The 288,358-nt window shown below is 40.2% G+C and overlaps 2 protein-coding genes across 2 annotated transcripts; one reads left to right on the top strand and one right to left on the bottom strand.

The window, feature by feature from the left end:
• Positions 1-84,929: 84,929 nt before the first annotated feature.
• Positions 84,930-156,896, bottom strand: LOC124802480 (ubiquitin thioesterase otubain-like). Its single transcript, XM_047263288.1, has 6 exons — positions 156,711-156,896; positions 156,533-156,585; positions 156,240-156,454; positions 124,209-124,293; positions 90,665-90,868; positions 84,930-85,341 (listed from the first exon to the last, which is right to left on the bottom strand). Exons 1-6 carry the CDS (start codon positions 156,751-156,753, stop codon positions 85,144-85,146), a joined length of 798 nt encoding a protein of 265 aa, XP_047119244.1. The 5' UTR covers positions 156,754-156,896; the 3' UTR covers positions 84,930-85,143.
• A 178-nt stretch (positions 156,897-157,074) lies between these two features.
• On the top strand, positions 157,075-280,356 carry LOC124802479 (probable methyltransferase TARBP1). Its single transcript, XM_047263287.1, has 11 exons — positions 157,075-160,092; positions 170,191-170,360; positions 175,171-175,242; positions 185,347-185,566; positions 192,554-192,706; positions 193,890-194,057; positions 209,366-209,554; positions 227,608-227,776; positions 262,875-263,194; positions 279,909-280,045; positions 280,132-280,356. The coding sequence occupies exons 1-11, from the start codon at positions 157,171-157,173 to the stop codon at positions 280,280-280,282; spliced, it is 4,671 nt and encodes a 1,556-aa protein (XP_047119243.1). The 5' UTR covers positions 157,075-157,170; the 3' UTR covers positions 280,283-280,356.
• The last annotated feature ends 8,002 nt before the right edge of the window (positions 280,357-288,358 follow it).

Raw genomic sequence — 288,358 nt, 5'->3', positions numbered from 1 at the left:
CCACACCAAATGAATCCAGCACATGCTTCACATGATTCCCAAACAGCCTTGTTTCTCACGGACAGTTGGAGAAAAGGCAGATTATAGTTGGATAAGGAACAGTATGGCATGCCAGTGAATTGGGAGGAGTGAGGAAATTATATGCTTGATGCATCATGAGGCACTGCCACCAGAGAGGAGGAGGAGGAAATCAGTGTTTAATGTCCTGTCAACAATGAGGTCATTGAAGATGGAGCACAAGCAGATTGGCGAACGAAATCAGCTGTGCCCTTTCAAAGGAACCATGCCAGCATTTGCCTTAAGTGATTTAGTGAAATTACAAGTTATCATCACGTGGAGAGTAGTCGTTCTCTCACCTCAACATACAGACTGGATACAAGTCTGGTCCTGTAGGCACCCATGGCCAACCTGATCCCCTCTTGGTGGCTTGTGTCAATGATCTTCAGATAAGAAGGTCTTGCTGATCCACAGGCTGTGTACCCATAGTCTAACCACAATCACACAAAAGCTCTAAACTGGGGTAGATGTGCCCTTTTCGCTCCCAAGGCCTGTGGCACAGGCAGTTTATGATATTCATTGCCTTTTGGGTCCTTGTTTCCAGGTCCTTTAGCTATAGTAACCATGACAGTTTTAAATAAGAAATGTGACCTAGAATCCTCACCAAGTCTTTAAAATGTAGAATGGTGTCCCTCACATGCAAGTCAGGTAAATTAAAAAGACAATTCGTACACACTTACGTGCAGAAAATGTAAAACCCTTCTTTGCAGCCCAGTCCTCCACTCTCTTCACTGTAAGTTGTAACTTATGAGTTGCTGTTGCAGTGATGGACGAGGAACAGAAAACAGAAAAATCACCCACAAATAAAAAGCATTGCGAATGACTCCTTGAGATGTTATACTGTTAATGGCTATGGCAAAGAAGGTGACACTTAAAACTCTTTCCTGGGGAACACCAGTCTCCTGCTCAACATTGTCTGACACCACACCAGCAAGTTGGTACTAAAGATGTATTTTGATAAGAAGGAGTAAATGACTATGAGGAATTGTGCACAAAAGACCCACTGATAGAGCTGTTTAAGAATATTGTGCCTCCAAGTAGTGTCGCCTTATTGATGTCAAGGAATACCCCTATGCAAAGCTGTTTGTGTAGGAAAGCCTGCTGGATGGTTGCCTGTAGCAGGTTCAAGCTGTTGAGAGTAGATCATTATCTCCTGAATCCATACTTAGAGCAATTAAGGAGCTGCCCTGATCAGAGGTCTTTCCTACATAGCTCAACAAGGTGACTATGCAATTATGACTAAGACACATTCAGTCCTTTTCTGGTTTGAGAAAAAGTACCAAAATTGACTATTTCAATGAATTGGTAAATTGTCCTGTCTGCCATACTGAATTGAAACATCCTAAGAGTATTTCCTTTGATGCTGTTCGGAAGTTCATAACATCCTGTATTGAGTTTGGTCATGACTGTGCACAGTGTGAAGAATGTCAGGCAGTGCTGAATCCAGCTCCAGCATGGAGAAAGGTCACTTGTATGACTTGTTACTGTTGGATCTCCCTCTCTCCATGGTCAGATGGAAGTGTTGGAAAGCTGAAAGGATCCTGGATGGCAGTGGCTGTAGTCATTGGCAGTAGGTGTTGCAAAAAGCTCTGCCATTGTTTGGGTGATATCTATAGTGATTGTTTGGAGACACCCTTTCTTCAGCACCACTGCCTTATGTAACTGGCTGCATAAATCAGAAATCCTCCTGATAGCTTTCCATAGAACAAGTGGAGCGACTGACGGAGTCCAGGAACACGTGCTGTGAGCATTTCTTGCTCTTCTTGATTATGTGATGAGCTTTGGCTCGTGTTACATGAAAAGCTGGGAGATTTACTGCTGTTTGACAACACTTAAACTGTCACAGAACTGCACACCTGACACAGATTGCTGAGCAGCATGGCTCAGTCCATCAAGGTACAGGCTGTCATCTAGGATGACCTGAGTGCTTAGAGACAGGTAAGTCAGCAGCATGATGGCCCCCTTGTGTGATGCGATCCATCCATTCCTACATGCTGCCTCAGTGTTCAAACACAGTTAGCTGGTAGAACAGTGTGCAATTAGATCTGCTTCCTTTCAAGGAGTGCTCTACCTAGTAGTAGATCAAGCATATAACCACTAATTCTTACAATCAGAGTGCCTTTTGACTGTATATCCATACAACTGTTCCACATTGAAGTCAGCTGTTAGCAGCTGGTATATATCATAACATGACAGAAGAGACATAGCAAAATCATTGTGGAAGAGAAGATGGTCAAGGTGGCACACCACTGGACCAGCCAATCTTCTCTGCATTCGGTGAGTTGAGAACTGCCTGCTGAACAACTGGGTGTTGGCTTATCTAGCCCCGGGCAGAAGGATATTTCGGGGACTATTTGCATACACGTGATCAGCAGGAAACAGTTTGTTGATCATCGTGCCTCCTTCCTCTTCTGTCAGTTGATGCCCTCTGTTGGACATTGGCTTCACCTAAGTGTTTGTTGTCAACTGTGTTACTTGCTTGTAAACACTCTTGCGACGGCCAGACTTCGCAGTGGAGTCAGCAATCTGCATCCCTGGTCTGTCTGCTGTGTTGTTGCAGCAGAAAGGACACTGTTACTTATGTGCCAGAAGCAAAGACCGTAAATACATGAAGGCTTGCACTTCTTACAAGAAGTATACTTGCCCTGCACACACCAAGAAAGTAGAAGTTGCTTGTGTTGTAAAGTGCTCTGAATGTGAAAATGAGTAACCCTCGTAACTGTGAAATTAATATAAATAAATGTAAAATCATTTTTTTATAATTTATTTAAACACTTTTCTAAGTAATTCATTTATAAAAACAAGTCCCAGAAACCCTTTCACAGTGATAATAATCAACATCTTTAACTTCTGGCCTACCAAAAATATGGAAATACTTAAGACATATGGTTTATCCTAGATAGAGAAAGTTTAATGGTAGTGAGGCCAGCTACTGACTCCTTCCATTGGCATTGGCCAGTGCAACATAGAGCATTGATAAGAAACTGTTAAGAATAATTTTATTTCATCATCTGTTATTAATATTGCTTTCAGACAAGTTATTTTGGCCATTAATGCTCTCACGCACATCATATTTGCTTTTTCAGAACAAAAAAAGCAGGAATGTTAATTTTTTATGCTTCATCAATAATGAGATGACTACACAGAGCACAATCTTAGGCTGGAAAAGGCAACATTCAGATATTTACATTAAATAATTATGCCAAACCATAAAAAATTTAAATCTGGATGGCAGAAAGGGGATTTTATGTCATCTGACTAACACAGTTACAATGCATAATATTTTGTACAAATGGAGACAGAAAATAAATGTCAGAAGAACATTTTCCTTATACTTGTATTGGGTGTTCACTTCAACCACAACAATTTTCATTTGTTCAGTTTCCTAACAGATTAAAGCTGTGTGTCAGGCCCGGAGTGAAATGGAACCATTGCCTTTTGCAGACATCTGCTCTACTGGCTGAGCTGTCCAGTCATGAATCATGACCTACCCTCACAACTTTACTTCTCCCAGTACCTCTCTCTCCTTCTCTCCGAGCTTCACAAAAGATATCCTGCATATTTTGTGGGACTACCACTCCTCTCAGAAAGAATACTGTGGAGGATTGGCCCAGCCACAGCCTAGGGAGCCTGTTTCCAGAATGAATGTTCACTCTGCACCAGTGTGTGCACTGATTTGAATCTTTCTGGTAAATTAAAACTGTGTGCTGGACCAAAACTCAAACCAGGAACCTTTTCCTTTTGCGGTCAAATGCTGTACTGGCTGAGCTATGCAAGCACAACTTGTGCCCCAAGCCCATTGCCATCCATCCACCACTTTCATCTCCTTCTTTCCAAACATCAGAGAAAAGAAAGGAAGAAGAAAGAGTAAGTTTAATGTCCCATTGACAGAAGGTCATCAGAGATGGAGCAGAAGCTGAGATTAGGGAAGGATATGGAAGGTAACTGGCCATGCCATTTAGAAAGGCACCATCCCAGCTTTTGCCTTAAGCAATTAAAGGAAATCACAGAAACCTAAATCTGGATGGCCAGATGGGGGTTTGAATTGTAATCCCCCTGAATGCAAGTTTGATGTGCTAACCATTCCACCACCTCAAAACATCACAAAAGTTCAACTGCATACATTGAAGGCACAATCTTGAAAAACAGTATGCAATCATCTGTGATGTGTCTTGTTTTCATTTCATGACTGGTTGTCAAAGATGGAGCATTACTCATTACAGGAACTTGCAGCCTTTCATTTAATCTGTGCTGCAGTATAATGCAGTGTCTAAAAAGAGAAATTATGGTACAGAGAAAACTTTTCAATAGGTATGATACCAATTAATTTAAATTTGTCACTATGGATAGTACATACACGAAATTGTCAAGGAGAGGCAGCCAAGTTTCTTGACAAAGAATTGTTCACAAAATAGAATTTGAGGAGATTCGTCAATAAGCACCTGTCAGTTTGCACATTTCAAAGGGTAGTGTCAGGAGTACTGGCGTAGCAGCAATTACATCTGTAGCAAATGTAATGCGCTCAAGTGTGTGAAATTATTATTAACAAAGCTTATTATTTGGTAGGGTGTACTCAACCATTTGCTTTATATCTGCTGCTGCCACAGGCTCATGTTGTTGCCTCTGTAGCATGGTTTTTACACCATGAATAATAAATACAAACATTAAGTTTCAGAACCTTTATTCTAAGTCACTTCATAATTATACTGACATGCTTACAACACTGACGTACATCTTTCTTAAGCCATTATATACCTCTTGCATGGAATCTAATATGACACAGCTCCTTAATGCCCACATGGCCACCCCTTTATATATCAATCCAAACAATCTTCTGTATTATATATAAAAACAAAGATGAGGTGACTTACCGAACAAAAACGCTGGCAGGTCGATAGACACACAAACAAACACAAACATACACACAAAATTCAAGCTTTCGCAACAAATTGTTGCCTCATCAGGAAAGAGGGAAGGAGAGGGGAAGACGAAAGGAAGTGGGTTTTAAAGGAGAGGGTAAGGAGTCATTCCAATCCCGGGAGCGGAAAGACTTACCTTAGGGGGAAAAAAGGACAGGTATACACTCGCACACACGCACATATCCATCCACACATGGTCTGTATGTGTGGATGGATATGTGCGTGTGTGCGAGTGTATACCTGTCCTTTTTTCCCCCTAAGGTAAGTCTTTCCGCTCCCGGGATTGGAATGACTCCTTACCCTCTCCTTTAAAACCCACTTCCTTTCGTCTTCCCCTCTCCTTCCCTCTTTCCTGATGAGGCAACAATTTGTTGCGAAAGCTTGAATTTTGTGTGTATGTTTGTGTTTGTTTGTGTGTCTATCGACCTGCCAGCGTTTTTGTTCGGTAAGTCACCTCATCTTTGTTTTTATATATAATTTTTCCCACGTGGAATGTTTCCTTCCATTATATCAATCTTCTGTATTGTTATAAAAGTTTTTTTTTAAATAAAATTACAAATAAAACTGTTGCCTTAAAATTAATGACTTTTTCAACAGTTGCACTGGCACTTATAGAGCAAATATATTTATCAAATTTTAAGCATTTAACATTTCAGAAGTGTGAGAATACTCAAATATGAAATATTAACAATACTTTTACTATTTTTATAAAATTCAAAAGATACATGGCTTGGAAAATGTTCCTACCAAAGTATATGTTTCCAAGTCTCCCATTGAATGTGGCAAAATACGTCTTTTATTTATTATTGACAAAATATCTAAAGAACTACCTATGTTTACACACTACTTATAACATTTTTGCTAATTACATTTTAATTTTTAATCAATTTTGATTCTCTCAGTTGGTTTTTTGTTTAAATACAAAAGACTTTAATTATTGTTTTAACACAAATCCATCTCAGTTTCAAAGAAATAACTTTGACCAATGTACTCAATCATTTGTTCCAGATTTCACCTAATTATGTTAATCCTAAATATTCCTACCAATTACAGGACTTATATACTTCAATACAATTATAATTTAATCATTGTATCAATTTTGTAAGTATGGATTTACCTATACCGCTACCTTTTCTTTACATCAGTGATTCCTGTTTATTTCGAATTGGATCGAAAAATACTTGTTTTAAATGGGTTTCAATGGACTGTTGTGTCTCACCAACCCCCAAAAGGATTTGTGCAACTAAAAGTTGAAAAAACCTTTTCTGGCAGATCCACATAATAATACTCATTTTACAATCAATTGGATGGATTGGTAATTTATGTATGATATGAGATCAGATTTCTGCTTAATCTCCAAAATGAAGTGTACACATACATCACAATGAACTCTAAACTATGTTTTCAATTAAATATGTAAGATTATCATAAATTACTTTCTATCAGTTTCAACTGGATCATACAAAATATTGATTAATAGCACAAAGAAAGAACAAGTTAATTAAGATTATCTGTAGCTTGTATTTCTGCATGAATAGGAGGTAAATCTATTTCAAACAAAAAAATTATCTAATGGAAATTAGCTGAATTGGTCTTGTTTCTGAATAATTATGTCAGTCACTAGAGCCTCCAGGTTCTCCTGAGTGCAATGGAGACACTGGTGTATATAACTCTTTCTCAATGCTGTCAATGCATTGTGGAACAAGTGTTAGTATTGGATACTACAATACTCAAAATCCATATTAGATTGTACTTAGCAACCTCCTTTTGTAGGCAGGTGCACCAACTTCTTCACACAGCATTAGACCATAATATACCAAAGTGTTCAGTCCACTCCATGTGTAATGAGGAGCACTGAACTGAAGCTCAATATGGTTCTCTGTTCATCAGAAGTTCTTCATTGCAAAACCTGGAATGTGTTGATGTTCCACTCTTTATGACCATCATATATCGTGTAATTGACTGTTTTGAACAGAATTGTTAAATACAGCAAAATTCCAACTGATCATATTTAAACATTTCTTGTCTTAAATCTCATTATGCAATTTTAACTTGTTCTTTGATAATATATCACAATAAATATAGTCTTATTAACTACATGAAGTAAAATTATAACTTTGGATTTCAAATTATATAACTAGTACAAAATTCTCAAGTGCTATTGCACTAGTTTCTGCGTTTTACACTACTAGTCACATATATTACTGAATAATCACACTTCCACATATTACCATCTGCGGCTGACTAAAAGACAATTCTCCACAGAGTCAACTTGGACTACATGTACAAATATTGATTAAGTCACAGTACACAGACTGTTTCAACATGTTTATAATATGGTACTACACTATATGGTACAAAAAATTTCTTGAAATTCAGTTCTTCACCATTTTGAGTTCCAACACACAACAAAATGAATCATAAGTGAGTAATATATCAGTTATATCATAAATTATCTATACATGTGACACCTTTGAAACTATGGTTATACATCTATACACAATACATGTTTAAATCATCCTTATCAAAAACCACCAGCATATCAAGTTGAAAACTGTATACTTGCTCTTAGATTAGCAAAATAGTATCATCAATCATATCAAAGATTATCTATACATGTGACATCTTTGAAACTATGGTTATTTAATAATGCAGAAATGCTGACTTGTTTCCTGGATCCTCCTACACAATAGGCTTTAGTCAGAAAGACAAAACTGACATGGCAAATGAGAAGGGTCCCAGCAATAGAGACATATGCATGTGGACAGAGGGAAGGGCAGTTTGGTACTCTGGTGAGAGGTAAGAAATTAAATTGAAGATTTGGAGTGTTGGAGCTGAAGAAGAAGAAAAGATGACAGACCCCAAAGACAGGAAACCCCCTACCCAGGACCCCCCACTGTTCAGGTACTTCGCTGTGGTGCCGGAGGGAGAAGTGTGTTAGACATTCCCTAAAGAACACACTTGCCACAGCTTCACCTCCCCAGTCCCCAAAAATTAACCCCAACACTCCCTAGAAGGGTAAACAATAGCATTCTGCTAGGCAGAGTAATTGAAATATTTAACTTTGTATAGGTTAATACATGTATCCAATGTTAGATATAACCAGCTAACTTACAAACAGTTCCTCTGATATATGGTTCAGATCAAACATAATTAATACATACTGGATGGGGTAAAGCACCATATGCCACATGGTGAATCTATGAAAGTACCATAAATCCCCTAAATGTTAAATCTCACCACAAAGTTACAGCAAAAATGTTTCTGAGAGGATTTTCACCCCCATATTTTGCCTTGACTATATAGTGCACAGAATGTAGTCTCAACTATGTCAACTCCTCAAATCACTGTTTAACTCGTAATTCATGATGGATATAAGAATTCAAAAAAATGTTCAAATATTCAGTGATAACAGAGATGAGAATAAGTTTCTTTCTATTAGTTATTTCACTTTCACTGGGTTAAAGTACTCACAATAGGGTTTGCTAAAGTATACCGTATTATCTTGACTGTGTAATGTAAGATGGATTTCAAATAAATTTCTGATGGTGCATCAAATATCAAAGAACAAATATCATGATGCTAAATGGGTAATTAAGGTTGTCTGTACAATTTTAGCTGTGTAATATTCCTAAGTCCAAATAACCTTTTGGACTTTGGATGTACAAGTCTGTGTGTTGGATGTGGGTTTTCAACAATTTCAAATGGTCCTACATAAATATCAAAGAATTTTTTAATTTCATTACTTAGAGCTTTAGATTTGGTGTAAATTTATGTCAAAACTAGATCTCCAACTTTGAATTCTGTGTTTTTTATGTGTTTGTCATGCCATCTCTTTCTTTTTTTTGTAATAGTCATTCATGGTTCTTCTAACTTCTTCCTGTCTTTCAGCTACTGTTATGCTTTTGTACGCTGGAAACTCTATAAGTACTTCAATTAAGTAAGGTGGCTTTTGATCAAACATGATCTTGTAAGTAGAGTATCCTGTGGTAGTATGTAGTAAGATATTCATAATATCTTCAAAATGATTGATATAATTTAACCATTTAACCAGTGAGTGTGATTCTTTTAACAGTAAGTTCTACATAATCTTCCAATTTCCCTCATATAACACTCAGTCTGGTTACATTTTGGTGAATAAGATGAAATTAGGATCTGTCTGATATTATATTCTTCTACAAATCCCTTCCAAAACCTTGAAGTAAACTGACTCCCATTGTTTGATAAAATTGCTTTTGGTATACCCACTTTAATAAAGTAGTCTTTCACAAATTTGGTTACTATTTTCTTGATAGTTGCTTTCTTTACAGGATAAAATTTTACATATTTTGAAAATAAATCTATAATAACAAAAATGTAATGAAACCCTCCTTTAGCTCTCAGAAATATTCCCACTAAATCCAACTGTTTATGAGGTATCATATTTTGTAAAAGAATCTTGTTGGTTTTGTTACTAACTTTTGTTCTTTGACATCGATCACAACTGGTAAGTAAAATCCTAACCCTCCTAGACATGTTGTGAAAATATATACATTCTTGGATTTTTGAATACATTTTAATGCACCACAGTGTCCAAAACTTTCATGTGTATATTTTATTAAAGTATTGATGTGAGAATCTGGCCAGCAGACTTTCCATACATCACTGTTGGCGTTGTGTTTATAAAACATAATTCCTTTGAAGACTTGTTTATTACATTTGTAGCTTTTCATGATTTTCCTTCCCTAAATAACTTTTAACAAGCTTCCAATGATCATCACCATTTTGGTATCTTCTCAATTGATTACAGATTTTCCTAATTTCATTTTCTTCTTTCACATCTTTAAAGTACTTAATTTTGAAATTCTTTCCTTGACTATCGTTTTCACATTCATTTACATTTACCATTGGCGTTCTTGACAGAGCATCAGCAATTACATTTTCCTTTCCTTTTATGAAACAAACTGTGTATCTAGACTGCTGCAAGAACATTAACCACCTGGTAATTCTCTCATGATATAATTTAAATTCCTGTATGTAAGTTAATGCTTTATGATCTGTACAGACTTTGACTTCACGTCCAAACAAATTATTTTTAAATTTTTTGAATCCCAATACTATTGCCAAAAGTTCAATTTCTGTAATCATATAATTTCTCTCATGTTTTGAAAGGTTCTACTTGCAAATGCTATAGAATTATGTTCTATTTCCCCAATGATTTGCTTTTCTTGGACCAAATGTACCCCAAAACCATAATCACAACTGTCAGTCATCAAGCAAAATGGTAATGATAAATCAGGTCTATAAAGGCCATTCTATCAACTCTTTCTTAATTTCCTCAAAAGCTAATTGACATTCATCAGACCAATTCCACACTGCATTTTTTATTAACAGGTTATGAAGTATTAACAATACTTTCACTATTTTTATAAAATGCAAAAGATACATGGGTCAGAAAATGTTCCTACCAATATATATGTTTCCAAGTCTCCCATTGAATGTGGCAAATATGTCTTTTATTTATTATTGACAAAATACCTAAAGAACTACCTATGTTTACACTCCACATATAACATTTTTGCTAATTACATTTTAATTTTCTAATAAATTTTGATTCTCTCAGTTGGTTTTTTGTTTAAATACAACAGACCTTAATTCAATTATTGTTTTAACACAAATCCAAATGACTTTGACCAATGGCAAAGTACTCTACATTTAGCAAGCTGCCATAAAGCAACATTTGATTACCAGATGATTAACCACGATGCTTTTCAGTTGACTATTCACATTCAGATTCTTTATATGTATTCATCATTTGTACATGCAATAGACTTCATCAGTACATTTACTTATTAATATTACAAAATACCTATTGACATTATTTACATTGTTATGTTTGATATTTCTAAAAATTCTTCTAAAGAATAAGATCAGTTTACTAGCAAGAAGCTGTTCTGCAGTAAGAGCAGAGTAGTACTCATTCTTGTATTATAATCATGTCTCTGATTTGTTACACTTACAGTTGGTAGTTCAGTGAGTTTGTAACAATATGCAGCAAAAAGTGGTGATCAACACAACTGAAGGCCTTACTCCAATCACAGAAAGTTACCTGTGTATGAGCATGGTCCTCAAATGCTGATAAAATGTCTTTAACTAATTGCTCTACAGCTACCTGACCATCAACCACATGGATTTTGCAGAACAGACAGGCAGACAAACAAACAGACAGACAGAGAGAGCCAAACATAATGACCATCTGCTTGAGCTGGCATGGATGCGTTCCATCAGACTCAGATCAGGTGAACTTGGTGGCCAAGACATCAGTGTGAGCTCACTATCAAGCTCCTCAAACAGTGTAGCACATTTATGACCTTGTGACACAGACAGTTATCCTGCTGGAAGAAGCCACTGCAACTGGGGAAGATATCAACCATGAAGGGATCCTGGTGGTCCACAATAATGTTCACGTGATCCACAGCTGTCATTGTGCCTTTGATTACTACTATAGGTCCCATGAAAGCCGAGGTTAATGCCCACCATAGCATAATGCTGTCCCCACAGGATTATTTCCCTTGCACGGTGCTTGTTTTGAGAAGCTGTTGCCCGGATAATGACATAACCAGGCATGAATATCTACATCTAAGTCCATCCTCTGCAAACCACTGTGGAGTGTATGGCAGAGGGTATGTCCCAGTGTATTTATTAGGGTCTCTTCCCTTTCCATTCACATATGGAATGACTGTTCAAATGCCTCCATACATGCTGTAATTAATCTAATCTTGTCCTCATGATCCCCATGGGAGTGATATACAGGAGATTGGAGCATATTCCTAGAGTCATCATCTAAAGCTGGTTCTTGAAACTTTATAAGTAGCTCTCTTGGGATAGTTTACCTTCAGGAATCTGCCTGTTCAATTTCTTCAGCATCTCTGAGACACTCCCCCATGGGTCAATCAATCATGCGACCATCCATGCTGCCCTCCTCTGTAATTGTTTGATAGTAGTCAGAGGGATTTCCAGATGCTTATTAATGCCAACTAACTTAGCCTATGTTCTAGAACAGCATTCACAGTGGGACTGCATTGTGCTTGGTGCAATGTTATCGGTTGAGCTAAAAAAATTCTATTTCCCTGTAAAAACTGAAGCAAATACACAAAATGAGATTTCTATTAAAACAAGAGAAAAACATTAGGTAAAAAGTATTAGTTTACCAAAACTTTTTGAGGTTAATTATAGTCACTAACAAACTTGAAAATAGAGTTAATTTATGAATAATGTACCTGAATGCAATGAGAAATGTGATTTATCCAAACATGTGATATGTTTCCATAGATCCATGGTCCAGTCTTGATGATCCTGTGCCCACTGCATATAATTCATGATATCAATGATATCACTGAGTCAATATGGGAACATTCAGGGGTCATCAGCCATGGAGCCTCACGTTCAACAATGTTCACTGAACAATGTGCACTATTTTTCTGCACCAGCAATGTAATCTGTCATCGGGTATGCAACAAATCTCTGCTGTTGCTTCATAGAAGTGGCAAGTTTCTGACCTCCATGTTCTGTGATGAAGCATGGATGACGAAGACCTTGTCAGCTACTCATGATTTCACCATCCTTAAGTCATTTATTTCAATGGGTTTCCCCATTTAATTTTTCCTTTTTCGTGTTGGTACTCCACTTACTATGGCTTAATTTTTTGATTGTCATTTTTGTTTTGGAGTCCAAGTTGAGAAGTTGTACGTGAGATTACATAATTAAATTTTTCATCTGTGACTGTGATTTCTTGGCCAATCCTACTGTGTCATTTAAGCATGCTACACAAATTTACAAATGATGAGCATGCCAATATGATATTCCTGTGTGGGCTTTATAATGGAAACAGAGCTCACACTAGTAGAGAATACAGAGATGATTTCATAATGACAGATTATAAGATTCAAGAGGACTTACTTGTGTTTTCACTAAACTGCATGAGACTAGTGCAGTACCCAACAATCATATTTCCTATGAATGTGCTAATGAACAGTGTTTGGATGAAGTAGAAGACATTATTCAGGTGGTAGAATGTGTTCCTTCAACAAGCACATGGGAAATTTGTACTTGTATCAGTGTTCCACATACCATAATATGGTGGTCATTATATATACACAGTCTCTATCCTTACCATTTACAACACTTTTGAGAAGGAGATGAAGATTTTGATGTTGACTAACTGCAGATCACAAAGAAATCTCATTAATACAGTTTACTAATAAAGCCACTCTCACTTATGATGGGACCAGTAACACCTGTGATACACATCAGTCATCCAACAAACATCTGCATACCCTTGTGGAGACAAATTTACTAAATATGTGGTATTGTACAAGAGATGATCTGTTGATTGGGCTTGTTGTGGTACCACATTGCCTTATAGGATCCCATTATCTAGACTTTCTTGAAAGCAAGTTTCCAGCATTATAGGAGAAGGTGCTTTGGCTATGGATGGGTATGTTCTTCCTGGATCCCTACACATTTTAGTCAACACAACAGAAAAACCTAACTTTCTCTGCTAGGTGGAACAGCCTGCTCTAGTTTTTAAGCACAAATTTTCATAAGCAATTAAGCCTTCAGTTAATGTAATTAAGCAGTTTAACATTTGCTCCAAATTTCTGTAATCCAGACTAATTGCATCCAGGATTTAATGGTTCAAAGGAACAGGTTCTGATTTGCATTCCATAGCTGCTTCATCTTAAACATTGTTATCTTCTGCATCATCTCCTAGAAATTGTCTATACCGAGAAACTGATATGTTGTAACATTATTATCAGTCAAAAAATGGTCTTGAAACCTGCTAGTCTAAGTCATCAGCATCATTGAAATAACATTTGCCCCCTTCTCATACCTACAAGAAAAAATAACCAGTCAGTTGGGTATTCTACAAAAACATTTCCCAAAAATTTCAAGTCTGATTAGTTTATCTCAAAAACTCCATCTTCCAGAACTGTTTTCAATGACTTGAGGTTTCACAGCATCCAGTGCATCTAAAATAAGTCAGTGCATCCATGAAAGATGAAGACTCAACAACATTAATGTGCTGTAGATACTGCTGAAAAAGGCACTTGTGATGAAAATGTTATTGCCCCTAAATAAATCCTTATACTATGGGCTGCAGTCAGCTGGTCATAATGGAAAGAGGGAAAGGTAGTTGAATAGGTTGCAGTGAAACATCTTTCATGTGGGCAACACAGTTGTCTGCAAGAAGAACAATCTTGTGGTTTCCTTTGATCATTTTGTGATCAGATGCTTTTAGTCCTGTAACAGATTGTACTTCTGTCATCCAATTGATGGAAACAATAAATGACAATATCTTTAGTTCCCAAGGCACAGGTGACATAACATGGCATAATGAACCTGATTTGGTCCTGAGGCTATCGCTAGTACTACAGAGCATATTTCATTTCACACATCAATAATGGTTGATTGTATGTTGACTCATTATTTGAGAAGCAGCTTATCTTTTGTCACCTCATGATTCTGAGGAATGTCAGGAACTCTGGAGGTATCTACAGGACTACTCTGCAATTCCCGGTTAAGTGCCTGGCACAGGATTCATGGAACCATCTTCAGACAATTTCTCTACTGTTCTACTGCAAACAGTGTATGGGAAAAATGAACACTTAATTCTTTCTGTATGAACTCTGATATCTCTTATTTTTTTATGGTCATTTCTTCCTTTGTAAAGTGGCAGCAGTATAATATTTTTACATTCAGAGAAGAAAGTTGGTGACTGAAATTTCATGGAAAGAGCTTTCTGCAATAAGAAAGGCATTTGTTTTAATGATTGCCGCACCAACATGCCTACCATATCCATGACACTCTCCCCTTCTTCGCAATAATACAAATCAAGCTGCCCTTATTTGGACTTCTTTGATATCCTCTGTCAATTCTATGTGGTAAGGATCCCACACAACACAGCAATACTCTAGCAGAGGGTGGACAAACATAGCGTAGGCAGTCTCTTCAGTAGATTGTTGAATCTTCTAAGCATACTACCAATAAAAAATAGTCTTTGATTTGCCTTTCCCATAACATTGTGGTCGTTCCAATTTTAGTTGTTCATAATTGCAATTCCTAGGTATTTAGTTGAATTGACAGCCTTTAGATTTGTGGTGTATCATGTAACTGAAACTTAATGGATTCCTTTTAATGCTCATGGGGATAACCTCACATTTTCCCTTATTTAGAGTCAACTGCCACATTTTGCACCATTCAGATATCATCTCTAAGTCATTTTGCAATTAGTTTTGATCTTATAATCACCTTATTGTTTGGTAAATGATGACATCATCTCCAAACAATCTAAGAGGGCTGCTCAGATTGTCTCCTAAATCATTTTTATAATATGATGTTGTGCTAACTCTTTACCATGATATCGAGTGATGGAGTAGTCTGATTGGGAACCAAGACTTTCTGTTATTTAATCTTGCTCACCTTTTATTTTAACACATTTGCTAACCTCTTCTGATCAAATTTATTTTCTCAAAGTGCTTCAGTTACTGCTGGTAGTTAAATGTTTAAGACCAACACCCAAGGAAATGTGAAGCTTCTCATTAACAATGTCTTGTATATTGTGCTCTTGTTTGTAATAACTGTGAGTTACAAAGCTGTTATATTATAAAAACACTAATAAGGACAAACCCCAAAACATTCTGTCTTAATTAACAGATTCTGACTGAGTGTATCAAAATAAAAAGATTTTCTCTGTCCCCATTAAATTATAGGTACTGCCACAGCTGCTCTTCCTCTACAGTGCACACGGTCCATGACAGGAACCAAAGGCAGAACAAACTTTTCAACCAACAGGTACCACAAACATGGTACAATGTTTATTGTCTTCCCAGCATGCACATACGCTGCATGCATCCATCTCATGATACATGTGCATGATCTCATGATACATGTGTGTGATCTCATCATACATGTGCGTAAATAAAACATGTACAAACAGTAGGTTATCTAATTCATTACAAAAATAAATTTTTATATTGGTGATCATCATCTGCCAATCTGTAAAAATGCTTTTTCAACACGTCATCTCACCAAAGCGATATGTTACACTACATATTCCTGCCATTAAGCAAATGATGTCGTCACTACAGTGAAATGTTAATGAAGCACTAAATATTCAGAATTCAAAACTAGTTCTAACCTTCTCTCTACAAGCATTACTATCATTTGTTTCTTTAATGTACAAAGACACTTATAATTGTATTTCATTTAAATTTATTAACTGTGGAATGCTTCATGATAAATTGTAAACCATTGCTCATAGATGTATTTTTCACTTTGATTAAATTTCTTGACATTTATACCAGGTAATCAGTCTGCTGTTATGGAGCTGGGACCTTAGATGACAAATATTTATTATCCATCTGGATCAATAAACAGTTTTCTCTTGTGATTTACTCATTACTAAGACCTACAGTCCAGCAGCCATTTAGTCAAATTGTCCATATTTCATCTAATGAAGTATTTATTCCAGAACCCTAGCTTTTCTAGCTATTATTATAAAACTTTTAGAATCAATGGATGTGTGCTACACCTTGGGCAAAACACATTTTTAGCAAATTAAACTCACACTACTTGTTAAAAAGAGTACATGAAACTACAGAGCTACACAGAGATAAGCCCTTGCATAGTTGTTACAGGTAGCACCACATTAATTGTGATAAGGCTATTTTCCTCATCAAACACCTTCAGCCTTCATAAACTGCCATCAAACCAGCAGATAACAGAATTTGACCAGTTAACAAGTATTTGTTGTCAGACATTCCGTAATCAGTTTCCTACATTTCCAAACCTGGAGAGCAGCATACAAAACTCTGATACTTGTCTCTTTATTATGTCATCTTTAAAGTACTTTATGTCATCTTTAAAGTAGCATCTTTAAAGTAGCATATGGAACAGATTAACAAACTCAGGTAAATTCATCTACTTTGCAGAACCTCAAAACTAGTGGTACCAAATTACTTAACAGCCAGCAGGATACACCTCTTTTCACAGAAATATTATCTCTGTACAGAGTGTCCCCAAAATGTTGTGACAAACTTCTAGGGTTATAGAGAATGTCTTGAAAAACAAATCAAGGCTAGGAACCTGTGTCCAGAACCATCATCCAATGATGCTACAGAGTGCTATAAAGGCACTGGCATCCACCACTATGCCACCTCTTCAGCAGCAAGCATGGCTCTACACTGATGAACTGTAGATGGAATTTCTCACAACATTGTTTGTTATTCAGTGATCACGACAGGGAAACATATGTCCAAAACTGTCATCCACAAGCAACAGAGCATCAGATTTATAGGAGACAAGGCCTGTCTATGCAGCAGCTAGCTCCATCTTCTCCACTGACAATTGTGGCACCATCACTGAATAACAAATAACATTGCAAGATATTCTGCTTATGGTCAGTAAGTCAGTGTACAAAGTCACATTTGCTGCCAAAGGGGTGGCCTGCTGGCAGGCACTGGCACCTATAGCTTTGATACTTTGTAGCATCATTGGATTATGTTTCCAGACACGGGTTCCTATCCTCAATTTTTTTTATTTTTTTTATTTTTTTTATTCTGTCCTCTGTGCTGTATTCATCTTCATCCTCTGTACATACTTTTTACTGTAAATCTGAATGTCCTCATATTGTATATTTCAAAGAATTCCCCCAAATTACATGCTGCAACAGCAGTGGCAACTCATAGATATACATTCTGGGTGCTCACTAATTTTTAAATTCAGGTAAATATGAGAGAACGAAATTAATAGCATCTACTGTATAATAGTTATGCTCATCAAAATATTCATACAACTTAAGCCACTACAGTAGTAGTAGTAATAATAATAATAATAATAATAATAATAATATGCATTACTTGTCTGAAAAAAGGAAGAACTGTTTTGTGGAATTGGTTGCTTTGTACATAATTAAGTATAGTTAATGGCAAGAATGAAATAATGTTTTAAGCTTTCACTACTCTCTGTTTCACATTTTTGTGTAAGTGGGAGTTTTCGTGCTTTTTTATCTTTTCAGACAAATGTATAAAATCCCTATTTCATGTATTAGTTAACGATTTAACTTCTGAGTTGAAAACAGGCATTCTTGCATTGCACCCACATATTCTTATTGTACACTCCATTGTTAAATGTTTGCTTGCAGTCACATTTATTTGATTTTTTTCACTTTCTCAGACAATGAATCTGGTCTGAAATGCCATAGTTTCTTTGGAGCTAACTTTTTCTGCGATTTTCTTTTCTGTTAGCGCTTAATACACTCCACAGGAAAGCCAATTCCTGCACAGTAGACAACCAATTCCAAATACAAACTGCCGTTTGCTGAAATGATTAAATTCAGGTAGTACCATCTACCAACAAGGTCACTTGACCAGAACACAAATGAGGTGCTGAGAGCCATAAAGGCCAAGAGCATACCATCTTCAGCCCCTGTTCCTTATTTAAGTGAATATCAAAGAAACCAGTGAGACAGCTTTCTGTAAATGATCAAATACATGTACAGTGTGGGCCTACAGTACAGATAAACCATAAGATCAACAGATGTCAGAAGCACGGATAAATGCTACAGTGTCATAATCCCAGGTTTTTGTGTTGCCTTAATAGAAATCTCATTTTGTGTATCTGCTTCTATTTTTGTAGGAATTAGCAACTTTTTAGCTCAACAAATTTAGAGAAAACCAACATATTTAATTTAAAGTTATTTGTTCACTGCCTTATAATACACTGCAACAGGCAAAATGCAGCCCTACTTTGAATGCTGTTCTCAAACACAGGATGAGTTGGTTGATGTTTATAAGCAGCTGTAAATCACCCTGACTACTATCAAATGAATGGCAGCTACTGCAAATCACTGTGTTGGAAGAGTTCTTTGAGTTGTATACCTGTGATATCTGTACCAGAGGTACCTCAGGTACCGTCCTCTCCTGTGAATCCTGCCTCCTCTGCAGGTGGAACAGGATCTGTCATTACCCATCCACTTGGCTGCGAGTGGCGTGTCAATGGTAGATCTAGATATCCTGTACAGACTGGACGGGGACCGGGGAGGACTCAGGGTGTTGTACCAATCTCCTAACCAACACGTTTGAAGAACTGTCTTTCACTCTCATCAGCAGTTCAAACATACAGCAAATTATGGTAGCCCTTAGGGAAATGGCAGCAAAGGATGGGAAAGGACAATAGGTGCACTCAGTGTGTATGCCTGGCGTCCTCATGCAATATGTTGAAGAGGCTATTCTGGCAGCCATTGAGGGAACAGGGTGCAACCAATTGCAGATTGTGCTAAGCTCACAATCTACAGTATTCTCCCTAGAACTGATTGTGGCTCTTTGGTTCTCAATTAAGTGGAAAGACTGAACCAGAGACTTCAATGGTTCTGTGACAAGCTAGGCTGCAATTTTGTGGACTTGCACCATAGGGTTGAGAACTGTAGGGTCGCCCTAAATAGGTCAGTTGAGCACTACACATCAGAGGCTGCTACTCAGATAGCTGAATGTGTGGGATGAACACAAGGGCTTTTTAGATTAGGTGACTCTCAGTCCAATCCAGATAATGATACTGTAGGAAACCCAGAAGTATCAATGTAAGACTGAAAGAAATGGCTCCCACAGGAGAGAGTATTAAAATCCTGATGGTAAACTGCCAAAGCATTTGCGGTGGAGTGCCAGAGTTTGAAGTGCACTTGAAAAGCAGTAAGGCTCACATAATACTAGCTACAGAAAACTGATTGAAACCTGAAATTGACAGAAGTCAGATTTTTGGGTAAATTTGAACTGTATTTCAAAAGGATAGGCAAATGGAAATGGAAATAGCATATTTATTGCAGTAGGCAAGAAACTAAAATCCACTGAGACATAAACTGAAGCTGCATGTGAGACTGTTTGGGCAAGACTCAGTATCAGGGTTGGGCATAAAATGTTAATTGGATCCTTCTATCATCCAGCAGACTCATCTCCTGATGTAACTGAAAACATTTGAAAAAACATCAGTTCACTTGTACTCAAGTTCCTCAATTATACTTTAATCACTGGTGGAAACTTTAATCATCCAACAATTAATTGGGAAAATTACAGTTTTGTTACTGGTGGGCATGATAAGACATCCTGTCTTTACCAAATGTCTTCTCTGAAAACTACCTAGAACAGGTAGTAGGGCACCCCACTCATTATGGAAATATATTGGATCAAATGGCAACAAATAGACCTGACCTCTTTGAGGATGTCCACATTGAAACTGGTATCAGTGACCATGATGCGGAAGTGGCAACAGTGATTACCAAAATACAAAGGGCAACTAAAACAAGCAGAAAGATATATATGTTCAGTGAACTAGATAAAAAAATTAGTAGTGTCATATCTCATACCTCAATGAGAAACTTGAAACTTTCAGCACCGCTCAGCAGCATGTAGAGGAACTCTGGCCTAAGTTTAAAAGAATAGTTGGACACATACTGGATAGATGTGTACCCAGTAGAACAGTTCATAATGGGAGTGAATCTCCATGGTATATGGTCACTGTAAAGAAACTTCTAAAGAAACAGAGAATACTGCATAATAGATGTAAAACAAAGTGAAGGGCTACAGATAAGAGAGATGCTGAATGAAATGCATTTGGCTGCCAATGGATGATGCCTTCAGTGAGTAATGTAGCAGAATATTATCAAGTGATCTTCTGCAGAACCAAAAGAAATTCTGGTCGTATGTAAAGGCTGTTAGTGGCACCAAATGAGGCAGGAACTGAAATTGAGGGTAGCAAACCAAAAGCTGAAATGGTTAACTCAATTTTAAAATGCTCTTTTACAAAGGAAAACCCAGGAGATTTGGTCCAATTTAATCCTCATACAACTGAAAAGATGAAGTATTGGTGTCAGTGGTGTTGAGGAACAGCTGAAATTGTTCAAATTGAACAAAGCTCCAGGGCCCAATGGAATCCCTGTCAAATTCTATACTGAATTTGTGGCTGAGTTTGCCCCTCTTCTAACTATAATCAATCATGCGACCATCAAACAAAAAACCGTGCCCAGTTCTCAGAAAAAGCCACAGGTTACACCTGTCTGCAAGAAGGATATTAGAAGTGATCCACAAAACTACCATCCAGTATCCTTGACACTGATTTGTTGTAGCATCTTAGAACATATTCTGAGCTCCGGCATAATGAGATATCTTAAACAGAATGACCTTCTCAGTGTCAACCAGCATGGACTTCAAAACCATTGATCATGTGAAAGGTAACTCACATTTTTTTTTCAAATTACACACCAAAAGTTTTGGATCAAGGCTGTCAGATAGATGTAGTATTTCTTGATTTCCAAAAAGCATTTGACACAGTATTGCACCTAAGCTTATTGTCAAAAGTACAATCATATGAGGTATCAAGTGAAATTTATTACTGGAGTGAGGGCTTTTTGGTAGGGAGGATGCAACATGTTATCTTGGATGAAGAGTCTTCGTCACTTGTAGAAGTAACTTCGGGTGTGTCCCAGGGAAGTGTGTTGGGACCCTTGCTGTTCATGTTCTATATTAATGACTTTGCTGACAATAGTAATAGTAAAATCAGGCTCTCTGCAGATGATGCCGTTATCTATAATGAAGAACTATCTGAAAGAAGATGCATGAATATTCAGTCAGGTCTAGATCAGATCTCACAGTGATGCAGAAATTGGCAACTTTCTTCAAATGTTCAGAAATGTAAAATTTTGCACTTCACAAAACGAAAACATGTATTATTCTTTGACTATAATGTCAATGAGACACTGTTGGAATTAGCCAACTCACGCAAATACCTGGGTGCAACATTTTGAAGGGATATGAAATTGAATGATTACATAGATTCAGTTGAGGATAAAGCAGGTGATAGATTTAAGCTTGGTGGTAGAGTACTGGGGAAATGCAATCAGTTTTCAAAGGAGACTGCTTACAAATCGCTTGTGTGACCAGTTCTAGAATATTGCTCAAGTGTGTAGGACCTGTACCAGATAGGCTTAGCAGGGGATATTGAACATACACAAAGAAGGACAGCATGAAGGTCAGCAGTTTGTTTAATCAATGGGAGGGTGTCACAGAGGTGCTGAGGAACTGAAGTGAAACACTCATGAAGATAGGTGTAAACTATCCCAAGAAAGTCTACTAACAAAGTTTCAAGAACTGGCTGTAAATGATTACTCTAGGAATATACAATAACTCCTACATATTGTTCACATAGGGATGGTGTGATAAGATTAGAATAATTACTTCTTATACCTGAATAGAACAGGAAGAAACCCTAATAACTGGTACAATGGGATACATCTTCTGCCATGCATCTCACTGTTGTTTGCAGAGTATGGCTGCAGACATAGATGTAGAAATTTTTGTAAACCCCAAACTATGGATAATAATTCTTTTTCTGTGTCTGTATAATTTAATTCATGTTTGTTAAGACTTCTGCTGGCAAAATCTAGTATATTACATTCTCACTTACTGAGCTCCCAATTCTGTTGCAGCAATACACATCCAAATCCGTATTCTGATGCATCTGTTGCCAATTTAAAGGTCTGATGCATCCTAAGATGGCTCAGAATTTTGGCTTGCAATAAAGCATGTTTAATACTGTTAAATGTTTTCATTGCACATCATCCCAGATCCAATGGGATCATCGTTTCAAAAGTTATTTGTCATCCATGGATTGATCTTCTATAAAACACCTATAGAAGCCAGCTAACCACAGAAATGAACGAAAAGTTTTACATTTCATGGAACTGGACAGTCTTTCACTGTCTGAATTCATCCTGGGTTAGGCTGTAGGCCTTTTAATTCTACAATATGCCCTAAAACTTTAAATTCTTCTTTTCCAAAATGACATCTACTTAGATTACTGTTATCTCACTCCCTTGCAATCTTTTTAACATTTTAATGAGCAGGGTGCAATGTTCTGTCCATGTTTAGAAACCAACAGTATATTGCCCACATACATGGTTATTTCCTGTATTACTTCATAAATGTCTTTTCTTATTACCTTCAAATAACATGCCCAATAACAAAGGCCAGTAGCAAAGTCACCAACAAAAACAAAAACTAGATAACAAAAGGTATTTTAGTCTCTAGAGACAAAATAAAAATATTGCACAGGATGTATAAAACCAGAAATTATGAAAAATTTAAAATTTATTACAGAAAATACAAAAATATACATTCCAGTGTACTGCATGCAGCCAAACAACAAGATGCAAAAACCTACATAAGTAGTGCTGACTATAAGGGCAAGGCTTGCTTGTCTATTATAATTGCTAATCGTATACCATCAAACCCACAGGAACATAGCAAAATACAGTTTAGGATAAGCAAAAAGATGATAATAGAACAGAATAACACTGTCAATCTCTTCAATGGCCATTTTGCCACAGTAGGCCAAAAACTAAGAGAAAAGACAAACTGAAGACACAATAGCACAAGGAATACATATATTCATCCCATTCAAAAAACTATGGCTTTATTTCCAGTGACATAAGAAGAAACACTGTAGATAAAAAAAAGTCTAACAGACAATATCATGTGGAACTGATGGAATATCATCCTCAAAAATTAAATATTGTATGCAGGAACTCAATAAACCACTTACACAGCTAGTCAAGAAGTCATTCTTGGAAGGATTTTTTCCAAGATAGCATTGATGAAACCAATAAATCAAAAAAAAGAGAAACGAATATCAACCAGAAAATTATAGACCCATAGCTCTTTTACCAGTCATATCAAAAATATTTGAAGGAGACTATGCTCAGAGGCTCATTGTATTTCTGATGAAATATGGGGTGATCAGTAAAAACCAGCTTGGCTTCCAGAAAGATAAATGTACTATAGATGCAATCATAGATCTAATTGAGAATGTCATAACCAACTTAGACAGTATTAATAAATGTGTAGGGGTATTTATGGATTTAACAAAAGCTTTTGACTGTGTGGACCATAAAACATTGGTAGAAATATTAGAGGCATACAGGATAAGAGGGATGGCAGGAAACTGGATCCTGTCATACCTAGAAAACAGGAACCAATACACAGAAACTAAAAAAACGACAGGAGAGAAAATAAGATCTACAACAAGAATTCTACATTTCTCTGTCCCAATAGGGATCCATAGTTGGCCCATTGCTCTTAATTTTATATACAAATCACATCCCAAATACTTTAAATTATGGAAATATAATTATTTATGCAAATGATGCAGCTCTACTGTTCAAAGAAAATCTGGAAATAAAAGCCAACTTGGAAATAAGTAATGTTATCCCAAGCTTTACTGAAATAAATCTGTGTAACAACATTGCTAAAACCCTTTGTTTAAATTTCAGACTAAAAAACTAACACGTTGAAGATATTAACATTTGTATAGCTGGGTACCTTGCAGAAAATTCCAAATACAGAAAAGTCCTTTGGGATAGTAATCGATGAAAATTTAAACTGGGCCAAGCACACACAATACATAACTGGAAATCTCAGCTCTAACCTATACATTCTCCACAAATTCAGCTTCCTAAAAGACATAAATATTATGAAAATTACATACTACTCAAGAATTCATTCCATATTAAGCTATGACATAATTTTGTGGGGAGGCACCTCCAAAACAAACCTAAATAGAGTATACAAAATGCAAAAAAGAGCAATAAGAATAATAGCCAACCTTAAGTGGAGAGATCATGTTGATCAGCATTCGGAGCACTCAAAATACTAATGCGACCAAGCATTTACCTTTATGAACCCTTGTGCTGGACAAAATTCAAATATGTATCCAATACTCAAGACACCAAGTCCCAGTATAACCAGCAAAGCAAAACCCAGATCTAACACCATGAATTCAAAACAAAGCCATCATATGCAAGTCCAAAAGCCCTTGAAAAACTTCCTTCACACTTGAGAGAGATAAACAATTAAAATATTTTAAAAAGTCTCTCAAAACATTTTTGATAGAAAACTGTTACTATAGCATAAATGATTTCACATGCATAGCAGAATAATACAAAATTGTCATACTAATAGTATGTACTTTATTATACTTTAATTAATTAATTAATTTGTTTATTTAAGAAAATTGTTTAAGAAAATTCTCTGATTCTTATTTAATTTTGGTATTTTTAGTTATGATTTTCATGGTTTTATTTAGGTTTTAGCTTCAGTCTTTTAAAAGCTAAAGTCTTTGGTTTTAAATACCACAGAAGAGCTAGATATATGTCCCGCAGCATCAATCTCGCTGATACTCCTTGTTGGAACTGCTCGACCTGAAATCTCTGAAATGTTTATTTCGCTATGAAGATTGTTCGGCATAACTAGGTGTTATGTTGTATGATGCATATGGATTGATGTGTCCAACTTTTTTATCAACAAAAAGTTTATTGCTTCTGAGATATTCTCTCGAAGAATATTGACCGTGAAAAGATGCAGGCTCGCACTATCATTCCACACTGTACCTCCGATTGATCTATGTCATGTGATATCTGAAGAATGTTTGTCAAATCTTTTATAAATTGGTAAATACACACCTTGAATGCATGTTATTTCCTTGAATTTGTTTATTGTCCATTGACTAACTAAATATTCACAGTGGAGCTTAATAGCGTCACACAACAATAGCAAAATCTCTTCAACATAAAACACATCCAGTCTCTGTAATTGCTTCACACAGAGTCCTCAAATATACATCTTTGGTTACTTATTTCAGAGAGATGTGTCCATATCATGGAATGTCCAATTCTTGCAGGTAGTTTATACTACTCTCGGCATTAATAATTCACCGCACCTGAGTCAAAGTTTTTCACCATTTACAATCCATTACAATGCCCCTTTTTGGGCACGAATTTTGTTTATAAGACAATATGGGGCCAAAACTGTAACAAAATTAACCCTACTGTTTCCTACATGGCTGATGACAACCTTTGGTGCTTATGAACTTTGTGTAGCTTTCATAATCACTCACTGCTTCTCATATGGTTAAATATTTTGACATTAGCCATTTAAGTAACTCTGTAAATGGCTCATGTGGCCATGGACTTTTGATCAGAAGAGCCTTCCCATTTGAGCAAGCGTTCCTGAGGGAAACCTGGAACAACTCTAATTTAATCTTATGTTCCACCTAGTAATTTACAAAAATTAATTAAAAGTTCAAATACCAGATCTTGTCTTTTTATAGGGTGTTCTTGCATTGGTGTAGTTGGGTGAATGTGAAGATGTCTTGGTAGTGATGTCAGCTCGACGTCTGATGGAAGTTACATGACAGGTGTGTGTAGAGACGGAGAATGACCCTCTTGCTAGTGTGGGATGGTAGGGGTGGTCAGGAACAGGGTTGATCCTCAGGTAGGAGAATGGCTGGATCATACTCTCATAGGTCCATTCACAGGGCTGTGATGTGTGAACATGTAACATACCCCAGAACAAGTATCAAGACTAATCATTACTGATGGGAAAGCACTGTGAGAGAACGGGTTAGTACATATTCTCTTCATTCTCATGCTACTGGTCTCAATTTAGTGATTCGGAAGACGTAATATACATTTTATTACTCAATATTTGGGTAATCTTTAGCTGCAATTATCGATTCTTTTCTCCTTTATACATTTGCTTATTAATGTCAGAGTACCATGTCCACACTCATTGTCCTTAGTAAACTCTAGTGATAATTCTCTTTCATGACTTCACCTTTTTCTTCAAAGAAGCACAAAATTGTTTTAGAATATGATGCACATGAGTATATACTTGCTTATTAGCACACAGATAACCACTCTTGTGTCTCATCATCACTAGTTTCTTTTTATGGCACTGCACCAGCATGTGTTCATAATTTAGTTTGTACCTGGAAACGTACAACACTCCACATGAAGTTTGCTGCTGTTCAAGGAATCCATCAGTACTCCACACTTCTATCAGTCTGCAAAATTAGCTTTAACCTTTACAGAATATAATTATGAGTTTATCTACTTCCCCTGAATCTACACAAATTCAGCCCAGTCGTTTCTTTTCGTCATTTATCATACTTCAAATAATTACAATTCAATACCAAACAGCCTACAATTATCACATATATATCCCTCTCAATCTGGTCCAGCATTTACCTTTCAAATACTTTCGTTGGTAATCTATCTCAATAAAGTGTCACGAAACTCCATCCAGTGAATTGACTTTATTCTTTAAAATAATTAATCAGCTATATTGCTGACACACAAAATTCAAGTTTTCGCAACCCATGGTTGCTTCATCAGGAAAGAGGGAAGGAGAGGGAAAGACAAAAGGATGAGGGTTTTAAGGGAGAGGGTAAGGAGTCATTCCAATCCTGGGAGCGGAAAGGCTTACCTTAGGGGGAAAAAAGGACAGGTATACACTCGCACACACACATATCCATCCGCACATATACAGACACAGGTTTGGTAAGTTACAGCATCTTTGTTTTTAGAATATATTTTTCCCATGTGGAATGTTTCCCTCAATTATATACACTCCTGGAAATGGAAAAAAGAACACATTGACACCAGTGTGTCAGACCCACCATACTTGCTCCGGACACTGCGAGAGGGCTGTACAAGCAATGATCACACGCACGGCACAGCGGACACACCAGGAACCGCGGTGTTGGCCGTCGAATGGCGCTAGCTGCGCAACATTTGTGCACCGCCGCCGTCAGTGTCAGCCAGTTTGCCGTGGCATACGGAGCTCCATCGCAGTCTTTAACACTGGTAGCATGCCGCGACAGCGTGGACGTGAACCGTATGTGCAGTTGACGGACTTTGAGTGAGGGCGTATAGTGGGCATGCGGGAGGCCGGGTGGACGTACCGCCGAATTGCTCAACACGTGGGGCGTGAGGTCTCCACAGTACATCGATGTTGTCGCCAGTGGTCGGCGGAAGGTGCACATGCCCGTCGACCTGGGACCGGACCGCAGCGACGCACGGATGCACGCCAAGACCGTAGGATCCTATGCAGTGCCGTAGGGGACCGCACCGCCACTTCCCAGCAAATTAGGGACACTGTTGCTCCTGGGGTATCGGCGAGGACCATTCGCAACCGTCTCCATGAAGCTGGGCTACGGTCCCACACACCGTTAGGCCGTCTTCTGCTCACGCCCCAACATCGTGCAGCCCGCCTCCAGTGGTGTCGCGACAGGCGTGAATGGAGGGACGAATGGAGACGTGTCGTCTTCAGCGATGAGAGTCGCTTCTGCCTTGGTGCCAATGATGGTCGTATGCGTGTTTGGCGCCGTGCAGGTGAGCGCCACAATCAGGACTGCATACGACCGAGGCACACAGGGCCAACACCCGGCATCATGGTGTGGGGAGCGATCTCCTACACTGGCCGTACACCACTGGTGATCATCGAGGGGACACTGAATAGTGCACGGTACATCCAAACCGTCATCGAACACATCGTTCTACCATTCCTAGACCGGCAAGGGAACTTGCTGTTCCAACAGGACAATGCACGTCCGCATGTATCCCGTGCCACCCAACGTGCTCTAGAAGGTGTAAGTCAACTACCCTGGCCAGCAAGATCTCCGGATCTGTCCCCCATTGAGCATGTTTGGGACTGGATGAAGCGCCGTCTCACGCGGTCTGCACGTCCAGCACGAACGCTGGTCCAACTGAGGTGCCAGGTGGAAATGGCATGGCAAGCCGTTCCACAGGACTACATCCAGCATCTCTACGATCGTCTCCATGGGAGAATAGCAGCCTGCATTGCTGCAAAAGGTGGATATACACTGTACTAGTGCCGACATTGTGCATGCTCTGTTGCCTGTGTCTATGTGCCTGTGGGTCTGTCAGTGTGATCATGTGATGTATCTGACCCCAGGAATGTGCCAATAAAGTTTCCCCTTCCTGGGACAATGAATTCACGGTGTTCTTATTTCAATTTCCAGGAGTGTACATATACAGCTGTATATGTGCGGCTGGATATGTGTGTGTGTGCGAGTGTATACCTGTCCTTTTTTCCCCCTAAGGTAAGTCTTTCCACTCCTGGGATTGGGATGACTCCTTACCCTCTCCCTTAAAACCCATATCCTTTTGTCTTTCCCTCTCCTTCCATCTTTTCTGATGAAGCAACCTTAGGTTGCGAAAGCTCGAAATTTGTGTGTGTGTTTGTGTGTTTTTTATTGTCTCTATCAACAAACCAATGCTTTCGTTTGGTAAGTTACAGCATCTTTGTTATTATATATATATTTCCCTTGTGGAATGTTTCCCTCTATTATATATAACATTTGCATGAAAACTGAAACAGATATCCAATATATCTATATTTTTTACTGAAATAAAAGAAAAACATCATAATTGCTTTTCCTTAAGAATATACAAAGTCACGTTGCTGAAAGAAAACATATATATTTACATAATCAATATAATTCATCTCTTATGGATCTCTGTTGACCCATCATAATCTTATCTGAAATTATGAAAAAATTACTTATATTATTATTAGAAAAATTATCTTCCTTTTCTTATATTTCTTCATTTCCTCAGGAATGAAACTTCCTTAAATCATGATGAGGATATAATCCCTTTATATTTCTGGTCTCAGGATGTCCTAAGACATATACTCCTGGATTAGGTATCCTAATCACTTCAGATGGTCCTTCGTACATCAATTGCCATTTTTTATTTGTCTTGTTTAGCAGCGATGCACGAGGATGTGTACATAACAATACTCTTTCGCCAATGACAAAGGATTGTCTGTGTGATATTCTTTTGTCAAAATCTACCTTCCTCTTTCTAGCACTTTTGGTCAGATTTATTAAAGCTGTTCTTATCTTATCTTGCCATTGGGTTTCTCCTTCTGATATCTTTGGAATCTTATCTATACATTCATTTCTTTCTCTTCTCTCAAACATTAGTTCAGTAGGTATAAAGTTTGTGGTCGTATGAGGCAAATTGTCCATGATTTCCTCAAATGTACTGAGATATTCTATCCATCTTGTCTGCTTCGTATGGCAACACGTCTGCATGAATGTATTTAATTCATGAAAAGTTCTCTCAAACGGGTTTGCGCCTGGGTTATAACTGGATGTTAATATTTGTGTAATGTTGGCTCAAGCTAATGCATGCCTCCATCAGTATTCAGTGAAATTTGTAGCATTGTCAGATAACACTGTGTTCAGCTTTCCAAAGCACAGTTCAGAATTGGCACTGCTGTAGCAGTTTTAATTGGACCGAATTTGACATATTTTGTAAATATGTCCAAAAAGCTACAACATATTTACACCCTCCTCTATCCCTCAGTAATGGTTCACATACATCCACTCATAAAGTAGCTAGCAGCTTTTCTGGGATAATGGAATGTAACAGGCCTTTACTGCCTCTGTTATTTGGTTTTGTTTTCTGACATTTTACACATTTTCTCAGTACTCTCCATACTTTTCTACGTAAGTCTGGGAAGTAACAGTACAGTCTCAGTTTGTTCGCACATTTTTCAGCATTAAAGTGTCCCCAAGTGTTGTGAGTATACATTATTAACTTCTTCACAAATTCCTCAGGTATACATACACACTAATTCTGACTCATATTACTCCGATGATGGAACAGTACATCATTCACTACCTTACAGTACTGGTTTATTTTACCTTCTTGTGGATCTTCTGATTTCTGTCGAATCTTCATCCATCTTGGATCACTTTGTTGGAGTCTTGTTATATCACCACATAACTCTAATTAGTATCTTCGATTTACTTGATCTCTCATCAATAATATTGGAAATTCATCTTCATTTTCATCCAAGATTATGCCTTCTTCTAATCTTTCTGGAAGATGGGATAACGCATCTACTATTATATTCTTCTTCCTTTGTATATACACAATACAAAATTGGTAATCTTGAAGAGCGAGCATCCATCTTCCTAATCTTGCATGTAATAGCTTACAAGTTTGTGAAAAGCTAAGAGCTTGATGACTACAATACACAGTGGTTCTTGCTCCATATAAATAATAATTAAACTTTTTGAATGCCCACACTCTGCAAGAGCCTCTTGTTCTGTGGTAGTATATGATCTCTCGCAACTTGACAGTGTCCTACTAGCTAAAGCTATTGGGCAAAAGGTGGGCTTGCCATCTATTTTTCGAATTTGGAACAAACAAATGCCCAAACCAACAGATGAAGCATCTGCCATTAATCCAAATTCCAAGGACATATCAGGATGATAGAGAATCTTTGCATTAGGCAAAGCTTGCTTGATTGCTTTGAATTCTTGTTGACATGCCTCAGTCCAATGCCAATGCACGTTCTTCCTTGATAAATTTAGTAACGACACAAAATTCATCAACCAATCCTCTATGAACTGATGAAAAAGCTATGCAAGACCTAAAAATCCTTTTAACTACCTTTTCGTTCTAGGAACAGGAAAATTTTTATCGCATTTATCTTCTTTTCATCCGGTAAGATGCCTCTTGAATTTATTAAATGCCCTAAGAATTTTATTTTCTCCAGGCAGAAATGTGACTTTTGGAGATTAGCTGTTATTCCCCCACTATAAAATCTTTCTAATACTTGTGTCAGTAGATTCATATATTCTTCCCAGGTATTTGTAGCTATCAAGATGTCATCCACAATGTTAGTTGACTGCTTAGTTCAGGTCCCAGTGCTGCATCCAATGCAGATATGAATACTCTTGCACTGATATTCAAACCAGATGGAAGACCCTTGAAATGATAACTTCTTCCAGCATATACAAATGCAATATAATTTCTAGACTCTTCATCTAACTTGACCTGCCAGTATGAATCACGCAACTAGATTGTTGTAAAATACTTCACTCCATTGAACTTTTGGATCAACTCATCTATATTTTCTGGGTGGGTACATACTGGTACAATAATTGTATTAATTACATGAGCATCAAGTACAAGACATACCTTCCACCTGCCTTCAGCACAACAAGAAGCGGACTGCAGTAAGGACTGTTTGAAGGTTCAAACAAAGTAAGAGCCTATGGAATATCAGACCAGCTGTGTTGCTGGATTGAAGAGTTTTTAGCAAACAGAACACAGCCTGTTGTTCTCAATGGAGAGACATCTACAGACGTTAAAGTAACCACTGGCGTGGGGGAATGTTATGGGACCGTTGCTTTTCACAATATATAAAAATGACCTAGTAGATAGTGTCGGAAGTTCCATGCGGCTTTTTGCGGATGATGCTGTAGTATACAGAGAAGTTGCAGCATTAGAAAATTGTAGTGAAATGCAGGAAGATCTGCAGCGGATAGGTACTTGGTGCAGGGAGTGACAACTGACCCTTAAAATAGACAAATGTAATGTATTGCGAATACATAGAAAGAAGGATCCTTTATTGTATGATTATATGATAGTGGAACAAACACTGGTAGCAGTTACTTCTGTAAAATATTTGGGAGTATGCATGCGGAACGATTTGAAGTGGAATGATCATATAAAATTAATTATTGGTAAGGTGGGTACCAGGCTGAGATTCATTGGGAGAGTGCTTAGAAGATGTAGTCCATCAGCAAAGGAGGTGGCTTACAAAACACTCATTCGACCTATACTTGAGTATTGCTCATCAGTGTGGGATCCATACCAAATCGGGTTGACGGAGGAGATAGAGAAGATCCAAAGAAGAGCGGCGCGTTTCGTCACAGGGTTATTTGGTAAGCGTGATAGCGTTATGGAGATGTTTAGCAAACTCAAGTGGCAGACTCTGCAAGAGAGGTGCTCTGCATTGCGGTGTAGCTTGCTGTCCAGATTTTGAGAGGGTGCGTTTCTGGATGAGGTATTGAATATATTGCTTCCCCCTACTTATACCTCTCGAGGAGACCACGAATGTAAAATTAGAGAGATTAGAGCGCGCATGGAGGCTTTCCGGAAGTCGTTCTTCCCGCGAACCGTACGCGACTGGAACAGAAAAGGGAGGTAATGACAGTGGCACGTAAAGTGCCCTCCACCACACACCGTTGGGTGGCTTGCAGAGTATAAATGTAGATGTAGAATTAGATTCCAATCTAACATTCTCTGTATTTCTTGGTCCACTGCATTGCGTTGTTTCCAAGGAATGGGATAGGAACTGTGGCAGTATGTTCTGTGTGGATTGACATTCAAATGATATGTATAACCCTTAATGATACCGGTTTGTTCTTGAAACACTCTCATATACTTGCTTGATAGGGCAGACAATTGTGACCTATGATCATTCTTAAAGTGCTCTGGCTCACTCAACTTCTGTTTTATCTGCTCAGATATTTCTACTACATGGATGACTTTAATCAAACTTTTTTTGCATTGCCAGTGCTCTTTCATTATCAATTGCAAGTTTGCTTCTCTGCAGTATCTTCCACGTTTCCCTTCTTTCCTTACAGCAAATCTACCTGGGCTAGGGCTTCGTCAATTCAAAAATTTACTTTCCCAGTAGAGAAGTCTAATTTTGTGTCCTTGTCCTGGATAGTTTCTAATCCCAGAACACAGCTGACTATTAATTTATCCACTACTAGGAACACGTATGTTATCACTGCACTTCCTAGATTCAATTTTATCATCATCTGCATCTTCACAGGTTGTGATCGTGTGCCAAATGCTCCTAGTATTTTACAATGTTGTGCAGGAAATGTCAGTAATGGGGTCTTCTTCATTATTTTATTAAATAAACTCACTGATATTGCATTTACTGATGCACCCATATCCAAAACTACTGTTACTGGAATATCCTCTATTTCAACTTTCATTGCGGAAACGGGTTCCAATGAATATCCTCCATACATTTAGTTGTGTCAGCACAAAGCCCCTTTTCTATTGATCTTCCTTTATTGTATCTCATCATATTTACATTCTGCTCATAGCCCCTATACCTTTCCTCGACCGCTCCTCCGGGACACTATTTGGTCGGAATCAGTTTTCCAAGCATGATTCATTTGCATGAAGTGCGCCCTCTCTCACTTCTGTAATAACTAGTGATCATTGTCTCTAGTCATTATCCATCAACACAGAAGATTGTGTCTGCCTATTATTGTTTTGCCGATTAGTAGAATTCGAGTTCACATTATAACATGGATTGTGCCTTCTGTCGTGTTGATTCTGTCTGTTTTTCCCGTATCTGAAATTGTTTCCATACCTGCTACATGGATTACAATGTTGGTCACAAGTATTTCAGTGCAGCGGAGCACGATTTTCATTTGTCTCCTGAATCAGCTGATTGCTCGCTCGGCCGCCGTAAGCATTATTTGACTGTATGCTCTGTGTCTGTCTTGCCTTGCCTTAATATATTCTTGGATCAAATCAATGGAGTCCAAGACTGACATGAATTCTTCTAAATTCTCCTCTGATGCGTGTATTAACTACTCTCTCATCTCAGCTGGAAGTTTCGCCTTCAATATCTCCAGAATATCATTGTGCATTATAGGTTCATCCCAGTATCTTGCTTTATTTAAATACTTCTCAAAGTATTGGCATGGACTTCCTGTTTTTACACAGAAAAGCTCCCGGTGAAAGACTTCTTTTCTCAATCGTTCTTGCACACCCCATGACCAATACTTAGCAAGAAACGGCTACTCAAATTCCTCATACGTTTCGCATGTATCCATCATATCCGTGGCCCGTAACGCACCATCACCTTGAATATATCTTGAAACGTAACTGATCTTTTGCGCTTCAGTCAAAGCCCTCGATAGTACTCTACAAAATCCTTGTATAAATATCATGGAGTTTATGGATTTTCGGTCAGGTGAGAACGTTTGAAACTGCCTATGTTTCAACAATTTTTCCTGCATTAGCATTGCAGCATACACATTATCAGCTTGCGGATCTGCAAGCATTCTATTGTAATTTATATTTCGCTCCGACGAAGAATGTCCGTTACCATAACATGATTCATGGATTGAGCCCTGCGTTCGTTCTACTTCACGCAGCTTGTTTCTACAGTCTTTTACTGCCCCTCGCAACTGTTCCATATCTCTGGACATATTTTCAAAAGAATTGACTATTTTGTCCATCCATTGTTTAAAATTCACCTCTAATTGTTCTTTTACCTCTTTAATGTCTTCTTTAATATTTTCTGCAGTTGGTAAGCTGTCAATAGGCAATTTGCTTACTGCTTCTTTTATACTTGCATCTACACATAGCATCACCTGGTTTCCCGTAGTGGGTGCCTATGTTTACTGAAATTCTCTTGTAGCAATTGATCACATCCAGAAGCTATGGTAGCCACAGTTTCTGTTAATTCCACTACAAAAGTTTCTACTTCCTCCTGCTTCAGTTTCATGTTTCACATTTCTTCAGTAATCCTTTTGATTTCCAAAGGAAACTGCTGCCTTTGTGCATCTCGGAACTTGGTTATCTCATTTGAAATTTGTTCTTGCTGGCTAACTAATGCCTGAATTGCAGCTGACATGCCTGTTTGCTTTTGACACAAGTCTGCTTGCTTTTGTGATACTGTTCATACCACCAATCACATATCAATTTGCTTCTGTGACATGTCTTCTTACTTTTGTGATACTGCTTGTACCACATCTGACATAGTCATTACTGATACTGACAAAAGTCTTAGTTGTCCTAAGATCTGAGCCATAGGATTTGTCTCCTGTTTAGACAAAGCTGCTATCTCCTATACACTCATATTTTCACCAATTTCCTGAACATCTAACACTTTTTCTTTATCAATTTAAAATTGTGATCTAGTTTTGACCATAACAAAATTATAAAACTCAAAATACCTATATGTTTGTACACACTTAATTACACTATCTCATATAAAAAGTCCTCCTGAAAAGAATGCACCAAATAAATGTCTATGACTACTTCTGAAGAAAATACGGAAATGAAGTGAAAATATAGAACTATATTACACTATAAAGGTTGATATTATTCAGCTTAAAAGACCAGATTGAGGTGAGATTGCTGATAGTTGTGTGTGCTTGCCTTAACCAGCTTGCAGAGATATGAAGTTCTGTGGTGGGGATTGAGACTGCTCAGCTCACACGATGGGACTCCACCAATTATATTGTACTTGAAACACACACAATATGTGGATGCAACTGAACTCGGGCTCGTTCACTACCTATTTTTCACATGGCTTATCTGCAAAGGGGGTTGGTAGTAAATGGTTGCATTTGTGCCCCTACTATTGACTCATATATTGGCTAGCTTTTGAACAGCAGTGAATTGAACTATACACATTCATATTGAAACTTATTTATTCAAAAGAAACACTTTAACATTGTGGCCATGCATTTTTAAGTTCACAAATAAATCCAATCTGTACAAATAATAATCAGTGCAATTTGTACACTGTTTGTCCCGCACCTACACACTTTCACGTTGTTCCTTCACATACACTGGCATCCATGCTTACACTCGCAGCACTTTGCCGCTCCCAACTTACCACCACAACGTTGGTCCCAATGACAAAAGACCCAATTTTCCCACTCATATCCACAATCCTGAGTCGGGTCACGTGACACTACATTAGTCAAAACAATCCCTAAACATGGCCACAATTCGTTTAAAATTTTTTTTAATAAGATTTAAATACTTAAACCTAAATACTTTATATAATTTTACACTATTATTACCACAATTTTATAATTTGTTGCAATTAAAAGAAAACCAAACCTCTATGCAACAGAACTACAACGCCCATCAAAACACAAAACAAGTATTTTCCGGTCTATTTTGCCAAACATATTATCTCTGTTGCTGTGCTTTAAATTTAAATTACGAACTAATTGCAAGAGCTCCATATTATCCCCTGTTACCTCACATGGATTAATACATGAACAAAGATTCTGTAACTTACCAAACGAAAACATTGGTACGTCGATAGAAACAATAACAAACACAAATACACACACAAATTTCAAGCTTTCGCAACCCACGGTTGCTTCATCAGGAAAGAGGTAAGGAGAGGGAAAGACGAAAGGATGTGGGTTTTAAGGGAGAGGGTAAGGAGTCATTCCAATCCTGGGAGTGGAAAGACTTACCTTGGGGGGAAAAAGGGACAGGTATACACTCGCACACACACACACACACACACACACACACACACACACACACACATATCCATCCGCACATAACAGACACAAGGAGACATATATAATGGCAAAGAGTTTGGGTAGAGATGTCAGTCAAGGCGGAAGTACAGATGCAAAGATGTTGTTGAATGACAGGTGAGGTATGAGTGGTGGCAACTTGAAATTAGTGGAGGTTAAGGCCTGGTGGGTAACGGGAAGAGAGGATATATTGAAGGGCAAGATCCCATCTCCGGAGTTCTGATAGGTTGGTGTCAGTGGGAAGTATCCAGATAACCCAGAAGGTGTAACACTGTGCCAAGATGTGCTGGCCGTGCACCAAGGCATGTTTAGCCACAGGGTGATCCTCATTACCAACAAACACTGTCTGCCTGTGTCCGTTCATGCGAATGAACAGTTTGTTGCTGGTCATTCCCACATAGAAAGCTTCACAGAGTAGGCAGGTCACTTGGTAAATCACGTGGGTGCTGTCACACGTGGCTCTGCCTTTGATCGTGTACACCTTCCGGGTTACAGGACTGTAGGTGGTGGTGGGAGGGTGCATGGGACAGGTTTTACCCTGGGGGCGGTTACAAGGGTAGGAGCCAGAGGGTAGGGAAGGTGGTTTGGGGATTTCATAGGGATGAACCAAGAGGTTACGAAGGTTAGGTGGACGGCGGAAAGACACTCTTGGTGGAGTGGGGAGGATTTCGTGAAGGATGGATCTCATTTCATGGCAGGATTTGAGGAAGTCATATCCCCCTGCAGGAGAGCCACATTCAACACCAACAACCTGAAAACAGCTTTCGCATCCCGCAACTACCCTCCTGACCTGGTACAGAAGCAAATAACCAGAGCCACTTCATCATCCCCCCAAACCCAGAACCTCCCACAGAAGAATCCCAAAAGTGCCCCACTTGTGACAGGATACTTTCCGGGATTGGATCAGACTCTGAATGTGGCTCTCCAGCAGGGATACGACTTCCTCAAATCCTGCCCCGAAATGAGATCCATCCTTCACGAAATCCTCCCCACTCCACCAAGAGTGTCTTTCCGCAGTCCACCTAACCTTCGTAACCTCTTGGTTCATCTCTATGAAATACCCAAACCACCTTCCCTACCCTCTGGCTCCTACCCTTGTAACCGCCCGCAGTGTAAAACCTGTCCCGTGCACCCTCCCACCACCACCTACTCCAGTCCTGTAACCCGGAAGGTGTACACGATCAAAGGCAGAGCCACGTGTGACAGCATCCACGTGATTTACCAACTGACCTGCCTACACTGTGAAGCTTTCTATGTGGGAATGACCAGCAACAAACTGTCCATTCGCATGAACGGACACAGGCAGACAGTGTTTGTTGGTAATGAGGATCACCCTGCGGCTAAACATGCCTTGGTGCACGGCCAGCACATCTTGGCACTGTGTTACACTGTCCGGGTTATCTGGATACTTCCCACTGACACCAACCTATCAGAACTCCGGAGATGGGAACTTGCCCTTCAATATATCCTCTCTTCCTGTTACCCACCAGGCTGCAACCTCTGCTAATTTCGAGTTGCCACCACTCATACCTCACCTGTCATTCAATAACATCTTTGCCTCTGTACTTCCGCCTCGACTGACATCTCTACCCAAACTCTTTGGCTTTATATATGTCTGTTTGTGTCTGTTATGTGCGTATGGATATCTGTGTGTGTACGAGTGTATACCTGTCCCTTTTCCCCCCAAGGTAAGTCTGTCCACTCCCGGGATTGGAATGACTCCTTACCCTCTCCCTTAAAACCCACATCCTTTCGTCTTTCCCTCTCCTTCCCTCTTTACTGATGAAGCAACCGTGGGTTGCAAAAGCTTGAAATTTGTGTGTGTGTTTGTGTTTGTTAGTGTCTCTATCAACGTACCAACGCTTTCGTTTGGTAAGTTACAGAATCTTTGTTTTTAGATATATTTTTTCCATGTGGAATGTTTCCCTCTATTACATTCATATCATTAATTTGAACCCAACAATTAAGTTTGTTATTGTCACTGTTGCATTTCGAAATCTTCTCTGTCATCTTACTTTCTCTTTTTGTTTCTGCAAGTAATTTCCTGTGTATTCACCTTCTCCTTTTTACCATAATCTACCATACAATTTTATCCTTCATATATATACTCAATAATACGTAATTTACTTCCAAACCATAACCAAAAAATTTTTTTCCGCTTTCAACACTACCGCTGCTATAAAATACACTGTTCCCAGTTCACAAACAGTTCCTTTCACCTATTAAAAACCATTTCGGCTAGTTCTAACAACTTTCGCTATACTTCCATTTCCGTTTTTCCCACATCACCGATCATTTATTAGCCACTTCCCACAGGTTTTAACGTCATTATTTCTTTGTCAGACAATTGTTAGCCTGATTTTCATAATCTGCCACCACCAAGCCACTCCTGGGTTTTCCCGAATTTCTCCACCCTTTAACGCATTTTGGAGGCAGCACAACCATCTAGCCTTTGTGCACATTGTTGTTTACCAACCTAAGTTCACCACAGTATCAACATAGTTCAGCTTTAACCAACACTTTTTCAACTTTTTTCACACCAGCTCTCCAGTTGCTTAAAAGATGTCTGCTAGTGTCTGTATGTGTGCGGATGGATACGTGTGTGTGTGCGAGTGCATGCCTGTCCCTCTTTCCCCCCAAGATAAGTCTTTCCGCTCCCAGGATTGGTCAGGAAAGAGGGAAGGAGAGGGAAAGACGAAAGGATGTGGGTTCGTCTTTCGTCTTTCCCTCTCCTTCCCTATTTCCTGATGAGGCAACAGTTTGTTGCGAAAGCTTGAAATTTGTGTGTATGTTTGTGTTTGTCTGTGTGTCTGTCGACCTGCCAGCACTTTCATTTGGTAAGTCACATCATCTTTGTTTTTAGATATATTTTTCCTACGTGGAATGTTTCCCTCTATTATAACTATATATATTATTATTATTATTATTATTATGTGCGATTGGACCCATACGGATCACGCAAAGCTTTTCCGATTCAATTTTTTAATTCTCCAAACTTCTCTCATTCTTTCCCCATGAATTCTCTTTCTTTCCTCTGTCCATTTTGTCCCCTGTCTCTTGCAAACTTCATTCTCGGGTTGTACTTTCCAACTATTGATTTTTTGCCTGTATACATTTCTGTTTATAACTTCTGAAGAATTTATTTGTGCATTTGCTAGATCTGTTTTGGTTTCTTGTATCCAGGGTATGGTTTTCAATTTTTCAATGTATATTAAAATTTTGTGGGAGAGTCTGGGTGTTGGGAGTCTGTGGATATGACCGTAAAATTTTAGTCTTCTTTTCCGGATGTCTGCGGTGAGGTTAGATAATTTTTCTGTAGTTTTCCGAGACTATAACCTGTATCCATCTTCCGTTCTTTTTGGGCCAAGAATCTTTCTGATAATTTTGCGTTCCTCTTTCAGGATGCCTTCCAGGTCGCCTTTTCTATGGAGTGTGAGTGTTTCGCTGGCATATAGTGCTTCGGGCTTGATTACTGTATTGTAGTGTCGTATTTTTGAGTGAATGGAGAGACACTTTTTATTGTAGATGTTGTGGGTTTTCCAGTATGCTCTTTTCAGTTTTAGCAGTCGAACTTTTTGTGCAGTTTTCTCTCCCCCTGTGGGTTCTAGGACCTCGCCTAAGTATTTAAAGAATGGAACTCTCTCAATATGTCCATATTTTGTAGTCAGTTTTTGAGTTTCAAATTTTGAGCAGATGAATTTGGTTTTTTGGAAAGAAATTTGTAGCCCAACTTTTTCGGCGCATTCTTTGAGAATGTCTATCTGTTTAATTGCTGTGGTCTCGTTTTCTGCTAGAATGGCCACGTCATCTGCAAATGCCAAGCATGAAATTTTAATACCATCTTTAGATCTTCCTAGTTGTATAGGCTTCCACTAATTTTGATTCTTCAGTTCTTTTTCCCATTCTCGGATGACTTTGTCTAAGACAAGGTTGAAGAGGAGTGGAGACAAGCCGTCACCTTGTCTGACGCCGGTTTTGATCAGGAAGGGCTCTGATATTTCACCCAGGAATTTTATCTTAGAAGTTGTGTTTGTGAGCGTTTCTTTGATAAGGTTTAGGGTTTTCGGATCGAGTCCTAGCTCCTCAAGGATAATAAAAAGAGAGTTTGCCTATCGATTGAATCATAAGCCTTTGCGAAATCAACAAAGGAACAAATGATCGGACTGTTTCTGACTGCTTTGTATTTTAGTGTTGTCTTCAAATTGAAAATTTGTTCTGCACAGGATCGGTGTGTATGTTTGTGTTTGTTTGTGTGTCTATCGACCTGAGAGCGCTTTCGTTCGGTAAGTCACATCATCTTTGTTTTTATATATATTTTTCCCACGTGGAATGTTTCCCTCTATTATATTGATATCATTAATTTGAACCCAACAATTACGTTTGTTATTGTCACTGTTGCATTTCGGAATCTTTTCTGTCGTCTTATTTTCTCTTTCTGTTTTCGCCAGTAGTTTCACTTTGTATTCACCTTCTCCTTTTTACCGTAATCTGCTATACAATTTTATCCCGCCTATATATACTCAATAATACGTAACCCACTTCCAAACCATAACCAAAAAATTTTTTTTGCCGCTTTCAACACTACCGCCGCTATAAAATCCACCATTTCTAGTTCACAAACAGTTCCTTTCACCTTTTAAACAACCATTTCGGCTAGTTCTAATAACTTTCGCTTTATTTCCATTTCCGTTTTTCCCACATCACTGATAATTTTTAGCCGCTTCCCACAGGTTTTAACGTCATTATTTCTTCGTCAGACAATTGTTAGCCTCATTTTCATAATCTGCCACCACAAAACCACTCCTTTTAATATATTACACGCAGTTTTTTCGAAATTTTCCCGAATTTCTCTGTCCTCTAACGTGTTTTGGCGGCAACACAACTACCTAACCTTTGTGCACATCGTTGTCTACCAACCCAAGTCCAACATAGCCCAGCTGTAACCAACACCTTTTCGCCTTTTTTCACACCAGATCTCCAGTTACTTTCCAGTCCACCTTTATCTCTCCCCATATATTTTTATTTTCATTTTCATTTCAGCCTCATGTTACACTTTCCACCTTCTAATACCATGTCACCCTCACAACACCCCCACAACAACCCCATTAAGTTTTATTTACATTCCCTCCGCAAACATGCCTTCGCCCTAGCCAGATTACGCTCCCATATTCTATTTTCTCAGGCTTGTCTGACATTTGGCATTACACCCAAAGGTCTCACACTTAAAGTTCCCATCTCTGGCTGCAACCCTTCTTTCCATCAGTCCTTATACCAGTTCCAAACTGAACAATCCATTGCCCTCACCCACCTAATCCTTCACCTACACATCAACTCAGCCAATGAACACACCCGTCAACTGCTATCCTTAGTAAAAGTCCTTAATCTTTCCTCTCCCACATCCACACCAGCTGTTCAGAGCATCCTCCTACAGGCCAACTGTAAATTAGAACAGCATGCCACCCTCCACCTCAAAAAACTATCCAATCTCCTGGTTTCCCACCTCCAGAAAGGCAACTCACTCACCCTTCACAACCTTTCCAGCAAACCTCAACCTCCTCTCATTGCACACAAACCCAGTCTCTCCCATCTACTCAATCTCCCACTTCCAGCTCCACTCCCTCCAAAACCTCAAAATTCCAATCAACACAATCTGGAACCACAACACCCTAATTCAGTAGTTAACCTTTCCTCCAAACCTCTCTCCCAATCCGAAACCTCTGCCCTATCCAAAGGCCTCACCTTCAGCCCCACTCCCAGATTCAACCAAACAGCCCTCGTCAAAGATTTACTGTCCTACACTCGTACTCTCTGCTGGAAATATCACTTTGCCACAAAGAAAAATGATCCTAATCCTACTCCTAATGATCCAACTCCCCAAGATACCATCCAAATTGAACCCTGCCTGGAACAGTTCCATCCTTCGTCGCAGTGGGACCCACCTCCTCTTCCTCAAAATCACCCTCTCCAAACCTTCCAGGAATTTCTGACTTCCAGCCTTGCATCTCAATCCTTCTTAAAAAACCTTAATCCTACTCCCAACATCACCACTGCTGAAGTCCAGGCTATCCGTGATCTGAAGGCTGACCGATCCATCGTCATTCTTCTGGCAGACAAGGGTTCCACGACCGTGGTACTTGATTGTCGGAAGTATGTGGCTGAGGGACTGCATCAGCTTTCAGACAACACCACATACAAAGTTTGCCAAGGTAGCCCCATTCCCGATGTCCAGGCGGAGCTTCAAGGAATCCTCAGAACCTTAGGCCCCCTGCAAAACCTTTCACCTGACTCCATCAACCTCCTGACACCACCGACACCCTGCACCCCTACCTTCTACCTTCTTCCTAAAATCCACAAACCCAATCATCCCGGCCACCCCATTGTAGCTGGTTACCAAGCCCCCACAGAACGTATCTCTGCCTACATAGATCAACACCTTCAACCCATTACATGCGGTCTCCCATCCTTCATCAAAGACACCAACCACTTTCTCGAATGCCTGGAATCCTTACCCAATCTGTTACCCCCGGAAACCATCCTTGTAACCATTGATGCCACTTCCTTATACACAAATACTCCGCACGTCCAGGGCTTCGCTGTGATGGAGCATTTCCTTACACGCCGATCACCTGCCACCCTACCTAAAACCTCTTTCCTCATCACCTTAGCCAGCTTCATCCTGACCCACAACTTCTTCACTTTTGAAGGCCAGACATACCAACAATTAAAGGGAACAGCCATGGGTACAAGAATGCCCCCCCCCCCTCCCCCGTATGCCAACCTATTCATGGGTCGCTTAGAGGAAGCCTTCTTGGTTACCCAGGCCTGCCAACCCAAAGTTTGGTACAGATTTATTGATGACATCATGATCTGGACTCACAGTGAAGAAGAACTCCAGAATTTCCTCTCCAACCTCAACTCCTTTGGTTCCATCAGATTCACCTGGTCCTACTCCAAATCCCATGCCACTTTCCTTGACGTTGACCTCCACCTGTCCAATGGCCAGCTTCACAAGTCCGTCCACATCAAACCCACCAACAAGCAACAGTACCTCCATTATGACAGCTGCTACCCATTCCACATCAAACGGTCCCTTCCCTACATCCTAGGTCTTCGTGGCAAACGAATCTGCTCCAGTCCGGAATCCCTGAACCATTACACCAACAACCTGACAACAGCTTTCGCATCCCGCAACTACCCTCCCGACCTGGTACAGAAGCAAATAACCAGAGCCACTTCCTCATCCCCTCAAACCCAGAATCCCCCACAGAAGAGACACAAAAGTGCCCCACTTGTGACAGGATACTTTCCGGGACTGGACCAGACTCTGAATGTGGCTCTCCTGCAGGGATACAACTTCCTCAAATCCTGCCCTGAAATGAGATCTATCCTTCATGAAATCCTCTCCACTCCACCAAGAGTGTCTTTCCGCCGTCCACCTAACCTTCGTAACCTGTTAGTTCATCCCTATGAAATCCCCAAACCACCTTCCCTACCCTCTGGCTCCTATCCTTGTAACCGCCCCCGGTGTAAAACCTGTCCCATGCACCCTCCCACCACCACCTACTCCAGTCCTGTAACCCGGAAGGTGTACACGATCAAAGGCAGAGCCACATGTGAAAGCAACCACGTGATTTACCAACTGACCTGCCTACACTGTGATGCATTCTATGTGGGAATGACCAGCAACAAACTGTCCATTCGCATGAATGGACACAGGAAGACAGTGTTTGTTGGTAATGAGGATCACCCTGTGGCTAAACATGCCTTGGTGCACGGCCAGCACATCTTGGCACAGTGTTACACCGACTGGGTTATCTGGATACTTCCCACCAACACCAACCTATCCGAACTCTGTAGATGGGAACTTGCTCTTCAATATATCCTCTCTTCCTGTTACCCACCAGGCCTCAATCTACGCTAATTTCAAGTTGCCGCCACTCATACCTCACCTGTCATTCAACATCATCTTTGCCTCGACTGACATCTCTGCCCAAACTCTTTGTCTTCAAATATGTCTGCTTGTGTCTGTATATGTGTGGATGGATATGTGTGTGTGTGTGTGTGTGTGTGTGTGTGTGTGTGTGTGTGTGTGCGAGTGTATACCCGTCCCTCCTTACCCTCTCCCTTAAAACCCACTTCCTTTCGTCTTTCCCTCTCCTTCCCTCTTTCCTGACGAAGCAACCGTTTGTTGCGAAAGCTAGAATTTTGTGTGTATGTTTGTGTGTCTATCGACCTGCCAGCGCATATATATATATATATATATATATATGGTGGTGGTTAGTGTTTAACGTCCCGTCGACAACGAGGTCATTAGAGACGGAGCGCAAGCTTGGGTTAGGGAAGGATTGGGAAGGAAAGCGGCCGTGCCCTTTCAAAGGAACCATCCCGGCATTTGTCTGAAACGATTTAGGGAAATCACAGAAAACCTAAATCAGGATGGCCGGAGACGGGATTGAACTGTCGTCCTCCCGACTGCGAGCCCAGTGTGCTAACCACTGCGCCACCTCGCTCGGTATATATATATATATATATATATATATATATATATATATATGGCCGTCCTGTACTCAGCTCCTTTTTTATTATATTTTATTGTATTTTAATTAATTAACTAATATATTTATTTAAGAAATTTGTTTAAGAAAATTCTCTGCTTCTTATTCATTTTTGGTATTTTTTGTTATGATTTCCAATGGTTTTACTTAGGTTTTAGCTCCAGTCTTAAAAGCTAATGTCTTTGATTTTAAATACAACAGGAGAGCTAGATATATGTCCCGCAGCACCAATCTCGCTGATACTCCTCATTGGAACTGCTCCACCTGATCTCAAAATGTTTATTTCACTACGAAGATTATTCAGCACAACTAGGTGCTGTGTTGTATGATGTGTATGGATTGATGTGTCCAACTTTTATATCAATGAAAAGTTTATTGCTACTGAGATTTTCTCTAGAAGAATATTGTCCGTGGAAAGATGCAAGCTCGCAGTATCATTCCACACTGCACCTCCGATTGATCTATGTCACGTGATATCTGAAGAATGTTTGTCAAATCTTTTATAAATTGGTAAATACACACCTTGAATGCATATTATTTTCTTGAATTTGTTTATTGTGCCATCGACTAGCTAAATATTCACAATGGAGCTTAATAGCATCATACAACAATAGCAAAATCTCTCCAACATAAAACACATCCAGTCTCTGTAATCGCTTCACACAGAGTAGTCAAATATACATCTTTGGTTACTTATTCCAGAGAGTTACGTCTGTAGCACGGAATGTCCAATTATCGCAGGCAGTTTATACTACTCTTGGCATTAACAATTCGCCGCACCTGAGTCAAAGTTTTTCACCATTTATGATCCATTACAGTACAAAAAAATAGATGTAGACAAGTCTGTGATGTAAGAAATGTACTAAAGTAAGACAAATTGCAATGTAACAGTGTGTACAAAATACAATGTATCATACGAAACCGCAAAATATGTAAAATATACAGGTCTATTTTACATATTTTGTGATTTTGTATCATACATTGTGTTTAGTACATGCTATTACATTGCAATTTGTCTTACTTTAGTACATTTCTTACATCTCAAACTTGTCTACGTCTATTTTTTTTGTGCATACTATTAAAATGCCAATTTTGGATTATTCTGCTATGCATGTGAAATCATTTAGTGGGTGTGTGAGAAACCCTGACAGTTTTTTTCGTGTATATCACCACAGCGTAGTTTGGTAAGTCGCCAATAGTCAGCGCTAGTCACAAACATGGCGAGTTCTGATGCAGAGCGAGCTTTCTGTATGTTGGAGTTTGACAAAAACAAATGGGCAACAGCTGTTCAATGGATGTTTAGAACCACGTATGGTAAGAACCCACCAACAAGGAAGGCCATTTACCACTGGCACAACAAATTCATTATGATGAGTTGCTTGTACCCAGCAAAGAGAAGCGTATGTCCCAGTGTGAGTGAAGTGAATGTGGAGCACGTACGAGAGACATTCATGAGGAGTCCAAAGAAACCTGTGCGTCACACATCCCATGAACTCAAAATGGCTCCAATGACAGTGTGGAAAGTCCTGCAACAGATGGCATTGTTGGTTGCTTAATTTTTAGCAACAATGCTGCTTTTCACACTAATGGAAAAGTGAACAGGCATAACTGTCAAATCTGGGATAAAAAGCATCCACACAAATGCATTGAATCTGAGCGTGATTCCCCAAAGGTAAATGTTTTTTGTGACTTGTCACATCGAACACTGTACAGGCCATTCTTCTTTGCTGAGAGCACTGTCACTTGATATTCCTACTTGGACATGTTGCAGCCATGGCCGATGCCTCACATGCAGTCGGACTCTCCATTCATCTTTCAGCAGGGTGGGGCTCCACCTCATTTTCATCGTGAAGTTTGTGGGTACCTGAACAGGGAGCTGCCCCATTGATGGATCTAACATGCTACAGAAGGGGACAGCTGTTTCATGAAATGGCTCCCCGATCACCAGATCACACTCCATGTGACTTTTTTCTGTGGGGACACATTAAAGGTCTGGTGTACGTACTGCCTCTACCACATGATGTAGCAGAGCTCCAGGAGATAGTATGGGAAGTGACTGCCACAGCCAACAATGTCATGCTGGGACGGGTACGACAAGAATTCGATTACCATATTGATATCTGCTGTGTCACTCATGGTTCGCATATCGAATGTTTGTAAAAAAAAACTTTAAGAGTTTCTCTTCAAAATGCAATATGTATGACACCTGTACAATGTTTAGTTCTTGTACAATAAATAATTGAAAGAGTTTCCGGACTTTATGTACACCCTGTGTTAAAATCAAAAGGATGTACCCTGAACTGATAAAGACTTTCCATCAAACAAAAATACTGTACAAAATCTGGAATCCTTATGGAGGGCTGATGACCTTAGCTGTTTAGTCCCCCTTAAACATCCCAACAACCACCTTATGGAGGGGCACCTGCAAGTAGTCACCTGTCAAATTCATCTAACTAAAAAACTTTGCTAGTTCGGCAGCTACTACATAGAGACTCTCAACCGGACTAGTATAAAAGGCGACAGTGGCCAAACATATTGCATGATGGTGGATTGTGTTAAGATGGTATAGGGTGGATGGATGTGCAGAGGAATAAACGAAACACCCATAATGAATGGACAAGTGATTGGTACAAATGGAGGAGGGTGATCCAATCTACCCCCAGGAAGTACCGCTTAGGACACATGGGACACTGAAGGACCGGGTACACTGTGTGGCCAAGTAAGACACATGGGAAGACCAAGAAGGTTTTCTATCAAGCATGAGCCTCGGGAATTTTGTAGTTTCAGTGAACAGAAAAGCAACAAGCCCAAGTTGTAAAGACAGTGGAAGAAACCCATTGCACCATCAGAAATTTATACAAACAGTTTAGTTAGTGGAAAAGCAAAAGCCATTGTCAATGTTCCACAAGTAAAGATGATCAAGACATCACTGAAGACACCACTCAAGGAGAAAACTCTGTGGACAACTGCAATAGATTGCAAAGTCATCAGCAAAAAGGATGACTGGCAGGAGACAGTCCATAACAGGCTTAATGGCTATAGCAAAAAGGACGATTCTCATGACAGAACCTTGATGCTTCCCATTCTCCTGGATAAAGGTGTCTAACAAGGCCAAACCCACATGTACCTTGAAAGCTGTGTCTTTTAAAAATTTCAGTGTAGAGTATGGAAAATATCAGTCCTCCAGCAGGTGTTGAGGGCTTTCTCCAAATCATAAAACTCCATCACAGCCTGGTATTTCTACAGGAAACCACAGATGACATGGGTTGACAAACTGATGAGATGGTCAACTGCATAATGGCGTGCTCGAAAACCACATTGTGCAGTGTTTAGTATTGTAGTGTCGCGGAATAGTAAAGTGACCATACCAGCTGGTTATGAATAATAGATTCCATCACCTTGCAAACACAGATGGTGAGGGAAATGGGGTGGTAGCTAGAAGGAAGGTGTTTGTCCTTACTGGGCTTAGATATGGGTATGACAGTGGCTGCATGCCAGCCTCCGGGAAACGTGCCATCTGTCCCAAATGTGACTGTATGTATGAAGGAGAAAGTGCGTGCCTGCAAGAGAAAGGTGTTGCAACATCTGAATGTGAACATTACCCGACACTGGGGCAGAAGAACTGGATGAAATGAAAGCATGCTCTAGGCTCACTCACAGTAAAAGAGGCATAGTAAAAGAGGCATTCACGATTCTGAGAGGAGAAGGATATCTCCTGAGCCTCTTCCACTCAGTTCCCAGGGAGAGGGGTGGGGTGATAGTGGATGTAGTTTGAAATCTCCGCAAAATATCAGCCCAAGGCATTGGAGATAACAGTAGGGTCTGCTACTGTCAGGTCAGAAACTGGGGAATGGACCTGGGTCCCAGATAGCCATTATAGGATGGTTAAGAACATGGAGACCACACCTCTGCATGCGAATTGCATTGTGGCATGCCTCAGTCCACCAGGCGACCTGGACACTGTGTGGTAAAGAAGAAGTGCGAGATACGGAACATTCTGTGGCATTAAGGATAACATTTATAAGGTGCCCTACCTAGTCATCACAACTGGGGAAATGTTATTCATCAAAGGTCGCAAGGAAGGAGTAAAGCCACCAGTTGGCCTTAGAAAGCTACCAACTGGGTTTACACGCAGGTGGCATAGGAATCAGCAAATGGATAGCAAATGGGAAATGGTTTCTTGACTACATTTCAGAGAGAATGGACCACTCAAGATGACAGGCAAGCTGGGCAGTGCACAATGAGAGGTTCAAATGGGAATAGGTGTGTATGAGTATGAAAGTAACATGGGTGGGCCAGATGAGATTGAGTTGATTGAGAGGGTCAGCCAAGTGGGAACCTCTTGGACAGGTTCTTGAAGAGCCCTTAAGGGGATGGTGGGCATTAAAGTCTCTGAGCTAACCAATAAGCTGGAGTAAGCCAGCCCTGGTGACAATGAATGATGGAGGATGTAGACGTTACGGAGGGAAAAGGTGCAATGAGGAAGGAAAATGCAGACTGCAACAGCTTGCAGCTGGATGTTCATTTTTTTATTTATTGATTTACACGTCTAGTTCCATGGGACCAAACTGAGGAGCAAATCTCCAAGGTCATGGAAGATGTCAGTATATGAAATTACAACATAAAAGCAATAACAGATAAAATAAAATGTTTCTCAACCCAGAACAGTCAAGCCATAAGTTAAATAAGTAAACAGAATTGGCAATATAGTATGGGAATCAGCTTAATTTTTCAAGAAACTCCTTGACAGAAAAAAGGAATGACCCATGGGGAAACTGTTCAGTTTTGATTTAAAGTGCATGGATTACTGCTAAGATTTTTGAATTCTTGTGGTAACTTATTGAAAATGGATGCAGTTGTATACTGCACACCTTTCTGCACATGAGTTAAGGAAGTGCGACCCAAATGCAGATTGGATTTTAACTGAGTGACAGCTGCTAATTCTTCAGAAGAAGCTGATATTGTTAACAAGAAATGACAGTAAAGAATATACATACTGTAGGCGCCCCGGTGGTCCCGGTTGCCTACGGTGGACAGGAAGCCAAGCGATGACCTCTCCAGTTGACAGGATGCTAGGAAATGACTGTGGATGCATCAGAAATGCCAAAGAAACATTACTAATTCATGACACCTTTATTGCTGTTGAGTACAATGTGGCCCACATAACACAGGCTGGCTGAGCTTGGTGATATCAACGACCTTCCCCGAGTCCTCGCTGACTCGGAGCGATGACACCAGCTCCGGGCCACACCAGTCTTGCTAGCGCAGCACCGCGTGCTGTGACATAGCGGTGGAATGCCCCTACTTTGGCCGTGCGTGGCTGGCGGCACCTGGCTGGCCGGCCGGCTCGGCAGCGGACAGCAGGCTGCTGCACATAGGAGGCTCCGGGTTGGTGTCCCAGCGCTGTCGGCCCGAGAAGTGTTCTCGTAGTGCGGAGTGTACTCTGTCCCACCCCGTCTTCCCCCTACTCCTCCTGGTGGCTCGTCCGCGGTGGACGGGCGGAACGGGCTGCAATCCCCCAGCGTTATCGGCTCACCTGGTTGTGACGGCGAATGCGCAGGGCCTAGGCCCTTCACGATCTCGACAACGGCTCACTGATGTGGTCAGCATTGGCGGCGAGCGAGTCTGCCACGATGTCTGCTAATCCTGGGTTGATGATGGACAGCGGCAGCAGAGAGGACCAGAGCTGGTACTGTCCCCTCACGTCTGCTGCTGGATGGGCCGCCCTTACTGCAACATCTCCTTAATAAAGATTAACATGTCGATCACCAAGCTGAGCGCTACGCAGCAACCCAGTAAACATCTAACTGCAAGTCGAACTGTGAGTGCCTTGTTGCCATCAAAGCTGGCGTATTTAAAGGAAGCACGAGCGATATCCTGACGTCATGCTCGTTTGTAATGAATGCATTCGTTCCACTTATACTGCTGATTTACCTGTCATACTCGCCCCTTAGGTGTTCTTGTGACAGAGTTATGTGTTGTTACGGCAGACTTATGTGAAGTTATGAAATGCAGTACAGCTGACGCTATACCTCTGTCTTACACTCTAACACAAACCCGCGTGCTAAGCAATTCTCTCTTGCCTGTTGTGTGTAACCAGGCCACTGCCCCTGCATGGCGACACATTCCGATACATGTGCAATCCTCTTACCTCTTGGCTAACCTATTGCCTCTGGCTCTCAGCATAGGCAACGAAACTTTGACAATATTCCACGTTTCCAACTTTTTACTATTCCGCGACACTACAATACTGAGAAGCCAATGTCAGAATACCCAGACTAGTGAGCGTACACCACTTATTGCCCCAACTGCCTGTTTCTGAGCCAGTAATATCCTTTGAGAATTGGAAGAATTACCCCAAAATAAAATACTGTATGACATAAATACTGTATGACATAGTAGGTGAATATGGATTGGGGGTAAATAATGAAAGAGGAAGCTGTCTGGTAGAATTTTGGACAGAGCACAACTTAATCATAGCTAACACTTGGTTCAAGAATCATGAAAGAAGGTTGTATACATGGAAGAACCCTGGAGATACTGAAAGGTATCAGATAGATTATATAATGGTAAGACAGAGATTTAGGAGCCAGGTTTTAAATTGTAAGACATTTCCAGGGGCAGATATGGACTCTGACCACAATCTATTGGTTATGACCTGTAGATTAAAACTGAAGAAACTGCAAAAAGGTGGGAAATTAAGGAGATGGGACCTGGATAAACTGAAAGAACCAGAGGTTGTAGAGAGTTTGAGGGAGAGCATAAGGGAACAATTGACAGGAATGGGGGAAAGAAATACAGTAGAAGAAGAATGGGTAGCTCTGAGGTTTGAAGTAGTGAAGGCAGCAGACGATCAAGTAGGTAAAAAGACGAGGGCTAGTATAAATTCTTGGGTAACAGAAGAAATATTGAATTTAATTGATGAAAGGAGAAAATATAAAAATGCAATAAATGAAGCAGGCAAAAAGGAATACAAACGTTTCAAAAATGAGATCAACAGGAAGTGCAAAATGGCTAAGTAGGGATGGGTAGAGGACAAATGTAAGGATGTAGAGGGTTATCTCATTAGGGGTAAGATAGATACTGCCTACAGGAAAATTAAAGAGACCTTTGGAGAAAAGAGAACCACTTGTATGAATATCAAGAGCTCAGATGGAAACCTAGTTCTAAGCGAAGAAGGGAAAGCAGGAAGGTGTAAGGAGTATATAGAGGGTCTATACAAGGGCAATGTACTTGAGGACAATATTATGGAAATGGAAGAGGATGTAGGTGAAGATGAAATGGGAGATATGATACTGCATAAAGAGTTTGACAGAGCACTCAAAGATCTGAGTCGAAACAAGGCCCCGGGAGTAGACAACATTCCATTAGAACTACTGACGGCCTTGGGAGAGCTAGTCATGACAAAGCTCTACCATCTGGTGGGCAAGATGTATGAGACAGGTGAAATACCCTCAGACTTCAAGAAGAATATAATAATTCCAATCCCAAAGAAGGCAGGTGTTGACAGGTGTGAAAATTACTGAACTATCAGTTTAATAAGTAACAGCTGCAAAATACTAACGCGAATTCTTTACAGACGAATGGAGAAACTGGTAGAAGCCGACCTTGGGGAAGACCAGTTTGGATTCCGTAGAAATGTTGTAACACGTGAGGCAATACTGACCTTACACCTTATCTTAGAAGAAAGATTAAGGAAAGGCAAACCTATGTTTCTAGCATTTGTAGACTTAGAGAAAGCTTTTGACAATGTTGACTGGAATACTCTCTTTCAAATTCTAAAGGTGGCAGGGATAAAATACAGGGAGCGAAAGGCTATCTACAATTTGTACAGAAACCAGATGGCAGTTATAAGAGTCGAGGGGCATGAAAGGGAAGCAGTGGTGGGGAAGGGAGCGAAACAGGGCTGTAGCCTCTCCCTGATGTTATTCAATTTGTATATTGAGCAAGCAGTAAAGGAAACAAAAGAAAAATTCGGAGTAGGTATTAAAATCCATGGAGAAGAAATAAAAACTTTGAGGTTTGCCGATGACATTGTAATTCTGTCAGAGACAGCAAAGGACTTGGAAGAGCAGTTGAACGGAATGTCTTGAATGGAGGATGTAAGATGAACATCAACAAAAGCAAAACAAGGATAATGGAATGTAGTCGAATTAAGTCAGGTGATGCTGAGGGAATTAGATTAGGAAACGAGACACTTAAAGTAGTAAAGGAGTTTTGCTATTTGGGGAGCAAAATAACTGATGATGGTCGAAGTAGAGAGGATATAAAATGTAGACTGGCAATTGCAAGGAAAGCGTTTCTGAAGAAGAGGAATTTGTTAACATTGAGTATAGATTTAAGTGTCAGGAAGTCGTTTCTGGAGGTATTTGTATGGAGTGTAGCCATGTATGGAAGTGAAACATGGATGATAAATAGTTTGGACAAGAAGAGAATAGAAGCTTTCGAAATGTGGTGCTACAGAAGAATGCTGAAGATTAGATGGGTAGATCACATAACTAATGAGGAGGTATTGAATAGAATAGGGGAGAAGAGGAGTTTGTGGCACAACTTGACAAGAAGAAGGGACCGATTGGTAGGGCATGTTCTGAGGCATCAAGGGATCACGAATTTAGCATTGGGAGGCAGCGTGGAGGGTAAAAATCATAAAGGGAGACCAAGAGATGAATACACTAAGCAGATTCAGAAGGATGTAGGTTGCAGTAAGTACTGGGAGATGAAGAAGCTTGCACAGGATATGGTAGCATGGAGAGCTTCATCAAACCAGTCTCAGGACTGAAGACCACAACAACAACATGACATAAATGAATGAAAATAAGCAAAGTCGACCAATTTTTGTGTCGAACCATCACTTACTTCAGACACTGTTAGAATAGTAAAAATGGCAGCATTGAGTTCTTGAAAAAGATCCTGAATGTGAGCTTTATACGACAGTTTACTGTCTATCTGAACAACTAGAAATATGAACTGCTCAGTTTCACTAATCATATGCCCATTCTGTGAAATTAAAATGTCGGGTTTTGTTGAATTGTGTGTTAGAAAGTGTAAAAACAGAGTTTTGAACTTATGTCATGAACAGCACTATTTGAAACAGAGCCAATGTTGCACACAACAGCCTTTACTACCAGGCTAGTGTTATCAGCAAACAGAAATATTTTAGAATTATCTGTAATACTAGAGGACATATCATTTATGTAAATGTGGAACAGGACTGGTCCCAACACTGATCCCAGGGGCACCCTCCATTTGACAGTGCCCCATCAGACCCCACATCACAGCCATACTCAACACTGTGAATAATGACCTTTTACTGTCTGTTGCTAAAGTAAGAGGTGAACCAATTGTGAGCTACTCCCCTTATTCCGTAATGGTCCAACTTCCAGAGCAATATTTTGTGATCAACACAATCAAATGCCTTAGTTAAATCAAAAAATATGTCTATCATTTGAAACCTTTTGTTTAATCCATCCAGTACTTCACAGAGAAAAGAGAATATAGCATTTTCAGTTGCTGAACCACTTCTAAAGCCGAACCATACATTTGATAGCAAACTATGTGACATTAAATGATCAATTATCCTTACATACACAGCTGTTTCAATAACTTTAACAAAGATTTATGACATAGTAATAGATCTAAAATTGTCTATGTTATCCCTTTCTCCCTTTTCATAAAGCAGCTTTGCGACTGAGTATTTTAACTGTTCAGGAAACTGATCATTTTTAAAGGAAAAATTACAAATATGGCTAAGTACAGGGCTAACGTGTGCAGCACAGTAATTTAATGTCCTGCCAGGCATTCCATCATATCCGTGAGAGTCCTTAGTCAAGTATGATTTAATTATTGACTCAGTCTCCCCATTGTCAGTATCACGGAGGAGTATTTCAGACATCAAGCTCGGAAAGGCATTTTCCAAGAGAGTTATATGATTCGCTGTAGGAACTTAGTTTTCACTTAATTCACCAGCAATGTTCAGAAAATGATAGTGAAATACTGTACATATATCTGACTTGTCAGTAAGAGAAATATTTTTATTACGAACTGACTTTATATCACTGACCTTGCATTGCTGACCAGACACTTCCTTCACAACTAACCATACGGTTTTAACTTCATCCTGTGAATTACCTATTCTATTTGTGTACCACATACTCTTTGCCTTCCTAATAACATTTTTAAGCACCTTAAAATACTGTTTGTAATGGGCTGCTGTAACTTGATTGTGACTACTTATAATATTCTGATATAATTCCCGCTTTGTTCTACATGTCGCTATCCCACTAGTCAGCCACCAATGCTGCAGTTTACTTCTAGTACACTGTTTAGAACGTTCTAATGGAAACAAACTCTCAAAGAGAATGGGAAATGTGTTAAGGAAAGCATTATATTTGTCATCTATGTTATCGGCACTATAAACATCCCGCAACTCTTGTTCCTTAACAAGTTTTAAAAAACTAAACTCTCTATATTGTCATTGGATAAGTTTTTCTACATAGTCTGTCATTATACGTAACATTTGTTTGGGTACAAATGCCTTTTAGTGTTAAAATTTGTGCATCATGGTCTGAAAGACTATTACACCCTTTGCCCATCTAGAAATGGAGAATGAATAAAAATATTATCTATGGCTATGCTACTGTTCCCCTGTACCCTGGTTGGAAAAAACACAATCTGTATCAGATCATATGAGTGTAGGAGTTTCACCATCCTTTTTCTTGCACAATCATATACAAAATTAATATTGAAGTCACCACACATATAACTAATTTTTGGTGTGTCCTATAAAGTGAACCAAGAACCCTATCTAGCTTGACCATAAATGTCCTGAAATCAGAGTTAGGAGACCCATAAACAACAACTGTAAGTTTAGTTTTGCTAAATTCAACTGCCCCTGCACAACATTCAAATATCTGTTCAGTGCAGTGCTGTGATACGTCTACAGACTCAATTGGAATACTGTTTTTATGTACTTGGTCATTTCCCCACTCCACAAGAGCTCCTTGAAAAACAGCCAGCTAATCTGTATCCTAATAAAGGAAGCCTCTGAACTGTCAAATTATTTAAGTGGCGCTCTGATATGTCAATAATGTCAGAGTCAACACCTATAAGCAGTTCACTAACTTTGTCTTTAATACCTCTTATATTTTGATGAAATATGCTAATTCCTTCTCTACTTGGATACCTGACCTCCTCTGAAGATGATTCCTTTGTTAGAAGGACTTCCTTTAAGCTGCAATACCTATCAGATGACTTCAATCTAAAAAAAAGCTGCTGTTGTAACATGAACTACTACAGGAATTTTTCCATGAGTGATCTCACCACCACCCACTACACTGCCACCTATAAGATTTGTTGCCAGCCTTGCCTTCCCATACCTCTTGAGGTGCAGGTCATACCTAGTGAAACCCAGTCTATTGATAGACTCAACTGGCACCACTGCAATGTGAGCCATGCCCTCTGCCATCAGTGCCCTCTCCAGCCCAATGTTAACACACCTAACAGCAGCATTAAGATGAGGCTTATCACGATACTGAAACAGTTGCACAAAGTGCACAGTAGTGCCAGTGGTTTAAGTAGCTATCTTTACCAGGTCACGACCTACATTATATTCCCTGCTCCACCCATGATCACTGCCTGATCCTCTTTCGTAAAATTTTTACATAACACCCCTATGTTGACAGTCACCTGAGCCAACCCTGCACTAGGCTTCACAACGCTGGTGACCTGGTACCCACTCCCCAACACTTTCTGCAACTGCTGGCCTACACCTCTACCGTGCAGACTACCTAGCAGCAGAACCTTCTTCTTTCTGTTAGAATTTGCAAATGACTTAGGATTCCTACTTGCTGAGGACTGCTACATTTCTCCTACCCCTACAGTTATAATTGGTTCCTCTCCACTCAACTCTGACAATTAGTCAAATCTATTGCACATGCGCAAAGTACAATTGTCTGAATAACTCCTCCTCCTAACTGCCTTTTTACCGACAGCCAGTTCCCATTCCCGAGCGCCCTTCACTCTCCTCAGCCTATCTAGTTCCTCCTTTGCATCTTGTAACTACACCTGAAGGGCACAAATTTTATGCTCCTGCTCCTCTATCAACTTATTTCTGCAACAGATTTTGTGTTCCCAGGAGAGGATCTTGCTAGAAGGTCCACTGGCTTCCCCACTGGATTCCCCCAATGAAAATTCTTTGAACAAATCCCACACTGTAACCCACTACTCACAAACCTATGACAAAGCCCACACATCTCAATCATGGTCAAAATTTTAACAGATACTGAAAAAACTAAACATCTGTGTACCTAAGTTCAACTACCACAATAGAACTGTTTAAAGAATTAACAATAGTGGTCTCACAATTCTCTCACTACTAAGAAAGCAAAAACTTTTCTAATAGTACTAAATCACAACTAATACCAATACCACCAAAACTTCACACAATTTCTTAGTTAAAACCAAAAATTCAAGTGTCCACTGGAACACTCAACAAAGTTAAAACAGTGAATGAAAATTTTACTGAAATATTTTACTAGAAACAATGAGAAATGTCAGCAGAAAACTATCACAGGAAATTTACTAAACTACTTCAACATGCAGACAACTCTAAAATACACAGTGAGCAAATGTCTCCAAAAGTCTATTATACCGTTATTTTGACACCAACAGCAAGAGATGCCATTGAAAACTAATAAATTTAATAACTGTGTAACAGTGCAAAAACAACTTTGTTAGAACTTAACTTAAGAACTGCCACAGCTGCAACTGCATGCCGCAAAATGTAAACACACTGCTAATATTTGGATGGATAATTGAAAACTACTAAATTTAATATTAGAAAACAGTGCACAAATAACTTTGACAATAACTGCTACAGCTGCGACTGCCCACCACAAAATATGAACACACTGCTGAGGCCTGAGACTTGGATAAACAACATAAGTGGACTCACGAATAACAGAACACTCGAATCAATAACACACAAAGAAAGACTGAGATGAATGAAAATCCACTAATAAGTTACTTTTATAGCAAATATTAACACAAATAAGCTTTCAAATGAATAACTGAAGACTAAGAGATAGAGGGGCTGGCCAGTACTGTCCTCAGCTCAGTACAGCCAATAGATACACAAAAAACAGAACCGAAAATTAACGTTCCTAGCTTTCGGAACAAATGTTCCTTTGTCAGGGAGGAGAGAGGGGAAAGAAAGGGAAGAAGGGAAAGTAGATTCAGTTACTCAAGACCCAGGTTATGAAGCAACAGGGAAAGGAAAACAGGGAGGGTAGCAAGGATGGAGGTATGGTTGTCAAAGGGAAGCCAAGGATATTCTACTGTAAGTACTGTGCCAGCTTCTAACTGGTGGGTAGGGAAATTAAATAACTAAAGTTGAAATAGTAATCGTAAGAAGGAATAAAACACGGAGGTAAGGACGAGAAAGAAAGAAATTGTGTTGGTAATGTTCAATACCAAAGTAAGACCACTAAATAAGAAAAATACGGAAAAAGTTGACCAGACCAAGCAAGAATGTCCATATCAGGGGAAAACGTTATGATTACTATTTCAACTTTAGTTACTTAATTTCCCTACCCACCAGTTACCCACTATGTGCCCTAATCCTATACCACATTATTTACATTCATTCCGGAAACATGCATTCACCGTAGCCAAACTGCAATCCCACATACTTTTCCTCCGGTCCTGCTTAACCTTTGGAATTACCCCTAAAGGGCTTACCTTAAAAGTTCCCATCTCTGGGTGCAATTCCTCCTTCCACCAGTCTCTCCTGGACTTCCAGAACCTTCAGTCCTTAGTCCTTACCCAACTTGTCCTGAATCTCTACACTACTTCATGTAACCACCACTCCCAACAGCTCCTATCTCTCTTCAAAGTCCTCCACCTCTCAAACCCTTGCTTGGAGAACACACTCAGGAACATCATCCTAGAAGCCAGCTGCAAACTTGAGTCCCATGCCACACACCACCTGAAAAAACTATCCACAGTGCTAGTGCAACACATAAGAAGTGGGGTCTCTCTCCCTATCCCTCACAAACACCAACCACAACAGAACCTTCAACAAACCCCCCTCACAGCCAACAAACCTAGCCTAGCCACCCTACTCAATCTCCCCATCCCAGCACATACCCCACACAGACCAAATCTCAACTATAACCACAGTCAAATGCCACAAATCACCAGTCCCAATTCAGTTCTAAACCTCTCATCCAGATCCCTCTCTCCTCCAGAGACATCTGTTCTATCAAAAGGCTTAACCTTTAGCCCCACGCCTAAATTCAACCACACTGCCCTGGTTAAAGATCTCCTCTCATTCACCCAGAATGTCAACTGGAAATATCACTTCACTACCCAAACACAGCCCCCAAATACTAGACCCAGTGTTGAGCCCTGTCTAGAACAGTTCCGACCACCTTCTCAAAGGGATCCTCCTCCCCTCCCACAAAACCATCCCTTGCAGACATTTCAGGAATTCCTCACATCCAGTGTTGCCTCCCAGTCCTTCTAGAAGAACATCCTGACAACCCCCAACATCACCCCAGCTGAATCCCGTGCCATTAAGGAGCTGAAAATAGACCGCTCTATTGTCATCCTCCCGGCAGATAAAGGCTCCACAACTGTCATACTTGACCGTGTGGAGTATGTGGCAGAAGGACTGCGTCAACTCTCCGACACCTCAACTTACAAAGCTGTTACCCAGGATCCCATTCCCTCCATCCAGACTGAGCTGCAGAAAATCCTAAAAATCCAAGGTCCCTCACAACGGCTTCCATAGACTTACTCACTCCACCTGAGCCACGTACCCCTACCTTCTACCTATTACCCAAAATCCACAAAGAGAACCATCCTGGCCGTCCAATTGTAGCAGGCTTCAAAGCCTCAACAGAATGTATCTCAGCTCTGGTAGACCAGCACCTCCAACCTATCACCCGCAGACTCCCATCCTACATCAAAGACACAAACCACTTCCTAGAACGCCTCAAATCCATTCCCACTCCTCTCCCACCTGAAACCTTTCTTGTCACCATAGATGCTACATCCCTTTTCACAAACATCCCACATACTCATGGTCTCTCTGCCCTTGAGCACTACCTCTCCCAACGCCCACCCGAAGATCTTCCAAAAACCTCGTTCCTTATCACACTTACCAACTTCATCCTCACCCATAATTACTTTACTTTTGATGGCCAGACCTGCAAACATATCAGGGGAACGGCCATGGGAACCAGGATGGCTCCGTCCTATGCCAACCTCTTCATGGGCCGCATGGAGGAGGCTTTCCTGAAGACCCAACAGCTGCTTCCCCTGGCCTGGTATAGGTTTATAGATGACATCTTTGTGGTCTGAACTCATGGTGAAGAAACACTCCTTAATTTCCTCCATAATCTCAACTCCTTTTCGAATCTGAATTTCACCTGATCCTTCTCCAAAACACAAGCCACCTTCCTGGATGTTGACCTTCATCTCGTTGAAGCTCACATCCACACCTCTGTCCATATCAAACCCACAAACAAACAACAGTACCTTCACTTTGATAGCTGCCATCCATTCCACATCAAACGCTCCCTTCCCTATAGCCTAGGTATTCGTGGCAAACGTATCTGCTCCAGTGACGAATCCCTCAACAATTACACCAATAACCTGACCAGTGCTTTCCTCTCCCGCAACTATCCTGCAGACCTTGTCCACAAACAGATCTCCCAAGCAATACATTCCTCCCCGTCCAACAACAATTTTCCCACCCCCAGACCACACAGAAGCATCCCCCTTGTTACCCAATATTATCCTGGCCTCGAAAACATCAACAAATTACTCCGCCAGGGATATGACTTTCTCAAGTCAACCCCTGAAATGAGATCATCCCTTGATAAAATTCTCTCCACACCACCCAGAGTTGCCTTTCGTCGCCCCCCTAACCTCCGTAACATCCTTGTTAAACCCTACAATATTCCCAGACTACCTTCTCTATCCAGTGGTTCCTACCCCTGTAACTGACCCCGCTGCAAAACCTACCCCATGCATCCCCCCACAACCACCTACTCCAGCCCCGCTACTGGTAAAACATAGACAATTCAAGGCAGGGCCACGTGTGAAACTACACATGTCATTTATCAACTGACATGCCTGCACTGCACAGCCTTTTACATCGGTATGACAACAACTAAACTGGGTGAGCGCATGAACGGACACAGACGAACTGTCCGCCTAGGAGATGCCCAATACCCAGTAGCGGAGCATGCCCTCCAGCATAATTCTAGGGACCTAGGAACCTGCTACACCGTATGTGCCATTTGGCTTCTCCCACCCAACACCAGTCCCTCTGAACTGTGGAGATAGGAACTTGCACTCCAACACATCCTTTCATCCCGCCATCCCCCTGGACTGAAACTACGTTAAACAACCTCACTCCCATTTACTCTTCAGTCTTCTCCTCTTTCCCTTTCCTCTTTAGCCATCTTTTCATCCTACATAGTTGTGTTTATCTTTATACTATATACCTCTTTACTTCTCTGTATGCATCCTCTTTGGTTTGAAGCTAGCACAGTACTTACAGTAGAATATCTTTGGCTTCCCTCTGACAACCATGCCTCCATCCTTGCTACCCTCCCTGTTTTCCTTTCCCTGTTGCTTCATAACCTGGGTTGTGAGTAACTGAATCTACTTTCCCTTCTTCTCTTTCTTTCCCCTCCCCCCTCCCTGATGAAGGAACATTTGTTCCGAAAGCTAGGAACACAAATTTTCGGTTCTATTTTTTGTGTATCTATCGGCTGTACTGAGCTGAGGTAAGTACTGGCCAGCCCCTCTATCTCTTTGTTAGTATTTGTTTCATATCTTTATATGAGATTTTGCATTAATCATTTAACTGAAGACTAAAACTTTTTAAAATATTGGCGAGCAATTTCAACAGCAGTCCAGCACACTTGACGTCACAGCAAAGAGACTCAATGAGATGGTTTGTCTATGGACATCATCCCAGATGAGCAGCGTAACTCTCCCATGAGATGGAATACCATACGTGGATGGAAGGTCAAACTGGACCGGAAGGAAATGCAAGAGGACAAAGCAATCATGAGGACACAATTTTTCTTATTGGAGGCAGAAAGCAACCAGTTGCTGTGATTCCAAGACCAGCTGTAATTCTGCCCTGTTGGATCTAATGCCACAAACATTCCATTGGAGAAGAGTCATAATAGGGCCTGGGGAGGTGTGAACAAATGAAAGTCAGTCACCTCAGTGGCTGCTGAATGCCAGCCTTTGAAAACTCACTGCTACAGGGCACAGAGCCTGGAGGATCCTGTTCCATGAAATCTACAGAGGCATTGCCATTCTCCCTGGTTTGGCCTGCAGATTACAGGGCAGAAAAACGGTAGGTGGTGTGCACCAGCAAAATGTAGTATATCACGTGGCAACAGTGTTTAAGAGGGTCTCTAAATTGGAGGAGGAGAAGTCAATTTGCCTTTGTTCAATTTCTTAGCGTCTTTACAGTTGGCAGACAAAGAGTCAGATGCTTGTTGGTAGGAGGGAAGTAAAAAGTCTTTGCAGGAGTATTCCTTTTGTTCTTTCTGGCTTGCCTGTTGTGTAACAGGTGATTTTGCCCCTGGGGGCAAAGATTTGGAGGCTTGCTGCACAGCTGTAGGAGAAGGATATGGGTACACTTCCATGATACTGGGCAATTTCACAACAGCAGTACTGAATTGGAGTTCACAAGTCTGAGTAGCCATGTGCTTCAAGGAGAGAGGCATAGCAAGAATGATATTATAAGTGCTGAATGGTGAAATGCTTGGCTTTCAACTAACCAACAACTTGCGGATGATAGGGTAGGGTACTTTTTCGCTCACCCAGATCTCCTGGACAGCCCACTCAACAGGATGAGGCAACATGGTCGCCATTACAATTGAGAGAAGGAGGTGGGTAATCACCCTGAGAATCTCTGCCACAAGAAATATATTTGGTCATGTTTTGATAGGGCACATGAATGTGGTTATAACATTGACATTGGTAGCAATGTATCAGGTTTGGAATGTATGGTTGGACTGTGATTGACTTCATAGCCTGCCTTAATCTTCATTGGAAGCACTACTCAATCAAATGTGAGGAAAAAGAGTGTGTGTAGGCACTAAGTTTGCATTAATCTTTTTCAGTACCTGATGGACCACAGTGACACACTAATCAGAGGGATAATTTTACATTCCTCCCTCAGTCAGACCAGCAAGCAGGCCGAGTGTAAATAACACCACATGAAGAATTCACCATGTGATTGGCCTTGACACAAACATGATAGCTGTGGAGGAGCAAAGCTGTAAGCAGTTGTTGGGCTTGAAAAACACAATTGGTCTCCAGAAGGAAAGTTCCATTATGTAAGCGAGAGCAGGATTTCACAGGACCTGCAATTGCATCAACACCTTTCTGAATAATAAATGCATTAACCATAGCAAAGGACTGATGTTCTTTGATACACGGTACAATGAGAAACTGAGGTGCAGGTGGGAGAGTCTTTGTATCTCCGATGGCATGCTTCTTCCAACTCTGTGTGTGTGTGTGTGTGTGTGTGTGTGTGTGTGTGTGTTGGGGGGGGGGGGGGGGGGTGCCTCACCCATCTTACCATCTTAGCTGATTGTTCACACCTCAGGTCACACTTCCTGAAATCTTGACAGAGGGACCAATTGGCGTTTGGAAAGGTAACAGCTCAGGCAGTTGTAATATAATGTGGTGGAAATGTTTTTGTGGTGAAGTTTGGGGTGTGTATCATTGCTTAACACAAGAAAAACAAATATACCACGCCTTATTACAGTTATCCTCCAAAAAAAAAAAAAAAAAAAAACGCATGTTGTATAATCCAGGGCGCTTCTTCTTGATGCTGCCGTGGGTTCATCTTGATGTAATGGTTTGAATAAGTTTCAGTACTTCTTGTTGTTTACAGAGAATTTTATTTCACGTGCTAGATGATCGGCGGCAAACATATGAAGTCTGACTACATGCTGCTGATACAAAATTCGGTCTAAGACTGACTTATGGTGGCATACAAATCACCTCTATTTATATGATTTTAAACAATCACTGTTATTGTTACATATTGCATTTTGCATATTTAACAATTTAAGTTTTTACATACATCTTTCCAAATTATATAGAGAATTACATGTAAAAACAGTGAATAATTTCATACAAAGACAGGAAAGAAACTGTTTCTATTTAGATTATAAATTACACGTTTTATCATTGCAACAATATATTTAGTTAATTTGTATATATTATTTTATTAACTTAAAGGAAAATTATCCTGCCATTTACAGGTGAACAGAGCGATTAGTTTTATTGAATGGAAGGTGCAGATTCAATTAATTTTGTACGAGTAAAATTTTACATTTCTGTATGATCGTAATTACAGTTCTATTAACTAACACCAATTAGAACATGAGCATGTTTAATTCTGACTGAAAAATCATCATGTCATAATTCAGACCTAAAAAAAAAAAAAGAGGCAGAAAAATAGGTGTTTCTCGACAACTTGAAATATCAGAACTTTAAACATTAATTACTCCATAACTACAATAGCAAATTTATTCCTACCATGTGCCAGTAGTTTGTATTGTCTGTAAATTATGATGGTACATTAGTTTTTAATCCAATGTGTTTCCTTCATTCTATATACTGGTGAGACACAAAGTTGACAATGTCGAAGCAACGGTTTAAATTGGTGTAAATTACTAATATTATATATATGCCCTCTTCAGGGGAGTGGAGATGAGATTGGAATAAGATACAGGATCCCAAAGGGATTGTGGTATTACACAGTCATCCCTCCCTTGGCCTGGTATGTACCAGGTGGTACATGCGAATCCTACCTGTCCACCCAGTTGTGGCAGTTACACATTACCCAGTCACCTACTAAGTGCCAAACATGTGAGAAGGCCTTTACAAGTGCGAAGGGAGATTGAAGAAACAAAGAGAGATTTCAAATGCCAAAGCACAGGAAGGGGAGAAGATGGAGCATGAAGGAAGAAGGAAAAAGCAGACAACCCGAAATTTCAGGACGCATTCCCGAATGTACCCAAGACGTCTTCCCCATGGGAGATGTAAAAGAATAGCAAGAGGATAGACATGCAGCACAAAAAGAGAAGAGGTGCTGCAAAGGTTGGGGTCCCATGGAAGCCAAGCACAAACTCACCAAAGACTAGTGAGTTCCTAGGTGGACAAACACACCTCTTCGGCTTTCCCATTACTATTAGCGCACTTAGACTACATTCTATAATACCCTTTTCAATCATTTCTGTACTACTGATTCTACAGCTATGTGAAGACTCATAGGAATAGCGTATGGTTGGCAAAAAATGTATTATTGTATTAAATATAAGAGAGTAATCACCAATCACTCCAGGTTTTTTCAGAAAATACAGCTTGAAACTTACACAATATTTCACGTAGTTTGTTTCTCTTTTCCTGGGTTAGTCTATTAGATTCCTGTGACTTAACTAATTCCATGAGTGCAGCCTCTGCTGTGTTTAACGGTGACACATTGCTACTGAATTGGGGATAGCAATGTCTGCTGAAATTAAAATCTGGTAATGGTTACTAGTAATCTTTTTTTCTTCCTTAATAAGCTGCTCCCAGTCATTCCAAATACATAAACTCCAGTTATAGTTAGTGTTGGGCAGCTATATTTATGATACATATTTATCATTAACTACTGTGATACCAAAGACTGAATATCCATCTACTATAGTAAATTTTTCCCTGTATAATAGTTTTTACCTGTTGTTCTCTCTATAATTTTCTTTCCTCCAACAACCATTCATGCATATGCCTAAAGTTAGTAAAGGCTACAAATTTCTTTTTCTGGGGCCTGTTGTCTCATCATCATATTCTGGATTCTGCTGCAGTCTCCAGAATGTATGTGGTTTACCAACAACTGATTCAAAATCAAATTCTTCAGCATAAGCAGTTCCCCACTCTGTATTTTTTATATTATCTGTGGAAAATGCTGGTGACTGGTTACTCCATAGACGGCTTCAACTATTGATATTTTGTTTACTTCACACTATGTGCTTGCATTCTTTTGTTAGAGTCATGGATAACAACTTACATTTATTGTAATCGATTTAATGAGTTTCTCCTGATGTATAATGTCCACATTCTTTGTTTCATGTACCCAAACCTTTGATAAACATCAACAAGCCACTAACAATATACCATCCCCTATACCAAATCTCTTTTCTTACATAAAACAGTAATCTATGCACCAGAACTTTAATGTATTGACACTTTTTTATTGGGTCATCTAAATATTTAAATCATGTTACGTGCCATTCAATATATTTCTTATAAGCTCCTCAACTATTATTATAGTAGTGTGGTGTAACTATCTCAAGTGTTAATTTTTCTTGAGTAATAGGAGGCCAGTACTTCATTTCAAATTTTTACTGAAAATCATTCCAGGATAAAATTCTTCAGTGTGAGCAGTTCCCCACTCTGCAGCATCACACACTAAGTAACCTAATGAGACATCAATTCTCCTCAAACCATCCCATCTCTTGGGCAAAGACTTAGTAAAACTCTCAAAAATACCTTAAAAATACCTCCCCATCTGGCTTAAATTTAGGGAATTGTTTGGATATACTAGATTCATTTCCTAGCTGCAATTCCTCTAACAGCTCAGTGACAGTCCACTATTTGCACTAAACTTCCTTTCATTTAATTCCTTTTTAGTATTTGTTAACTCGTCCAAAACTTTCTGTGGTTCTCTTCTCTTCTCTTCTCTTCTCTTCTCTTCTCTCTCTCTCTCTGTTCTATCTGTTTCCACATTAGAATGAGGTGTATCTGTAGACAATTCAGTCCTTCTCATACTTTATCACTGACTAGGTCAACTACACGCTCATCCAAAATAGCAAGTGTAGAGCTTGACATAGCAGCTATCACTGAATCTTTGGTTTGTTCCAACAATTTCACCTTCGAAATATCAGCGCACACTATGCTGCAGAGTGAAAATTTCACCCTGGAAACATCCCCCTTACTCCTGTGCCTAAGATTTGATGGTGTATTGTATTAAATACCTGCTCTGTTAAACATTAATTGTTTAATGTATTTGTTCACATCTTTAAACTACTCATTTACTTCCTTTTGAATTAAATCCCATTGCAAAATTCCCGAATTTAGTTCCCCTAGTAAGGTGGAAAGTTTCATCTGTGATAGCAGTACGCTACTTCAGATTTCTTCCTAGTCCGTAAGTGACTCCGAAATACGCTGTTCTAGCTTGGTGTTAATTGTTTTTATTCCATTTGTTAATTCTATTTTAGTATTTTTTTTTTTATCATTGCCCCATTGTTCACTGAATACTTTGAACCAAAGTGAGGTTTCTGTAGTAATTTTTCTCGTCAGCAAAGGCATACAATGTATACAATAATGTACATTCAATTAGTATCAGCTTAATATTGCAGCAAGGCTATCTAAACATCTATCGCACACACATACACTCCAGTTGCAAAAACCATTCGCATTTCACCCCACGACATGAACATAAGGAGAAAAAGAAAAAGGGGGGGGGGGGGGGGCTTTTGGAAATTAATGAGCCTGGATTATATACAGCTGACCAGAATTTTGGTGTGAGTAGATATCAACAGGAAGCTGGATCATTGTGTAGAATTTGCTACGTTGGTGAAAGTTACTGCACCGAAGATGATACTGCTGTTTGATGTGCCGCAGCTGTGATCTATGACTGCTGTTGAGATCAATTCCCATAAATCTGGCTACTCAAAATTCACCAATTCTCTTTAATATTTCAGATTTCTGTTTACTATTTGTTCTTTGTAAATTTTAGGTACTCCAGTCATATTTGTTCCATGTTCTGTCACGGTCGCCACATGTCATGCTCCATTGGTCCTTTACCATGATACTGGGTGGTGAAGTAAAGTCTGATCAGGAGCTAAGACATTCTGTTATTTAACCTTGCTCACCTTGTTATTTCAGCACGCAAGCCAACCTCTTCTTACCAAACTTCTTTTCTTGAAGTACTGCAGCTACTGCTGTAAGATAAGACTACAAGCCTAATATCCAACTTTTGAAACAAAAACGAGGCTCCTCGTCAACATCTTGTATATTGTATTCTTGTTTATAATACCTGTGAGTTACAAAGCTGTTACATTATTCAGAACTTTGCAAAAACATTGATAAGGACTAAGCCTAAAAACATTGTCTTAACAGATTCCAATTGAGTGTATCCATTTAATAAGTTTTCTCTTGACCCTGTGATGTTTCTTTGCGGCACACAGCGTATCTCCATGCTAGGAATAAACTCGTCGAATAAACTTCTCGACTAGCAGCAACCACAAATGTGGTTTGATGTTTGTCATCTCCCCACACTGCAGATATGCCATGTCCATCCAACTCATGATACATGTTTACAAATAAAACATACATCCAAATTGTCAGTTATCTAATTTATTATGAAAATAAACTCTTTATAGTGGCATTTGTTACATGTTGGTTTGAAAAATGCTTTTGCAACACCTCACTTCACAAATGATCTGTTGCAGTACTAAATTAGGAATGGCATAGGACCTATTAACATTCCTTTGGGGAACACCAGATATTGCTTCTGTTTTACTTGATGTTTCCACTGATTACTACAAACTGTGGCCATTGTGAGAGGAACTCATGAATCCAGTCACGTAACTCTGACAATACTCCATGAGCATGCAATTTGATAATAAGTCTCTTTTGAGGAATGGTGTCAAAAACCTTCTGGAAATCTAGAAATATGGAATCAATTTGAGATCACCTGTCAATAGCACTCATTACTTCGTACTAATAAAAAGCCAGTCGTGTTTCACAAGAACAATATTTTCTGAATCTGTGTGGACTGTGTGTCAGTAAACTGATGTCTTCGAGGTAATATATAGGGTTCACATGCAGTGTATGTTCTAAAATCCTACTGCAAATCGACATCAGTGATGTGTGTCTGTAATTCATCAGATTACTCTTATTTTCATTCTTGATTATAGGTGTGACCTGTACAACTTTCCAGTCTTTAGGTACAAACGTTTCATCAAGCGAGTGGTTGTATACGATTACTAAGTATGGAGCTAACCTACTGTCACATTCTGAAAGAAACCTAACTTGTATACAATCTGGACCATAGGATTTGCCCTTATTAAGTGATTTAACCTGTTTTGCTACACTGAGGATATCTACTTCTAAATTAGGCATGTCAGCAGTTGCCTCGATTCAAATTCTGGAATATTTACTTTGCTTTCTTTGGTGTAGGAATGTTGGAAAACCATGTTTAGTAACTCTGATTTAGTGGCACTGTCAACATTAACATTACCATTGCTATTGCACAGAGAAGGTATTGTCTCTTGCTGTTGGTGTACTTTATATACATTGTGGAAACTATTGAAAGCATCTTGCCATGCTAAGTTTTGAGCTTCAGTAAAACATTGTCCATCTTGAAGATTTAATTAAATATGGCAAGCTGTTTTTGTTGCTTCCATAACAGTAATCTGAATTGTTGTTTGTACCACAGGGGCTCAAAACCAACTTTTGTTAATTTAGTTGTCATAAACCTCTCAATTGCCACCAATACTGTTTCTTGAATCTGATGTGATGTCAAAAACAGTTCAGCCACTTGTTTATCATTATGTGCCATAGTAGAATGGCCAAATTTTTGATATTTGAAGCATCACACCAGTTTTGGGATATATGGTCAAACTTAAATGCAGATATAAGCAGATATATTATATCAGGTGGTACAGGTGTACCAAAGGTTAAAATAATTATTGCTGTTTTTCTCAACACTCCATATGCTTGTGACGTCCCAGTTTTTCTAGGCACAACTGATTAATAATATGCTTCCAGGTGTTCCGAGTTGTTGCTTCCATTTTCTGCACTAAAGAAAACAAAAACAACTCGGGCGGAACATCCAGGAACACACTATTACCATTTACTCTAGCATACAGTTTTTTTCTCATTTCCGTGATGCTGAGGTTTTCCCCTTCTTGTCATTCTGTGCAATACATCTCCATCTCGGTGGGAACCTACCAACTCGCTAGTTAAAGGTGTTATAGATTTCAGCTAAAATAAAGTAGTCATCTAATTTCTTGCACCATAGGATCTAACACACTTTGTGTAACCAGATTGTCTCTCCTAGTACCATACTATTGCAAACAAGTTTTACAGCCTCCTGACATACAAGAATGTAGAAAGGGAAGATCTTTCCAAAGTTCCTCTCCTCCTCCTCCATCTACAACTACACCTACATCTACATCCATACTTTGCAAACCACCACGAGGAACATGGCAGTGGGTACATCCCATTGAACCAGTTATTAGGGTTCCTTCTTGTTCCATTCACATATAAGAATGATTGATTGAATGCCTCTGCGTACGCAGTAATCATTCTAATCTTATCTCATGACCCCTATATGTGAGCGATATGTAGGGATTTTATATATTCCTACAGTAACCATTTAAAGCTGGTTCTTGAAACTTTAGAACTGGTCACACGAGTGATTTGTAAGCAATCTCCTTTGTAGTCTGATTGCACTACCCCAGTATTCAATCAGTCAACTGAAGTCTACCACCTGCTTTACCCCCGACTGACCCTATGTGATCATTCAATTTCATATCCCTACAAAGTGTTACACCTAGGTATTTGTATGAGTAGGCCAATTCCAACAGTGTCTCATTGATATTATAGGATACTACATGTTTTCATTTTGAGAAGTGCAAAATTTTACATTTCTGAACATTTGAAGCAAGATGCCAGTATTTGCACCATTTAGAAATAGGATCAAGATCTGACTGAATATTTATGCAGCTCCTTTCGATGTTGTTGTTGTTGTTGTGGTCTTCAGTCCAGAGACGCATCTGATGCAGCTCTCCTTGCTACTCTATATTGTACAAGCCTCATCATCTCTGATTAACGACTGCAACCTACATCCTTCTGAATCTACTAACTGTATTCATATCTTGGTCTTCCTCTATTACTTTTATCCTCCACGCTTCCCTCCAATACTACGAGGGTTGTTCAATATGTAATGCCCAACTTTTCCTTGTTCTTTTTTAGGCAGAACATATTTATTGTTAAGAGTCAGAATTTGGTAACAATATACAACATGTCTTGTCCATGTAATATTTTTCTATGCAGTCTCCATCACACCATACGACAGTGCTGTGGAAGAGTATGGATTCTCTGCTGTAAAAGCTCATCCTGTAGGTGTAGCCATGTTTACACTGCTTGACTCACACTCTCATCATCTTCTAAGTGTGTGCCCTGTAGAGAACCTTTAAGCTGCTCAAAGAGATGGGAGTCTGAGGGTGCCAGGTCTGGACTGTAGGGTGGATGAGGCAATGAAGAGGGTGGGACAGGACGTTCCGAGCATGGCTGATCATGGAGTTCTGTTTCTGCATTTCCTGACACACTAACTTTCTTTACCAATCACCCAACTGTACTCCTATAAACTGCAGCATTGCCATACACTGCACCACAGTTTCTTTTTCTGTACACAAGAATTCAATAATAGCACGCTGCTTGTAACGTGAGTCATATGTAGACACCATTTTGACACTGTACTATGGCTCTGCCACCTGCCAGAATGGTTCAAACCTTCACCAGCACACGGAACAAACATCAAATATGAAGCACCGACAAGGACATGACTGTTCAAGCTTTACTGGCGGATGTGTTGTAAACAGTCTTCACAAGTTTGCCGCTGGATCACGTTGTGCAAATTCCACAATATTTCCTTGGAGCAACTGTCTGACATCTTCAGATGGTTCAACCTTGCTGGTGGCTAAATACGACTGATGGTATCCGCACGTCGACGCCCCATACCTAGAACACACGTGGAAATCGTGCATGTGCAATGATTTGCAGATAGATGGTGCCATATTCAAACCCCTGAAAATCAGAGAGCGGCTCTCCTGTGCGTGCGCTGTTCACTGCATTTGCCAACAGTGCAGCCATATGTTACTCACCAACAGCCGCACTAGACCAATGCTATGAAGGGCCTGTTATTGAAGAATCTCTATTTTCATGACGTGATTTAATAGCAGCCAGGGCACGGTTCCAGGCTGCACTCAGTTGAAATCCCGCATCCTTGTTGACGAGATTATCAGCTGTATGGATACATATTGCTTCCTTAAAGATGCAATCCCAGAAAGATGATGCTGGGGATTAAACTTCCATCTTTTCATAAAGCATCCAATGTCCTGTATTCAGACAGTGTTCCGCAATTGCCAACTTTTCCTGTTGACAAAGGTATGTATGATGCTGATGTTCATCACAGCGCTCTTGTACTGTGCGGCATGTCTGGCCTATATACACTGTCCCACATTGACAAGGAATCTTGTACACACCACATTTCCTCAGGCCAAGGGCATCCTTCACCAAACCCAACAGGTTTCTCAGTTTTGCAGATGGTTGAAAAACACACTTTATTCCATACATTATGAGGGCTCTTCTGATTCTTGATGACATGGCACCAAAATACGCCAAAAAGGCCAAAGTGGTGGGTGTCTTTGAATCTTCATTCTGTTTCATCGATTGAACTCACCTGGGCCTGAATGCATTACATATCTGTCTCTCAGAATAACTGTTTTGTCAAAACACTGTCTTCAAATAATGTATTTCACTCAACAGGCTTTCAGGATCAGGTACCACATCTGCTCTATGAGCTAACGTATGTAATGCACTACTGCATTGTGCAGGATGATGGCAGCTTGTGGCCTGCAGATATAGCTCTGTATGCACTGGCTTGCAGTAGACGCTGTGTCCAAAGGCTCCATCTGCTTTACCTTTTCTTGATGTTTTGGTACAAAGGAAAGTACCATTTTTTCCACTTCCATTGTGAAGTTTATCTTTGGATGGAGCAAATTCAGATGCTGAATGTATCATCCACATACCACAGAAAACAAGAGGGTTTGAGAGTGGCTGACTGATGTGCTTTTTCTTCACAGTCCTCCATAAAATATTTGTCCACCACAGGAGACAGAGGGCTTCCCATGGCGAGACTGTCCACATGTTCAAAATATTGGTCATGAAATAAGAAGTATGTTGAGGTAAGCATGTGTTTAAATAATGTTACTATGTCCTCCTCAAACTTGCAGCTAATGAGCGCCAAAGAGTCCTGTAAGGGCATCTTTGTAAATAAAGACACAACATCGAAACTTACTAAGAGATCCGATGACTGCAATCTAAGAGTTTTCAGGTGACCTATGAAATCTTCAGAATTTCAAATGTGATGGTCACACTTGCCTATGAGATGTCCCAAAAGAGAAGTCAGGTATTTGGCAACAAAATAAGTAGGTACGCCTATGTTACTTGCAATGGGACAGAGAGGTACCCCATTCTTATGGATCTTGCCAAGAAAACATACTTTGTTTAATCTCATGGAGAAGACTTTGGACGATGCTGCAGTTTTGGTGCTAGAGAAGGGTCTGAATTTTGCACCTACACCAGAGACCATTCCCAACCAAGATGTGATTAGTGGAATAGAGCAAGCTGTTTTGAAACTTCCTAAGGATGCTGCCTGAGAGATTAGGCGTGACATGCCACACCTTGCTTCATCTAAGAGGTCCAACTTTAACATCACCTCAGCTGAAAGAAATGCTGTACGACAATTGAGAGAAGACCAAGACATCGTCATCTTATCTGCTGACAAAGGAAATGCTACTGTGCTTCTCTCCCACACAGAATATAACAGCAAGATATACAAACTGCTCGGCAATACTGCATATAGTAAATTAAAAAGTGATCCGACGGGTAGGATCCGCAGAAAGACTGTGGAACTCATCAGGAAGAGATTGATTCCAGCGAAAGTCACTAACGGTTTGCGTCAACAAGCTGCAGTTCCTCCTAGACTCTACAGCCTATCCAAGATTCATAAGAATGGGGAACAATCTGTCCCATTGTAAGCAACAACATAGGAGCACGTACTTATTTTGTTGCCAAATACCTTAAATCACTATTGGGACCTCTCGTAGGCAAGTGCGACTATCACATCGGAAACACTGAAGATTTCATAAGTCGTCTGAAAACTTTTATATTGCAATCATCGGATCTCTTAGTAAGTTTCTATGTTGTGTCTTTATATACAAAGGTGCCATTGCAGGACTCTTTGGAGCTCATTAGCAACAAGTTTGAGGAGGACATAGTAGCATTATTTAAACTCATGCTTACTTCAACATACTTCTTATTTCATGACCCAATATTTTTTGAACAAGTGGACAGTCTCGCCATGGGAAGCCCTCTGTCTCCTGTGGTGGACAATTATTTTGTGGAGTACCTTGAAGAAAATGCACTACAGTCAGCCACTCTCAAACCCTCTTGTTTTCTGTGGTATGCGGATGATACATTTGTGGTGTGGACACTTGGACTTGATACTCTACCTACATTTCTTCAGCATCTGAATTCACTCCATCCGAATATAAACTTCACAATGGGAGTGGAAAAAGATGGTATTTTACCTTTTCTTGAAGTTTTGGTACAAAGGAAAGCAGATGGAACCTCGGGACGCAGCGTCTCGCATACAGATCTGTATTTGCAGGCCACAAGCTGCCATCATCCTGCACAATATGTAAGTTCATATAGCAGATGTGGTATCTGATCCTGAAAGCCTGTCGAGTGTAATACGTTATTTGAAGACAGTGCTCAGACAAAATGGTTATTCTGAGAAACAGATATATAATGCCTTCAGGCCCAGGCGAGTTCAATCTATGGAGCAGAATGAAGGTACGAATACACCCACCACTTTGGCCTTTTTGCTGTATTTAGGTGTCACATCGTCAAGAATCGGAGGAGCCCTTGACATATATGGAATTAAGTGTGTTTTTCAACCATCTGCAAAACAGGGAAACCTGTTGGGTTTGGTGAAGGATGACCTTGGCCTGAGGAAATGTGGTGTGTACAAGATTCCTTGTCAATGTGGGACAGCGTATATAGGCCAGACATGCCGCACAGTACAAGAACTCTGCAATGAACATCAGCGTCATACACGCATTTGTCAATGGGAAAAGTTGGCAATTGCAGAACACTGTCTGAATACAGGACATTGGATGCTTTATGAAAAGATGGAAGTTTTATCCCCGACATCATCTTTCTGGGATTGCGTCATTAAGGAAGCAATACATATCTGTACAGCTGATGACCCCATCAACAAGGATGCGGGATTTCAACTGAGCACAGCCTGGAACCCTGCATTGACTGCTATTAAATCACACCGCAAAATATCAAGATTCTTCAGTAACAGGCCCATCGTAATATTGGCCTAGTGCAGCCGTTGGTGAGTAACGTCTGGCTGTACTGTTGGAAAATGCAGCGTACAGCGCACGTGCAGGAGAGCAGCTCTCTGATTTTCAGCACAGGGATTTTGAATATGGCACCATCTATCTGCAAATCATTGCACATGAGTGACTTCCACGCCTGCGCATTCTTCGCACACTCATTCAAAAATCGGATTGTCGACGTGCGGATACCATCAGTCATACCTAGCCACAAACAAGGTTGAACCGCCTGAAAATGTCAGACAGTTGCTCCGAGGATATATTGTGGAATTTGCACGTGATCCAGCGGCAAACCCATGACAATTTTTTACACCAGCAAGGATGTTTGTCTTTGTACATTAATGGCCTTTTAAAGGAATGTGGGGCATTACTTATTAAACAACTGTCGTAAATTGGTGATCTCTCCTTTTAGTCAAGTTGTGCCACAAATTCCTCTTCTGCCCAATTCTGTTCAGTACCTCATTATTAGTTACGTGAGCTACCCATCTAATTTTCAGCATTCTTCTGTAGCCCCACATTTCGAAAGCTTCTACTCTCATCTTGTATGAACCACGTTTCACTTCCATACATGGCTACTCTCCATACAAATACTTTCACAAAGGACTTCTTGACACTTTATACTCAATGCTAACAAATTTCTCTTCTTCACAATGCATTCCTTGCCACAGCCAGTCTACATTTTATATCACCTCTACTTTGACCACCATCAGTTATTTTGCTTCCCAAATAGCAAAACCTATCTACTACTTTGAGTGCCTCATTTCCTAATTTAATTCCATCAGCATCATCTGATTTAATTTGACTACATTCCATTATCCTAGTTTTGCTCTTGTTGATGTTCATCTCATATCCTCATTTCAAGACACTCTTCCAGGTCCTTTGTTATCACTGACAGAACTACGAAGTCATTGGCAAATCTTGAAGTTTTTATTTCTTCTCCATGGATTTTAATACCTACTCCGAATTTTTCTTTTGTTTCCTTACTGCTTGCTCAATATACAGATTGAATAACATCGGGGAGAGGCTACAACCCTGTCTCACTCCTTTCCCAACCACTGCTTCCCTTTCATGCCCCTCGACTCTTTTAACTGCCATCTGGTTTCTGTACAAATTGTAAATAGACTTTCGCTCCCTGTATTTTACCCCTGCCGCCTTCAGAATTTGAAAGAGAGTATTCCAGTCAAAATTGTCAAAAGCTCTCTCTAAGTCTACAAATGCTAGAAACATAGGTTTGCCTTTCCTTAACCTAGGTTCTAAGATAAGACGTAGGGTCAGTATTGCTTCACATTTCTATGGAATCCAAACTGATCTTCCCCGCAGTTGGCTTCTACCAGTTACTCCATTCGTCTATAAAGAATTTCTTGTTATTATTTTGCAACTGTGACTTATTAAACTGATAGTTCAGTAATTTTCACACCTGTCAACACTTGCTTTGGTATTGAATTATTACATTCTTCTTTAAGTCAGGGGGTATTTGACCTGTCTCAAACACCTTGCTCACCAGACGGAAGAGTTTTGTCATGGCTGACTCTCCCAAGACTATAAGTAGTTCTAATGGAATGTTGCCTACTCCCGGGGCCTTGTTTTGGCTTAGATCTTTCAGTGCTCTGTCAAAATCTTCACGCAGTATCATATCTTCCATTTCATTTTCATCTATGTCCTCATCCATTTCCCTCAAGTACAGCACCTTTGTATAGACCCTCTGTAGATTCCTCCTATCTTTCTGCTGTCCCTCCTTTGCTTAGGACTGGTTTTCCATCTGAGCTCTTGATATTCATACAGGTGGTGCTCTTTTCTCTGAAGGTACCTCTAATTTTCCTGTAGGCGGTATCTATCTTGCCCCTTGTGATATATGCTTCTGAATCCTTACATTTGCTCTCCAGCCATCCCTGCTTAGCCATTTTGCACTTCCTGTCGATCTAATTTTTGAGACATTCCTTTTCGCCTGCTTAATTTATAGCATTCTTTCGACAGTACTTCATAACTGCACCATCTGCATAAAGCCTGATTTTACTATTAATATTGTCTGCAAGCCCATCACTATAGAACATGAACAGCAAGGTTCCAACACACTTCCCTGGGGCAAACCCGAAGTTACTTTTACATCTGATGAAAACTCTCCATTCACGATAACATGTTACATCCTCCCTACCAAAAGGTCCCCAATCCAGTCACAAATTTCACTTGATACCTACTTTTGGCAATAAGCATAGGTGCAGCATTGAGTCAAATGCTTTTCAGAAATCAAGACACATTGCATCTACCTGACTTTGGATCAAAGCTTTCAGTATGTCATGAGAGAAAAGTGTAAGTAGGGTTTCACATGATCGATGTGCACATGCTGATTGACCTTGAGGAGGTGATTCTGTTCATGATACCTCAATACATTAGAGCTCAGAACATGTTATAAGATTCTACACCAAATTGATATCAAGGATATTGGACGATAGTTTTGTGGACTGCTTCTACTACCCCTATTGAGGACGGGTGTGACCTGAGCCTTTTTCCAAGAACTGGGCTTGCTTGTGGGATTTATGACAGATTATAGTTACAAGAGGTGGTAACTCAGGTGCAAATTCAGTTTAGAATCCGACAGGATCCCATCATGGCCTGGAGCTTTGTTCATCTTGAATGATTTCAGCTGTTTCTCAACACAACTTGTGGTGTCACCACCAGACACCACACTTGCTAGGTGGTAGCCTTTAAATCGGCCGCGGTCCGGTAGTATACGTCGGACCCGCGTGTCGCCACTATCAGTGATTGCAGACCGAGTGCCGCCACACGGCAGGTCTAGAGAGACTTTCTAGCACTCGCCCCAGTTGTACAGCCGACTTTGCTAGCGATGGTTCACTGACAAATTACGCTCTCATTTGCCGAGACGATAGTTAGCATAGCCTTCAGCCAAGTCATTTGCTACGACATAGCAAGGCGCCATTATCATTTGCTATTTATCTTGTGATGCATGTACCGTCAGACCGATGTTCACCAATTATGGATTAAAGTTAAGTATTCCAGCAGCTACGTACGTTATTGGCTATATTAATTACCTTGTCCAGTTCCAGACCTCACGCCAGCCTGCGTGAGCTTAAATGCGTGCCTTTCGGCTACCCGTCACTGTGGATTGGCTGTCTTGCCAGTCCACAACACAACTGACACTAATATTTATTTCATTTATCTTTCCAACAGTACAAGGATTAAATTGTGGCAATTCTCCTGAGTTTTTCTTTGTAAAGGAACATTTGAATATGGAGATAAGCATTTTAGCTTTTGCTTTGCTACTCTCAATTTCAGTTCCTGTCCCATTTGCTAGGGACTGGACACTAATTTAGGTGCCATGAACGGCCTTTACATATAACCAGAATTTCTTTGAGTTCTGTGAAAGATCACTTGACAGTATTCTGCTACGGTAGTCATTGAAGGCATGACGCATTGCTCTCTTGACAGTCAAATGTGTTTCATTCAGCCATTCAGCAAGTCTCTATCTATAGCCCTGCACTCTGTTTTACATATATTATGCAGTAATCTGTTTCTTCAGAGGTTTCTTTATGGTGACTGTACACCATAGTTGTTCCCTCCCATTACGAACTGTTCTGCTGGGTACATATCTATTCAGTGCACAGTCAACTATTCTTTTAAATTTGAGCCTGAGTTCCTCTATATTCTCCTGGCATGTGCTGGAAGTTTAAATTCCTCATTGAAATATGACACTACTCCTCCTCCTCGATTATGTATGTATGTATGGTGACAAACTTGTGCCCCATTTCTATCGTTTTGATACTTCTCAGGTGAGCTGACCATCTCTGCTCCTTTGATGGTTGGATGTAGGTGCTACCTGTCTGTCACTGTCCTATCATGAGTAATTTTGGTTATATTTGGTTTCCCTGGAATCCGACTTCAGTTAGGGAAATAAAGGTCAACTCAGGCAGTGTCCTGCTAACCTGTGAACGTTTACAGGTTTGTGAAATATTTGACCACTTGACAGACATGTCACATGTACAACATGTTTTAACAATAATGGAAATTCCTGGGTGCAACAATACATAATACAAGGAAACAGCAACGGCTCATCTATAGCAGTCTGACGTTTGGAGCTCAGAATTACATGTAACAAACACTATTCACACTAGCCATCTGGCTCTTGCTGTTTTTATGGTATAAGTACACACATTCACTAACACAACCATAGACACCCAAAGACACACTCTTGTGGCAACGGCAGGATTTATTTTTGATTATCGATTACTGAAATCAGTTGCCTGGGCCGAAGAAATTGGGGACAGGGTAGCAAAGGACACAGGGAGGGGATAGCAGGAAAGAGGCAGGTCTTTTGACAGATGAATCAGTGGCTGCACAAGACGAAAGTACACAGGATAGAGCATTAAACAGATACAAAAATAAGGGGAGGGGGCACAGAAGTTGGAGATGAAGTGGGTGACAGAGAGAGGAGAGAGCAAGGGAGATGTTTGGGACACCTCCCACACTCTTCTTTTTACCTACTTCCCGAACACTTCTACTTTTACCTAATAACCAAACTTCATAAACCTAACCCCTTAGGTCTCCCTACTGGTTGTTCCATTGTGGCTGGCCAGAATGCTCCACCTGAATGAACATCTGCCTTTGTTGACTGACACCTAAAGAGAGTTGTCCGTAACTTCCCATACTAAATTCAAGACAATGTTCACTTTCTTCACTGCCTCTCCACAGTTCCTATCCTGTTAACACCAGTTGGTCACTGTGCACGTGGTGTCCATATACACCAACCTTACCCCATACCCATGGTTTACAGTGAAGGAACACTACCTTTCACATCATCATCCTGATTCCAAACCCATCACCTCTTCCTAAACCACCTAACCACACACTGCCCCACAAATATTTCAATTTCAAAGCCCAAATTTATAAACAAATCAGTGGTAATGCCATGGCACCATACTATGCCAACTTATTTATGGACCATCTGAAGGAATCCTTGCTATCCAATCAACACCTAAAACCCATTATCTGGTTCAGAGATACTGATAACATTTTTATGACCTGAAGTCATGGCAAAGACAACCTTTAGTCTTCCCTCCATAACCTCAACAACTACTCCAAAACCCACTTCACTTGGCCCTTCTTAACTCGATGCGCCACCTTCCTAGATGCCAACCTCCACCTCTCAGGTGGCTCCATAGCTATGTCTGTTAACAGTGAGTGCATCAACCACCAGCACTACCTTCACTTTGACAGCTGTTGCCCATTCCATTTCAGACAATCTCTTCCTTACAGCCTTGCCAGCTGCGACACCGCACCTGCAGTGGAAAACAGGAATTGTCAAAATATACCAATAATCTTATCAGAGCCTTTATTAGCAGACAATAACCCACCCAGTTCATCCATAAACAGATCTCCCATGCTGCCTACTCCTTTGACAAAAGTTACCCTGTTAGTCACCAGCAGCACTTTTCTGATCAGCCAGTATCAACCTTGCCTTGAAAAGCTTAACCACATCCTTCACCAGGGCTTCAACTACCTCTTGTTGAGGCTTGAGATGAATACCCTATACAAAATCCTACCCAGATCACCCACAGTAGTGTTCTGCTGCCCACTCAGCTTACATAATATCCTTATCCATCACTATTCCTATCCTGCAACCCATGGGTCATTCCCTTGTCGTTGACCCAGGTACAAGACCTGTCCCACAGATCCACCCATCACCTTCTACTGCATTACATTCACAAGCATTTCATGCCTAATAAACAACAGCCATGTTACAATCAACTCCCTCTCTACTTTTCTATTCTTTTATCCCCCCCCCCCACTCCCTCCACCTCTCTTTCTCTTTTCTCTCTTTTATGCTCTATCCTCTGTACTACACCATCTAGTTGTGCAGCCACTGAGACATCTATCAGAAGACCTTCTTTCCCGCAACCTCCTCCTTATGTCCTTTATACTCAGTGCTAAAGTTAATGCAAAAAATGCTTTGTCTGCATTGGTAGCCATTACCACTAGTGTCAAAATACTTCAGGACAGGTACAGCGTCTGCTTCAGAAGTGAGGTTAAATTGACAACCCACCCAGTTCATCCATAAACAGATCTCCCATGCTGCCTACTCCTTTGACAAAAGTTACCCTGTTAGTCACCAGCAGCACTTTTCTGATCAGCCAGTATCAACCTTGCCTTGAAAAGCTTAACCACATCCTTCACCAGGGCTTCAACTACCTCTTGTTGAGGCTTGAGATGAATACCCTATACAAAATCCTACCCAGATCACCCACAGTAGTGTTCTGCTGCCCACTCAGCTTACATAATATCCTTATCCATCACTATTCCTATCCTGCAACCCATGGGTCATTCCCTTGTCGTTGACCCAGGTACAAGACCTGTCCCACAGATCCACCCATCACCTTCTACTGCATTACATTCACAAGCATTTCATGCCTAATAAACAACAGCCATGTTACAATCAACTCCCTCTCTACTTTTCTATTCTTTTATCCCCCCCCCCCCCCCACTCCCTCCACCTCTCTTTCTCTTTTCTCTCTTTTATGCTCTATCCTCTGTACTACACCATCTAGTTGTGCAGCCACTGAGACATCTATCAGAAGACCTTCTTTCCCGCAACCTCCTCCTTATGTCCTTTATACTCAGTGCTAAAGTTAATGCAAAAAATGCTTTGTCTGCATTGGTAGCCATTACCACTAGTGTCAAAATACTTCAGGACAGGTACAGCGTCTGCTTCAGAAGTGAGGTTAAATTGACAACCCACCCAGTTCATCCATAAACAGATCTCCCATGCTGCCTACTCCTTTGACAAAAGTTACCCTGTTAGTCACCAGCAGCACTTTTCTGATCAGCCAGTATCAACCTTGCCTTGAAAAGCTTAACCACATCCTTCACCAGGGCTTCAACTACCTCTTGTTGAGGCTTGAGATGAATACCCTATACAAAATCCTACCCAGATCACCCACAGTAGTGTTCTGCTGCCCACTCAGCTTACATAATATCCTTATCCATCACTATTCCTATCCTGCAACCCATGGGTCATTCCCTTGTCGTTGACCCAGGTACAAGACCTGTCCCACAGATCCACCCATCACCTTCTACTGCATTACATTCACAAGCATTTCATGCCTAATAAACAACAGCCATGTTACAATCAACTCCCTCTCTACTTTTCTATTCTTTTATCCCCCCCCCCCCCCCCCCCACTCCCTCCACCTCTCTTTCTCTTTTCTCTCTTTTATGCTCTATCCTCTGTACTACACCATCTAGTTGTGCAGCCACTGAGACATCTATCAGAAGACCTTCTTTCCCGCAACCTCCTCCTTATGTCCTTTATACTCAGTGCTAAAGTTAATGCAAAAAATGCTTTGTCTGCATTGGTAGCCATTACCACTAGTGTCAAAATACTTCAGGACAGGTACAGCGTCTGCTTCAGAAGTGAGGTTAAATTGACAACCCTTTTTCGTATGTGTACAGGCTTGTCTGACAAATTCATGGATAGAAAAGAACGAATTTAACAAACAAGTTTGATTGTGTATGGCACCCTTTATACATCTGGACTGTGGCAGGTCTCCACAGATTGTCCTCTAGCAAATTTTTCGCCTCAACAACTATCCACTCCATCATCACGCAGTAAGCCAAGATCCTTTTCTCCGAAGCACAATGTTCTGTTGTCACACCTAACAATGGTTTCTGAAGAATGCTCAGAGTTTATCATAGAAGAGGGCCAACAGCACTGATCAGTCCCCAGCTTGTGAATCTTGGGTTCATCATACTCTTTCCTAACCTTGCTGGTCGATCTTCCTAGGAGGAAAAAAAACACTCAGTCCCTCCATCCTTAAAGTATGGGACAAAAGTTCGGTCTCTGCTGATGCGCCTCTGACTTGGGTGGCCTGACCATTTGCTACACTACCACTGTCATAGCCCTCAGCTTCACTGAGGCACACAAACCCTTCGCATGGTACTGAAGGTGGGTATCCCCTAACTTGGTTGAGATGAAGGGATAGTTCCTAATCTGTCAAGCTGATAGACCAGACACTGCCCCCAGGCCCCCTACATGTTAACCCAGGTACTTCTTGTTATTTTACTATAACAGTATAGAACTCTTGTTGACTGCCAGTCGTGCAACATTGCAACACTTCTAAATACTCCCACAGTTGTTGGGAATATTACCTAACTACTATATTTATTAAATACTATTACAGAATGTGAGAACTGTACACGAAAAAACTATTTCACTTTATGGTCAAGAACTGCAATCAAATCATGGCTTTATTTTTGTTGTGATGTTGTGTAGTACCATGGAAGAACATTAAGTAAAAGTTAGGTGATTCTATTTTTAGAATTTGTTTTCACTGTCTTTTACTGCTTTTGGAGAGTGTTTCTGAAAATGAAAGAATTCAGAATCAGAAAATCTACTTGGAGAGGAAAAATGGTGTTCTTTGGATTTGTAAGCAGTCCCCTGGAAAAAACACAACTTCTTCAAACAGGTACAAATGAATTTTTGTTTTAAAACCTCCTACTCACCAATCTTTGATTACTTTTTGTTCTTTTGTGAGTGAAATGCTGCTAAAAATAAATTGATACTACACTTTTCTCACAATTTAAACAAATTGCTTCTTAAGAACAAGTGAGCGAGCTCACCTGCAAAATAAATGGGTCAGTAGGATACAATCCCATTTCATATAATGGCCTAATGCATACAGTATGCTCTCAACAACTGGAAAGTAGATTATGACAGAAACAAGAGGTCAAACTGAAATTTCACTATTTCATATTGCTGATTCATAAAGTGCAAGATGCTCAGCTCTCTCAGCCATGTTAATAAATGTGAGATCAGGGAGAAAATAATTATGAAATTTAAGCCCACAATAAACACTTATTTATAGGCAGTAGTGGCACTTCCTCTCTTATTAATAATCATATTGATACTAATGTGTGTCATCCATGGGATTTGATCATTGGTGTCAAGAACAGATACAATTTTGAAACTGTGTTTTTACAGTCATTAATTTGGCATTCAAGTTGCTCTGTGTACATTTAAGTCACGAAAGTCATTTCAGAAGAGTAGTAGTCAAGACGTATAGTTAATGCAGGAGTAACAATACAGACATTTTTATTAAAAATTTATTTTAATGTACATAGCAACTTAATACAAATTTTCTGTAGAACACACTTTGGAATACAGAAATATACAAAATGCTTGTACAGCACGGTTGGTGCTCCAGTGACAAAATTTGTATGAAAATAAAAACGGTGCACAAAAGAACATCATACTTCAAGCCCCTTTAGCATACGATTAGCCAGCCGTGCTCATGGATACAATATATCATAGTGACCTGGTCGGTACAAAAGATGGACAGCTGGGCTGCAACCTTCTGGAAAATCATGAGCAATCACCTCCACTCCCTCTCCTCTGTCCATGCATCTTACACGAATACCTATGTCCAAAGCTGAGCTAAGGGCTATGATATGAATGTGGTCACTCTCCTTATACATAGGTTCCACTTCCTAAAAAATAATAAAAAAATCATTTCTTCTATTATACAGGTACAACATGTCCATGACATAAGTAAAGGGGAAAAAATTCACAAATTTAAAGTCTGGACAAAACGATAAATAGATTTAATCATCTTACATACACATTTATGAAAACTTTGGACCATCTCTCACCTGTACAACAGTTCTTATTTGTCTAAGAATTGCGTTACATGAATTATGAAATTTGGCGTAACTTTTTGTAGGATAGGTTACTAAAGCAATTTTAATAAGAACAAAATTTTACACATAATGGATGTTATTAAAAAATCCTTGACGACGACATAAATACCTGTGGTACATATAATGAGGTGACAAAAGTCATGGGATACCTCCCAATACCTTATCAGACCTTTTGCCCAGCATTGTGCAGCAACTCAACATGGCATGGACTCAACAAGTTGTTGGAAGTCCCCTGCAAAAACACTGAGCCAAGCTGCCACTTACAGCTATTCATAATTGTGAAAGTGTTGCTGGTGCAGGATTTTGGAACTGACCTCTCAATTACATGCCATAACTGTTTGATGGGATTCATATAAGGTGTTCTGAGTGGCCAAGTCATTCACTTCATTGGTCCAGAATGTTCTTTAAACCAATTGTGGCCTGGTTTGGAAACATGAAGTCCATGAATGGCAGCATCTCTGCTATATGGTGAGTAGCAACTATCCTTTTTGCAACATTGCTACAGTCCATCCTAGATTTTCCATTGTTAGAGTTGCTTGTCTGTTAGCACTGACAACTCTATGCAAAAGCCACTGATATCAATTATTAAGTTATGGTTGTCGGTCACTGTGTTGTCTGTGGTAAGAGGTAATCCCTGAAGTGTGGTATTCTCGGCACACTCTTGACACTGTGGATCTCGGAATATTGAATTCCCTAATAATTTTCAAAATGCATCTAGCTTTAACTACAATTCCTCATTCAAAGTCTGTTAATTCCCATCATGCAGCTCTTAATCACATTGGAAAACCATTTCACATGAATCACCCTAGTGCAAATGACATCTCCACCAATGCACTGACCTTTTATACCTCGAGTACACAATACTACCACCATCTGTAAATGTGCATACCACTATCCGATAGCTTCTGTCACCTCATAGTATTTTAAAGTGTGAATTTAGGTGCACAAATCCATCTTTATGATTATCAAATATAAATATTATTTCTTGTTGCACAGAGACTTCATTCATCATTTCAGTCTCCATATATGCATCATAAATGTTTGAGACTTGGAAAGATCTCTGGAATCATATAGTTTCATTTGATTAAATCTGCTACACCTGGGTTTATACAGTCGAAGAGCCTCTGCAATGCTGTTCTAGTGCCTGGAAGGCACAGTGATTAGTGCATGTGCCTAGTGAGATATACACTCAGGTTTTCATCTAGGCCATAGTACAAATTTTCATTTGTCACTTTGGTCTGCATATATACAACTAACAGACAGTGTCAGATTCAATGAATGGAATTCCATTTTAAAATCTCTTAATAGCTATTTTTATCTTTTGCATGTATGGTTCCACAGCTACTGAGAACTTACTGAGGGAAGTTATTGTTCTGTGTAGGGTGTTTTAAATTTAGAAATACATACCTTATATCATGCTTCATTGGTATTAGCTAATTTGAACCCCCACAGTATTTTAAAGCACTGTGTAGTGAAACACATGACAAAATTTACAGTAGCTTCAAGAATGGAAAATAAAGTCAGAAATGTACAAAACTTTTTACACCCCTCCATCAGTGAAAAACTGTAGTCACATAACATATCTTACATACATTACTGTGGAGGAAGCACCATCAAGTGCTATCCCTAATAATGGTTATTTATGAATGTGGTGGCAACAGGCATAACCAGCACACACATTAACAGTTAGTACAATTCACATAAAAAAGTAAAAATATGATTTATGTTTGGCATTACCGTCAAATGATGTTACAACTTACTTTAACAGATATGAATTTCATATGCAGAATGATGAAATCCAATTCTTTTGCGGTCTTTATTGCTGTGCCAACATAACCCACATTATTATCCAGTAGTTCACATTTCAAATAAAACTGGACACGACCTGGTCAATGTCTAAAAATCAAATGGCATACGTGTCAGCAAATATGACTCCACAACTGTGTCATCAGAGACATAGAAAAATAGCTTAAACAAAAGAAAAACATGCAAATTAGCATCTCTTAAAACAGTAGTACAACATGTAAGCCTTTATAAACATGTATTTATTTCCTTTGTTTCAGCTATCTGTCATATTCACTGACATGTATTCCATTTGATTTTTCGATGTCAACGACGTCACATCTAGTTTTATTTGAAATGTGAACTAATGAATTTTAATGCGGTTTACGACGCTGGCACAGTGACAAAGACCCTCATGAGGGTTGGATTTTATCATTTTACGTATGGAGTTCACATCTGTGAAAGTAAATTGTAATGTCATTTGATAGTAATACCAAATATAATTCATATTTTTATTTTTTTATGTAAATCTTGCTAACTAGTGATGTATATGTAGATTGTGCCCATTACCACCACATTCATAAGTAATCTTTGTTAGGGTTAGGATTAGATGGTGCTTCCTTCACTATAATGTGTAGAAGGTAAGATAAGTGATTACAATTTTTCCACTGTGACAGAGGTGTGAAGAAAGTTTATATATAGCTTTCTGACTATATTTTCTATTCTTGAAGCTGTTTTAAGTTTTGTCATTCGCTTCACTACCAGGTAGCTTGAAAATTATCTAACAGCAAAAAAGCCCAAAATAAAGTGTTTATTTCAAAAATAAAAATAGCCTATGGGAGACAATGACTTCTCTCAATAGAGCTATTGTCTATTGAAGGGCTTTTTAAAATACAAAAGAGGTGATATTTCAAAAATTTCTTACTGCCCCTGTTAATTATTAAACAAACATCATGTAGACCAAAGTGCATACTGTACTATTATTCGCACGATCTATACTAATGGAGCCTATCTGGAGATCTAGAAGTTATGTAGGTTCTTTAAAGCATCTGCACATACAAATAAATATTCGCGCAGTCCCCATGTTGCAAAGATTTGTAGGGAGGCATGATTATCTGAGTAAGACTGTTGAAGGGACAACTATCATTTTTCTTATGTAACTCATTTGTGTTTTTCCACCGATCTCTGTGTCTTGTCAGTCTTCTGAGCTGATGAAAGACATATGCAATTGAGTCGTCTCAGTATTGTGTAAAGCTCTAACATGTGGAAGTCTCAAGTTTTCATTCTACTATCGAGCTACATCCTAGTTTCCTTCTCCCAAAGTGATGGCGACTTGCATTTTGAAATTCAGCTCTTCCAAGAGGAAGTCAACTCTAAGACAGAATAACCACTGCAGCCACACTGGTACACCGGTATTGTTTTACATCGTCAGCAGAAAGGGTACATACCAAGTCGCACGCCAAAACAAAAGAAGTTTACACTTCAGTATTGTTTCAGAATTGCACAATATTCTTAAAAAGCATGCATCTATACCTGCATGTGTTTCTGGGCATCCAATTCCTGGTACAGCTAGACGTGCATTAACAGTTACTGCACATTTGGAAAATCCAATTCTCTCTCTACCCAACCAGTATAAAGTATGACACTTTTGGTTGGGTTGATATTTGTTGGCTTGCTGATGGCCCATACAAATAACTGGAAGTGTTCTAATATCCTGCTACATTAGACTTACATGGCCAGTTTGGATTTAAGTATAGAAACTTGTGTTTTGCAAGCTACACTTTTAATGGCTGAGCCACCCAGGCACAACTCACAATCCAATCTCACAGTTTACTTCTGCCAGTAACCCCTCTCTACAGTACAGGAGAGCTGGTGGCATTCATCAACCTCTAGCCTAACGATATATGAGGATCAGTTAAATGAAAACCGAACACTCACCACAACAGGACCATGGAATGATTTCATTCAAAAGTAATCACCACACCATTAAGACATTTATCCCACTGCAAGACGAGACTACAAATTCCTGTATGGTAGATTACAGTCGGCTGCTGCCTGATCCACTACTGCACCCACTCTTGCACTTCCTCATCTGACAAACTGAGGTCCACGTATGTCTCTCCTCAAGTTGCCAAAGATGTAAAAATCACACAGTGCTTCCAACAGCCCAATGGGAAATGGCAAAGCCAACACAGGAAACATCCCACATTTCCCCAACCAGAAATCCAAAATTGTTCACACAAGTTCCGGTAAGCTCATGATGGCCACCTCCTCTGAGTGCAATGGGCCCTTCGTTTATCGAGTTCCTCAATCGTGGAACCACAATTGGTGCACAGTGCTATGAAGACACTTTGCAGAAACTGCAATGTGTCAAAGTCATAATGCCCAGGAATGCTGTCAGAGAATCATCCTGTTGCATAATAATGCTCACCCCCACACTGCCAATCAGATGACAGCTACACTTCAGCGATTTTTACATCTTTGGCAACCTGAAAAGAGATGTGTGAAAATCCATTTCAGTCAGGCAAGGAAGAGTGGGTGCGGCTGTGGATCCATCAACAGCCAACCATGTTTAGCAAAACAGGAATTCATTGTTTTGTCTTCCAGTGGGATAAATATCTGAACGGTTCAGTGATTCTTTTTGAATGGAATCATTGGTCCTGTTGTGGCGGGTTTCGGTTTTCATTTGACTGTTCCCTACAGAAAAAACAGATGCAGACAAGAGACAGCAAAACGTTTTCTATCAACATGATGCTCAAGATTGATTTCAACCATACACTGTCAGCTTCCATACCCTTTGTCTCACAAGCTCTAGTTTGTTCTATGAGCCATTTGACATTTACTGCTATATATAGCAATACACGTTACTAGAAAGTTAGACAATGGAAACTCCAGGTTGGAATATCAACAATATTAGGGAAAGAACAGATTGTTACATGCCACGACTCATCAGGACATCTTTAAAATTGCATAAACAATATATCCATAGAATTCAAGTTATCTCCTGGAAATACTACTAGTCAAACTGGTTTAAACTGCACAAATAACACCAAAATCATTTCTGAAATACTGTCCAAGACTGTTACTGAAATTAGTCATGATCTTCAACAACAGCACAATTATCAAAGGCTTATCTAATGAAAACATGGAAAGCTAATTATTATGGCTGCTTATTATTTAATAGGAAGTTTTCTTTTTTAATCTACGAAATCCAGTAAATTTATATACTTTAAACTGAAGTGTGACTATGTTTTGAAATTCTGACAACGCTTTACCCTTAAACATCACATTTTATAAAAGAAAAAAAAAAAGGAAAATAAAAAGTTCTCACCTGATGACAAAAATCAGCAATTGAACGATCTCCCTCTATAAAATGTTGGTAAAATTCTGAATCCTTCTGAAGCTGTCCAGAAGTTATTAGGCGGAGATACACTACAATATAATCTGAATAGCCTTGTTCATTAAATAGTTTATGTAAATCTTTCTGTGAAAATACATCACTGCCTTCTCCAACACGATCCAATACTTCCATGAACTGCAAGAAAGGAAATTTCATAGGTAATTTAACCAAAACTAAAGCTTATACTTCACATAAGAGTTCAAAATGTCTCCATAGCATCATGAGGCATCACACACACACTCAAAATAATGAACAGCATGTCAAAGAACAATTGTTTTCTCCCAAGTGCTTGTCACAAATCATAGAACTCCAATTGGCACAAAAAGAAAATAACCAAAAGAGAAATTCTTTGTAACACACAAACGCCACAAAAGTGTGAATAGTCTTCCATCATGCATGCAAACTCTCATTCAAAGTTCTACGAGTGTACTGAAACAGACAGAAGAAGATAACTTATTATCAGTATTTTATAACTGCAGGGGCTTTTCCACCTATCTTCCCACTATACACTATGTCTTATATGCATGCAGTCTATCTACTGTTGAGTGTTAACCATTCGTTTGACTGGTGGCTCTTCAAACTAAGGAGAGACCAACTGCATCAGTGTTATCCCATCACGCAGGAGATCTCCAACTTTATTACTTTTACTAAAATTATTTCACCTGTTATTAACTGATACTATACTAAAGGGTGGTTTTGAAAAAAAAAAAAGCCATAGTCGTTTTTGGTCATGGTTGTCTGAAAACAATTTTGCTCATCGAGAACAATGTTCCAGGCTCAATATTTGCCAGAGTCACACCCAACGAATGTCAAAGAGGAACCTGCTGCATGCTCACACCTGTCTTATATGACACGAAAGATGCTGAATACAGTGAGAACTGAGCAGTCATGATGCAAAGTCAACCTCCGGAAATATGGCTCAGCACTGATGATGAAATTTGCCAGTGTGGTGACCTACAGGATACATGCACAATCTGTGATCTTGCTGCAGGTAACAATAAACAAACCTGTTATAAACTTGGGCACCCTTTATGTTTTCTGACTTACTCGTCCCTCTTCACTGATCCCTCTTAGGCTGTGTGAACCACATGATTGGGTAATAATATGTAAGAGTTCAAAGACAGACGAGAAAGAGAGAGAGAGAGAGAGAGAGAGAGAGAGAGAGAGAGAGAGAGAGAGAGAGAGAGATACTTGGTTTTGTTTTACTTTAGGGTCCAAAAAACAACTTGAATCATATGCGTTCAAGTCAAAACTATAGAACACAAAGACAGAGAGGAGTTAAAAAATGACTATACGCGAGTCCCAAGTGACATAAGAGAAGACAGCTAAAAACAGGCATGTGGAAAAAGGGCTAAAATAGACACCATACAGAAACGGAGGTCCAAAACTAAAAATTAAATGCCCTTCACCACACTGCTTTGGCGGATAAAAAGTAAAACGCGGTTGACAGCTGTGCGTCATTAGCTGAAACGGCCGATAACTCTGACGGCAAACCCAAGCGGGAGAGCCAAGAGGAGGTCGTCCAAGTCACTGCGAGAGGCTTAATAAGCCGTAGCTTATTCCCGTGAAGGGAGGACCATTGGCAATGCCAAAGGAACACCACCTCCTGAAAGGTGGCAACATAGAGATCATCGGTGGGAACATAGGAAGTCGTGGGCTGAGGTATGAGGACTGCAGCCTTGGCAGCAGCATCAGCAGCCCCATTTCCTGGCAAACCGACACGACCAGGAACCCACAGAAACATCACACTGGCTCCACAAAGAGTGATCAAGTGACAGTTTTCCTGGACCTGCTGCACTAAGAGATGGGCAGTGTACAGCGCACAACTCTGAAGGGCGCCAAGTGACTCTGAGCAGAGGACACAGCTGAAAAGTCTATGTTGCCACATGTACTCCATGGCCTGATACAGGGCGAAGGGCTTGGCTGTAAATACTGAGCAGTGTGCCGGAAGCCAATCGAAAGACACGAGTGTCAATGGCGAAGGTATACCCGACCCCACGGTCGATTGGAGAGCCATCCGTTGTAATGGTACTTTGACTACCCCGTCTCCGCCAATACAAAGATATAATTTACGATCGCGCATGCGGAAGAGCGCTGCGCCAGCGACCAATTTTTATAAATAATTTTTTTTTCTTTCACGTAGGTTTTGTTTATAACAGCTAATTGATTACTCTCTCTCTTGTCTTGATACGAATGACGTGTATTTCTCCGCGCTGTGTTGAATGTGCTTTTGGGTGGAAATTAAAATTATATTACAAAGCGAGGTTGTTTCAATAGTGATTCGAGGTGGTTATCGCCAAATTTGTGGATTGATCATGACAGTGACAACTTGAAGAAGTTTTCAACAGACGGAGAAAAGTGAAAGACGGGTTGTCCTATAAGGGAATTACGAGGACAGCCATGAAGACTATATTGTAATTAGTACTGCGTTTCTAACAAGATTGTAAGGTAAATTTCCACTTGTTTCTGATGCTATTTCCGTGCAGTCGCTTTTTGTAGTGTTCCCGACCCGGTCTGCCATGCACGGTCAAATTACAGCACTATCTCAATCAACAATACGAAGTCTGCCTTATCCGTAACTGAAACCACCAAAATTCAAAACCCAATCAGATTTTCTATTTTATATTTTCACGGCAGAACCCCGAGTAAAGGAAACACTACAATTGGCGTCCTGGTGACAGGACTTACAATCTCCGGATTTGATACAAGTGCAATTATTATAAATTTTGGACATTTTGTCTAATTTTAATCACTTAATAGCATCAGAAAATAAATTTGGACTAAGTCTCATTCATTTAAATTTTAACGTTATGTGCATGAAATTTACAACAATATTGTTTTGCCTGTTATTAATTCGTGTTAATTTTCATTCTCATGCTGAGGAAATTAATTTGTTTAAAAAAAAAAAAAAGGAAAAGGACAATGTTCCATAAAATAACTTGCATGGACACGAAAGAAAAATTTTGGATTGAAAACTGTATATCTGACGCTACATTTGCAACATGAGACTGAAGAACAAAAAAAAAAATTGGTGAGTACAGAAATTTACATTTTTTCCAGTTTCAAGCAGCCATCTGTACTTCCTTTATTCCGATCCATTTATTTCGAAATTATTTTTCCTAATTGAAGTTAAAATTGATTTACTATTATTGCAAATGATAAGTGAAGAGCATATTCAGTCATTTATTTGTGAGAGGGAAATTTCAGTACCAGTTTAATAATTCAATTTCTAATTAAAAATCATATAGAAATATCCATTTCCATAAAAGAAATTTCAGATTTCAACATATCATATTTAAAATTTTTTTTTTGCCATTGGAAAATTTTATTTGCAATTAATTACGAAAATCGCAAGATGGACGCTAGACGCGTAGAAATTGTTTCCGCGGACGAGCTTAGTGAAAGTAACACACAGCAAAACATGTCAGACAGTCAAATGAATATTGAACTTAATAGTGAGGATGTTCAAGACATAATTTTACCGAATCGATTAAGACAACAACCCCTATATTTAAACACATATACAGGTGAATGGAGAGTGAGTACTACGCGACAAAATGCGACATTGACAACGTCAACTTCAGAACCAGACATCAATCAGACACAAAAAAATGACGAAACGAAGACACAGGACTCTGACATGCTCAACCAGATTCTGAAGTTACTTGGTGACCAAAACAGGGACATAAAACAAAATTTTGAAAAACAATCGAGACAAATTGCCAACTTGACAGAAACCACCAGTAGTCTTGGAAGGAAATTTACTGACTTATCAGACAAGGTTACAAGACAAGAAAAGGTATTTATGGAATTCAGTGACGAGACAAAAACTGACTGACAACGATGTAATGAGAAATTGTTAACAGTAGTTTTTGAACAACAGAAAACCAGTACCCAAGTTGACGAATTATGACCGTCACACAATTCTGTAAAAACAAACCAAGAACACTTAGACCTAACGATTACAGACCTTTCAGACAGATTAAATGATGTAACATTGGAGCAGAAATCCTTACAGGAAAAGTTAGAAAAACTTGAAGACAGAGCAGATGTAGCATCTTTAAAGAATGACAACTCTAGCAGAGAGACTTGTACATGAATGCAAATTATGTGATGATTATTTAGATGAGAAGTTTGAGACAATGATACAGATCATTTTAGATAAGACAAAGGAACAAGTAAAGGGAGAAACAGATAATATTCAGAAAGAGGTACGTAAACTTAAAGAAAATGTAATACCAAGTTTGTCAGTGATACCAAAACCCATAACAGGCAACCAAAACACAAATGAGAATCCGAATAATGCTAGACCCAGCACACAGCCAAAAATAGGATTACCAATGAGTGATACAAATCCCAATGAACCATTTTCAATGCTACCACAAGATCAAAATTATTATCAGACATCACCACATACTATACACAGTTTGACACAAAATGCAGGACCCATAATACCATCGAGAGTAGCTGATGAAACATTAGTACAACATGGATACTTTCAGACATTTTCATGTGATGAGAAAGACAAAGTGCATCCGATTGTTTTCATCCGCTCTTTTGACGGTATTTTCCTGAGACATTGGTTAGAAGCTGATAAAATTCGATATGTTACAAATTTGTTACATGGAAGAGCAGCTAAGTGGGGAGCAGCAATGAAAAAACGATGTTTAACATTTGAACAGTTTGAACAAGCATTTCTTGAGGAATTCTTATTGATCACAGAACAACAAAGTTTAAAACGAGAAGTATACAATCCAGAAATTTACAACCCGAAAAAAAGAGACTTTACGTCAATACTTTGAACGCTACCTAGACAAAACATTATATTGGAAAAAACCAGCAGATTTACCAGACGTAAATAGAACACTTAAAAGCCACTTACCATTTCCTTACCGTGATAAATTAATAGGAGTATCCGAGGACAACATAAAGAATTTTTTCAGTTACGTTGATGAGATAGATGTTGTTAACAGAGATGAAATCAGGAATTTCAATCAATTGTATCCGATCCATCCAAGAAATTCGCGTATGCACAACAACAGAAATGACAGAGGCTATTGGAATCCGCCTCCGACACCACAACAAAACACTCAAAGAAACAATTCGCACTACAATGGGACAAACCCATTCAATATTAGGAGAAACAACTCTCAGCTTTGGCAGGGAAATGGTAATTATTAGTATAATGCATATCCGAACAGTAATTACAATCAGAACAATAACAGTTATATTCAAAATAACAACAGAAGAAGGAACCGAAATCATAGAAATCAAAGAAGAGAGAATAACAGGTACCATCCAGGATATTTTCAGAGAAACAACATAAAACAACATCCAAACATGTATTGCAGGAATAACAGTAATGACAATACCAGTTACAGTCATGGGTGAAATAATGTATAGGGAAATCACAATGGACCACCGCCAAGACACAGGCAATACAGCAACCCTCAATTCCTACCTAACGGAACTCCCAATGCGACGCGAGTTAATGTCAACAACCAAACAGCTGATACTTGGGTGACAAGCGACAGAAATGTAAATATTATTGAGTTGGGCAATGACCCCAACCCGCAGCAACAACCGAATTTGCCAGAAAACGAACGACGACCGAGCTAAGCGCTTGAGTTACGGTCGATAGGGAGCAGAGCGCAACGGAACCAACGATTTGTTTTCTCCGATATGATGACAGTAAGAAAATAGAAAAAGAATTATATCAGGATGTAGATTTTAATAATAAAATAAAGAAGATTATTCAGGCTATAACACGAGTTATGATTGGTAGTTATGAAGTGGAAGTAATGTTAGATACAGGAGCAGCAGCAAGTGTCATTTCAATGTCTTTATATAATGAACTCAAACAAATAATGAACATACAAACATTGCCAGTACAGAATTGTCACATTATAAGCGCCACCAGTAACAAATCAAAGAACGTGAAATTTCAAGCTCTCATTAACTTCACATTTTCAAATATACCACTCAATTACAGTTTTCTGGTAGTAGATAAATTAGTTATGCACTGCATATTAGGAATTGACTTTTTGAATGAATATCAAGCAATCATAGATTTAGGAAAAGGGAAATGTCATTTAACCGTAAAACAGCGACAGCTGACAATAGAGTTAACACAGGGTAAAAACTTAAATAGTAAACAAGGTAAGTTTGAACAGTTACATTTTGTGTATCCACCAGCAACAAACATATGTGATTTAACTTTTAATGAAGCTGTATCTCAGGGAATTAAACCTAATGATTTATATGAGAAATGCACAGAATCTGAATATCTGACGAAGGAACAACAACTTGAATTACTCGAAGTTTTGCAGCAATTTGCTGAGGTATTTGTGGAGAAACCTGGAATTATTAGAGGCTATACTTATGAGATCGATGTTAAGCCACACAAAACATACTGTAGAACATATTATAATATTCCTTGGTCAAAGAAATCCGCAGTTTTGAAAGAGATTGAAAGAATGCAAGCTTGGGGTATCATTGAAAGGTCACATTCACCATATTGCAGTACGATCCTAGCAGTTAATAAAGAGGATGGTAGGTAAGGTTAGTGCTGGACGCACGAGAAATTAACAAAGTCATAAATCCAATCAACACACGACCTATAAATTTGGAGGAACAACTTTTAAAATTTCATAATGTACTGTATTTAACCAATATCGACCTCCGCTCATCGTTTTGGCAGGTGAACCTCCATAAAAACGGCCATAAATACACTGCATTTCTATGTGAGGGACGTAGTTACAAATTTTGTGTTCTACTCTTTGGTCTACGAGTGAGTGCTGGAGTATTTATTGAAGCCTTAGATGCTGTTCTTGGACCACAATTGCTATCGCAAATCACAGTTTATGTTGATGACATTGTCATTGCCACCACTACTTGGGAAGAACACGTTAATCTTTTGAAGCAACTTCTGACTAAATTTTCTGATGCAGGTGTCACTATCAATTTATCAAAGACGAAATTAGGCAGGAGAGAAATCAAATTACTTGGTCACATCATATCAACTGAAGGCATTTATCCAGACTCAAGAAAAATTGATGAAATTAAGAATTTTCCATCCCCACAAAATCGTAAATAACTCAAAGCCTTTCTTGGTCTATCTTCATTCTTCAGGAAATTTGTACCCTACCATCTTCTTAACAGTCCACATCTTCTATCTTTACTCAAAAGAAATAATATTTGGAAATGGACAGAGTTCTGTCAGACAGATTTTGAAGCGATTAAGAATGGTTTAGTAAATGCACCGTTGTTATGTCATCCTGACATGTCAGACTTTTGCCTAGTAACAGATGCAAGTTCCTATGGGCTCGGAGCACTTTTATTCCAAATTCATGTAGAAAATGAACAAACAGTCATCAAACCTATCAGTTTTGCTAGCCACACGCTCACTGAATGCGAAAAGTCATATTCAGTGACCGAGCGCAAAACACTTGCCATAGTATGGGCATTTCGCAAGTTTCGCTACTTTCTATGGGGAAAACGTACTACGTTTTATACTGATCATCAAGCTCTTTCTTTCCTGCTATCATGCAAGTTATTACATTCACATCTTGCACGCTGGTGTGCATCACTACAAGAATATGATTTTCATATTATATACATAAAAGGAGAATCCAACATTATAGCCGATGCTCTATCTCGTTTGCCACAAGGCCTACAAGAGTTTTCAGATGTGACAGAACAAACATCAGATTTCAAAATTTCACTCATGTATGATGGTACATTTGCACCTTACTACAAAAACATGTGCAGGAAGTTAGCCATATTGCAGGACAATGATCCCAGGTGGATCCAGATAAAGAATAAATTATGTGCAGGAACAGACCCACATCTTGAAAAATATTACACATTACACAAAGAAGTACTATTTCACCGACGAAACCCTGAATCACAGCATTGGTGTGTTTGCTTACCAGAAGCTCATGTTGATGATTTTATTTTATTTACACACAGAACTTGGGGACACTATAGCGTAACCAAATGTACAGATAAGATTATACAATATTGCTATTTTCCAAATTTAAGGCGATGAGTATTGAGGAATATTAGGAAATGCATCATATGTCAGAAAGCCAAATATTCTAATCGCACAAGCATGAATGAATTGCATCCAATCATACCTAAGAGGCCATTACAGCTAATTTCTTTAGATATTGCAGGACCCTATCCACAAGCACGTGGAGGAATGAAATACATCCTTGCTGTGTTAGATGTTTTCACGAAGTATTTAAAATTATATGCTTTACATTCAGTTTCTACCACTGCTATTACCAGAAGTCTATTAACAGATTATTTTGTAAGAATAGAAAAACCTGAAGTTATGATCACAGATAATGCAGCATATTTTACCAGTTTAAAATGGAAGACTTTTATTGAAGAACAGAATGTTAAACATATTTTAATTTCAAGATTTCACGCGGCAGGAAACCCAATAGATAGAACATTTCAAGAATTTGGACAGTTTATGAGAACACACACACCAGAGAAGCACACAAAATGGGTAGAATACCTAGCACCATTTGAACAAATAATGAACAATTTAACTCACATTTCTACTGGATACACACCAACTGAATTAATTATGGATGAAACAGAAAGAAATGAATGGACAGACCCTCTACCTAAATTTACAGCAACAACAAATCCTGTTAGTTTAGAAGAAAAGGTAAGACAAGCTTACACAACATTATGTGACAAAGCTAAGGAAAGAAAGCAGAAATATGACAGAGGTGTCAGGAAAGCACAAACATTTCAAGTTGATGAGTCAGTTTTACTAAGAACACATCCTAAACCCACAAAACTGAAACATTTAAACAGGAAATGGCAGGTCTTATACTCCGGACCATACCGAATTGCAAATATTCCACACCCTGGCTGTTATTCATTAGAATACCCATTAACGCATAAACCCAGAGGTCTACATCCACACAGACATTTGAAAAAAAATACACACAGTAAAATGTTAGCTAATGAGAAGAAGACAATTAATATGATATGCAGTTATGATGAGCCTACACTGAAGTTATACAGATAGGCTACTTACAATCTAATGAATGCAGGTAAGTCTAAAAAGCAATGTGAACCATCCAATAGCTAATAAGATATTTGGTTATAAGAGGAGTTGCTATTGAGGCATATACAACATTAGAGGAGGCATATACACATTAGAGGAGGCAGAGAACTGAACAGAATTATTTTCTTTAGGAGGTATGTGATAATAGTAACGTTGATATGAGTGATGTGAGTGACTGAATGAGATTAGTGAATGTAATTTTAGATTAATAAGAGGATAAATAGTAATATGGAGAGAGGTAAATGGAATATAAGATGAGAAAAGGGTATTATTATTATTAATATTGTTGAAGTAAAAAGTAAGTGATGATGAATAAGAGGAAAATATATACATATATAATGCTGAGGAATAAGTACATGTATGTTATTTTGTGAAGAATGAATATTGGATAGGTGAGAATGTTATGAGTAATTGAGAATATGTTGAGAGGACAGAAACTAGATTTGAACGCTATATCACATGTACTCATGGAATACAGAATGAAAGAATATTATTTATTGAAAGATTGGTATGCCTGAGATAATAACTTATGTGATGTCTTGTATATTCTTATAAGTAAACGTGAAAGTATAGATTTATGTGGAAAGAATTATTTACAGCAGCCACTGTTGAAAATATACCAGAAGATTTAAATCTATAACACTTTAACACTAATCTAATGGGAACTTTTAATGAAATTTTTGGAGTTATGTAGGCTTGACACTTCAGATTGGAAGAATTATTTAAGAGAACATATTTAGCAGTCATCGAATGGCATAATTAAAGCTCATCTACTGCACTGAACTAATGCACCATTAAATAGAAAGGAGAATAAGGAGAAAACAAAACGTCAGTCCTCTGTTGCGGCTCACACTCTCATCCCTACCTTTTTTTTTCTTTTTTTTTTTAAATTATACATGTTAATGAAATATTTGATATTATATAATTTGTGATTATCTGACAGTATGGAGAGACATACACACATATTTATTTATGAATAGAATTTTACAGGTACCACAAGGTAAATACAGAATGGACATACAGCATGGAATGCAGCAGCAATTATCTAAGAAAATTTATTTATTTATTTATTAAGTAAAACATTTATTTATATTGTTTGATACTAATGAAAGGAAGGAGATGAACTACACAAACTTTATAGGAACATGATTGACTTGAACTATATATATAGGGAAACATTCCACGTAGGAAAAATATGTCTAAAAACAAAGATGATGTGACTTACCAAACGAAAGCGCTGGCATGTTGATACACACACAAACATACACACAAAATTCAAGCTTTCGCAACAAACGGTTGCTTCATCAGGAAAGAGGGAAGGAGAGGGAAAGACGAAAGGATGTGGGTTTTAAGGGAGAGGGTAAGGAGTTGTTCCAATCCCGGGAGCGGAAAGACTTACCTTAGGGGGAAAAAAAGGACAGGTATACACTCGCGCGCGCGCACACACACACACACACATATCCATCCGCACATACACAGACACAAGCAGACATTTGTAAAGGCAAAGAGTTTGGGTAGAGATGTCAGTCGAGGCAGAAGTACAGAGGCAAAGATGTTGTTGAAAGACAGGTGAGGTACGAGCGGCGGCAAATTGAAATTAGAAATTAGCGGAGATTGAGGCCTGGCAGATAGCGAGAAGAGAGGATATACTGAAGGGCAAGTTCCCATCTCCGGAGTTCTGACAGGTTGGTGTTAGTGGGAAGTATCCAGATAACCAGGACGGTGTAACACTGTGCCAAGATGTGCTGGCCGTGCACCAAGGCATGTTTAGTCACATGGTGATCCTCATTACCAACAAACACTGTCTGCCTGTGTCCATTCATGCGAATGGACAGTTTGTTGCTGGTCATTCCCACATAGAAAGCTTCACAGTGTAGGAGGGTCAGTTGGTAAATCACGTGGGTGCTTTCACACGTGGCTCTGCCTTTGATCGTGTACACCTTCCGGGTTACAGGACTGGAGTAGGTGGTGGTGGGAGGGTGCATGGGACAGGTTTTAGACCGGGGGCAGTTACAAGGGTAGGGAAGGTGGTTTGGGGATTTCATAGGGATGAACTAAGAGGTTACGAAGCTTAGGTGGACGGCGGAAAGACACTCTTGGTGGAGTGGAGAGGATTTCATGAAGGATGGATCTCATTTCAGGGCAGGATTTGAGGAAGTCGTATCCCTGCTGGAGAGCCACATTCAGAGTCTGGTCCAGTCCCGGAAAGTATCCTGTCAAAGTGGGGCACTTTTGGGGTTCTTCTGTGGGAGGTTCTGGGTTTGAGGAGATGAGGAAGTGGCTCTGGTTATTTGCTTCTGTACCAGGTCGGGAGGGTAGTTGCGGGATGCAAAAGCTGTTTTCAGGTGGTTGGTGTAATGGTTCAGGGATTCCGGACTGGAGCAGATTCTATTGCCACGAAGACCTAGGCTGTAGGGAAGGGATTGTTTGATGTGGAATGGGTGGCAGCTGTCATAATGGAGGTACTGTTGCTTGTTGGTGGGTTTGATGTGGACGGACGTGTAAAGCTGGCCATTGGACAGGTGGAGGTCAACGTCAAGGAAAGTGGCATGGGATTTGGAGTAGGACCAGGTGAATCTGATGGAACCAAAGGAGTTGAGGTTGGAGAGGAAATTCTGGAGTTGTTGTTCACTGTGAGTCCAGATCATGAAAATGTCATCAATAAATCTGTACCAAACTTTGGGTCGGCAGGCCTGGGTAACCAAGAAGGCTTCCTCTAAGCGACCCATGAATAGGTTGGCTTACAAGGGGTCCATCCTGGTACCCATGGCTGTTCCCTTTAATTGTTAGTATGTCTGGCCTTCGAAAGTTAGGGTGAAGCTGGCTAAGGTAATGAGGAAAGAGGTTTTAGGTAGGGTGGCAGGTGATCGGCATGAAAGGAAGTGCTCCATCGCAGCGAGGCCCTGGACGTGCGGAATATTTGTGTATAAGGAAGTGGCATCAATGGTTACAAGGATGGTTTCCGGGGTTAACAGACTGGGTAAGGATTCCAGGCATTCAAGAAAGTGGTTGGTGTCTTTGATGAAGGATGGGAGACTGCATGTAATGGGTTGAAGGTGTTGATCTACGTAGGCAGAGATACGTTCTGTGCGGGCTTGGTAACCAGCTACAATGGGACGGCCGGGATGATTGGGTTTGTGGATTTTAGGAAGAAGGTAGAAGGTGTGGCTAAACATACCTTGGTGCACGGCCGGCACATCTTGGCACAGTGTTACACCGTCCAGGTTATCTGGATACTTCCCACTAACACCAACCTGTCAGAACTCTGGAGATGGGAACTTGCCCTTCAGTATATCCTCTCTTCTCGTTATCCGCCAGGCCTCAATCTCCGCTAATTTCTAATTTCAATTTGCCGCCGCTCATACCTCACCTGTCTTTCAACAACATCTTTGCCTCTGTACTTCCGCCTCGACTGACATCTCTGCCCAAACTCTTTGCCTTTACAAATGTCTGCTTGTGTCTGTGTATGTGTGGATGGATATGGGTGTGTGTGTGCGCGCGAGTGTATACCTGTCCTTTTTTCCCCCTAAGGTAAGTCTTTCCGCTCCCAGTATTGGAATGACTCCTTACCCTCTCCCTTAAAACCCACATCCTTTCGTCTTTCCCTCTCCTTCCCTCTTTCCTCATGAAGCAACCCCGTTTGTTGCGAAAGCTTGAATTTTGGGTGTATGTTTGTGTGTCTATCGACCTGCCAGCACTTTCGATTGGTAAGTCAGATCATCTTTGTTTTTAAATATATATATATCATTGGTGCTATGAAATGTCTGTATATGTGTGGATGGATATGTGTGTGTGCGTGTGTGTGCGCGTGCGCATGCGCGAGTGTATACCCGTCCTTTTTTTCCCCTAAGGTAAGTCCTTCCACTCCCGGGATTGGAATGACTCCTTACCCTCTCCCTTAAAACCCAAATCCTTTCGTCTTTCCCTCTCCTTCCCTCTTTCCTGACGTTGGAATGACTCCTTACCCTCTCCCTTAAAACCCAAATCCTTTCGTCTTTCCCTCTCCTTCCCTCTTTCCTGACGAGGCAACCGTTGGTTGCAAAAGCTAGAATTTTATTTTGTGTGTATGTTTGTGTGTCTATCAACGTGCCAGTGCTTTCGTTTGGTAAGTCACATCATCTTTGTTTTTAGATATATTTTTTTCCACGTGGAATGTGAGGGAAACATTCCACGTAGGAAAAATATATCTAAAAATGTTTTCACCACACTGATGTACATATTTGTAGGATCCTAAGATATTTAGAGGGGCACCACTCTTAGAAACGGTAATAGAGGGGTACCATTCTTAGAAACAGCTATAGTGGGGACACCACACTCAGAAACGGTATTAGGTATAGGAAATTTTACATTAGATTAAGTAAACATGTATTTTGTCAATCATATTTTATTTTGTGTAGTCCACTGTAGGAGATGACTTTACTAGTATTTATGAAGTAGTTAGCAATAATTCCATGAACCTATCCTCCTACAGAGGGCTGTCTTGAAGCTTGAAATATATGTAAATTTTATCCCAGGAGGCAAGATGAATTTTAAGTTGAATATTCTAGCGAGTTTCCACAATTACCTTAAAATGTTGCAAGTGTAACGAAAGGGAAAGGAACAAAAACAAAAAAAGGTAAGAAAGGAAAAAGAATGAGCTAACAAACGAAACAAAAAAAATGTATATTTCAATATGAATGTAATGTAATTCACATGTCAGCACAATGATATTGAATGTAACGTAAAAATTTACTGTATTTTTCATTTAATTCTGTATATATACTATATGACAATGTAAATATCTCATGTAATGATTAATTGTAAATATTTGTATATTTATGTACTTATTATATCAAGAAATGTATTTTAAGGAGATGTTAATGAACTGCAAAGGACTTTTGCATGTAGCACATGATTCATATAAATGGAACTGAAAATGCAAAGAAAAAACCAACGTGATGGAACACTGGTCAAGAAATATTTACGTAGTGTCAATATGCCTTCCTTGAAGTGTATGGTGTAGTGGAAGCCGGCAGGTCTTCAGGTTGGTGTAAAGGACAAGCTCATCACCTGTCGTAGGCAGTGAGGTGTTTCCTGTGCCCTCATTGACCATTTATACCCCGGTGGATGCCACCAAAATTCGACTGCTGGAGATCACAATTTTGTATTGACACAATGAACAAACTTTGGATTTTCTTCCAGTCACACGCAAGAGATCCAGGCAGTACACACACACACACACACACACACACACACACACACACTCAGAAGCCGATACCACGTTTAAAGACACTGGAGCAATATAATAGAAACATTTATTGTTCGAATTAATTCCATTGTAAACATGAATCATGTGAACTTAATTCAAACGCTGTGCTAAGCAACGATAATAAGCCGCAGTTCAAAGACATTAATGTTACGACTCGTAAAGAATATACACACCAAAAAGACTGTATACAAAGACTGATATGCAAAGAGCATTGTGCTCAGAAATATTTTTTGTAATATGTAAATTTCTTATTTTCTCATATATACATATGTATGTAAATTTTCTATACTGCCACGCTCGCTTGCGGAGCGTGTCAGTAGAGGAGGCATTGTAATGGTACTTTCACTACCGCGCCTCCGCCAATACAAAGATATAATTTACGATTGCGCATGCGGAAGAGCGCTGCGCCAGGGACCGATTTTTATAAATAATTTTGATTTTTTTTACTTTTCTGTAGGTTTTGTTTTTAACAGCTAATTGAATACTCTCTCTCTTGTCGACATCTATTTTTCCGCGCTGTGTTGAATGTGCTTTTGGGTGGAAATTAAAATTATATTACAAAGTGAGCTTATTTCTGACAACTTGAAGTTTTCAACAGATGGAGAAAAGTGAAAGACGGGTCGCCCTACAAGGGAATTACGAGGACAGCCATGAAGACTATATTGTAATTAGTACTGCGTTTCTAACAAGATTATAAGGTAAATTTCCACTAGTTTCTGATGTCGCTTTTTGAAGTGTTCCCGACCCGGTCTGCCATGCAGAGTCAAATTACAGCACTATCTCAATCAATAATACGAAGTCCGCCTTATACGTAACTGAAACCACCAAAATTCAAAACCCAATTTTATATTTTATATTTTCACGGCAGAACCCCGAGTAAAGGAAACACTGCACAGTGTATACAAAGGCACTATCACAAAGTTCCATGTGAAGATCATGAAACTGAAGGCGATAGAGTGAGGCTAGCGTAGTGTCCTTAGGAAGCAAATGAAGGCCAAGGTTAACATGGGCCGCTTCATGAAGCCAAGGTGGTGAAGAGTTCACACCCATTAGGGAAGTGGCACGTAGCGTGAAGTTAAGCTGCCGGAGCAAGAGCCGAAATCAAATTCCAATTGAGGTAACAGAGAAGAGGGACATGCCCATATTGGTGCTCAAAGGAATCCTTGAAGGAGGAGGCATAAAATGGGTGGCAACGCATGGCACACAAATGGCATGCATACCTGCTGAGGAGAAAGTCACGGCAATAGGACAATGGTAGTTCAGCAGCTTCTGCATACAAACTCTCAACTGGGCTAGTGTAAAAGACCCCTGTGGCCGAATGGGTGCCACAATGGTGAATAGTGTTGAGTCAGCGTAAGAGAGATGGACATGTAGATGCATAAACAAAGCACCCATAGTCTTGTTTTGATCGGACAAGGGACTGGTACAAACGGAGGACGGTTGTTCGATCGGCACTCCAGGAAGGGACATGCAGTAGCCACCAGAAAGATCGCGGGAGGCGCACATCGGCACGGCGCGTCATGGACAGTAGTTGTCGCAAGTAAAGTCCCGTCCACCAGAGGGCACGCGAGAATTCGGCTGCGACCTCTGCTGGCGGAACAACAACCACCCAGGCAGCACGGGCCGCACCCAGTCAGTTCACATCGGGCATGCCTATCAGACGGTTCCCGGTCTACACTATGTGAAGTGCGACGGAAACGTGAATCGTCTTACAACAGGACATGTAGGACATTGAGGAACCACATACAGCGGGCTGCCAGGTAAGACACATGGGAGGACCAAGAAAGTCTCCTACTGAGCATGAGCCCCAGGAATTTCACAGTTTCAATGAACGGAAGGGAAACTGGCCCAAGATATAAAGACTGTGGGAGAAACCAACTGCATCACCAGAAAATCAGACAGACGGTTTTGTCAGTGGCAAAGCAAAAGCCACTGTCAAAGCTTCAGGAGTAAAGACGATCAAGACATCGCTACAGACGGCACACAGTGAGACAGGTCTGTGGAGAACCGCAACAGATGGCAAAATTGACAACAAAAAGGGAACTAGAGATGCCCAGTGGGAGACAGGCCATTATATGACTAATGGCGATAGCAAATAGGACGACGCTCAGGAAGGAACACTGAAGCACACTGTTTTCCCGGATAAAGGTGTCTGACAAGGCAGTACCCACACGCACTTTGAAAGCTGTCTTTTAAAAATCCCTGAAGGAAATGGGACAGGCGGCCACAGAAGCCACTGGTCCGATGTAAGAGAGGGCCTGATGGCCCTAATCTGATCAGGTTAAATAAATAAAATAAAGAGTGTGGAGGATATCAGCTCTCCAGCAGGTTCTGTAGGCCTTCTCTAAATCAAAAACCACAGCCACAATCTGGATTTTGCAGAAAACCATTCATGACATAGATGGACAAAGTAACGAGATGGTCAACTGCAGAATGCTGCACTTTAAATCCACATTGTGCATTCGTCAGTAAGTTGCAAGACTTGAGCCACCATACCAGCTGGGCATGAATCATATGTTCCATCACCTTGCTAACACAGCTGGTAAGAGAGATGGGGCGGTAGCTAGAAGGAAGGTTTCTGTCCTTACTCGGCTTAGGCATGGGTATGACGGTGGCTTCAAGCCAGCGTCCGGGAAATGCGACCTCTGCCCAGATGCGGTTGTGCGTGTTAAGCAGAAAGAGTTTGACTGCAAGAGAAAGGTGCTGCAACATCTGAACATGGACGGCGTCTGACCCTGGAGCGCAGGATTGGGATGAACTGAGGGCATGATCTAACTCCCTCATAGTAAAGGCGGTATTGTAGGCTGATGCCTCAGGGAAGAGAAGTGTATCGCCCAAGCTTCCTCCGCTCGTTTCCGATAGAGGAAGGCAGGGTGACAGTGGGAAGAGCTCGAAATGTCTGCAAACTGGCGGCCCAAGGTTTTGGAGATAGCAATAGGGTCCATGATGACATCGTCTGCTAGTGTCAGGCCAGAAATTGGGGAATGGATTGCAGTCCCAGAGAGCCATCGGAGGTTGGACCACATGACAGAGGAAGGAGTGGAACTGTTAAAAGAACTAGTGAACAAAATCCAGCAAACTCTTTTGCTATCCTAAAGAACACAACGACACTTTGCACGCATCTGTTTAAAATGAATGTTGTTTGCCATCATAGGAGGATGGTTAACAACGGAGAGAGCACATCTACATGGGCGAATTGCGTCGCAGCATGCCTCAGTCCACCAAGGGAGTGAGACATGACGTGGTATATAGGAAATGAGAGTAATGGAACATTCTGCAGCAGTAAGGTTAATGTTTGTGAGATATTCCACTGGTCATCACAGCTGGCGAATCTTTTTTTTCGAAGGTCGCCAGGGAGGAGTAAAGCTGCCAGTCAGCCTTAGTAAGCTGTCATTTGGGTGTGCACACAGATGGAGTAGGAGTCAGCAAACGGATAGCACACAGGAAATGATCACTTGAGTAGGTGTCAGGAGAGAACGGACCACTCAAGACGACAGGCAAGCTGGGCAGTGCAGAAAAATAGGTCCAAATGGGAATAGGTGTGCGAGAAGCCAGAAAGGAAAATGGGTGCTCCAATGGTAAGGCAGCAGAGGTTAAGTTGGTTAAGAAGGTCAGCCAAGAGGGCAACTCTCTGACAGGTCCTGGAAGAAGCCCATTGGGGATGATGCACACTGAAATCTCCGAGTAGCAAAAATGGGGGAGGTAGTTGCCCAAGAGCTGAAGGAAGTCTGTCCTGGTAACATCGAATGACGGAGGGACATAAATGGTACAGAGGGAAAAAGTCATGTGGGGTAGGAAAAGGCGAACAACAGCTTGAAGATGGGTAGTCAGGGAGATAGCGTGACTATGAATGTCATCCTGTATGAGCAGCATGATGCCCCCAAGAAATGGAATGCCAACCTCAGGCGGAAGGTCAAAACGAACCAGTAAGAAATGTGAAAGCTCAAAGAGGTCGTGGGGACACAATTTCATTTCCTGAAGGCAGAGTACTAGGGGACGCTGCAATGCTAAAAGCCATAAATGTTCTTCGTGTGATCAAAGGCTGTGAAAGTTCCATTGGAGGAGAGTCACGATGAGTAAGAGATGGAGCGTCACCTCAGTGGCTACCGAGTGACAGCCTGTGAAGAGTCCCTACTACAGGGCACAGAAGCAGGATGATCCTGCTCCATGGGGTCCACAGAAGCATCGGCTTGCTTGCATGGTTGGACTGTGGAGTCTAACACTGAAAAACGGTTGGGGTGCACACCGGCAACACCATCTAAGAGGATCTTCGAGTCGGCGAATGAGAAGACCATTTGCCTTTGGTGGACTTCTTTGAGCCTTTCCGGTTTGAGGAAGAGTCGGGTGGTTTTTGGTGGGAGAGATGGAGCAAGTCTTCACAGGAGTCCTACTCCTGTTCTTTCCGGCCTACCGGTTGTGTAGCGTAGCTATTGTTTCGCCCCTTGAGGCGAGATTTTGACGGCTTGTTGGAGAGCTGGACGAGGGGATGGCGATGCTGCCTAGACACTGGGTGATTTCACAACCTCAGAGCAGCCATGTCTGCATGGCCATGTCCTTTGTGGAGCAAGGGGTAAAAGAACAGAACTAGAGGCGCCAGGCAAAAGAACACAGGGTTTGCAACTAGTCAGTAACTTGAGAGTGACTGGGTAAGGCACTTTTTCCTTTACCTGGATCTCTTGGACAGCCCGCTCATCAAGATACACGGAACAATCCTGAGAGGAGGTGGCTTGGCCACCATTACAGTTGATACAGTAGGGAGAAGGAGGCGGACAATCACCCTCATGCAAATCCCCACCACAGATAGGTAGAATGGTTGGTTGGTTTAAAGGCAGGAGAAGGGACCAAACTACAAGGACATCAGTCCATTGTTCCTAATAAAACAATGCCTTAAGTGTGAGAATAAAATGGACGAAACATATAACACAAAACGGAAAGAAAGGAAAAGCCACAAGAACGAAGGGAAGGCAACGAACATTAAAAGGAACAAATGAGGGCAAGAAAACAACAGAGAGCCGCTAGAAACAGAAGAGAGTAAAACATGAAAGCAGATTACAGTGGCTAGCCAACCACGAAAATAAAAAGAAAAAGCCAGCAACTCGTAACACATTAAAACCCCCACCCTAACAGCACTAGGGTGGAGGATGCAGAGGGACAAAGCACATGTGCTAAAAACCTACATAGGAGTATAAAACCTCACGGATAAAATGTAAAAATAAAGCTGCTGTGGAGGCATTGTCGCCCAACACCAAAAGCATGGTGCTGGGAACGTTAAAAGTCTGCCGCAGAGTGGCTAAAAGTGGGCAGTCAGCAAGAGCTGGACGACTGTCATTTGGGAGCCACAGCGACACTGAGGTGGGCCTCGCGACGGTGTAGGTAACCACGCGTTCGTCACTTATGGCCAATGCGGAGCTGGCAGAGGACAACTGATTCCCTGCGAGACACCTGCATGGAAGACTTCCACACATTCATAGTCTCCTTAATGACATGCAGTTTGTTGTGCGTGATGTTATGCCATTCCGTCTCCCAAAGCCAGAAAACCCTGCAGTTTAAGACAGAACGCAGATCAGCTTTGGAGATGCCTATCTCCAGAAGTGATTTCCGCGTCGCCTGTTTGGCCAGCTTGTCGGCAAGTTCGTTGCCAGGGATTCCTACGTGTCCTGGGGTTCACACAAACACCACGAAATGGCGGGACTGTTCCAGGACATAGATGGACTCCTGAATGGGCGCTACCAGAGGGTGGCGAGGGTAGCACTGGTCGATAGCTTGTAGGCTGCTTAATGGGTCAGTACACAGGAGAAATGACTCGCCAGGGCATGAGTGGATGTACTGAAGAGCACGAGATATGGCCACCAGCTCTGCAGTGAAAACTCTGCAGCCAACTGGCAAGGAGTGTTGCTCAATATGTCCTCCATGAAAATATGCGAATCCTACATGACCATCAGCCACTGAGCCGTCTGTGTAAACCACTTCAGAGCCCCGGAATCCGTCAAGAATTGAGAGGAAGTGACAGCAGAGGGCGGCGGGGTTAACGGAGTCCTTAGGGCCATGCAAAAGGTCCAGACGAAGCTGTGGCCAAGGTGTACACCATGGACGCGTACATGAACGGACCGTAAGGGAAGGACTCCAGTTCAGAGAGAAGGGACCACACGTGGACCACAATCATTAGCCCTGATCTGGGCCACCGATGTGGGAGATTGACTGCCGTGGGTGGGAAAAGGAGACGGTAATTCGGATGCTCAGGGAAACTATGAATGTGTGCTGCGTCACTGGCGAGCAGTTGCGCACGTCTGATCTGCAGTGGAGGGACACCAGCCTCTACCATTACGCTGGTCACCGGACTCGTCCTAAAAGCTCCTGTCACTAATTGAACCCCACAGTGATGCACAGGGTCAAGTAAATGCAATGCTGAAGGCGCTGCTGAACCATAAACCACACTCCCATAGTCAATTCGGGATTGGACAGGGGCTCTGTTGAGCTTCAGCAGCGTACAGTGATCTGCATCCCAATTGGTGTTGCTCAGACAACGAAGGGCATTGAGGTGCTGCCCAGCACTTCTGCTTAAGCTGACAAAGATGAGGGAGCCAAGTCAATCGAGCTTTGAAAACCAGTCCTAGGAATTGATATGTCTCCACCGCAGTGAGTGGATCGTCATTAAGGTGAAGTGCGGGTTCCAGATGAACGGTACGATGCCGACAGAAGTCCATGACACAAGACTTAGCAGCTGAAAACCAGAAGCCGTGGGCTAGAGCCCCTGACTGCACCTTCTGGATGGCTCCCTGGAGGTGCAGTACGAAATGCAGAAGTTATCTACATAGAGAGAGCTTGAGATGGATGGCCCTACAGCTGCTGCTAGACCGTTAATGGCCACTAAAAATAGAGAGACACTCAATACTCCTGGATATGGATGGAACTATGGGTGTCACCAACTTGACACGGAAAGTACAGAGCGACAGGAAGTTTTGGATAAAAATTGGGAGTGGTCCCCGGAGACCCCACTCATACAATGTGGCAAGGATATGGTCGCCAAGTCGTGTTGTATGCTTTACGTAAGTCAAAAAAGACGGCAATCAGGTGTTGCAGTGGTAGAGCGACCCTGGCGGAAGCTGCCCTGACATGGAGCTAGCAAGCCACGTGACTCCAGGACCCAACCCAACTGCTGACATAACATACATTCCAGCAGCTTACAAAGAACGTTGATGAGGCTGATGGGCCGATAGCTATACACATCAAGTGGGTTTTTACCAGGTTTGAGCATCGGAATGATGGTGCTCTCCTGCCATTACGATGGAAAGATGCCAACACATCAGATCCGATTGAAGATGATGTTGCTTGTAGTCATATGAGAGATGTTTAATCATCTGGCTGTGGATGCGATCAGGCCCAGGAACAGTGTCAGGGCAATGTGCAAGGGCACTGAGGAGCTCGCACTTGGTAAATGTGGCGTTATAGGATTCACTGCAGCATGTAGTGAATGAGAGGATGTTCCTTTTGAGCCATCGTCTGAGTGTGCGAAAGGCTGGGGGGTAATTCTCCGACGCAGAGGCTTGAGCAAAGTGCTCGGCAATCGCGTTTGCGTCGATACATACCTTACCATTTATGGTAACACGGGGGATAGCTGTTGGGGCCTGGTACCCGAAAAGACGTTTGATCTTTGCCCAGGCGTGGGAAGGTGACGTGTGGCACCCAATGGTGGAGACATATCTCTCCCAACACTCCTTCTTCCATTGTTTGATAAGGTAGCGAACACAGGCAGGGAGCCATTTAAAGGCTATGAGGTGCTCCAGGAGAGAGCGCTGCTTATGCCGCTTTAAAGCTCGCCAACGCTCCTTAATTGCTTCAGCGACTTCCGGCGACCACCAAGGGACTGCCTTACGCCTCGGGCACCATAAAGAGCAAGAAATCGCGTTTTCTGCCACAGAAACAATTGTGCTGGTCACCTGCTCAACCATCACATCGATGTTGCCGTGTAAGGGAGATTCAGCGGTGACAGCAGAGGTGAATTTCCCCAGTCCGCCTTGTTCAAAGCCCATCTGGGCAGGCATCCGTGTGCCTGACGCTGGGGCAGTGACAGGAAGATGGGGAAGTGGTCACTACCACACAGGTTGTCATGTGCTCTCCAGTGGGTGGATGGGAGAAGTCATGGGCTGCAAATTGATAAATCAATGGCTGAGTAACTACCATGAGTCACACTGAAATGTGTGGCGGCCCCAGCATTTAAGAGGCAGAGGTCGAATTGCGACAGTAAAGTTTCGACATCTCTGTCTCAGCCATTAAGCATGGTACCACCCCACAAGGGGCTATGGGAATTAAAATCTCCCAGAAGTAGGAAAGGTTTATTGAGTTGATCAATCAGCGCAGCTAATACATTCGGGAAGATGTACATTCTGGAGGAAGATATACATTGCAGACAGTTATTTCCTGTGTCATCCTTATTCTGACAGCCACAGCTTCAAGAGGGGTTTGAAGGGGCACAGACCGAGTTTTGAACATAAACTACACCAGACGCCGGCCGCGGTGGCCGTGCGGTTAGGGCGCTTCAGTCCGGAACCGCGTGACTGCTACGGTCGCAGGTTCGAATCCTGCCTCGGGCATGGATGTGGGTGATGTCCTCAGGTTAGTTAGGTTTAAGTAGTTCTAAGTTCTAGGGGACTGATGACTTCAGAAGTTAAGTCCCATAGTGCTCAGAGCCATTTGAACCATTTTTGAACTACACCAGACACTTGATTATAGTTGCTAGGGTTCCTGTAATATCCCTTATAGCTGTGGAGGGCAGGGGTCCGCATTACTGGGAACCACGTTTCCTGGAGGGCAATGCAGATAGCGGGTGTAAAGCTTAACAGATGCCGTAGCTCAGCCAGGAGGTGGAAAAAACCGCCGCAATTCCACTGGAGGATGACATCGTGAGACTGGGCTGCTGCCACCAATTTATTGCCTGAGCAGTCTATATCCATTGTGTCTGAGGGTCTGGCGAGATCTAGGTCCTCAGCGGACGCCACAATTCCACCCCATCCTCAGCCGCAGAACTTGTAGGTAGCGGTGGTGTGGGTGCCACCGCAATTTCCTTGGTCTTGGGGGTTTTCTTTTTGGATTTCTCTCACTGCTCCTTGGGTTTCCCTGGCTGGGAGGAATTCACTGGCTCAGTCTCCGGGACTGAGGATGAGCGTGAAGCCCTACGACCAGCTGCTTTTGAGCTCTTCAGCCACTGGCAGGTGTCGTCTTTCCCACTAGAAGAAACCTGAGAAGGAAGTGACCCAAGGGACCCCTTCCTAGTGAAAGAAGCCAAAGAAGACTTACGCTTCTCCAGCTTAGAAGTTGGGATGGATATCCCTGATGGTTGAGGGCGGGGGGGGGTGTCTGATCCCTAAGTAGGTGGTGCAGGAGCAACAGGGAGGGAAATGCCCCCCACCATCAAGGGGGCAGGTGTAGTCTTCCGGCTCTGAGAGGTGACCTGGGTTGGCGGAGCTGATGGTGCCAGAACTGTTGTAGCAGCAGCATAAGATGATGCCATACGCACAGGATGCTGGCGTTCAAACTTTCTCTTAGCCTCAGTGTAAGTCAGTCTGTCCAGGGTCTTGTACTCCATGATTTTCCTTTCTTTCTGGAGAATCCTGCTGTTAGGCGAGCAAGGCGAATGGTGGTCTCCGCAGTTGACACAGATGAGAGGTGTGGCACATGGAGTATTGGGATGTGATGGGCGTCCGCAATCTCGGCATGTGACGCTGGAAGTACAGCGGGAAGACATATGGCCGAAATTCCAGCGCTTAAAGGCATCACATCAGGGGAGGGATAAAGGCCTTTACATCACACCGGTAGATCATTACCTTGACCTTCTCAGGCAATGTATCACCTTCAAAGGCCAAGATGAAGGCACCAGTGGCAACTTGATTATCCTTTGGACCCCGGTGGACACGCTGGACAAAATGTACACCTCGCCACTCTAAATTGGTGCAGAGCTCATTGTCGGACTGCAGAAGAAGGTCTCTGTGAAATATGATACCCTTGACCATGGGGTGCGATGGTTACAGAAACATCCCCCAGCTTGTCACAAGCGAGTAACTCCCATGACTGGGTAGAGGATGCTGTTTTGATCAAGAATGACCCAGATCTCATTTTGGACAAGCCCTCCACCTTCCCGAACTTGTCCTCCAAATGCTCAACAAAAAATCTGAGGCTTCGTCATGAAAGATTCCCCATCAGCTCTCGAACATACAAGGTTCCGGGGCCAATAAGATCCGCTGCGTTCTTTAGCCTGACGTTCCTCCCATGTTGTGGCCAGGAAGGGGAACAATTTGGGGTCATACTTCTGTGTGTTGAATTCAGCTCGTGATCACTTACAGACTGCTGGTGTTTCACCACCAGCAAGAGATGATGGACTACACCTCATCACTTGTCATCCGCCCTGATGCCACCCACTCCGACCAGGGGCCCTCCCCACGGGCACCTCCCAGCTGCAGCAAAGGCCACCTGGCAGGATGGCTACCGCTGGGAGTCCCAATGCCCCAGGGGAATGGGCATGCCCCAGGGGAATGGGCATCTAACCCTTGGCATACATGGGGAGTTAACAGCGCAGGCATCAGCAGAGCAATCCCTGTGTGGTCAGGGGGCTACAACCAACAGGGTACATGGCAGCCCCACCACAACGGACTGGCTACCATGCTGGATATCAGGTGCAAAGAAGTCCATGGTCATCGTCAACACAGAAATCGACACTGCATAGTGCATGGTGGAAAATGCACCCAGGTAGGTGTCCTCGTCCAAGATATGGAGAATGGGCAGGACTGCAATGCGATGACGAGAATGTGGGCTAAAGATCTCAATGCACAATGGACACAATGCACCTTGTAAGGCGCCCTTCCCCAATTGGCTTGCTCTTCGGGAAAATTTTGAAGAATGGGGATCAAACTCTACAGGGGACCATCACATAAAGGCCAAAACGTGTGAAACTCCTTTTAGTCGCCTCATACGACAGGCAGGAATACCTCGGGCCTATTCTAACCCCCAGACCCGCAGGGGGGACCCCACCACTGGTTACACATTAGGCTGGGTGTCGCTAAGACGTTCTAGTGTGGTTGAATCGATGATACTGGAAGCACCACATCAGGATCGGAATGTACAGCGGGACTGTGGTAATTTCCTAGCCTACGTTGATCTTGGAGGGAAGCATCACGCTATCAAAAGTGAGAAAAGGAATGCAGGTGGGCACTAAGGAGGAATCTACCTTTCTCATTACACAATGGACGGCAATGACACCCTGATTAGAGAGGTAAGATTGGATTTTGGCCTCAATCAGAAAGTCTAGCAGCTTAGTGTAAATGACACAACAGGAAGAATTCGAAGTTCTATGGGTTTCGACATGAACAGGGTAGCCGTGGAGAAGCGAGGCAGCAAGCAATTGTTGTGCTTGAGAATCAGAAGCAGTCTCCAAAAGCAAAGTGCCATTCCTTACACGAGAGCAGAATTTCACAGGGCCGGTAATTGCATCAACACCTTTCTCAATAATAAACGGATTTACTGTGGCGAAAGATTGACCATCTTTGGTATGTGATACCACGAGGAACCGTGGTGCAGCAGGAAGGGTCTTTGAATCATTAGCCTCATTATGTTTACATTTTGTAGATTGATTGTGAAGATGATTGACTCATTGCGAGACAATCCCCCATGATTGCCAGCATCTCTGAAAGCGCGCTCCTTCCAACTGGGTGACCCCTTCACAAGGGGCCACAACCGCCGTAGGTGATTGTTCACACCTCAGGTCACACCTCCCGAACACCTGACAGAGGGACCAATTGGCAATTTGGGAAGGTTGTAGCTCAGGCAAGCACCCCTCCGTGGGCCTGGCCTGTACTAGGGGCTGGGAATTACGTGTTACCCAGTCACCTGTTAAGTATCAGATGCGTGAGCCGGCCTTCAGGAGCACACAGGGAGGAAGTAGAAAAAGAGGAACCTAAAACGTCCAAGTAGAGGAACAAGAGGAGAAGGGAAACAAAGAAAGGAAAAGGGAACAATAATCGAAGGTGAGACTGTTCTTACAGACAATGCAGAACATTCCCAATAACACCCCAGACACATTCCCCAAGGGAGGGGAAAAAGAATAACAAGAGGATAGACATGCAGCGTGGAAGGGAAAAAATGCTGCAGAGACTGGGGCCCCGTGGTAGCCAAGCACGAACCCACCAAAGAGTGGCGAGACCCCAGGGAGGGAGGGGCGGGGGGGGGGGGGGGGGGGGGGGGAGATCACAAACATAAGTTTGGCATCAGTTAAATGACATTCCAAGGATATTCTTCCCAAAATTTCAGAATAAATTGTTTCCCCTCATCCTCACAATAGGTGGGACCCTCTCATCCTTGGGATCCTATCCATCTCTCCTCTCTGAGTAAGGAACTATTAGTTCTCAAACCTAGGATAGTATATGTCCTTTTGCAGTATTGTCCATTGCTGGTACTGACTTTTCTCCCAGAGGTAAGTCTGGCCATCAATTCCATATTATAGAACAACTGAGCAGTTATTTTGAAAATTGCTCTCAAAGCATTGGTGTTTGATGAAATTGAACTACTCAAAGCAGTAGCTAAATATTAGCTTATTGAGTACAGAATGGGTTTTAGGGAAGACCATTGAACTGATACTGGTTTTAGTTTAGAACAAGTAATTGAAAAATGTTGAGATTTTTACTAAGAAACTCACTAATTAGTTATATGTATACTTTACAAAAGCCTTTGACAGTGTTTTATTTTTAAAAAATTGAATACAATGAAGTATCTGATATCGGCAATGGACAGCATGCACGAAAACATATAATTAGTGTCTAATCTAGGTGGAGAGGTATGTGATCTGGGGGAATACAGTAGATGAAGTTCAGTAGCAATGAGGAGGATGGGCAGACGTGGTAGGATGCATGGACTTGGCCTGTGAGACACGAGCAGCAAAGCTGGTGGATGTGGCATATTTGCTAGATGGTGTCCAGACAGCAGTTTAGGATGACACGAGAATTACGGAAGCAAAGGATGTGTTGCAGGGATAGCTCCCATCTATACGGTTCAGAAAAGCTTGTTCTAGAGGGAAAGCTCCAAATGGCGGGAGACGTGAAACAGCCAATGAAATCTTTGTCCCTAACAGTATGTTGTGCTACTGGATGGTCAACATGGTTGTTGGACATAGTTTTCCGGTAGCCATTCATTCTGGTGGACAGTTGATGAGCAAGGAGAAGCCTGTGACAGGACTGCAGTAGAATGTGCTGGGTAAGTGAAGGCAGGTCTTTCACCCGAGTCTTCCACAGGGATATGACCATTGTGGCAAAAGGTTCAGAAAGGGCGTGGCATAGGAATGGACTAGGATATCACGTAGGTTGAGTGGGCAATGGAAAACCACTTCAGGAGAGGGGGTCTTGAGTTGGATGTTCCTCATTTCAGGACAGTATGAGAGATAATCAAAGCCCTTGGGAAGGATATGGTTCTGTTGCTCCAGTCCAGGGTGATGCTGGGTGAGGAGCAGGGTGTTATTCCATGGCTGATTCTTGAGGGGTGGTAAGATGATTAGGGTTGTATGAGGAAGTAGCGAGGAAATCTGTTTGTGGACTTCAGGTAGTGCCTACCTCTCATTTGTAGGATTTTTGTGTGTGAAAAGAGTGACAGCTGTCAAAATGCAGACAATGCTGATGGTTAGAGAGAGTAGTATGGGCAGGTGTGTGGATAGAGCCATCAGGGGTGGAGGTCAACATCCAGGAAGGTGGCTCACTGGGTTGAGAAGGACTGGGTGAAATAGATGGAAAAGAAATTTTCAAAGTTGTGGAGGGACGACAAGAGGGTGTCTCAGCCTTGAGTCCAGATCATGAAGATAATCAATGAAACTGAACCAGATAATGACCTTGGGAAGCTATTAAGGTTTCCTCTAGATGGCCCATAAACAGACTGGCATAAGAGGGTGCATGCAGGTGCTCATGACTATACCATGGATTTGTTTGTATACCCTCCATTCAAAGTAGAAGCAGTTTTGTGTTAGAAGCAAGTCAGTAAGGTGTAGGGGAATGAGGTAGTGGGTCTGGAGTCTGAGGGATGTTGGGAGAGGCAGTATTCAATAACAGCAAGACCATAGGGCAAGAGCAGTGTTGGTAAAAAGGGAAGTTGCATTAACAGTGACAAGTTGGGGTTTTGGACGTCAAGGGATGGGGATAGTGAAGAGTCGGAGAAGGAAGCAGTTGGTATCTTTGACATGGGAAGCTATATTTTGGCAATGTGTTGGAGGTGTTGGACAGTAAGTGCCAAAATTCTTGTCAGTGGAGGCACAATAACCAGCAACAATGGGGCATCCAGAATTGTTGGGTGTGTGGATTTTGGTGTGCAGAGTGTCACGGGGAGATGAAGGAAATGGATTCAGGGAAGAGGTTCTGGGAATGGCCTAAGGCTTTAAGCACGAATTGGAGGTTATACTGGACTTCTGGGATGGGATCACTCTGGCATAGTTTATAGGTTGAGGAGTAAGGCAATTCGCAGATGTCACCTACCAAGTGGTCACTGAAATTCAAAATGACAGTGGTGGAACCTTCGTCTGCAAATAGTATATTATGTGAGGATTTGTTTTGAGGCTGTGTAAGGACGCCCTTTCTTCCGCTGAAAGTTTGGTGTTCTTAGGAAGAGACTTGGGGAAGGATGGTGAGGCCAGGTTGGAGGTGAGGAATCCCTGAAAGGCGAATCAGGGAGGAAGGGGGGAGGGGAGGAGAGAGAGAGAGAGAGTCAGGATCATGGTTGGATGGTGATATGAACTGGGAAAGGCATGGTTCAGTGTTGGAATTAGGCTTGCTTTGGTTGATGGGATTGATGGCAAAGAACTGTTCCCATTGCAGCAGAGATCAGGAAAAGGAGAACAGGTTTTTGACAGGTCCAACATGATTAAATTTGGGTTTAGGGCGGAAGGTGAGGCCTTTGGGTAGGACAAACTTCTGTGGGGCTAAGGATTTTGTGGATAGGTTAACAACAGTGTTCCAGGATTGTTTTGGCCCTGGATTTAGTGGCATGTTGGAAGGAAATTTTAGGGAATGTTGCAAGTTGGGAAGGTCAGCTAGGCAGGGTCTGGGTATCAAGAAGGGTTAATAAGGTGGAACACTGTGGGTAGGATACAAGTAGGATAGTGGTGCCCCAAGATGGCAATACAATGTCAGCAGTTGGATAACTTATGGAAATGATGTTTGCAATGCTCATTGAGGTGCTAGAAAGCATGGGATTCAATTTCAGAGATGTGATGTATTTAGTAGCGATTGCACACTAGCATTATCTTGCACATGGAGCAGAGATGTTTCTGGGATGCCTGTGCCATGGAAATGTATTTTTGAAGTACTAGGTATTCTAAATTGTTTATGGTGAATGCCAGTATGGACTGTACTGTAAGAGCATTGCTAACTACCTGTCCATCCATTTCAACATGTCTGGAAATGCCTACACACATAAATTATGTTGTTTTATTTCTTTTTCTTAAGCTTTAATATTATGATATTGTGACTAAGCAAGCTGAGATATTTCTACTCTCCCCTCTTGTTTTGCCATCTGCCTGCTTAAATTCATTTTTTCAGTTTTAACTAATTACCATTAACAAACGTGATTGTAATCTGTACTTTCATAAAAGAGAAAGGCTGGCCCTCAGTTTTAAAGAGTACAACACCAGATCTAATTTTGTGCTTATTTTATGTATATAATTGATTTTCTAATTTATTATGACTATGCCTAGTTAGTATCTTTTGTTATAGGGTGAAATCAGTGATCGTTTTGTAACAAATTCTATTGTTGACGTACAAACAAATATAAATTCTGTACTAATTATAAACATTTGGGGCAACAACTAATAGTGATCTTAAAGGATCTATCTCGCTCCATTCGAAAACGTGTTAGCAAAGCTATATATATTAATTTCATGATTTAAACAAATAATTTGGCTTAAATCTTGTAGTAGAAGAAACTGTTAAAAAGAACCAATTTTTCGATGCATTCAATTGATTTAATTAGTTAAGTTTCAATTGCAATTTCTGTAAATTAAACATCGAACAATGTGTAATTTCATGGCCTATTATTGTGATGATATATAAGAGCCCGATTTTTGGTCACGAGACAGTCAGTACACGGCCGAGTTTCAGACGAGAAACTTGTGTTGGTTAGAACAACAACAATGCTTCAACTTAACTGTGAAATAAGCGTTACACAAGTAGGCCGAGTGTTAAAACAATGACAGTGTCTGCTCCATATGTACCTTCCTATTCTTCAAGAACTGTGAACTTTGTGGTTAGGTTTTTACTGCTCGTAGATGTTCAATAGTAAACTATTGTAGCAGTATGTGGAGGTTTGCCTGCAAACTATTAATAAGGCTTGTCGAAAGTTAAACAATAGTGCACTGGCCATATAACTGTGTATTATTGGGGGGTTGTAAACAGTGAAATTAAAGCACTGTGAAACGTAACTGTGCACCTGTCTGCTACATTATTTACAGTAGTCAGTGTCAGAATTACAAACCCCATATTTCAGCCAGCATAGCAACACAGTACGTCGGCACAGAGGACAATCAATGAAGAAATAAAGAAGGCAAACACTCACAAGAAGTCCAATATCCTTGTAAAATTGATCTATAGAGGAATACCCCCCCCCCCCCCTCCACACCACCACCACCACCACCACCACCACCACCACATCAAGAATTGTACTTCATTGCAGCTGCAGCAGCAGCGATCTATTACCTATTACATGTTGGTGTCTCTCTGAACTTTCCACATGAGCTTTGTGCAAGTAGGTCTCTTCCCATACAACAGTGTTTCTGTCTAATTATCCTATAAATAATTGAACTACAATCTATTAAACAACTGCTTCACGAAAAGTTTCACAGCCTTAGCTTATGTCGTATAAAGATAAGACCTTACAAGGAATTCTTGTTATACTGTCCACAATAATGTTCCACGATTCACTAGATATCTGTGGACCTCAGCATGCCATTACTACTGTCTGTATCTCACACCCCAGATTCACAAAAGACAAACCCTGCATAATTAAAATAAGGGAGAGTACATATGTGGTGTATTTACTATCTTTTGAAGTCCTGCCTTCACTTCTCCATGTTTTTCCAAGCATTCTTGTTTGCCTTATACTTACTTTTGCATTCACTCTGTGCATCAATTATTATTTATACATTTAAGATATTACTATTACTATGCTTATTTTATTTTATTTTATTTTTCTGCTGCTATCTCCCCCTACCTCATCATTTTCTCACTTCTGTTGTCCCTTTCTAAGTCTTATTTTTCCATATGCTCTGCATGGTTTAAGAATTTAACTCTTTTTGCTTATAACTTTCTAGCAGTTTATTGTCAGTATTTAGCAATTTCAATTTTGACTTGTTACTTTTGGGCTAATCCTGCACATTGTGTGTTTTCACATAGTTCCATCTTCCTGGTTCTGGCCAAATTCCTGTTTCTTGTTTGACTGTGCAGGTTATGTATTAGATGCACTGCTACTCTAAGGACCACAGTTCTGCTACTCTTATTGTTATTTCAATTTCCCTTCCAGTGAATCTATACTTGTTTCTTACTGTTTTAATAAAAGAAGGCTTCCACAGTCTGCTGAGCAGTTACTTTCTTTCACTTCCATTTATAATGTTCTGCATCGGTTTAATCTTGTCTACTTCCTATGAGAAACTGCTGCCTAGCTGTGGCACCTGCACGTTTTTCACTAAATCCTAATGTGTTCAAATCTCATCAGTAGTTATACTAATAGTAATATAATAATGCTGATTATGAACTACCCAACTTCCATAGTACTACTAATCAAATTGCAGTAATGACATGGCGTACTGGCAAGAGATTCTTTATACACCAAACTTATAATAATCGTTGATATTTTCTTGAGTCTGATGATTTGACAGCAGCCTAGGCAAATGTAATGCCCTACATATTTAAAATCCTGTTTTATCTTTGAAATAATATTCCTGAAGCAGGCACCAAGTACACGGTTATTTTCCCCTTTTTTTCCTGTCTTAGTATTACAGAGTATGTTTAGTTTGCCACTGTATTTCAGTTCAGAATCCAGTCACATCCAGTTCCAACAATATCTGTTGTGCTAAAATATGCAAGGAACCTTCTAGGCAACATACAATTGTGATTAATTTATTCCCAGGTATGTAAAGATGTGGGCAAGAGAACTCTGATTTAGTTACCAAGTTTCCAACAGTGTTAAAGGGAGAGCACTTAAACTGGAAACTGATACTACAACATATTAACGAAGACAGTAAGCCATGTTTTAAAATACTGTATCAACCCCATCCTCCCCTCCCAACAAAAAATTATTGTGACCATTTTTAACCGTACAAATTCAATTTCTGAACATAATGGATTAGCAACTATTACAATCTCCTTTGATAAAACCAATTGTTTTACAATTAATGATGAACATTAAATTTCTTTCCTACCATTTCAGACCTACTTTGCCCCCCCCCCCCCACAAAAAAAAAAAAGGGACGACACACATTCATTACCAATGCCCATTTACTTTCAACTCATAAAATGCATCTCAAAGAACAATGTTTTGTGTCATATCTTCTCTGGAATACAATCTCAACTCTGTTGAAGTGTGAAAAGTACTGTTTTCACAATATTATGAAAAAGATAAGATTGCTACTCACCAGACAGTGGACATGTAGAGTCGCAGACAGGCACAACAAAGAAAGACTGCTAAACAAGCAAGCTTTCAGACAAAGGGTTTTCTTCTGAATTAGATGCGTGTGCACACAAACGCAACTCACACACACACGACAACTGTCTCAATGCCGAGGCCAGTCTGAGACTGTGGTCATGTGTATGCGAGTTGTGTTCGCATGAGTGTGTTTGTGTATGTTGTTTAATTTGGAAGAAGGCCTTCTGGCTGAAAACTTGCTTATACAGCAGTCTTTTTGTTGTGCCTGTCTGTGACTCAACCTCTCCACTATATGGCAGGTAGCTTTTCATAATATTGTCACTATTCCATTCAGAAATACTCTTGCAAGTTATCTTGTTTATTAGAATACTAAAGAATATTGTGCCGATGCATTTTCCCCCCTTTACCATAGCTTAAAAAACAGTATCATTCTTACCACATATTATTCTACATTTTAATTTCTTCATAAACTTACTTACAGTATCGTGAAAATCTTCAACTGTGAATTCTGGAAAACCCAGAGCAACTAAATTATCCTTGCTTTTGAGCGCCCAATCACGAAATCTGAAAATTAAAATACCTTTATAACAGAATGCAAACAAAAAGGCACTGTTTCACAATTTGTAGCTACAAATATACACTGATACGTCCAGATGAAAAACTATCTTGACATGAAATTATTATTAATGACTAAATTTTGCTTTGCTTCTTGATTCTCCACTCCTAAATCTATCCAAGTCACAAGACTCTGGACAAAGAATACTATGTTTCCGTCAACATCTGCAAACCCATGACGGTAAACAATACTGTAATACAACAGCAGACACAGTGCTATTGTTGACCTCATTCCACCTGTTGTGCACCATTTCCAGTATTCATAGAAAAATAATGTTTGATGCAATTCCATGTCTATCCTCATTAATTTTCAGAGAGAGATATTCAGGTACATTTGACAGCTCAGATGTTACTTTAACCTTGTGTTTTTTGTGCAAATGACTGATAAGAACATACATACTGTCCTACATATTTGGGTTAAACCCTCCTATGAATCATGGACCTTGCCAGAATGAGATGGCTTCAATGCCTCAACAATACATATAAGTCCACAACAGATGCAGCCCCATGGAGATTTATCTGTGGGGAGGCCACATAAACGTATGGTTCCTGAAGGGGCAGCAGCCTTTTCAGGATAATTAACTTTCCTGTCTCTTTGACTCTAACCAACATGGCCTCATTATGTTGGTACAGCAAAGAGGCAAAAGCAAATGAAACTACAGCTGTACTAATACTCAATTACATGTAGCTCTACTGTTTGGTTTAATGATGGCGGCATGACGAGTAAAAGTTCCCAGATACAAAACAGTCCCTCTCTGGGACATAAGTTCTCAGAAGGATGGTGTCACTAATAATAATAATAATGCACTGTATGGGATGGAATGTGGGAGGTTAAACCCTCAGCACTAGAATAGCAGGAGAGGTCAAAAGACACCTCTCAACTTTTTCCACAAAATAGAATTCAGTTTTTAACATCTTTCCTCCAAAATTTATGATTTTTCCTACTTTTTTCTACTTTTGCCAACAGCATACTGCACTTTATTGAATTTTCACAATTTCTACATCTACATGGATACTCTGCAAATCACACTTAAGTGCATGGCAGATTGTTCATCGAACCACCTACAAAATAATTCTCTATTATTCCAATCTCGAACAGTGCATGGAAAAAACGAACACCTATATATTTCCGTGTGCGCTCTGACTTCCCTTGTTTCTCCCTATGTAGGCTGTCATCATCAAAATATTTTCACATTCAGAAGAGTAAGTTGATGATCGAAATTTCGCGAGAAGATTCCAATGCAATGGAAAACGTCATTGTTTTAGTGATGCCCACCCCAAATCCTACATCATGTCTGTGACACTCTCCCTCTCACAAAATGTCCAGCTGTTCTTTAAACTGTCTCAATGTACTCCATTAATCCTATCTGGTAAGGATCTCAGACCACACAGCACTACTCCAAAGCAGGATGGATAAGTGTAGTGTAAGCAGTCACTTTAGTATATCTGTTACATTCTCTAAGTGTTCTGCCAATGAAACACAGTCTTTGGTTTGTGTTCCCACATTTTCTCTGTGCTCTTTCCAATTTAAATTGTTCGTAATTGCCATTCCTAGGCTAATGGAATTAAATGTTGAGAGTGATTCCACGATGTTCATGGAAATGTAATGGACTACTTCTAGAACAGTGAGAGGAGTCAACTGACACCTAGTATAACACCATTCTAAAATATTGCTATGCCCATAATTACAAAGGTACTTGCTTTGCATTTTGCTTTGGTCAACAATCGCAGCCTCAAATGATGATTCTACAACTAAATCCAAACATTATTGGAGTTCTCACAATTAACATAACTTTTCAGTGGTATTTCGTAAGTTGTCACTGGTACTCTCCTCTTAAGTTAGTGTTTTTTGCCTGAAACAACCATTTTCAATTTAGCCTGCCAGATTTTGTGTATTCTGGAGAACTCAGATACTGCATCAGAAAGTGAATTATCAGATTCAGATGGTGATTTCCTGTCAGAGACAGCCGATTATGAAGATAGCAAGACTGAGGAGGGGTTAGTATCATTAGATGTTTCCTCATCTCATTTCTTGCCACCACAGACTCAGTAAAGTGGCACAACAGCAAAGATGAAGGATATACAAGGACTGGAACGGAGTGTCGCTAACACACTGTTGCCTGAGGAGCTGCTTTGAACATCCTGAAGGAGATAGAAGGGCCCACTGCATGTACCTCCATGAAGTGGATGACTCTGTCATTACTGCCTCCTGAATTCTTTTTGACGAATCGATTTTGTGTATTATAAAAAGCACACAGAATCAAATGTTTCAGGGAACTGAGAGGCAATGATAGATATCATGTACACCAGAGGAGCTGTTTGAATTAGAATTGTTTCCTTGGATAACCTTTCTTGGGGAGCGTAATTTTACAATGGATAAAATGTTGAGAGTGATTCCACAAAATTATTACACTCCTCTGCTTCAATGAGAACAACTGAATTCAGTCCACCCAAACATTTGTTTCATGATGGAGATGGAAAAGGCTGGCTGCCTTCCCTTCCTTTACGTATTGGTCAGAAAGAAGGTTGATGGTACTTTGGGACATGTCACTTATAGAAAGCCTACTCACCCTACTTGTTTCTACAGATCGATAGTTGTCACCATCTGGCTCAGCACGAAGGTGTACTTCGTACCTTGGTTCACACTGCTCACATCCTCTCAGGCAGTGGGAGTTTGTTAGATGAGATAGCCCATCTTGAAGTCATCTTTTGTCAGAATGGTTATACTGAAAAGACAGATTGACCAATTGTGCACCAAGTGGGAGATGATAATACTGAGATGGCATCAAAATTCTATGACCTTTTAGCTTTCAAAAGGAGTATTTCCAGCAGGATTGGTCATATTTTGCAAAAATATAGGTTGGTTGGTTGGTTGTTTGAGGTTAAAGGGACCAAACAGCAAGGTCATCAGTCCCTTGTTTCAAATAGACTCCATTCTGCTAACGGGACATCTCAGAAAAGTCAGAACAATAAAACGGAAAAAGGGGAAACGTAAAAGGGCAGTCACGTTGTCAATAGTAAAAACAAATGAGGGAAGTTGGCAAGAGAACGAACCCAACACTATGCTGAAGCAGCATAGGCAAGACCACCTGTGACTTAAAAGGTACAACTGCTATAATGCAGAAAGTACGTATGGGAATAGAAAAACTAACCAAGCCTTAAAAAGAAGAGGTAAAAACAGAGTAAAAGGGAAAGAAAAGAGGATTCCGGTCAGGGAGGTGAATCGGGAATCTCTGAACACTGCCTACAGTGGGAGACACCCAAACACTCACCGCCCTGCCCCAACACCAGAGGGAGATTAAAAACTTTAAAACTGAGAATAAAAACCACTCTCCCGGAGGAAACCTAGAACCAGAGAGACCATCCGGGAATCGTCAGCCAACATCAAAGGTAAAGTGTGGGGGAGTCTGTACTTAGCACGCAGAGCCAAAAGAAGGGGGCATTCAACCAAAATGTGGGCCACTGACTAGAAGGCTCCACAACCACATAGCGGGGGTGGCTCATCACGCAAAAGGAAACCATGGGTCAGCCTGGTATGGCCAATGCGGAGACGACACAGTGCGGTCGAGTCCTTGCGGGAGAGGCGAAAGGAAGAACGCCATGGGCCTGGATTCACCTTAATGGCACGAAGTTTATTAGACAGTGGAGTAGCCTCCCAAGAATTGGCCCATGACTGTGCAAAGTGGGATTTGATGTGAAGCCGTAAATCCGCTGCAGGAGGGGTTACAGAAAACGGGGGGGTAAGTAACTGCTCCCCCAGCCAAACGATCAGTGAGCTCATTACCCGGGATACCCACATGGCCCGGGACCCATAGGAAGTCAATGGAACAAGCAGCATGGTGAAGATCAGCGAGATGGTCATGGATGGCAGAGACCAAGGGGTGGCGCGAAAAACACCGGTCAATAGCAAGAAGGCCACTCATCGAGTCCGTACATAACAAAACGCGGTTTTGTTGGGATTGTTTAATAAAGGTAAGGGCCCGGGAAATTGCCATCAATTCCGCAGTAAACACCCCACATGAGGGTGGCAGTAGATGATTTTCCGTTCCAACAAAGGACGTGAAGGCATACCCAACATGATCAGCAGATTTAGAGCCATCAGTGTAAAAAACAACAGCATCCCGAAACTCCCATAAAATTTGGCGGAAAAAGGAACGGAACACCACCGGGCGGATGGAATCTTTCGGACCGCGGCGGAGATCCATCCGAATTCGAGGCCGAGGAACTAACCAAGGAGGGGTGGAGGGGAGGGAGCGAGGAAGACAGGACAAAGAAGGAAGCCGAAAATCACGGTTAAGAGACGCAAGGCGCAGTCCAACCAGTAAACCCGCCCGAGGGCGGGAGTCAGGCGGGCGACGTCCATGGTCTGGGAATAGGATAGAATAGGAAGGATGAGCGGGAGAAGAACGGATAGTAAGGGCATAAGACACCAGAAGCTGGGACCGCCGAACAGAAAGGGGGGGGGATCCCAGCTTCAACCAGGAGACTATCAACAGGGCTAGTAGGGAAGGCACCGGTGGCCAAACGGATACCACGATGGTGGACCGGATCCAGCACGTGCAGCGTGGAAGGAGCAGCTGAACCATAAACTTGACAACCATAGTCCAAACGTGACAGAACTAGAGCACGATAAAGACGGAGGAGGAGGGAACGGTCCGCACCCCAAGAGGAGTGGGCAAGGAAGCGAAGGACATTGAGTTTACGGAAACATCCTACCTTCAGGAGTCTGATATGGGGCAGCCAAGTGAGCTTGTTGTCGAAAAGAAGACCTAGGAAACGAAACTGTGGAACCACAGGCAATCTTTGTGCAGCGAGATAGAGCGCTGGATCAGGGTGGACCGTAGTACGGCGACAGAAGTGGACCACCCGCGATTTTAAAGGAGAGAATTGAAACCCGTGTGAGAGGGTCCATGCAGAGGCACGCCGTATAGCCACCTGGAGCTGCCGTTCTGCAGATGGCATCGAGGAGGAACTAACCCAAATGCAGAAATCATCCACATACAGGGCAGGGGCGACCAAGGGACCGACAGAGGCCACAAGTCCATCGATAGCAATGAGGAAAAGAAGGACACTCAAGACAGAACCCTGTGGGATGCCCGTCTCCTGGGTCCGTGGAGAACTAAAAGCAGTACCAACTCGAACTCTGAATGACCGATGGATCAGGAACTGGCGGATAAAAATCGGGAGTGGGCCCCGAAGACCCCACTGATGAAGGGTTAGTAAGATGTGATGGCGCCAGGCCGTGTCATAGGCCTTGCGAAGGTCAAAAAACACTGCAACCAAATGGCGGCACTGGGAAAAAGCCTGCCGAACTGCGGATTCCAAGCGAAGTAAATGATCGATTGGAGATCGTCCCTCTCGAAAGCCACACTGGTAAGGGGACAATAGATCCCGAGATTCGAGGACCCAAGTGAGCCGACGGGCTACCAGCCGTTCAAGTAACTTACAACCAACATTGGTCAAACTAATTGGCCGATAGCTGTCAACAGATAGGGGGTTCTGACCAGGCTTAAGGACAGGAACCACAATGCTATCCCTCCACTGAGAAGGGAAGTCACCCTGGAGCCAGATACGGTTAAACACCCGAAGAAGATGGTGCCGTTGTGGCGCACTGAGATGTTGAAGCAGCTGGTTATGAATGGAATCTGGGCCAGGGGCCGTATCGTGAGAAGAAGATAGAGCAGAAAGAAATTCCCATTCAGTGAAAGGTTCGTTGTAAGATTCTGACTCAGAAGTGGTGAAACATAAGGTGACAGCTTCAGCCTGCTGTTTTTGATGAAGGAAAGCAGCTGGATAGGAGGCCGACGCTGATGCCACTGCAAAATGGGTCGCAAGATGTTCTGCGACAACTAATGGGTCCGTACAAATGCCATCTGGGAGGTGAAGGCCTGGGAGGGTGGACTGCCGATGGCAACCTTGGAGAGAGCGAAGTGTAGCCCATACCCGTGACAGAGGGACAGTGGAACCAAGGGAAGAAACGAATCGTTCCCAACATATCCGCTTGCTCTGTTTGATTAAATAACGGGCTTTAGCGCGAAGGCGCTTAAAGGTAGAAAGGCTGGCTACAGATGGGTGCCTCTTAAAGTGTTGCAAAGCTCGACGGCGATCACGGATGGCAATGGCAATGGCCGTACTCCACCACGGGACTTGCCGACGACGAAATTGTCCAGATGAGCGCGGGACAGCAAGGTTAGCAGCGCGAACAATCACGTCAGACACGTTACGTAGGACGTCATCAATACAACCCGACAAAGAGGGAGAAAACTCGACCTGTGCAGTATATAGAGGCCAATCGGCGCGGTGGAAAGACCAACGAGGTAACCTCTCCATCGGGGAGCGGGAAGGGAGCGTGATAATCAACGGGAAATGGTCACTATCACAAAGGTCGTCATGTGGCGACCAGTGTAATGAAGGGAGGAGAGAGGGAGAAGAAAGAGAAAGATCAATGGCAGAAAAGGTACCATGACCAGCACTGAAATGAGTAGGGGAGCCATCATTAAGAAGGCACAGGTCGTGGTCTGCAATAAATTGGTCTATAAGAAGACCTCGTCTAGATGGAAAGGCACTGCCCCACAAAGGATGATGAGCATTAAAATCCCCAAGGAGGAGGAAGGGAGGAGGAAGTTGCTGAAGAAGGGTGATTAAGGCAGCAGGTGTAAGAGTCCTGTCAGGAGGGAGATAAAGATTGCATACAGTGACTGCAGAGTCTAAGTGGACCCTAACAGCAACCGCTTCTAATGTAGTTTGGAGAGGAATCCACGTGCTAGCAATGTCTGTACGGACCAACGTACAAACGCCACCAGAAGCCCGCAAGGGTCCGACCCGATTTCGACAGAAAACACGGAACCCACGGAGGGTCGGTGAGTGAGCATCAGTAAAATGAGATTCCTGGAGAACCACACAAGCTGCTGAGTAGGACGAAAGAAGGGATTTCAATTCCGGAAGGTGACGATAGTAGCCATTACAATTCCATTGGAGAACCACAGAACGATGGTTTAAATGAGGGCTGAACACGCTAAATCCAGTCATACCGCCGGGTCCCCACCCGTCACCGACAAGGAGGGGGCGACATCCATAAACGACAGGTCAGAATCCAGTTGTGAAGTCGGGGAAGGGACCTCCGGTGACACCAGAGGCTCTTTGTCCCGGGACTTATGTTTCTTCTTCTTTTCAGGCTGAGATCGAGGAGGGCTGTGTGGCAGAATGGAGCCAGCTGCAGCAAGATCAGGAACAGAAAGAGACCGGGCGACCTGGGGGCCGATAGACCGCGGCTCTCGCGGTCGCCGCGCTGCAGCAGACCTTTGACCTGGAAGGTGCCGGGAAGGGGCATCCCGGGAGAGGCGCCCTTGACCGGCAGACGCCGAAGGAGTGGGACACTTCTCCGGCTGGGGAGGGGGAGCAGCGCCCAGAGGAGAAGGTGTGGGAGCCGCAGGGGAGGGGGGAAGGAGAGGGGTCCGGGATGGGGGTAAGGAAGGGGGAGGAAGGGATGAAGATGTAACCAAGGCGTAACTAGATGTCATGGACACAGGGTGCAATCGTGCATATTTCTTACGGGCCTCTGTGTAGCTTAAACGATCAAGGGACTTATACTCCTGTATCTTTTTTTCTTTCTTATAGACTGGGCAATCTGCTGAACGTGGAGAATGACTACCATGACAATTTACACATACAGGAGGGGGAACACAGGGACTCCCCTCATGGAGTGGACGTCCACAGTCACCACAGAGAGGGTCCTGGGTACAGCGAGAAGACATGTGGCCAAAACGCAAGCACTTAAAACACCGCATAGGAGGTGGGATGTACGGCTTCACATCACAGCGATAGACCATAATCTTAACTTTCTCAGGAAGGGTATCCCCTTCAAAGGCCAGGATAAAGGCACCAGTATCAATACGATTATCTTTAGGACCCTTCTGAACACGCCGAACAAAGTGAACACCCCGCCGTCCGAGATTGTCCCGAAGTTCCTCATCAGTTTGAAGGATGAGGTCTCTGTGAAAAATCACACCTTGTACCATATTTAGAGACTGGTGAGGGGTAATGGACACGGGTATTGTGCCAAGACGGGTACAGGCACGAAGGGCCGCAGATTGGGCAGCCGAAGCAGTTTTTATCAGCAACGAACCTGACCGCATCTTGCTCAGGGAGTCCACTTCGCCGAACTTGTCTTCAATGTGTTCCACAAAGAATAAAGGTTTGACACTGGTGAAAGTATCTCCATCAGTCCTGGTGCAAACTAGATAACGGGGGAAAGGTTTTGCCCCTAGACGACGGGCCTGACCCTCCTCCCAGGGGGTAGCCACGGAAGGGAAGGCCGAAGGGGCAAGAGAAGCAGCACTTGAGGAATCAGTATCATGCAGAGAGACGGCCGCAGAAGAGCGGCCAGAGTTTTGGACCCGTATGCGTTTCATCTGCATAGCATCCGCCCTGATACCACCCACTCCGATCAGGGGCTCTCCTCACGGGCGCCACCCAGCCACAGCAAGGGCCGTCTGGCACGGCGGCCATTGCCGGGAGTTCCGATGCTCCAGGATGACGAGCAACCACTCCAAGGCATGCATGAGGAGGTCACAGCTCAGGTATCAGAAGTGTGATCCCTGTGTGTTCAGGGGGCTCAACCAAAAGGGTACATAGCGACCCCACCACACGGGCTGGCTACCGTGCTGGCTATGCACCCTAGCATCAGACAACGACGTAAAAGAAAAGGTGGAATGTACTAGGAGGGCACACGTCAGAGACACTAGGTAAGGTGCTCTTCCCCAAATGGCTCACACTACGGAAGAGAAATTTTGGAATGGAGGTCAAACCCCAGAGGGGACCAAGGAATGCCAAAAGGAGGAGATGATTACGCAACAAAGCCGGAGTGTAAAACCGACAGAACCAGGAGGATAGCGGGGGCCAACATAAGCAAGGACACCAATAGAGGGAGAGGAGAGGGCGAGGGGAAAGGGGTATGGAGGGGAAAGGAGGGGAAGGGAAAGGAAATGCAGCGCGGGAGAGAAAGAAGGCTGCAATGGCTCGGGGCCCCGTGCTCGCCACGCACGTATCCACAAAAGAGTTGTGGACCCCCTGGGGATGCAAAAATATAATGTGAAATGAATTTTTCAACCACCATCTAAAATTAGGGTCCTTTTAGGTTCCATAAAGAATGATTTTGGTTGGTGTTAGGTGGCTGTCTACTGTATTTGTTGGATTGGTGTACTGTGCGTAAGGGTCACACACGTTTACAGCAGCCGAGCAAATCTGCTACTGCAGAACATTGTCTTGGCACCAGTCGTCCTATGGAATATAACAACAAGGAGATTCTAGCATGCATTTCCACCTAATTGGGATAATTTATTAAGGAAGTAGTTGAAATTAAATTATTAAGTGGCCTTATAAAGAGATAGAGGTTTTGCTTAAATTCTGCATGGAGTCCTGCTTTCTCCCTTGTCAAACACAGAGGGACAGAATTAATGCTACCTCACCTCGGTTGCTAATTTTCACTATCAATAACTTCTGACATGTCATCTTTGGTTGTGTGGTGGTGCTAGCGTTTACAGTATGCTGTATGCCTTTTGTGTGTGTGTGTGTGTGTGTGTGTGTGTGTGTGTGTGTGTGTTACATCTTTCTGGTATTGTTCTGCAAACCGAAGTTTTAAATTCCCTTGCATAGCACTTACTTACTGCAGTTTTGCCTTGAAAATGAGAGGGTGTGGTCCTGTCAAAATATCTGCAGTTATAGACAGTGTCACACAGCTGCATTCCTGTAAACTATTTGTAGATTGTACATGCCAGGAGAAACTCAGGTCTCAAATTTAAGTTTAAACTTGCCAGGATTATCTTGATTATTTAAAACTGTACTATGCACCTATCTGTTCATCCTATGCATAAAAAAATACAAAATAAAATTTTAAAAAAAATGTCAGTGAGGCATTTAAAGGTAGTACCCTAAAACTGTGGAGACTTTATGAAGATAGTGTTGTTTAAAATAGTGCTTTTTATCAACAGTGCCTGAAAATATGAACCAATCATGAATCTGATGCAGGGTCAAAATTGTACATGTCTCCTGGGGCATTCTAACCACATCATTTACGTAGATGACACTGAACCCACCGAAAGTATATTTCTGATTCAGAACTCAACCAACCAACTTGTCTGTTAATTCTTTTCTCCAAATGCAAAGTGTCTAATTATTTAACTACTGTCCCCTTCACCTACAGCAGCACTCCAGTTATCCATTACAAAGAGGTTTAAATCATCCTTAGTACCACTAGCGACTTCATTCAGCTCACTGATAATTTTCCCTCACTGTCTTCATTCTGAGTGGAGGCACGCATTAAAGTTTACATTCTAAGCCATTGATGGTTTTGTGTTCTCCTGGTGTATTAGTTCTTCAAACAGTCCACAGGTGTACTGCTCGTATCCTTTCACTATCTGTCCCGACTCTCTGCCTAGGCCACCACCACTTGTTCTGCTCTGTTCTTTATTATGTTGTTGTGGTCTTGAGTCCTGAGACCGCCTTGATGCAGCTCTCCATGCTACTCTATCCTGTGCAAGCTGCTTCATCTCCCAGTACCTACTGCAACCTACACCCTTCTGAATCTGCTTAGTGCATTCATCTCTTGGTGTCCCTCTACGATTTTTACCCTCCATGCTGCCCTCCAATACTAAATTGGTGATCTCTTGATGCCTCAGAACATGTTGAACCAACCGATCCCTTCTTCTGGTCAAGTTGTGCCACAAACTTCTCTTCTCCCCAATCCTATTCAATACCTCCTCATTAGTTATATGATCTACCAAACTAATCTTCAACATTCTTCTGTAGCACCACATTTCTTGTCCAAACTAGTTATCGTCCATGTTTCACTTCCATACATGGCTACACTCCATACAAACACTTTCAGAAACGACTTCCTGACACCTAAATCAATACTCGATGTTAACAAATTTCTCTTCTTCAGAAACGCTTTCCTTGCCATTGCCAGTCTACATTTTATATCCTCTCTACTTCAACCATCATCAGTTATTTTGCTCCCCAAATAGCAAAACTCCTTTACTACTTTAAGTGTCTCATTTCCTAATCTAATTCCCTCAGCATCACCCGACTTAATTCGACTACATTCCATTATCCTCGTTTTGCTTTTGTTGACGCTCATCTTATACCCTCCTTTCGTGACACTGTCCTTTCCGTTCAACTGCTCTTCCAAGTCCTTTGCTGTCTCTGATAGAATTACAATGTCATCGGCGAACCTCAAAGTTTTTATTTCTTCTCCATGGATTTTAATACCAAATACGAATTTCTCTTTTGTTTCCTTCACTGCTTGCTCAATACACAGATTGAATAACATCGGGGATAGGCTACAACCCTGTCTCACTCCCTTCCCAACCACTGCTTCACTTTCGTTCCCCTCAACTCTTATAACTGCCATCTGGTTTCTGTAAAAATTGTAAATAGCCTTTCGCTCCCTGTATTTTACCCCTGCCACCTTCAGAATTTGAAAGAGTATTCCAGTCAACATTGTCAAAAGCTTTCTCTAAGTCTACAATTGCTAGAAACGTAAGTTTGCCTTTCCTTAATCTAGCTTCTAAGATAAGTCGTAGGGTCAGTATTGCCTCACGTGTTCCAACATTTCTACGGAATCCAAACTGATCTTCCCCGAGGTCAGCTTCTACCAGTTTTTCCATTCGTCTGTAGAGAATACGCGTTAGTATTTTGCATCCGTGACTTATTAGACTGATTGTTCGGTAATTTTCACATCTGTCAGCATCTGCTTTCTTTGGGATCGGAATTATATATTCTTCTTGAAGTCTGAGGGTATTTTGCCTGTCTCATACATCTTGCTCACCAGATGGTGGAGTTTTGTCAGGACTGGCTCTCCCAAGGCAGTCAGTAGTTCTAATGGAATGTTGTCTACTCCCGGGGCCTTGTTTCGACTTAGGTCTTTCAGTGCTCTGTCCAATTCTTCACGCAGTATCATATCTCCCATTTCATCTTCATCTACATCCTCTTCCATTTCCATAATATTGTCCTCAAGTACACTGCCCTTGTATAGGCCCTCTATATACTCCCTCCACTTTTCTGCTTCCCCTTCTTTGCTTAGAACTGGGTTTCCATCTGAGCTCTTGTTGATACTCATACAAGTGGTTCTCTTATCTCCAAAGGTCTCTTTAATTTTCCTGTAGGCAGTATCTATCTTACCCCTAGTGAGATAAGCCTCTACATCCTTACATTTGTCCTCTAGCCATCCCTGCTTAGCCGTTTTGCACTTCCTGTCGATCTCATTTTTGAGACGTTTGTATTCCTTTTTGTCTGCTTCATTTACTGCATTTTTATATTTTCTCCTTTCATCAATTAAATTCAATATTTCTTCTGTTACCCAAGGATTTCTACTAGCCCTCGTCTTTTTACCTACTTGATCCTCTGCTGCCTTCACTACTTCATCCCTCAGAGCTGCCCATTCTTCTTCTACTGTATTTCTTTCTCCCATTCCTGTCAATTGTTCCCTTATGCTCTCCCTCAAACTCTCTACAACCTCTGGTTCTTTCAGTTTATCCAGGTCCCATCTCCTTAATTTCCCACCTTTTTGCAGTTTCTTCAGTTTTAATCTACAGTTCATAACCAATAGATTGTGGTCAGAATCCACATCTGCCCCTGGAAATGTCTTACAATTTAAAACCTGGTTCCTAAATCTCTGTCTTACCATTACGTAATCTATCTGAAACCTGTCAGTATCTCCAGGCTTCTTCCATGTATACAACCTTCTTTCATGATTCTTGAACCAAGTGTTAGCTACGATTAAGTTGTGCTCTGTGCAAAATTCTATCAGGCGGCTTCCTCTTTCATTTCTTAGCCCCAATCCATATTCACCTACTACGTTTCCTTCTCTCCCTATTCCTACTACCGAATTCCAGTCACCCATGACCATTAAATTTTCGTCTCCCTTCACTACCTGAATAATTTCTTTTATTTCATCATACATTTCTTCAATTTCTTCGTCATCTGCAGAGCTAGTTGGCGTATAAACTTGTACTACTGTAGTAGGCGTGGGCTTTGTGTCTATCTTGGCCACAATAATGCATTCACTATGGCTTTTGTTGCAGCTTACCCGCACTCCTATTTTTTTATTCATTATTAAACCGACTCCTGCATTACCCCTATTTGATTTTGTATTTATAACTCTGTATTCACCTAACCAGAAGTCTTGTTCCTGCTGCCACCGAACTTCACTAATTCCCACTATATCTAACTTTAACCTATCCATTTCCCTTTTTAAATTTTCTAACCTACCTGCCCGATTAAGGGAGCTGACATTCCATGCTCCGATCCGTAGAACGCCAGTTTTTTTACTCCTGACGACGAAGTCTTCTTGAGTAGTCCCCGCCCGGAGATCCGAATGGGGGACTATTTTACCTACGGAATATTTTACCCAAGAGGACGTCATCATCATTTAACCATACAGAAAGCTGCATGCCCTTGGGAAAAATTACAGCTGTAGTTTCCCCTTGCTTTCAGCCATTCGCAGTACCAGCACAGCAAGGCCGTTTTGGTTAGTGTTACAAGGCCAGATCAGTCAATCATCCAGACTGTTGCCCCAGCAACTACTGAAAAGGCTTCTGCCCCTCTTCAGGAACCACACGTTTCAACAGATACCCCTCCGTTGTGATTGCACCTACGGTACAGCTATCTGCATCGCTGAGGCACGCAAGCCTCCCCACCAACGGCAAGGTCCATGGTTCTTATATCCCAAATGAAATATTATACAATTCCTACTGCAGAAATCACTGTTATAAGGCAATTTCATTTCAGCTATTGTAATTACACCCATCCCAAACACGCACACACACACACACACACACACACACACACACACACACACACACACACACACACACACACACACACACATTAAAATCAGAGAGGGTGGGTGAGGGAGACCGCTTATTACACAAAAATTTTCTGCATTTGTCATCGTACTTTAATGGGGAGTATCCATATGGGTTTCCGATTGATGAATTTATTCTTATGTTCATTTTGTGCCATAAATCAATGTCCACCCATAGTTATAAGCAACATTCTCATCTCTAGGACACAAAAAATGCCTCGAATTTCATCTATTTATCTGTCCTCTATAAAGTCATTAAAACATATCCCAGAACTGGAACTCTATTGGTGTTCCCTAGACTCTCAAATACATATAGAGATGCATAAGATTACAGTTGCTTATGTGGCATATCAGCTACCACTCTTCCACTAAGTAATAATGATATACAAATCTTTTGTATTTTGCTATAACTTCCTACTGTTGTCATCTTTGTGTATACAGTAGTATTGGCTGAAGCAATCTTAAGAGTCTTATAAAAATTAGGTGTATGTGCTGTGAATGAACGTTTTCTGGAGAACATTTGATCCTACTTCAGCTTTGGTAAGATCACTGCACTGCCTAACTGATTTTCAGTGCAGTCTCATACAGAATTCAATAATCTAGAAGTATTTATCATTTTGAGTAAATGACAATAAACTTTATCAAAGGCTGTTCAACGTAAGCATAACTGACTAAAATGCTTTTGAATCTTGTGAAAAAACTTGAGGAGCCTGTCTCTGCACAATCACAGCCTGTGGAATCTGCAGTGCTCATGTATAAGAACTGTTATTTTGTATTTCGTGTTTTAAAAAGGGATCATAATTACTGAACATGGAACTGTTTTAACTTCAAGTTGAACAAATATATTCAAGGACGACGCAATACATGAAAGTCACATATCAAGTAAACAGAGTAAGACGCGTGTCATTTTAACAGTCAAATCATCACTGAATCAGAGTCTGGCTGGCTGCTTAGGTGGCGCTGCTGCTACATGGCTGGCAGGCAGCGCCGCATGTAGAGGACGCGCATAACTGTGCGGCGGCACTATGAAAGATCGGCGAGTCACAACACTTTTCCCCCCTTTGAAGTTTTTGCACAGGTCTTGATGGAGGTGGCCTGTAGATTGCTAACGCCCATAGGTGTTGATTGACTGGCCGTAAAGTCTCGATGAGGCGGCTTCCCGTGCGGAAGGAAGTGTCCCCGATGATAACGGGTCGAGATGACAGGAGACGTGGGGGTCGAATCTGCTGGGGCCCTGTGCACCAATCTGCCCATTGCGGAAAGTCCGGTTGTTATAACAGGAGACATGGGTGATGTGTCCGCGTCCATAGGAGAAGGAGGTGAGTAGAGTTGCTCCGAGAGATGATGGTCATCTGGTTCCTGCATGGGCAAGTCTCCTGTTGGCGTCGGTTCTTGTGCTGGCACCGATATGGTGAGAGGACTTTGTTGTGAGTAATGAGAGATTCCACGATCCCGAGCGTCAGGTAGAGCTGAAGGTGGTGTAGCAGCATCCAGAACATGCGTTGCCGGCACGCAAGGCCAAAGCTGGTCCGAATGACTCACTGCAACACCCATGTCCGTCTGGATTTCATACAGGCGTCGGCCACGGTGTCGTAAGATGCGGCCAGGACTCCATTTTGGCCGCCTGCCATAGCCTCGTACCCATACAAGTTCGCCGGCAGTGAACCGACCAAGCGAAGGCACCCGCGGCTGTGAGGTGGAAGGCCACAGCAGATGAAGTAGCGTGCGGGGCTATTGGTCATGTAAGAGCTCAGCCGGGCTGCGGTCGCCCACGGGGGTGAAATGGTAAGAAGCCAGAAATTGGAGAAGCGCATCATCAGCAGCAGAAGAAGTCAGGAGTTTCCTCATCTGAGCCTTAAATGTGCGGACCAGTCATTCAGCCTCACCGTTTGACTGTGGCTGGAACGGAGGGGCCGTGACATGCAAGACGCCATGACTGGCACAAAAATCAGCAAAATCGGAAGAGGCAAATTGTGGACCATTATCAGTAACAAGAGTAGAGGGAAGGCCTTCCAAAGAGAAAATGCGAGCTAGAGCATTGGTGGTTGCCGCGGTGCTAGGCGAAATGCAACGGACAATGAAAGGAAAAATCAGAGTAGGCGTCAATAACGAGAAGCCAATAAGTATCTAAAAAAGGTCCCACGAAGTCAGCACGAATATGCTCCCAGGGCTTCTCAGGCGAAGGCCACGGTGACAAAGATGACTTAGGGGCGGCAGCTGTGACACAAGGGCCGCAGGCAGCGACCATGTGTGTAATTTCAAAGTCGATGCCGGGCCAGTACACATGACGGCATGTCAGAGATTTTGTACGAGACACCCCAGAGCCTTTGGTGAAGGAGGCGCAAGACCGAAGCACGCAAAGACGCAGGTACCACAACACGCGGCGAAGCATTTTCGGTGGAAAGGAGGATAACACCATCCCTAGCCGTGAGGCGGTAACGCAAAGTGAAGTAGTTCCGCAAAGGATCAGAAGTCTTAGCGGACAGACGATCTGGCCAACCCTTCTGAATACAGCATAAAACCCGGGAGAGGGTAGGGTCAGAACCCGTAACAGCCGCCAGCCGGTCCCCGGTGATGGGAAACCCGTCCACAACTCACTGCTCGGCAACATCCAGGTGGAAACACACAAGTTCGTCCCTATCGAATGCCAGATCAGGACCCATGGGAAGGCGAGACAGTGCATCAGCATTTGCATGTTGAGCCATCGGCCGGAAATGAATTGCATAATTGAAATGAGACAGGTAAAGAGCCCAACGCTGGAGGCGGTGTGCAGCCTTGTCGGGAAGTGACGTTGATTGATGAAACAAGGAAACAAGTGGTTTGCGATCCGTAACAAGATGAAATTTGGATCCATAGAGAAAAACACCAAACTTATGAAGAGCATAAATAGTGGCCAAAGCTTCTTTTTCAATTTGAGAATACTTTTGCTGGGCATCCGTGAGCGTTTTGGAGGCATAAGATATGGGTTGTTCAGAACCGTCAGAAAAACGGTGCGCAAGGACTGCACCGACCCCGTATTGAGAGGTGTCCGTGGCAAGAAAAAGATGTTGGCCAGGTCGATAACTAGCCAGGCACGGGGCCTGTTTCAGCATAGTCTTCAATTTCTGGAAAGCCGCTTCGCATGACGCGGACCAGTGAAAAGGCACGTTTTTATGCAACAGGCGATGCAATGGCTGAGTCACCAAAGTAGCAGAGGGTAAAAACCTGTGATAGTATGCTATTTTCCCCAAGAAGGCCTGCAGTTCCTTAACAGATGTAGGGCGAGGAAGGGCATCGATCGCAGCGACAGTTTGCTGAAGCGGACGAATGCCATACCGAGAGAGTTGAAACCCCAAGTACGTGACAGATGCCTGAAAAATTTTCGATTTCTGAAGATTACACTTAAGACCAGCAGTCTGTAAGACATGAAAAAGTGTGCGGAGATTCTGAAGATGTTCTTCAGTGGTGGAGCCAGTGACAACAATGTCTTCCATATAATTTATACACCCAGGGACAGTGAGCAGTAATTGTTCCAAGAACGCTGAAAGAGAGCAGGGGTGCTGGCAACCCAGAATGGCAATCGTTGGTGTTGATAGAGGCGTGCTAAGGAGCAGAAACTGCCGGGAGGCAGCATCGAGAGGAAGTTGATGATAAGCTTCTGACAGATCAAGTTTAGAAAAATACTGGCCTCCAGCAAGTTTAGTGAACAATTCTGCAGGTCGAGGCATATGGTAAGTGTCGATAAGGCATTGAGCATTTACAGAGGATTTGAAGTCGCCACAGAGACGAATATCACCATTTGGCTTAGAAACAACGACAGGAGAGGACCACTCATTGGATGTGACAGGATACAAGACCCCTGAAGCAGTGAGATGATCCAGCTCCCATCTGACCCGATCACGAAGGGCCACAGGAAAGGGTCGAGCCCAAAAAAACTTAGGCCGAGCAGTGGGTTTGAGCATGATATGAACTTCTAAGTCCTTTGCACGGCCTAACCCAGGAGAAAAAAGGTACGAAAATGTCGTCAACAAGAAACCCAATTGAGCATAAGGAAGAGCATCAAAGACGATATTGACAGAGTCATCTATGGAGAACCCAAAATCGCGAAAGGCATTGAAACCAAAAAGATTCTCCACATTACTATGGTCAACCACAAATATGGGAACAGTGCGAATGATCTCCCTCTACGATTTTTACCCTCCACACTGCCCTCTAATGCTAAATTTGTGATCCCTTGATGCCTCAGAACATGTCATACCAACCGATCCCTTCTTCTGGTCAAGTTGTGCCACAAACTTCTCTTCTCCCCAATCCTATTCAATACCTCCTCATTAGTTATGTGATCTACCCATCTAATCTTCAGCATTCTTCTGTAGCACCACATTTCGAAAGCTTCTATTCTCTTCTTGTCCAAACTAGTTATCGTCCATGTTTCACTTCCATACATGGCTACACTCCACACAAATACTTTCAGAAACGACTTTCTGACACTTAAATCTATACTCGATGTTAACAAATTTCTCTTCTTCAGAAACGCATTCTTTGCCATTGCCAGTCTACATTTTATATCCTCTCTACTTCAACCATCATCAGTTATTTTGCTCCCCAAATAGCAAAACTCCTTTACTACTTTAAGTGTCTCATTTCCTAATCTAATTCCCTCAGCATCACCCGACTTAATTAGACTACATTCCATTATCTTCGATTTGCTTTTGTTGATGTTCATCTTATACCTTCCTTTCAAGACACTATCCATTCCGTTCAGCTGCTCTTTCAAGTCCTTTGCTGTCTCTGACAGAATTACAATGTCATCGGCAAACCTCAAAGTTTTTATCTCTTCTCCATGGATTTTAATACCTAATCCGAATTTTTTCTTTTGCTTCCTTTACTGCTTGCTCAATATACAGATTGAATAACCTCGGGGATAGGCTACAACCCTGTCTCACTCCCTTCCCAACCACTGCTTCACTTTCGTGCCCCTCGACTCTTATAACTGCCATCTGGTTTCTGTACAAATTGTAAATAGCCTTTTGCTCCCTGTATTTTACCCCTGCCACCTTCAGAATTTGAAAGAGAGTATTCCAGTCAACATTGTCAAAAGCTTTCGCTAAGCCTACAAATGCTAGAAACGTAGGTTTGCCTTTCCTTAATCTTTCTTCTAAGATAAGTCGTAAGGTCAGTATTGCCTCGCATGTTCCAACATTTCTACGGAATCCAAACTGATCTTCCCCGAGGTCTGCTTCTACCAGTTTTTCCCATTCGCCTGTGAAGAATTCGCGTTAGTTTTTTGAAGCTGTGACTTATTAAACTGATAGTTTGGTAATTTTCACATCTGTCAATGCCTGCTTTCTTTGGGATTGGAATTAGTATATTCTTCTTGAAGTCTGAGGGTATTCTGCCTGTCTCATACATCTTGCTCACCAGATGGTAGAGTTTTGTCAGGACTGGCTCTCCCAAGGCTGTCAGTAGTTCTAATGGAATGTTGTCTACTCCCGGGGCATTGTTTCGACTTAGGTCTTTCAGTGCTTTGTCAAACTCTTCACGCAGTATCATATCTCCCATTTCATCTTCATCTACATCCTCTTCCATTTCCATAATATTGTCCTCAAGAACTTCGCCCCTGTATAGACCCTCTACATACTCCTTCCACCTTTCTGCTTTCCCTTCTTTGCTTAGAACTGGGTTTCCATCTGAGCTCTTGATGTTCATACAAGTGGTTCTCTTTTCTCCAAAGGTCTCTTTAATTTTCCTGTAGGCAGTATCTATCTTACCCCTCATGAGATAAGCCTCTACATCCTTGCACTTGTCCTCTAGCCATCTCTGCTTAGCCATTTTGCATTTCCTCTTGATCTTGTTTTTGAGACGTTTGTATTCCTTTTTGCCTGCTTCACTTGCTGCCTTTTTATGTTTTCTCCTTTCATCAATTAAATTCAGTATCTCTCCTGTACCCGAGGATTTCTACTAGCCCTCGTCTTTTTACCTACTTGATCCTCTGCTGCCTTCATTATTTCATTCCTCAAAGCTACCCATTCTTCTTCTACTGTATTTCTTTCCCCCATTCCTGTCAATTGTTCCCTTATGCTCTCCCTCAAACTCTCTACAACCTCTGGTTCTTTCAGTTTATCCAGGTCCCATCTCCTTAAATTCCCACCTTTTTGCAGTTTCTTCAGTTTTAATCTACAGTTCATAACCAATAGATTGTGATCAGAGTCCACATCTGCCCCTGGGAATGTCTTACAATTTAAAACCTGGTTCCTAAACCTCTGTCTTACCATTATATAATCTATCTGATACCTTTCAGTATCTCCAGGGTTCTTCCATGTATACAACCTACTTTCATGGTTCTTAAACCAAGTGTTAACTATGATTAAGTTATGCTCTGCGCAAAATTCTACTACGCGGCTTCCTCTTTCATTTCTTAGCCCCAATCCATATTCACCTACTACGTTTCCATCTCTCCCTTCTCCTACTACCGAATTCCAGTCACCCATGACTATTAAATTTTCATCTCCCTTCACTACCTGAATAATTTCTTTTATTTCATCATAAATTTCTTCAATTTCTTCGTCATCTGCAGAGCTAGTTGGCATATAAACTTGTACTACTGTAGTAGGTGTGGGCTTCGTGTCTATCCCTACCACAACTGAAGATACGTCTGAGAATTGATGAGTGGCAGCAGAACCAGTATCCACCTGCATGCGAATTTCTCGACCAAGTATTTTGACAGAGAGGAATAACTTCCCTGAAAGGGAATAAGTACAATTGACAGACAACACAGAATCAGTATCAGCGCCATGTTCATGAAAATCACGTATGCGGTCAGATTTGCAAACGGATGACACATGACCCTTTTTTCTGCATTTGTGACACACGGCCCAATGTTGTGGACAATCCTCTCGTGAATGTTTCATAAAAGACCGCGGACACCAAGGAAGTTGCCGGGGGTTTTGCTGCAGTTTCTTAGAGGTTTGTTTACTGTTAGACCGAGGCTGCACTTAGGAGCGTATTGCAGCCACGTCAGGCGGCGGGTACACACCACACACTTCGTCAACAGCACACACAGGTTGTATTTCCCCAACATCTCCCCATACCTCTATTTGCGCTCCAGCAGCGCAAGAAATTTCAAAAGACTGAGCGATGGATAGGACTTCATCTAGAGTCGGATTTGCCAACTGAAGGGCATGTTGCCTAACTTCTTTGTCGGGCACTGATCGGATAATAGCATCCCGTACCATGGAATCGGCATAGGATTCTTTGTGAACTTCAGTAGCAAATTGACACTTTCTACTGAGGCCGTGAAGTTCAGCAGCCCAAGCGCGATAGAATTGATTCTGTTGTTTTTGACAACGATAAAAGGCAACACGAGAGGCTACCACATGCGTATGCTTTTGAAAATAGACAGACAGAAGTGAGCACATTTCAGCAAAGGACAAAGACGCAGGATCTTTCAAAGGAGCCAATTGAGACAACAACTGATACATTTGAGGTGGAATCCATGAAAGGAACAGAGACTTACATGTTTGGTCGTCCGCGACATGAAATGCCAAGAAGTTCTCTCTAAGACGTTTTTTGTCATCAGACCAGCCTTCCGCCGTCTCGTCGTAAGGAGGAAAAGGAGGAAAAGGAGGTAGAGACGATGAGAGACGCCTCGCATTTGCTGCTGCGACGAAATCAAGAATCGCATTTGTGAGAAGCGTTTGCTGTTCTAAGAGACCTTGCTATAGTTTCTCTGAAGTAGCAATGGAAACACGTGGGTCAACGATGAAAAAGAAAAATTCACTACCTCGTCGCCAATTGTTTTAACTTCAAGTTGAACAAATATATTTCAAGGACGACACAATACATGAAAGTCACAGATCAAGTAAACTGAGTAAGATGTGTGTCACTTTAACAGTTAAATCATCACTGAGTCCGAGTTTAGCGGCCGCTGGCTGGCTGGCCGCTTAAGTGGCGATGCTGCTGCATGGCTGGCTGACAGCACCGCATGTGCACTTCGAGTGTGCTCCCTGCCGCCGTTGGATAAGCAGCTGCAGCAGCAAGTCGTATACTCCTAGCTCATTCATTTGTTACATAGTTTAATTCTTAATTTCTTTGCGTGTTTTTGGTACTTGCATTGTTTAATTCATAAATTTCGGGCGTATTATAGTATTTGAGAGTTGTAGCATCGCGTTTTAGAGCCTGGATAGTGTAAAATCGCGTAGTCTCCTTCCGCCGCCAAGCACTGTGTCAGCAGCATTACTGCATTTACTAGGTAATCTTGTATTTTAATAACCGTTTAAATTTTGTGTCCATTTGTTTGTGCTCTCTGTAGATTAGTTCAGACGTTCTTTGCACAACAGTTTTTAGCATGGATAGGGACTGCAACTGCTGTGTTCAGATGCAGGCTGAGTTGGCATCCCCTCGCTCTCAGCTTCAGGCTGTGTTGGCTTCGGTCACAAGGCTTGAGGCTGTTGCCAATGGGCATCACTGTGGGGGTCCGGATGGGGGTTTGTCGGGGACGGCCAGCTCGTCCCACACATCCCCCGATCGGACTACGGCTGTGGTTGCCCGGGATACTGCCCGCATTGAGGCTGATCCCTCACCTGTGGTAGAGTGGGAGGTCGTCTCAAGGTGTGGCAGGGGACGAAAGACATTCCAGAGGGCTGAACGGAAGGCCTCTCCAGTTTGTCTGACGAACCGGTTTCAGGCTCTGTCTCAGGCTGATACTGGTCTTCGGCCTGACATGGCTGCTTGTCCTGTTCCAGAGGTTGCCCCCCCCCCCCCCCCCCCCAGTCTGCAAGATCCGGGCGGTCGCAGAGGGTGGGCTTACTGGTAGTTGGGAGCTCCAACGTCAGGCGCGTAATGGGGCCCCTTAGGGATATGGCAGCAAGAGAGGGGAAGAAAACCAACGTGCACTCCGTGTGCATACCGGAGGGAGTCATTCCAGATGTGGAAAGGGTCCTTCCGGATGCCATGAAGGGTACAGGGTGCACCCATCTGCAGGTGGTCACTCGTGTCGGCACCAATGATGTGTGTCGCTATGGATCGGAAGAAATCCTCTCTGGCTTCCGGCGGCTATCTGATTTGGTGAAGACTGCCAGTCTCGCTAGCGGGATGAAAGCAGAGCTCACCATCTGCAGCATCGTCGACAGGACTGACTGCGGACCTTTGGTACAGAGCTGAGTGGAGGGTCTGAATCTGAGGCTGAGACGGTTCTGCGACCGTGTGGGCTGCAGATTCCTCGACTTGCGCCATAGAGTGGTGGGGTTTCGGGTTCCGCTGGATAGGTCAGGAGTCCACTACACGCAACAAGCGGCTACACGGGTAGCAGGGGTTGTGTGGTGTGGGCTGGGCAGTTTTTTAGGTTAGATGGCCTTGGGCAAGTACAGAAAGGGCAACACCCTCAACGGGTGCGGGGCAAAGTCAGGACATGCAGGGACCAAGCAGCAATCGGTATTGTAATTGTAAACTGTCGAAGCTGCGTTAGTAAAGTACCGGAACTTCAAGCGCTGATACAAAGCACCAAAGCTGAAATCGTTATATGTACAGAAAGCTGGTTGAAGCCAGAGATAAATTCTGCCGAAATTTTTACAAAGGTACAGACGGTGTTTAGAAAGGATAGATTGCATGCAACCGGTGGTGGAGTGTTCGTCGCTGTTAGTAGTAGTTTATCCTGTAGTGAAGTAGAAGTGGATAGTTCCTGTGAATTATTATGGGTAGAGGTTACACTCAACAACTGAGCTAGGTTAATAATTGGCTCCTTTTACCGACCTCCCGACTCAGCAGCATTAGTGGCAGAACAACTGAGAGAAAATTTGGAATACATTTCACATAAATTTTCTCGGCATGTTATAGTCTTAGGTGGAGATTTCAATTTACCAGATATAGACTGGGACACTCAGATGTTTAGGACGGGTGGTAGGGACAGAGCATCGAGTGACATTATACTGGGTGCACTATCCGAAAATTACCTCGAGCAATTAAACAGAGAACCGACTCGTGGAGATAACATCTTGGACCTACTGATAACAAACAGACCCGAACTTTTCGACTCTGTATGTACAGAACAGGGAATCAGTGATCATAAGGCCGTTGCAGCATCCCTGAATATGGAAGTTAATAGGAATATAAAAAAAGGGAGGAAAGTTTATCTGTTTAGCAAGAGTAATAGAAGGCAGATTTCAGACTACCTAACAGATCAAAACGAAAATTTCTGTTCCAACACTGACAATGTTGAGTGTTTATGGAAAAAGTTCAAGGCAATCGTAAAATGCATTTTAGACAGGTACGTGCCGAGTAAAACTGTGAGGGACGGGAAAAACCCACTGTGTTACAACAACAAAGTTAGGAAACTACTGTGAAAGCAAACAGCTTCACTCCAAGTTTAAACGCAGCCAAAACCTCTCAGACAAACAAAAGCTAAACGATGTCAAAGTTAGCATAAGGAGGGCTATGCATGAAGCGTTCAGTGAATTCGAAAGTAAAATTCTATGTACCGACTTGACAGAAAATCCTAGGAAGTTTTGGTCTTACGTTAAATCAGTAAGTGGCTCGAAATAGCATATCCAGACACTCCGGGATGATGATGGCATTGAAACAGAGGATGACACACGTAAAGCTGAAATACTAAACACCTTTTTCCAAAGTTGTTTCACAGAGGATGACCGCACTGCAGTTCCTTCTCGAAATCCTCGCACAAACGAAAGAATGGCTGACATCGAAATAAGTGTCCAAGGAATAAAAAAGCAACTGGAATCACTCAACAGAGGAAAGTCCACTGGACCTGACAGGATACCAATTCGATTCTACACAGATTGCGCGAAAGAACTTGCCCCCGTTTAACAGCCGTGTACCGCAAGTCTCTAGAGGAACAGAAGGTTCCAAATGATTGGAAAAGAGCACAGGTAGTCCCAGTCTTCAAGAAGGGTCGTCGAGCATATGCGCAAAACTATAGACCTGTATCTCTGACGTCGATCTGTTGTAGAATTTTAGAACATGTTTTTTGCTCGCGAATCAACATGGATTCCGGAAACAGCGATCATGTGAGACCCAACTCGCTTTATTTGTTCATGAGACCCAGAAAATACTAGATACAGGCTCACAGGTAGATGCTATTTTTCTTAACTTCCGGAAGGCGTTTGATACAGTTCCGCACTGTCGCCTGATAAACAAGGTAAGAGCCTACGGAATATCAGACCAGCTGTGTGGCTGTATTGAAGAGTTTTAGCAAACAGAACACAGCATGTTGTTAGCAATGGAGAGATGTCTACAGACGTTAAAGTAACCTCTGGCGTGCCACAGGGGAGTGTTATGGGACCATTGCTTTTCACAATATATATAAATGACCTAGTAGATAGTGTCTGAAGTTCCATGCGGCTTTTCGCGGATGATGCTGTAGTATACAGAGAAGTTGCAGCATTAGAAAATTGTAGCGAAATGCAGGAAGATCTGCAGCGGATAGGCACTTGGTGCAGGGAGTGGCAACTGACCCTTAGCATAGACAAATGTAATGTATTGCGAATGCACAGAAAGAAGGATCCTTTATTGTATGATTATAAGATAGCGGAACAAACACTGGTAGCAGTTACTTCTGTAAAATATCTGGGAGTATGCGTGCGGAACAATTTGAAGTGGAATGATCATATAAAATTAATTGTTGGTAAGGTGGGTACCAGGTTGAGATTCATTGGGAGAGTCCTTAGAAAATGTAGGCCATCAACAAAGGAGGTGGCTTACAAAACACTCGTTCGACCTATACTTGAGTATTGCTCATCAGTGTGGGATCCGTACCAGATCGGGTTGGCGGAGGAGATAGAGACGATCCAAAGAAGAGCGGCGCGTTTCGTCACAGGGTTATTTGGTAACCGTGATAGCGTTACGGAGATGTTTAACAAACTCAAGTGGCAGACTCTGCAAGAGAGGCGCTCTGCATCGCAGTGTAGCTTGCTCGCCAGGTTTCAAGAGGGTGCGTTTCTGGATGAGGTATCGAATATATTGCTTCCCCCTACTTATACCTCCCGAGGAGATCATGAATGTAAAATTAGAGAGACTAGAGCGCGCACGGAGGCTTTCAGACAGTCGTTCTTCCCGCGAACCATACACGACTGGAATAGGAAAGGGAGGTAATGACAGTGGCACGTAAAGTGCCCTCCGCCACACACCATTTGGTGGCTTGCGGAGTATAAACGTAGCTGTAGATGTAGAGGACGCGTGTAACTGTGCAGCAGCACTTTGAAAGACTGGCGAGTAGCAACAGGAACTTATTCCATTAAAAATTGGTTCTGTATACATACACAGTCCTGTAATTTTTTTAACTCCACATTTCATGCCTGTAAGATGATAAAAAGAGGCAATGATTTAACAATGTTTTTCTTTACATATATGTCTGAAGAAATAAATCTCAATTTCAGCTTACATTATTTTTCATTTCAGTACCTATCTAGTCAATAATTAACTGGATTGCTGCTTTGAGTCCTCAGTGCCGTGTGTTTATGCAATACAGCAAATTAATCGAATTACGAACAACTTGAACTGAAAGGAACACACAAAAAATGTTGTAGGGAAGGCTAACCAAAGACTGCGTTTTATTGGCAGGACACTTAGAAAATGTAACAGACCTACTAAGGAGACTGCTTATACTACACTTTTCCGTCCTCTTTTAGAATACTGCTGCGCGGTGTGGGATCCTTACCAGATAGGACTGACGGAGTACATCAGAAAAGTTCAAAGAAAGGCAGCACGTTTTGTATTATTGCGAAATATGAGAGAGAGTGTCACAGAAATGACAGGATTTGGGCTGGAAATCATTAAAAGAAAGGCGTTTTTCGTTGCAACGGATTCTTCTCACGGAATTCCAATCACCAACTTTCTCCTCTGAATGCGAAAATATTTTATTGACACCGACCTACATAGGAAGGATCGATCACCACGATAAAATAAGGGAAATCAGAGCTCGTACGGGAAGATATAGGTGTTCATTCTTTCTGCGCGCTATACGAGATTGGAATAATAGAGAATTGTGAAGGTGGTTCGATGAACCCTCTGCCAGGCACTTTAATGTGATTTGCAGAGTATCCATGTAGCTGTAGATGAAAGAAATGTATATTGTTTACCAATACAGATACAGGAGGAATGGTCAATATTTCAGGGATATGACAAGAATTATCATTTGAAACAAAAAAAGACTAGTGAACATGGGCTCTGAAATGCATACCTTAAGAGTTATGAACACATTTTCCATAGAAGAGATATGTTGCACAATAGTAAAGATGAATAAGTGCTCATAGCTGTTAAGGTATGCATTTTAGAACCTATGTTTACTGGACTTTTTTTGCTTTGAATGATCATTCCTGTGATACACCTGAATACTGACCATTCCAACCGGGATACTCTGTGTATATCATTTAACATATTCCTACAAAGTTCCATTGTCAACTTCGCACAATATCTAAGGTATATTTTTGACACAGCTGTATATTTCCCAAACATATTAAGATTATTACAACTATTTTGATACCGTGAGCTATCCTCCTAAAGACAAACGTGTTTCCATTGATATCCTTACTCTGCAAACAACTGATGTGCATGGCATAGCATCTTCCCATTGTACCTGCCTCTCCCCATTCCATTCACTTACAGAGTGCAGGAAGAATGGATGTTTAAACGCCTCTGTGTGTGCGGTAATTAGTCTAATCTTGTCATCTCAATTCCTATGGGAGCAATAAATAAGAAGACTGTAGTACATTCCAAGTCATTTAAAGCAGGTACTTTATTCAAGATTTTTTTAAATAGGCTTTCTCCGGATAGTCTGTGTCTGTTATCAAGTTCATTCCAGTTCAGTTTCTCCAGGATCTCTGCGTATAGGTCAAACAAACTTGTGACCATTTAGGCTGCCCTTCTTTGTACGTTCAATCTCCTTCTAGTCCTATCTGATGCAGTTGCTACATACTTAGGCAATATTCTAGGATGGATCACAGGAATGATATGTAAAAAACCAAAGTCTGTCATCTGCTTTACCAACAACAGGGATCATTCGACTCCTTCTTCTTCTTCTTCTTCTTCTTCTTGTGGTTTTGTCCCACATTGGCACAAAATCGGCAAGGTTATTTATGGGTTTGGTATGGTTAGTTTAAAGGGCAATCTTGCTGGTGGTAAAGTGATCATTTTGACTGATTTTTCTGAGATCCATTCATTTGCCATTCAAGATAATGTCAGAGGATTTCATTGGGAGAAGAGCCAAGACACATCACACTCCTTTATGGTTCACTACATCAGGATTATTAGCCACTGCCTTGTTATGATATCACTACAGTCCATATGTTTATAATGAGGTTGATTAAATATTTGGGAATAACAATAGGAGAAAATCAGACACATTTACTACTTTAGTGACGAATTTGCAGCCCGTATTGTAACTGGAATAACAGCTGAAAGACTGGCAGCTCATGCTAGTTTGAAGAGGTCTTTAAATAAGCAAATATTGATGCATCTTGATCTGCTTAAGTTCTGCGATGACAATGTTTCAAGTATCATTCTTTTATGTTACACAGACAGAAATTTAACAAATTCAGTTTGATCAGGATGGAAGGTTTGCAAAGGCCACACAACAGCTGGCACAAGAGAAAAATCACCACTGGTTTATATAAGATCAGACTAAGCAATGTTTCCAATGACACTGCAGCAGTCACAAAGTATTTAAAGCAGATGAAGAAATTACAACATTGGTCAGCTTTATGCCTCCCCATGGTCTCATTCATTCCTTCCCCTATACATCTACAAAAGATACTTGCTGGATTCTAGAGCATCACATATTTAAAATGATAAAAGCACCATCAACATCAGGAAAGCAATATATTTACTTAGAATGTTAACAAGACAGTATTAGCAGTTTATTCAATATTAAGCGCAGAAGAATTATTCAAGCCATACAGCGTGTTTAAAGTAAAACTTTCTGTATTTTGTTTTATTGCTGCTTACTGCTTGAATTTGATTTGTACACAACAACAATTACACTTTTATGGGCACAAAACCAGTTTTCATTACTTTTACTTTCCATTTACAGACTAATGGCACTTTCAAGCATGTAACTGTGTATGAAAAGTAATAACTTTTTAAGTGATGTTTTTCAGCCACAAGCAGGCACGGATCAAACATTAAACTACATAGCTTCTGAAGCTTAAAGACTTATCTCTAGAAACAGCAAGATAAAAAAGGTTAAAGAACACACAGTTGAGATATGGGCCCCCAAAGTTACCCAAATTTGGCACCCAAAATGTACAATTCTTGGCCGAATCCGTGCATAAAATTATGATTTACAGCTGGTTAAAGATGAGATCTCCAAGTCACAGAATGTATTGTCTGCCAATTTTGAAGTAGGCCTAGTAGAAATGTCAGCAGATGCATTTAAAAATTTGATCAGTAATGTACTCTAATTCACGATAAAAAGTTGTTAAAGTATACAAAAGCAGGGGCTTCTAAGTTAAAAGTATCTTTAACAAAAGTTACACAATGTTGGCACTTGGTATGTTTACAGGTGATGTGAACTTGGGACCCCTATCTACGAGAGGCTGAAGAAAAGGAACCAAAGGAGATATCGAGCTAAAGCTTTGCACATATCTATTCAAGACACTGTCGAACCAACACAAGAAATTTCATTCCATTCAGAAATAGTGAAGTGGGGACCACCTCTCAATCTGGTCCACTTCAGGTGGAATGACCCAGTTGCTACCAATGCATGAGAACAGTTCCAAGCATAGAAAACACTACTTAGAATGGAAAACTCTTCGAAAAATATCACTGAAAGGACATGGTGTAGACAGCAACCTCCAACAAATGATTAACTGGGGAGCAACAAGGTAGAAAGCTGTACTACAAAGAATTCTGGACAAAACTTTATTCCTAAGGAGTAGTAGTTTAGTTTCCCAAGGGGAAAATACACAGATTGGTGATTTTGACAATGGAAGTTTTTTGGGAATATTGGAAAATACAATGAAGTAAATTGTGAAACCTCCAGCCAAAGTACAAGAAAACTGACTGATGAACAAGAGTACGATGGGTCAAGCCCACTATCATGGTAGTTGCATAATGACTTTATTTCTCTATGTGGTTAGAAACTATTGAAAGTCATTTTACATCAAAGAGAGTGTCTGTCATTTATGGAATTACATTTCCCCAAATGAGGTGAATGTACTCTTCTGTGATATGCATTTCAAAATATACGGGAGGGGAACATAAGGTCATTCAAAGCTTGTGAAAGAGTATTGAGTTTATGACTATTAGCTGTGAAACAGCTAAGGCCATAACTGATGAAATACTGTCCGCATTAAAAACTCTTGGGAGTTCCACTTGTGGACTGTCGTGCTCAGAGCTATGTCAATAGCTCTGTCCACATTAGAAACTCTTGGGAGTTCCACTTGGCGGACTGCTGTGCTCAGAGCTATGACAATGGCTCCAAGATGCAAAGTTACTAGTGGTGTTCAGTCAATAATAGTTGGAAAAGAAAGTCTGCAATTTATTCTCCCTGTGGAGTACGCACTTTCAACAGAGTTTGTGTCAATACTGATGAACTGAATTATGATGTGGTGAGATTTTTTTGAACCAGTGCTCTGCAATTACTTGTTTGAACAGTTCCAGTAACATAACTGAACAGTTCAGAAGTCTGTACTAAGGGGTCTTATTTTGTAGCCAGCATCTATGACTGACATAGACCCTAATTTTAGTTTTTTTTAATTTTAGTGCATTAAATATAGTTACTGTGGTCATTTTTAAGTAAAATTATTTTCTAAATAAAGTTTAGTTTGGACTTGCAAAAATGTTACGATTATTATCCGCTGTGTCTTCAGGTTCATAAGTTCTCAAAAGAGTGTGGGAAAGAAATAACCATGTAATATTTATGTAGCATGTGACTGTAAAATAAGGGTATCCTGTCTCTGATCCTGGGCTCCAGGGCCCATAACTGAATGTGCGGGCCACGACGGCAAGGGTCCCAACAAAACTTCCCTGGGGCACACCGTAAGTTCCTCTTACACATGTTGATGACTCTCCAACACTAGATGAAACACTGAATCGTCCCTACCAAAAAATCATCAATGCAGTCAAACTTTGTCTGATAACCCATACAATCACACTGTTGATGATTGTAGGTTTAGCACTGAGTGATTATTCCCCCCCCCCCCCCCCTGAAATTATTCGGGAATGCCTACTCAGTTGATGTGACAAGATTAAAAATGACCATGATCTAGTTAATTAGCTACTTACTGAGCACTTTTATCAAAATTACACTCAGTTCCAGACGAGAGGTTTGTGCCCTTTCCACATTTTTGAAACAGAAGATAATCAGACAGTCACAGGGAATATAATAAAGAAACTGATAATCAGAAGTGAGCAACACTTATCATGACACAAAGAAGGCACCAAGTTCTACCATTTACCAGATGTTTTATACTGATAACTTATTTAAGTTAATTCTTTTCAAGAAGGCAGAAAGTGTTCATATAATCATCCAAGTAGAACGGTGTCCCATTACATTTATTAAATCCAAAAACTCTGTACAGATTACACATTGAGTCCTAAGGTATATTTCATGGTTGGCATATGTACATAATATGCACAAGTCATCAGAGAGAGAGAGAGAGAGAGAGAGAGAGAGAGAGAGAGAGAGAGAGAGAGAGGGGGGGGGGGCATACAGGTCGTCAAATTAACAATTTTATAATACCACCTCATGGAAGGGTGACATGTCGTTCCCATGTGAAAACAGTTATCACAATTAACATACCAATCGAAAAATGGGTATGACATATAGTAACTGTGAAAAACTCCAATTACAAAAGTTTAACATTAATTTACCTGTATCTGTTAAATGATGCCACAGTGTGTTAACAGCTGGACAAAATGACTGCAAATACTTCTTTTAAATAAACAAAAGAGCAGTGCAATCACCCTGCGGTAAATGCAATGCAAGTTACATATAATTCATTGCTAATGACTAATATATGGAGTGAAAATATTTCTCTTAAGTTACTCACTGTTCCGGTCAAATAAAACTATAATAGTGATGTTTGAAATTTTATATCACCTTTCATATTCCTCGCGGTTCCCGAGTAGACGTTCAAGATAGGCGTAACTAAAGGCACGAAAAAAGCAATTTCCGTCAGGTCGCGTTCGGCGAATACTCTTATATTTTTTAGCTAAATCCAGTACTTTTTGCCTATATATGTCGTCGGCCGAATATTCGCTTTCCAAAGAAGAAATACTTTGGATATCACCAACAAGAGGCGTTGTCTCTGAAATCTAAACAGAACATTTTCTTCTGAATGAAACTATCAAGTCACATCATCTTAACATGCAGAGTATAATTTGGTGAGTTACTTCTTTTTCTATTCTTCTTTGTTGCTGCAAAATCAGCTCATCTTGGTTGGCACCTGCACAGTGGGAATACAGAAAATCCGCTATTTATCAGTATGTTTATAGTAATAAGGCAACTGGTCTTCAAACTTTGACAATACACAATACGCGAGAGTCTTTTGACAACCGACTAACAACTTACTTGGATCGAATTTATTATTATGCAAATCATTACCGTCCTCCATCGTACACTAATTAAAATAGTGAAACAATTACTCAGGCATAGTACGCTTCAATAAATCATCAGCATTCAGTAATTCGCATCACCCCCCATAGAATCTTCCAGCGACACACATTTTCGTTTTCGACATAGAGTTTTAAGCACAAAGAGCGCAGATTTGGTATCATGTTAAATAAGAAATGGAAGTTCTTGTATTTATTGTGGCACAAATTAATTGCATCTGGGTTAATATGTCTTTAAAAATTGCAAAACGGTGTGTAGAGAACAGAGTAAATAATTTCCACACAAATTAAGAATATGTCATGCAATCGAAGATCTTTGGTTCGTATACACCATGTGTTGAGCACGTGGTGAAGTTGTCAAAAACATTTGGGTATGTTGTGTGTGCTGCATTTTGTTGTGGATTGGTACCTAAACAACAATGGCAGATACAGGATTCAGGGATTGTTGTTCAACTAATTTGATACTGTTAATTGAAAAGCTGTGTCCTGAAACAGCAAAAAGCGTTTTTACTGATTTTCTTCGCTATTCGAGATCATATTTGTGTTCGCAAAACGTTTTTAAGCCTAGTGACAGCTGTAAGAAACACCTGGGATTGTTAGCTACAGTCCTCAAAATCGCTCTTACAGAACCAAACCGGGAAGAACATATTCATTTTTCGAATGACGACATTGAAGTTTTCCAGAGCATCATTACAAAATGCAATACTATACTCGAGACTGAAGAAGAAAACTTTGAATTAAAACCAGTTGTGATTGACGTATTGTCATATTGCCTTGTTTTGCTACCAGATGACAAAATAATTGCCCATGTATACGAAATGTTGTTGTTTTGTGAAAATAAACTTTCTTTCTCTGCCAGTGAATCCGATTTTGGTGATATTTCTATGCCAGGAAATTTTTTGATAGCCTTGTACCTTTTAGAGGCCATTATTCAAATCTTGTATATTTTAGAGCAAAATTGTTTACCGAATAGGGAAAAGATGAAAGACAAATTTTTGAGTGATTTCAGTATCCACATGTTGGTTGTAAGACTTCTTACGAACTCTAGTTACGCTGTAGTAGTGCACATACTGAATTGCATAGTTCCAAAACTTCTGAAATTTGTTAACAGTGTCGACTTACTTAAGCAGGTGTGGACACAACTGTCCATAAAATACTGTTCAGCAGCATCTGTTGATTCTCATTTATCTGTCCCATTTCTGATACTGTGTTCACTGTCCAATATGTATTTGCCATGTTCAGAGTCTACTGATTCCTACTCACTCACTCAATACAGTGATTTTTGGAAACTTTGCCAGATAGGTTTAATGCATTCTGACTTATCAGTGAGGAAACAAGCTCTCTATTTAACTAAAAGAGCAGTAGATATAACTTTTCAAAGAGATAACTGCAATAGTGAGAATCTTCCAGAATCACTTGTGTGGAGAAGTTGTCAGATGAGGTCAGATTTTTTGAAACTGTGGCATGACTTGTTCTTGATATTGGAAACCTTGGAAGAAAAACAAGTTCACTTAATAAAACCAGTGCTACCCATGATTCAGAGATTGTCCACAGGTACGTCGGAGTGGCATAAGTCGTGGACTCTGTGCATATTTCAGAGATTACTGAAGCATGACAACAACACAGTTGTGAAGTGGGGTGTAACCCATTTCATTAATCTAAACTTGGTGTACTTCACTGCTTTGGGTGATATTTGCACCAATATGTTATTTGTTAATTTCATGGATGCAATAAATAACACTGCCTTGTATGCCACTAGAGATAGCACACTAAAACTATCTGATACAGTAGAAAGCTTGGTGACACTGTTTCATGCAATATGTCAATTGCATATTAAGAACTGTCGTTTATATTTTGGTAAGTTTATAGAAGAATTGACCAAAAGATCTTGGGGTCCAGTACCTATGTTTTATATAACAAAGGCACTAGCATCATCACCTATAACACCAGTATGGAGTGACACTCATTTGCTGTTGTGTGGAAAATTAGCCAGAAGTGCTATTGTAAATCAGAATGTATACATTCGTGCAGCTATTGAGTGTTCATTGCTTGAGTGTGCTATTAAATTTGCGGACCGGAAGCTTATCACAGTGAAAAGTGTTTGTCATTTTCTAAATAGTTTCAGTTCAAAATTATCACTGAAACGAGGTACTTTCATATGGAATGAAATTGTGAATTGGCTAAAATCATTTATCACAAAATCTGATGCTCAAGATTTTGTCATAAAATTTGCATTCACTTTCGTGGACAATATGACTTTGAGTGAAGAACAACAAACGGATATTTCTGTTAAGGCATTTGGGAGGATGGTAGTTCTGCTTTTGGAGAGTGAATGTTTGACGTCAGCTGAAGTTAAGGGTAACTCTGGAGACATTGTGGCAGAAGTCTTTAGAAACACATGGAAAAGGCTTTGTAACATTGACAGTAATGGTGATGATTTGCAAGCTATCAGTATAAGTCTTTTAGCCACTATGTTGGAAGAATGTGTGAGTATAAAAGTTGATCCTAATGACAGTGTGAGAACAACACTCGCAGAAATATTTCAAGGTACTGTTCATGATATATTTTTACTCATTAGCAAGAAAATCACAAATTTGTTAGGGTTACAGGACATTCAAATAGTAAATAATTATTTACTTGCATTGAAAGCTTTCTCTGAAGACCAGAATATTCTCCCACTCATAGAGCAGCATGTTTATCTGCTACATAATGCAGTGCTACAAATTTATGAACGTAAAGCTAAAATTGGATCAAGTTTGAACATACTTTTTGCTATGAAAGTTATTGAGTGGGTATCCAGTTGTCTCAGAAATCATATGTCTTGCTCCCACAATGATTCAAAAAATGAAATTATGTATAAACAGTGTTTGTTCATTGAAAGTCTAGTGCGTAGTGGTGAATTAGACATTCCTATATATAAAAGATTTGACGAAATAACTGAAGCCAGTAATCTACGACTTCGAGGCAAATTGGCATGTGAATACACTTCTGCTCTTTGGAGTACAGTGAGTTTGTGTACAGAAATTTCTCATCAAACAAATCTTTATGTCAGCCCATTTAAGTTTGTTGATAAATCATTGCTAGAAACAGCTATAAATGCTATCGAAATTGGTGGCAGGGGAGTGTGTATACCTGTGATGAACACTATGAGGATAATATTTCATTACTGGTATGACAAAGAAATATTGTGCGACATTGGCCGATTTCTGTCAATATGCTGGATGAACATATTTGAAATGAGGTGGACAGAATACTTCTGGGGCACAACAGAAGTATTTATGAAATTAACATTCCACCCATCATTTCTTCAGGAAAGAAGAATGCATCCTTATATACTGCAGGTACGTTCCATTAAATTTTAGAATTTTGTTTGTCATTTGACCATTTAACACAATAGTGTGGGACATGTAAATACATTATACAGATATTTACACATGTATATATGTTAACAACATGTGCAGTCTACCTTTAAACTCTGTGAAAGGGATGCTGGAAATCTCTGAAGATTACTTCCAGCAACCTCCATGTAGAGTGTCAAGTTAGACTGTACACATAGGATATGGCTGTGAAAGCTGATGCTAAGGAATGATGGGGTTGGAGTTCAGGGACATCCTTAATTACTTCATAATAAGCGTTAAAGGAGCCAATCAGAGTAGATCCCAATGGTCAACCCAGACATTCAGACAATGCAGGGTTTAGTACCCATGAAGGCAGTAAACTTGATAGATCACTTTATGAATATGTAAGAATATTCTGATAAACCGTAAATAACGTGGGAGTAAACAGAAGTGTCAAGTTGTATACAGGCACATACAAAAGAGAAAGAAAACTTGACAGCTTTCAGAATCATCCTTTGTCAGGTTGGTGTACTGAAGGTGATGGAGAGACATAGTTTGTGTTGGTGGGGTGGTTGACAGGTCAGAGGAAGGGGAAACAGTGGGGTGGAGTGTGTAGGAATAGTCAGTTAACAGAGGTTGAGGCCAGGAGGGTTGTCGGAGCGAAGGACATATGCGAGAATCACTCTGGTGTACTTAGTTCAGAGAAGCTGGTGGTAGAGGGAAGGATCCGGACAACCTGGGTTGTCTAGCTGTTATTGAAATTGAAATTGTGGTGCTATGTTAATGTTGTGCCACTGAGCCATCAACTTTGTTCTTGTGCACTGGTAGACGGTGGCATCGCAGAAGTGTACGATTCCATCTATCTCCTTTGACCCATAACATCATTAACATGGTGGAAATGGCTACTTTCAGCATATACAGAATGGCGACAATGATGTTACTACATACACATGCCAACAAATGTGAACAAAAATAAAAATGACACAATAATGTCTCACACCAAAAATAAAATTAAAGTGACAGGACAACTACAGAAAATTGGGGGTTTAGGGCAGGGAAAAGATAAATATACAACAATACAAAAACCCTCACCATCCCAAAACAAATAATATACAAAAATAATTTAAATTACAGCATTCTGCTACATCAACAAAAGCACAAGAATTGGACATTTCCCTTGACCTATATATCTCAACTATAGCTACCAATACCAAAAAAATACAACCCCAGAAAGTGGAATCGGGCATTTGCCTTGGCATGTATAGCTCAACCGTAGCTATTGGTAAAAAAAAAAAAAAAAAAAAAAAAAAAAAAAAAAAAAAAAAAAAAAAAAACACACACACACACACACACACACACACACACACACACACACACACACACACACTGCAACTTCAAAAAGTCGAACCAGAATTCCATCAACTCGGAGACCCAAATACTTCATGTTCACTACATCAATTAAAACACAACCAACCCACCATAAATATACATATACAAAACATCACAATTATTATAGAATAAAACCAAAATAAAAATTTCTTACCAACAAAAGTTTCCAGCAATACCACCTAGGCGGCCGGCTGTTGAGGCCAAATGGTTCTAGGTGCTTCAGTCTGGAACCGCGCTGGTGCTACAGTCACAGGTTTGAACCCTGCCTTGGGCTTGGATGTGTGTGATGTCCTTGGGTTAGTTAGGTTTAAGGAGTTCTAAGTCTAGGGTACTGATGACCTCAGATGTTATGCAGGCATGTGCACGCGCTTGCGCGCACGCCACCACACACACACACACACACACACACACACACACACACACACACACACACACACACGCGCGTGTGCCGACAGTGCCACTTATACATATTTATACAGCAGTTACTTGCAAACCAAACGAACAGTGTGCAACAGGCAACAACTGTAGCTCTGAGTGCCATACTGCCTTTTCGCCAGTTTAACAAAAATGAATAGTAATAGCTCGAGTGGTTGCAACAGTATGAAGCGCACATCATTGCTCACTAAGTATCAGGTGCTGTGAAGCTACATTACATTTTGTCAACTGTAGGAAGTTCAGTTTTTCATCTCAATCAGAAATTGTTCCCTAACACCACTCTGAGTGAACTTTCCTATGATCATGTTGTAGGTTCTCTAACTAATTATTATGACTGACAAGTGAATGTGGTGGCAGCTAGGTACTAATTCTTTTGTTGCAAGAAAAGGTCAGAACAAACTTGTCGCAAGTGGGTAACATATTTGTAGGGTATGACGAGAAAATGCAAATTCAGATGTGCTTGTGGTGCTTTATATTCAGATGTTATGCTGCATGACACGATCATGTACAGTGTTAACTGATGTCAAACTTAGAGAACAGATTTTGAAACAGTCAGATCCATCATTTCAGCACGTAGTGCATATTCTAGATCATTATGATTCCAGTGCCATATTAGACAATGAATTTGAGCAGCCGCCAATTTGTCCGGTTGAATCATCCCTTGTTCATGACCAGCCCAGTAGGCAGCAACAGTATGTGTGCACCAAGCCATGTAAACAGTTCTCTAAACAGGCGAATGGAATTAAGTCACGCCCTCAGTGCCATTCATGGCACAAACACCAAGACTATCCGTCCAGACAAGCACAGTGTATGCTTGTGGCAAGAAAGGTCACATACAATCAGTATGTTTGCAACGGAACAAACATAGGAATTCTGCCCACTCACAAAAATCTAGTTGCAAGGCCCATGTAATCAATACTGTGTATTCCACACCTGCTCCAAGCATTAGCAAAACTCGCAAGCAAACAGTTTCTTCAGTGCCATGCCAGTCCAATACACTTTTCGTTCATTTGCATCGCTCGCATACGAGAACTGTGACGTTCACTGTGCTACAATCGCACAATTGTGAGAACATACTTGGCCTTGATTCATTCGATTCAGGACAATGTGTTGTCAGTGACTGCATTCAGTGCCAAAGACAGTGTTGCTCAAAAAATTTCCTGAACTCTTCTTTGAAGGTTAAGCAAGGCTAGCAATTTTGTTGCCCATATTATTGTGAAAGATACTGCTCAGCCAAAATTTTGCCAGGCCAGACCTATTCCTATTGCATTATGGGACAAAGTGGCTGCTGAACTTAAAGAATTGCAAGATAGAGGAGCTATTGCACCTGTACAAGCTAGTCAGTGGGCAAGTCCACTGGTTTTGCTCCCCAAACCTTCCAGTTGCAGTCGCATCTGTGTTGAATTTAAGTCTACAGTCAACCCACAAACTGTGAGTGATACTTATCCATTGCCATGCCCAGAGAATCACATGGACAGATTAGGCGCTGGACGCTACTTTTGAAAAATTGATTTGTGAGGCGCCTATCTTCAAATACCACTAGATGAACAATCTCAAACTGTGTTTTGTGAACACTCATTTCGGCTTGTTTAAATATTTTTGTTTGCTTTTTGGCAGTGCTTCTGCACCCACTATTTTCCAATGGTATTTGGAACAGCTGACTGCTCAAGTACCAACCTGGTCAAACTGTCTGGACAATATTGTCATAGCATGTCGTACATCTGAAGAACACATTGCAGATCTGCGTGCTTTTTTTTGTGTGTTATCTGTTGCAGGACTAGAGTGTAGTCGCACAGAGTGGCTGCGCGGTTTACGGAGGTTTGAGTCCTCCCTCAGGCACGTGTGTGTGTGTGTGTGTGTGTGTGTGTGTGTGTGTGTGTGTTGTTGTTGTTGTTAGCGTCAGTTAGTTTAAGTAGTATGTAAGTCTAGGGGCTGATGACCTCAGCAGTTTGGTCCCTTTGTTAAACCTGAATTGCAGTATTTTGATCACGTCATAAACAGTCAAGGTGTACATCCTCTTCAGTCACATTTGTTAGCCATACAAGACCTGTCAGTTCCTCGCATTGTCACAGAGTTGCAGTCAGTTTTAGGGAAAATGAACTATTGTATTTGGTTCATACCAGACGCTGCACAAATAGTAGCACCATTGCATCACTTGTGTCACAAGAACTTTCCCTTTGTTTGGGCAGATGAGTGCTGAGAAGCTACGCTCAGTGATCGATACTGGGTTCACTTTGATCTGACAAACCTGTTGTGTTCCAAGTTGACACTACTTCTTGCAGAATTGGTGCAGTGCTTTTGCAGAGCATTGATGATAAACACGGATCTATTGCTTTTGCATCAAAATTATTGTCCAAAACTCAGTGTAACTATTCACAAATACAGAAAGAGGCACTGGCTATTGTGTATGGTGTCACCAAATTCCACCACTATTCGTATGGCAGAAAATTCTGCTTAGTAATGGATCACAAGCCATTGCAGTCCTTGGTTCATCTGATGAAGCCGGTCCCTGTACGAGCTGCCCACAAATTGCAAAGATAGGGTTTGTTGTTGTCTTAATACCAGTATGAGATCGTGTATCATCTGACATCTCAACATGGTAGTTTGGACACACTTTCATCTTCCGATTAGCCCTCATACAGACTTTGACACTTCTGCTGCATCTTGTTGTCACATCGATACTCAGGATTCTGAATTTCTTCAATCTTTTCCTCTGAGCTATAGGAAAATTGCACAGGCCATATCAGCTGATTCCGATTTGAACATTTTGCTACACCACGTTCGCACAGCTTGCCCTCGCTCATTGCATAGCATAAAGAACTCTGTAGTGCACCAATACTTTGCATGTCGGCATAGCCACACTACACAGCAAAGAGTGGTTCTTGTTCAGAAAGACAGTGGACAGTCACATGTGTTGATCCCTAAAGCTTTGCAAAAAGAAGTGTTGCAGTTACTTCATCGAGGACACTGGGGGATTGTTCGTATGAAGCAGTTAGCGCCTCAGCACTGTACTTGACACGGTATGGACACTCAAATAGAACAGATGACGTCACAGTGTCACGCATGTGTGGAAAATCAGTGCACTCTGCCACAAAATTTCTCTGCTTGGCCTAAGTTGGAATCATCATGGCAACATGTGAACATAGACTTTGTGGGATCTTTTTGAAACATTCGTTGATTAATTGTAGTAGACTCTTATAGCAAGTTTCCTTTTGCTGTGCGAGTGAACTCAAAACCATCACATAGCACAATTTAGGCATTGTCCTCTATTTTTTGACTCGAAGGTTTGCCTGATGTCATAGTGTCGGACAACAGTCCTCAGTTCACATCAAATTAAATTTGAAACATTCTGTGAATGCAATGGCATACAGTGCCTTACAAGTGCACCATTCCATCCACAGTCAAATGGCAAAACGGAACATTTTGTCAGAACCTTCAAGCAACAAATGGCCAAACTTCACACCGCACACACCAGGGATCAAGCATTGCAACTGTTCCTCACCTCTGGTCGTTCGCATCCACAAGATGGACTATTGCCGGCGGAATTGCTTCACGTTCACTGCTATTGGACACTGCTCCATCTGCTCTAACCTCCTCAGCATCTGGTGCCAACGGAAGGCTGCAAGTATCGCTTCGTGCCGCATGTTACTGTGTTTTACAGGGTTTTTGGCGGCAGCAGACGGTTGGTGCAGGCGAGATCCTTCATCGACTTAGCGCATACATTTATCTCATTTTAGGCCCAGATGGATTGCAGCACCGACATCACAATCAAATTTGCCACTGTCATGTGCATGGTGATCCTTTTACATGTCGTCCTCCACATTCATGGATCCCGAGGACAGCATGGCCACTGCGGCTGCCAGAGAGTGTCATCATGACATCATGGATGACCCCATGGAGACGGAGCCTTTGCCTTCTCCACTTCCTCTTGTCCTACCGATGAAGCTTTACCCACCCACGCTGCAATGGCTGACACCTTCTACATCATGGTATGGGCCTCAGGAGGCGGACGTGTACCCTTCTGGGTATTTTCTGGGGGATATTTCCGCCAGAACGAAGGCCGGATGGTGGGTTACAACCGGAGTATCATTTCTTCTGCATCCACAGCTTCCGGTCCATCAAAGCGTCCACGCTCCTACCTCCCCTCCTGTTATTGTGCACTGTATACGACTATAGTCCGTTGCTTTGGAGGAGGGGGCAAGGAATGTTACGGCGTAAAGTCAAGCGCCGGCACGCCAGGCAGGAATGATAGGAAAGGGAAGGCTGTGAGAAGAAGTCAGCCAATCACACGCTGACCAGACCTCCGTCCGGGATGACAACACATTGGCAGCAAGGCCTATGTGAAGATGACATAAGCGCCGCGACCGACTGGTGACCGCCCAGTTCAATAGCAGCTTCAAGACTAGCGACTTTGATAGCGGCGTCAGTACTAGTCACTTCGCTTGTATTTTGTATGTAGCACAGACTTGGAATTGTCTATGCTGAAGGAGATTGATTATTTCGTATGTCGCCCTTTGCTTGCAACACATCTGTGTAATTGCCAAAGTTAAGTATTATAATTTTCTTATTTCAATAACACTCATAAATATGACTTGTTTTGGTTGTTTATCTAACGAACTGAGTATACAGGCTTCCTAGACACTACACATTGGATGATTTCTGCATGCGATCAGGCATTCACCATGTTTGCTCTCCTCTCTTTCAACCCCAGTCTAATGAGGAGGCCGAGCAAATGGTTTGCAGATGAAAAACTTTTCTGCATTATTTTCCCATCAAGGAGGCATTAATGCTATTCTGATGGCTTACTGGATGGCTTTCATTGGTCCCTGTTGTCCCACAGAACTTCCCCATGAGTGCCAGCCATGGACGCTGCTCCATTACCTTCATCCGGCTTCTTGCCCACCATCATGTTACGCTGTACCACACTTCCTGCCAGGCAGAGTGGGCACATGGTTTTGGTTAGCAACCCCTGTTAGTTACCAGCAATCATTGTATGTCAGAATGGCCGCAATGTTTACACTCTCCAGACAAAATCAGCCCTGAGCCTGGGTGGGCACCCACCCACCGTTCCAGCCGCACCACCACCTTTGCTGGTGCCCCAGTCACTTTGTGCTGCCTATTCACAGGTGTTCCAGCCTCAGTGTCCACCTGTGTCAGTGCCACCCTATGAGACTATGCAATCACAGCCTCCGACAGCAGCTCTGTTGCCCCTCCAGCCGTTAGGCATGCCCCTTGCCGATTTGATGTCTCCTGGGTGACCTCAGCCTGCGGCGGAGCCACCTCCACCTTCCTGCCTGCCACTGGACATTGATCCCAGCTTGGGCTGCCCGTTGACAGTCCTGTCATCTCTTGCTCCTCTGCGGTGTCAGGGCGCTCCTCGTGCTGGCCACTTTCGCCCATATTCCAGTGTCACCACAACCAGGAATTGCTCTCCTCCCTTGCCTCTGAGGCATCCTTGGATTTGAACAACATCTTTACATCCCAGGCATCCTCTTCTTGCCTGGGGAATTAGTGACGCTCCGCCCCCAAGAGGGGAGGCATGTAGTGAACCATGTAAGATTACACACTCACAATCTGGGTGTGCAGCTGTACGGCACACCACAGAAATTGCAATATGCTAGCACCGGCAGAGGCCTTCAATCTCGGATGCACAAGCACCCTCTCTGTAGTGCACTCTATGGCCAGCCAATGGCTTATAGAATCAGGCCTGGCTAGCCTCGCTCTCAATCATATGTTGGCAATCAGCCCATTTGTCTTGGAATAGTAGTGCAGTCACTCAGTGGCAAGTGCTTTTGTATACCTGTTTTCTTCAAGTAATAAAATGTTGTATTTATTGTTATATGTGTGTACTTGTAGTCAGAACAAATGTAACTCTCAATAAAGATCTTGAAACATTGGGCTCTGGAAAGGAGCATGTAAATACTGTAGCTTAAGTTTGAAAATGTACTTGACCAAGCACTGGATATATATATACCCATTAGAACGGTTCGTGATGGGTGGGCCTCCATGGCATAAAATCATTGTAAAGAAAATTCTAAAGAAACAGAGGTAAAAGGTGTAAAATAAAGTAAGCTTTAAACAGACAGATAGTGGATAAAACACATTTTTTTTTTCCTCTAGAGGGCAAATCTTGAAGCCAAGAATTACTCTCTTAACATACTCTTGTTGAAAGATGTGTTACAAATCCCAAAGAAAATTGCATGTGTAAAAGCTGTTAGTGGTACCGAAGTTAATGTCCAGACACCCGTGGATAACACAGGAACTGAAATTGTGGGTAATAAGCAAAAGCAGAAATACTGAACTTTGTTTTCAAATTTTCCTTTATAAAGGAAAATCCAGAAGTATTAGTGCCAGTGATGTTGAGAAAGAGCTGAAATTGCTATAACTAAACAAGGCTTCAATGCACGATGTAATCCTTATCAGATTCTACACAGAAATTTGGCTGAGATAGCACCTCTTTTAATCAAAATATATTGTAGATGCTGTGAAGGAAACATTGTGCCCCGTAGATGGAAGAAAAAAAAAGAAGGGTAGCAGAAAGTGACCCTCAAGCGTACTATCCAATTCCCTTGGTAGCCATCTGATGCAGGATCTTAGAACATATTCTACTCTATACTCTACATCTATACTTTGTAAAACACTGTGAGGGTACTTCCCACTGTACCAGTTAGTAGTGTTTCTTCCTGTTCCATTTCCACACGGAACACAGAAAGAATGTTTTTGTGTAAATGCAGTAATTATTCTAATCTTATCCTTATGACACATGTGTCAATAATATGTAGCTGATTGTAGTAAATTCCTAATCATAATTTAAAGCCGGTTCTTGAAACTTTGTTAATAGACTTTCTTAGAATAGTTTATGACTATCTTCAAGAGTCTTCCAGTTGAGTTCCTGCCATTTGTGCTGCCTTTCTCTGTAAACATTTGGTACCCCCCCCCCCCCCCTTAGTCCTATTTGGTACTAGTCCCACACACTTGAGCAATATTCTAGAAGCAGTCACATAAGTGATTTGTAAGCATCTCCTTTATAGACTGATTGCACATCTCCAGTATTCTACCAATAAACCAGTTGTAGAATATTGCTCAAGTGTGTGGGACCCTTACCAAACAGGAATATTAAAGGTAGACAGAGAAGGGCAGCACAAATGGTTACAGGTGTGTTGAATCTGTGGAAGAGTGTCACAGAGATACTGAAGGACTTAAACGGTAAGAATCTTGAAGATAAGTGTAAACTATCCCAAGAAAGTTTCAAGAACTGTCTATAAATGATGACTTTAGGAATATACAACAATCCCCTATGTATTGCTCCCATAGAGATTTTGAGGATAAGATCAGAATAATTACTGCTTGCACAGAGGCATTCAATCATTCTTCCCACACTCCATACATGAATGAACAGGAAGAAACCCCAGTACCTGGTAAAATGGGACATACCCTCTGCCATGCACCTGAAAGTGGTTTGCAGAGCATAGATGCAGCATTCCACCTGCTTTATCCACAACTGAGCTTATATGATCATTCCATTTCATATCCTTACAAAGTGCTACCACAGGTATTTCTTTCAGGTGGTACTTCATTAAAGATAACTGCATCATCTGCAAAAAATCTAAGGTTACTATTAATAATTCAGAGCTCAAACATAATGAGGTATCGAGAACAGAATAACATCTTCCATGGCAACCAGAATGAATTCTGAAAATATCAGTCGTGCAAAGTTCAATTTGTGCTTTTCTCACATGAAACACTGGTACTGGAAGCTGTGTGTCAAGGTTATCATGCAGATGCAGTATTGCTTGAACTTCCAAAAAATAAGTTGACTCAGTAGCACACCTACTCTCGTTATTGAAAATACAATCATTTGGGATATGAAGGAAAATTTATGACAGGACTGAGCATTTCTGGCTAGGAAGGATGCAGCATGTTATTTTGGATGGAGAATTAGTTAGTTGTATGTTCATGGATCATTTTGCATAACAGGTTGTCATAATGTCATCAGGATCCTGAAAATTAGGTGAATACCATATGGTAGCAGAATGTAAATTTTGCCAAGGTAATGATTTGGCTAACTTCCTTGCTGGTCTGTATGTTTTAGAAGGTTGGATCTGAGTGGTCAAATTTTACTAGCAAATTTCTCATTATTGTTTAGGTAGTAATCCTTTTGGTTTAATCTGTCAACATTTTATTGGATCATGAAATCAAGTCTGCAGTTTTTACTGTAGTACTTTTCTTTCATTTTTCATGTGTGCACTTAAATATTTTTAAAATTGTATTTTTCAGTATGCGCAGCAGATAATGGAACTTGGAGAGTCTATGTCAGGTGTTTGTAGTCTTCTAATGCTTACTATACAGAATGTCAATCAAGACCACAAACTTAATTTTGTTGATGTTTTATCGGAAATCCTATTAGAAGCACTGCTTTATGGACCTTCACACAGGCGAGATCTGAGGTTAGAAATTTTATGTTTGAAATATGAGCTGTGCAAAATTCTTCTTTAAAGATTAACTTTTCGTTTCAAAAAAGGAGTATGCAATAATTGAAACTTCATGTACAGTGTTTACAACAAAGCTAATTTTGGATATTGCACATCTTGCCATAAGTAGGCAGCAGTTTCTTTACTCACAATCAGCTGTAAAGACTGTAGTGAAACGGTTGTTCTAAGCCAAAATAAATGAGTCAATATCTAGAAAGTTATTTGTGTCTTACTATTAAAATAAAACATGCAACGGTTTTGGAAGAAACTGTTTTATTTATTAACTACAGGCTTACATATTCCTGACACTGTAACAGTGTGGGGGGCGATCTGCAATAATATAGACTCTATTTTTATAAAGTAACATTTTTTAAAAAAATTATAAAATGTTTTATACAATATTGAAAATTACACTATCAAAAATCAGGAGACGTAATTTAGTTTCTCATCTATACCTTATGGTAACAGGCACGAAGCTAAAACTTTATTATATGCAAGAGTAACATTGATATTTAAAGGTGCAATTATCTATGGCGTGATTAAAACTAACACACAAAACATATAAATTATTTACCCACAACCACATGGAGAGAGCTTACACTTATTATAGTGTCTTGTTTATATGAGTTTTTTATTACAATGTGTCACTCGATGTCTAGGTGATTTAAAGTATCATTCATCGATTAGAAAAGACAGCCATCTAAATGTGATAGAAGAATGCTTCAGAATCCAGACTACAGACTTGTCATGTATAGACCTACTCTAAGAATATCATGTTGTTGAGAAGTGTAGTAACCATTTCTTTCAGGTTATCATCACTGTGATAACATCTTCCTCACTATAGTAGGTAATAATTAGGATAAATCTGAACTGAGCAGCATAGCAAGTGGTTGAAGCCATTGTTACTACAGCTGCATTTTTGCTACAATGTGAAGGTTCAGAATGAGATTTTCACTCTGCAGCAGAGTGTGCGCTGATACAAAAATTCCTGGCAGATTAAAACTGTGTGCTGGACCGAGAGACGAGATACTGGCAGAAGTGAAGCTGTGAGGATAGAGTGTGTCATGCTTGGGTAGCTCAGATGATAGAGCATTTGCCCGTGAAAGGCAAAGGTCCCGAGTTCGAGTCTCAGTCCGGTAGACAGTTTTAACCTGCCAGGTATTTTCCATGTGAGGGTTATTGTTGTCATGAAGGAACAATTCCAGAATTCAGCAAATGCCCTTGATTTGACCATGAAATTTCATTATTTGTGCTATGAATACTATTTATTAGATCATTGCCAAATTTTTTGAGTTGCCACGGTTTTCATTAGTTCTGGAGCACGCGCCTCTCCATGTAGAAATAGAAAATGTGTTAAATATTTATTGACGAAAGATATATTGTTATGTAAATCTTTATGGTGATCAGTCACTGCAGCAACCAATGGACATGCATGTGGTAAGTCATGAGCGTCGTATGACCATAAACATTTACACGACAATACAACATTGTCAAGAAATACACCATACATGTTTTCTATTTCTATGTAGGGAGGCATATGCTCTAGACCTAATTAAGATTGTGTCAATTCAAGATCAGATTAGATTAGATTAGACTAGGTCCACTTTTAGTTCCATAGACCCAAAAAGGTGACGATTTTCGTGGGTGTGCAACATGTCAGAAAGAATGTCTTTTTATTCTAGAAAATTGTAAATATGTGAGGAAAAACATAAAAGAACATGAGCATAATATCAGGCAAAAAGACAAACCCCATGTTCAGTCAGTATGGACAACAGCTTATAAAACCTCCAGTACAAATAGCACAAGACAAATGTACAATAGTCTGCCACATAAAATTAAAGTTATTTCTTCATTTTCTCTGTTTCACAAATCCCTAAGGGTACAATTCTTAAACCACGTGAAGTACAACAGACATGAAGCAATATTACGCAAAAATTGCTACTGCTGCTAAAGCAAGATCAAGTATAATTAATTTATTGTACTATTAAAATAAATGTTGAAGTTATATGTTGTGTGTGTGTGTGTGTGTGTGTGTGTGTGTGTGTGTGTGTGTGTGTGTCTATATGCGCGCGTGTCACGCAAATGACATCCAACAATCTGTAAAGATTTACTGGATGAATAAATAAATAGAAAACACAATACTTACCACCCTCATCATTTGTTGGTGAATACATTACAGTAAACTGGAACTGCCAATGTTTACAGAATTAATACACTGTCAGAACGAAAAATAGTTATGCACTTTTAATAAATTTGTCATACACAAAATACCTAATCTTGACTGTTGTGACCAAGTGCTGTCAAAACTGAAATCTGACAGACATTTTTACTGAAGATGGTCTAACAGTCCTTGGTTAGATATTCATCTATAGAGTACAAGGAGTTGCCTAGCTTTTATCAACATCAAATAGTACACTGCACATGTACAATGAAACTGTAATGATTACAGATATGTGTACAATAAACAAGACACATTCTTATGAATACGTCATTAATTTTCAACAAAATTACAATAAGATGTTTACTGATTTCTATTTACATAGTTTCACAAAGCATTTGTTGTTCTTCATATAAGTATGGTACTCTTCTAATGTGTAGAAAGGGTGTCTTACTAAAAAGCTTTGGTTGTTGACCCCCAAATTTCAAGTGAGAGGAGAAAAGAGCATGGTATGCAGTCTTTAGGACTATAGTGTCTTTACAGAACTTGCTAATAGTACTGATTGCAATTTATTTATTTTTTTTGACAACTTAGTTGCTAGGTAGCCAATATGTGTGTCCCATTTCAGGTTGCTTTGGATTGTTAGGCCAAGGAATTTTACACTAGACTTTCTTTACCAATTTGTTGCCAATGTATAATTTAATTTCTTGTCGCATTATTACACTCAGCCTCTAGTTCATTACATGACTCCTTTTTACACACGATGGACGTGTCATCGGCATACAGAACAATTTTGGAATTATTAATGACATAAATAATGTCTGTATGTGTTTGCAATGCGAATGATGTCAGATGTAGGAGGTATAAATATAAAAAGTTGCATACTTTGCTTACTTTCATTACATTATATCATATGGAATCATATTCTGGAGTAACTCATCAAACCGAGCAAAAGTTTTTAAAGTGCAAAAGCATGTAATAAGACTCATTTGTGGTGCAACTTAGAGAACATTATGCGTAAACTTGTTCAAGAAACTGTGTATTGTAACCACAGCTTCTTAGTATATGTATTGTTTAGTGAAATTTGTTTCAAATTGGCTGTTTCCAGCCAATAGCTCAATACATAGTATCAATGCTAGGAATAAGAACACTCTACATAAAGACCTAAAATCACTTACCTTGGTCCAAAAAGGGGTCCAATATTTAGGAACACATTATTTTCAATAAATTGCCAGCAACCATTAAAAACTTGGTTTCAGGTAAAGCATGGTTTAAACAGAGTCTGAAAGACTTTTTGATAGGCAACTCCTTGTACTCTATAGATGAATATCTTAACATGGACTGTTAGACCATCTTAAGTAAAAATGTCTGTCAGATTTCAGTTTTGACAGCACTTGGTCACAACAGTCAAGATTAGGTATTTTGTGTATGATAAATTTATTAAAAGTGCATAACTATTTTTCATTCTGACAGTGTATTAATTCTGTAAATATTAGCAGTTCCAATTTACTGTAGTGTACTCACAGATGATCTGACAAATGACCAGGGAAGTGAATATTCTATTCAAATATTCTATTTTTTATGTTATACTTTCTGTCATGTTCCACACCCACGAGAATCATCTCATTTTTGGGTCTATGGAACAAAAACTGAATCTAATTTAATGTAAGTGATTTGTATGCCATGATGCCTGATGATGAGCACAAATGGCTCAAAACATGTCACTAATATAAATTATAGTAGTTGCTTACTGTACAGTCATTTCTATGTACCTTTTGTTGTTTCACTGGCACTCTACTGTCTCTATAAACATAATTTGCAATTTAATTCAATTGTGTAAGGGCATTGATGTCCACAGTGACAGAAATGTGATTCTCTTAAATTGAAGTAAATAAGAGTGAGTAAACAATTCTCTTGATTGCGCTGCTTTAATTTATTGCAACGCCATTCACAAGGTCTGCGTAAGTCTTGGTCCATCACATCGATCCATGCTAAATTTCGTGATCCCACTTATTGTTAAATCTTCCTGTATTATGTATTAACAAAGTAAAATCGAGGATAGAATAACGACAACATGATGAAAAGGATGGACTATTACTCACCATATAGTGGAGATGTTGAGTCTCAGATAGGCATAATAAAAGGACTGCTAAAGAAGTAAGCTTTTGGCCAAAAAGCCTTCTTCCTAATGTGTGTGTGTGTGTGTGTGTGTGTGTGTGTGTGTGTGTGTGTTGAAGAAGGCTTTTTGGCCAAGAGCTTACTTGCTTAGCAGTCTTTTAGTATCTGCACTATATGGTGAGAGTGGCAATCTATCCTTTTCATTGTATTGTATTAACATTGTTTAAGATTAAAATAGCATTGTTCTATATATATTTAAGGGCAAAGTAAGTAGAAAGAGGACATGCATGAGTATGTATCCATCAATCCCAGCAAAACTGCAATCCCAATATTTTTAGGATAGGAATGGGACCGCAAAATTGTGATATGTGCCTTTACCAAAAAGTGTAAATATTCTTTCACACATGAAGTCTAGCTACATTTGAGACAGTGTACATGTACTTTAATGCAATATTTTGTTGTTTAGAATCATCAAGTTCAAATCTTTAGAGATTTGTTATTTCTTTACAGAGCAGAAAATGACACATGCAAGTATATAAGGTCATTGGAAGAAGACACAGTTTTAAATAGAATTAGAAGAAAGTAAGTATAATACCCAGTATACCATTGTTGTATTCATGTGATGTTATTAATTTAAAACTCTTGTCTGTATATCCATTTTGTATTAGTTGTTAGTAAGAGCAATTCTTTTCGCCCGTGTTACAATAAACAAAAAAATCAATGTGGCTGCTATGGGAACCAGGACAACCTTATCCTATGCTGAACTTTCCATGGTCAGTTTGAAAGAAGCATTCCTCAAGATCGAGAAGCTGGGCATCCGGACCTTATGCAGATTTATCAATGTCAGTATTGTGGTCCGACCTCACAGTGAAGAAGACCTCCTTTGCTTTGTGCATCAGATTGACCTCTTTTCCCATCTCAAATTCACTTGATTCTTTTCCAATTGCAAAGCCATCTTTCTTGATGTTTACCTCCATCTCACTGAAGCTCATATCCAAATCTCAGTCCACAGAAAACAAGGCAATAACTAATGGTACCTTCAAAACAACAGTTGACATCCCTTTCACATGGAAAACTCCTCCGTTGTAGTTTAGGCATCTGTGGCAAATATATCTGTTTCAACATTACATCCCTCAGCCACTATACCAATACTCTCTCCCAGCTGTTCCTCTCCCACAACTACCACTCAGATCCACAAACAAATCTGAGCACAAAATTGTCCTCATACTCTCTGGATAATTCTGCTCCTACTTTCAGAAAACAGTGTTTCTCAATCTTTTTACTAAGTAGAGCCCTTTTTAATGAAATGCTTTATTGTGGGACCCTGTGGTTGTGTTTGTATTGTATGTTTTAATGCAACATTCTGTAAATGGATTGTGTGCAGCATAAAAATGACAAAGTTTGTAGACATTAGTCAATTTTTTTAGGATCATTTGTTCAAAATTTTTCAAACTAGAAACCAAACTAAGTTGCTGTAACAAAAATTCACACATACATACTTATTCAGTTACAGAGCAAAATGTGGCTCACCTTCCTGATAATAGATGACAAAATGATAAGGGCTGCTGTAGATGCAGGTGCACTTTGAGATGGACTGCAATTACAGTTTGAATGACCTGATACAGTCTCACTTTGTGCCGTCATTCGATCATTGTTGAATTGCCATCTGCAAGGTTGTTCTCTGTTCCCTGATAATAAAGTGTTATTTGTTACAGTGATGCTGAAAATTCAGAGTAGTAAGTGGAAGCAATGGTTAGCTCTTATACTTTTTTTAAATTTTTTAAAGGTATTAATTTTTATCGCTTTTTTAATACTACTTTTGTGAATGTTATTAAAAATGGATGTAAGTTTCACAGAACCCTTGAGTGATCTCCACAGAACCCCAGCATTCTGCGGAACACAGTGTAAGAAAGTAGTGTAGAAGCAACCACCTTGTCACCCAGGCCTCTAATTTCCTAGTATGACACATGAAAATCCCAGACCATTATTATATTTACCAAAATATAAAATGTACTTTTTTTTACTTCGAAAATAGGCCTAAAAACTGGATGTAGCAAGTTAAGGTAGTGTATCTTTAAGCACCATTTCATCAAAATTTGTATGTTTAGGCTTGAAGTGATTCATTGTTGGCTTCCTTGTTAATTTTGAGTGTTCCAGTTGTATAAATTTCAATGGATGCACATGCACCAATTTTTAATAATTTTTATATTGTTAGTTCAAGCTTCAGTTATTGTTGTGCATACTGTGGAGATCCATGTGTGTCATACCCATATTGTTGTTATATTTGCAAACTATGGTTGAAAAACAGCATTGTTATCCTATTGCATTTAAGCTGCAGGTGATTGCATATGCTAAAGAGCATGGAAACAGGGCTGCAGAAAGACTTTTTCGGGTCACTTCCAACTGAAAAAATGGTAATAACTTTGTAGAATCCACAAGATGTTTTAAAGAAAGCACCTTGAAGTAAACATAATTTTAGAGGTGGAATTATTTAAATGACCAAAATTTGAAGTAGAATTCAATACTAGGGTTTTAGAGAGCAGACAAGTGGGAATTTCAGTCTTTACACACAAGACCATTAACCAAGCGAAAGTGATATCCACTAACAATGGAGTCGCTGACTTTACTGGATCAACATTATGAAGTTCGAGATTTATTAGGAGGCTATGTATGTGAACAAACAAGAAAATATCACAGAATATGCCAGCCAAGTACGAAGAACAAATTGTTGAATTTCATTGATTTGTCATCAGTGCAAGAAAAACAGTAAAGTCTGAACTTTTGCAAAGTGCCTTCTAACACAACTGTGGATTCCAAGGGCACAAAGAGCATTATTTTTAAAACTTCAAGGCAAAAAAAAGACTCATTACACAGTCATTATTACTGCTGTACTGATGGGACAAAATTGCTGCCACATTTGATTTTTAAAAGAAAAATGCTTCCTAAGGAACAATTGCCAAAAGAAGTATTTGTCCATGTACACAATAAAGGCTGGATGGATGGAGGAGGTATAGGTTGTGGATAGATAAAATTTGGTCTAGGTGACGTGGAGGCCTACTGAAGAAGCCTGCTCTGTTAGTATGGGATCAGTTTCATTCTCACATAACAGAAGACTTTAAAAATATTCTGAATGAATTGAAAACTCAGTTAGCTGTAATACCAGGAGGGCTAACCATTTTACTTCAAACATGTATATGTCAACAGACTGTTTAAGGGACTTACAAAACAGGGGGGGGGGGGGGGGGGGGGGGGGGCGAGGTGGATGCAATATATAGATTTTGGAACTACACCATCAAGAAGGAGGAAGAGACCTAGCATTTTTCAAGTTTGTGAATGTGTCAAAACTTCAGGGGGCTCTATAAAAACTGAAGCAGTAGTTAAATTGTTTAATAAGCGTGGAATTAGTAATGCACTGGATGGTACAGAGGGTAATTTATTTTATAAGGATTTAGATTCTGACGAGGATGAATTTTGTGGATTTGAGGATGAAAATTAAAAGAGGAGCACTTTTTCATATTTATACTGCGAAGTGCACTTGTGTCGCATTTGTTTTGTGTTAGATGTATTCAAGTGAGAAATTATTTCCCTAAAAAAAGTCTTAAAAATTGGAGTGCATCTTTTACAATGCAGTATCTTATACACTGTCGAATATGTATCTCTTCTCCCAAATTGCTAGCCCAGCAGTTGTTCCCGCTGTAAAATCTACCTTGTGCACCTGTGTGTCACCACTCACTCTAGCCTCACCACTGGTAAATCCTACAATATAAAAGGAAGAGCAACATATGAAACCACACATGTTGTTTATCAATGTGTATCTGTTTGTTGCATGACATTTTATATAGAAGTACCATCAACCAAACTGACTGAGTGCGCAAGTGGACGTGGTAGAACATTATATCTTGAGTTCACCCAGTACCCAGTTGCTGACCATGCTCTGCAGTATCTCTCAAGTGACACGAGTGCCTGCTACACCACACAGGCCATTTGGATTCTCACACCTGATACTACTGTAGTTTCCCTGTGAACTTTCTCTCTCATCCCACCTCCCTCCTGGACTTAACCTCCAATAACACACAGTCCCCTCAATCCCTTTATTGTCATTATTATATATTTTGTTTGTTTATTTATTCATTCAGTATTTTCTCTGTACCTTTCTTATGTCCATTCCCTCCCTACCCTCCCCATCACCCCCCCCTGCCCCCCTCTCCCTCCCTCCCTCCCTCCCTCCCTCCCTCCCTCCCTCCCTCCCTCCCTCCCTCTCTCTCTCTCTCTCTCTCTCTCTCTCTCTCTCTCTCTCTCTCTCTCTCTCTTTCTGTCTTCTCTTCAGGTTTTAATTCCACTGTTCATTTCACGTCTCATTCCTTGTCCTCTATCCATATTTATTTCTTACTATGACCTTATGTTATCTTGGGGCTTATCAGTAAAATGTCTTTGACCTTCTATTCTCTTTGAAGCCACACTCCCTCATTGTATCCTTGTTCTCCCATCATCCATACAACAGGTGCCTCTCTCACTCAACCTGAGGCTTGGGTGACTTCCAACAAATGTAGCCCTCTTTCCTCCTTGACAAAGGAACTAATATTTCTTCACACAAGCAAGCACACCTCATAAACACATGACCACCAACTCGCGCAGCTTGGACCTGAATGCATATTGTGGTCCGAGTGGTGTGTTTCTCTTTCTTTTTCTAATAAAGACTGTGGCCGAAAGCGTATATTTGAGTGTCTTTTAATTGTGCCTGTCTGCAATCTAACTTGTCGTCTTTACAGTAAGTAACAGTCTGTCTTTTCTTACACTGTTGGTATTCCTACTTGGAGTTTCCATTGTTCGAACTAATATTTCTGAAAGATATAACAAGTTTTTTCACTTTTACATTGCCTGTTGCTATTATACTGAAATTTTACTTCTTGTGGCTAAGTAGTGGACAGCCATTTTCTCTCTTTGTAATTTTAACATTTGAAGGGACACTGACAACACAAGGTAAAGAAAACAAGCACGAGATGATTACTTATGTACAGTGAAGAAAGGTAAATTAGAATCACACATCCTGTTGGTGGCATTGTGTCGAATCACAAGCGCAGATTGGAAAAGAAGGGGACAGTGAAGCAACTACAGCTTTTTCAAAGGAAAACTTATGGCTTTGCCTCAAGTGATTTAGGGAAACCATCCGAAACTTAAATCTAAATGGCCAAACTGGGATTTGTACCCCAGTTCTCGTGAATGCAAATCCATTCCTTTAAATAATACTAGAGGCTGAAAAACAGCAACCATCACTGCTCTGTGGCTTTCTCCTCCAGTCAGTGCTTCCTCCTTGTAATGAATGTCAGCTTGTTCTCATATGATCATTGGCTTTCCATTCAGGATCAATGCATTAACTGGAAATATTCAAAATTACAGTAACTCATAGTGTACACAGCTAGCCATTAAAATTACAACACCAAGAAGGGCAACAACACCAAGAAGGGCAGAAAATAACAAAATTTTACTAATTGTGCCTATAGAGTGTAGCAGAAAGAATACATGAATAAATTTGTAAGTGATTGTGGGGGTGCACAGGATGCAAAATTTAACATACGGAGCTGCCATCTCTAGCAGTGACAATGACTGTAACTCTGCTGGGCGTTGAGTCGCACAAGGATCACAAAAATAAGAGAAATTAGGGCTCATACAGAGACATGTAGAGTGCCGTTTTTTCCCTCACTCTATATATAAGTGAAACAGGAAAGGAAATGACTGGTAGTGGTACAATGTATCCTCCACCATGCACCATATGGTGGCTTGTGATGTATGTACGATGGTCATTTCTTAAACAATGCACACTAATTATTTTTACTTACATTTTTATTTTTTTCAATATATCTTTACAATCCTTCGATGTAGCCTCCCAGCTTCTTTATGACTGAATCCCAACATCTCAGAAGCCCTATTATTCCATCCAGGACATCATTTCTGTTCATATGTCAAATGGTCATGTAATGCTGGTAGAAAGCTCTTCCAGATAATGATGTCCACACACAGGTTTTATCAACTTCGGGAACAATTCAAAGTCTGGTGGACTCATGTCTGGGATAAAGGGAGAATGTGGCAACATTTCCCATCCGTATTTGTGCAGTTTTTGGGCTACAGTAGTGCTGATATGTGGGCAAACATTTTCGTGGAGAATGAGTGGCTCAACCTCAAGCAACTGAGGTCGATCGTTTGTCAGAACATGGAATATTGATGATGTGGGAATTCCCGTGGCTTCATAGAGTTCCTTCCAAGTCGCATTCCGATCTTCTTCAATAGCACCTGTCACACATTTCACACCTCGCTCATCTGTCTTGCTGCAATAAAGGCCATTTCCTGACTCAAGATATGTGTCACAGCTGTACAGTCCTGCATAGCCAAGAGAACAATATGTCCATCCTCCTAGCCATGGAGATCTGCATGATGTTGAGTATGGCCCTCCTGAAGCCATCAGTTCCATATTCACATGACAGTCATAGGATCCTGACTGACACAAGCATCAGTATCACCAAACAATAAACCTCAGTCCCAAAAGGCCAAGATTCCTGCTGCTGTAAAATTCTGACACATGCTGATAGATATTTCTTCGCCTTCGCACGAGACGTAAGATGATGATCTCACAAAAACCAACTTTCAAATGTAATTTCTGAATGACAGTAACATATGGTTCGTGCCCTCTTTGTTGACTCAAATCTCCATAATTTTATCTTGATGGTCTTTTCGCAAGATATATGTAGGAGGAAGCAATATATTTGTTGACTCTCCTAGTATTGTATGCTCTTTGAACTTTAAAAAGTAGACCTTAATGTGATGCAGACTGCCTCTCTTGCAGCATCTGCCACTGGAGTTGAGAGAGCATCTCTGTGATGCTTTCGTGCTTACTAAATGGACCTGTAATGAAACATGCTGCTCATCTATGGCTCTGTTCTATTTCCTCTGTCAGTCGTATCTGGTACATATCCCATACGGATGGCAAGCAATACCCAACTATATGCTACTTCCTTTGTTGGTGGATTGCATTTCCTGTGGATTCTTTCAGTGACTGTCAGACTGGCATCTGTTTTACTTGTGATTAATTTTGCATGGTTGTTTCACTTCAGATCACTCCATATACAAACTCCTAAATATTTTATGGAAGTAACTGCTTCCAGTTATGGTTCTACAATGTTTTAACTATACAATAAAGGGTCTTTCTGCCTATGTATTTGCAATACACTACACTTCTCTATGTTGAGGGTCAGTTGTTATTCCCTTCACAAAGCGTTGATTGTTTGCAGGTCTTCCTGCATTTCATTATAATTTTGTAGTGTTGTGACTTTTCTGTGTACAACAGCATCCACAAAAAGCCTCATGGAACTTCTGACATTATCTGCTAGGCCAATTCTATATATTGTGAAAAGTAAAGGTCTTATAAAACGCCCCTGGGGCACTCCCAAAGTTACTTTTACATCTGCAGACTTCTCTCGATTCAGAATTACATGCTGTTTTCTGTTTGCTAGAAACTCTTCAATCCAGCTACACAGTTGATCTTATTTCCATATGCTCTTATTTTTTTCGTTAGGCAGCAGTGCGGAACTGCCATCAAATGCCTTTCAGAAGTCATGGAATCCATCTGGACACTTATGTCTACTGCTTTCTGGGTCTCACGGATGAACAGAACAGGCTGAGTTTGGCATGATAGTTGTTTTCAGAACCCATGATGGTTCCTACAGAAATGTCATAATATCTACATCTACATCAATATTCCACAATCCAACTTACAGCTCATGGCAGAAGGTACCCCAAACCACTACCAGTCATTTCCTTTCCTGGTCCACTTGCAGATAGAATGAGGAAACAATGACTGTCTATATGCCTCCACATGACCCCTAATTTCTTGTACCTTTTCTTCGTGGTCCTGATGCTCAGCGTATGTAGGAGGCCACAGAATCTTCCTGCAGTCAGCTTCGAGTACCAGTTGTCCAAATTTTTTTGGTTGTGTTCCTCGAAAACAATGTTGCCTTCCCTCCAGGGATTCCCATTTGAGTTCCCAAAGCATCTCCATAACACTTGCATGTTGTTCGAACCTACCAATAACAAATGTAGCAGCCCGCCTCTGAATTGCTTCAATGTTTTTCTTTAATCCAACGTGGTACGGATCCCAAACACTGGAGCCATACATAAGAGAAGGTCACACTAGTTTCCTGTGTGGGGTTTCCTTTACAGCTGAACTACACTTTCCTAGAATTCTCCCAATAAACCAAAGTCAACCATTGTGTCAAGCAGGACACTACAAATGCTGTATCCAAACATTATGGTTTTGCCTTTCCTACTCATCAACCTTAACTTACATTTTTCTACATTTAGAACTAGCCGCCATTCATCACATCAACCAGAAATTTTATCTAAGTCATCCTGTGTCCTCCTACAGTCACTACAGTCAACTTCAACACCTTACTGTACACCACAGTATCATCAGAAAATAACCGCAGATTGCTGCCCACACTGACTGCCAAATCATCAGAGAGTTTCTTTGCCTCTGTATATGTCTGCTTGTGTCTGTATATGTGTGGATGGATATGTGTGTGTGTGTGTGTGTGTGTGCGCGAGTGTATACCCGTCCTTTTTTCCCCCTAAGGTAAGTCTTTCCGCTCCCGGGATTGGAATGACTCCTTACCCTCTCCCTTAAAACCCACATCCTTTCGTCTTCCCTCTCCTTCCCTCTTTCCTGATGAAGCAACCGTTGGTTGCGAAAGCTAGAATTTTGTGTGTATGTTTGTGTTTGTCTGTGTGTCTATCGACGTGCCAGCACTTTCGTTTGGTAAGTCGCATCATCCATCTTTGTTTTTAGATATATTTTTCCCACGTGGAATGTTTCCCTCTATTATATTCAAATCATTTATGTATATAGAGAATAATAGTGGTCTTATCACACTTCCCTGGGGCACTCCTGATGAACCCTTGTCTCTGATGAACACTCGAGTATTCCATATGCTTGTACCTTCTTTAACAGCCTGCAATGAAACACCATGTCAAACACTTTCCTGTAATCTAGAAATATGGAATCTGCCTGTTACCCTTCATTAATAGTTCGCAGTACATTGTGTGATAAATGAGCAAGCTGAGTTTCACATGGGCAATGCTTTCTAAAACCATGCTGATTGTATATTACATATTACATTCGAACTGAGACAATGTTCAAGGATTCTTCAACAAACATAGCTTAGGGATATCGGTCTGTAATTTTGCAGGTCCAGTCTTCTGCCCTTCTTACATACAGGAGTCACCTGCTCTGCTTTCCAGTCACTTAGGACTTTGTGCTGAGCAAGAGATTCATAATAAATGCCAAGCTAAGTAAGGGGCCAGTGCCATAGTGTACTATTTGAAAAACCGAATTGGGATTCCGTTTAGATCTGGTGACATTTCTTTTCAACTCCTGCAGTTGTCTCTCTGCATCAGGGATTCTTATTACTATGTTGTCCATGTGGGAGTCTGTTCAATGGTCAAACAATGATACGTTTGTGATGTTTTCCTGTGTGAACAATTTCTTGAACATGAAATTTAAAACTTCAGTTTTCATTTTGCAGAGAAACCAAGAAAATTCTGGCCCTGTGTCGAATCGCTAATTGTGTCTAAGGCTTGCATCCAGTCACTTGTTGACCACTTCCATCCAGTCACTTGTTGACCAGTCTGGCGTCGCAGTTGGAGATAGCAAAATGAAAATCGAAGTTTTAAATTTCACGTTCAAGAATCTTGTTATTAAATCATGGTGGCTCTCTTCTGTACTTAATCCACTTACTAGGCACATAGTTCTCCAGAGTACCATTTACAATCTGCGTAAACTTCACCCATAATTTGTCTATGTCCATCTTACCAGTAAGATGTGATATCAGTTTGCTGTCTAAGTGAGATGTTAACAACTGCTTATCTGCTGTTTCTAGCAGAAACATTCCTCTAGCCTTCTTAGCTGATCTATTAACTTTCATAACCATAGTTGCTATATTGACATCATGGTCACTAATACCCATTTCTATACTGACATTGTCAATAAGATCCAGCCTGTTTGTAGCTACGAGGTCTAAGGTATTTCCACGTGTGGGCTGCCGAAGTAGCACACAAGACAGTTTTCGGACAGCATGTTCAAAAGTTCTTCACAGAATTGTCTGTCAGTACCCCCTGCAGTGAATCCCATAGACATCCCAGTTGGTAGATTAAAGTCGCCTTTCAACTAGTAATGCATGATCTGGATATTTATGCCCTATTAACTGCAGACATCCTTTGAAGGACTCTAGATCTGTCACAGCAGAGTAAGGTGGCTGGTAAAAACATCCACCATTTAAATTAGTTTCTGCTAGACCTATTATACATGACCAAATGACTTCACTGTCATGCTCAACCTTGACCTCAATAGAAACAATGTTTTTGTCAACTACAATGAGCACTCCTCCTCCTAATGAGTGACCATAAAACATGTCCCAAAATACTGCAACAGACTGACATTAGATATAGGCCTGGACTGTAGTTTTGTAGACGGCGTCACTCCTATGTGCTTTGTGTGGATGCACTGAAATACTAATCATTTGCATATCCCAGCATGCATCAGACATCATGCCAGTTTGATATTCATTATGTGCCCTCTTCATTGCAATTTTTATGACAGGCAGTGAATATTAGCTTCACAACCTGATATTTGATTTTCAGGCCCTGCATCTCAGATGGTGAAGTTCGGGCCAGGGCATTACAAATCTTGCTTGATTTATGTTCAGTGAGACAAGATATCCTGATTCAAATAGTTGAAATGCTGCTGCAGAAAGACAAGTGTCAACTTCAGAAAGCCCGATATTTCTCAGACTCTCATCATCATCGCTTGAAGAATCGACTTATGCAGGTTTTGTTAGTTTTGGAACCTTACCTGTCATACGTAAGTAAAACCATATTACTATATCACTCTCCATGTTACATTTTAAAATAATTATATTTTCATTCAAACCAGAAACTTGGAAAATTCATTTGCTGATGGCAGGAGGCAGATGATAGTTCTGAATATTGATCTACCGAAATCACGTTTTCCTTCCTTCTCTTTTCTTCTCAGGCTACAAATATAGCATATGTGATCAGTGGTGTACCTCTTTTTTTTCCCCCAGCCATATTCACAGATTTTGCCTAATATGAATTAGACATACATCTTTCAGCAAAACCATTAAGCACATATGGAGACCAATGTTGTGGGAGAAGATGTGTTAGACAATCAGTGCTACATTGCTCTCCAAAAAGAAACAATTCAATAATATTGAAAATACAGTGGAACATCACATAGCAAACATGATTCATTCCAGAATATTGCTTGTAGTGTGAAACACTCATTAAGCAAAGCAATTTATCCCATGTAAATTAATGTAAAATATGATAATGCATTCCATGAAGAAAAAGTGCAGTTTTATCTTAGTCATGCCATTTGTTGAAAGAAAATTATACACACAGAATTATGTACATTATTATTCATGATACACTACTAATTCTTTTTGACTAGGAAGCTATTTAGAGCATTTGTTTCCGCTAATGCTTCAACACTTGGCAAAAATGCAACACAGCATTATCGTCAAATAAATTTATAGCGCCCATAGCCACTGCTGTATTTGGGTGGTGATTTTCAGTGTAGGATGCAACCAATTCCTCTGCCTTCAGCATTTCTCTTATTGTGCCAGAAGATTGCTGCTAAGCTGTTACCTTCCCCTCCTCCTCCTCCCCCTTCCCCTTCCCACCTCCCCCTCCCCCCTTACCCCCCTCCTCCTTCCCCCACTCCTCTCCTCTTCCCCTGAAGAACTCCTCTCCACAGCTTCCTGCCATGGAACACACTGCAACTCCATAAGCTCTTTGGTGCTCATTTCTTGGCTGTGATCTTCCACAGTGATCAATATCATTGTTATCCATATTTAGTCCCATGGTCTTGGCCAAAGGCATAATCTCATTGACTACAGGCTCCACAGGTACTGACTCAAATGCCTCAGAGTCACATTCAGCAGTGCACTCCGGCCAAAGCTTCTTCCAAGCAGAAGTGAGAGGTCTCTTGGTAACTCCTTCCCACACCTTTTTTATCGTCTTGACGAAGGCAACAGTGTAGAAGTGATATTTTCAAAACTCTCTGCAAGTGAGATTGGTAGCTTCAGTAAACTCAAAGCAATGCTCGAAGTGTGTTTTAGGATAGAGCTTCTGAAAGTTAGAGATAATCTGCTGGTCGATAGATTGGAGTAACCGAGTGGTGTTGAGAGGCAGAAATTGGATCATGATGAATTGAAATTCTTCAAAGAGGTGGTCTTGTAGGCCTGGAGAATGGGCAAGAGCATTGTCCATAACAAGCGAGACTTGGAGTGGCAGATTCATCTCAAGCAAATATTTTTTCACTGAAGGACCAAAAACTTAATTGATACAATCACAAAAAAGATCATGTGTTATCCAAGGCTTGTTGTTGGACCCATAACATCACATTTAATCTGCTCTTGAAGGCTTGTTGAGTTTCTGAATGGTAAACAAGCAGTGGTTTAATTTTCAACTCACTGCTTGCATTGGCACAGAATAGCAGTGGGAAGTGTTCTTTCATTGGCTTGTGACTGGGCAATGCATTTTCACCTACTGTTATAAAGGTACACTTCAGCATCTTTTTCCAGAATAGACCCATCTCATCACAAATAAAAACCTGTTGCAGCAGATAATCCTCAGAGTCTGTGAGCATCTCGAAGTTGCTGATGAAGTTCTCTGCTGCCTTTTTGTCAGAACTGGCTGCTTCGCAGTGCCTTACAATGCAGTGGATGCTGGTTCTTCTCATAAACTTCTCCAATGGCTTCCCTTAAACACTTCTTCAGCCGTTGATGATCCCGGCATCTTCTTAATGAGGTCAGCAAAAGTCATTCTCACCTTCTCACAAATGATATTCCCATTAATAGTGTCACCTTGCAATTGATTTTCATTTATCCATATAAGGAGCAACCTTTCAACATTTTCCAGAATATGAAAGTGTTGTGTAGATACTCTTGTCACTCCTTTTGAAGCATCTAGCTCCTTAATCTTGCTCTTGTTTTTGAGGATAGTGCAAATAGTTGATGTAAACCAGTTGTATGTGCGGGCTAAATCAGCAATGCTCACACCACATTCATATTTGTCAATGATTTTATGTTTCTTTTTTAAGATCATTTTCTTTTTCTTATGCCTGTCTTCCTGTGGCTTTATCTTTGGGGCATTTCTATGTAGGTTATCAAAATTTGCACACAGAAAAAAAGCACTATGTGAACACAAGTTTAGAAAAATGTGTGATCACAAGCTGCCCTGGGGTGGTAGCAGAAAGAGCGCTAAACCCAGACTGCAGTATGTATTAAAGACATTGTTCATATGCCGCTGCCGACGATGAAAGGTGTTCATATTATCGAACATTTCCCCCACCGCATGCAATGGCTGACAACATCACACTAAATCATCGTCGCTCATTATGCAAAACATTACTCTTTAAGTGATTAATTTTTTTATAATTTCTTTTGCTTGTTATGCGAATTGCACATTTTGGGAGGTGCTCATTAAGTGAGGTTCCACTCTAAGAAATATTTACTAGATTTTATAGGTCCTTTGTGGAAACAATTTCATTCTTTTAATTTTGAAAAAGATATATAGCTGGTAAGACACTAGTTCAGCTAAACCTTATAATAATAATAATAATAATAATAATAATAATAATAGTTTACAGAAAGTGTGCATCATATCTTAATGGAAAAAGGAAAAATGTAGTCTCTCTGGAAAAGAGGAATGAATTTATTTTGTTTCTTTTTAGACTCCAAAAATTTCACACACAATTTGCAAATGTAATTTTCATTTTCTCTGTTTCTGAAACAAATTCTTTCATGACATCCATAATATTAATTTCCCAGCCTTGGCCTGGTGAACATGCAGGAGGAATAGATGGGTGAGTCTTTACCAAGTCTTGTTGATCCAAGGCAAGTTTTAAGTTGTCACAAGGTACTGAATTACCTTGGAGGATGCTGAGATACTGGACTTTTTATGATCAGATTGATCAGGCAAATAACTTTTGGATCAGTTTTTTAACATTGCCACATTCAGCAAGAAGTTGTCATACAATACGAGATATAAGGTTGTATACCAGTTGTAATGGTTCACAGAATTTAAGGTGTGCCTGAAGCCTGTCCATCTTATAAAATCTGCTGTGTGTGCTCAGAGCAACTCTTCCAAACATCATGTAGATGTATTTGTTTTGAAGGACATAACACCTACATCTTCAAGATGGGATAGGTGCTTAAGATTCCATTAGTTCAACCTTTGATCATTCTCATTCAGAAGGAGATCAAGAATTTCAAACACATCTTTGTTGAATCTTCATTCAGGAGCCAGTTCTTCAGGAACATACAATGTTTCTGCGTGTTTCAGTCTTGCTGGCAGTTTCCTTGCTGTGTGTACTTGGTCTCTGTGTACATAATTAATGATCTGACAGATAGGGTGAGCAGCAAAGTGCAACTGTTTGCAGATGACAGTGTAGTATAAGGGAAAAGGACACTGTATTATGTGGGATAGTATTATCGTTCAGCGACTGTATCACTGGACAGGATGATTTCGATAGAATTGGGGTGAAAAATGGCACCTTGATCTAAATGTAGAAAAGTGTCAGTTAATGTGGGTGAGTAGGAAAAACAATCCTATAATATTTCAATACAGTATTAGTGGTCTGGTGCTTGACGCAGTCACTTCAGTTAAATGTCTAGGCATAATGTTACAAAGTGAATGTGGCACAGAACAAGCACGTAAGGACAGTAATGCGGAAGGCGAATTGTTAACTTAAGTTTATTGGAAGAATTTTAGGGAAGTGTACCTTGTCTACAAAGGAGACCATGTATAGAATACTTACGCGGCCCATTCTTGAGTACTGTTAGAGTTTTTGGGATCCCCACCAGGACGGATTAAAGGAAAACTGAAAGAAAGCCCGTGACAGCCAGTGGCTTTGTTGCCAGTGATACTAAGCTACTGTGTGTTGTTACACTTTGTCAGTCACTTTAGTTGTAGATGTAGATATTTCAGTCTTCCAGATTAAGATTCTCTTGAAGAATTGATGTAGCTGTGCCACTGAAATAATGGGCACACTTAATTTCTAATGAGAATCTTAGAAGAATATCTGTAATCTTAGTTCCCAGCATTTGTCCCCTAGAGTGCAGTGGACTTTAACCCCAGATCAAGTTCTTTTACTTTGAGCATCTCAGCATCTCTGGCTTTCTCTTACAGCATATCTAATACCTCAACAGTCCTAAGTCTGCTTTGGGAACATCTGCTGAATTTTTCACTCTGGCTACATGAAAATTTGGAAGAGAGAGCCCATGTCCTTTCCCTTTATGTGATATTCAGTGTAATGGTGAACTGTTTCTCCCCTGCATTGATGGTTTTACCTAAAGGTATGAGATTTTCTCCCTGCAATTCTTGTACTACAGAGTAATACAACCTCCAAATTTCACATTGTTTGAGTGATAAATAAAGCATTGGTAATTTATTTTCAAAATGTTAGCAAGTGTCATTTTGTGATGTCTCAATGTTAAAAGTGACAAAACTTTCAAACTTTTAGGTCATTGCACTCTGTCTAATTTATTTCCAGCAAGTACACTTCATCCCTGAAGTATAATCTCGAAGGTATGTAAAACACATGCTATGGCTTTGTATCAAACTCAAAACACTTTCCATCTACAAATTTATTTATTTTTTCCCTATTGGAATGTGAGCCTCTTCTCATGTATTTGTTCTTGTAAATAACCCATACTAATTGTGTAGTATTTATCAGTTTTTGTTTTATCTATTACATGATAATCAGCAAGAAGAATCCCTTTTACCTTCTATAAAACCAGAACATGTAAAAGGTAAACGCCACTTAGTGTTAAACCTGAGGCCTGTTCTGACTGTCCGGCTGCTGTCTGCTTGACAGTACGAAGAATGATCTATGATCGAGAGGCATGTGATCAATATGTCACCAATTCCTCCAGCTGTTATCGCCAGTAGATGAATCCTTTGGTGCTACTGCTTCTTTAATCCAGCTATGCCTCTTTTGGCCTCACGAGGCTGAGTGGACCATGTTACTGACCTCACTACCTCAGAAAAAAATCTGGTGAGGTATCAGGAATCAAACCTCGGTCCTTCTGCACTGAAAGCAGTGATTGTTAACCATTTGGCTAGGTAGGCCAGAAGACAGTGGGCATAATCTTTCCGGGAGATACAGTCAACTTTGTACCTTTTTTTATGTAGGGTCACCGCCTCTGACCCTCTGGTTTGATTGCTGTTTCAGTTCTGGTGTGAAGTGGCAATTACATGTATCCCTATCTTCATACATTGTACCAACTACATGTACAAGTTTCAGTACCATAGTGAGCATGAAGAAACTAAATCACACACTTTGCAGTAATTTGTAATATCTTCTGCCACGAAAACTTTTGACTGATTCTCAGTAATAGTGGCAAGTGCGTATTTGTTTATTTTCAAGTTTTATTAACATTCATTCATCAGTACCCCTGTTTTCTGTTTTATTTTCTCTTTTTCTACTATTTTTCTGTTTTCTTCTAACAGTTCTTTCATAATTCTTTGTCCCCTTCATGCATTTTCTCCTTTATTTGTGCAATCTGTTTCCCCATTCGCTTACATTGCTGGTACGATAGTGTGTGAATGATAATTTAAAGGGGATAATAACTATTAATTTGCGATAGAACTCCAAGCATTATAATTTTATTGCATTTTTTCTGTTTTTTACATATCTTGAGAATAAGATTTCTACTTGTCTCCCTCTCCTTGCATTTACCCCATGTATATGAAAGCCTACTTTCCTCACCACTACATCCATCACATTTTAGAGCCAAATGTGCTTCTGAGCAATGTTAGATGCACACTCAATCAAAAATGACTGGATTTAGTTTTGTCAAACTTCGAACAACTCAACTGGAGACTAGTCAGTGATACTAGTACTGTGCTGTTGTAAACTCTAGGCATGCTCCAGTGATCTTTCAGTTGATGTTGAGCCTCTATATATAAAGGGAAGACACCTCAACCTCAGGCTGAGCTACAGGTTGTGAATTTGAGAAATTGTTTATGTGAAATACTCATCAGTAAGCAACTTCTGGGTCACTTGCAACATGTTTCAATCAATTCCTATTTCCTATCTTTTCATACAGCTTCATTGAAGCTCCTTAATTCTGATAATAACACTCCCAGTGATTTGGATGAACAACCAGAGAGCATTAGCATACACACAATTTAATGTTTCCATATGTTGAGTCCTCTACATGAAAAAGTACAATCTTGACGGGACACAGTCCGAGTCTAATCATAAATGAGAGGAAGATAAGTTTGAGAATTTCTTTCTATTCATCAGACAGTGACAGACTACTCAACATCACAACTCTCACTGGAGGTTTATTTGTGGAATACCTTATAGACTGGACTAACGACCTCAGAAGTTGAGTCCCATAGTGCTCAGAGCCATTTGAACCCTATAGACTGTGACATGTACAGCATCCTAAGTTTAGCAAAGACTTTGTCTTGTAAAAGAGTTCATGCCAGGAAGGGGAGGATATGATTGTTACATCCCACTCCTGACACCAATTTGTAAAAGGCAGCCCATTAAGTAAAAGAATAATATGATTCCAGTGAACCATTCTAAACATGTTGTTGCAGTTTCATTAGTTACATTTCTTAACAGCTGCAAGAAATTGATGACATCACATAGCATTTGCAGAATTAAATCCTGAGAAATGAAATGGTGAAATGTGACTTTGAGTACTATACTCCATGTTTTCCATTGTTTTTACTCTTACCATAATCTGCCGTTAACAATTGCTTATCCAAATAATGGGAAGCACTCACCAAATTAATCCTGCATATATAGGATGCTGATCTCAAACTTGCATCATGGCTATATGAGAGTCTGCACAAGGAGAATCATCAACCAAGTGTGCGTCATCAACAAGAATGGTTGCTGGTTAAGATTCTATTTCGCCACCGCAAGCTAATTGATGACATGTGGCTAAAACTGAAAGAGGTGAGTTTATAAAAGAGTGTATGATTTGAACATTGAACCATTGGAATTCTGTTTTGTTGGCTTAGAACTTGGCAAACAGTGTTTAGAACTGGGTTCCTGTACTGACAGTGCCCTTCAGATGAATAAGAAACATTAAATCATTTTTCTGTTTCTTCAGTTTTTCTTTTGAGTTTGGAAATTTTATTATATCAGTTTTCCAAGTTCCTGGAAAATAAAAAAGGACAACAAAAGCAGATCAGTAAATGAATACAAAACAGTTAATCCACTCATCATAATTCAGTACTTTTGTATTGTTCACCTATAAAAAGTTGCAACAGTAATACAGGACATTTTATGGAAAAATTCTTATTACTATAATTATTGTAGTTAAGCATTACAGTGTATTGACTATGCACCAGTAGAAGCTAGGTAAGAGGTAAAAAAATGACATTTTGTGTGTCCCCCACAAATGAATAAAAGCACGTAAATGGTACAGATAATTAAGGAACTTTTTTAACTAATGTCAAATGCTTCTTTGTACTTAAAGTAACAGAAGAGAGTTGTAAAATGAAATTACAGATAGAGATAATTTTTATGTATTAGTTTTTGCATTAGTTTGACATAAACTAGGCAGGTCATTGCCATGAACAACATAGCTAGTGGAAATCAAAATCATTACTGAGTCAGTTGCTGAAAACGTATTAAATACAGTGTGCCCAATCATCTCACACTGAAGTCCAATATTTAGCCGCATGGGATTAGCCGAGCGGTCTAAGGCGCTGCAGTCATGGACTTTGCGGCTGGTCCCGGCAGAGGTTTGAGTCCTCCCGCGGGCATGGGTGTGTGTATGTTTGTCCTTAGGATAATTTAGGTTAAGTAGTGTGTAAGCTTAGGGACTGATGACCTTAGCAGTCCCATAAGATTTCACACATTTTTGAAGTGCAATATTTATGTTTAAAATGATCCTGGTCACATTTCCTCTTCAGTTCTAGAATAAAGTCATCTTCTTGTTATTCCATCTTAAGGGTCCCCAACAGTCGTTCCAAATTCTAATAATTGTGTCACCTGTTATGTATGTGCCAATATTTTCATTCAAATTCCTTTCTGTCTTTGTTTCATTGCAGGCTATTTTGTAAATAATTTATATTCATATTTTAAAAGTTGACTATACAATTTGCTGAAATGTAGCACATTTCTTCAACAGGCTTGTGAGAAGAGGACTGGTAGCCTGTGTTCTTTCATAGCTGTTGTGATGTTCCTGGCACAAACCCTTGATGATAAATTAGACAAAGAGAACTTTGTAGACAAGAGCATGAGTGAAATATTTCCCTTTTGCATGGGACAGCACTTCAGTGTTCGCCTGTATGCTCAAGTAAGTTCTTGCATCATCTGCTTCTTTATTCAGTGAATTGCTGTTACAAATATACTCTAATGTCTGACCTGAAAACATTGTTTTAACTTTCGTATTATGAGACCATTTAGTGCAGATAATTTATTTGGAAGCCTGTGGGAGGGAAAAATTGTGTTTTTGAATGAGAACAAGTGTATTTGCTCCATCGGTTAATAGTTTAACATCAGTGGCTGACCACAAGTAAAGGCATTATGCTGATCAATTTATTGAAGATTATTACAACAGTTCAAAGACGTGTGAAAATAATTTAAAAATCATCTGTGCAAAAGGCATGCCATACTGCATACAAAAAACACACACACATTCACATACGCACATCTCACATAGATGATTGCTTCTCTGGTTTTTGTGGCCGGATTGCGGACTGCAGCTTTGTTGGACGGAACAGCAGTCTGAGGAGGATGGGGGAGGAAAGAGGGAGGCATGGAGCAGGGAGGGGGAGGAATAGCAGGGTGGGGATGGGGGGAGTTGGTGTGCTGGATGGGGGGAGTTGGTGTGGTGCTTGTGGGAGCATGTTGGAATGTGATGGGATATGGTGAGGACCAGAATAAGGCTGCTAGGTGCAGAATCAGGTGGCTGGGAAGGGAGGAAAGGGGGGGGGGGGGGGTAGATACCTGACCTCAACCATCGCTAATACCTGTCTTCCACCTACCTGTCCCTTCCTTGTACCCACTCCAACTGATACACGCCTTTTATTCTGCTCCAGTGCACCCGCTAGTCCTTTCCCTTTCTCTACTTCTCTCTTTTTTCACTCCTTGCCCCCCCTCCCCCCCCCCCCCCCCCCACCACCCTCCCGCCATCTTCTGACTCTGCATCTAGCAGCCCTATCGTGTCCCAACTGTGTCCCTGCACAGTCCCGCAATCCTTCCTCTTCCTGGCCACATGCCTCCTTGTTGCATCCACCACCTACCACCCACCTCAGATTTCTGTTCCTGTCAGACACACATGCAGTTTGCGGTCCAGTCATAGCAGCCGGAGACAGTGGTCTTGTGTGTGTGTGTGTGTGTGTGTGTGTGTGTGTGTGTGTGTGTGTGGGTGTGTGTGTGTGTGTGTGTGTGGGTGGGTGTGTGTGGGTGTGGGTGTTTGTTCTCTGTTTCCGATGAAGGCCTTTTGGCTGAGAGCCAGCACTTCATTGCTTCCTCTCTATGGTGAGTAGCAGTCTATCCTTTTCATAATATTATTTTTATTCCAGTCTGGACTTTCCATTGACTGATGAAATGAGAAGATATAAAAATGCAGCAAATGAATCAACTGAAACTGGATACAGACATCTGAAAAATGAAATTGATAGAAGATACAAAATGCAAAACATGAATAGAGGAGAAATGCAAAGCTTTAGATGCCACCTGTAGGAAAGCTAAAGAAACCTTTGGGGAAAAGAGAGCAATTTTATGATCGTAAAGAGCTCAGACAGGAAGTCAGCACTAATTGAAGAACAGAAGATCGAATGGTGGATGGAATGTCTGTTACCAAGAGATGCAGTAACAACTATTTGTTTATTAACCTATAACTGAACACAGTACAGTTTCTGGGCATGAAGGTCCACACTACGTGATTACAACTGAAATATCAATCACTGACATTCCTTGGAACATGCTCACAATGACAAAGACCATGAAAGCCATAGCAGGTACTGAGAAGGATTAATGACCTTGTCCTGCGATGCGGTGGCTGATGAGCGGTCAACCAAAGAGTGGAAGGGTACCGAGAATGAGAAGTAACCCAGTCTCATGAGTCTGTGATCTTAGGAGCAGTCAGCATGCAATTGCAATGAAGCAGTGTCCTCAGTAGTGGCTGATGGAAGTCCAGGTAGTGTCGACCACTCAGTGTGGACCGTGGAGTGTAACTGACCATTAAGTGGATGAGCAGTGACCTAAATATCCGTCAGCGGATAAATACTGGTAAGACATCATACAGAAACATGACCTTGTGGTAGCGAATTGATGTCTGAGGCTGCAGCACTGTTTACCATGACACGCATGCTGCATATCTGGACATCTTGTGTCACCTGTTGCTATGGCAGCTGCAGGTGGCTTGGAGGAAAACAACCCAGTGAATTATGTAGTCATCTTCTACTTACAAGCAATGTCTCAGAGTACAGTCGCTAGTAGGAGGAACCGTAACTGGTCTGCAATATACATCAGTAAGTGTGATGGCAGCATATCCAGGGGTGCAGCACAGTGTGTATCACATCCCTCCCCATCTTGAGACAGATTGTGCAGCCATCTCAGAAAGGGCGACGCTCAGTGGAGGAGGAAAATCTCATCCGCCAGAGCAGAGTTTCCCATCGATTCGAACAAAGCATTAGTACCTGCAGCCAGTTTTCAAACATACACCAGAGAGTTTATAACCCAACAATTGTTGTTGACTGTAACACAACTTCACATACCACGGTTATTGAACATAAACAAAACACTAGACACACTGCAAATGAAAAGACTTAGAGCAACCCATAAAAAAGTAGCAGCCTCTGAAGATGAATACAAGATACAAAGAAATATGACTGCTCAGCGTGGGGTTATAACTACAATTAAATTTTCACTGTGCATCAGAGTGTATGCTGATACGAAAATTCCTGTGAGATTAAAACGGTGTGCCTGATAGGGCCTTGAACTCAGGAGCTATGCCCTTCATGGGCAAGTGCTCTTCCAACTGAGCTACCCAAGCACGACTCACAATCCATTCTCACAGTTGCTGATTGAAGTCAGGCTATGAGGATGGGTTATGAGTAGTGCTTGGTTAGTTCACTCGGTAGAGGACTTGCCCGCGAAAGGCAGAGTTACCAAGTTTGAGTCTCGGTCTAGCACACAGTTTTAATGTACCAGGAAGTTTCATGTGCTCGAAACATCTGACATCTGTGACCCAAGTGCGCAAAACGGGAATAGAAAAAACACATAACAACCATTTACCGCATAACTCAGCGCAATTTGTGTGAATACACCAAACTGCATCTGTTCTTGTGGTCTTCAGTCCTGAGACTGGTTTGATGCAGCTCTCCATACTACTCTATCCTGTGCAAGCTTCTTCATCTCCCAGTACCTATTGCAGCCTACATCCTTCTGAATCTGCTTAGTGTATTCATCTCTTGGTCTCCCTCTATGATTTTTACCCTCCATGCTGCCCTCCAGTACTAAATTGGTGATCCCTTGATGCCTCAGAACATGTCCTACCAACCGATCCCTCCTTTTAGTCAAGTTGTGCCACAAACTCCTCTTCTCCCCAATTCTATTCAATGCCTCCTCATTAGTTATGTGATCTACCCATCTAATCTTCAGCATTCTTCTGTAGCACCACATTTCGAAAGCTTCTATTCTCTTCTTGTCCAAACTATTTATCGTCCATGTTTCACTTCCATACGTGGCCACACTCCATACAAATACTTTCAGAAACGACTTCCTGACGTTTAAATCAATACTCGATGTTAACAAATTTCTCTTCTTCAGAAACGCTTTCCTTGCCATTGCCAGTCTACATTTTATATCCTCTCTACTTCGACCATCATCAGTTATTTTGCTCCCCAAATAGCAAAACTCCTTTACTAATTTAAGTGTCTCATTTCCTAATCTAATACCCTCAGCATCACCCGACTTAACTCGACTACATTCCATTATCCTTGTTTTGCTTTTGTTGATGTTCATCTTATACCCTCCTTTCAAGACACTGTCCATTCCGTTCAACTGCTCTTCCAAGTCCTTTGCTGTGTCTGACAGAATTACAATGTCATCGGCAAACCTCAAAGTTTTTATCTCTTCTCCGTGGATTTTAATGCCTACTCCGAACTTTTTTTTTTCCTTTACTGCTTGCTCAATATACAGATTGAATAGCATCAGGGAGAGGCTACAACCCTGTCTCACTCCCTTCCCAACCGCTGCTTCACTTTCATGCCCCTCGACTCTTATAACTGCCGTCTGGTTTCTGTACAAATTGTAAATAGCCTTTCGCTCCCTGTATATTACCCCTGCCACCTTCAGAATTTGAAAGAGAGTATTCCAGTCAACATTGTCAAAAGCTTTATCTAAGTCTACAAATGCTAGAAACGTAGGTTTGCCTTTCCTGAATCTTTCTTCTAAGATAAGTCGTAGGGTCAGTATTGCCTCACGTGTTCCAACATTTCTACGGAATCCAAACTGATCTTCCCCGAGGTCGGCTTCTACCAGTTTTTCCATTCGTCTGTAAAGAATTTGCTTTAGTATTTTGCAGCTGTGACTTATTAAACTGATAGTTCGGTAATTTTCACATTTGTCAACACCTGCTTTCTTTGGGATTGGAATTATTATATTCTTCTTGAAGTCTGAGGGAATTTCGCCTGTCCCGTACATCTTGCTCACCAGATGGTAGAGTTTTGTCAGGACTGGCTCTCCTAAGGCTGTCAGTAGTTTTAATGGAATGTTGTCTATCCCGAGGCCTTGTTTCGACTTAGGTCTTTCAGTGCTCTGTCAAACTCTTCACGCAGTATCATATCTCCCATTTCATCTTCATCTACATCCTCTTCCATTTCCATAATATTGTCCACAAGAACATCGCCCCTGTATAGACCCTCTATATATTCCTTCCAACTTTCTGCTTTCCCTTCTTTGCTTAGAACTGGGTTTTCATCTGCGCTCTTGATATGGGGAGAACAACAGTGGGAATGGGAACCTGAAGAAGGGGCGACTTGACAGGGTCAGCATAGAAACAGTAAACTGCATCATGAAACAGGAAAACAATGTCACCAAAATGGAAGCACCTAGCATCAGCATACAGAAAAGGCCAATTGGCCACTAAAGGGCTCAACAGGAAGAGCTTGTGTAGGTAGGGCTTGCAGTGAAATTTTCATGAAGGCACAACCCAAGGCTTGGAAGAACCCAGATTAGCAGTGGTTGCACAAAATGAAGGCTCCAAGGTGCCACTGTGGGGCACTGGCTGCACAATGCCGAGGGACCCAGGAGAGGCAAGGAGAGCTGAGTGCAGCTTGTACCAAAGGAGCATCACCCACACCTGAAAACTAAGAGGCTTGGTAGAGTGGCAGCAGCAACAGTGGTGTTCGCCTGCATGTACTGCAGGAGAAGGGAAGGAAGGCACCACTCTGGGTGAGATGGTCGCAGACAAGAACTCTTGTCACGCCAGGACAGAGGAACAATTGGTGGTCAGCGGAGCAATGGGGAGAACAACATTGGGAATGGGAACCTGAAGAAGGGACGACTTGACAGGGTCAGCATAGAAACGGTAAACAAAAGACACTCGCAAATTTAACATGGTAGTACATTGTCAGAGGATCTAGAAGTTGACCCTAAGTTTGAGAATCGAAAATAACGCATTGCTAGTTACAGTAGAACCTGAGCTTACATAGAAGTGTGACAATCACACTAAGTAACCATTGAAAACAATGCAGGCTAACATCAATTAAGGTAACTGATATTGTAACAAACGCACAAAGGTACAGCCCAAACAACATAGAGAAAGAGAGAAAAAATGTTAAGAAATTGATTCAAGAAATCACGTCTACTTGTGATGCCAACTTAACAATCAAAATGATACACAAGTTGAACTCAACTGCTAAGCCCTTCTCAGGTACACAGTTGGACATGCTCATTGTATGGTATAACAATACTTATCAGGTACGCAGTTGGACACAGTAAGTATGAAGAAGCTGCTCCAATGTGATGAAATATTACACACATAAACAAATTAGAATAAATGGAGCGACAGTGTTCCAGCAAGATGCACTACTACACACGAGAGAAGCAGCATCATTGCCATTTTTTCTGTCCATTACCAAGAATTGCAACAGACAGCAATAAATGCACAATTAGCAATAACAACTGTTTGTTACTTAACCGTGAACAGAAAGCAATATAGTTCCTGGAGATGAAGATCCGTACTACCTGATACATGTGCGGGAGCAATCCCTGACGTTGCCTGGAACGTGCTTACCATGACAAAGTCCATGAAAGCTATAGTGGGTGATGAGCAGTAGGTGCTGAGGACAAGTGGTGACCAAATCCTGTGAGCTCTGGAATTGTGGGTGGTGAGCACACAGGTACAAAGAAGCAGTGCCTTCGGGAGCAGCTGATGGAAATTCAGGAAGTATCAATGGTGTGGAGCCCGGAGCATAATTGGCCACCGAGTGGTCAAGCGGCAACCTTGATACCTGTCATTTGCACCAGGTGCAGTGTCACATGGACATATGACCTCATGGAAGCGAGATGGTGTGTGTGACACACACACACACACACACACACACACACACACACACACACACACATATACACATGTGCATGTGCGGACGGCCATGGAAGGAATTATAAAATTAATATAACATACATCGCAGTATACATAAAAAGAGAATAATAATAATAACAACAATAATCTTTATTTGTCCATTTTAACTTTACAGCCTTGCACATCATCATTTTTTGTACATATACAACAGTCAGATTGCGCCATACATATAATGAACATATACAACAAGTAGTGCATTATATAAAGGGATATTCAATAGTTAAAGAGACAAATTGATGTAGAAATGAAATATTTGTGGGAGGTTAACATCAACGGGATGAGCTGAGAATTGCTCAGTTCTTGGAAAAAGGCATGGGTCACACCTGTCTACAAGAAGGGCAGTAGAAGTGATCCACAAAACTACCGTTCAATGTCCTTGACATCAATTTGTTGTAGAATCTTAGAACTTACTCTGAGCTCAAACATAAAGAGGTATTTTGAACATAATGACCTCCTCAGTGCCAACCAGCAGGGATTTCGAAAACTTCGATCATGTGAAACCCAATTCACTCTTTTCTCATATGACGTACTGAATGCTGTGGATCAAGACAACCAGGTAGATGCAATATTTCTTGATTTCCGAAAAGCATTTGACTCAGTACCGCACCTATGCTTATTGTCGAAAGTATGATCATATGGGGTATCAAGTGAAATTTGTGACTAGACTGAGGACTTTTTGGTAGGGAGAACAGAGTATGTTATTTTGGGTGGAGAGTCATCATCAGATGTAGAAGTAACTTTGGGTGTGCCCCAGGGAACTGTGTTGGGACCCTTGCTGTTCATATTGTATATTAATGACCTTGCGGATAATATTAATAGTAAAATCAGGCTTTTTGCAGATAATGCAGTTATCTATAATGAATTGCTGCCTGAAAGAAGCTGCATAAGTATTCAGTCAGATCTTGATAAGATTTGAACACGATGTAGAGATTGCCAAATTGCTGTGAATGTTCAGAAATGTAAAATTTTGCACATAACAAAATGAAAAAAAATGTGTTTCCCTATGACTATAATATCAAGAGTCACCGATGCAATCAGTCAACTCATACAAATACCTGGGTGCAACACTTCGTAGTGCTGTGAAATGGAATTACAGCATATGGTCAATCGTGGGTAAAGCAGCTGGTAGACTTCAGTTTATTGGTAGAATACTGGGGAGGTGCAATCTGTCTGCAAAGGAGATCGCTTAAAAATCACTCGTGCAAACAGTTCTAGAGTATTGCTCAAATGTGTGGGATCCATACCAAATAGGACTAACAGGGAATATATACAGAGAATGGCAGCACAAATGGTCACAGGTTTGTTTAATCTGTGGGTGTGTGTCACAGAGATACTGAAGGAACTGAAATGGAAGACTCTTGAAGATAGACGTAAACTATCCCAAGAAAGTCAATTAACAAAGTTTCAAGAACCAGCTTTAAATGATTACTCCGGGGCTATTCTACAACACCCTATGTATCCCTCACATAGGTATCGTGAGGATAAAATTAGAATAATTACTGAATTCACAGAGGCATTCAAATAATCATTCTTCCCATGCTCCATGTATGAATGGAATAGGTAGAAACACTTGTAACTGGCAGAGTGGGATGTACCCTCTGCCATGCACCTCACGATGGTTTGTAGAGTATAGATGTAGATGTAGAAGTTTCTACATTAGTTGAACAATGTTCAATTTTTTTTTTTTCTAAAGGTGAAAAACCAGCTAAAATCTTTTCTTGTATGATTTTACATTGTAGTGTAAGTGGCATGAATAGTGAAAGTGGCGTGAATTGCAGAAATTTTTATAAATGGGTAGAACAATCCAAAAATGGTAAAACCTCAATGATTGACAAGAATTGTCTTGGTCGGTCAGTTGAAGTGTCAATTCCTTCACTTGAAACCTGCATGAACAACATTACTCATGAAGACCAACATGTCGCAATTGAACATGTAGCAAAAACAGTTGCAGTAAGTGTTGGCATAGTTCATAACATATCAGTAACAAGCTCAAGTACAGCAAAACGTGTAAGATGAATCCCAAAAGAGTTAATGCAACAATGCAAGAAAAGACGACTCAGAGTATGTACAGATTTCAAAGAATGCTGTGTGAGGGAGGGTTACCGCTTTCAAAACTAGATTTTAATGTCTGTTGAAAATTGGGGTCACCATCTTGAACCCGTGTGCAAAAGGCAAAGCATGGAACGGAAGCACACCATATCACCAGTCTGAAAGAAATTCAGAAGGCAAGAATCATTAGGAAATGTCATGTTTGACCACCTTTTGGGATACCCAAGGTATTATCTTATTTGATTATTTGGAAGGTCAGCAGACAATAAACAATGCCTACTAATCAGACATACTGCTGAACAAAATAAAGCCAGCAGTGAGGCAAATACTTTATGGATCTCAAAGAAAAGTTGTGATGTTGCTATATGACAATGTTTACCCCCATAGGACCCAGCTGACCCAAATAAATAAATAAATAATAAACAAAAAAAACCTTGGGAGATACTACCTCATCCTCCCTATAGTCTAGGTTTGGCCCTTTCACATTTTTATTTGTTTGGTCCACTCAAGGAGGCGAACAACAAGGGGGTTGTGTGAAAGTGTCTCAGACAATAAGACAAAGACTTCTTTGCATCAGGTATAAAAAAATGCTTCATCTTTGGTATAAGTGTATTAATATTCGTTGGGGTTTGTATTGAGAAGAAGTAAAGTTTCACTTTGTAAAAACACACTTTTTTTTCTGCATCAATTTGGCTATTTAATTACCGAGTGCCCCTCATAATATTATGTAAACATTTACCACCACTAATATACTGCTGTATATATAAGTAGAACTATTGATTAATCTGTGAGTATAAACATCTCTCAGTTAATAACTGTTTCAATTTGTCCGTGAAAAGATAGCTGTGAAGTCACTTTATATTATTTGGTAACCTACTACAGAACTTTTTATTTTATTTATTTATTGTATGGCAATACAGACACATAAGAAACAAACAGAGAAATCACTAATATAACAAACGTTAATAATTGCAAACCAACATTACTAATATAACAAAGTTTACGGGTTATAAACAAACATCAAGTCTATTAATATAATCTATCGACTCTGGAGTTGCGAGCAGGAAGTCGTCGGGGCTCCCATTATAGGCTCTTCTGGAACACTCTTCAACAATGTGGCTGATGGTCTGACTTTCTCTGCAGTCACACTGAGGGGATGGTATTTTACCCCATTTATACAGGGAGTAAGCACATCTGCCATGACGAGTTCTAATCCTGTTTAGAGTGGACCACGTTTTGCGTGGTTGGTCAAAACCAGGTGGCTTTTGTGTGACACAAGGCATGTTATGATTTTGCCATGCGTTCCATTTTTCAGACCATGCGTTTGTGATACTGAAACCTTCTTGTACACAGTTCCTTGCTGTTCTTGTTGGCGGGTTCCTATATCGAAACCTGTTAGTGTTTGCAGCCTCAGTGTCTTGGTGGATTGGCAGGCTTCGATTTCCCATGCTGTTTTTGTATTCACGTACAAGGGTGTCAGTACGTCGCAGGTGTGGTGGTGAGATGTGGCTTAATATTGAGAGCCATTGCGTTGGAGTGGGTTTAATTACTCCAGAAATCATCCTTAGAGTGTTATGCAACTGGACATCCACCTTTTTTACATGTGGGCTGTTTAGCCAAATTGGAGCACAGTATTCGGCAGCTGAGAATACAATTGCTAAAGCAGAGGTGCGGAGAATGGAGGCCGTTGCTCCCCACGTGGTACCACAGAGCTTTTGAATAATGTTGTTTCTTGTCTTTAATTTTTCGGCAGTCTTTGTTAGGTGCTCTTTAAAAGATAGTGTTCTGTCCAGCGTCATGCCCAAGTACTTAGGAGTTTTATTATGCCTGAGAACGGTGTTTTCAAATCGAATGTTGAGTTCCTTTCCAGCGAGTTTGTTGTTGAGATGGAAGCAACTAACCTCTGTTTTTGAAGCATTTGGTTGAAGTCTCCACTTACGGAAATGTTCACCCATTATCTTCAGGTCTTTCGTTAGGATATCCTCAGATGCTTCAATTGTGCTACATCTTGTAGCGAGGGCCCAATCGTCAGCATACCCGAACTTTCTTGATTGTGTTTCCAGCAGATCTGCAATATAGAGGCTAAACAGCAGTGGTGCAAGCACTGATCCTTGTGGTAAGCCATTCTTTAGTTTTTTGATGGAGCTGTAGTCAGTGTCCAAACTTATTTGGAACACCCTATCATTGAGCATGCTGTCTATTAAGCGTGCTATAGATTTGCAAGGAATTACTCGAAGAATTTTGTACATGATGCCTTCTCTCCACACAGTGTCGTAAGCTGCTGAGAGGTCAATAAAGGCGACTGATGTTTTCAATTTTCTCTGGAATCGCGCCTCATTGTAAGTAGTGAGTGACAACAACTAGTCAGTACATCTTCTGCCTGGCCGAAAGCCTGCCTGTTCAACTGGGATCGACCTGAACAATTCTGGGCTAATTCTGTTATATATAAGCCTCTCTAGTAATTTGTAAATTAAAGACAGCAGGGCAATTGGTCTGTAGCTTTTTGGGTTGTCAGCTGGCTTCCCAGGCTTTAGAATAGCTGTTACCTTAGATCGTTTGAGTTTTTGTGGGATATTGCCAGTTTGCATTGTGTTTGTGAAAAATTGAGCCAGCCATACTTTTGTATACTTGCCACAGTTTATTATAAATTCAGGGTGAATGTTGTCGAAACCTGGTGCCTTTGTTGGTTTGACATCTTTCAGAGCTTTTTCTATGTCTTCGCTAGAGAAAGGGCGAGAGTGTTCAGTTTCTGTGGTTTCATGTTTTAAGATTTTGAGTTCTCACTTCACTTGGATTGTATGAGTTTTATCTTTTGGTGTCCTAGACGTGTTAGCTAGATGTGCAGCTATGGCATTTGGTCTTACAGCTGCTTTTTGTCGTTGTGCTAGTGGGCTGCTACCTAGTTTTCTCAGCAGTGACCATGCTTGCCTGCTAGATGTTTGGAAATTGAGGCTTTCTACAGTTTCCGTCCACTTTTGTCTTCTGGCCCAAGCTATGAAGCAGTTCATCCGCTATTTACTGATCTCCGGATTCAAGAAAGCTCTGGTATAGTTCTTCGCTGGTTTGGGACCATCCAGGGATGTATTCTTTGCGGTACCCTCTTGGTATGTGCTTCTTAGCTGTGCTTATCATGGCACCAACAAATCTTGGTAATTTTTGCTAGTAGGTGGTATCCATCCCAAACATTTGTCGAGATCTGTGGAGAACCCAGTCCAATTGGCTTTTTTAATATTCCATCATGGGCGAGGAATAGAGGTAATTAGGGGAATTTGAGTTCCTACCTCTACTATGATTGGACGGTGTTGACTGTGCGAAAGTTGGACAGAACTCTACGCGAGGCCATGAGAGGTTGGTCTCTGTTGTTGTACGAGATGAAACACAGGTCAGGGTTGTATTCCTGTCTCCAAGCAGCTGATCTAAACGTAAATCGATCCTTAGCATCGAATACTTGGTATAAGTATTTGTCTTTTCCCATTTTGCTAGTGCTTCTCCATTTGCATCATTGTCTTTATACTTCCACTGTTCATGATGACTATTGAAATCCCCAACATATGCAGCAGGATGTGGCTGAGTTTGAAGAACGTGGGCTGGCCAAGGTGTAGCAGGTGGCTTATAAATATTGGAGACAGTAATGCTTCCGATTTTTGTGACAACGTTGTGAATGTCTTCGTTGGTGGATGTAGAAATTAGGAAACCGTTTTCAATATCTTGTTTGACATATGTGGCTACTCCATAAGACCTATGATAGGTCGTTCCCAACAGTTCATAGCCTGGTATTTTGCCCCTTTTATTTAGTTGTTGTACTGTATCACATTGAGTTTCCTGTGTAGCAACCAAGTCAATGTTGTCATTTTTTAATAGTTTTGATAGAAACTGGCACTTAGTATAGCTTATGCCTTCTATGTTGATGTGACAAATTTGAACCACGGGTCCGAGTTTCCTGGTCAGAGGGACCTGAGAAGGACCGTTTGGTCTGTCTGGTGACATAACTCTTACTGAAAGTGTCTTATAGTCAGGAGATCCTCAGATTATCTGACTGCCAGTATGTGCTAGTTCATTTAGCGTTACCCAGGGTGCACGTGTAGTGTTACACTATGGACGCGAACTAGCTTTACACCCCGACTACAGAACTGTCTTCCAGCTTCAAGTGGCCAGTTAGCTGTAGCTCATTTATTACTCAGTATTCTATTATAATCACACCTGTTTTCTGTATTGTAATTATGACTGCCTCTTTTCAATATTCTTATTTCATCATTCTATTTTACAAACATTATGGCATTAAGGACATACAATGAATACACAGTCAGTAAATTATAATTTATAAAGTATTCCATTCCCTACATTGAATGACCTGCATAAGCAGAAATGTTTTAGGAAGTAGTAGTATTAGTAGTAGTAGTAGTAGTAGAAGAAGAAGAAGAAGAAGAAGAAGAAGATGATGTTGATGATTCCCAACAGGATTGGTCTTTGCTTGTGTTAGTAGTTATCCTAACTGCTTTCTTTAGAAGCTTGAATGTCCTGCCCATATAGACTATAGGTGCCACACCACAAATTTCAACCCCATTTTGCAAATTCATATGAATTAATCCGTAGTACACTCATTAAAGGACAGGAGGAGTTGTTACATTTGAGAGATGTTTTAGTAAGTAAATATTATTGGTTAAAAACAGTCTTGGTTGCAATTTTATTTTTTTTTAGTTTTCAACTATGCTTTTCGCCTATTTAGACATCTTCAGGTTGATCTACATAGAAAATAGAGACCAAATACATCTATTTAAGAGTCGCGATCGCGTTGTGCAGACTTGGATAACCTAAAAAACATGTATAAACAGATCAAATACTGAAAGAGCAAGTACCAAATTAAGGTACAGGCCAACAATTTTCAGCTGTTTTTGCCAATCTTCTTTTTTACTGCTGCTGATTCAAATGCCATCTCCATAGCCAGCTCCTCAACCCAATCGATGTTTTCACACTGAATGTTATTTCCAACATAAATACCTACACCACCACCCTTGTATATCTTTCTACAGTATGCACTCACAATATACAAACTGTTCACATACTTTACTGAAGTGTCTTGTTGTTCTTTGTATACATTTGGTCACATGTATGGTGTGCACATCTGCCATTAGATGGTGTCAGTAGCACTCTCAGCTCTTTTGCTAGTGATACTGTTGCCTAGTGGGAAATATGGATGATTGCGTGTATTTACATTAGTTCAAATAAAGCTTTGTAATGTTGCACCAACACCACTTTAATTCGCTTACACATAAAGACAAATACACACACACTGAAGGATATTGCAATAAGAACAAGCACATGAAATAGTGTGTTTCATAAATGTGCTGTTTAACAGTGAAATGTTCCTTAGTCACAGAAACATTAAGGTAGTTGAGGGCCTAGTGTGCTGACTTATATATCCTGTTTGCACATGGTGCAGCACCAGCTGTGCTGTCTGTGCCGAGTGAGGTGGCTTCTTTAGGCCGGCTGTGCAGATGTATGCTGTTAAATTATGTATGGTCACTGTATAGTGTTACAACAATTACAGAAGTCATTTTTCTTTGGATCAAAATTATAGTCACTTAAACAAATTTACCACAGTTTATACTAGTACTTTGTAGGGAACTCTTTGTTATTCAGCAGTGTTTGACATCTTGTACTCATTTAACTCATCAAATACAGGTATCTACACTTATTTTCAGGAACTGAATACTAATTTTTAATACACCCATCCAAAATTCTTCAGTACTTTCTGTTTTGAGCAGTCAGTGTATTTATTGGTACTGTTTTACAGATTTTCAGTTCCATTTAAATCTGGGCTTTGTTATGGCCACTCCTATTCTTTATTTGTCCCTATATTTTTCTCTTTTGTGTTCCCGTCAGCATGCTTATTACCTAACCTGACCCTGAATATTGCTTCTTTCTCTATCCCATCATTGTCTTTCCAAACCTCCACCTGTCCCATTCATCCCTCTCACCACTCTACACTTTCTTCTGTTTTCTCACCATACGTCCTATCAGATACCACTGCTCCTCTTACATGGGCTTACTTCTCACCGTTAAATATACAACTGGGAGAATACCATGAGGGATTTATGACAGTACATGTCCACCCCCTTAGCTGAGCGGTCAGCACATCTATCTGCCATGCAGTAGGTGTGGGTTCAGTTACCAGTTGGGTTCAAACCTGAGTTTAGCCAATCTGGCTTAGGTATTCCGTGATTTAGGGAAATCACTTCAGGCAAATGCCAGGATGGTTCCTGTGAAAGGGCACAGGTGTCTACTTTCCCAATCCTTCTCTAATCTAATGGGACAGATGACCTCGCTGTTTGATCCCCTCCCCCCCCCCCCTCCCCCCAAATCAGCCAGCCAACCAACCAACTGTCTGGGTTGGAGATTTTCTCCATGGGGACTGAGTGTTGTGTTACCATCATTTCATCATCATTGACATGTAACTCGCCCAATGTGACATCAACTGAAAAGACTTACAGCTTGGCGACCAAACTTCCCCAGGTGGGGCTCTTAGCCATGAATGGCACACCATCATTTCATTTCAGGACACATACGTTGAACCTGCCGTACTTAATTAAATAATTTATGCGTAAAGGGACAACTCACTAAATAGTAAATGTGTTCCGTCATCAACGGGCACACAAGCTAAACTGAAAACTCTCATGCAGGCAGAATTGTGTATTTAGCCGGTGTGTTTATGTAAACCTTTCATGATAATCCTCAGTTTTATATCTAGTTCCATCTCTTCTCTTGTGTAAAGTATTTTCATTATAATGTTAAATATTGTGTTGCTTTATTTTAGTTTATTAGTACATTGTACATGTAATTGTTTTTTATTTGTGTCTGTATTTTGCTATTTATTTTCCTTAGCTTCATTGTACTGCTCTGTGCTATTTTTGACCTCAGTAACAGATCAGGTGTTAGTCACTAAAAAATCTTCATTACAGGTAGCATTAAAAAAGTTGTGGGATCTAAGTAGAAAGCATAATTTCTCAAAAGTATTGCAGAAATACCAAGTGATGCAGAGTTGTCTTGAAGTAAGTCTGTCTCAAGCTAATGCTGTCAAGAATGTGCATAAATTAGTGAATGATTTCTGGTTTGGGGTGTTCCATCCAGTTCAGCACTACACTTTTGAGGTAATAAGTATTTCCATTCTAATACGTAACTGATCATTTAAATACTGATTTGTAGTACCAAGTCAGTGAATTGATGCCATGCTATTAGATTATAAAAAGAGAAAAAATTAAGAATACATTGAGAAGATTATCCATAGTTGCATTAAATGTAATTTGTAGAAACTAAATAAGCTGAGGTAGCTCTTGGAGCAGTTCATATTGTAAATAAATGCCCATCGTATCTATATGTTTTGTCAAATGCAGATTTTTAGGTATATTTTTACAGGTTAATATTTACAGGTTAATATTTACAGGTTAAAATGTACTTTTTTAAAACTAATGTATGAACATGACAAAATTCAAAAAATGTATGGAAACATTATGTTCTAACATCATCTGAAGCTTTTCTTGATCCAGCCTTACAATACGGAAAATCGGGCAGTCTACAAAGAAGATTGTTTATAATGGACCTGTGTGGTTCATCCTGGAATACGGCTCTATTGTGGGTGACAGATACCATGCAGCAGATATTCATGATATCAAAAGGAGAGTAGCACAAATGATCACCCACAGAGGTGTTTAAGCACTCTTTCAACATTACAGATGTGAATGAAACAGAAAGAAACACTAACATGTGGTTCAGTGGTAGATAACCTCTGCCATGCACTCCACAGTGATTTGCAGATTATGGATGTAGATGAGATGGAGATGTGTTACTCTCCATATACAGCCTTTGCATAAAGACAGTCAGGGGATTTTTACCTATGAACTGTCCTTTGGCAGCAGTTGGAAGAAATTTTGTTTACAGAACAATTGAATACTGCAAAATAGAGTCATTTGACAAGCTAAAACATCGTATTAAATCTGTGAGTTGGAAATAAAAACCAGTAGTTATCAAAAAGAATCATGCAACTTAAAAAAATCATAATTATAATGTTATTTGAGATATGTGCGTGAACAACGTACTGTTGGAAAGAGCAGACACTCGAATTTTACATGGTTCTCACTAGGTAGCAGCTGTGTGCACCCACATCCGTTCTAGTAAAAATGGTGTCAGGACAACAGAAAGCGTTTTGTGTTCTAAGTTTTGTGCAGTGCGGCTCAGTAACAACTGTTCAGTGTGACTTTTGTACTAGGTATGGAATGAATATGCCTACAGCACAGAGCATTAGACAATGGCATGAACCGAGATGACAGGGTGTTTGTGTTGTCATCATTTCATCATCATTCATGCAGGTGGCAAGATTGGACTGAGCAAAGGTTGGAAATTTGTACAGGCACTGATAAATACGCTGTTGAGCACCCCCATGATCCAAACATCATCATCAATAGCATGAACAGCTCCGAGAAACAGGTTGTTTGTGTAAAGGCAATTTCGTGCTTGGAAAGATGGAGGAGGACAGTATTTAGTGACGAGGCAACATTCCATTTGAATGGAAAGATGAACTGTCATGATGTGAAAATATGGGGTACGGAACAACCACATGAAGTTGTATAACATGAGAGGGACTCTCCAAAATTTAATGTTTTTTTTGCAATTTCACAGGAAAAGGTGCATGGTACATTTTTGTTTGGTGAGAACACTGTTAAAGGAAGCACATATTTCGATATGCTTGAGAACTTTCTTTTCCCACAGTTGGAGGCTGATTCAAATGACTTCCTTTACCAACAGGATGGAAACACGGGAATTTTTAAATCAAATAATTACTGAATGATGGATAGGCCCCAGTGGACCACATGAGTCAGTCTTACATTACTGGCCTCCAAGCTCATTGGACCTGACTGTATGTGATTATTTCTTGTGGGGGTTTATAAAAGACTTTGTTTGTGCACCTCTGTTACCAACAACAATGAATGAACTGAGACATTGCATAACAGCGGCAGTGGAAGCTGCTAATCAAGACCTGCTCACAACAGTGTGGGAACTACTTGAATACCGCATTGACATGTGTCGTGCATCTCAAGGGGGACCACATCGAACACATATGAACAGGTATTAAAAAAAGCTTTTTGAGTTTCCAGTTCATCAAGAAACAAAATTCATTGTGTATGTTTATTAATTTCAGAAATATAGATGTTCCAAATTAGATGATTCTTTTTGATGCACTCTGTACAAGATCAGTTGAAAAAAAAAATTGTGGTATAAGTTGGGTGCATAATGTGTGGCACTTTTTGTGGAAAGTAGAACTACTTGTGATCAACTGTAGTTGATAAAAATATTTAAAATTCCTTTCATCTCAACAACTAGTAAATTAAATTAAATTAAATTTTTATTAAGACAGGCAAATATGATGAAGTTCAATAATATGGTGTTTCAGCACAGTTACGGCAACATAAAGCTACAGGAAGCATAAATGAGTCCATCTACTATTAAGTTATTGAATGGGGAAGACTCATAAGGGTATGGTGAAATAACAAGTTGGATTATGAATATCAGTGTGTCATATGTTAGTATTGTTCTCATTTGCCAGTGCAGTATGTCTTTGAGGTGGGGTTATCTTTCAGACAAATTGGAAATATTCATTAGCAAAACCATATTACAAAATAAGGGAAACTGATAATGTAAACATCAATGAGAAATACAATTTATTCTTTCGTGTGTGAGGGGCCACTTACATATCCAAATAGCAAATTGAAAAAATGGACTTCTTCTTTGGTTTAAGAAAGTCATTATATTTTGTAGACCATTCCCTAATTTTACATCAGTGGGAACATTCTGGAATTTTGGGAAAAAGCTCACCAACCTTTTGTACCTAACATACAGGAAACAGAATGTCTTAATTCAGAAAACAGAGACCAAATTTGAAACTAATTAAATTTCTATTTAGTCTGTGGCTGCACTGCGTTATCAAAAGACTCATACTCAAACCGTTTTGAATTTTCTTGGATCTTTGCAAAAATACTCAGTTCTTAAACTTTATTAACTATTGTAACAAATTTTCTTGAAATTAGTAGTCTTACTTACTCTAAGTTTTCTGGAGATTGTGCAGTAATGGCAAGTAATTTATGATTTTCTCATCTACATACTTGAGTCTCTGTGATGTCTCTGCTGTATAGGTGTGAACCCTGGGTTCCCACAAAGAGGAATAAAAAGTGAAATATAGGCAGCTGAAATGAGATTTCTATTAACAGTGAAAGATTGCATACACCAAGGCAGGATTAGGAATGAACAAATTACAGAAAAACTGAATGTTGCAGGGATAAACAAAACAACAGAAATACAGAAACAGGTGGAAAGAGCATGTGAGCAGAATACTAGAAGAAAGACTGATGAAACAGCTGCTGAGATTCAGGCCAAACGGAGGAAGGAATCCTGATAGACCCAAAATGAGATAGGATGAACAATAATCTTTGAAGAGGAATAGGCAATTAGCCTGATCCCTTGAACTGAAGGAAAAGGAGATGGTGTTGGTGATGGTAATGAGTTACATGAACTGCCACATGCACATGAATTTACATGCCTCATGGTTAAGATGCAGTTTCAGTTACCATATTTTGAGTAAATCCCAAAATAGAATGGGTGTACAAAATGTTGACCTGGGTGATGTAGAAACAGTAAAAAGCGTCAAGATAATCACTTATCATTGAGGCTTTGGTGAGGTGTTCTGAATTTGTATTGAATGAAGTGGGTGAGGGGAACAAAGGGGAGGAGAGGGATTGATTGAGGATTAGGGGATGTAGGGTGGGACAAGAAAGGAACTGAATAGGAGTGTGTCACTCATAAGCCCATCTTACAAATACATAGGCAGTGGAAGTCAAGTCTCATACATGATGAAATAGAATGTGTGGGTTAAGGCGGTTGTTGCTAGGGGAAAACAGAGAAAGAATAGTATGGGTGTAGATCAATAGACTGATTGATCAAACTGAAGTGAGGCAATGGAGAGCTGTTTTCAGTGATGGTGAGGGGGGGGGGGGGGAGGGGTAGTATGGGAACAGTGATAGAGGAGGGAGTGGAATAGGGGCTATCAGAAATTGAGGCCATGGAACTGTGCAATTAAAAAGGGCAGTGTATGAATAATTCCCAACAGTGGAATTCAGAGTAGCTTGTATTGACGGGGAGTTTGGATGGCATGACTTGTGAAGCAACCATTTTGTGCTCAGTGGCATGTTTGCTTTTGCTTGGTCAAAGTTTGGCAATGGCGGTTCACGTCGGTAGATAGCTGCTTAGTAATCATGCCCACATAAAATTGCAGTAGAGATGATTTATGTGATACGCCTGCTTTCAAAAATGTTCTTGCCTCTGACAGAATAGGACAGACATATGACTGGACTGGAATAAGGTGTGCTAGATGCATGCATGGGGTAGGTCTTGAATCAGTGGTTTTCACCCGGATATAACACATACTACAAAATGTTGGGAGTAGCATAGTGAACTGTGTACTGGATTGGGACCCAAACTCAGAACCTTGCTTTTCAAAGGGAATTTTCTTACTGGTTGAGATACCCGGGCATGACTTAGAATCCACCCTCTTAGCTTCACTCACACCAGTGCCCCTCTCCTGCTTTCCAAATTTTACAGGAGCTTTCCTGCATATCTTACTAGGCTAGCACTCCTTGAAGAAAGGACATTTCAAAGAAATGACTTAGCCAGACCCTAGAAAATTATTTTCAGAACAAATCTTTCACCTATAAAGGAATGTGCACTGTATTGAAATTTCTTGGCAAAGTAAAACTGTGTACCATACTGAGGTTCGAACCCAGAACCTTGCTTTTTGGAGACAAGCTATCCATTACTGTACAATAGCCTTTCTTTCAGGAGTGCTGGTGCATTATTATTACATTTATTATTATTATTATTATTTCTTTTCTTTCTCAGACATTATGTCTGGTTAAAAATGGAAAGTGACACGGATCTTGATCAAGCGTGACTTTCTTTTAACTGTACGGTATATGTTACATTGCATTTAGGAACTTTCGGATGATTGAACAAGTATCAATAATTACAGATTTCTGTAGTTGTATATATAAGTTTGGATGTAGCTGTATTGCGTTGATGTACTGGTGGATATTGTGTGGTATGACTCCTGTAGTTGATAGTATAATCGGTATAATGTCAACTTTATCCTGATGCCACATGTCCTTGTCTTCCTCAGCCAGTTGGATGTATTTTTCAATTTTTTCTCCTGTTTTCTTCTGTATATTTGTTGTATTGGGTATGGATATTTCGATTAGTTGTGTTAATTTCTTCTTTTTATTGGTGAGTATGATGTCAGGTTTGTTATGTGGTGTTGTTTTATCTGTTATAATGGTTCTGTTCCAGTATAATTTGTATTCATCATTCTCCAGTACATTTTATGGTGCATACTTGTATGTGGGAACGTTTTGTTTTATTAGTTTATGTTGTATGGCAAGTTGTTGATGTATTATTTTTGCTACATTGTCATGTCTTCTGGGGTATTCTGAATTTGCTAGTATTGTACATCCGCTTGTGATGTGATCTACTGTTTCTATTTGTTGTTTACAAAGTCTGCATTTATCTGTTGTGGTATTGGGATCTTTAATAATATGCTTGCTGTAATATCTGGTGTTTATTGTTTGATCCTGTATTGCAATCATGAATCCTTCCGTCTCACTGTATATATTGCCTTTTCTTAGCCATGTGTTGGATGCGTCTTGATCTATGTGTGGCTATGTTAGATGATACGGGTGCTTGCCATGTAGTGTTTTCTTTTTCCAATTTACTTTCTTCGTATATGTTGATGTTATGTGATCTAAAGGGTTGTAGAGGTGGTTATGAAATTGTAGTGGTGTAGCCGATGTATTTATATGAGTGATTGCTTTGTGTATTTTGCTAGTTTCTGCTCATTCTATAAAGAATTTTCTTAAATTGTCTACCTGTCCATAATGTAGGTTTTTTATATCGATAAATCCCCTTCCTCCTTCCTTTCTGCTTAATGTGAATCTTTCTGTTGCTGAATGTATGTGATGTATTCTATATTTGTGGCATTGTGATCGTGTAAGTGTATTGAGTGCTTCTAGGTCTGTGTTACTCCGTTTCACTACTCCAAATGAGTAGGTCAATATTGGTATAGTATAAGTATTTATAGCTTTTGTCTTGTTTCTTGCTGTCAATTCTGTTTTCAATATTTTTGTTAGTCTTTGTCTATATTTTTCTTTTAGTTCTTCTTTAATATTTGTATTATCTATTCCTATTTTTTGTCTGTATCCTAGATATTTATAGACATCTGTTTTTTCCATCGCTTCTATGCAGTCGCTGTGGTTATCCAATATGTAATCTTCTTGTTTAGTGTGTTTTCCCTTGACTATGCTATTTTTCTTACATTTGTCTGTTCCAAAAGCCATATTTATATCATTGCTGAATACTTCTGTTATCTTTAGTAATTGGTTGAGTTGTTGATTTGTTGCTGCCAGTAGTTTTAGATCATCCATGTATAGCAAATGTGTGATTTTGTGTTGGTATGTTCCAGTAATATTGTATCCATAATTTGTATTATTTAGCATGTTGGATAGTGGGTTCAGAGCAAGGCAGAACCAGAAAGGACTTAATGAGTCTCCTTGGTATATTCCACACTTAATCTGTTTTGGCTGTGATGTGATAGTATTTGAATTTGTTTGGATATTAAGTGCGGTTTTCCAATTTTTCATTACTATATTTAGGAACTGTATCAATTTAGGATCTACTTTGTATACTGCCAATATTTGTAGTAACCATGAGTGGGGTAAACTATCAAAAGCTTTTTGGTAATCAATGTATGTGTAGTGTAGTGACCTTTGTTTAGTTTTAGCTTGGTATGTCACCTCTGCATCTATTATCAGTTGCTCTTTACATCCTCGTGCTCCTTTGCAAAAGCCTTTTTGTTCTTCATTTATAATTTTGTTCTGTGTTGCATGTGTCATTAATTTCTGCGTAATGACTGAAGTTAATATTTTGCATATTGTTGATAGGCATGTTATGGGGCGATATTTAGCTGGGTTTGCTGTGTCTGCTTGATCTTTAGGTTTCAGATAAGTTGTTCCATGTGTGAGTGTATCAGGGACTGTGTATGGGTCTGCAATTTAATTGTTAAATAATTTAGTTAGGTGTGAATGTGTTGATGTGAATTTCTTTAGCCAGAAATTTGCTATTTTATCTCTTCCAGGGGCTCTCCAATTGTGAGTAGAATTAATTGCTTGGGTGACTTCATGTTGCAAAATTATCACTTCAGGCATTTGTGGTATCATCTTGTATGTGTCTGTTTCTGCTTGTATCCACCGTGCATGCCTGTTATGTTGTACCGGGTTTGACCATATGTTGCTCCAGAAGTGTTCCATGTCTGTTATGTTTGGTGGATTGTCTATTTTAATGTGTGTGTTATCTATTGTCTGGTAAAATTTCTTTTGATTTGTGTTGAATTTTTGGTTTTGTTTCCTTCTATTTTCACTTTTTTTGTATCTTCTTAGTCGTTTGGTCAATGCTTGTAATTTCTGCTTCTTTTCATCTAACTACTCTGTCACTTCTTGTTGTGAGATTTTACCTAACCTTTTTCGTTTTTTGTCTGATATTTCATTTCTTATAAATTGTGTTAGCTGTCCGATGTCTTTTCTCAGTTTTTCTATTCTGATCTGTAGCCTGTGTTGCCATGCTGGTTTTGTGGGTTTCTTCTGTGTGTTGGTTGGTTCTGATCTCTGCCTAGTGTGTATATTTAGTGTCGTGAGTGCTCCTACATAAACCAGTAGTTGTAACTCTTCCATAGTTGTATTTTCATTTATTTTGTTATGTATGATTGTGTTGATAGTTGTTATTGTTGTTTCGACTTGTGGGTTATTTGGTGGTCTATGCAAGAATGGTCTAATGTCTGTATTTGTGTCTTTGTATTCTATATATGTCAGCTGAAATTTTTCTTCTATATCTAACATGTGTGTCACTTCGTGTTCTATTTGTGCTTGTTCTGGTGGCTGTCTTAAGATTTCGTTTACCTCTGTTTAATTGATGCATGTTGTTCTTTGTTTGTTTGCTCTGGGATGTTTGAGTCCATTACTGTATTTTCTTCTTCTTCTGATTGCGCATTATTTTGTTCTAGTATTTGTTGTACTTGTTTGATGTTTTCTAATTCTGACTGGGGTATCCTGTTATTTTTGATTATTACACGGATCTGATCAGCTAGCCGTTGTTCTGTTAAAAATTTTAATTCTGGGTATCTGGTAATAAATGTTGTGTACACTTGTGATCTGTATCCAGTTGTGTTTGTTCCTAAGTTTGTTGCTTGGTAATAACAGAACATGAGGTGTCGGTTAACTTCATCTGACCATCTCATCCTCTGTCTTTGTTTTCCTTCTAGAGTGGTTGCAGGAAGCATATCCTGCAAAACACCTCTATTTGGATTCAAATCATTTTCCGTGTGGCTAGCAGTGTCGTTACCATTGTGGATGGGCATAGGGTTCAAGCGTCGTCCCCGACCATGACAGCGCTTGTCCGAGGCTTCTTTAGTTCTGTCCTGAACCAACTAATCACACTAAAAGGGGGGTTAACCCTATTAGTGGTTTGTTCTTTTTGTCGCCTTTTACGAGTGGCAGAACATACCGGAGGCCTATTCTTTTCCCGGGCCTTATTATTATTATTATTATTATTTCAATCATGTTCTGTAGATCCCAATAAGGAGAATCTTCAGGGATGTTGAACGAGCCAAGAGAATTATATATTAACAGAAGTTAAGAACTTACCGGAACTTAATCTGTACGCTGTAGTAACAATATGCTGCTTAAAAATCTTCAGGGCATGTGGTATTCATCTGAAATGAATAAAAATCAGCTAACGCCAACAAACACAAATTCCAAGATGAAGTTCAATGAAATTTCAAAAGTTTTCACAATAAAAACCAGTTTTAGACAAGGGGGTGGATTGTCCCCACTGCTCTTCGGTGTAGCTGTCAGTTACATCACGAAGATTTGGCAAAAGGAAAACCCACCTAAAATCAACATTGAAGCAGAACCGACAATAAGAACAAACTGCATGGTAATTGCAGATGATTTAGCTCTTTTAGTTCTTGACATGGAAGAAATTCCCATCCATGTGACCAATCTCCAAAAAGTCACCTTAAAAATTTAATTACAATTATCCTTTGAGAGAACTGAAATAATGCTCATGAAACCCTGTGCATAAACAAATCTTCATAAATAGTCAGACAGTTAACATAGTTCAGCAGTTTGAATATGTTGGAGAAATCATCAATCACAACTTACATGAAACAGAAACTTTTAATAAATAGAATGAACAAAATGAAGCAGCTCAGTTTTTAATCTGGTCAACATATAACACAAAATTGTCAGTAGACACTAAGATCCAGTACCATAAAACTGTAATTTTACGCTTATCAAAATAAAGCTGCTGAACTGGAAACTGATCAGCTGCTCAAAACTGAAAGAAGAATCACCAGAACTTGCATAAATAAAAAATACCAGATCAATACCAGACCGAAGGAGTCTGGAGAATCCTCCTCAATGAACGGTCTGTTGAGAGATTGTCCCAGCCACCAGCACAATGAAGAAGAAAAGAATTTCTCATTTCTTGCACATTTCGTGAATGCAAGGAAACAGGATTTTACCACTTGTGATGAGAAATTTTAGAAAGAAGATAGGAGGACAGTGGATATGAGAAATTCGACAAGATCTTAAAGCAGTTGGACTAAAAACCACAAATTTTCAGCAGAAATCAGACACATAAAGGCTATAGAGATTTCAGATTAATTGAGAAATTTAAGATTGGAAAGAATAAAATGGTAGAGGGCAGATTGCAAAAACCAACCACTGCATTAAAAAGAAGAAGAAGATAACTGAATATAGAATACGGAACAACTGAAGTGATCCATAGCAGCCAATAAAGCTAATAATAATTCCTAATACTATTTCCATAATGAAGCTAGTAAATTAAAAAAAAAAAAAAAAGCCACTACTTTGAAAGGAAAGTCCTCTTTTATGTTCAGTGACTTCAGTGTGTGCTCTGCTGGTTGCTTAATAAGGAGCACCTCTGAATGTCTTTGTATGGCGTACATAACTCTAATTTGAACTCCAGACCAGTTCAGTTGAAACTGATTTATATTAATAGTGACAAAAAAATTACATAGTAAATGTTCAGGAAGGAAGGAAGTCAGATTTCTAAGATCCTTAAAGAGACGTTTGCATGATTGCATATTTTTCTCCTTTATATTATTCTTACCACTTGCTCCAGGTGAGTGAAAGCTTAATTTACTTTAGGTGCATTGTCATAGCAGAGAACACCAGAAGATAACAGAGTGAAACAATGCAAAATAAGTCAACCTGATCTTTAAGCCAACAGAGATACTTGTAGAACAAAGTTTGCTAAGCTCATTTATTTACACTGCTTTGGTATGCAATGATTAGCATTTCAGCACACCCACACAAAGGTAGAAGCTGTGACATGTATGTCCTGTATATAAGGAAAGATTACACAATGGGTTTCTCATTCAGAATGCACATTTGAATGTTGGTTGTTTTTGAGTCCAACAAGATAGACAAAGGTGAATTTTGTAAAGTAAGAGAGAGGTACTGACCGAAGTGAAGCCATGAAGATGGATCATGAGTCACACTAATGTAGTCAGTTGTTAAGAGCAATAACCACTAATGGTTCGATTACCAGTCTTGACATAAAATATTAATCTGCCAAGAAGTTTCAAAATAGTGCACACACCACTGAAGAATAAAAGATTGGTTGTGGGAGGGTATTTCTCATTTCAGAGTGTGGCAGAGGATATGATTAATCTCTTCCAGTATAGGGTGGTATTTTGTAATAACACGTGGGGAAGGGGGGGGGGGGGGGGATGCTGCTTCGCAGCTGGTTGGTGGGGTTTGCTTGAGTATTAGGAGTCTAAGAACTATATTCACATTTGTGAATATGGTGAAATTTCAGCTGTGCTGTTTAGTGGTGAAAAAGAAATTCCATGCATGCCTGAAGGAACAGGCACTGCTGCGATTGTCAGCTGTATGAAATATTCTCATTTTCATGAATAAATAGTGCAATTGGAGTTTCACCATATTCACAAATGCACATGTAATTCTTATACTTCATACAGTTCCATAGTAGGGCCTGTTCTTTCAGCCATTGCAGAGCACATCGAACCATCACAGGCAGTGCAATATAGAATTAGGAGTATACGTGCCTAAGGCAAGTAACATCTGTTTGTGTGATAAGTTGAAGGTGTAGTGTCCATCCGTGAAGCCCTTCAGGAATTTCTTCTCACTGCAGATGCACCATCCATAGATAGTGAGACTTATAGGAGAGTTATGGAGGTGATGACACTGTTGATGGTTGATAAGTTTTATGTGGACAGAGGGTTTTATGGCCCCATGTGAAAGATAGAGGCCAACATTCGGAAAAGCGGCATGCCGAGCTGAAGAAGAGCAGGTGAAATTGATAGGGTGAAAGTGTTAATGCTATGGAAGAATGTATCATCAGTTTACTTGAGCCAAGTAAGATATTTATGGTTTGGGGGGGGGGGGGGGTGTCCAAGATGAGCCAGGAAAAGTTGCCTTATGGAGTGCCATGTGGGTGCCTTTGGCCATGGCCATGACATGAATTTGTTTGTATATCACATCTTGATGGAGGACTAATTGCTGGTCACGTGCAAGCCACGAGATAGTATGTTTGGAGTTGCAGGATGTTGGAAGATGTAGATTGTCAGGAAATTTCATGCCCATTCTGATTCTGCACCAGCACTACAGGGCTTTTTCAGGGAGAAGGGAATTAGTATCCCCACCAGCAGATATTCAGGTGGATACAGATGAGCCAGCATGGGTATCACAGCAGAATAGTGCAGAACCTATCGAGGAGGGTGTTCGCAAAGCATTGCATGAAAAGTGCCACTGACCCAAGTGTTGACCAGCCAGTGACAATAGGCCTGGCGTGGCAGTTCTTATGCGGTCACCAGTAATTTTGGACCTGACTTTCATCTTGCACTGTGGTCTGTGTTCTTAGTGTATTTTGTTGCTCATGCTGGTTGAATTGTTTGCTCTGTGGTCATCTCTATGCAGTGTTTGGTCTGTCTGCTTCTCCTTGGATTGACTCACATGTCAAGTTTTGTTCTCTCTTCTCAGGTCCAACTCACCATCAGCTAGTACAGTAATATTTTGTGTCGACAGTGGATGCCTGTGCAGATACAAAAATCCCAATTGAAACAATGGACAGCAAGAGACCAAACAGTAGTCACTCTTTTTGAAACTGAACACACAAACATCAATGGAAAATAAAAAGATACAAAATTGTATGAAGGAAAGCATATTTATTTCACTTAAGAAATTAAGAATGGAGAAATAGACAGTGGTAAAGTTGTAAAGCACCCAAAGCAAGCAAATCAAAATATTTCCATTTTCCATTTAAAATACCTAAACAATAACAAGGCTCATATTTGATCCACTGAGTGGTAGACAAGCACTCCCTTTATTACCTTCCCACCATCCCTGTTGGGCACTTAGCTCATCCTTGCTGACACTAACTCTCTGTCGCATTATACGCTAATATCTTTGAAGTCTATGGTCTTGCCTTGTAGGGCCGGTGCAGAACCAGAAAAGGCATGAAATTTCCTGACAGTCTGTCAACTACTGAAAGAGACAATAATGATGCAACTGGCTCCAGAGCCAGCAGAGTGGTGGAAGATTGCAGAGGCTATAGTAATGGTTGGTCTGCTGACATGGATGAGGAAAAGAAGGGCACTGTTTTAAAGTCCATGGGTTCTGCATTGGTAGTTGCAAGACCTGTCCCTGTGACATCCTATTCCTCAATTAGAAATAGGATGGCGGAAGGTGTGGTGAAGGCAGCAGCATGCTGCCGCAATTGGGGGCCTCCCACCGGAACAAGACTGCAGGGAGATTGTGGTGCCAAGGGCCCTACAAGTCGTGGACACAATTGATTGGAATGCTGGGTCAGTTGCTCCAAACCGACATCCACCACAAACAAATCCTCATCCTTGTTGCCCACCATAACACTCGGCAGCTACCCCTGCTGCCACCTGAAAGACTGGGGCCAAACTGTACCCCTTGAGAAGAATGCGGCACATTCTGTGATGGTCTGGGGAATGCAACTCAAGAGTACAACAGAACCGAAAGAAACCATGGATCCAAAAGAAACCACAGCTGGCAACCACACAAACATTCCACTTGATTGCACTCGTTAACCACCATCACCTGGTATGTGGGAAGAAAACTAGGTAGCACATTGTTGCTGGCCCAGGCAAGCTCGGACATTTTCATTTGGGATTTGAATGTTCACACACAATTCATTCCATCTCCAAGTTAGAGGTCGGATGAAACAGGGTGGTTGTCAGATACTGGGTACCCCTGCAAATGCGAAAATTTGCAAACTCCTCTGACATCAATTGCCGACTGTTATCGAAAATGAGGGCTCAGGAAGAGCTCTGAATAGTGGAAATGACCGACAACATGCAATAAGTTGCAGCCGATAGTTTGGCCACAAATGGGAAATTTGGCAATGCATTGATCAACAACAACGACAACAAAGTACTTCTCAAAAAAGGACCCGCAAAGTTGATGTGCATCCTGTCCCAAGTGTGGTCCAGGACTGGCCAAGGGGAAAACTGACACAACAGCACAGCATGGTTCTGTGCGTAGGCCATGCAGTACCATCCAAGATGTTCAATATTGTAATCAATCACCATTCAGTAGACATGAAGTCACCCTAAAGCTTTTATAAGGGGCATACCCCAGTGTGATGCACACAGCATTTGGAGTATTAGAGGAACTAATGCTGTGGGAATGACCACTCTACAGTTTTACTCCTGCATGGCCAGCGTGTGGATCCCCTGAACAACACTGAGCTGATCCTGGAGCAGAAAAAAACGTATCCCACACCAAATATGCTCCTGAAGGAACACACTCGGACCATCTCATATGTATTGCTGAGAAGAATTTCCAGAAAAGCAAGTTGGCAGCCGTGACTTACCATACCATCAAAGTAAAGTCCAGCAGAGTCTGTTGCAAATGTTGCAAGGTATTGTGCAATGCCGAAACTGGAACCTCCTTTCAGTCGAACTCCAGTTCAACTCCCACTGGCAACCACAGTAGCACATCTGTTTTAGCATGCTGAGCAGTGGACCCGTATTGAATGTTATAGCTATAATTACTGTGAACCACCAAGTTATCAGTTAGGATCAGTGGGCATAGATAGAAGGTGTGTACTGGCAACATGCAATATCCTGTTGCAGATCATGCTCTACAACATGACAATGTTGTTTCACCACATGTGCTGTCTTCCCCCTGATGCCAGTTTTTCAGAACTATGCAGTTTACAACATGTCCTGGGTTCTTATCATCCACCTGACATTAATTTGTGTTGATTTTTTTGGTCTCATCATTTCTTTTCAGTAATATTCTTTTTTTTCACTCTCTTTTCATTTTCTGTATAAGTAGATAATAACCTTGAAGTATTGCACTATCAGTATTAGGCATGAACTGAATTTTTTCCAAAGAGCTTTACAAAGATACAGCATACTAAATTACATAACATTAAGATTTTGTTAATTAGGCAGCAGACTCTCCTTGATCTGTTATGTGATTACTGGCCGTGGACTTCATTACATAGTGTTACACTATTTCTTCCCAGTCACAGATTTTTTTATGTTGTGGTAGATCCATCATTTAAAGCCAGTTCTTGAAACTTTGTAAGTAGGCTTTCTTGGTATAGTTTACATTTACCTTCAGTTGTCTGCTAGTTCAGTTTCTTCAGCATGTCTGTGAATTCTCCCACGAATCAAACAAACATGTAACCATTTATGCTACCCTTCTTGTTGTATGTTCAGTATCTCCCATTAGACCTACTTGCTATGGGTCTCACACACTTGAGCAGTATTCTAGGGTGTGTTAGAAAGTAGTCTCCTTAGAGACGGATTGTATTTCCGAAGTATTCTACCAATAAACCAATGTCTACCACCTGCTTTACCCACGATTGAGTGTATGTGATCATTCTATTTCATATCCGCACGAAGTTTCATGCCCAGGCATTTGTATGAGTTTACTGATGCCAAGTGTGATTCATGGATATTATAGTCAGGATACAATGTCTTTTTTTCATAATTTTTTTTCATTTTCTTTTTTTTTTTCATTTTGTGAAGTGCACAAGTTTACATCTCCTACAAAAAGTTTGAGGTTACTATTAATATTGTCCACAAGGTCATTAATATACAACATTAACAGCATGGGTCCCAACACACTTCCCTGGGGCACACCCATTTTTACATCTGATGATGACTCTCCATGCAAGATAACATGCTGCATCCTCCCTATCAAAAAAATCCTCAATCGAGTCGTAAATTTTGCTAGATTCTTCATAAGGTCATACTTTTGGCAAGAAGTGTAGATGTTGTATTGATTCATATGCTGTTTGGAAATCAAGAAATACTGCGTCACCTGACTGCCTTGGTCCAAAGCTTTCAGTATGTCATGTGAGAAAAGTGCAAGCTGGGTTTCGCTTTATTGATGAGCTCATAATATGTTCTAAGATTCTGCAACAAATCAGTGTCAAGGCTATTGGAGGGTAGTATTGTGGATCACTTGTACTGTCCTTCTTGTAAACAAGTGTGAGTTGTGCTTTCTTCCAATTGCTTTTTGTTCAAGGGATGTACGATAGATTGTAATTAGAAGAGAGGCTAACTCAGTTGCAAATTCTGTATAGAATCTGAAAGGGATTCCATCAGGCCATGGAGCTTTGTTCAGTTTTAACGATATCTCGTGTTTCTCAACAACACTGACACTGATACTTATTTCACTCACCGTTTCAGTGGTATGAGGATTAAATTGGGGCAATTCACCTGAGTTTTCCTTTGTAAAGGAACATTTGAAAATAGAGTTAAGCATTTCAACTTTTGCTTTGCTACCGTCAAAGTCTGTTCCTGTCTCATTCACAAGTAACTGGACACTAAATTTGTTGCCACTAACAGCCTTTACATACAACCAAAATTTCTTTGAGTTTTGTGAAAGATCATTTGACAATATTCTGTTATGTTAGTCGTCCTCTTGACACCCAAACATGTTACATCGGCGTTTCTCTGTCTATAACCCTACTTTTTGTTTTACACAAATTATGCAATACTCCCTGTTTCTTTACAGTGACTGCATACCATGGAGGGTCCCTCCCATCATGAACTGTTCTATAGGGTGCACATCTATCCAGTGCATGGTGAACTATTCTAGTAAACTTTAGCCATAGTTCCTCTATATGCTCATGCCCTATGCTAAAGGTTTCAAGTTTGTCATTGAGATACAACACTACTGCTTTTTTATCTAATTTATTGATCATACGTAGACTATTCAAAAGAAGGAACAGATAGACACAGAATTCCAATGTTCCTGGAAAGAGAAAAGTTAAAATTTTACGCATTCAATGTGAGCACCATGTGTTACATGACAAGTATCAAAATGGTGGCTCATTTCCTGCCACCGCAAAGCAGGTGGTCTCTCGTTATCGAATTCACAACTTCAGCAATGCAATGTCACAGACTTTCAAGAATATCAGCAATAGGGGGGGGGACACAGTCTTTTACATAACCCCAAAATCACAAGATGTGTGATCTGGGGAGCTGGGAGGCCACCAGCAATGAAGTTTGTCTTCTGCTCCTCCTTTTCAAATCCAACGACTTGGGATGGTGTCATTCAGGTAACATCAGTAGAGAATTTAAACTGTAATTTTCTCCAGTTGATTGTTGGTTGGTTAAAGTCTCTAACGATGATTACAATATGATTTGGGAACTTATATACAGGAAAACTGAGATTCTCTCTAAAGTTTTTGGTTACATCAGGAGGTGTGTCTGGTGGGTGACGGAAGGATTCCAATTACCATTTTATGTCCACCTCTGATACTGAGTCTTGCCCAAACAGTCACACATCCAGCCTCAGTTTCTGTCTCAGTGAATTTGAGTTTCATGTCTACTGTGACAAAAATACCACCTCCATTTCCCATTAGACTATCCTTTCAATAAACACTTAAATTTTTCACAAATATCTCACTGCTGTCAGTTTCAGGTTTCAACCACCTTTCTGTACCTAGAATTATGCAAACTCCACTACTTTTCAGGAACTTTTCAGACTTGCATTTTGTTGCAAGTGCTTCAGTAGTTAACCACTAGGATTTTAATACTCTTGTCTATTGGCTCATTCTTTTGGATCTTACTTTTATACTTCTGGGTCTGGGTAGTAGCCTCTGACGTGTTGTACACACTTGACCCTTGTAGGGGGACCCTACAGTTCTCAACCCTATGTTGCAAGTCCAGGAAGTCGCAGCGTAGTTTTTCACAGAACCATAAAAGTCTCTGGTTCAACTTCCACTTGAGTGAGAGCCATGATCCATTCTAGAGACGATTCTGTTAATTGTGAGCTTTGTTGAAACACTGTAAGCATAGCTGATCTTCTCAACCTTCTCTGCCAGTCACTGGAACGACCCAAGCATGATCTCAGAGGCCAGACTACAGGCATCATTCGTTTCAATGTGCGCGACAATCTGCAGTTAGTTGCACCAAGTTCTCTCTAAGGTTGCCTTAATAGCCTCTTCAACTTGTTGAGTGAGACCCTCAGACATACACAGTGAGTTCACCTGGTGTTCTGCCCTGTCCCTTGCTGCAATTTTCCTGATTGGTACCATTATTCACTGCGCTTTTGAATTGCTGGCAATTAACAGACCCCCCACCCTGTTGTGTTTGTTGTTAACAATTTTGTGACACTAAAAGTTCTTCTGTCGTAAATATATCTTTGAACTCATTTTTACTCGTTGTCTACTTCTAGTCCATATGTTAATTTCTGTGTAGTTAATATGTATCTGTTTGGATTGCTTTTATCAGATTTTTTTGTAGATTAAAATTAAAACAAAAAATCCAGTTATGTAAATGTCCAGCCTGTAACTGTGTTTTCACAGCAGAAATGTACCTTATGTGTAAAACTACTGACATGTTTTACATCCTGAAGTGTTTTTGCAAGTATGATCCACAGGAAATACAAAAAAAAGCTAACCAACATCTCCTACATATGTGTGTGCAGCAGTTTTGATAATTGTTAGTGAGGAAGGCTTATAACCCATTTTCAGCATTCATTTTAAGTTAATAGTTAACATTTGGTTCCAGACCATATTTTATGACCTCCCAAGGCTCTCTAGTATTTGTTCTGATGAATGGATTGCAGTTGAGACCTTGAAAGAATGTGGTTTGGACTCTAACAATACAATACTACTGGAAAACGCTGACAAGTCACTGAAAAACTGTGAAAGCATCTCTAGTAATTCTGGACTTTCAGGTAAAAATAGTACCATATGTAATAACTATAGTTTATTTTATTTTAATAACTATAGTTTATTTTAATTTGATTTGATAGATTTTGTGCCCAGTACAAACAAAAATGAAGCAAAAAGTCTTTCTTGTCTAAGAACAATATTTGATGAAGTAATTTAGAATGAGGTATTGCTTTTCTTGAACTAGAAATCAGCATTTGCTGTGAATGTACAAATCATTTGTGATACCAGCAGATCTGTGAGAAATACGTCACAAAATAAATGTAGGTAAAATTACTGGCAACAGTTTTCTTTTGTGTTGATGGAACAAATAACAAAGAGACATAAACACTTTCCTAACAGTAGTAGTAAAACTGTGTGAGTAAATAAAAAAATATAATGTTGTGGGAGTAAATAATAATGCAGACAACTTCTTATTTAATTTAAAATGGTATATATGAAGAAAGAGGTCAGTCAGACAAAAATGTGGGAAATGGCGTCACACAGTGGAAAATTAAGCTATACAGGAAGCTGGACTCCAAAGATAACAGCTGTAACACGTAATTTGCGACAAGAAACAACCTGCTATTTATTTTATCGCAATCTGTTATTATTTGAATAACAATTCACATGCATCAATGGAAGTTAGAAAGACAATCTTTTCCTTTTCATGTAAATGTGTTTACTTTCATGGTGAAATTCTAGTACTTTCCATTAGTTTTTAATTTTATTCCTATTAATTTTTCTATGCTAAATTTTGCTTGAGTAATTTCAAATAGCTCTTTAACAAAAAAAATATGGTTTATGTCAGTTTAATAATAGTTAATTATTAATGCAGTTTCTAACAGCTGTTTCACTTTGTTAATGTGTACCTTGACTTGTTGCATATTCCTGAAGGTTTTCCTTCATATTGTGAACTATACAACACCAATAAATGACTGCTAAGTTCAAGTTTTTGCTGTTTGGAAAGAACTAAAGATTAAGGTATGACTAAAACATGCATTTGAGAGATAAGAATAAGAGAGGAAGAAATGTGGAAAGAGGTGGAAAAATTACATAGAGACAGCCCTACATCAGTACTGTTTCATAATGGCAGAAGGTATGCTAGACACACAAAGACGCAAATACATTACTTTTCTGAAGATGAGTGAGTCAGTTGGAAAATTAAAAATTACGGATGACTACATAAACAATATGGGAAGCAACAGGATATGGTATTGGTGATAAAAACAGTCTGTTAGTGAAAGAATGTTTCAGTTTTAAATTCAGAATTCATAGCCTATATTAACAAATGAAAAGTGAAAGGAAAAAAACCACAGAAATCACATTTGAAACTGCAGTATTAAAATCGAGTAAAAACAGTCCAGATTGCAACAGACTGGCAACCAGTTTTGGTCTACAGTTCAGCCCACCTCCAGGCTGTAAATTATAAACCGAAACTGGTTGCCAGCGAAAATAAACATCTGTTGTGACTGAGACTGTCTTACAGAATTTTAATATTTTACACCGATCTCTGTTCACACTCCAATGGAAAGAATGCTTTCTAAAACTTCAACAAGTTTGACTTGTTTCCTAAAATGGTAGGGGAAGAACATCAACCAGTGTTTGAGCAAAGTTGGATGTGTCAGCCTCAAAGAGTGCTACTGGGAAAGGTAAGTGTAGAATACCAGGCCCCGAGCATTGTGAAATCCATTACAGATTTACGTAGTTTACAAAGAACATAGAGACCTCATGTAAAAAAGAATTGTGAAAATGATCAGGTGCTTATAATTGGAAGACTAGGAAATTCTGTCGCTATCAACTTTAGCATGAGCTGGCCTGAGAGGAATAGCAGCAGAAACTGCACACACAAGCGTGGGTTTTATGGGTATTTGCAAGACTATGAGCAGCCCTGCATTAAAAAAGCTGTCGGCCATATAAACAAACAACTGAGTGGGTAGCAGAGCCTCATATCACTGCAATACTGTTGCTGCAGTTCAGAAATGGGAAGATACTAACTGTGACCTAGTTAACATAATAATTTTTTTCACTTACGTAACAATGGCCTTCCCATAAATGGGAGGAAGAAGGAAGGGAGGACATATTTGTTCAGATTTTTGCAGGAAGGTAAAGTCCCAGAGTTCACGGGAATAAGTATTTTTTTTTTATTTATTTTTTTTTTAAGTCGCGGTAAAGACAGGCAGTCTGGAAAGTAATCAGAACAGAACAGAACTACAAAATATGTAATAGTTTCTAGAACAGTAAAGTTACTCTGTTTCATCATAACGTTAGTGAACTGAAAAGCTAGGTAATGGTTCTCATGTGTGTTTAAAATATTTCCAGATTTATGAAACGTAGTGTTTTATTTCGTACCCTTGTCATACTGAGAGATGACTGACTCATCACTGAGTGTGACACTGCTGCAAAACTCCATACATCACCATAAGCAAACCTCACACCACATTTAATAAACTACCAATCCGGCAATAATTCATGGATAAAAGGGTCTAACTTCACTCACAGCAGCCAATTCTGTATTTACCATTCAACACTACATTTGTTGTCACCCTGAACCAGTTTTCTGAGCTATGTCAATGTCTGCGTCTACATATATACTCCGCAAGCAGTTACAATAGAAGGTGAAGCTTTGACAGTGCTGATGAAACATCAGAAAAATCATCAAAGAAACAATGGCCAAAGAACTCAAGACAGAAGCCAACTTGCAGTTTGTTAGTGTAAATAAAGTTGTGTAGTGCAAACCAAATTTGATGATTAGGTATTAAGTGACAATTGTATAATTTAAGCAGCCATTTTATTAGTGAATTTGAACTTTATGATAGATTCAGAATTTTTAAAAAAGTTATGGCAGGAACAACAAGAAAAATTGAATGACAGCAAAGACATCAAGAGCACATGACAACATAATAAGAACAGTTGCTGCACAATAAGCACAAAGTAGGAATTATTAGAACAGTAACAGAAGTAGCACCTGTCCAAGCAAGTCCTGTAGTGAGCACAGTCAATCAGACCACAATGCAATTCCCTGTGGATTATGAGAAAAATGAGGACTGGCACTCCTATCAGTGTTGGTTTGGATTCCATTTCCATGCAAGTAATGTATTTGATTCTTATTTACAGTGTAGCTACCTGTTGTCTTCTAGCACACAACTTTATGAAAATACGCTGCAGTTGGATAGATAAAAAATTTACTCACTAACTTTATAAGTTGATTCAGAATACCTGTCCACCAGCAATATCTCATATAAATATTGGTGTACCATTTTATCCAGACTTTCAGTATGCAAACATATGTAGTTGCATCCGGCTTGAAATGTGTGCAGCATTTTAAAAAGCATTTGTAGTTATACTTATCTTGAGTGGCTGACTTGAAAGGCCCTAGTTCAACATTATGCATTTTGTTTTGGTGGATATCAGACAAATCCTGGAAAACAGGAACATCTCCACCATTCCAGCAATCAGAAGTAAACAACATAGTCTCTGGCCCTAACCAAAAAACAGTTTTTCGTGAGAAGCTAGTGCTGACATAGTCTCTGGCCCTAACCAAAAAACAGTTTTTCGTGAGAAGCTAGTGCTGACATTAACAATACAAAATACAGAAGTACAATTTCAGCTCGGCATTGATGCCTCTGTCTGTTATTAGACTGCTGGATCACCAGTGTTCTAATGAAATAAAGCACAGACTTCTTATTTATTATGTACAAATCCCTCTAACAAGGCAAGATTCAGGTATAAGAAAGTTAGGCAAAGATTAAAATTATTAGTTGCAGCAAATCCTTAGGCTTCCAGTATATTTGGTTTTGATGCCTTCTCTGTATTTGCATTCCAAATTTGTGATGCAGTTAACCTAGTTTGCAGACCCTGAAGTACTATGCTGTGATTACAGTTTCTCTTTATAAACCAGATTTAAGTTTTACAGCTAACTTCAAAGATCACATCACAAGGAAATCATCCTCATTGCCACATTTGTGTAAACCCAGACCAATTCCATTTGCCCTGCATGAAGGAATTAGACTGATCCCTTGAACACCAAGTATTTACACTTGTTTTATCAAATGAACCAGTGGTATCATTGGGTGTCACCCATAAGCCCAATACATCATTATGAGCCAGTGGTGACCTAAAATCTATGGTCAGTGATCAATCAGACATAAAAACTTATTTGATACTCCAACCAGAATAATGATCAAACTGTCTGGAAGGCAATATTTTTCAAAGACTGACTTGTCAGATGCCTATCTGCAATTACTTCCCAATGGTTCAAAAATGGATATAGTTGTTTATACACCTTTCAGACTCTTATCAGTACAACATCATAATTTGTGAAATTGCTTGTATCCCTATGATATTTTCAGCACTATTTAAAATAATTTATAAATAACATTATCACTGTGCAAATTATGTTAATGATGTCATTGTAACATGTTTGGCACAAGAAAATTCTATTAAAAATCAAGAAACTTTATTTTGCTCTCTCTCAAAAGTGCTAATCTCAAATATACTTTACATAAAAGCCCTTAGTTCACAGTGAAGTTAAGCAAGAATGACCTGAGACATACTCAAAAACACTTTGAAGCAGTCAGTAAACAGCATACTCCTAACAATCCCAAAGAATTATAATCATTTCTTGGCAGGATCAATTACTACGCTAAGTTCTTCATATTTCTTGTCCACTAAATCAACTAAGGTAAAAAGGTACCAATTTCTATGGTTTGAGGAACATTTTAAGGCATTCCATACACTAAATCAGCCACAAATTAGCTCCTTGTGTGTTGTTGTGATTTTCAGCGTAAAGCGTGGTTTGATGCAACTGTCGACATTAGTCTACCCTGTGCAAGACTCATCATATCTGCATTGCTGCTACAACCTGCTTACTTTAGACATGCCTTTCTCCCCTTTATAATTTTTACTCCTTCCATTACCAAATTGACTGTTCCTTGATGCTCCAGTGTGTGTCCTTATCAGTTGATCCCTTCTTTAAGTCAAGTTGTACAGTAAATTTATTTTCTACCCGATTCAGTTCAGTATCACTTCATTAGTTATCCAATTCACCCATCCAGTCTTCAACATTCTTCTGTCGCACAGCATTTCAAAAATGTCCATTCTTTTCTTGTCTGAACTGTTTATCATCCACATTTCCCTTCCATACAAGGCTACCATCCAGTTAAACATCCTCCAGAAAAGACTTCCTAACATATTTCTGCTTTTCAGAAATGCCTTTCATGTTATTACCAGTCTGCCGTATCTATGCTGTCTACTTCAGTTATCCTCAGTTATTTTGCTGCCCAAATAGCAGAACTCACCTGATTTATTAACTTTATTTTACATTCACATTATTTACTTATTATATTAGTATTCTGCTTATAACATCTTTTCAAGACATTACCCATTCATGTTAATCTCATCATCCAGGTCCTTTGCCATCCCTGACAGAATTACAATGTTTATTTGATATGTTACAAGCCTGCTCAGCAGCCCTTCTTAACTACTGTCCCTTTCATGTCCTTTAATTCTTGTAACTGCAGTCTCTACTCATATCAGTATAAGAAAGTGATTGACAGCTAGTTGTTTACAAAAGTACCTTAGAATAAGCTTGGTCAATCCTTTTGTTTTGCTTGCTGTTGACATATCCTGCACCGACAAAAATTAGTTGTTGACATAATTGTTGTAATTCCTTTTTGTCATGTACTTTGTTTCTTTCAGAAGATTTTTTTATAATACACAAAAGTAAGTCTGCAGGTAATATTGGATGTGACAGGAAAATGATAATTCTATTGTGATCCCTTAACCCTCCGTTACACGCACCACAGACTGTGAGTCCACAGTTTTATCTTTCCATCAACAATCACTTATAAATTCAAGATTTCCATTAGCGGCTTTTTCTACCTTCCCCTCCTTCCGTAACGAATTATTGGCAACAATCGAAGTTAGGCATTATCGCCAGAAGCAGCAGTCTTATGAGGTGCCAGAGTGTCAGTCCACGTGTGTGCATTCGTGTTGCGCGGTTCTATCATCAGTTCTTTTACGATGTATTGCAGGTAAGGAGGTTTCTTCCTTTATAATATTACAAAACATAGACAGTTACATTTAGAAACTTTTTTATCTATTTATTATCCAAACTGTCATACAATTATGAGCCTTTTCATTGACCAACACCGATTAGTGAATATATATATATAAGAACGGTGAATGCTGATCATGTTTTGCAGTGGTTGGATGAAGAGCTTGGTAATGAAGAATGTAGTGATCTGGAGTCAACATTCAATAGTGATCACTATCCAGATAGTGAACAGTCGTTGGATGAAAGTGATTCTATCGAAAAATTTGACTTGTATTTTGGGAAAGACAGTATGCAATGGAGCCATCGACTTGTAATCCAAAACAGAAGAGTAAGAAGACCTCAACATAATATTGTCAAGCATTTACCGGGAGTCATAGGCAAAGCAAAAAACGCCAAGCGTCCAATTGAGTGTTTACAACTTTTCTTCACAGATGACATTTTAGAAGAAATTGTTCACTGCACTAATATTTACATTGCTGCCATCCGTTCTAAATATTCCAGAGAAAGAGATGCTGCATACACTAACATTACAGAAATCAAAGCTCGTTTAGGACTCCTTTTCTTGGCGGGTGTGCTACGAACATCACACACAAATTTACCAGGTCTCTGGGCCATAGATGGTACTGGAGTGGAGTACTTCAGACTTTCAATGGGCATAAACCATTTTCGTTTCTTGCTGACATGTCTGAGATTTGATGACGTCAGAAACAGAGCTCATTGGAAGGAAACAGACAAATTAGCTGCTGTCCAATTCTTGATGGATCAGTTCAATGAAAACTGCAAGAAACATCATAGTTTATCAGAACTAGTTACAGTAGATGAAATGCTGGATGCATTCAGGGGCAGATGTGGATTTATACAATACATTCCATCAAAACCAGCAAAATATGGTATAAAAGTGTTTGCACTTACAGATGCAAGGATGTTCTCTACCAGCCATTTAGAAACATACTGTGGAAAGCAAGTGGATAGGCCGTATCTCTGTGATAACACACCTCATGCTATTGTCAAAAGAATGGTGAAATGCATATCCAAATCTGGCAGAAATGTAACATGTGATAATTGGTTCACATTAATTCCACTTGTGGCTGACTTGTTGGAAAATGACAAGCTGACAATGGTTGGAACAATTCGAAAAAATAAATGTGAAATTCCTCCATTTATGACAGTAGCAAAAGATCGTCCCGTGGAATCCAGCATTTTTGCATTTAGGAAGAATATGACACTGGTTTCATATAAACCTAAGAAAGGTTGTTCTGGTACTGTCTACTTTACATGATGATGACAGTATTGACAGTGATTCGGAAAAGTGCAAGCCAGATATTTTACAATGAGACTAAACCTGGTGTGGATAAAGTTGATGAGATGAAATGTACATACTCTGTGACAAGAATTACCAGAAGATGGCCATTTATAATTTTTTCCTCTCTTCTAAATATTGCTGGAATCAATGGATACATAATTTACAAGAGCAATTCGGATTCAACAATTCCCAGAAAAGACTATCTAGAAGTTCTTGCCAAAGAACTGTTGCATGATTATATGACAATGAAGGTCAATCATCTAAGTACGCCGGTAAACATCAAGAATTGTATCAAGGAAATTTTGGGATTACCAACAGCTGAAGCTCTTCCTTGACCTCCACAAACAACAGCTCGAGGAAGATGCAACTTCTGTGATAGGAAAGAAAACAGACCAACGAGATTTTCCTGCAATGTGTGCTATAAATTTGTATGCTTCGAACATGTCAGTGCATATCAGTGCAGTGAAAATGGCAACCACCATGAGTGATTTACTCGAATTGACAGTGAGGCTGTAAACTATAGTTTTCTGAAAAAGTTTCTGAACTAATTAACGTAAGATAAGTGTTGGTTAATATTCACTTGGAAAAACAGTGAAAAAACAGAATGAACATAAATTTCAGCGAGTACAATAAATGTTCTTATTGGTTTACGGTTAAATTATGAGTTAAAATATTTTATGTACACTACTGATGCTGAAATACATTGTGTTTACGAAGTCATTGTTTTATTTATGTTATCTAGACTCAAATATATTATATTTGCCAACTGTAACATCAGAATTGTTCATGAAAATGGTATAAAACGCAATGCGGACTCTCAGTCCACGCACATGTAGCGGAGGTAAAAAAATCGCGTAAGTAGTGGAGGGTTAATATTAATGGGTAACATATGAAAGAATTCAGTATTAGATTCCACAGCTGTTGCTGCCGTGACCATGTTAGGTGTGCAGGTAACAGCGATCTGCCATCATCATCCCTTTCCATGTCCAGCTGTCAAACACTTTGTTATTCTGACCCTGTTATAATTTCTGTAATTCACCTTTGCCTGCTATATTTTCTCATTTTGTCAGTTAAATTCAGTACCTCATGTTGTCCAAAGATTTCTATTGGGCCTTGTCTGTTTTCCTATTCTATCTGCTACTGCCTTTATAATTTCATCTCTTAAAACTACCCATTCCTCTTCTTTTGTCTTTCTTTCCCATGTTCCAGTTAGCAATTGTCAATACTGCCTTATAAACCCTCAAAAACCTCTTTTCAATTTATCCAGATCCCGTCTTCTTAATTTCCCACTTTTTTGCAGTTTCTTCTGTTTTACTCTGCAGTTCACACTCTGATTATGGTCAGAGTCCACATCTGTTCATGAATACATTTTCCAATTTAAAATCTAGTTTTGAAATTATGTTGTACTATTATTAATCTGTCTCAAACCTCCAGCGACACAAGGTTTTCTCCACATATATACTGCCTTCTCTCAATATCCTTAAACCAAGCATTAGGGATTATTAAATTGTGCTCTATGCCAAATTCTACCAGGGGGATCCCATTTTCACTCCTTTCTGCCAGGTCATGTTGTTCTCGCCCCCACAGCTTGTGTCGTGGTCTAGAGTCTAGTGTTGCTGCCTCTTGATCACGGGGTCCCAGATTCAATTCCCAGCCGGGTTGTAGATTTTCTCTGCCTGGGGACTGAGTGTTTGTGTTGTCCTCATCATTTCATTATCATCATCATTTGTGACAGTGGCTAGATTGGCCTGTGTAAAAAAACTGAACTGTGTAAAAATTGGACTTTGTACTGGTGCTGAGGACCACACAGTTGTGTTTATAACCATGTACTCACCTGACCAAAAGTGCCATTATTCCTCCATAACACATCATTAATTCATACAGTGTATCTATTTGTCTTTTTAACAATATTAGAGGAGGAAAAGCTGCTACTCACCATATAGCGGAGATGCTGAGTCGCAGACAGACAACAAGAAGTTTCTCACAGCTATAGCTTTCAGCCATTAAGGCCTTAGTCAACAATAGACACACATACACACAAGTTACCTCTCATCATGCCCTAAAATGAGCAATGTCCTGACCACTATCCTTTACACCCCTCCTATAGTGGTATTCCACTGTCCACTGAACCTACACAACATACTTGTCCATCCTTACACAACCCCTGCTCCCAATCCCTTACCTCATGACTCATACCCCTGTAATAGACCTAGATGCAAGACCTGTCTCATATACCCTCCTACCACCACCTACTCCAGTTCAGTCACCAACATCACCTATCCCATCAAAGGCAGGGCTACCAGTAAAACCAGTCATGTGATTTACAAGCTGAGCTGCAACCATTGTGCTGCATTCTATGTAGGCATGATTACCAACAAGCTGTCTGTCTGCATGAATGGCCACCGACAAACTGTGGCCAAGAAACAAGTGGACCACCCTGTTGCTAAACACATTGACTGCTTCACAACCTGTGACAAATGGATCCTTCCCACCAACACCAGCTTTTATGGATTGTGCAGGTGGGAACTTTCCGTGCAATACATCCTGCGTTCCCATAACCCTCCTGGTCTCAACCTTCTTTAGTCTCTGTCCTCACCCATCCAACCAACTGTTCCCATTCCAGCACTACACAGCCATCATTTCACCACCACACCCATTCTTTTTATTTCATTTTATTTCTTTTTATTTATTTATCTCCTTTCCTTTACTCCCCCCCTACCTCTCTCCTCTCCTCCGTCTAAACTGCAGCACTTCACTGTCCGCCAGCCCCACCATACTATCCCTCCCGCTCTCTCCCCATCCCAGCCTCCTCCTTCCCCCCACCCAGTCAGCACTCCCATCATGCACTGGTGCTGCTGCTCGCAGTGTGGTTTCAGTTGCCTGAGACTGCAGTTGTGTGCGAGTTGCCTTTGCGTGAGTGTGTGCGCGCATGTGTGTCTGTGTGTCTATTGTTGACAAAGGCCTTAATGGCTAAAAGCTATAATTGTGTGAATCTTTTTTGTGCCTATCTGCCTTCTCTTTCTCTAATACTGTTACATTCCATCCTGGATTTTCCATTGTTTGATATTTGTCTTTTTAAATTCTCTAACTCGCCTCCTTGATTAAGACTCCCATGTGTAGAATACCAGGTTTGTTTTTTTCCTGATGACAGCACTGTCCTGACTAGTCCCCACCCAAGAGGATGGGATCATCATTGAACCATACAGTAGAGGTACATGTCCTTGGGAAATATAACAGCCATAGTTTCCTCTTGCTTTCAGCAGTTCACGGTGCCAACATAGCATGGACATATTGGTTAAGGTTTCCTAGCTACATCAAACAATTATCAAGACTGTTGTCCCTGCAACTACTGAAAATATTGGAAATACTGCTGCCCTTCTTTCTGAAACATAAGTTATTCAGACTTCTGCACAGATACTCCTTTGATATGTTTGCAACTTCAGAACAGCTGCTGTTTGCTTAGGTACACAAGACATCCAAAATGCTGCAAGGGTCATGGTTTCTTGTCTAGCAATATTTAATCCAAAGAAATGTTTGTTTCTATTGTCTGATGTGACCCAGCACAGTGTCGGATCAGTTCCTTTGCACAAAAATAAGGATGGTTCAGAACAACTGCTATTGTGGTGTGCAGATAAGAAGGCAGACGGTGGGGCAATGCACAGTGGCAAGGAGCAGTGTACCACATGACGATGCAGCCAGTAGCATCTATCTGCACCTGATTGTAGCGTGCACATTATGGTGTGTGCAGAATATTTAGTGTCGATTTTCGTGTTAGTTCAAGTTTGGTGGAGCAACTGAGCCAATATAGCGTTCATTATGGGTGACATAAGGCATGCATGACAGTTATTATGTTAAGAAGTGACAACAATATTTTTCTGAGCATATAAATTGTACTAAGGAGAGTTAGCAGCAAAAACTGTGGCTGATTATAGCACTCATCCTTGCATTGCCTGTTACCAGAGTAGACAACAGCTGGAGTATGAGGCATGGGCAGAGACCAAGGTAATACTAGTGATGCCACAAAATAGTCTCTGTCTCTCACTATGCAGAACACATTGCCCTGCTGCCCTCTTTTGTGCACCCCACTATGTTGTTGTGGTCTTCAGTCCAAAGACTGGTTTGATGCAGCACTCCAGGCTACTCTACCCTGTGCAAGCTCTAACGTTTTCGGACAACAACAGACAGTGTGGTATTGAGTTGCAAGGCACACATGTCTCTCAATTCAGTTAACTTGCATGTTGTGTGTAGCGGATCCTCTTCTCTGGGTAATCAGCTACGTCGATCTCCCACAAGCTTCTTCACCAAAGACTATAGCTGGTTAAGAGAATTTATTAAAATACTTCTCTATCCTTGAAATAATTTTGGTAAGTGTATAATACTTTTCTGTTCCATCACTAATTTACACTCCTGGAAATGGAAAAAAGAACACATTGACACCGGTGTGTCAGACCCACCATACTTGCTCTGGACACTGCGAGAGGGCTGTACAAGCAATGATCACACGCACGGCACAGCGGACACACCAGGAACCGCGGTGTTGGCCGTCGAATGGCGCTAGCTGCGCAGCATTTGTGCACCGCCGCCGTCAGTGTCAGCCAGTTTGCCGTGGCATACGGAGCTCCATCGCAGTCTTTAACACTGGTAGCATGCCGCGACAGCGTGGACGTGAACCGTATGTGCAGTTGACGGACTTTGAGCGAGGGCGTATAGTGGGCATGCGGGAGGCCAGGTGGACGTACCGCCGAATTGCTCAACACGTGGGGCGTGAGGTCTCCACAGTACATCGATGTTGTCGCCAGTGGTCGGCGGAAGGTGCACGTGCCCGTCGACCTGGGACCGGACCGCAGCGACGCACGGATGCACGCCAAGACCGTAGGATCCTACGCAGTGCCGTAGGGGACCGCACCGCCACTTCCCAGCAAATTAGGGACACTGTTGCTCCTAGGGTATCGGCGAGGACCATTCGCAACCGTCTCCATGAAGCTGGGCTACGGTCCCGCACACCGTTAGGCCGTCTTCCGCTCACGCCCCAACATCGTGCAGCCCGCCTCCAGTGGTGTCGCGACAGGCGTGAATGGAGGGACGAATGGAGACGTGTCGTCTTCAGCGATGAGAGTCGCTTCTGCCTTGGTGCCAATGATGGTCGTATGCGTGTTTGGCGCCGTGCAGGTAGCGCCACAATCAGGACTGCATACGACCGAGGCACACAGGGCCAACACCCGGCATCATGGTGTGGGGAGCGATCTCCTACACTGGCCGTACACCACTGGTGATCGTTGAGGGGACACTGAATAGTGCACGGTACATCCAAACCGTCATCGAACCCATCGTTCTACCATTCCTAGACCGGCAAGGGAACTTGCTGTTCCAACAGGACAATGCACGTCCGCATGTATCCCGTGCCACCCAACGTGCTCTAGAAGGTGTAAGTCAACTACCCTGGCCAGCAAGATCTCCGGATCTGTCCCCCATTGAGCATGTTTGGGACTGGATGAAGCGTCGTCTCACGCGGTCTGCACGTCCAGCACGAACGCTGGTCCAACTGAGGCGCCAGGTGGAAATAGCGTGGCAAGCCGTTCCACAGGACTACATCCAGCATCTCTACGATCGTCTCCATGGGAGAATAGCAGCCTGCATTGCTGCGAAAGGTGGATATACACTGTACTAGTGCCGACATTGTGCATGCTCTGTTGCCTGTGTCTATGTGCCTGTGGTTCTGTCAGTGTGATCATGTGATGTATCTGACCCCAGGAATGTGTCAATAAAGTTTCCCCTTCCTGGGACAATGAATTCATGGTGTTCTTATTTCAATTTCCAGGAGTGTATTTTCAACTTTCACAGATAATAACTTCTGCAAGCTAACTTATTCCTTATGTGTTAGACTCATTTACGTATATTCAAATAGCATACATGTCTTGTTTCATTTATAGCCAAGACATGAAAAAAGTTAAGTCTCTAGTCTCAAGCAAGTCCAATACATGAATGTGCATAGCACTCTACATTCAACTGTTCAATAGCCTGTTTTACAATCACCACAGACACTAACACATCAAAGAATATGACATAATTATTCATTGAGTTCTCCTCGCGTATTCTATGGTGCTGGCGGCAAACGCTTGTCTTTGTCAGTGACACGCCCCTCTTACAGTCTTCTAACAACAAACTTCCAACCTGCACATAGGAACAGGTGGATCGGTAGAAACGTTCTCACTCTCCCACACTCTTACCTAAAATATCGCTTGTTCGGGATGGTTGAAGACTGAGTGTTTCTAGAATTTACCCCAAAATTCTTGAGGCACTACATATCCCTCCCCTTAGCTCGAACACATGATATTTTATACATATTCATTATGTACAATAATACTACACAAGATGACAATTCTTTATCTTTTAACAGTACCTCTCTTTTTTACTAACAACTGTGCAAATTTTACCACAATTACGAAATGTAAACCTTTCAATCCATGTTGTGAGTTAGCTCTTTTCAATCTCCAAAAAAAACCTTTGTTTTCTATTCCTCTTCCAATCATAAAGTCCAGGTGTACATAACCCATGAATACTCTACTGCTTTGTTCTTACTTCCCATACTATTCTCCCTAAGTATGTACTTATTCATTACTTATTGTAATCCGGAGGAACTCTGGGTGAAATAAAGTGTTCCCTTCTTCTGACACTTGTAAATCTAAAACGTAAAAATTCTAGTGTTGCATAGAATTCAAACTTACCAGACTCATCCCTCTAAACGTGTGACTTCTGTCATGATACTGCCCTTTTTCCTTTTAGGAACAGTACCTATATCTTACATGGGTTGATCGTAGTATCCTTTCTCCTTCCATTTCGTTAGGTACCCCTTTCTTATTCCTCTCCTCCTATGGTACAGGTCAATCCCCTTCTTGGTGCCCCTGTCTGCGTAGTATAGGTCAGCATTTCAAAGGTCTGCCTATCCACCCTTTTTCTCATCCAATAAACATCTAGTGCGCCCTCCGTATCCTTTTTGAGGAGGCGTCCTGGTTCATTGCCCTAGCCTACATCTTTATGGATACTGTTCTTAAATATCCTCTGGTAAAATTACAAATCTACTTTACACTTCTATTCCACTTTCTAATACCTCATCTAATACCCCAGAGTCCTCTTTCACTCCTCACTTTTACCATATAAACAGAAATCATGCCCATACACAGTAGATGCTATGTCTACCTGTATTTACCAACTCCCAGTAGATAGTATGCCTTTTCTCAAAGGACTAGCATGGTATATCCCATAGTGCTCAGAGCCTCAGACTAGCATGGTATATGTAAATATATTTTTGATAGCCATAAAAAAATAGTGATGTAGAACCATCACATATCAACAATGTATTATGTGCATCGACTCAAAAGATTTGCATATATCTTTATTCCCCAAATCCCTTGGTGGTTCTGACATCACTTCAGGTTTCTAATTCGTAATTCTCCTGTTTGTGTTTAAGTGTATCTTTGTGTGTATGTAGATGTGTGTTTGTGTGTCCTGATTCTTCGACCTACTTTTATGAAATAAGTTGAAGGTTATTGGAAACAACAGAAAATGAGGACTTAAGTGATAGAAGTATATGCATATGGAAAGAGAGAAAGATAGACCGGTACTAAAATAAGAAGTAAGACAGGAAAAAGTAGAACTGATTGTGAAGATTGAAGGAGAAAAAGAAGATAGCCCCAAAGACAGGATAACCCTTCCCATCCTCCTTCCCCAGGATCCGTACTTCGCCGGTATTTGAATGAGAAGCCGGAGGAGGTATGATGTTAAATGTCTCCTACAGAATGGACAATTCTCGCCTTCAACTTTGAAGCCCCTGAAGAAAAATCTTAGCGACACCTATGGAATGGCAAGTGGTGAAGAATCAGTTACACTTGACTCTGAGGGTTGTCTGAAAAGGTGTGGTGTGTGATTAGTGTTAGTCATGCTTGTACTTACACTATCCACCCCTTCCGAAAGTAATACAAATCCTCCCTTTTACATTATATCTCACAAAGGGTAAAAATTATGTGTCATGTTATCACAATTATGTAATGATTCATTTAAAGATCCATTTTCTATTAATTTAATATTCATTGATTACTCTCAAAGAATAACTTAGGCAAAATTAAGGTGTAACTATACTCTGATGCTGGGATTCGAGACCACCGCTGACTAGAGCGAAGCGTGAAGACGACTTAAATACGTAAGACAACTTCTTCCGAACTCCACACCGATGCAGGGATTTGAGATCAACGCTGACTAGAGTGGTGCATGCAGCAACTTAAATACTTATCGGCGACTTAAATACTTATCGGGCACTAACAACTGAGTACTGAGAACACAGACTGTTCTGGATGTAATTGCAGATATATCAAATCGTTTCCAACTGTTTCTAAGGAGCAAATTATGAAAACAGTAATAGGTGCTTCAGTCCTGATTTGGTATTACAACAAAATTTATCGTGTTGATTACATAGCATGGACCAGAAGTCCACGTAACATATTTGAGACCACAAATAGTGATACAATCACTTATTGCTATTACTACAAGAAGCAGCATGGTCTTGATATCAGTGACTTGCTTTGCTTGTTAGCCAAGTAAAGACAAGTATGCAGAAGCAATAGGATAATATGATAGTATAAGAATTCAAGAATAGATTACAGAATAGTTTAAGATTTGAAGGGAATTCGGTGCAGGAAGAATAGTACAGAAGAAACACCGAAAACAACTAGGGATCCGACGGTTGTCACCCTGCGCATTAACACAGAACATTAATGTCCCTGGGAGATATACAACTTTATGTCTTTTACATTATATTTTCCTTTTTCTGATCCTGTTAGAGGATCCACTAAAATTAAGGCTTTGGTGTTGGTAAGATCCCTCATACTTTTGAAAAAATAAGTGGGTTTCTTTCTTCAGGGCAGAGCTCTGAAGATGCTGTTTTACTAAGACTAGGTCATTAACATTATACTTAGGTTCGACAGCCTTCTCATTATATTTACTCACTCGTTGTTGTGCTCTTTTAACTAAGTTTTTAGAAACTATTGATGATTAAGTTGGTAATCAACAGTAGGTTGTTCCAACCAAGTAAAATATTTAATAAGGAGTTCTCCCATAAAAGGTTTACCTATTACTTCCAAAGGTGTTAATCCAGTTGGCAAATGTGGTAATTCATTTAAAATAAGCTCAAAGCCTCTAACTTTCGTTGCCCGTGACGTATGTTTTTCATGACAGTATGTACGGCATAATTTCCCAACTTCCTTCATAACCAATCACACGTGTTAGAAGACGGATTATAGTTGGAGATTAATACCTGACAAATATCTTCCCACACTAAGAATTCTTTGAAGTCATTACTGACAAATTGTGGTCCATCGGTCCGAAGAAGTCCACTGCTTTAAAATCGTGTAATGCCTTAGGAATGATTGGATACATTTTGTATCTAACATGAGCGTTACTCTCTTTTACTTTCTGACAGGTTTCACAAGTTCTAATTAAAGATGCTACCTTATGTCCCATCTAATCTTCAGCATTCTTCTGTACATGGCTACACTCCATACAAATACTTTCAGAAACGACTTCCTGACACTTAAATCTATACTCGATGTTAACAAATTTCTCTTCTTCAGAAACGCTTTCCTTGCCATTGCCATTCTACATTTTATATCCTCTCTACTTCGACCATCATCAGTTACTTTGCTCCCCAAATAGCGAAACTCCCTAACTACAACAATTAGTTGGTCGGTACTTTATGCGTAAAGCTAACATATTTATTATAAGCTAGGCCTCCTAATGTATTTCTACGACCTGGTCCCTGGTCCTGGATCCAGGTCGCATAATGTTTTCATCATTGTTTGTAATCACCGGCTGGTTACCAAATCGGGGATTGGGGAGAAGAGGAGTTTGTGGCACAACTTGACTAGAAGAAGGGATCGGTTGGTAGGACATGTTCTGAGGCATCAAGGGATCACCAATTTAGTATTGGAGGGCAGCGTGGAGGGTAAAAATCGTAGAGGGAGACCAAGAGATGAATACACTAAACAGATTCAGAAGGATATAGGCTGCAGTACGTATTGGGAGATGAAGAAGCTTGCACAGGATGGAGTAGCATGGAGAGCTGCATCAAACCAGTCTCAGGACTGAAGACCACAACAACAACAACCTATGTCCCAAATTTTTAAAATAATAGAACTTGTTCATGTGGGCTGTACACTTTTTTATTCTGAAGTGTCCATATCCTGTATGGACATACCACACAATTTCATCCTCCATCAGATTCGGGATGCATAAACTCCACTGTCGAGGTGTTATACTGTCTCTCCAAAGTAAATTTTGCCCTATAATTTTCCATTTCTCTGGTTGATTAGGAGGTAAAGATTTTCTATTACACATAGCATATATTTCTGTAAAGTAGGAATCATGATGGATAATGTCTGTTATTCTTTGAGCCATTTCTTGTACCCTATTGTGCAGATATTCTATTGTTATAAAATTAATCACAAAAATTATGCCAGGTCCTTCTGTACGTTTTAGGTCTTTCATATATACAGGTAATCTAGACAAAGCATCAGGTACTATATTCTCAGAACCTTTTACATTAATCTACTATGTAATAAGAGACTACTCATTAAAAAAGATAGAGCTTGATGATCCGTATATACATGGATCTCTTAGCCCCATTACTAACGTTTGGAATTTTTGGATACTCCATACTACCGCTAATAGTTCTTTCTCTGTAGCCGTATAGTTTAATTCATGTTTGTTAGGCTTCAGGTAGCAAAAGCTATAGATCTGTGATTTTTATTTTCCAGACCCCATTCTCCTTGAAAAAGTTCCGCTGTTATACCATAGTCGGATGCATCTGTTGAAATTTTAAATGGCTCACCCATAACCGGATGTTGTAGTATAGGTGATTCTACCAGTGCTTTTTCACATTTTCAAATGCATCATTAGCCTCTTGTTCCCAACTCCACAGTATTCCCTTCCGTAATAAACGCAAAAGTCTTGGGTCATTCAGCTCTTGACTTAGTATATATCATCTGCAATATCTGGCCATTCCAATAAATCCCTTCAATTGTCTTATGTTTCTGGGGGATGGACACTCCTTAACGGCCTTTATATGTTCCGGATCGGGTTTAATTTCCTGTACTCCTACAATATGCCTAAAAACTTAAGCTCGTGCCTCGCAAAATGCGATTTAGATAATTTTACTGTAATACTCTTTTCTTTAAATTTTTTCAGGGTTTTCCTTAAGGTTTTACAATGTTCTTCCCTTGTAGCTGAGATTATAATGATATCATCCACATATATAATTAATTCTCTTAACAATTCCCTTCCTAATGCCTCGTTCAGCACGCATATAAACACGGATACCGAGATATTGAGTCCAAACGGTAACACATTAAAATGATATGATTTCCCATGAAATAGAAACGCTGTATACGTCTTTGAATCCAGATGTAACCGAATTTGCCAATACCCAGCAGTCAGGTCCATCGTGCTAAAATACTGTGCATTCTCAAATTTGGACAGTAATTCATCGATGTTAATTGGTTCAAAATGGCTCTGAGCACTATGGGACTTAACATCTTAGGTCATCAGTCCCCGAGAACTTAGAACTACTTAAACCTAACTAACCTAAGGACAGCACACAACACCCAGCCATCACAAGGCAGAGAAAATCCCTGACCCCACCGGGAATCGAACCCGGGAACCCGGGCGTGGGAAGCGAGAACGCTATCGCACGACCACGAGATGCGGGCTGTTAATTGGTCTGTCTCGTTACGTCTCTACATGCATACTCAAAGTGTGTGCGTCCAGCACTAACCGCACACCTCCTGTAGCCTTTTTTACCACTACTAAAGGGTTGTTCATAACACTCGTACTATGTTCTGTTATTTTATTTTCAATCATCTTATCTATTTCTTCCTTAACCGCTTCTTTCAGGCTTACCGGTATCAGATAGGGTCTACAAAAAAATGGAGTATTATCTTTGATCTTAACTTTACATACATAGTCACTAATACTACCCGGACTATCAGAAAATACCATTTCATATTCCAATAGAATTTTAGATAAATCCAATTTTTGGTCGTTGGTTAACGTTGGGGATTCATTTACTTTGCTTGGTGTGATGCATGATTTACATTTTCAATCTCTGGTGACAATTGTGCTGTCACTGTTAATGATAAATGCTGATTCTCAGTTATTTGTTTACCATTATAGGGTCCGTCACAAACTTTACACAATATTTATCGTCGCCTATTCCAAAATAAAGAAAATTTCCCTCAAAATTCTATATGATGTTAAATTTTGAAAGCCAGTCTATGCCGAACAACACATCTCTATTGATATTTTCCACTACTAAAAGTGTCTGATGAAATGGGATATTCCCAATGACACAGTTCACCTGGGTCTCATGTTTCACAACTTTACTTTTGGTCCCAGTAATACCTACTATGTACACTCCTGTTACCGGTAACAGCAATGTTTAGTTCATAGTGTGTTAAAGAAACCATTAGAAATACGTGGCACTTCACTACCAGAATCAGTAAATATGTTAACTTCAAGCTCTTCTACCTTTCCAACTATAATTGGTTGTGAATTAACGGTAGTTAAGCTAGGTTGTTCTAGCAACAACAATTAGGCCTCCTAATGTATTTCTACGACCTGGTCCCTGGTCCTCGATCCAGATCGCATAATGTTTTCATCATTGTTTGTAATCACCGGCTGGTTACCAAATCGGGGTATTACATTTCCACTTTGCACTCTATTGCTACTAGGTACAAATTCCTGTGATGTTACTGGGCCTATATTCAAAGGCGAATGTTTCTTTGATAACTTTCGTTACCACTATTTCGACTACATTGGTGTACTCTAGCTAGATTAGCTTAATGTTTCTTATAATTACTATTACTACTATTCTTATTTCTTTGGAAATTCTGACTTTCACATTGATGTACGTTCTCATTCCTGTCTTTGTTTAGGACATCAAGTGCATCTACAAAGGATAACAATTCTTCTACGGCCTTCCACCCTCTACATAATACATCTTTCCTAGCATAGATAGGTAATTGCCTTCTTAAGATCCTAACTAACCCTTCTTCCTCCATGGGTTTATCTCAGTACTTTGCCCGTGTGAAATGCCAGTCAAAATTCCTTCTCGTTGTTCCCCACGTACTCTGGCTTAAATTTTGGAAAGTGGCTGGATAGTCCTGCATTTGCTCCCCATTGTAAGTCGGTTATTGCCTCACTGGTTAATGCCATGTTAGAAGAAGTCACTTTTTGTCTACCTTATCCTGGATAAATTTAAATTCTTTCCATAAACTATCTATGCCTTTCTTTGTATCATTAAGTTCCAAAGCTAAATCTGAAGGAATGTTGTTAGGGGTTACCCTCTTGGCCCCTTTTCTACTTGTTCCTCCAGATTGCTTATATTTAAGGTATCTGATGTTGCTAGTTTCTCTTTAAAATCCCTTTCCATGGTATTAACTCGAGTCTTGACAACTGCAATTTGTGATTGGACAAAAGGAATTAAATTATCTTGTTTCTTAATACTCTCCTGCAGGGTGTGCAACCTCTGATTTACAACATCGAAGGTAACATTGCATACGCTTTGAAATGATCCTAATCTTTCAGCAAGTTCTGTTTCTAAATTGTTACATTTATCTTCACTGTCAAACTCTAATTTTTTAGTTAAATCCTGAAGTTGCTCATCCTGTCTCTGATTAAATTCAGTAAATAGTTGTTTAACATGAGTTTTCAAAGAACTAGTAAGTTCACTCTTTATATCTAACTTCAGATTTTCTACGTTATCATTTAAAGAGTCAAATTCATTCTTTAATAGAACTGTGTTCACTGCTTGACTGTTCAAGGTTTCACTCTGAGCATTTAAACTAGAATATACTAAACCTACTTCTCTCCATAGGGCTTCATCCTGAGCATTTAATTTTTCACTTAGAGTGGCTGAATCAGCCTTCTGGTCATCTAATCTAGCATTTAGTTGAGTATTTACCAAGTCTAACTTTAGACTTAGTCCTTTGATTAAATTTGCTACTTCAGTCCAGTCTGGCGTGTCCCTATTCATTGTCATGGCCATGGCTGGTTCTGAAGTTTGTTGCTGTTCTTGATCCATAATTTTATTGATCTTCGACCTAGTAATCGTATAAAAAAAAATTCACCACTGAGCACAATAACTACACTAAAAGTTTATTATTCACTCATCCCCTCAACTTTTATCAAAACATTATTGTTTTTCGTTCACTCAGCATAGAGTTTTAGCTCTGTTAGTAAGCGAATGTGTAATCAGCACTGGAGAACAGCACTGGCCCTGGCAGCGTCAGACATTGGTTTCAGCATCTTCGTCAGCAAGCGGACGTGGAGTCAGCACCAGTGAGCAGCAGCTGGCGCAGTCGGCGTCGGTGTGATGTACGTGTGTGAAGACTGCTTACTCTCCACACCCGATCTTCTTAGTCGAAAAGTTGAGATCTTCTCTCTAGTTTTCTTCGCTATTACTTTCTCACGTCTTTTATAGCATTGCACTCGCAACATTCTTCCATTTCATTATTGGACTCAATACGATTTCTGGAAACCGTTCTCATATCTTGTTAGGCCTGGTTGCTATGGCAACACCTAATATCTTCTTTCCATTTCTGTTTTTAAATCCCCGTTTTCTTCAGGCTCTGTCACTTAGATTGCCATGTTCCATTGTTTTCAGATGACAAGAGACAGTGTGATATTGGGTTGCAAGGCACACACGCCTCTCAATTCAGTTAACTTGTGTGTATCCGATCCTCTTCTCTGGGTAATCAGCTACATCGATCTCCCACAAGCTTCTTCTCCGAAGAGTATAGCTGGTTAAGGGAATTTATTAAAATACTTCTTTATCATTGAAATAATTTTGGTACTCCTATAATACTTTTCAGTTCCATCACTTTATATTTTCAACTTTCACAGATAATAACTTCTGCAAGTTAACTTATTCCTTACACGTTAAACTCATTTACACATATTCAAATAGCGTATGTGTGTCTTTTTTTGTTCATTACTAAGACATGAAATGATTTAAAAGTCTCTAGTCTCAAGCGAGTCCAATACATGAATGTGCATAGCACTCTATATTCAACTGTTCAATAGTCTTTTCTACTATCACCACAGACACTAACACATCAAAGAATACGACATAATTATTCGTTGAGTTCTCCTCACATCTTCTGTGGCACAAGCGGCAAACACTTGTCGTCGTCAGTGACTTGCCCCCCTTACAATCTTCGAATAACGAACTTCCAACCTGCACATAGGAACAGGTGGATCGGTATAAACATACTCACTCTCGCACACTCGTACCTAAAATATTTGGTGTTTGAGACGGTGGAAGGCCGAGTGTTTCTAGAATTTACCCCAAAATTCTTGAGGCACTGCAAAGCCTCTTCATCTCTGAGTAACTACTGCAACCTACATCCTTCTGAATCTGCTTACTGTATTCATCTCTTGGCCTCCCTCTACGATTTTTACCCCCCACTTTTCCCTTAAGAACTAAATTGGTGATCCCTTGATGCCCCAGAATGTGTCCCACCAACTGATCCCTTCCTCTAGCCAGGTTGTACCACAAATTTCTCTTCTCCCCAGTTCTATCCAGTACCTTCTCTTTAGTTACGTGATCTACCCATCTAATTTTCAGCATTCTTCTGTAACACCATATTTCAAAAGCTTCTATTCTGTTCTTATCTAAACTGTTTATCATCTACAAGGTGCAGCTAGAAAAAAACCAGACTGATGCTGGAAAAAACATTTATTTACAATTATTTACAATTTCATGTTATCTCCTTCAATGTACTCTCCTCCTCGGTCTCTACACAGCTCCATACGAATTTTCCACTGTTCATAGCAATGCTGTAGATCATTTTCGGTAAGTCCATACATTACTTCCGTCGCTTTTTCTTTTACTGCTTCAACAGTCTCAAATCTAGTTCCTTTCAAAGTTGACTTGACTTTAGGGAAAAGAAAAAAGTCACAGGGGGCCAAATCAGGTGAGTAGGGTGGATGATCTAAGATGGGAATGTTGTGTTTTGCCAAAAACGTCTTCACTGACAACGCACTGTGAGCTGGGGCATTGTCTTGGTGAAGGATCCATGACTTTTTTCTCCACAAATCGTTCCGTTTTCTCCGTACTTGCTCACGTAGGGTAGCCAGGACGCTAATGTAGTAATGCTAATTCACTGTTTGTCCCTTTGGTACCCAATCAATGTGCACAATCCCTTTGATGTCAAAAAAAACAATCATCATTGCCTTGAATTTCGATTTTGACATTCGTGCTTTTTTTTTGTCGTGGAGAACCATTAGTTTTCCAATGCATCGATTGGCGTTTAGTTTCGGTATCGTAAGTAAAAAACCACGATTTATCGCAAGTAATAACATTTTGTAAGAAGGTGGGATCACTTTCGATGTTTTCCAGGATGTCAGAACAAATCATTCTTCGGCGTTCCTTCTGTTCAATTGTGAGACACTTTGGAACCATTTTTGAACACACTTTGTTCATATTGAAACTTTCATGAAGAATCTGCCTAACACTTTCCTTGTCAACTCCTGTTAACTCAGAAACTGCTCTGATTGTTAAACGGCGATCTTGTCGAACAAGTTTACCGATTTTTTCAATGTTTGCATCAGTTTTTGCTGACAATGGTCTGCCAGTGCGAGTGTCATCACTGGTGTCTTCGCGGCCATCTTTAAATCGTTTAAACCACTCAAACACTTGTGTTCGCGATAAACAATCATCGCCGTACACTTGTTGTAACATTACAAACGTTTCACTTGCAGATTTTCCTAGTTTGAAACAAAATTTGATGTTAACACGCTGTTCTTTCTGTACACTCAACATTTTCCGACGCACAGACAAAACGTCAACTACTTAAAACAGACGCCACGGGCAGACTGAGTGCAGGAGGTAGATGAAACTCGAGCAGTAGGCGGAGCGAGAGTCACGTGACAGGCCACGCGACTTTCAGCCTTATTGCATTCGTTTTATTGTTTCACCAGTACTAGTCCGGTTTTTTTCTAGCCACACCTCGTATATTTCACTTCCATACATGGCTACACCCCACACAAATACTGTCAGAAAGGACTTCCTGACACTTAAATCTATACTCGATATTAACAGATTTCTCTTCTTCAGAAACATTTTTCTTGCCATTATCAGTTTACATTTTATATCCTTCTTAATTTGATCATCCTCAGTTATTTTGCTTCCCATATAGCAAAACTCATATACTACATTAAGTGTCTAATTTCCTACATAATTCCCTCAGCATCACCAGATTTAATTCGACTACATTCAATAATCCTCATTTTGCTTTTGTTGATTTTCATTTTGTATCCTCTTTTCAAGACACTGCCGATTCCAGTGAACTGTTTTTCCAAGTCCTTTGCTATCTCTGACGGAATTACAATGTCATCGGCAAACACCAAGGTTGTTATTTCCTCTCCCTGCACTTCAATTGCTATTCCAAATTTTATTTCATTTCCTTCACTGCTTGCTCAGTATACAGATTGAACAACATTGGGGATAGGCTACAGCCCTGTCTCATTCCCTTCTCAACCACTGCTTCCCTTTCGTGCCCCTCAACTCTTATAGCTGCCATCTGGTTTCTGTACAAATAATAAATAGCTTGTCAGTCTCTGTATTTTAGCCATGCCACATTTATAATTTGAAAGAGAGTATTCCGGTTAACATTGTCAAAAGGTTTCTCTAAGTTTACGAATGATGTAAACATAGGTTTGCCTTTCCTTAACCTATCTGCTATGAGAAGTCGCAGGGTCAGTATTGCTTTGTGTGTTCCTGCATTCCTCCGGAATCCAAATTGGTCTTCCCTGAGGTCAGTTTCTACCAGTTTTTCCATTCATCTGTAATGGTTTCGTGTTATTATTTTGCAACTGTGACTTAAAAACTGATAGTTCAGTAGTTTTCACACTTGTCAGCATGTGCTTTTTTTGGAATTGGGATTATTATATTCTTCTTGAAGTCTGAGGGTATTTCACCTGTCTCGTACATCTTGCTCATCAGATAGAAGAGTTTTGTCATTGCTGGCTCTCTCAAGACTATCAGTAGCTCTAAAGGAGTGTTGTCTACTTCCAGGGCCTTGTTTTGACTTATGTCTTTCAGTGCTTTGTCAAATTCTTCACACAGTATCTTATCTCCCTTCTCATCTTCATCTACGTCCTCTTACATGTCCCTAATATTACCCTGAAGTACATCTCCCTTGTAAAGACCCTTTATATATTCCTTTTTACGTTTCTGCTTTCCCTTCTTTGTTTAGGACTGATTTTCTGTCTGAGTCCTTTATATTCATGCAGCTGGTTCTCTTTGCTTCTTAGGTCTCTTTAATTTTCCTGTAGGCAGCATCTATCTTACCCTAGTGATGTATGCTTTACATCCTTACATTTGTCCTCTGGTCATTCCTGCTTAGCCATTTTGCACTTTCTGTTGTTCTCATTTTTTAGATGTTTGTATTGCCTTTCACCTGCTTCATTTATTGCATTTTTATATTTACTCATTTCATCGATTAAATTTAACATCTCTTGTGTTACGCAAGGATTTTTACTAGCCCTCGTCTTTTTACCTACTTGATCCTCTGCTGCCTTCACTATTTCATCTGTCAAAGCTACCCATTCTTCTGCTACTGTATTCTTTTTGCCTGTTCTTGTCAATTGTTGCCTAATGCTCCCTCTGAAACTCTCTACAAGCTATGGTTATTTCAGTTTACCCAGGTCATATCTCCTTAAAATCCTATCTTTTTGCAGTTTCTTCAGTGTTAATCTGCTGTTCATAACCAACAGATTGTGGTCAGAGTCCACATCTGGCCCTGGAAATGTCTTACAGTTTAAAACCTGATTCCAAAATCTCTGTCTTACCATTATATAATCAATCTGAAACCATGTTCCATGTATACAGCCTTCTTTCATGATTCTTAAACCAAGTGTTAGATGTGATTAAATTATGCTCTGTGCGAAATTCTGCCAGGCGGCTTCCTCTTTCGTTCCTGTCCCCTAGTCAATATTCACCTACTACTTTTCCTTCTCTAACTTTTCCTGCTATTGAATTCCTCTCCCCCATGACTATTAAATTTTTGCCTCGCTTATCTGCCTGAATAATTTCTTTATCTCACCATATATTTCCTCAATCTCCTCCTCATCTGCAGAGCTAGTTGGCATATAAACTTTTACTACTCTGGGGGGAGTGGGTTTCATTTCTATCTTGGCTACAATAATGTGTGCACTATGCTGTTCATAGTAACTTATCCGCATTCCTATTTTTTAAATTCATTATTAAACCTACTCCTGTGCTACTCCTATTTGGTGTGGTTTCAGTTGCCTGAGACTGCAATCGTCTGTGTGAGTTGCGTTTGCGTGAGTGTATGCACGTATGTGTGTCCATTGTTGACAAATGCCTTAACGGCTGAAAGCTGTAATTGAGAGTCTTTTTGTTGTGCGTATCTGCGACTCAGCATCTCTGCTATATGGTGAGTAGCAACTATCCTTCTCATAATATTCTTACATTCCATCCTGGATTTTCCATTGTTTGACCTATTTCATTTTGTGTTTATAACCCTGTATTCACCTGACCAGAAGTCCTGTTCTTCCTGCCACCAAAATCACTAATTCCCACTATTTCCAACTTCAACCTATCCATTTCCCTTTTTAAATTTTCTAACCTACCTGCCCAATTAAGATATCCAACATTCCACACTCCGATCTGTAGAATGCCAGTTTTGTTTCTCCTGCTAATGCCATCCTTCTGAGTTGTCCCTGCCCGGAGATCCAAATGGGGGACTGTTTTATCTCTGGTATATTTTAATCGAGAGGATGCCATCGTCATTTAACCATACAGTAGAGTTGTATGCCCTCTGAAAAAATTACGAATGTAGTTTCCCCTTGCTTTCAGCCGTTCAAAGTACCAGCACAGCAAGGCCGTTTTGTTTTATGTTACAAGGCCAGATCAGTCAATCATCCAGACTGTTGCCCTTGCAACTACTGAAAAGGATGCTGTCCCTCTTCAGGAACCACAGGTTTGTCTGGTCTCTCAACAGATACCCCTCTGTTGTAGTTGCACGTATGGTACAGCTATCTGTATCGCTGAGGCACGCAGGCCTCCCCACCAACGGCAAGGTCCATGGTTCATGGGGATGGACATCCCACTATAGCATATGCAATAAAAACATTAATGCCAACTCAGATGAATTATTCCAAATTGAGAAACAGGCATCAGGCATAATGTGCAGCATCCGTAAAATAAGTTTTTCTTACAGTGACCTGTACTCAGTCTGAAGATCAGTTTGAACACAGCTTTACTATATTCAGAATCATCCTACTGGCTGTGGTATATCCGTACCTCCTTCCTGAAGTGTAATAGGTTCTTATAAGGCACAGAACATCATGTCATAATGGACAACAAGCCTCTCATCACCTGGTTTGGCCCACTCGCCCTTCTGCTGCAAAAAAAGAGGCAATTGTTACATAGATGTGAGCTCCATCTGAACATTCTGTTCATTATCATCCTTCTGCACAGCACTCCAATGCCAATTGCTTACCATGCCCTCCAATGAGCCCAAAGGTTGAATTACGTACTAAAGAGGCACACTGCTTCCAGCTAGACCAAAGTTTACAGCAGGCACTTGATTGCTTCTCCCACAGCTCAAGTGTAGTAGTTGTACCACAGCTGTTGAGCTCTAAATATTACCATAAACCACACTCTCGGCAAGTCTCATGAGCAGCACCTTTGGTAATGATTCACAAATAAAAAGGCCACATTGGCCACTACAGATCATTCTGTGTTTGCCATCAACTTCATGCGGACTCAGTTTTCTGGTATACTTTATGGACTCTGTTTATGGCTAGACTTCACTTTGGATAATTTATATTAGTCCAGTATTCAATGTTTTGCTCCAGAACTGGACTTACTTGGAATGTTCCTGCACTAGATATTTATTTGGCCTATAATGACTGGTGTTCTATGCTTCATAGTGTATGTATTTGTATACTATAATCCCTAGCTATCACTGAAGAGCTAAAATAAAATTTTAATATAATTGGATAGATAAAAGAAATAACTCAGCAAGCATTGGCAAGAGAGAACACATATGAAGGCTAAAGAAATGTGCATGATTTCGGAGCCAGTGGCTCGTTCTTCTGGCAAAAGGATTGAAGGGGTAGGAAGAGGGATGAAGGAAAAGGACTGGTGAGGTTTAGGAAATGGGGGAGAGTTTGGAAAAGTCACCCAGATCCCTGCGTCAGGGAAGGCCTATTGGATGGTGCAGTTCCCAAATCAGTCTTTCCCCCTTGTTTTGTACAGTGAGTCTCCCCTGACCCAGGGTTCTGGGTGACTTTTCCAAACTCTCCCCATTTCCAAAACCTCACGATTCTTTTTCCTTAATCCTTCTTCCTTGTCCTTCAACCCTTCTGCCAAAAGAAGGAGCCACTGGCTCGAAAAACTTGCACACTTCTTTAACTTGCATGTATGTTTTCTCCTGCCATCACTTGGTGAGTAGATTTTTTTATGTATCCAGCTACATTATGTTTTTGAAAACTGATTATTTTCATTTAAATAAAGCTGTATGGTACAAACACAAAACTGCATCCCTTAAAGCAATGTAATCACAGGGATACAGAAGCTTAATAAGTGGTTACAGACCAGCATCGCGTTCATGTGGGCAGACTATGGGAAAAGGAAGAGTTGGGTAAAGGTTGATAACAGTGAAAAACATTGTAACAAGCCTAGAACTTAGAAACAAGTGATTGTGAGTTGTTACTGAGGAATACGTCTGTTAATAATTTTAACAGTTTATAGATCCCCACTGGAAAACTTTAAGCTATTTATGAGAAATCCAGGTTCATTGTTGAACTAACAGTCAACCAAAAATAAACTGTTAACAGTTTGTGGAGATTTCAATATAAATTTCTTAAAAGGTTATGACAGGGGCGGGGGAGGGGTGGTGGGTGTAGAGTTGACAACATTATTCTTCAGTTACAATCTGATTCTATTATTGTGTATTCAAACACGTATTCTGCAAGATAGTGAGATTTCAATGTAATAATATTTTCATAATCATTGTTCAGACTGAAAAATTAATTTTTACGCCATTGTAAGTGCACAGTCTGACCATTGTGGACAGCTAGTTCAAATGAGGAATCTAGCCACTTAAGCTCTTAGATATGTCCAAACAGAATTGTAGATTGTAAATTATACCAGAACACATTTTTAGTGGGTAGTCTGTTATGATTGGAATAAAATTAGGAATATGTGGAAATGGATGTTAATGTTAAATATATTTCATACTAAATTCTGGCCAATATTAAAAGTAGCCATCCAAAATGATTTGATGGCTCAGTGGTAGTGTTTCAGATTATAGCTTCAGAGGTATCGGTTTTTATCCCCAGTTAGTCGTATTATTTCTATCAGTCATTTATCACTGGAAGTGGTTGTTAATGTGAAAAATGCACCATTTTTTACCTCCAGTAGGAGCATACACAGTAAAGCACTGTGGTCTTCAAACCAATATTCAGGTTGATGATAGCTTTACTTAACTTAAAAGACTGTGCACAAATTCCATTAAAAATTACACAATTTATACTGAAGGGATTCCAATATCTAGTAAACAGGAAAGAGAAATTTATATATTTGCCAGAGTAGTAATGATCCAGTATTCCTTGCATTCTACTAATGGTGCTGCAGTGTTGTTATTGCTGTTGTTGTTGTGGTCTTCAGTCTGAAGACTAGTTTGATGCTGTGCTCCACACTGCTGTATCCTATGCATGCCTCTTCATCTCTGACTAACTGCTTCAACCCACATCCATTTGAACCTGCTTACTGTACTAATCTCTTGGTCTTCCTCTGCAATTTTTACAGCCTTACACTTCCGTCTGGTACTAAATTTTCAGATTTCTTGATGTCTGAGAATGAATCTTATCAATCAATCCTGTCTCTTAGCCAAGTTACGCCACAAATTTCTTTTCTCCCCAATTGTATTAAGCACCTGCTCTTCTGCAGTCCACATTTCAGAAGTTTCTTGTCTCTTCTTTTCTGAACTGTTTATTGTCCACATTTCACTTCCATACAAACCTACACTCCAGACACATAACTTCAGAAAAGACTTCCTAACACATAAATTTATATTCGTTGTTAACCAGTTACTGTTCTTCATAAACACTTTTCTTGCCATTGCCATTTTACATTTTGTATTGTCTCTACTTCGGCCGTAATATATCAGCATCATCTGCTTTAATTCAGCTACATTCCATTATCCTTTTTCTGCTTTTTTTTTTGTATTCATTTTATTTCCTGTGTTCAAGACATTCGATTCAACTTCCCTTCTAACTCATTTGCTGTCTCTGACAGAATTACAATGTCATTGGCAAACTGCAAAGTTTTTATTTCTTCTCCCTGAACTTTAATTTACCTTTCCAAATTTCTCCTTGCTTTCCTTCATAGACTGTTCAATGTACAGATTGGGTAAAATTGGGGATAGGCTATAACCCTTTCTCACTCTCTTCTCAACCCCCTGCTTCCTTTTCATTCCTTTTGACTTGTATAACTGCCATCTGGTTTTTGTACTAGTTGTAAACAACCTTTCTATCCCTTTATTTTACCCTTGCTGCCTTCAGAAATTTAAAGCATATCTTTCACTCAGCACTGTCAGAAGTTTTCGCCAAATCTACAAATGTTATAAACATAGATTTGGCTGTCTATAACCTATTTTCTAAGATAAGTTGTAGGACCAGTTTTTCCATTCTCCTGTAAATTATTCATGTCGGTATTTTGCAACCACTATTTATTAAACTGATAATTGGGTAATGTTCTTATCTGTCAGCATGTGCTTTATTTGTACAAGGGTGAGTCAAATGGAAACCTTAAATTTGTAATAACAAATCGAAATTTTGCGCCATTATCCTGTAAGTGGGTAAGCGTGCAGCATGCAGAATGGCCTGTAGGTGGCAGCATAGTGCAGATGCACACATACCGTCGCAGTATCAGTATAAAGATGGCCGCCCCACTTGCGACTTGCACCAGGGAAGAACAGCGTTCTATTATTCAATTTTTGTGTAGTGAAAGTGTGAAACCTATTGAAATTCATTGAAGAATGAAGGTTCAGTACAGTGATGCATGTTTGTCACAGCAGCAAGTGTACGAATGGAGCTCACAAATGGTGTGACTTCAGTGGAAGATGCTCCTCGTGCAGGTCAGGCATAACGAGTTGTGACTCCACAGAACATTGCAGCAGTTGAAGCCATAGTGAAGGAAAACCGCCGAGTGACACTGAATGACATTGCAGCATGTTTACTGATTAGTCGTGCGTCAGCATGCCACATTCTGCATGATGTGCTTCAGTTTCACAAACTGTCTGCAAGATGGGTGCCACGGCAGCTGACTCCTGAAATGAGAGAACATTGTGTTGATGCTTGTGAAGAACTTCTTCAGCACTTTGAACGAGAAGGTGATGGCTTCCTTGCAAGAATCGTTACTGGGGACGAAACCTGGGTTCACTTCCACCAACCGGAAATGAAGAGAGCAAGCAAGGAATGGCGCCATTCCTCATCACCAAAACCAAAGAAATTTCAAACAGAACCATCAGCAGGGAAGGTTATGCTGTCTCTCTTTTGGGGACAAAAATGGTGTCATTTTGGAGCATTACATGCCTAGAGGGACCACTGTTACCAGTGCATCATACACAAATCTCCTAAAAAAATCATCTGCGGCCTGCAATCAAATCAAAGTGACGTGGATTGCTGTCAGCAGGTGTCCTTTTGCAACATGACAATGCAAGGCCCCACACTGCCCATACAACAGTTGCAACAATCACAGACCTGCATTTTGAGTGTCTTCCTCATTCACCATACTCGCCAGACCTTGCCCCAAGTGATTTCCATATGTTTGGACCACTCAAAGACGCAATGGGAGGAAAGAAGTTCCGTTCTAATGAAGAGGTATGCCATGCGGTGCATGAGTGGTTGCTCAGACTACCAAAAGAATTTTTTTCTAAAGGAATTTATGCACTTTGTAAGCACTGGAGGACTTGCACTGAGCATGGAGGAGATTATGTTGAAAAGTGATACAGCTTTGTACCACTTCTGCATGATAAATAATATTTAAAAAAATATTTAAGGTTTTCATTTGACTCACCATTGTAATTGGAGTTATTACATTCTTCTTGAAGTCTTAGGTTATTACCGTGTCTCATAATCTTGGACACCTGGTGGAATAGTTTAATCATGGCTGGCTCTCCCAAGTTCTGACAGAATGTCCTCTACCCCAGGGACCAGGTTTTGACTTCTTTAATTTTCCTGAAAGTGGTGTCTATCTTTTTCCTAGTTATACATGCTTTTATAGACTTAAATTTGTCCTCTGGCCACACCTGCTTTGCCATTTCCCACGTCTGGTCAGTCTCATTTTTTAGATGTTTGTATTCCCTTTCACCTGCTTCACTTGCTGCAGTTTTATATTTTTTCCTTTGATCAATTAAATTCAGTACCTCCTTGATATCGAAGGATTTCTTCTAGGCCTTGTCTCTCTACCTGTTTGATTCTCTGCTGCCTTCAGTATATCACCTCTCACAGTTAATACTGTGATGGCTTAGAAAGGTGTTTGGTACCCAGCCACAAACTTTGATCATTTGCCACATAACATAAAATGTGTGTCAGATAACAAAGCAAATTTTAAATCTAATCTCACTTCATTTATTGTGGAGAACTTACTACATTCTATAAAAGAATTGTTATTGAAACTCTAGATGTGTGTACTTTGTTGTTAAATTTAAGTATGTTCCACTAGTAACTTTGGCAGTTTCAATGAATAATGCAGAGGTTTTTTCCTTTTTAAATGTAAGCTGATGTGCTATTTCATAATCTCTGAATGGCTATTGAAGGACATACGGAAAGCTGACATAATTCACACTTTCTTTACAGGAATTGTATAGTGCAGTGTCCAGACACTGCACTGCACTGCACTGAACAGAAGCTGTATTCAATTAAGAATGAACTTGCAAATTGGAATTATGGTTCCTCATCAATTTTAGAATATTTCAAACAAATTAAAATTTGTGCCGGACTGGGATTCAAACCTGGATTTTTCTGCTTGTCACAAGTGGTTGCCTTAACCACTTTGGTCACCTGAACACGCTTCCAGGAGCAGCCCACACGCCTATTTGTCCTGGTGTGTACTCTCCCTTGTGCTTATTATCATCATTGCTGCACAGGGTGAGATACAGTTTTCTCTCATCTTTGCCTTGCTACAGTATCAAGTACTGCAGTGCTGTGACACTGCAAAGCAGTATTTTTTCATGCCATAACAAGGCAATGACAAGACAGAACTATGTCTCACCCAGAGCAGTAATCATGGTAACACAGAGTGAGCATAAGGAAGAGTAGACACCACGATACATGGAAGTGTGGGCTACTCCTGGAAGAGTGTCGGGATGACCAAAATGCTTAAGGCAACTGCTCGTGACAAGTGGGAAATCCAGGTTTGAGTCCAGGTTCAGCACAAATTTTAATTTATTCTGGAATATTGTACAGTTGTTGTGGAACTGTAATTGCAATTTGCAAGTTCATTCTTTTCATAGGAAATGTGCAAATGATCTAGTAAGTAACTAACATAAATGTAAAATCAAACAAAGGAAAGTCCAGGATGGAATAATGACAGTATTACAAAAAGGGTAGATTGCTACTCACCAGATAGAGTAGACACTGAGTTGGTGACAGGCACAATGAAATTAAATTTAAAATATAAATTTAGGCTTTCAGCCAAAAGGCCTTTTTCTGCATTAGAAACACACACACACACACACACACACACACACACACACACACACCAGCCTCAGAGGCCAGAGACAGTGAGATATACTTGTGTGAATATGTGTGTGTGCATGTGTGTTTTCTTATTCAGAAGAAGGCCTTTTGGCTGAAAACTTATACATATAGCAGTCTTGTGCCTGTCTGCGACTCAAGATTTCCTGTATATGTTGAGCAGCAATCTGTCCTTTTAATTTAACATAAATATAGTGTTGACCAAATTATTAAAACAGTTTTTACCATCAACAGTATTTGATAAATTAAAATTAGCTTATGTTATTATATTAAAGAACTATGCATACTTTTTTGGATCAATGCCGAAACAATTTATAAGCTTAGTCGTAGATTTGGATGATCATTTCTAGAGAACTGAATCCAAATGGTGAAACCGCGTGAGTGGCTCTGTTTCTGCATTGCACACTTTTCATGGAGCTTGGTTTCACTCAGTCAGTGGTTCCCTCACTGACCTTCATATGGGTATGCACACACCAAGTGTGACCACACAGGCATGTGGCCCTACTATGCATATAAGGAAACACTGCACAAGATGTAGTGGAGAGTAAAGGAGGTGCATCATTCCTGGATAATGTGCGACTATGTAACTTTGTGCAAGCAGTCTGAATCCCATGAAACACATGAGGCCATACACCCCGAACAAGTGACTATGTCATTAGGTGAGGGTGAGGTAGTGTCTTATTATCTTCCACCATTTCTACCAAGCTATTCGATGTCTGTTGACCGTCATTCTTCTAGCCCACAACCAGCTAAAGACCATGCATATCGGCCACACACTCCAGTGCTCTAGCCATTTCTGTACTTCATACACAATTTATGACTTTGACATTCCCATGTATTTGTGTTTACTATGAAAATGTGAGTCTTATTCATTCAGTTACTTTACAGATGTGTTGTTACTAAATTACCAATTTTACAGATCAGCCTGAAGAAGACTGTGTCATTGAAGAAATGAATAATGTGCAGAAAAAAGTTATTCCTTGGAAGTATATGTTGCATGATGCAGATTCATTGAGTGTATTCTCAGAAACTATGCTCCAAGACAAAAAGGCTGTTGCCCAGGAGGGCCTAATAGTTATTGCATCTCTCATTGACCGTGCACCAAACTTGGGTGGGCTCTGCAGAACATGTGAAGTCTTTGGAGTTGCTCAGTATGTTATTGGTAATCTGAAATACCTGGAAGACAAGCAATTCCAAAATTTAAGTGTTTCAGCTGAGAGATGGCTAAATATTATTGAAGTAAGTAGATTAATTTGTACAAAGTATCTAATTCAGATATGTAATATCTATGTACTGAAAAACTGTTACTCGTTCTGAGGTCTCACTAACTTTTCTCACATGATAAATTCTGAAAATTGAAATCAGAGTTCACAGTAGAATGTACCAAATCCAATTATTTATTATATAAAGACAGTCATTAGTTAACTCATCTGCAGCAAGTGTGCCTCAGGCAGTGTTTTACTTAACTAACAACAAACAGCAGACCATAGACCTTGCTATGACGGGGTGGCTTGTATGCCTCAACAATGCAAGTAGCCGTACCATAGGTGGAACCACAACAGAGAGGTATCTGCTGAGTGGCCAGACACAGATATGGTTCCTTAAGAGAGGCTGCAGTCTCTTCACTAGTTGCAGGTGCAGCAGTCTGAATGATTGACTGGTGTGGTCTTGCAACATATCAATCAGCATAGCCTTGCTGTGCTGGTACTGGGAATGGCTGAAAGCAAAGGGAAACTACAGCTCCTGAGGGCATGCAGCTCTACTGTGTGGTTAAATGATGATGGTATCCTCGTAGTAAAATTTTCCGAAGATAAAATAGTCCCCCATTTGGATCTCTGGGTTGGGACTGTTTAGGAGGATGATGTCGTCGGGAAACAAAAGTAGCAGTCTATAGGTCAGAGCATGGAATGTTAGATCCCTTAATTGAGCAGGTAGGCTAGAAAATTTAATAAGGGAGATGGATAGGTTGAAGTAAGTAAATGAGGTTAGTGAAGTTCAATGGTAGGATGAAGAGGACTTATGGTCAGTTGTGTAAAGGGTTGTAAATACAAAAACAGATAAGGGTAATGCAGGAGTACACCTAATAATGAAGGGTAAGCCACTACTAACAGCATAGTGAATGCATTATTGTAGCCAAGATAAACACAAAGCCAAGACCCTCTTTGTTTAAAATCATGAAAGAAGGTTCTATATGTGGAAGAGACCTGGAAACACGGGAAGGTTTCAGATTTATTCTATAATGGTAAGACAGAGATTTTGGAACCAGATTTTAAACTGTGGGGCATTTTCAGGGGCAGATGTTGACTCTGACCACAATTTATTGGCTATGAACTGTACATTAAAACTGAAGAAACTGCAAATAGGTAGAAGTTGAAACGATCAGATGATATTGAGAGTTTGAGAGGAAGCTTTAGCCAATTATTGACTGAAATTGGAGTAAGTAACACAGTGTGTAGCTTAGAGATGAAATAGTGAATGCAGCAGAGGACATAATAGGTAACAAGCCAGTGCCATGTCTGTCTCCTTTCATCAATTAAATTCAACATCTCACAGGAGATGTTGAATTTAATTGATGAAAGGAGAAAATATAATAATGAAGCAGGTGAAAGAGAATACAAATGTCTAAAAACTGAGATTAACAGGAAATTCAAAATGGATAAGCAGGAATGGTTAGATGACAAATGTAAGGATACATAAGTTTATTTAATTAGAGGAAGCTAGATAGAGCCTATAGGAAAATTAAAGAGGTTTTTGGAGAAAAGAATATCAGCTGTATGAATATCAAGAGCTCAGGCGAAAAACGAGTACTGAGCAAGGAAGGAAATGATGAAAGGTGGAAGGAGTACATAGAGGGTCTGTACAAAGGAAATTATGTTGAAGACAGTATTATATAAAGGGAAGAGGATGTAAATGAAGATGGGATGGGAGATACTTTACTGTGAGAAGAAAGTGTCAGAGCACTGAAAGACCAAGTCAAACAAGACCCTGTAATAGACAACATTCTTTCAGAACTAGTGATGTCCTTGGGAGAGCCAGCCATGACAAAACTATTCCACCTGGTATGCAAGATGTATGAAACAGGCAAAATACCCTAAGACTTTAATAATTTGAATACCAAAGAAAGCAATTTCTAACAGGTGTGAATATTATCGAACTATCAGTTCAATAAATGGTGATTGCAAAATACTAATATGAATTATTTACAGAAGACTGGAAAAGTTGGTAGAAGCTGACCTCAGGGAAGATCAGTTTCGATTATGGAGAAATGTAGGTACACACACAGCAATACTTACGCTACGACAAATCTGAGAAGATAAGTTAAGGAAAGGTAAACCTAAATTTATAGCTTTTGTAGATGTAGAGAAAACTTTTGACAATGTCAATTGGGATATACTGTTTGAAATTCTGAAGGACGCAGGGGTAAAATACAGGGATTGAAAGGTTATTTACAACTTGTACAGAAACAACATGGCAATTAGAAGAGTTGAGTGGCATGAAAGGGAAGCAGTGGTTGAGAAAGGATTGATATAGCCTATCACCAGTGTTGTTCAATTTGTAAATTGAGGTAGCAGTAAAGCAAACTAAAGAAAAATTTGGAGAAGGGATTAAAGTCCAGGGATAAGAAATAAAATCTTTGGGGTTTGCCACTGACATTGTCATTCTATCAGATACAGCAAAGGACATGGAAGAGCAGTTGAACAGAATGGACAATGTCTTGAATGAACAATACAAGATGGACATAAAAAAAATGCAAAACAAGGATAATAGAATGTAGTTGAGTTAAATCAGGTGATGCTTAGGGAATTAGGTTAGAGAATGAGACACAGGAGGTAGTATATGAATGTTCCTATTTGGGCAGTAAACAACTGATGATGGTCAAAGCAGAGATGATGTAAAATGTAGACTGGCAATGCAAGAGAAGTATTTGTATTGAAGAGAAATTTGTTGACATCAAATACAAATTTATGTATTAGGAAGCCTTTTTCTGAAGGCGTTTGTCTGGAGTACAGCCTTGATTGGATGTTAAATGTGGATGATAAACAGTTTAGACCAAAAGAGACTAGAAACTTTTGAACTGTGGACTGCATAAGAATGCTGAAGATTAGATAGGTAGATCATGTAGCCAAAGTGAATGTGCTTAATAGAATTGGGGAGAAAAGAAATTTGTGGTGTAACTTAACTAAAGGAAGAGATCAGTTGGGTAGGACACATTCTGTGACATAAAGGGAGCATTGGAGGGAAATATGGAAATTAAAAACTGTTGAGGGAGACAAAGAGATGAATGTACAAAGCAGGTTCCAAAGGATGCATGTTGCAGTAGTTATTTGGAGATGAAGAGGCTTAAACAGGGTTGAGAAGCAGAGAGAGCTGCATCAAACCAGTCTTTGGGCTGAAGACCACAACAACAAACAAGAATTCGATAACCATTTTGGATCTTCATAGAACTTGATCTGAAAATATAAAATTTATCTAACGTGACTAAAATTTTACCATTGAACATTATGTGAGTATATACTACAAGCTGACAAACCAGGCATTGCGATTTTTGTAAACATATCCAGGGCAGCATCTCTTCATAGCTCTGTTGATGGCAATTGTTTTCACCTATAGCTGTTTGCGCTTTGCAGTTGGAAGCTGTCAAAAGCACAGCAAGGTATCAGGGATTTTCTTAAGTGGACTCAACTGTAGGAGTGTCTTAGTAGTAAAGGGGCATCTTATCTCTTGAAATATGTGTCATAGAATGATGTATTTGTCTAGGTGTATTTGGCAGCATATGTGGATACTATCTACAAAATGTGTCATCAATCATCAATAGAGGTAGTAGCAAAAAAAGTAATAAATTTAAAGGCCATGCAAAATGCGGCAGATTTTCGCAGATCTCAGTGTTTATGATGTCATATCTCCTTAACTACGTGTGGTACTATAAAATAAATTTGAGGTGTATTTCGCTGCATATGTGGATACTGTGTGTGAAATTTACTGTGAATAGAGTTAGTAGCACAGAAGTAATGAATTTAAACATCATACATGATGTGGCAGTTTTTTGTGCATTTCGGTGTGTGCAAATGTTTGTTGTCAGTTTGTTCTGAGGAAGGACATTGCCTGAAAGCTTAATAGTAGTTTAATTCTTCTTTCTGTGCTTGTTAATACCTTTGTTGTACGGTGAGCTGTTACCTTTAATCAAACAATTATTGTATTCTACCCAGCACTCTCCAGTGTTTATCATTGACAACTTTCTGTAGTGACGTGAAAGATTTGATGATACCAGTCAGAGAACAAATATTACTTTATGATGTTTTATCTAGTAATAAAAGGCATACATGTCACTATCTGTTGCGACTATCACATCATTGTCATCATCAACAAGTGGCCACTTAGAATGCATATTGCATTACTAAAAAAAAGAAAAGTTCATGAGTTCATCAATGTGACATTCTGCAGGTTGTTACTGGTGTATTCCCCCAGGTATGCATGGAGTGTTTATTTGTGTTGAGGGTGGAGAATTGCTGTCTATTTAAAACTTAATTTTATTTATTTAAAAATAAAGGAAAATAAAAGAAAAATGTGGTGGGCTGTGACTTTTATGCTCTGATTTGTCACTTTTCACGTGCTCCCTGTTGTTGCTGCAGGTTGATATTTTAAGACCTGTGTTCTCCCTGGTGAGAACTTTGATACACTTACTTTAGTGTTGCATATTTGTTTGTTGCACTGTGTAATTTGGTTCATGAGTATGGTTCTTCACCTTATTGAATTCAAACAACAAATATGGTACTCTTTCCCTTGAATATGTTTATGAATCTATGAAACACATAACCAGACATTAAAAGTAAGTGGTGTGTGTGTGTTTGGGAGGGGGGGGGGGGGGGGTTGTACCTTACCAAGGAGTATGTGGACTCGAAAACCAGTATGCATTGGCACCAGTAAGTTAGTGAGAAATGACAAAACACTGATAGGAAATCTTAGTCACTATATAACTTTTTACAAGCTTAACCCTTTTACCACCACATTTTGTTATTTCAGTAAGTACCACTGGGGTCATAAAGACCCCAATTAATTTACACAGGATATATTGTCTGTGTTTCATTTCCTTTAATGAACTGACATAAAAACATAATTACTGAATTGAAAACAGAAAAACTATGTGTATAAACATGTTGTATTCATACTTTACCAGAAACATTCTTACATTTAATACTAAGAAACCCTTCACATAGGGAGTAGTGTCCACATTTTCCTCCCCCTTCCCCCTTTCCACTTGTGCTGAAGAAGAAAAGAAACCTTGCTGTCAAACTTCTGTTTTTCTGTACTAGAGCTGTTTCCAGTCCAAGAACAAATTCTTTCCTTTTGAAGTGGTTTTCTTTCTTCCAGTCAGGATTTAAGTCCAGCCAAATTATGAAATTACTGAGGGCGCTAATATACAAAACATCATAAAAAATAATTGTGGCCCATCTTTTTGTCATACATTTTGCAGTGTAGGTATTGACTAATTTGCCCATTGTATCTACACTTAGTTGCATTATAGTATAGATGTCGTAGAAGGTTTTTTTTTTTTGTTTCACTTTCATTATTTCATCTGTGAAATACATGGTACTCTATACTGTCACTATCTTCCCCATTTTTGGGGAATGAATGGAGCTGCAGTTCTTGCTCTTGCTACGACTTGTTCTGCATGCAGAAAAATCATTCATAAATAAGTCAAATGCTGACTCCACAGTATTTACATTCCTTACACTATGCCGCAATGGACATAGACCAGTCTTCAAGATGTTTCATGCTGGCTTCTTAGCATTTTTTCCCCACATTTATTTTCCATTTGTGGCTGAGAAATCAACAGGATTACTGTCTCACACATTTAGTTACATATTATTATTATTTTTGTTGTTGTTACTGCTGTTGTAAACGGTTAGATGAAATATACTTACTTAAAAATATTCTGATTTGAGATGTTGACAATTTCAGGAACAATAGTTTCATCATCAAAGTCTTCAGCTTATTTACTGCCTTCAGAAATCAATCTCTCCATTGTCATTAGATGATATTTCACTTAATTCCTGTTCTTAATTCAGAACTGCTTGTATTTTAAACTACTGAAACATTTTCTACTCATAATGTAATTCTATGACACATTGAGTCAAAACACTAATGACTGAAGCAATACAAAGCAATGGCTGCTGAGGCAAGAAACACTAACAATGGGTACAAAAATAAGTAGGAAATATTATTGTCATATTTCATATTTTCAGACTCCAGTGGTGCTCAGTGCAAAAGCCACAAATGATACAATTGACAAAGAGAAAGAAAGAAAGTCAAATATTTTAAAAATAACGATTTTAAAAACAAGGGAGATGTATATTTCAGATGTGCTTGTGGGTCATATTGACCTCAACAGTATTATTAGGAAGATGAAGTTGCAGTAGATTGTAATTCTTCATCCCTAATCTGTTAATGGGAGACAGAATAAAAAAGAATTTTTTTCACATTTTTAAATTTTTATTTCATTGACGGATATATTTTCGTCATTTAGAGCTACCCTTACTTAATAAATCTTCAAACACGCGCTGAGAATCTACTTAAACTGTTTATTACTTGGTATTACAGAAAAAGAAGCACAGTTGCTATAGGTAACTTGTGAACAAAAACAGTAACTAAGGAACAGAATAACATAAAAACAAAAGTTATAGCTCCAAGGAGTAGGCAAGAACATTATTTAGTGCTCCAAGCGGCGGATTCGAACTTGGTGGTTTACACCATTCATTTGTTGCTGTGCAGTCGCTGAATTCGCAACACAACTGTATCTACGGATGGCGCGAATGGAACTAACATGTACAGACACAGCAGTCGATATAAGAAGCGGTTGCTACAGGAGCCCTCTTGGTAAAAGCGGAGCGTGGTGCATCTTCTCTGAACCTGGCCGCGAAGTGGACATGTCATCTGGAGCGGGTGGTGCGTGTAGGTTCTGCATCAAACTGTTGTGGCAGCGGTGCTGGAAGTCGAGGTGTTGCGTCTGTCAGGTGTTGAGCTCTTGACTATAAGAAGGGTGATGCCTCCTTGAAAATGTAAGCTGGCTTCACTCGGCTAAGAGGCACAGTGGCCTGTTTGCCGTTTACTATGATGACCATTTTGTGTGTGTGTGTGTGTGTGTGTGTGTGTGTGTGTGTGTGTGTGTGTGTGTGTGCGTGCGTGCGTGTGTGTGTGTGCGCGCGTAGGCGCCAGGTAGGCACAGAGTCTCGCCATAAACCAATTCAGCTGCTGAGGACTCTATATTGGTTTGTATGTGGCTCGTAGACCAAGCGCAGGACTATGGGTAGTGCAGACATCCAAGATGTCCCATGGCACATTAGCGCAGCCTTCAGCGTTTGATGCCAACGTTCAAGCATGCCATTGCTGGCCGCAATGATAACTTGTCGTTTTGTGATGGACATAGCCACCAAACTTCGCCCACTTAGTGAACTGTGTTGGCCTCTGTCGGTGGTGATCTCGCCAGCCAGGTTGATGTGAAAGCAGTGGCTAGTGTTTCTGCGGAGATGTTGTCCTTAGGTCCTGCTTCAGGCCATCGTGTATATCTGTCAATCAATGTGAATATGAAGCGCTGGCCATCCGATGGAGGAAGTGGTCCTACCACATCAAGATGAACATGGGCGAAGCGTGAAGAAGTGTCCAGGAACTCTCCTATTGCGGAATGAATGTGGCGAGTGATTTTGCAAAGTCGGCAATGCTGGCAAGTTCTCGTCCATTCGCAGCAGTCTCTTTCTATTCCTGGCCAGACGAACCTTTGAGACACTAGCTTGAATGTCGACCGGACTCCTGGGTGGCAAAGATTATATAAGGACTCGAACACTGGCCTGTAAAGTGCAACAGGAACAAAAGGGCGTGATCTGCCATGTGACACTTCACAGTACAATTTCATGTTCACACCAGGAATGTCGGCTTGCTGTAACTTGAGTTCTGCAGTGTTGTCAAGCCATATGGTGTGTAGCTTGGAATCTTCTTGTTGCGCCCTGGCAAGTGCCATCATGTCCACAGGCTGTGAGACACTAGCCACTCTAGAGAGGCAGTCGGCAACCACATTAGTGATGCCTGACATATGGTGGATGTCCGTACTAAACTGGCTAATAAATTCCAGTTGACTGTACTGCCATGGAGAGCAGGTGTTGCTGTTTTTCTTGAAGGCATATGTTAAGGCTTGTGGTCAGTGTACATCACAAACTCTCGTGCCTCAACCTGTGGTCAAAAGTACTCGATTGCTTGTTATATGGCTAAAAGTTCCCAACCATATGTGCTCCATCTTTGTTGTGCAGGTGACAGCTTGTGCGATAAATAAGCCAGCGGCTGCCAGGCATCGTCCACCCATTGTTGGAGGGCTGCACCAATGGCTGACGCATCCACCCATAATGCCAGCGGGACTTCGAGCTTGGGGTGCGCCAGCAGTGCTGCTTTGCGCTTGGCTCTTTTTGGTTGCTTCAAAAACTGCATTTATCTCCTCGGTCCACTGTACTATAGGACTGCTCTTAACCTAGGGACCAGCCAGTGCTGCGTTCAACTGCATCTGTTGTTCAGCAGTGCGTGGTAAATGACGGTTGTAAAAATTGAACATTCCTAAGTATCTGCGTAGCTCTTTTATTGTAGATGGCTTGGGTAATTGCAATATGGCTTCAACCTTCTCAGTGAGTGGTAATAAGCCTGATGAAGATATTCGATGACCCAGGAAATCGACTTGATGACCAAACACACATTTAGCTGTGTTTAACACCACGCTGTGCTTCTCGGAATGCTCAAAAACTCCTCTCAGGTGCTGGCGATGTTGTTCCTTGGATGGAGAATACACCAGCACATCGTCCAGATAGGCAAAACAAAAGTTCAACGCACGCAAGACAGAATCAATGAACCTCTGCCAGGTTTGAGCAGCATTATGCAGGCCAAAGGTCATAAACTTGCTTTGATACAACCCAATTGGCATAATAATAGCGGTCTTTGGAATGTCTTCTGGCTATAGTCTTTTAGTAGTGTCACTGGGTAGCAATTAGGCATGGTCCGTGAGTTGAGCGCTCTGTAATTGCCACAGAGGTGCCAGGCTCCTCCCTTTTTGGGTACTAAATGCAGTGCAGATGACCACGGACTACTTGAGGGTCAGGTGATACCTTCTTGTAACAGTGTGTCGAATTCTGCTTTAGCAATTGCAAGGTGTCCGTAGTTTTTATGTGGTGGACCGCATCGTGCAAAACTTGCTGTGACGTGCCTGGAGGCCTCATTAAGGTCAGGAACTCACGCAGCAGCAAGCGATACTCCTCGTCTGCAACCTTTATAACCTTGATGTTGTATGTTCTGGCATCACGATGGTACCCAGTGGTTGTAAGTTTGGTAACATTATCTATTAGGCGGGAATTCGCCACATCCGGATCTGGTAGGAGCTGATAGTGAGCTAATAAATCGGCACCGATTATTGCTTCGGCCACATCTGCTACAGTAAAGTACCATGTGAATCGATGGCAGAGCCCCAAACGTAATTCTTCAAGCTGCGTGCCATACGTCAAAATTGCTGAATTATTTGCGGCAGACAAGCTAAATGCAGTGGGTGACCTGCAGCAGTGCAGTGACATTCAGGGCAGGATACTAATGTTGGACCCTGTGTCTATTAAATACTTCCGGACTGATACCCTGTCAGTAATGAATAGGCGCCAGGATGTAGTTGAGCAGTTGGTGGTTCCTACGTCCGACCACCATTTGCATTTGGGTAGGGGCAGGAGCTAGTGCACTTTTTAGCCTGCTCACCAAATCATCTGTGGTACCAACAAGTGGTCAGGGCAGCATCTACGGACTGAGTCAAGGAATGGCTCCTAGATCGTTTGCGGCTACGTCCTCTGTAGCAACTAGGATCTCCTTGTGACAACAGTGTGCCAATCTGTGTACTCAGTGCATCAACTTTGGCGGACAGAGCATCGTAATCTGCGCGTGAAATGGGGAGGGCCATGGACGCGGCACTACCAGACATTGTCACAGCACTAACCTGTTGGCCCAGAGTGACGGCATCTTGAATGCAGTTGGCCAGTTCTGCAACAGCATCCAGGGACATCTCTCACTGCGATGTGATGCTCACCTTTACCTGCGGCAGCTGACGGCTGCTCCATAGCGTACGCAGAAGATTGTCGGGCACTGTTCCAATGTCCACCTTTCTGCATAGGTGATGCAGGTACTGAGACGGTTTTCTCTGATACAGTCTTCCTACAATACTGCAATTCTATGAATAAGCTCAGTCTTTAATCTTTCGTATGCATTCTTGGTCGGTAGTGCTGTGATTATATATTGAACTTCGGAAGCGTACCGTTGCTGATTCACTATTAATGCAAACAGTCACATCTGCTGTAATTCCGGCATCAGCAAAGCTGGCCTCAACCTGCACGAACCATAGAACTGGATTACGTGGCCAAAATGGTGGGAGGCAAACAGCTGGTCTTGATACTGCAGGCGATTCCATTCAATTTTGTTGCGGGACCGATTTTCTCAGCGTGAATCATGTCAGGGTCACCACTGATGGGTATTTTTTCATCATGTAGAGCTACCCGTACTTAATAAATATTCAAACATGCACTGAGAATATACTTGAATGGTTTATTATTACAGAAAAGAAACACAGTTGCTATGGGTAACTTGTAAACAAAAACAGTAACCAAGGAACAGCATAAACATAAAAACAAAAGTTGTAACTCCAAGGAGTAGGAAACAATATTATTCAGTGCTCCAAGCAGCAGATTCAAACTTGGTGGTTTACACCATTCATTTGTTGCCGTGCAGTCACTGAATTCGTGACACAACTGTATCTGTGGATGGCACTAACGTGTGCAGACACAGCAGTCGACGTGAGTAGCAGTCTCTATATCATTATAAAATTTGCAATTTTCCGAAAAATTATATATATATATATATATATATATATAAAAAGAAAGATTATGAAACTTACCAAACAAAAGCGCTGGCAGGTCGATAGACACACAAACAAACACAAACATACACACAAAATTCTAGCTTTCGCAACCAATGGTTGCCTCGTCAGGAAAGAGGGAAGGAGAAGGAAAGACAAAAGGATATGGGTTTTAAGGGAGAGGGTAAGGAGTCATTCCAATCCCAGGAGCGGAAAGACTTACCTTAGGGGGAAAAAAGGACAGGTATACACTCGCACACACACACATATCCATCCACACATACACAGACACAAGCAGACATTTGTAAAGTGCTATATATACATTCATATATATATATATATATATATATATATATATATATATATATATATATATATATATATATATATATATATATATATATATATATATATATATATATATATATATATATATCACTTGTAAACTTACATGGAAGTATTTTATTTCATGTTTTAAAAAATAATCTACACCAGTTGAAAACGTTAAAATCTTTATGTGCATTACTTCAAGATCCAATAAAATCAGTAATTTTTTATATATAGAAGGTTGTGGATTGCTGTGTTATAAAGGTCATGATCAGAAGAGGATGGGCACCAAGTTGAGGAAGTTGAAACGAAGTTTGAGAGACAAGAAACCTTCTGTTAGTAAAACCATAATAGTCAGACTGACTGACAAAATGATTGATGAACTACAGCAGTATTATGGGATGGCCATTAGAAATAATACTGAGGATTTGTTGAAAATGAAGCAGGCAGTATGAGCTACCTTCCTCCACAGACTGTCAACTGATGAGAAACCAGTACACCACCTTTGCCCTCTGGACCTGATTCATAGTGCAATTACCGCAGTGCCCAGTACTCAAACAGTACAAAACATACAGCCATAAACATTCCATCCCAGCAGCAGTCATGGATATCATAAAACCTATTTACAGAGACCTGGCAAATCCTGAGTTACCGAAGAAGTGTCTGCATGGTCAGACTCAAAATCCCAGTGAGTCGTTCAATAATCTTATACGGACTTGCGTACCAAGAAATGCTTCTGTTGAAATGAAGACACTAAAGTGGGGAGTCAGTGATGCTGTTATTGCTTTTAATGATGGCAACATTGGGAGGGTGAAAGTGCTACAGCATAGGGGAATTAACCCTGGAACAAACTGCATCAGAGAATGGATGGACAAGGTTTGCATTGATAAAGCAGAGTATGCAGCACAGTTGGCCACTTTTCTTCTTTCTGGACTCCTTGGTTGGCCACTGAGGAGTCCAGAAAGAAGAAAAAACTTGGAAAAAGATCAAGAGGATGATATACAGTATGGTGCAGTGTGCTTCTGAGTGACTAAAAATAAAAAAGCTAAGCATATATTAAGTGAGTTACAGTCTTTTTTGAAACTTAAGAAGCCGTTCCTGAAAATTTACATTTTCTGTTGCATTTTTCCCTAAATCTCAGAAACCACTTCGAGTAGAGTATTCACATTTTCAGGGAATAATAACATACATATCCTGAGTCCACTGAACTAAAAGAAGAACATAATGTTATATTTAATTAAAATTATTTAGGATAACAAACAAAAAAGTACACATAATTTTAACCATATAATTAAAAAATTGTATTTCCGAAGGCAGTGGCTGAAATGCAATAGACTCAGAACAAACAGTTTAATGTCCTGTAAAAGTTTCATGTCAGTGGCTACAGTGGTTCCTGAAATACAGGGAAGCCAAGTCACTAAATTTAACATTGTCGGAATAGGACATTCCAACTCCCCTTAACAGCAAATACTCCATAAATACCAGAAACAATGCCACAGAAAATCACCTCACTAATGTCACACAATTTTGATTAGGCTTAGTATCTGTTCAGAATGACCAACAGGTTATTAAGTAGTGACGCATTTAACCTTTTAATAAAATGCATTTGAGATTTATTTATTTACACATCAAAGTTCCATAGGACCAAATTGAGGAGCAAATCTCCAAGGTCATGGAACATGTCAGTACATGAAACTACAACATAAAAGTAATAACAGATAAAATAAAATGTTTATGAACCTGAAAAAAGTCAATCCATAAGTTTAAGTAAACACAATCAACAAGAATCAGCTAATTTTTCAAGGAACTCCTCCACAGAATAGAAGGAGTGACCCATGAGGAAACTCTTCAGTTTCAATTTGAAAGCATGTGGATTACTGCTAAGATTTTTGAATTCTAGTGGTAGTTTATTGAAAATGGATACAGCAGTATACTGCACACCTTTCTGCAACAGAATTAAGTAAGTCCGATCCAGATGCAGGTTTGATGTCTGCCGAGTATTAACAGAGCGAAAGCTGCTTATTCTTGGGAATAAGTAAATATTATTAACAAGAAATGACAGTAAGGAAAATACATATTGAGAGGCCAGTGTCAAAGCACCCAAGCTTGCGAACAGGGGTCGACAAGAGGTTCATGAACTTACACCACTTATTGCCCGAACAACCCATTTCCAAGCCAAAAATATCCTTTTAGAACGGGAAGAGTTAACCCAAAATGTAATACCATACGACATAACTGAATGAAAATAAGCAAAGTAGATTAATTTTCGTGTTGAATGATCACTCACTTCAGGTACCGTTCGAATAGTAAAAATGGCAGCATTACATCTTTGAACAAGATCCTGAATGTGGGCTTTTCACAACACTTTACTATCTATCTGAACACCTAGAAATTTGAACTGTTGAGTTTCACTAATCATATGCCTGTTCTGTAAAATTAAAACGTCAGGTTTTGTTGAATTGTGTGTTAGAAACTGTAAAAACTGAGTCTTACTGTGATTTAGCATTAGTTTATTTTCTATAAGCCAAGAACTTATGTCAGGAATTGCACTATTTGAGGCCGAGTCAGTGTTGCACACAACATCCTTTACTACCAAGCTAGTGTCATCAGCAAAAGAGAAATATTTTAGTGTTACCTGTAATACTAGAGGGCATATCACTTACATAAATAAGTTATAGGAGTGGCCCCAACACTGATCCCTGGGGCACCCCCCACTTGACCATATTCCACTCAGACCCACAACACAGCCATTCTCAACATTGTGAATAATAACCTTTTACTGTCTGTTGCTAAAGTAAGAAGTGAACCGATTGCGAGCTACTCCCCTTCTTCCGTAATGGTCCAACTTCTGGAGCAATATTTTGTGATCAACACAATCAAACGCCTTAGTTAAATCAAAAAATGTGCTTAGCATTCGAAATCTTTTGTTTAACCCATCCAGTAGCTCACAGGGAAAAGAGAATATAGCATTTTCAGTTGTTAAATGACTTCTAAAGCCAAACTGTACATGTGATAGCAAATTATGTGATGTAAAATGATCAATTATCCTTACATACACAGCCTTTTCAATAATGTTAGCAAACACTGGTGGCATAGAAGTAGGTCTAAAATTGTCTAAATTATTCCTTTCTCTCTTTTTATAAAGCGGCTTTACTACTGAGTACTTTAATCGTTCACTAAACTGACCATTCCTAAAGGAAAAAATTACAAATATGGCTAAATACAGGGCTGACATGTGCAGCACAGTACTTTAATATTCTGCTAGGCACTCCATCATACCCATGAGAGTCATTAGTCTTCAGTGATTTAATTATTAACTCAATCTACTCCTTGTCTGTATCACAGAGGAGTATTTCAGACATCAATCTCAGAAAGGCATTTGCCGAGAGAGTTATATGATTCCCTGTAGAAACCAAATGTTTATTTAATTCACCAGCAATGCTCAGAAAATGATTGTTAAATACTTTACATATATCTGATTTATGAGTAACATAAATATTTTTACAACGAACTGACTTTATATCGTCGACCTTGTGCGGCTGATCAGACACTTCCTTCACAACTTACCATATGGTTTTAATTTTATCCTGTGAATTAGCTATTGTATTTGCATACCACATACTCTTTGCCTCCTAATAACATTTTTAACATGTAGATTCCTGCGTTTACATGGTGCTCAAACAGACATAATTCATCAGCTTCCTTCTGATCTAGATTATGTTAACAGATAAGGTCCATTGACTTTGTTTTTTTAGTAAAAAAGGGTAGCTTCTTTCCACTTTTTCTGTAATAATTTGGTAATTCACAACTAGTATCTATTGCAGAATCACGAAATCACTTGAGGATGGCATAGAAGGCAGAAACTAATTGTGTACTTACAAATTATTACAGGCAAATTGGGGTACCTGCTACACAGAGAAGTTTTTTCCCTGACATTCTGGTGAATCACAGTATGCTTATTCATACAATTTCTTTGGCATGTGACATTTCAGTTTTATGGCTCTCTTTTAAAGTAGTGCTTACACAAATTTTCACTGCATCTGCTTACTGTTTAAGTGTCCAATTTACCCCTGACAAAAGCAAAAAGTTTCTTCCTGTCATGGCATTGTTTTGTGATGCTCATTTAGATTCTCATGTGTTTGTATTGTAGTTGTGAGTCTTCCTCATGCTTAGGGCAAGTATAGCCTCTATTTCTAAGGTACAATATGTAGGCACTATATGTGAAGTGTCCACCCTTCACCTTTATGATGGCTTGTACTCTGCCTAGACACTTTCAATGAAGTTTTTGAATGTCTGTGGAGAAATGGCAGCCCATTCTTCTCAAGAGCCAAACCCAGAGAAAGTAGCATGTTGGATGCTGGGCTGTGGAGCAGTCAATGTTTCAATTCATCCCTATGGTATCCCATTGGGTTAAGGTTGGGACTCTGGTCAGGCCAGTCCATTTCAGGAATGTTGTGCCCAAACCATTCCCTCACAGATGCTGCTGTACGACAGGATGCATTATCATCCTGATACAATCATCATCTCTAGATTCCTCTACTGTACTCAGTATACAGCACTGTAAAATATGTTCATATCATTCTACATTTATCACTTTTGTAACTGCTATAAGGTGACCACATTCCAAGTATGAATAACACCTGCATACTGTAACACCAGCTCCTCTGTACATTGCTGTTGTCACCACACCTGATGGCAGGTAATGTTCTCCAGGCATTCGCCAAACGTTTCCATAGGATTGCACAGTGTATGTATGAGTCATCACTCCACAGTGTATGTATGATTCATCACCCCAAATCACTTGTTTCCAGTCATTCCCTTTCTAGTGCCGTTGCTCTTTACACCAAATGAAGCGTCGCTTAGCATTACCTACAGAAAAATGTGGCTTTTGAGTAGCGGCTCACCATTGTTCCCCTTTATTTTTAACTCCCTACACATAGTCATTCTACTAGGTCGACTGCTTTTAGCACTTTGGAACTCAAGAGTGCTTTCTGCCACTGATTTCATGTGATTATTTTACCACCACACTCAACAGTGCTCGAAGGTCCCTAAGTTTCTGAGGTCTGCCTATAGCCTTGGTTTAGTTGTGGTTTTTCCTTCGCATCCCCATTTCACAATCAGATCACCAACAGTTTACTTGGGCAGTTTTAGAAGTGAAATGCTCCTGATGGATTTGTTACTACGATGAAATATAATGTCTAGTCCACGTCAGAATCATTGAGCTCTCCTCACAGATCTATTCTGCTATAACTGTTTGTCTACTGACAACACGTTATTTCCAGCCCCCTTTTAAACTGGCGAGTCTGCCTCTCATAACATCTAGTGGTCAGTTCTGCATTACGTAGAGGTGGCTAGATTGTGTACAATTGGAAGTTGTAATATGTTTGTCTTTTAATTTCACTACACTTTTGGTAGTAGTTCTTTTCTGTGTGTGGTTTATCTAATCCAAAACAAATTGTTCAACACTTAACATGGCTAACTGTGATTCACTTTAAGGGGAAAAGAATCAATAGAATGAAAAAAAACACATCATTTATCACTTTTCATATAAATGTATTGAGTATTTAACAATTTAAAAATAAATCCTATAATAAGAATTTTTTGGACTGCAGATTCATTGAATTTTTATGTCATTCGCTTTCATATATGCATACATGTTTGGTTATTAAATTCTTGTCATCAAATATTTTGCTTTCTTTTGTGATTTAGGTTAAATCAGTTCTACTGCCGCACTATTTGTTGGAGATGAAGAGACATGGTTATATTGTTATAGGAGCAGAGCAAACCTCCAATAGTGTCAAGCTCAATGAGTACAACTTTCCAAAGAAGTCTCTTGTGTTGCTGGGGTATGTGCAATATATGTCATCCATTTCCAATGTTTATATCAGTTATTTACATTCTTATTGGTTCACATTTTTTTTCTCCTATTTAGCAATGAGAAAGAAGGCATTCCCGCTAATCTGCTCCCTATAATGGACACGTGTGTTGAAATTCCTCAACTGGGTGTGATCCGCTCACTTAATGTGCATGTTACAGGAGCCATGTTTATATGGGAGTATTCAAGACAGTGGAGTCTAAGATAACAGTGGCATGGGCCATTTCGCACTAATGAACATTGTACATAATATTGTAAATAAAAATTGTGCCTTTGTTTGTACTTGATGTTTCATTATAACTGCATATCTGAAGATAAGCCAGATGACCTGTGAAAATTATTTTTACATGATTCATTCTCCCAGAGATTCCATTCAATTCAGCATTGTTATCACTTATTAAAGGAACTTATTGTAAGAAACTGAACTACAGAAACATTGATTGTGTAAAACATAAATATAATTACTCAGTTTTTAGTATTTCAGCACAGCAGGCAAGAATTGCTAACTTATTGTCACACAGTGTAAAACTTGTTTCAAACAACATATTTTTCATCAAAGATCTGATAAATAATAACATATAAATTCAGATTGTGTTCTATCGGGAAACCATTTCAGATATTACAGTAATTCTGCATTTTTTTTAAGTTGAGTGTTACATAAACTGCCTGGAAATTACAAATAGTGATAACCTGGAAGTTAAAAGAAATGTTGGATTGTATGTTAGTTGCAGCACATTTGCATTAATTCAGTCTGGAGTATTATGAAATAGCTCGTACATAGAAGTGGGGAATTTGCAGTGAACTTAAGATGCATAAAATTGTCCCCCTCTAAGATATGGCAGTTTAAGACACAGAACAAACTGGCAAGAATTTCACCACACGTTCAAAAATTTTTCATATAGTCAGTTCACTGCACAATACAGTTTTCTTGATGCCACAGCAGAATTGAGCCTGGCAGTGCCTGCATTCATTATGTGTATAGCTCTATATTATAGGTCATACGGATTTAGTCAGATCTTCAAAGTAGTAAAAAGATGGGCAATTTGCTCTGAATGCTCAGCACTGTAAAATTATGCATTTCACAAAAGGAAAAGAAAAAAAAACCTTAGTATCTTGCAATTACAATATCAGTGGATCACGACTGGAATCAATAACCCCATACAGATAACTGGCTGCAACAAATTTTAAAAATAATTGGTTGCAAAAAGTTTTAGGAGTATTAAATTGAATGATCTCACAGATTCTATTGTAGGTAAAGCAGGTTGGTTCATTGGTAGCTGTGGGTGAAGTTAAATTTTAGTTCTTGTTAAACCACTGAAAAACAGCAATTTTTAAATTTTCATGTTTTGTTCACGACAGGCCCATAGTTTTCCTCAAATGAATTTATGGATACTGTTTAGTTAAATGGCACCTTTTATAGTCCATGTTTTCACAGCATTAGTTTATAATGAACTATCTTTTGTGATCTCCACACTAGTTTATCCTGTGCAAGCCTCTTCATCTCCAAATAACTGCTACAATCACAAAAGCTTACTGTACCCATCCTTTGGTCCCACTCTACAATAATTCCCTCTCCCAAACTTCCCTCTAATACTGGATTGACAGTTCCTTGATACCTCAGAAAGTGTCTGCCAGAATTTGTCACCATTTCCATACCAGTTTTCTTTATGAACTGAGAAGCAGTGGTATACATCAAACTGAATAAGTTTTTGTACAAAAAAGGGGAAGAGAGAGTCATTTAACTGACAATTAAAAACTACTCAAGGTCAATTGCTAATGATACAAGAAATTCAAATATTGGACAAAGGAATTTATCTTCTAAGTGATGTTTGAAAAAAAAAAAAATGAAGTTTATGTTTCCAGGGTCTTTTTTTGTACTTCATCAACATACTTATTCAAATGTAGAGTAACTTCTAGTGCTCTCTTCATGACTTCAGCATTTCCAACCCTTCTTATAGAACAAAATTTGAGAGGAACCATGGAAAACCCAATTATATTTGAGAGAGAAAATACTTGATAAAGTACCAGATCACCCTATGAAATTCGTGAACATTCCAACCACTTTTATTGTGAGCAGTTTTCAAAGCTCCATTTACTATATGAAGAGAGCAATTGCCACAATAAAACGTATTGTTATCTTTGTCACTGATTAGAAATGCTTGCAAATCATGCAACATCTTCAAGTTCACATTTGGCCCGTCCATTGAAATTTGAACTATACTCTTAGGTGACAAATTCCAACCATTCAAATCCTCCACAAAATTTAACTGTAAATCAGAAGATGCGGCAAAATTCAAAAACAGGTGTTAAGTATCTTATAGATAAAGATTGATTTTGTTGGTCCCAGAAATGAACCATCAAATCCATTTGTTCCAAATCCAACTTCCCTGACTTTGTTGGCTAGGAGATTCTGGAAATGAGGGCCAAGTCCATAAGTAATTATATATGAAAAATTACCCTTGTGAAACTGTATTTTTTTGGCAATCATACTGTCAGGGAACGTAACTGGAATATGTCTGTTGTGGTTCCAGAACTTCTTGCTGAAGGAGGAGACATGACTTTATTCATAACCCATATAATTTCAATGTTACCACCTCATCAATAACTAAAAAATGTTTCAATGAGTTTATTTTGGAACTATCTTCAACTGAAGTTTTAGAGTTTGCAGCAGGAGCAAGTTATGGTAACTCATTACTGCCATTCAAGTTCTGTTCAGAAGAAACTTGTGACTGTACTGGTACTGTTTTTACTGCTAAGGAAAACAACAACTTGTTTTGCTGCCTTGACACTAACAAATGAACCATTGCTGAATGTCTCTCTCCTCTTTCATTTGTTTTTATACATGAAATGCCATTTGTACTAACGCCAAAGTCACATTTGCATAAAATGTTCAACAGATGCCCAACTACAGTCTGCGAATAGTACTAATATGGCGTGGGAAACGTTTTGGCTAGCAAGAAACCAATTTTACTCTGATCATCTTTAACACCTTTAATGAGATTAAAATTACAATAGTTTTGTATAAATTACTAAAACCTTTATAAGGAAATGCCTTTCCAAAAGGTGCGGACTAAAGAAAATTAAACAGAAGTTGGAGAGGACAGAATTGAAAAAACAGCTGGTTCAACTGATGGTCTTCCAGCAACACATGAGATGACAGCATTGTTATGGGTGGAGCTACAATTTACATGTCATTTCCACTAGGTGTGTACGCCACATACAACTCAATGAAGCCACACTTCCAAATTTCTACATCCACACGTCACTCACGGTTGCAAACTACAGTAGCAGAGGCTTTGCTAATATGGTTTGCCCAGATGGACACTCAAGTCACCTACGCATAACAAAAACTTTTAAGAATTCTAGTCAATCTTTATATATGATTGTTTAGTAAATGGACTGCTGGATACAACATTTTTGGAGGTAGCTCTAACTTGCGACTACCTTCTAGAACCGCACCAGACTGACACACAAAACATTCATGACTGTTCATTTTCATTACTTTCATGACCTACAGGCACCCTGTTAGTACTGGCTAGCATCTGAACTCTTGCTATTCATACAGTTATTTTTCTTTTCTCCAATGTCTCTTTAATCTTCCTGTACAGCAGTACATATCTTTACTGTAGTAAATTCACTGTGTTATCCAAAGATTTATACTATGCATTGTATTTTTACCCATGTGATCATCTGTTGCTTTCATTATTTCATCTCTCAAAGCCAGCCATACGTTCTTATACTGTATTTCCTTTCCCTGTTTCACTGAAATGTTGCCTAATACTCACTCTGAAACTCCCAAAAATCTCAGGTTCTTACAACTTATGCAGCTCTTATATCCCAAATTTCCTACCTTTTCGCAATTTCTTAAATTTTGATCTACATTTCATAACTAATATACTGTGGCCAGGGTGCACATCTGCGCGTGGAAATGTCTTACAGTTTAAAATCAGTTTCAAAATTTCTGACTTACTGTTGTAATATCAGTCTAAATCCCTCCAGTGTCTCCAGGTTGCTTCTATGTATGCCTTAGCAAGAATTAAATTATCCTTTGTAAAACTCCACCAAGTGGGTTCCCCTTTCATTTCTTTCCTTTAGTCCATATTCTACTACCGAGCGAGGTGTGGTTAGCACACTGGACTCGCATTCGGGAGGACGACAGTTCAATCCCGCGTGTGGCCATCCTGATTTAGGTTTTCCGTGATTTCCCTAAATCTCTTCAGGCAAATGTCAGGATGGTTCCTTTGAAAAGGGCACGGCTGACTTCCTTCCCCATCCTTCCCTACTCCAATGGGATCGATGATTTCACTGTTTGGTCTCCTCCCCAAAAAAACTTATTCATATTCTACTATTTTTCCTTCTCTTCCTTTACCTATTAAATTCCAGCTTCTCATCACATTTACATTTTCCTCTCCTCTACTATCTGAATTAATTTTTTTTATCTCATTATAAATTCTTTTAATCTCTTCACCTGTGGAGCTAGTTGGCATATAAACTTTTACTATTGCACAACTATACTATGCTTCCCATCTTTTGCAGTACTGATCATAGTTATTATGGTTCATAATTAATCAATCCCATAAAATGTAATTGGAATGACTTTACGTTTCAAAATTTGGTTGTTAAGTGCACTTAACACTACACGTTTGTGCATATGAAATATGATTATCATATCAAAATTGTTTTTAAAGATGGAAGCATCTAACTATTTGGTACCAACTGCCTGTTTCATGTCTCGGGAAGTTACAGACATTCCTACAGTTTATGAAATTACAACATGTTGTAGGTGAAGAATAGGTCCACAATTTGTCCTTATTTCAAATAAATGGTTGTAGCTCAATCATAAGTTGCATTGTGAAGTATCATTTTTTATTTCTTGATGGTGACTTACAGCAGGGATGGTTTGAAAATGGACACAGGTGTCCGAAAATAGTTATCATCAAGAAATAAAAATTAGATACTTCTCAATGGAACTTACGATGGGAGCTCCAACCATTTATTTCAATTCCTACAGTGCCTGTCTTTTGGTTGTGTACCCATTTCCTATAGATTCGTTTATCAAGGTATCCTTGTTTTCAGTTTGGAGTCATTCTTTATGTGTGGCCATAAAATCTAACTGTCAATCAAATTAAATTACAGCAAATCTTTCTCATCACAAAATATGCCTCAGATGATCAAAGGTTGTGATTTATGAGACTTGTCAATTGTAACACTAGATAATCTTATTAGTCTGTACATGATGTTATAATACATATGTTGAAACTACTTCAGACAGATTCTGTTTTAGATGGTTGTCATTAAAAAAATCATTTATGGTTATAATACATTTGGTGTTACTTATTTAGAAACATTTTACATGGTTATCATTCAAGAAATCTTCTACCCTACAGTAACATTTACTTTTCGTGTATTTTTCAGGTCTCCTTCAATATTTTTTAGATTTGAGTTACATCCCCTTCCATATTTTATTTATAAATTTCATGTGCATATAGTGTCGAGTTTCTCATATAGTTTTAGTCTGTGCTAGGTAACATGTAACTTGCTCTATGCCTAATCTCAAACTGATGCAAGGAGCTGTTAAGCTGTTGCCCTCAAAAAGTTGTGGGTTTTTCTCTGTGAAAATGGGTCTCCCCATTTTTCTTTTGTATGTACTGAGTCGCAGTGAAAGATTACATCATATTATATTGTTTTTTGTTTATATAACATCTCAGATCCAGCAATATCTATTTCTCTCTATGCCAGTCATTCTATTTTATTGATTGCAGTGTGAAATTTTTTTGTTCAATAAACAACATTTATTATCTGTCACTGTGCTAATGTAAATTTAGGAACCTGTAAGTACAGGTAAGTTTTATTATATTTTAGTACACATACTACTGAAACTGAAATAATGAGATGCACAAATTACACAAGAGGAGCAAACAACATGTTCTATTGGTGTCATATCAGGAAATAATTCACGACGCAGCTTGATAAAACAAACAAGGCCCAAGTTGCCACTTGGGGCACCAAGCTGAGAGGGAATTAGTAGTGGACACTTGAAACACCAAGCTAGGAGAGGCGTTTAAGTGCAAGACTTGTATACAATGGCGCATCAAAATTAGTAGGGAAAACCAACACAAGTGGAAGTGTTTAAGGGGATGGATGGAGGAGGAGGGAAATAAGAGATTACATGGGAAAATGTTCTCGAACCAGCCCTGAAAACAGAAACAATGTCATTGGTAGGAAATTTTGATATTATGTATGCAGCCACCATGCATTTTTTCATCTCATTTATTGTATTGTATTCATTTGAGCCAAACTTTAAAATTAAAAGAACAGAATGGTTAGTCATTACTTATCTTCAACAGGCAAAATATGAGTATTGCCAATACAAGAGTACAAAAAGAAACTGTAACTCAACTTCGGGAAAATTTACTTTATCTGCAAAATGAAAAGAGAGCTAGATTTGCTACAGTTGGACAGGATCCGTTATGATGATAGGAAGGAGGCCACTCTCCAATGAAGAGTGAACCTGGCTTCTTTCTCTGTTCGATCTTATACACACACGAAACAGAGGAGCAAGCAATTATGCACACTATTTATCAACTGTGTAGTAATGGATTTTTATGGTTTTGCTGCTAGTAGATGGCATTAAGCGACTCAAAACCTCTGGAAATGTATGGACGTTATTTACTTTGGTTTACGTTTCTTATTTTATTAATCCTGTTGCATTTATGCTGAGTTTTAAGAGAAACATTCCCCTCAGTTTCTTTAAATGTTGACCTCGATTCAACTTTACAGAAATATTGTTAATGACTTTCTTATAATGAAGCCTGGTCTGTTTTTTGTCTTTAGCACTTTATATTAATTAAATTACGTTAATGTTAAAGTAGTTACTGCATTTCTCCAGGCTGAACAGGCAGATGATGATAGCTAGCCTTCTGAAATTAGCTGTTAAGTATTCAAACTTCACTGATAGAGGTTGATTATCTTTTTATTTTATTTAAAATATTAAACATTACAATACATATTGACAGCTACACAAGTTATCCAAAAAGCACCATTTGCGCACACAAGCTGCAACAGAAATTGAGAAAAGGGTGCTCAGCTATATTTGGTTATTTGTTAATTAATCAGAGATTTTGTTCGTAATAGCTGAAATAAGTTTCCCTTGCTTGCCAATAGTCTCAACATTATCAAATTAAAGGATTGAAACTGGTAAATAAAGATGTAAATATCTAACGGATGGTAGCCACGACTGAAAATATCGGGTGTTTCAAGGAAAGTTTATATTTTAAGAGCTCTCTGTGCATGCACACCAAATCTGTGGAGAGTGGCGGGTATATTCATTGCTTGCTTGGCCTTTAGGAATCCAGTCCTTATGGAGTGCTTCTCGGGAGCGGACCACCCAGGCGACCCAAGGTCATTAAGAACAAGTGAATCTGTGGAGAGTGTAAATTAGTCTGTTCGTAATGATCCTAACCTCTTCATCTGTTAAGTGTCCAAGTTCTTTAAAAGTGTAGAGAACATCACTGCCCTAAATTCTGCAAAAATACCTTAAACTGCATCCTTACAATATCCAACTGAGCAAGAATTAAAGCCCCAGGGTGCCAAACATAGGCTGCAGTTCGTTATGTGACCGAGTGCCCTTCATTTAACGCTAATGGAGTGCAATGAATCCTACTCATAAGCAAGAGAAACCCCTTCATTCGTCAAAAGTAACAAGACGAGAGCAGATGTGCAGTTACATGAATTTGGAACACTGTTTGACGATATTGGCTGAATTTCTGGTGCCCGAATTGCAGAAGTTTCCTGCTTATAACCAAAGAACATGGTTTCAGCAAAGATGGAGACTCAGCACACATGTCTAATGCGAGTTCTTGAAATTATCCTTGGCAAATTGATTTTCAGGAGGGGTAACATAAATTGACCCTGAAGCAGTCCAGATTTGAGCCCACTGATTTCCCCCACCCCAATGTGGATACGTTAAATCTAACATTTATGTCAGTATTCCAACTTCTCTGGAGCAATTGACAGGAAACATCTGTAGTGAAGTGACAACAATTCTGGTGTCTACATGTTGAGCCGTCATGCAAAGTTTTTTTCATAATTTAAATGAGTACCGTAGGCATGCTGGAGTTTGCTTAAGTGAAGAAGAAGTAAATTCCTAAACTGTATATTTCAATAACAAATAAGGATTTTGACGATGGACATCCATTTTATTTTGACACATCAAATATAAACTTTCTTTTGAGATACTGTGTGTAACCATAATTAATACATTAATTCACCCATGCTCAGGCAG

The sequence above is a fragment of the Schistocerca piceifrons genome, chromosome 6 (assembly GCF_021461385.2).
Source record: "Schistocerca piceifrons isolate TAMUIC-IGC-003096 chromosome 6, iqSchPice1.1, whole genome shotgun sequence".
NCBI lineage: Eukaryota > Metazoa > Arthropoda > Insecta > Orthoptera > Acrididae > Schistocerca > Schistocerca piceifrons.
This window is presented reverse-complemented; position numbering and strand designations above follow the sequence as displayed.

What these genes read in the sequence shown, in the direction of transcription:
- LOC124802480 (XM_047263288.1), bottom strand. Translation starts at nt 156,753, where the DNA reads ATGGAGGACGGTAATGATTTGCATAATAATAAATTCGATCCAA. An exon ending in TTGAAGATTTTCACGATACT is followed by an intron (nt 90,869 to 124,208) that starts GTAAGTAAGTTT and finishes CCTTTCTTGCAG; the next exon opens with TTCATGGAAGTATTGGATCG. An exon ending in TTGCTGATTTTTGTCATCAG is followed by an intron (nt 85,342 to 90,664) that starts GTGAGAACTTTT and finishes ATTATTTTTTAG; the next exon opens with GAAGTGGAACCTATGTATAA.
- LOC124802479 (XM_047263287.1), top strand. Translation starts at nt 157,171, where the DNA reads ATGGCAGATACAGGATTCAGGGATTGTTGTTCAACTAATTTGATACTG. An exon ending in GTGTTCGCCTGTATGCTCAA is followed by an intron (nt 194,058 to 209,365) that starts GTAAGTTCTTGC and finishes TCTTCATTACAG; the next exon opens with GTAGCATTAAAAAAGTTGTG. An exon ending in GATGGCTAAATATTATTGAA is followed by an intron (nt 263,195 to 279,908) that starts GTAAGTAGATTA and finishes TTTGTGATTTAG; the next exon opens with GTTAAATCAGTTCTACTGCC.